General features: G+C 40.6%; 25 protein-coding genes, 2 long non-coding RNA genes and 4 other non-coding genes across 78 annotated transcripts; 19 read left to right on the top strand and 12 right to left on the bottom strand.

Moving 5' to 3' along the window:
• Positions 1-10,129: 10,129 nt before the first annotated feature.
• LOC139609233 (regulator of G-protein signaling 9-like) lies at positions 10,130-26,833 on the bottom strand. 6 transcript variants are annotated; one of them, XM_071463538.1, is made up of 20 exons: positions 26,288-26,833; positions 24,487-24,583; positions 23,725-23,775; positions 23,509-23,615; positions 22,762-22,813; positions 22,629-22,687; positions 22,470-22,546; positions 22,302-22,383; positions 19,605-19,667; positions 18,874-18,903; positions 18,690-18,751; positions 17,791-17,904; positions 17,558-17,673; positions 17,355-17,442; positions 16,344-16,482; positions 16,137-16,219; positions 15,709-15,832; positions 13,456-13,859; positions 12,063-12,243; positions 10,130-10,508 (listed from the first exon to the last, which is right to left on the bottom strand). In XM_071463538.1, exons 1-19 carry the CDS (start codon positions 26,354-26,356, stop codon positions 12,081-12,083), a joined length of 1,980 nt encoding a protein of 659 aa, XP_071319639.1. In that variant the 5' UTR covers positions 26,357-26,833; the 3' UTR covers positions 10,130-10,508; positions 12,063-12,080. The 6 variants fall into 6 exon arrangements, with proteins under 6 accessions (XP_071319639.1, XP_071319638.1, XP_071319643.1 ...); XM_071463537.1 differs by having other exon boundaries at positions 10,130-12,243; XM_071463539.1 differs by lacking the exons at positions 10,130-10,508; positions 12,063-12,243; positions 13,456-13,859 and having other exon boundaries at positions 14,461-15,832; positions 26,288-26,630.
• On the top strand, positions 15,833-17,920 carry LOC139609236 (uncharacterized). 4 transcript variants are annotated; one of them, XR_011685182.1, is made up of 4 exons: positions 15,854-15,961; positions 17,392-17,467; positions 17,577-17,662; positions 17,782-17,920. It is a non-coding gene; the product is annotated as an uncharacterized lncRNA (long non-coding RNA). The 4 variants fall into 4 exon arrangements; XR_011685185.1 differs by having other exon boundaries at positions 17,577-17,658; positions 17,782-17,911; XR_011685183.1 differs by lacking the exon at positions 15,854-15,961 and adding an exon at positions 16,847-16,966.
• Positions 26,834-27,141: 308 nt separating the features above from the next.
• Positions 27,142-38,146, top strand: LOC139609235 (guanine nucleotide-binding protein subunit alpha-13-like). Of its 2 annotated transcripts, XM_071463547.1 has the most exons (6): positions 27,142-27,282; positions 27,388-27,605; positions 28,827-29,053; positions 32,141-32,191; positions 34,102-34,302; positions 35,776-38,146. In XM_071463547.1, exons 2-6 carry the CDS (start codon positions 27,524-27,526, stop codon positions 36,145-36,147), a joined length of 933 nt encoding a protein of 310 aa, XP_071319648.1. In that variant the 5' UTR covers positions 27,142-27,282; positions 27,388-27,523; the 3' UTR covers positions 36,148-38,146. The 2 variants fall into 2 exon arrangements, with proteins under 2 accessions (XP_071319648.1, XP_071319647.1); XM_071463546.1 differs by lacking the exon at positions 27,142-27,282 and having other exon boundaries at positions 27,292-27,605.
• A 231-nt stretch (positions 38,147-38,377) lies between these two features.
• Positions 38,378-44,151, top strand: LOC139609234 (mitochondrial nucleoid-associated protein 1). 3 transcript variants are annotated; one of them, XM_071463544.1, is made up of 5 exons: positions 38,380-39,141; positions 40,080-41,480; positions 42,016-42,126; positions 42,761-42,877; positions 42,972-44,151. In XM_071463544.1, the coding sequence occupies exons 1-5, from the start codon at positions 39,132-39,134 to the stop codon at positions 42,998-43,000; spliced, it is 1,668 nt and encodes a 555-aa protein (XP_071319645.1). In that variant the 5' UTR covers positions 38,380-39,131; the 3' UTR covers positions 43,001-44,151. The 3 variants fall into 3 exon arrangements, with proteins under 3 accessions (XP_071319646.1, XP_071319645.1, XP_071319644.1); XM_071463543.1 differs by having other exon boundaries at positions 42,013-42,126; XM_071463545.1 differs by lacking the exon at positions 42,016-42,126 and having other exon boundaries at positions 38,378-39,141.
• bicral (BICRA like chromatin remodeling complex associated protein) lies at positions 43,995-53,553 on the bottom strand. Of its 7 annotated transcripts, XM_071463535.1 has the most exons (14): positions 51,850-53,553; positions 51,444-51,533; positions 51,035-51,098; positions 50,778-50,823; positions 50,363-50,411; positions 50,166-50,231; positions 48,320-49,597; positions 48,171-48,216; positions 48,018-48,058; positions 47,855-47,904; positions 47,601-47,746; positions 47,359-47,465; positions 47,175-47,277; positions 43,995-47,086 (listed from the first exon to the last, which is right to left on the bottom strand). In XM_071463535.1, exons 4-14 carry the CDS (start codon positions 50,816-50,818, stop codon positions 46,602-46,604), a joined length of 2,412 nt encoding a protein of 803 aa, XP_071319636.1. In that variant the 5' UTR covers positions 50,819-50,823; positions 51,035-51,098; positions 51,444-51,533; positions 51,850-53,553; the 3' UTR covers positions 43,995-46,601. The 7 variants fall into 7 exon arrangements, with proteins under 7 accessions (XP_071319636.1, XP_071319633.1, XP_071319635.1 ...); XM_071463532.1 differs by having other exon boundaries at positions 51,035-51,533; XM_071463534.1 differs by lacking the exon at positions 51,444-51,533.
• A 4,363-nt stretch (positions 53,554-57,916) lies between these two features.
• tbcc (tubulin folding cofactor C) lies at positions 57,917-59,471 on the top strand. The gene has a single exon (XM_071462930.1). It carries the CDS (start codon positions 57,963-57,965, stop codon positions 58,977-58,979), a length of 1,017 nt encoding a protein of 338 aa, XP_071319031.1. The 5' UTR covers positions 57,917-57,962; the 3' UTR covers positions 58,980-59,471.
• Positions 59,472-60,995: 1,524 nt separating this feature from the next.
• On the top strand, positions 60,996-67,565 carry prph2a (peripherin 2a (retinal degeneration, slow)). Its single transcript, XM_071462929.1, has 3 exons — positions 60,996-61,985; positions 63,317-63,563; positions 66,215-67,565. Exons 1-3 carry the CDS (start codon positions 61,405-61,407, stop codon positions 66,419-66,421), a joined length of 1,035 nt encoding a protein of 344 aa, XP_071319030.1. The 5' UTR covers positions 60,996-61,404; the 3' UTR covers positions 66,422-67,565.
• A 6,153-nt stretch (positions 67,566-73,718) lies between these two features.
• Positions 73,719-90,005, top strand: qki2 (QKI, KH domain containing, RNA binding 2). 5 transcript variants are annotated; one of them, XM_071462475.1, is made up of 9 exons: positions 74,049-74,336; positions 76,989-77,137; positions 78,342-78,458; positions 81,916-82,059; positions 83,290-83,377; positions 83,609-83,893; positions 85,068-85,091; positions 85,767-85,844; positions 87,850-88,341. In XM_071462475.1, exons 1-9 carry the CDS (start codon positions 74,195-74,197, stop codon positions 87,870-87,872), a joined length of 1,050 nt encoding a protein of 349 aa, XP_071318576.1. In that variant the 5' UTR covers positions 74,049-74,194; the 3' UTR covers positions 87,873-88,341. The 5 variants fall into 5 exon arrangements, with proteins under 5 accessions (XP_071318580.1, XP_071318578.1, XP_071318576.1 ...); XM_071462476.1 differs by having other exon boundaries at positions 85,770-85,844; positions 87,850-88,013; XM_071462477.1 differs by lacking the exon at positions 85,068-85,091 and having other exon boundaries at positions 73,767-74,336; positions 87,850-90,005.
• Positions 90,006-93,636: 3,631 nt separating this feature from the next.
• timm23a (translocase of inner mitochondrial membrane 23 homolog a (yeast)) lies at positions 93,637-97,254 on the top strand. The gene is made up of 7 exons (XM_071462883.1): positions 93,637-94,000; positions 94,152-94,210; positions 94,301-94,394; positions 95,259-95,343; positions 95,444-95,502; positions 95,718-95,828; positions 96,347-97,254. Exons 1-7 carry the CDS (start codon positions 93,895-93,897, stop codon positions 96,466-96,468), a joined length of 636 nt encoding a protein of 211 aa, XP_071318984.1. The 5' UTR covers positions 93,637-93,894; the 3' UTR covers positions 96,469-97,254.
• LOC139608802 (elastase-1) lies at positions 97,255-100,925 on the bottom strand. Its single transcript, XM_071462882.1, has 6 exons — positions 100,704-100,925; positions 100,490-100,599; positions 100,036-100,130; positions 99,642-99,922; positions 98,615-98,778; positions 97,255-98,485 (listed from the first exon to the last, which is right to left on the bottom strand). The coding sequence occupies exons 1-6, from the start codon at positions 100,837-100,839 to the stop codon at positions 98,306-98,308; spliced, it is 966 nt and encodes a 321-aa protein (XP_071318983.1). The 5' UTR covers positions 100,840-100,925; the 3' UTR covers positions 97,255-98,305.
• Positions 100,926-102,888: 1,963 nt separating this feature from the next.
• LOC139608918 (uncharacterized) lies at positions 102,889-106,766 on the bottom strand. 2 transcript variants are annotated; one of them, XM_071463060.1, is made up of 2 exons: positions 106,363-106,766; positions 102,889-105,238 (listed from the first exon to the last, which is right to left on the bottom strand). In XM_071463060.1, the coding sequence occupies exon 2, from the start codon at positions 105,218-105,220 to the stop codon at positions 103,181-103,183; it is 2,040 nt and encodes a 679-aa protein (XP_071319161.1). In that variant the 5' UTR covers positions 105,221-105,238; positions 106,363-106,766; the 3' UTR covers positions 102,889-103,180. The 2 variants fall into 2 exon arrangements, with proteins under 2 accessions (XP_071319161.1, XP_071319160.1); XM_071463059.1 differs by having other exon boundaries at positions 102,889-105,235.
• A 2,220-nt stretch (positions 106,767-108,986) lies between these two features.
• Positions 108,987-110,547, bottom strand: LOC139608688 (uncharacterized). The gene is made up of 3 exons (XR_011685076.1): positions 110,416-110,547; positions 109,229-109,346; positions 108,987-109,122 (listed from the first exon to the last, which is right to left on the bottom strand). It is a non-coding gene; the product is annotated as an uncharacterized lncRNA (long non-coding RNA).
• On the top strand, positions 109,050-112,680 carry syt15 (synaptotagmin XV). Its single transcript, XM_071462662.1, has 8 exons — positions 109,050-109,188; positions 109,270-109,459; positions 110,085-110,251; positions 110,429-110,721; positions 111,399-111,566; positions 111,663-111,771; positions 111,856-112,038; positions 112,262-112,680. The coding sequence occupies exons 1-8, from the start codon at positions 109,182-109,184 to the stop codon at positions 112,399-112,401; spliced, it is 1,257 nt and encodes a 418-aa protein (XP_071318763.1). The 5' UTR covers positions 109,050-109,181; the 3' UTR covers positions 112,402-112,680.
• An 832-nt stretch (positions 112,681-113,512) lies between these two features.
• On the top strand, positions 113,513-118,869 carry nat9 (N-acetyltransferase 9). 2 transcript variants are annotated; one of them, XR_011685115.1, is made up of 7 exons: positions 113,513-113,698; positions 114,852-114,961; positions 115,166-115,306; positions 115,409-115,468; positions 116,124-116,218; positions 116,308-117,370; positions 117,719-118,869. XR_011685115.1 is itself a non-coding variant. In XM_071463066.1 (6 exons), exons 1-6 carry the CDS (start codon positions 113,622-113,624, stop codon positions 116,455-116,457), a joined length of 633 nt encoding a protein of 210 aa, XP_071319167.1. In that variant the 5' UTR covers positions 113,513-113,621; the 3' UTR covers positions 116,458-118,869. The 2 variants fall into 2 exon arrangements, 1 of the variants encoding a protein (XP_071319167.1); XM_071463066.1 differs by having other exon boundaries at positions 116,308-118,869.
• Positions 118,870-119,510: 641 nt separating this feature from the next.
• On the bottom strand, positions 119,511-125,213 carry lrrc59 (leucine rich repeat containing 59). Of its 2 annotated transcripts, none has more exons than XM_071463063.1 (8): positions 125,053-125,213; positions 124,830-124,932; positions 124,093-124,152; positions 123,488-123,646; positions 122,905-123,009; positions 122,735-122,807; positions 121,557-121,748; positions 119,511-121,471 (listed from the first exon to the last, which is right to left on the bottom strand). In XM_071463063.1, the coding sequence occupies exons 2-8, from the start codon at positions 124,929-124,931 to the stop codon at positions 121,191-121,193; spliced, it is 972 nt and encodes a 323-aa protein (XP_071319164.1). In that variant the 5' UTR covers position 124,932; positions 125,053-125,213; the 3' UTR covers positions 119,511-121,190. The 2 variants fall into 2 exon arrangements, with proteins under 2 accessions (XP_071319164.1, XP_071319163.1); XM_071463062.1 differs by having other exon boundaries at positions 119,511-121,474; positions 125,053-125,212.
• A 3,656-nt stretch (positions 125,214-128,869) lies between these two features.
• On the bottom strand, positions 128,870-137,280 carry LOC139608728 (5-hydroxytryptamine receptor 3A-like). 2 transcript variants are annotated; one of them, XM_071462747.1, is made up of 10 exons: positions 137,136-137,280; positions 136,048-136,205; positions 135,056-135,100; positions 134,825-134,934; positions 133,799-133,968; positions 133,536-133,696; positions 132,716-132,926; positions 132,252-132,428; positions 130,839-130,912; positions 128,870-130,632 (listed from the first exon to the last, which is right to left on the bottom strand). In XM_071462747.1, exons 1-10 carry the CDS (start codon positions 137,170-137,172, stop codon positions 130,399-130,401), a joined length of 1,377 nt encoding a protein of 458 aa, XP_071318848.1. In that variant the 5' UTR covers positions 137,173-137,280; the 3' UTR covers positions 128,870-130,398. The 2 variants fall into 2 exon arrangements, with proteins under 2 accessions (XP_071318848.1, XP_071318849.1); XM_071462748.1 differs by having other exon boundaries at positions 136,048-136,202.
• A 712-nt stretch (positions 137,281-137,992) lies between these two features.
• LOC139609139 (5-hydroxytryptamine receptor 3A-like) lies at positions 137,993-146,570 on the bottom strand. 2 transcript variants are annotated; one of them, XM_071463401.1, is made up of 10 exons: positions 146,304-146,570; positions 145,841-146,001; positions 143,492-143,536; positions 143,282-143,391; positions 142,971-143,140; positions 142,275-142,432; positions 141,144-141,354; positions 140,863-141,033; positions 139,813-139,895; positions 137,993-139,695 (listed from the first exon to the last, which is right to left on the bottom strand). In XM_071463401.1, exons 1-10 carry the CDS (start codon positions 146,365-146,367, stop codon positions 139,465-139,467), a joined length of 1,404 nt encoding a protein of 467 aa, XP_071319502.1. In that variant the 5' UTR covers positions 146,368-146,570; the 3' UTR covers positions 137,993-139,464. The 2 variants fall into 2 exon arrangements, with proteins under 2 accessions (XP_071319502.1, XP_071319503.1); XM_071463402.1 differs by having other exon boundaries at positions 137,993-139,692.
• A 141-nt stretch (positions 146,571-146,711) lies between these two features.
• On the bottom strand, positions 146,712-152,859 carry LOC139609141 (5-hydroxytryptamine receptor 3A-like). Its single transcript, XM_071463403.1, has 9 exons — positions 152,641-152,859; positions 151,871-151,915; positions 151,653-151,762; positions 151,003-151,172; positions 150,609-150,766; positions 150,005-150,215; positions 149,742-149,918; positions 149,356-149,438; positions 146,712-149,254 (listed from the first exon to the last, which is right to left on the bottom strand). The coding sequence occupies exons 1-9, from the start codon at positions 152,716-152,718 to the stop codon at positions 149,036-149,038; spliced, it is 1,251 nt and encodes a 416-aa protein (XP_071319504.1). The 5' UTR covers positions 152,719-152,859; the 3' UTR covers positions 146,712-149,035.
• Positions 152,860-154,101: 1,242 nt separating this feature from the next.
• On the bottom strand, positions 154,102-163,217 carry LOC139609138 (5-hydroxytryptamine receptor 3A-like). The gene is made up of 9 exons (XM_071463400.1): positions 160,980-163,217; positions 160,843-160,887; positions 160,625-160,734; positions 159,651-159,820; positions 158,817-158,977; positions 158,085-158,295; positions 157,680-157,844; positions 157,381-157,466; positions 154,102-156,647 (listed from the first exon to the last, which is right to left on the bottom strand). The coding sequence occupies exons 1-9, from the start codon at positions 161,262-161,264 to the stop codon at positions 156,429-156,431; spliced, it is 1,452 nt and encodes a 483-aa protein (XP_071319501.1). The 5' UTR covers positions 161,265-163,217; the 3' UTR covers positions 154,102-156,428.
• Positions 163,218-163,360: 143 nt separating this feature from the next.
• rnf157 (ring finger protein 157) lies at positions 163,361-194,507 on the bottom strand. 6 transcript variants are annotated; one of them, XM_071463397.1, is made up of 20 exons: positions 188,029-188,806; positions 185,002-185,120; positions 181,900-181,988; positions 181,389-181,538; positions 179,996-180,113; positions 179,812-179,878; positions 179,680-179,723; positions 178,736-178,783; positions 178,500-178,571; positions 178,192-178,351; positions 176,904-177,016; positions 176,576-176,808; positions 176,001-176,103; positions 175,779-175,887; positions 173,104-173,321; positions 172,959-173,021; positions 172,816-172,864; positions 169,295-169,405; positions 167,614-167,648; positions 163,361-165,481 (listed from the first exon to the last, which is right to left on the bottom strand). In XM_071463397.1, the coding sequence occupies exons 1-19, from the start codon at positions 188,114-188,116 to the stop codon at positions 167,614-167,616; spliced, it is 1,989 nt and encodes a 662-aa protein (XP_071319498.1). In that variant the 5' UTR covers positions 188,117-188,806; the 3' UTR covers positions 163,361-165,481. The 6 variants fall into 6 exon arrangements, with proteins under 6 accessions (XP_071319498.1, XP_071319499.1, XP_071319496.1 ...); XM_071463398.1 differs by lacking the exons at positions 167,614-167,648; positions 188,029-188,806 and adding an exon at positions 194,381-194,507; XM_071463395.1 differs by lacking the exon at positions 167,614-167,648 and having other exon boundaries at positions 173,104-173,222; positions 188,029-188,807.
• Positions 189,004-192,826, top strand: srsf2a (serine and arginine rich splicing factor 2a). Of its 10 annotated transcripts, XR_011685163.1 has the most exons (5): positions 189,005-189,683; positions 190,392-190,758; positions 191,146-191,457; positions 191,742-191,834; positions 192,358-192,826. XR_011685163.1 is itself a non-coding variant. In XM_071463410.1 (3 exons), exons 1-2 carry the CDS (start codon positions 189,349-189,351, stop codon positions 190,732-190,734), a joined length of 699 nt encoding a protein of 232 aa, XP_071319511.1. In that variant the 5' UTR covers positions 189,004-189,348; the 3' UTR covers positions 190,735-190,758; positions 191,146-192,826. The 10 variants fall into 10 exon arrangements, 4 of the variants coding, with proteins under 4 accessions (XP_071319511.1, XP_071319513.1, XP_071319512.1 ...); XR_011685158.1 differs by having other exon boundaries at positions 189,004-189,704; positions 191,146-191,834; positions 192,358-192,414; XR_011685161.1 differs by lacking the exon at positions 192,358-192,826 and having other exon boundaries at positions 189,004-189,704; positions 191,146-191,364; positions 191,742-192,051.
• A 17-nt stretch (positions 194,508-194,524) lies between the features above and the next one.
• On the top strand, positions 194,525-198,743 carry mxra7 (matrix-remodelling associated 7). Of its 6 annotated transcripts, none has more exons than XR_011685157.1 (5): positions 194,525-194,926; positions 195,690-195,927; positions 196,035-196,143; positions 198,140-198,315; positions 198,458-198,743. XR_011685157.1 is itself a non-coding variant. In XM_071463408.1 (5 exons), exons 1-5 carry the CDS (start codon positions 194,666-194,668, stop codon positions 198,252-198,254), a joined length of 624 nt encoding a protein of 207 aa, XP_071319509.1. In that variant the 5' UTR covers positions 194,525-194,665; the 3' UTR covers positions 198,255-198,743. The 6 variants fall into 6 exon arrangements, 5 of the variants coding, with proteins under 5 accessions (XP_071319509.1, XP_071319507.1, XP_071319508.1 ...); XM_071463408.1 differs by having other exon boundaries at positions 195,690-195,794; positions 195,894-195,927; positions 198,140-198,743; XM_071463406.1 differs by adding an exon at positions 196,956-197,013 and having other exon boundaries at positions 198,140-198,743.
• Positions 198,744-198,881: 138 nt separating this feature from the next.
• Positions 198,882-207,727, top strand: LOC139609145 (alpha-N-acetylgalactosaminide alpha-2,6-sialyltransferase 2-like). The gene is made up of 8 exons (XM_071463414.1): positions 198,882-199,539; positions 200,229-200,391; positions 201,548-201,710; positions 202,572-202,710; positions 202,803-202,906; positions 203,644-203,727; positions 205,022-205,121; positions 205,857-207,727. Exons 1-8 carry the CDS (start codon positions 199,210-199,212, stop codon positions 206,064-206,066), a joined length of 1,293 nt encoding a protein of 430 aa, XP_071319515.1. The 5' UTR covers positions 198,882-199,209; the 3' UTR covers positions 206,067-207,727.
• A 770-nt stretch (positions 207,728-208,497) lies between these two features.
• LOC139609342 (U5 spliceosomal RNA) lies at positions 208,498-208,611 on the top strand. The gene has a single exon (XR_011685210.1). It is a non-coding gene; the product is annotated as a U5 spliceosomal RNA (small nuclear RNA).
• Positions 208,612-211,201: 2,590 nt separating this feature from the next.
• Positions 211,202-211,315, top strand: LOC139609341 (U5 spliceosomal RNA). The gene has a single exon (XR_011685209.1). It is a non-coding gene; the product is annotated as a U5 spliceosomal RNA (small nuclear RNA).
• A 1,392-nt stretch (positions 211,316-212,707) lies between these two features.
• LOC139609343 (U5 spliceosomal RNA) lies at positions 212,708-212,821 on the top strand. Its single transcript, XR_011685211.1, has one exon. It is a non-coding gene; the product is annotated as a U5 spliceosomal RNA (small nuclear RNA).
• An 816-nt stretch (positions 212,822-213,637) lies between these two features.
• Positions 213,638-213,751, top strand: LOC139609336 (U5 spliceosomal RNA). The gene has a single exon (XR_011685205.1). It is a non-coding gene; the product is annotated as a U5 spliceosomal RNA (small nuclear RNA).
• Positions 213,752-217,343: 3,592 nt separating this feature from the next.
• Positions 217,344-228,175, top strand: trim8b (tripartite motif containing 8b). Its single transcript, XM_071463061.1, has 5 exons — positions 217,344-219,908; positions 225,147-225,242; positions 225,378-225,643; positions 225,769-225,884; positions 225,971-228,175. Exons 1-5 carry the CDS (start codon positions 219,303-219,305, stop codon positions 226,669-226,671), a joined length of 1,785 nt encoding a protein of 594 aa, XP_071319162.1. The 5' UTR covers positions 217,344-219,302; the 3' UTR covers positions 226,672-228,175.
• A 5,940-nt stretch (positions 228,176-234,115) lies between these two features.
• On the bottom strand, positions 234,116-238,873 carry arl3b (ADP ribosylation factor like GTPase 3b). 2 transcript variants are annotated; one of them, XM_071463068.1, is made up of 7 exons: positions 238,737-238,873; positions 238,014-238,118; positions 237,341-237,484; positions 236,547-236,663; positions 236,330-236,380; positions 235,394-235,579; positions 234,116-235,276 (listed from the first exon to the last, which is right to left on the bottom strand). In XM_071463068.1, the coding sequence occupies exons 2-7, from the start codon at positions 238,014-238,016 to the stop codon at positions 235,229-235,231; spliced, it is 549 nt and encodes a 182-aa protein (XP_071319169.1). In that variant the 5' UTR covers positions 238,017-238,118; positions 238,737-238,873; the 3' UTR covers positions 234,116-235,228. The 2 variants fall into 2 exon arrangements, with proteins under 2 accessions (XP_071319169.1, XP_071319168.1); XM_071463067.1 differs by lacking the exon at positions 238,014-238,118 and having other exon boundaries at positions 238,737-238,864.
• On the top strand, positions 238,794-249,989 carry sfxn2 (sideroflexin 2). Of its 2 annotated transcripts, none has more exons than XM_071463064.1 (12): positions 238,794-238,933; positions 242,252-242,530; positions 244,482-244,652; positions 244,743-244,841; positions 245,622-245,697; positions 246,197-246,282; positions 247,585-247,645; positions 247,732-247,798; positions 247,890-247,939; positions 248,021-248,070; positions 248,181-248,228; positions 249,134-249,989. In XM_071463064.1, exons 2-12 carry the CDS (start codon positions 242,376-242,378, stop codon positions 249,231-249,233), a joined length of 963 nt encoding a protein of 320 aa, XP_071319165.1. In that variant the 5' UTR covers positions 238,794-238,933; positions 242,252-242,375; the 3' UTR covers positions 249,234-249,989. The 2 variants fall into 2 exon arrangements, with proteins under 2 accessions (XP_071319165.1, XP_071319166.1); XM_071463065.1 differs by lacking the exon at positions 238,794-238,933 and adding an exon at positions 242,029-242,164.
• Positions 249,990-251,805: 1,816 nt separating this feature from the next.
• timp2a (TIMP metallopeptidase inhibitor 2a) lies at positions 251,806-265,922 on the top strand. The gene is made up of 5 exons (XM_071462485.1): positions 251,806-252,208; positions 259,209-259,309; positions 259,406-259,514; positions 262,287-262,411; positions 263,790-265,922. Exons 1-5 carry the CDS (start codon positions 252,079-252,081, stop codon positions 263,985-263,987), a joined length of 663 nt encoding a protein of 220 aa, XP_071318586.1. The 5' UTR covers positions 251,806-252,078; the 3' UTR covers positions 263,988-265,922.
• Positions 265,923-274,605: the final 8,683 nt, after the last annotated feature.

The following is a 274,605-nucleotide window of genomic DNA, read 5'->3' as shown; positions in this document are numbered from 1 at the left end:
TAGTTAATAGAGCCGAGCCTGCAAGCGAGTTCAGGCAGTCAACACAAGCTGTACTACTACATTCACAGGACATACTCCACTGTACAACACATATCTAATGCTCTTTTTACCACATGGGGGGATCAACAACAAGTACTCCACACTAAGCAACAAAATACGCTGTTTGTTGTTGCCTCCCAAAACAGTCTATGTCCCAGTTGAGATCTGCATTCTGCTGCATATGAAGATCAATTGCATTACAGCGGTGCGACTAAGCTGTTCAAAGGCTCCTTCGAATGCAGCTAAAAAATACTGCCTTCTTCTCCTTTGTGGCTCAACCTATCCCAAGATTCAGTGCACATCTGTAATGAAATTGGCAGCAAGCAACTTTGACAGAGAGCATGAGGATTACACTTTTAAATGTAAGTATTAGGTTTCAGCTCAGTTGAACAGCCAGCAAACAGTTTTGGCTCCATCTTGAGGTTTAACGTATCGGTTCAGTACGATACAACCAAAACCTGAGCTGTCAAGATTGCTCGGTGACGGGAGCAGTGCTTTGTGACGCAATACTAAAGACAGGCACAACTGGTGACACAGTGACACGTCTCATTTCTGTTTGGCCTTCACAGTCTATGGAGGCTAACAAAGGCCACACCTTCATAGACAGCGTCCTGCGAAGGATGTGGCCCCTGAATTGGGACAAAACTTATATGAGCATTTTCTGTTCCGGTGCCGTTCTGATTCTGCCCACACCTATCAGTGATCTATCAGCCGGGTGGGGTCAGAGTTGAAACAAGCTTGAAACCTCAACCACAGAGCCAACCACCCACTCACAGTTCACCCGACCACTAGACGTCTTTGTCAGGTAACTGTAAACACACTGTGGGTTGTTTTAGGCACTTGAGCAAACAGCTGATGTTGTTGTTTTTCTCAGAAGGATAGTCTTCGAAATGACTTGTTCTCATTTTCCTCTAAGCTACTGCTACTTCATTCCTCCGTGCTAGTATCTCTGCCGTCTGCTTAGCATTTAATCAGCCCCACCTCTACCCCAGAGTCAACCTGTATACTCTTTGGCGGAGGGGGGGTGGACGTCTGCTATCATCACTCCCCAATCTCTCTCTGTGTAGGCCTGTAAGATTCAGGGAATGATGAGGTCAGAGTTAAGACACCCAGCAGCAACCATACTGCTGTGCTGCATTCTCATATAAATAATCTTTTCTGGCTGAACAGTGAATAAACAGACAGAAATAACTGATGTTGTTGAATCACAAGGGTGGGAGCTACAGTGAAACACCACAACTTCTCACATTAACATCTATAACCCCAGTGAAGTGGTGGAAGGTGTTTTACAATAACAAGTTGGTAATGGCACAACATCACTAAAGGAAAAGTGGGAAAAAAAAATGAAAGAAGAAACAAATTTGAAAAAAAGTGATAAAACAGAACAAAATGGGAAAACTAAAAGAGGAGGAATAAATTGGTCTTTTAGGTTGAATAGAAATATGCTTTTAAAGAATTTTAAAGAAGACACAAACTGACTTTGCAAGACAGGTTCCTCTACAACTGACAGACAACTAAAGAAGGCAAAGATACAGATAATATCCATTTATGAGTCAGATAAAAGCCTCACAGGGATGGCCTTGATAGTGTGGAGGGTAGAGTGTTATGATTATAGATAAAAACATAAGTAAACCTCCTAATTTCAGACATGTTTTAAAGCTAAAAGAAGACTGAACAACCTGACTAATAAAAGACTGCTCCGAGCCCAGGATCTTAATCATTGAGACTGTTATGGATATTTTTACTGATTGTGGTGCTAAAAGTGACAAACTAAACAATCTGTGATTTAACGTCACTGAGCTTGGGGAAGCTCCGAAACGACCAACACATAATATCTGAGAAGCAACAGAGTGAAATAGGCTGCCAACCATCGCTGTGTTTCACTCAGATAGAAAGGGGCATCATCTACATAGCAATTAGAACCAATTTCATGCCTACACATGATCATGCTTACAAATTATATGCCCTAAAGGAAGAATGCAAATGTGAAAAAAGAATGTGTTAAAAAATCTCCCCTTGGGGAAAGAGAGACAAGTGAGGAGAGAGAGACAGAGATGAGCCAGCATTTCCAAAACTCAGTCCCTCTATTACAGGAGCACTAGAAGTCAGAGTCTGTGTGACCAGCTCATTTTTCCCAGACAGTTGATTAGGATTGTAAGGTCAGCTGTGTCGAAGGCAGAGCTATGGTCTAGTAGCATAAAAAAAAAATCCAATATTCAGCAGTATCAGCCGCAAGCAGGAGATCATTTGAAACCTTAATGAGAGTTGTTTTCAGTTGTGTGGAGAGCTGTCTGAGTCAGCTTTGATAAGTAGGTTATTTTTATTCATGAAAAGAAATGACATTCTCTAAAATTTTAGACATGGATAGCACTTTTGAAATTGGAATAAAATTGTTGAGAGTGATGATTGTGTTTCTTGAACTGCTACATGTAAAAGTGAGAGGGAAAAGCAGGCATTAAAGCTACATTTAGTCATTTTAAACCACCAGAGCAGCAAACTTGTTGTAATATCAGCTTTTCTTATCCAACAGAAACATCTAAATACCCATCCTACTGCAGATTAAATTTGATTGAAATTCAGTGCTTACCCTTGCTTTGGCTCTGGTTTGGTCTGCCCGCTCCTGGGAAAAATATCCAGGTCATCCAAGATGTAGGTTGTTTTCTTCTGGCCCATATACACCATGATTGTCAGATGCTACTTCCATATCTGGATCAATTCTGGCGCACACACAGAAAATCTTCCAGCCAATACCAGAGGATAACAGCAGGCAATCTGCCCAGATGTGGAAGTATATGGGCCAGACTCGAACCAAGGACCCAGGCATATGTTGGGCCAGAAGTTTCAGTTTACCTGTGTAGATGTTTGATGTATTATCTAAACTAAACTCTCTGCCTTTTCACAATGAAGAGCTACAGTTTGGGATGTTGATTCTCAGTGGGATTAGCCCTACTGACATCTCATTACAGGAGGTTTAACCTCAAAATTAAATGGAATGGTAAATGGACTGTAATTATACAGTGCTTCTATTAAAAGTGCTTTACAGTTTGCCTTTTATTTACCCTTTCACAAGCACACTCATACAACCACCCACCTGTGGCTCTGTTGCATAGTAGAATGAATTTAGTGACTATAGTTTCAATTCCCAGTCATCAGTAAACACAATGGGAATATTTGGCCTTTGACAATTGTTCTCAGTGGTCTCTCAGGTTGGGTTGTGTCATTTTCTGATAGCATAGAGTTGGCAAATTTTAACATACACTGACTATTTATTTAATGTATTCTGAGAAAAAAATCTTAAGCAGCTGTGTGCTCCAGTACGTTCACTAATTTATCATTAACTTTGTCTGTCTGCTGTTTGTTGTTGTGCAAGTTGTTTACAGTGGGTTTATCTGAGCTTTTTTTTCTTTTTTTTTCTTAAAAACAACATACTGTGATGAGAGTGAACCAAAACAGGCTGGAAATGTTGAGCTAAAAGATACCAGAGCTGAGGGGAACTGCAGAGTTGGGCGATAAATCTCTGTCAGTTTGCAGCAACAAACAACCACTTTTATATTACACACAGTGATTTGACCAATTGTTGATATGAAAATCTAGACCGCAGCAGCTTTAAATCCCTTTAAATAAGGGAACAAGATAGTTATAAGTTATTGTTATAAATATATTGATAATAAACATTAAGTTAATTTGAAGGCAGCATACAGTTAAAACAAATTATCAGATTAAATCAAGATGATATGTGTAACACAAAAAATACAGTAAATGCTTCGAAGATGTAATCCCAGTATTCCAGTATACTCTTCCGTGGTCTGTGTGAATTACCACATTAGGAAACCTTTCTGATTCATCCAGGCCTTAAATCCAGGTAGACACTGACGTTACCGGCAGTCAGGAATACAATCAGACATGGAATTGTGTGCGTACGTGTTTGTGTGTTGTGTGTGTAGCTGTGTACACTGGTGAGGACAGATGTTTAAACAGGCAATCATCACTCAATGAGTAAACAGCTCTGGAGATTGGACTAATGTGTGAGTGAGTGTGGAGGTGAATACTAAAAGGGCAGGACAGAGAGTGAGAATGAAAAGACAATGGAAGGAGACAAGAGGAGGGAGAGTAAATAAACTCCATCAACTCATATTAGAAAGCAGCCGTCAGAGCTGAATGCAGATTTGTGATTAGCCCACATTTGTGATATTTTTATCACCCAATGCAACGCTTTGATGACAGCCACGTGTCAGAGACCGAAGAATTATCCTCAGGGACATTTTACCCCAAGTGTGGGTTCAAATATCAAACCCTCAGGGCTTCACTGGCTGATCTCTTGGGTCACTGGTCCACACACCTTTCCCAGCATTCAGTCAGTCGGTCTGCATCTTCATCTCCATCCCCCCTCCCCCCTCATCCTCTGTTTTCTAAAGACACACTTTGAAAGCAAAAAATAGCTCAAGAGCAGAAAGACATGAGAAGTGTCAGATCCATAAATAAATTGGTTCTTTGTGCACCTTGTTTGAGACTGGCTGACATTTTAAAGCCTGCCAGGTATTAATACCATTTCTCATGAGACAAAGATTGTATGCGTGGGCGTGCATTAATGTGTGTGTGCGTGCGCGTGTGCATATGTGTAAAATGCATGTGCATGTCTGTGCATATTTTGGTGTGTGTAGTTGTATGTGTGAGATGCAGAGGGAGACGTGGGCTGGTTGGTTTGTTATTCTAGTGAAACTTTACCCTAAGGCATAGCTGACAGAGGGTTTACAGTTTTATTCTGCCTGAAATTCACCTGACATCCAGGCATGGTCATGACCAAATTGCTCTGTCTCTCTTCCTCTTGCTTTATGTGCCGGTTTGAGACTGTCCTCCCAAGAAAAAATGGGAACAACAGTTGTTTCAGCAAATGCTCAAAAACGACATGTTTATGTTGAACTGGCACAGCCCTCTAGAGGCCGTACTAGTTAGGTCTCTTGTCTGTTGGGAACAAAGGAGGAAGTAGTGTGACGGTGACATGGAGTCAAAATGTCCACAAATGTGGGGAAGCCAAGGTAGATGCACAGAAAACTTTTTCTTTGCTCTTTCCTACCAACAGACAGCGTTGGTTTCTTTTAACCACAATCACCTTCAATTAAATTCAATTTTATTTGTATAGCACCAAATCATCATATACATTATCTCAAGGTACAGGGTAAGGTCGAGACCTTACCTTACTATAGAGAAAAATCCAACAATTCCCACAAAGAGCAAGCACTTGAATATATTACTAATATTATAATTAATTAGTTCCCAAATATTAACCATGTGGTTATTAATATAACCATGGCAAAGAGCCTTGCCACAGTGTTTCCCTGACCTGAGGCAAATCATTATTATGCCTAAGCCTAATCAAATTTTAATCATAGCAATGACACATCATAAAAGAATAATTTGATATAGAATAATATATTCAACATATAATAATATATTTATCATTATCATTACTTTATCTTTGAAATCATATACTGTAGTTATATAATATAATGTAATATTTTAATTTAGGTTTAGGGTTAGGGTTGAAATTTAGAATAAGAGGCCAACAAGGCCTCACCACTGCCAGTGTGAATGAACCTTTACCTTATCAGACTCTGGGGGTGTTCAGGGACGCTGGTTCAGTATCCACAAGGAGCTGTAGGGTGCAATTCAGTAAAACCTCCTTTGGACATATGCTTTTCTCAGTGAGGGATGGAATGATCAAGATACAGAGTGAGGATTAAAGCAAATGTGTGCAGGTTAAAAGGCTTTTAGAGACGCACAGAGGAAAAGGAGAAAACGGGGAGAAAAGGCCACATTTGCTTATCTTATCAACATATGCATGATGCCTACATAACCATGCTCCTCAGGTGCTCAGTGCCATGGTGAAACCTCTCAGGGTTTCTGGTTCAGTAACTCAGGTTGCATCTATGAGGGATTGTTCGGTGCCCTTTAGAAAACCTGTTTGTATAGATGCCTTTCTGTGTTTCATTATTTCTTACCCAACTCAAAACAGGAACATTTTCAATTCAAGTTGAACTATCTTTGCAGGGGCATCAGTCATGGATGATCAGATGCCTTTCACAAGGCTTTTTTTGGTCATTTTTACTTATTTTATTTATATGTGTGTTGTTTTGTGTGTCTTTTTTAAATGGATCTGAGTGTACTGAGCATCAGCTCTGATCATGCTGTACATCATAATCATGGTGGCAGAAAATATTTCATGTATAGCCAATAGATAATGTAAAATGCATATGCAGTTAAATTACAAATTCTCTTTAGCAACGTTTACAATCGTGTCTATTATTCTTGGTGCTTGAGGTGAAAATATGACTTTTACTTATGTCTATAAATAAGTTTTTGAAGCGTATCTTAGTTTCAATGACTTAAATTAATTTTAATATTATTATTATTATATTCCTGCTTTTTTTGACAGTGGCTGCTTGTTTGTGCACCATGTTGCTGCTGGTGCTGCTGTCAAGGTGGGGTCTCTCTTTTATTTATTTATTAATTGAAAAAGGGAAAATGTAAACATATGTAATTTTACGTGTTTGACCAAACAGCCAACGCTCTCATTTTCTCTGGTGAGGACAGTCATGTGTATTTGACTGAGGGGGTCAGGCTACGTGCTACATGAAGGCAGCTAGACTTGCTGGAGGTTCGTGACGACGTGTCACCTCTCAGCCGAAAGGCATCTTCAGAACTGAAGAAACGTCTTGATTGAGTCTCAAGAGCCTCAATCAACTCCAGTAAGAATTACCACAATCTGGACGACTGAGAATCCCAACAGCTCAGGCATCGCAAACTTGATTTGGCTATAAATGTTGTGATATGTAGCATTGGTGTGCCTGTCCTTATTCTGATAAAATAACCATTAAAATACTTGAAATATTATTTTATGTGCTCAAGACTTGTGTGTGTGTGTGTGTGTGTGTGTGTGTGTGTGTGTTTGTGTTGTGTGTTACACAAGCATGTGTAAATAGTCTTCACAGGGTCGGACATGCTGACAGGATTATGGCTGAGTTGAATCAGCAGAGTATCACTCTGATAATAATCAAAGCCCCCAGGTATAGAGGACGCATTAAAGGAGGTGGTGAGGGTGTGTGGGGGTCAAAGGCTAACACAGAGGAAAGAGAAGGCCACAAAAAATGACCTGAATATAGTTGAAGTTTCAAGGTCATTTCTCCTCTTCCTCTTCCTCTTCCTCACCACTCACGCTCACTCCTCGGTTGATTTTACAGGGGGTTACTGGTAATTATCTTCTCTTGTCAAACCTAGGAGACTCAGCGAGACACCGGGTCACCTGTGTTTCTGATTGAGGTCCTGGACGCTGACACGTGCACACACCTTCCCTCACACACACACACACATACATGAAAACATAGGGAAGCAGCAGCAGGCGAATGTGCAGCGTTTCATTACGCCTCTGATTTGGTCATTCATCATGTCACAGCGAGGTCACACACAGCGGCCGACACATGTTTATGTCTGCTGAGACTACCTGTGTGCCTGTAGGTGTGTGTGCAAGTTGTTATTGTGTGTGTGTGTGTGTGTGTGTGTGCATATGCATGTGTTTGTGATGCATTGTTTGGTTTTCCTGTTTATGCTGGTCTGGTTTCCCATTCAAGTCAGACAAAGAGGAAGTGGCCCTGCGCTTAATGCACTCAAATCAAAGGGGTGAAGCATTAAAGGACTAGTCAGACATTTGAGAAACACAGCAGCCAACCCTCATCTGTTTTCTAGCCAGGTTAGCAAATAAGTTGGGAGTTAATGAATACCAAACTATGGTGAAAAAAGGAGTAAAGAGTGGACTTAAAATTCCTTACATGGCCAGAAACATGACTCTAATGGGATGATAAAGTTGCTCTGTCTGCTGGATGTGTAAAAAGGCATTTTTTTAAACTAAGCTAACACATTACTTATAGCATCTATGTTTATAAGGTGATAACGTGTCAGAGCTGTAGCCCATCTGTCTGATTTTTCTTCCCACGAGCTTTAACCAACAACTTAGCAAACTGAAGCTGTTTTTACTGTAAGATGAGAAGATAGATGCCAACCTGTCGCTATGTCTGTGTGCTAACAACCTGGCGCTGATTAAATTAGCTTAGCTTCAAGATTGGAAGTTGGATGAAACAGCTAATCTGTCTCTCTTCAAAGGTTTCAAATCTGAAAGTGTGTTCATTGATGCACCTTGTTATTTGTGTGAATTTGACCTCAGGACTGAAACATTAGGTGTAAGGTAGCAAACAAAGTGTGCGAGCACTGTGTTACTCTCTTGTATAAAGATGAGACACAATTCATTGGTGAGCGAGGCCGGCATGACTCCACACCACACATTACAGTCGAACACAAGCTTGGTATTGACCTTCTGTCTTCTCATCTAACTCTGAGCAGAAAGGTAAATGTGTGAATTTATTAAAATGCTAAGCTATGAGTGCATTTCAAACCTTTTTGACATTTGTCTTTTTAATGTCCAAGCAGTAATTTAAGAGCTAGAATTTGATATTTTTAAGTTCTAGCTTAAATTTCTTGCTTAAAGATATGATTTTCTGTGACAAAAAAACCAGAAAAAACTCACTGATTTCTAACATGTTAAGGTGTAGTCAATATATAGCTTCTGAGAAACTCATTCAGGTGTAACACCAACCACCAAGCTTCATTAAAAGATACTTCCAGACAAATATATTTTAATATATGCAAACCCCAGATGAATGTTAAGCGTGTTGCATTAATTCGGTCGTCCTTGGTAAGCTAATGTATGAATGGACTGCGTGTGGACGTCCCTGTGTGGGTACTGTGAGACAGCGATCGGCTGGTTCTGTTCAGAGACAGATCAAAGCTCTGCTCCAGCCTCAGTTCAGGAACCTCAGTGATGGTGTGTTTCCACAGATCAGTCAGTGAGATGTGCGATGGCAGAGATGGTGTTGACAACAAGTTCAAATCTTTGCTTTGATGCACATTAAGTCTGAACTAATATCTGTGTGATATCAGATTGTATTATGGTCCAGTCAGAAATTAGATATCAGAGAAGCTGAGCCAGTTCTCTTGTTCCTCTGTTTAATAATATCGCCCATGATATCAGTAATAATGAGGAACAACATATGAAAAGATTCTCACAAATGGTAAATGTAGGTTATTTCTTAATATTTCACATTTCAGTGAACTAATGTACCTGGGTCTCTCATTCCCATCCACCAGCTTGTGTTACAGTGAGCCAATAGTGCCTTCATCCAGCTGCCATGTCTATATCGCCACCTAGTGGTCAACCACTGTCATCACCACAGACTGAGGCTGGAGAACAGTGTTTTCGCACATTAAGAAAACTATTGAAGTTACATAAGAAGTCATTTAAAGGGTCAGTCCACCCAAACTGCACAAATTTGTTATTCATTAAGTGTTATCAGTGTAACAGCCTGAATTGAAAGGCAAATATAAAACATTTTTCCTTATTAGAAAGCATTACTCTGAACTAAGTATATTTTGATTTTATAGCAAGTTCACTCTGGAAAAATAAAAAAATCAAGCATATTCCAAAATGTAAGTGAAATAAACATTAAAATGCTTGAGTTTTAGTTTACTGTTGATGCCAAAAAAAAACCAGAACAAAAACAATTGTGTATAATGGTCAAACAGCACAATAAAACCTTAGAAAACAAAAATAGGTATCATGTCTTTGAAAAAACATATTGCTTTCTCTTTGTTTAATTGGCAGTGACAGAATGTGTAACTGGCTTTTAAACTCACAACCTTTGTTGCCCTTGTTGCTCTAGATAATCAACAGACTTCACAGTTTTCATTGGAGCCACTTTCCACCAAAGAAATTGCAGCCAAACTCTTTTCTGTGGAGTGTCCAGTATGGCGGGGATACTGTTCCTGGAAACAAACGTGGGTTGTGTGATTTTTAAAAAAAAATTTTTTTAACAACTTTTTTATGCTTTGAGCAACACAAACTGATTTCTATTCACCTGCATTGTGTCTGGTAGAGACAGATATTTCACAAACTGGGCAAATGAAACCAAAACTATCAAGTACTTCCAGAAAAATTTGAAAGAATATTTCTCAATGAATCTCATCAAGAAGCAGAATCTTTTCATTAAGACAGTCATTTATTGAGGCACTTGACACAAGCCATGGAATGTACAAATCAAACACAACAAATTTAAGGTATTTTTCACATTCTTGCATCTGTAAACATGGTCAAGATAATACATTCTGATTCACATTGTACTGCCGCCCCCCACCACCACCACTAATGGAGAGACGTGAGAAAAATATCGACACCTCGCTCAGGGTAGTGCACAGTATACAACAGCTACACAGAGTGTACAAAACAGCAGTGGAGCCAAATACAAAACTATTCCTGGATCCCGCCGTTACAGTAATCCTTCATTCGTGAAGAGTGCACGTCGGACAGGAGCGGATCAGCAAATACAGCAACATGTGGACAAGCTGCTCATGTGCTCCCATTGTACCTGAAATGCATCTATTCAGTCATTTCACATCATGTGTGTAAGAGGTAAGTAAATTAGGGATGAGGCATCTAAGTCTATTTAGCAGCACAAGAACACTTCTCTACTTCAGAAAACTGATCATTATTCAATAAATATACAAATACATTATCTATATTTTTAGCAGGCATGTGCACGGGCAGTCGATATATGTCTGTTTGCTTTGGCTCTCTAGGATGTAAACATTCATGTATTTTTTTATATATATAATAACTTCATGATTATCAGTTTTATTGTTTGCAATCACAAAATTATTTTACTCAGATTTCTGTTCATTCATAGTTTTTGTTATCATGTGGCGCTGGTTCTCAAAATATGTCTGTGTATATGCCTGCTGTCTAGAAACTTCCAAGGCCAAAAAAACAAAACAAAACAAAAAAAAAAAACCACAGGAGTGTGAAAGTGGATAAGGCTGCTGTTGGGCTACTGTTCATTAAGGGATCTGAGGTTTGAAGGTGAAAGCTACAGCTCAGGGTTTGAAGCTCTTGGATGTTCACACACCCTGTTGTCCTCTCGGGCCCGATACTACTAGACTTTGACAAAACTGAACAGCTGGCTCAGCTGGTGCCCACGTCAGTAAAGGTGGGTGACAGTAAGGCTGTAGTTAAAGGAATACTATTTGTTTTGGGTATCAAACACTTATCTGCCTGTTGGCTAGTAAAGTGTAGGTTTGTTCCAACAGTCACACTTTTTGCTAAAATATGCCAAAATACAGCTAAATTCAACTTCTGTTTCGGCTTGTTCCTCTCTGCACGGCCACTGAGGTCATGCTCTTGATATTTTCCTGGGAATTTGTGGGTTTTAACAACCTGACTTTGAATTGTAAAACTGCATACAAATTACTCACAATGGGTTTTTCTTTTGTAGAATTATATTCATTGCTGCAGCTTTGAAACACCTTTAGGCCGCCATAACTAGATATAATTCTAGGAAAATATCATGAAAAGCTAAATGAATGAATAAAATGCTAAAAAATAAAATAATCAGACATTTCTACAGCATCTTTTCATAGCTTGAGGTTGCACTGGAAGAATTGGGACTCATGATCTACATATTTCTAAAATCTTACCGATATTATTATGTGTAAAGAGGTGTGTGGTTGTGTGCTTTTTTTTTTTAAAAACTGAGTGTGGGCATTGGAGAAGAGGATTATGCTGTAGCTGACAGGTCCTTTAAAGCCAACAGGCAGTAAATGTTTGAATCTCAAAACATTTCCTTGAAGGAGTTTGTAAGTAAGTTGATGCTCAGTCTATTGTAGACCAACAGCCATCTCTACAGTGTCTCAGACTGACAGTTTTGCGTCAGTCCTTACGTTGTTTGGTATTTATGTTGTAGTCAGTGGCCTGGTGGTGGTAATATGACCACATTTACACAGGGACAATAAACACAGATTTTACCCCGTCATGCGCTGTGTGAGATCTTTTATCTCTGTCAGAACATGGGGAAAATCTGCTGCCGGCCTGTTTACACAGACACACTGCGTCTGTTCCACACAGATTTAAAAACCATTTTTTATACCTGTGTAAATCCATCCTATTAGCCCGTCCCGTTCTGTGGAGTGAGGCTCTCCCAGGGGCAGATGATCTCTTTGGTTCCCACCCCTCCCCGAGAGGCAGCCCTGTGCTCTTCCTCCTCATCCTCGGACTCTATGGGGTAGATACGGCACTCTGGAGGAATATCCACTTTAATCTGGAAGAAACTGTTCAAGGTTGCAGAAAGAGCTTGGTGTAAGACAGTGCAGGCAGAAATATTAGGACAGTGACACATTTCTGTTGTGTTGCTTCTACTCCAGAGAGTCGGATTTGAAATGTAAAAATAAGTATGAAGTTTAAGTTTCAACTTTCAGTTTTAATTTCAAGATGTTTACATCCACATTAGATAAACTGTGTAGACTCTGTAGTTGTTTTTATACAGACTCCACCATTTTTACAGTCAGAATGTAACTGGACGAGTTAATATATAAACATTTGAAGATTATTAATAGATTTTTATTTGCTGGACACTTGGGGGCAGTGAAATACACTAAAAATACAACATTGACTGTTATCACCTTATAAAATTGTTATGGCTGATGTAACAGTTGGTTAAATAACACATCCAACAGTCACTGAGCAACATTAGCATTAATTTAAAGTTGTGTTTCTGGCCACACAGTGAATCTAACCCCAATATTCACTCTCTCTCAGTTTATCAAAACCTTTTCTTTTCTTTTTTTTGCTGAAATAATCTGGCTGACAAGAACAGGACTGATGAGAGGGATGAGATGAAATTAAAAGAGGAGCGTTGTGTGTTATAAAACCAACACAATGTGCTAAAAGATGCTACAATGGTAGAACTGAGTGGGACTGCAGAGTCAGATGATTCACTACAAGCAACAGCTTTCACGTTATACAAAGTCATATGATGCATTGTTTGTATAAAAATAAGACTTAGTGCATCTTTAACATTCAGCAATTTTTGAGATCAATTCCTATGACGAGCTCAAAATATTGCTCTACTACTACCACTGCTGATTCTACGTCAGCAGACATTTGACTTGGTATCTTTTGTTTGGAATATTTTAGCCATATTCACTTCCTGTTTTGGGGGCATATTCCCTGCAGTTGGACTGAGGTCACAGGACTGGCCTGTCCAGCGGTCAGGTACAAAAAAAAAGAAGTGGTTATCTCGACTCTAGATTCATTGTCTTGCTGTAATGCAACTGTAAGAAAAATCATATTTAAAAAACTTAATTTCTTTCTGTTCACCTAATACAGATAAAAAAACACCCTTAAAGAAGCTGAAGGCTCAAAGTCAGCACTGAATCATGTTAAAGAGCTTGTTTCATGTCCAATCTGAGCTGCTGGATTAGAGTTGATTTCCTTGATTTTGCATGCAGAGCTGTTTCTAAGTGTTTTTGACCATCACTCACTTGCCAATCCGTCTGGGTGGAGCCTGGATGGGCTGATCCGGGCTGATTGGCTGAATGCGGCTGCTTGTCCCAGCAGCTGAGTGGCATTTAGGCGACAAGCTGGCGAACATGGTGGAGGGAGTGCAGCCCCGCTTCAGCAGACGGCGCAGTGAGAGAGCCATGCGAGACTTGGACACATTTCCACCTGCGGGGGCTCGGGCCTCGGGGTTCCCGTCTGCTTCTCCTTCGCTGGCCTCCACTCGTCGCTCAGAGGCCGAGGTGCTGTCTAAGGCCACGCTGATGGGGGATGGACAGGCAGGGGTGTGGGCCAGGAAAGGGAGAGAGGGCGAGGCGTTGGCAGAGGGGGAGTCAGTGAAGCCAGAGTAGACAGCGAGGTGGGGGACAGGAGTGGTGAAGCGGCACAGCTGTGAGGTCAAAGGGCAAGAGACACGAGTTAAAGGGCATCATGAGGGGGATTCACTCCAAAATGATGTGTGTGCAATGTGGAAAATGTTCTGCAGATGTTTCCCTCTGTACAAAACAAATATCCCAAAATATTCTCAGCTTTTTTGCCTGAAAAAAATCAGTTTGAGGTTATCAAAAAAAAAAAAAAACAGCTAATCGACTAATGGTTTTAGCTGTAAAAAACACATTAACCATAAACTTGCATAGGTGCCTTTAATGTATTACTGATATGATGGTTTAATACTTTTCCTGGGAGAGAAAGAAAGAAAGAAAGAAAGAAAGAAAGAAAGAAAGAAAAAGAGGAGTATTCAGACAGAAAGAGAGAATCTACAGAACTAAATACAGAAATTTAGTGAAAAACAAAGGAAGAAATACAGGAAGTGATACAGGAAGACAGAAAGATAAACAGCCTCTAGTTGCTCTCTAGTTAGCAGTAATCAGGACCATCGTCATCATCATCATCATCATCAGATAAGGCTGACATCGAGTAGGAACGTGACGTTCAGGCTTCTTGCAAACAGTGAGTGAATGACGAGTGAAGACAAACACATGAACATGAGCTGGTTTGTGGATGTTTTATTGGTTTGTGACTGATGAAGAGGAAAAGACACAGTAACAGTACAGAACACTGTATGAGTGAAGATGGACAGTACAACACATGTATTATGAGAAACAGCACGACACACAACACGTACAGCTCGTAGGGACAGAAATGCAGCAGATGGTAACAGATGTCTCAACATGGTCATCTGTCCTCTGCGTGTGTACTCAGCATGACTCGTGTGCACAGGCGTTTAATTCAGCCTCATCACAAAACTTTACTTCTCATAGTGGTTTTGTTAGTTCAGGTTTTACATAATTCAGCACGGGTAAATAAATTTAAAAGTGTAAAACCAGAACTATGTGCAGTGCTAAATACTGAATAGAGAGAAGTAGGAAGGGTTGTAACATTTTTTGTAAGTTGAGTGAAAAGACTAATTTTACTTAATATACCTCTACTACCTAATGTGAAAAATTAACATTGACTTTAATACCATGCAACTGAACTGAGATTGTGTTTTCAGTATTGCATGCTCCCATTACCACACCACTTTCCATTTTGCTTTTTTGAAATAAATAAATAAATACTAATGAACAAACCAAGATGACACAGGGTCATGACATTTTTCCACTTTTCAACATCACTAAACCTGCAACAGCTTCGTTTTTGTCCACTTGTGGGCAGCGGAAACAAACTGTAAACACAATGTTGACATGTCATCACCTTTTTAGGTTGATGATGCTGAACTTGTTTGCAAACTGTTCACCAGATAATCACTATGTCTGTCTGCCTTTTGCTGCTGGACAGGTAGCCTTCATTTGGTTTCTAGAGCTTTTTCACTGAAAACAGCTGCGTGCTGCGAACAAAATAACTATGAGAGCGGTGAGAGTGAACTAGAACAATAAGGCTGTGGTGCGGAAAACCAAAACAATGAGCTAAAAGACACTAAAAAGCTCCATAGAACTGGAGGGAACTACCTCTGGGTGATAACTCTGTGAGTTTACAATTACGAGCAATGCCTCTCACATTACACTCAGTTGCTTGATCCATTATTGCAATGAAAATATAGATTATAGCAGCTTTAAACTGAAGCATTTTTATAATAAATAAAATATAGCTTTTTTTTTAATCAACAATAACATCTCAACTGATCCCAACCCTGACTGTTATATTCAAAGCTCCGACATCACTGAAGATCACGTGTTTCATTTCTTAGGAGGAGGACGGGGGGGGACCTCCTTCCCCTGCTTGCTGAGTTTGCTCATGACCTGTGTGATGTCGACGGGGGCGCTGGCCGCCATCTTGGCCCTCTGCTCCTGCTCCTGCTGTCGGAGGATGATGGGGCTGAGACTGGGCCGTCTGTTCTTTGCATTCTGCTCCAACTGGGCATCACTGGGAGACCAGAGGGATTGAGCCATTCGGTGTGTGGAAGAGAGAAATAGGAGAAAGATGAGAAAGAGAAGAGAAGAAGAATAAGATGGTCCAGCAAAGAGAAGAGAAGAGGAGCAAGGGAAACACAAGGTGAAAATTAAGTTTTGGAACATGATGGATGTGGTGGTTTCAGGAAGCAACAGGTACACTAATATCAGCAAAAGACATGAGAAACATAAACTCTCATGTGGTGAATATTTCATGCTTTCTTTTCCTCATTTGATCATCATTTTGCCAAAAACGTGTATTAAAAGTTGCCTCTCACGAGAACTTGTGCTCCTCAGGACAGATGGCTTTCTTTGTTGTATCCTTAAAGACTGGAGATTTCATGTACCGACCGTATGAGTCCTGCAAAATACACACAAACACATCATGAATCAGTGGTGTTTAGTGACGGCGAGTGCAAGCCTGTGGGAATTTAAACAACAACGTTCTCCTGCGGTTAAACCCACCTACTGGTGTGTTTACTGACCTTCTTCATGAGCATGTAGATGTGAGTTTGGGCTGCCTCCAGGACGTATCTGTGTGGGTGTTTCAGGCCCTTAACTGTGATTTCCATTGTCTTTCCATCGATGTTGATCCACCGTGGTGCCCCACGGGCCAGGAAGGTCCTGGGATCGAGAGATTTGGGGAAACACATTGGAAACAGTTTAACACAAGTGTGCACAAACTGACTCCAAGCAGCAACTGTTGCAGCATTTTTCTCCTGTTTTCAATTAATGGCAAAAACATCCACACAGCTGCTTAAAGGAGCTATTTGTAAGTTTTGCTATTGCTGCATAGCCAGTGTTAGCGTTAACATCTGTTTACTCACCAGTCCAGGAGAAACGTTGTGAGTTCAGCGTCACACTTGTTCCTTTACTCACCAAGAGCTATCTCCAGTGGTGGAAAGTCACCCTTGTTTTGCTTCTATGTCCATCATTTCTTTTCTTCTACTAAAGTTAGCATGCTAACCAGCTAGCGCCGGCCCTGTTGAAGTGTCTCATTACTTTCCAATACGGAATCACTGTAGCATGAAGACGTGGTTCTGCTCTGAGAGTGTTACAACCTCTTGTTCAGTAAAAGCAACAATGACTGAAGCTCTTGGCAAAACAGGTAAGTAAACAGCTGTTAATGCTAATCCTGGCTATGTAGCAAAAGCAAAACTTACAAATAGCTCCTTTATTAATGTAAACTGACAGACTTTGATCATATATTCTTATCATTTACTCATCAATCAATTTTCCAAGTACGGCTGCAGCTATCAATCATTTTCATTATCAAATATTCTGCAGCTCATTTTATCATTAATTATTTCATTAATCGTTGAGTAAATGAAATTAGAATGTTTGGCCTATTTTCACTGAAATAATTATAGTTTTAGCGATTGTCAAATTAGTTTTCTGTCATTGACAAATGGACTAATTATTGACTAATTGTTTTAGCTGTATTTATAGAGAAGACCCAATATATTATACGCAAAATAGAAATTACAAGACATTACTTGTAGATCTGCTCTGCTTTCTCTCTCATTGTCGCAGCTGTGCCCCACTTCAGATCCTCACAACCTTCCCAGAATGCCAAGTTCTCACCTGAGACGGTTCAAGATAGAAAAAAGTAAAAAAAAAAAGAAGTTAGCATGCTATAAACTTAATCTACAGTGTAGAAAGTTTGCAACAATAATATTTCTGTAATCAACCATCATACCGCTGAATTCTTTCTTTAGGAAGAGTCTGAAATCATCTCGTCCTCGAGGGTCTGACAGCAGCTCTCTGAAGCTGAACGTCCACCTCTCCACACGCATTTTAGTTGGTATTTCCACACTACCGCACACACAAATTACCATTAAGTCATTAAATTAGAAATGCACAGGGTAGTTTAAATTCAGCTGAACCTCAATGAATACAAAACAAATTATGTGTCATCCTCAGCTGACGCACTTGGGCACGTTCAAGGTCCAGTATGTGACGTCATCAGTGAGCCAGGGGTTGCTGGGAAGACACTTGGAGAGGAAAGGGTCGTGGCTGTTGTAGGTGGCGCAGTATTTCACCAGTCTGCAAGAACAGGGAGAAGAAGAGATGTTTGAAGAGAAGAACTTTTCCATCACAGTCAACGATAAAGACTAAACTCCATGTCATGTCACATTACATTAGTACACTTAGGTGTGAAAGGAGGTTATTGTTCTACTGTGACAGTAACTAATTATGTCGATCACACAACTAAATATGAGCCAAAGTGGTAGATTATGCACAAGATGCAACACAGATTATCCTTTTGTCTAACTGTTGAAATGTAAAATGTGTTATTTCCCCCTGCTTTTTGTTTATCTGTTTGTTAGTTAACAAGATATGTCTCAAGTATAGTTAACAGATTTTATTTAAATTATCCAGGATTTTTTCAAAGACATTGTTTACATTTTTTCAGGCTTTTAACATGATAATAAATCTCTGAAGAGCCCAGTTCTATTCGAGGTTTCTTCACTTGCCACTATCGCCAAGTGCTTGCTCACTTGGCGATCTTTGGCCTGTGTAAATGATATTGTAAATATTATAGTGTAATGACCTAATCTATATGAAAAGTGACATACATGACTTCTGTTATGATTTGGCACAATATAAATAAAACTGACTTGAACCTACGGTAACTGTATCACATTTGCTCATCAAATCTCATCCATGCATGACTTTTCACCTGTCCTCCATTTGCAGGGCGGTCCATTAAAGATATTGCGTGTTTGCTATTTTGAGACATACACCTCATGATGCAACTTCATGATACACTTCTGAACCACATGTTTTATCTCAGACACTGTATATTAGAACTGGAAACACAATCTTACGCGCCAATGGACACAGATGACTTCACTCTGGGCCTCATGATAGACTGCTGGGTAAAGATCATCTACAGGGAGCAGAAGAGAGATGACAGCTATAAAAATGTCAGGAAAAATAGGTCTGTCTCTGTGGATCAGTGCTAACAGTTAACACAGCTGTTAGTTTAGACAGCGGAGAATAAAAACTTACAATTCTCTCATAGAAGTCAGGTGTTTTTGCCTGGGGAAAAAAATACACATATTAAATGTTGCTTCGCAGATTATGTGTCATATCACAGACAAAAATATGAGTGATGTACTGTGTGTATTTGTGTGTATGCTCTTTCTCTTTGAGGACAATTGTGAGATTTACTAGACATTCTTTATTTCCAAATGTGTAGTGTTCAGCTGCAACAATGCTGACTCAAGTGACTTAGGTGGACATTTATCAGGCTTTTCTCAGCTCCCTTTGGAGCCACAAAAGGTTTATTTTCATATCAAGCCTTGTAAACAGACTGTAATGAGTAAAATTCTTCTTTAAGGTTGGAGTTGGGTTTAAGTCCAGGTTAGGTTAAGGGTTAAGCGTGTACTTGTAATGTTAGTATGTAAGGAATGCATAATGTCAAGTATAATATGGGGTGGTGTGTGTAAGTGTTTGTAAAGTCTGGATACGAAAATAGAGCCACAGGAAATGCCTGCAGAAGAGAAGAGAAGAGAAGAGAAGAGAAGAGAAGAGAAGAGAAGAGAAGAGAAGAGAAGAGAAGAGAAGAGAAGATTAATTTTAGTGAGATAGTTTCATGTTTGAAACAGCAGACAGGGAAAGGACAGGAAGGATAAGTAGCCCTGACTGCACATGGATCCGTGCATTAAAGCCTCTTGTTCAATATAAGCTGATTGACAGGAATTATCTTCATACAGGTCATGCAGAGACTCACCTGTTACCTCGTCTGCGTTAGGGTCTATCCGTCGATTCAGTCCATAGTCCATGGCACTCACCGTCCCTGGCTGCACACACATTAACAAAAAAGATTACACATTGTGTGTTTACCAAATGACTAATTAATTAAAGCAGATGGCCGTTTTGTAATGCTAATCATACGCTGCTAATGTATCACACTTCTTCCTAAAATCTGAGGCGACAAGAGGGCAGTCACCAGTTACATGTAAAATGTGCTTTTGTGAATTTACTCTTGGATATTACAGATACATCCTCAAGTTGTTTGTTTCCAGCAGAGGTTTTAAAAATGCAGTGAGATGAAACCACATTTACAGTGTGCAGGATGACTCCGTCCCTGGATAATGATATTAGCTCAGATAGAGAGCTTACTTTGACTTTTATGAATAAAAAGATGAATCTGTCGACAGTGTGCAATTGTCAAGTGGGAAAATAAGTGCAGCTTACATCAACACTTTATGTAATTTGAATGCAAACACAATCTTTTCTTTTTGCTTTGTTGCCTGGAGCTTCTCAATAAAATGTTGGAATTAAGGAAAGTTATAGAAAATTTTGTTTCCTAATATTGCAGCTCAAGAAAAAGTGTAAACTTTTCCAGTGGAAGAAAAAGTTAAAACACTTAAAAAAATAAAATAAATAAAAGCCAGTTACTGTTACTTATTCTTGCAAAAAGATTAAAGGAATAGTTCAACATTATGGGAAAAACATGTGTTTGGTTAGATGAGAAGATCAATACCACTCTGCATTTAGTACAGAGATAGAGTCACAAGACAATTAGCTTATCTTAGCATAAAGACTGGAAACAGCTAGCCTAGCTAATTTCCCCCTTCATGACAAATGTGAGGGGAATGAACTTTCACCTTTGTCACAGAAGCTACATCCATCTTTACATAGTCTATGGGTATGACCATTAGCTTATGGTAACTAATGTTAGTTAGCTAAGTTAGCTTAGTCACAGAAGCTACATTCATCTTTACATAAAATCTACGGGTATGACCATTAGCTTAAAGTAACCAATGTTAGTTAGCTAAGTTAGCTTAGTCACAGAGGCTACGTCTATACAGTCTATGGGTATGACCATTAGCTTATAGTAACTAATGTTAGTTAGCTAAGTTAGCTTAGTCACAGAGGCTACATTCATCTTTACATAAAGTCTACGGGTATGACCATTATCTTATAGTAACTAATGTTAGTTAGCTAAGTTAGCTTAGTCACAGAGGCTACATCCACCTTTACATAGTCTATAGGTATGACCATTAGCTTATAGTAACTAATGTTAGTTAGCTAAGTTAGCTTAGTCACAGAAGCTACATTCATCTTTACATAAAGTCTACGGGTATGACCATTAGCTTATAGTAACTAATGTTTGTTGTTAGCTAAGTTAGCTTAGTCACAGAGGCTACGTCTATACAGTCTATAGGTATAACCATTAGCTTATAGTAACTAATGTTAGTTAGCTAAGTTAGCTTAGTCACAGAAGCTACATTCATCTTTACATAAAGTCTACGGGTATGACCATTAGCTTATAGTAACTAATGTTTGTTGTTAGCTAAGTTAGCTTAGTCACAGAGGCTACGTCTATACAGTCTATAGGTATAACCATTAGCTTATAGTAACTAATGTTAGTTAGCTAAGTTAGCTTAGTCACAGAAGCTACATTCATCTTTACATAAAGTCTACGGGTATGACCATTAGCTTATAGTAACTAATGTTAGTTAGCTAAGTTAGCTTAGTCACAGAGGCTACGTCTATACAGTCTATAGGTATGACCATTAGCTTATGGTAACTAATGTTAGTTAGCTAAGTTAGCTTAGTCACAGAGGCTACGTCTATTAGCTTATGGTCGCTAATGTTTAGTTTTAAACTTTAGATGATATTTATTTCCTTTCACTGACTTTATCACTCTTCCCCTCTGCTGCTCCTGTTACACCACGTCGTAGCATTCACCATGATCCTGCGATTGTCACTTTCTGTCTTAAACTTTTGCTGGTTGCAGTTCAGCAAACCACTGCTCATGGCAGCTTCATTATAACCACAGAGACCAACAAGTGCTCCTGCTAAGCTAGTGTACTGCCTGACCCCAAGTTTGTGTGTCAACTATCTTGAGATATTTTGATTTAAAAAAAAAAAAAAAAGGGAATACATACTTTAATAACACAATAAAACCTGAAATAACTCATGTCTGGGTCTCAAGATGATGTTATAAATCAGGAGCTGCATTAAGGCCCTTATCATTTCAACTGATATCTGTTTATGTGGAGCGTATTCCTTAACACATATGGATTTAATCAAATTAGCACAATCCACTTAATGCACAGTCAGCCTGGGTCCTTTGGGAACCCTACATGTCCGGAAAGCAGTTGCCCACTTCAGCCTGCTCAGTGATCCAGCCTCGACTTAAGATGCTGCAAGCATAAGGTGCAAACCACCGCACCACATTCTCCTACCCAGTGTGAAATATTAATCACTCATGCCCTTTTCCTCTGACTGGACATGTAATGGTAATGAGGCATCATGGGTAGAGATAATGAGATACCCTGGGAAGTACAGACATGGAGTGTAATTTATTTTCAAACCTCTCTGTCTGCTAGCAATCCGCTGTTATCTACATGAGGCTACATCCTGTGTGCACAGTACAAGTCTGATAACTATCTGTGTGTGTGTGCGTGTGTGTGTGTTCTTACTGGAGGCCTGTGAACCACCCAGTAGGCTCTCTCCTGACAGTCAAAAACCACACGGTCTGGTTTCTTCCTCTCCTTTGCAGCTCTAAAAACACACACAAACGCACAGCATCGTAACACCTTTGTGATCTTCAAACTGAGTGATGTTTTTTGAGTTTCTTTCACACTTACCTGTACTGTTCTTTAGCTTGCATCACTATGAAATCCCATTTATGATTCATCCACTTGTGAAGACGGTTATACTGCTCCTGCGGACATAAAATTACTCGTCGGTAAATGCCAACTGCAAACAAAGTCATTTTTTCCTGGGTCTCTCAGTCTCGCTCTCACCTGCTCGTGCAGCTCCAGGATTCCTTTTTTCCGTATGTTTCTTTTTGCCAGGTAGATTGCTTCGGTAATAACAAAAAAAGGAGTTAACTGAGTATTGATGACAGGACCTGAGATGAAATTTAGCCACACTCACCATAATCTGTATCCTCAACAGGCCACTGCTGTGTGGGCCAGAAATATGGTGTCTGGAGAGGACAAAAGGAAGATTTAACATCACGTCAGAAGTGTTGTTGTGAGTTGGTTTATTTGTTGGACTTTATTTCAGCTGTCTTTTAAACAAAGAATTCTTCACATGATTGAGGGAATATCAGCTTGTTAAATCAAAATGTAGTGCAAAACTACTCTGATATCCTGAGAAACCATTCACAGTTAAAATAACCAGATGCTGATGGTCTGTTTTGACTAATCCACTAAATTATATACATGAAAAATCAAAAATCCATTAAATCTAATATTGCCGCAAGGCATTCCTGCTCAGCGATTTGCACCACTGCCAAAGTGGCCTAATACAACCAGAGATATTTAATCTATGTTACATATATTTTCATATCATTTCAAGTCAATTAAGTAATTATAGAGCATATTTAATACTTTGATAAATTAGATCTACAAGTAATAAAATCTAATGGTAGGTAACACTGTACCCTAAAAATGAAATGGCCTTTATTCTGACAGTGATTAGTTTTGGAAAACATCTATAGGAAACTTCAGATGTTTCAGAATCAGCCAAGAAAAAAAACTTTTAAAAGGAAGTTTCTTATATATTCTGTCTGAATGAGGCAGCAGTGTAAGTTCAACATTACAACATCTTACCTTTAAGTGTTATTTCAGCAGGTAAGTTTAAAATTAGGGCTAAAAACATCAAATGTAGTGCGTTTACCTGGAAGCGATAGAGAGATGCATCTGGTTTGATCACTAAGCGTTTGTGGTCTTGCAGAGGGTAGATATAACCTAACGCCACCAGCACAGAGCCAAAACTCCTCGCCTCTGAAAACAAAAGACAGAGAGATGAGCGGGAATTTAACAGCTGCTATGGTAATGATAACATCATAAAAACTGTAGATATATTGATGACATCAGCTGCCTCATCTCTCACCTTGTGCGTCTATTTGAAATCTGTCTGCTAACCATGCAATTATGTCTTCACCTGAGGATAAAAGAAAAGACAGAGGAAGTCAGAGGTTAAAAAAAAAAAAAAAAAAAAAAAAGGATGCACAACCAGTTATAAAAGCAGCTCTGACGGCGGACAACAAGAAATGAGTGTGTGTTGACAGGTGGGTGGGTGTGCGCCTGTAAATGCCAGAACCCTCTCTGATCTACCACTGTGTCGATAGCCTGTGAGCCTCTACTGCTAATGTGGGGAGACAGGTGGAAGGAGGAGAGGAGGAGGAGGAGGAAACACATGTGGAAACAAAAGAAGGAGCAGAGGAAAGGAGACAAGGACTGGACTCAAAGTTCATAGATGACGTAGAAGTCGAGGATTCCTCTCTTCTTCTTCTCCACCTCCACCAGCACCACCTCGCTGTCTCTCTCTGTGTTCTTCTCTTGTTTCTGTCTCTGTTTCTTGCATTTTTTCCCTCTTGCCCACTCTATCATCATCCTCCTCCTTCACCTCCTACTTTTTCCCTCTCTCTGACTCCGAGACCGCGGGGGTTGTCATGGAGATGAAATCTGTAGCTCTCGAGTTTGAGCCCAGAGCTCTGGTTATCCTCCAGTGAGACTATGCAGGGAAAATCACTCAACCAGCCGCCGTATAAAATCAAGTGTGTACTACAATATATGTGCATTTGACAGTGTTTGTATGTGTGTGTGTGTTGGTGTGTGTGTGTGTGTGTGCGTGTGTGTAATGCATCTTTACCAGTAATAGCATGTGGTATTGTTGTGATGACCAGTCTCTGAGGCTGTGACTTGACTCCTGTTTTGGGGTCCTGCATCTCCAGCACCACCTTCTCCGCCTGCAAGGAATATTATAAGGAGTGAGAAGAGGTTACCACAACAACTGATTATGGTTGGGGGAGGGGGGGGGGCAGAGGTCACCCTGCCAACAGGTTGCTTTGACAACAGGTTGGAAAATCAGGGCAGCACATATTGTTATTTGTTGATAAAATCTTTAAAATTTAGGTTAGATGGATTTTTGTGAATGAGATCTCACAGTAGAGTATCAAGGACATGATGGTGATAATGTCATCATCTTCATGTTAACCTCTTTTCTATTTAATGAAAGATTTGGGGAGAATGGCATCATCATTGGCTGAAAAACTCTAAGCTTGTAATTAATACTTCCTATCAGACAAATGTTGAGTGATTTAGTGACTGTGATCACAACTATTCAGCTTTATCATCCAAAAACAACATGACAATCCTGTGCCTCAGCACTGCGTTTGAATATGGCGAGAGGTGAGATGAGAGGAGTGTCAGATGCCGTGATCTCATGGCTTTTGTTTGGCTTGTGTGGGAGGTTTGCAGTGAGTCACTGCCCTGTTTACAGTGGGGTTTTTTTGTTTGTCTTTTTAGTTATCGTATCATCGGATCCCCACAGAGACACCAGAGCTCAGGTGGGCACCGGAAAGCAAGAAATTGTGCAGTACATTAATTCAGTGTGTGTGTGTGTGTGTGTGTGTGAAAGTGGGTGTGAGAGAGAGAGAGAGTATATATGGCTGACTCCTGTGGCTGTTTGAAGTGGCTTTGTGCTTTGAAGTCATCCTGGAGAGGCTATAAGCCCTAGGCTGAGCCAGACCAAAGTGGGCTTTCATGGACCAAAACATGAAGTTCTCCTGGAAATGAGTTCTGAGTGAGCATTCCCCTGGAGGGAGGGACACTGTGAGAGAGTGCTGCATCTGGGATCAGTAGATTCTGAAAATATTTTGCTGATGAAGCTTCAATAGCTTTTGTCTCAATTATTTCCGGCAGAATTTTTCCAATGGCAGAAGTTAAATAACCAGCTCCTTACGTGGATGAATTTGAAGTGTGCGACGATTAATCGAGGCCCCGCTCTGGCTACAGGACTGGGCTCTTGTTTTCCAATGCACAGTGCCTGGATTAACTTCTTTCCAGCAGCTGCTTGGTGTAAATGAAAGCACTGATCCAGGCTTAATGCTTATTAAAATAAATGACCTTATCACTGTGAAAAGGTTGCAACAAAACACAATCTAACATTTAGTGTGACAGGCAGATATAGAGTGCACAATAACTAAAATGACATGTGATGTGCTGTATTTTGTTGTCTTATCATTCTGTTGCATGTATGCCTCTTATGAAATGTTATTTTCCCACTGATTCTAATTGATTTAGTAATCAAAATTCAGATGTGAATGCCACATGCATTCACATCTGAATGATTGAAACATGGCATGCTATTTATGTTTTATTGCATTCTGTAGTCTAAATTGTACCTGTGAGCTTTTGTGCTTTGCAAAAATGTCTAAACAAATAAATGCACACAGGAAAGGCATTAGGGAGCCAGGATTCCTCTGAGGACCTGTTGAGAATACAGATTGTTTTATAGGCTCACGATGTTTGTGAGAGCAAATGCATGTAGAGCCAGGGTGATAGCAGGCAACTACAGCCCTTAGAGAATCCCTATAACCTCTCTATAGGTGCGTCTGCAGGTATAGTCTGTGAGCTGTGATCATCACCACTGATGTAGAAGGAAATCCTACCTTCTTAAGACAGGCCATCCGTGGTCGAAATCTCTGTCCATGATCCCAGAGAGTGTTTCTGATGGTCATGGTGATGCTTTTCACTCTGTCACAGACACGTATGTATCGCTACTGTCGCTTCTGAGCCCCTGTGTCGTGTGGAGATGCTGGAGGAGAAGCGCAATAAACGATACTGATGGTGCTTTCAAGTGCTCTCCAACAGCTACTTCTTGAAGGCTCGGAAAAGTGTGGACATGCTGCTATATCTACCTTTCGCATACAATTGAATCAAATTAGCTAAATGACACTTTGTGTATGCAATACAAACGACCATGCAAATGCACAATATCAATCAATGACATGGAATTATATTTAAAACGTCTGTTTAAAAAAATTATATCTAAAATGTGTTTTAAAAAAAAGTCTGAAATTATAAAAATACAGCAATATAGTAGTCAGTTATTACCAGCTATCTTCACCTTTTAAATACCTTCGAGGGCTCATGAAACATGAAAATAGAGGCTCACCTGTCCGCATTTCCAAATTTATTAATCTTTTGAAGCGCTTACAAATATAAATTCATACTCTCCCAACGGCCCTTGAAGGCAGCATACTAAAGCGAGGCGGATGGACCAATCAGAGCGGGAGTTTTTCTAACGGTCAAACTGTTCTGCGCAGTTGCCAAAGCGAACCAGCAGAGAGCGACGTTGTATCGTCAGTTCAGTGTACTGTTCCGATTTAACTTCTTTTTTTTTTTTTTTTTTTTAGCTCATTTTATCATTAAAAACAAAACACGTGCCCGTGAAACTGAGTAAATGTAACTGTAAAAAAAAAAATAATAATAATATTTTTTTTTTTTAAATCAACGCTTCCAACCGACATATTTCCGTGTGAATTATTATATAAACTAGCGTCAGTTGTTCTGTATTTGGATTTACGGCGAAGCGGGTTGAGCTTGGCGGTGAAGCTACTTCCTGAGTTTAGGGAAGGGGCTTGGTCCCGTGCCTGCGCTCCGGGTACGCGCATCAAATTAGCATCGATGAAGTTTGTGCGAACATGGCGGATTTCCTGCCGACCAGGTCCGTGTTAAAAGTTTGTCTACCTGTTTGCCTGCTCAACAGCGGCGAGGTGGAACAGCTCCGTAAGTCCAAGGAGATCGACAGATGTCTCTCCCGGGAGAAACCGTACGTGAAACGGCTGGTGAAGATCCTGCTGCTAGGCGCTGGCGAGAGCGGCAAGTCGACTTTCCTCAAACAAATGCGGATCATCCACGGCCAGGACTTCGACCAGCTAGCCCGAGAGGAGTTCAGAGGCACGATTTACAGCAACGTTATTAAAGGTAACCTCTCCGTTAACGGCAGGTACGGTGGGGAGGGGGAATAAAGCCGCCCCGCTGCGAGTGAAAGGCCCCAGAAAGGCGCTGAAAATGGATGGGAAAGTTTCCACATCTGTGTAGCAGCGCTGGGCTGGGTGAGAGGACATATATAAACAGTCTGCATCTGCTGTCGGCACACCCATATGGACCGAGTTTCTGCTTAAATCTCCCCTTTTTCCAGAGTTCACAGTCGTATAGCCATAACTTATTTTAAATGTTCATCCTAGCTAGCAGTTCAAATAGCCATGGGCAAGTTTTGTTGCTCAACAACTAACCTAGGGATGAAGCTAATGGAGGGTAACCCTACTGCATTTTGTTGCGGTGTGATCCTGTTTGTCCACTCTTTGTATGTACAGGGAGTCCACTAAATAACCTCACAATACATTATAATTATCCCTAAATCGCCACAGAGTTGAATCAGTGCCAGTCATCAGTCCCATAGTATATAAACTGTAATGTGAATCAGCACAAGATAAATAAATGTGTTTATTTGCACCATTTGCAAGGTAAGGTGTTACTGTAACTCTCCAGTGCATGTTTGTGAGATCAGTAAAGTAGCACAGGAACCACAGGAGAATGTGGGCCTTACTCATTACTCTTGGAAATATAGCTGCAACAAATAGTAATTGATCGACAAAAAATCATTTTCATAAGCAACTAATTATTTTTTAAGCTAAAATGTCCAACATTGTCTGTTTCGAGCTTCTCTAACATGAGGATTTGATGCTTTTCTTTGTCACAACTAGCCAGTGGACTGAATATCTGCTGCTTTTGGACTGTTGGTCAGACGGATCATGACATTTGAATCGCCATCTTTCACGACATATTGTCAATTTGTTCACAAAACAGTTAATCTGGTAATTGAGAAAATAATGGGCAGATTAATCAATATAGAAAATAATCATTAGTTGAAGCCCTACTTATAGCTATTGGTGAATTGTGATTTTTTTTTATGGGATTATGCTCCTCTTGTAGCTGTGATACCTTAAAATCAGAATTTGTACATCCTGTTAGTGCATCTCTCTTGTCAGACAGAGCAGGATTGTAGGACACTGTTGTTGTGTTATCCGTCGGCGGGCACTTCTAGTCTCTCTTCCACTTTATCTTTTGTTCCATCTGGCCTGCTAGATTTTAAGATGCTACCTGTGGGCCTCTCTGACAGTGATCTCTTCACTTCCTCTCCAGGTGTACGTGTATTGGTGGATGCGCGGGAGAAGCTGCACATCCCGTGGGGCGACCCGGGCAACCAGCAGTATGGAGACAGCCTGATGGCGTTCGATACCCGGTCGGCTATGATGGCCAACGGGCAGCTGGAGACGTCCATTTTCCTGCAGTACCTGCCCGCCATCAGAGCTCTGTGGGCGGACTCGGGGATACAGAATGCCTTCGATCGTCGCAGGGAGTTTCAGCTGGTAGGTGGATGTACGCACACACTGAAACATAATGGTTGGCTCAGTTTTTGCACCAGTTCACACTGATAAGAACTTTCATTTTGTGGCTTTGATACACAACTCAGTCCAGTTAAGAGTTTTCTGGTTTTGACGTTTACAGAAATCCAGAGTTAGAGTTGAAAGGCAGAGAAAACAGCTGTGAAAATAGAAAGTGAAACTGATTTTCTTCTTAATTCATCCTCCCTTTCCTCTTTCCCTGTGTCTCTCTCTCTGACTGTTGTGTCCTGTCGCTCCCTCTCTCTGTCGAGCAGTCAGACATGTGATTGAGTCAGCTTCCTGTTTACACCTCTCCCTGCTCCTTGGTTGTCAGCATGCACGTTTTAACACACTGACATTTACCCTAGAATAATACCACAGCCGTGGTCGAGTATTACTTTAACAACCTGCTGTGGTTTTAAAAAGTCCTGATTATGCTGCCTTGTATTTGTTTATTTTGTGCAAGCTGTCGGATCATGTCATAAACCTCATCCAGCTGTTGAGGAGAGAACAGGGGACACACTTCTCCAAGTTGCTCTCAGCAATGAGACAAAAGCAGAAAATTAAAATTCTCCTGTCAGTTGAATAAGGCTGAACTGTTCTCAATGGCGTTTTGTTAGCCCCTCACACACACACACACACACACACACACACACAGAGCCTGTTGGTGTGAGCTGGTTGTGCAGACAGAAAGGGGAATAAGAGTGATCAGAGCAGGAATGTTGATCTGTAGTTAAACAGCTTTATGCTTACAAACAGAGCCCTGGCTCTCACACTGTTATTTGCACACAAACACTAAGACTGTCACACACCTCAAGTTACACAAGTACAATGACACACACACATACACATTCTGCTGCAGCTAATGACTAATATATTTTGGCATTTAAACTATTGGAAAATTGTGAAAAATGCTTGAAATATATTCACTTTATTATCATGGAAGACAAGAAACAGCTAATTTTAGAAGCTTGAACCAGTGAATTTTTGTATATTTTGCTTCAAAAAATGTAACTTACATGTACTACACCTCTGAATCTGTCATCAGGGATCATTCATTTAGCACTGAAACAATGAGTCTGTTTTACTTGTGTTATAAAACAACCTACACATAACACACCAGTCAAATTATACACCAGAAAACAAACACAAGACACATTCAATCCAACAATAAGCGAGAGCATGCAGACACACAAAATACAAAATAAAACAAAATAGATGTAAACATATGTCCACAAAAAGGTGAATTATTATATATATTTTTATTAGTTGGTTGGTTGTGGGACAGAAAATGAAGAAACAATCTGTGACCTTACACTGGGCGATTGACCAGAAAAATGTCGAGGCCTTTATCCACATAATTACACGTTTTTTTTAATCTCACTCCTTACTCACAGTCAGTGTGTGCATAAAACCGACACAAGACAATTTATAGAAATAGGTTACTGTGCAGTTGACACAATTAGGTGATAGATAGAAAATTGTCTGAATGAGAATTGAATCTAAAACCTCCGGATATGAGCGCTCCAAAACAGCACAAGCTGTCACGCATAAAAACCAGAAGCAGACACTGAAGAGTCGCTCTGTTGGGAGCTGTTTAAGTTTTCCCTGCTCTTGTTAGCGAGCACTAATTTGTTTCTCTGCCTACAGATACACCCCATTGTGTTTTGACCATGCTCTTTAAGTATTTGCATCACAAATCACACATACCTCCAGGCTCACTTGTATTTATCATTAAAAACACATGTACATACTGAAACCACACATGGATTCTCTCGCTTTGTGTAGTACAAAGTTAAAATCAACCGTAAACATTTTCTCCCCCGTCTCACCTGATTTTTTTTCTTTTTCTTTTTTCTTGTGAATGTAGCAACAGATAATAATAAGTCACAAAAGTCACTGTAGATCTAACTACATTTTAAATGACTACCATATAAATGACGTATTGACGTTGTTAGATAATGTTATGTTTCAGTTTTGCTTTTACAGCACATGCATATCAACTGCAGGCACCATCACACTCATTAACAAACAGAGCTCAGCGATAGCTCTCCTTGTTTCTCTTCTCCTTTTTTTTATCTCAGTGATTTGTGACGATTTCAAAACCACTGGTCCCCTCAGATTTCAGCGTCTTTACTCATGTGAATCCAGTATTAAAATTAGATTCACAGCAAGGTAACTCTTCTTCCTGTCGCACTTTTCTGTAGCACCGTGCCTTTCAGCTCCTCCCTTGTGTAATTTAAGCCTTGCATACACATCCCTCATGCGCACACACACGCACACACGCAGGTTTTTCAGGTCAGGTTAGTTTTTGAAGAGATCAAAAGGTGAGTACTGCAGCTTACAGTGGGTGAAATGGCTGGTACGTGGCGTTGCACATAGAAATACAACCCAAACAATCACTACTACTGATAACATTAGAATTTTGTAGCACGGTTTACTGTCACATTGATGCAAAATACATGCAAAACGACCCCCTGAAAAGGCGTGACACTGTGGGTCACAGGACAGATGACAAAGAAAATGTCTTTTGGTTTTTGCAGTCAGCTTTTGGTTTATGTGATGTACAGGACACACACGCACAGATAAAGGAATGCATCTCAGTCTTGGCAGCCTCATGTCTGGGCTTGCACTAATAGCGCATGAACAGCGTCAGAACGGCCTAGAAAAAAACACCCCCTACACACACACACACACACACATCTAGCCACATTTCTGTATAGATCAAAGAAACACTTTCAAACACGTGTCTGCTGCAGTACCAAATACTTCGCATCCTGCTTCAACTCCCCAGAGCAGACTCAGTTCTTGAGTGAACGCACTTTTTTTTCTTTTTTTTTTTTAAAAGAGAAAACAAACAGATTACCTGTGTGTTCATGTGGCAGCTCAGCAGAGATTTTGTCCTGCAGTAGCTCCATACCTCTACAACAGCAACAAATACATTTTAATGAATCCAATAACAGCAGATATTAAATGTGTATTACATGCCGATTGTACTGTTTATGATTAAAAAGACTGACTTTAATAAATTTGTGTAGAATTAACAGAAATTCCTCCTCTGTCCTGTCGCAGGGTGAGTCAGTGAAGTATTTCTTGGATAATCTGGATAAGCTTGGCGAGCCGGTAAGTTGTTTCTGCCTGCACTGATTGTTATAATCAGACATGTACATATTATAGTTAATATTGCACCGTCTAGACAATCTAAGGTTAGCTGACAAACGGCTGTGCTGACATTGTGGTGAAGAAGCTCCTATTAGCCGACCACTTAACCTCAGTGTTGTTGGTTGGGAAGTTTGACAGCGTACTAACAGATGTAATAACAGGGTATTTCCATTTTCCTCAAATAAATGCATTAGAAGGTAATAAAAAGTCTTAAATTCAATTTATAATAGTCTTATGTAAAAGTCGTAGTGTTAGTTATAAAATATTTTGTACCTGCCCGGGGCTGTCAGGAAACGTTATACACCTATTAGCTAAAAGTGGGATTGTTGCAGTAGGTGACTCAGTCCTTCTTTGGAGTTTTAGTCATCACCGTCAGGCTTGTAGTAAAGATGCTCACTACTACTAGCTGCAGTACCCAGGAAGCACTTTCTCTTATACTAGAAGTGATGACGTGTTCGTTTTAGCTAAAACCTGAATTTATCATTTTCAACTGGTTATTATATCTGTCAATTTTGTGCTGCTTATCTAGTTCCAAGGTACATTGTTTAATTAACTATATCTAATTATAATTATATGATGCTGGGAGGTTTATAAAAAAAAAAATCTTTCCATCATACTTTCATACCTTGGCATGAAAAATGTATTAAATTGCATCGTGTGTGGTTTTAAAAAGGTCTTAAAAGGAAAAGAGTCAAAATGTAGAAACCATGTATATTACGAGATGTCATTTTACTAGAGCAAATGTCTTTCTGTGATTTCTTTTTTTTCATTGTTTATTAATGCACAGTATTTAACAACAACTATAACTATGAAGACATATTTTATATTTTTACAACTATTTTACTATATTGTCATTCATCATCTGTTTATACAGCAGCCACACCTCAGATATTCAGAGGTGGAGTTACAGTTGTTGACAAATATGTATGTTAATAAACTCTGAACTTACCTATAGTGTGTTTATAAAGCCTCCATCAAATGTTTATACTGTGCTTATTAATGCTACGTAGCAGGAGTTAAAGTTTAGTTCATATTAATAACCTCCTTAAACAATGAATGAGAGCATCACAAGACTCTTAACATTTAAAGCACACATCAGAAATATTGTCATGCATGTATTTAGTTTGACAGGAGTTTGTTTGTGTCTGAACCTTCACACAAACTTCCCTGGAATCATCAGTAGAAATTTCCAGCTTCTAAGTTTGACTCTAAAGTTTCAGTAGAAACAGATAGAAGCCAGTTATAAACCAACAATGTTAAATCTTTAGCAGAGTCATTTTTCATGGTACGTTTTCCCACAGATGAAAGTGACGGCCTTTCTGATGATTTGTTTTATATAGAAAAAAATAAAGCTCCACATTTGAGAATATAAACAGAAAAAAAAACATTGTTTCCTAGTAATGTTATACTTTGCTGTGATTTCCTCTGAGCTCACGAATGAGTCATATCTATGTAGGTGGTGAAGTTGTTAAAACCGTTTCCTTTACCATGATTGAAAACCTGCATCAAACGTGTCTGTTTCAAATGACATATGAACTCAAAATGGACTAAAATAGATTCACGTATTTCTTAACCTCATCTGAATAATACTTTGTTGAAGGAGAAGTAGGCCCAATTTTCCACAGACTTTCTGTTTTAATATAGTTTTCTTTGCCATTTCTTTTCTTCTTCATCTACATGTTCAGTTGCTTCCTCTAGTAAGGGGAAATTTATATAGTATCACATGGTTTTGAAGGTATTATTTGACCAAATGTGGAAGAATCAGAAATCAAAGCTATCAAAAGGTTAGAAACTGTGTTTTTTTTTCTTCTCATATTCGTCTTCCATAAATCTAGACATTGATTCGTTATTTATTTCCATCTCTCCTCCAGAATTATCTTCCCAGTCAACAGGACATCCTGCTGGCCCGAAAACCCACCAAAGGCATCCACGAGTATGACTTTGAAATCAAGAATGTTCCCTTCAAGATGGTGGACGTGGGCGGGCAGCGGTCAGAGCGAAGACGCTGGTTCGAGTGTTTCGACTCTGTCACCTCCATCCTCTTCCTCGTCTCTTCTTCTGAATACGATCAGGTGAAAACACGCTGCGGGTGTGCCATGGCGTCTCATTTCCTCCTCCTCACAAGCAGACGCACACACTCGAGTTAGGCTGATAAGTGGCGCATTAATTAGTTTGCGGTAGCAGATAATGTCTGCTGACTTTTTGATAAGTCATGATCGCTGTGTCTATATGCACTTTACTATTATGTGTAGCCGTTGGGGCTATAGTGCTGTGATTTGTCTCACAGCATGTGTGGACATCCTCAAATACAAATCAACAAATTATATCTCACCCTGAAACTTTTCCATCACTGTCACCTTTTCTTTTATTCCTAGTGGACGTCTTGGTAGGTTGGCGATTAAGACTCATACCAGTAAATGAAATCAGTTGCGTGGCTTCCGTGTCTTTCTTCACAAAATTACAAATACAGACAAAGATCACACTCCCCACCCACCTCTTAAAATGAGAGGTTCTATAAATTGACTTGGCAGCAGCTCATTGGCCAATAGTATGATTCATCATGCTTACACAAAGGATGTAAAGGAACACAAAATTATGGTTTGATAGAAATCTCAGTTTTGGGGTCAGGGTTTGATAAGTTTTCAGTAGACAGTAGAAATGGCTGCAAGATAACATCTTTGTCTTTTCTGGGGTTTTTTTAATGTACATATTAAAATTGGGCTCATTTGTGCAAGTTGCACATCAGATAGACTGAAATGACGACATTAAGAAAGTAGACTCCAACTTGTACTTAACTGATATTCGAGGCTTATAAAAACCTCATCGCCAGCTACTTATGCACATGAGAACATTTCTGAAGAGGAAACCCTCAGTTAGTTAATTAAAGAGCCAAGATACTGTATGTCCTGTGCAGGAAATTGCACAATTGCTCTGTTCTTTAATCCATAAGAATATCAGGCGATATAAGAACAGTATATCCCTCTGAGCAGTCCCATGTTCTTTATGTATAGTTGCACGTCTGCAGCAATAAACATTTTTATGTCATTGGTTTCTGTTGCTCCGGCTCTGTCTGAATCCACAGTCACAGACTGCTTGAATACTGAGGGAGAAGGACTTGCCTCCCAGTCCAATGTTTTTTTTCTTGTTCCTGTAATAGACACACTTAGATGTCTTAAGTGGATTAGCATGTTTGATGTGTTTGCACAGACACACTCATCTTCAGTTCAACAGTGCCTGCAACCAGGAGGCTCTTCCAGCTCTTGTTCCTCATTTGTGTGCACCATACTATCAACACTTGCTTAAGGGGTGATATCTATATAGAGATAGATATTATATATAATCTCAAAAGACAAAAACTGACCCTATACCACAGCTTTTGAAGCCACTTGAGCTATAGGTGGAGCTGTTAGGGTTAGGGTTAGGTGAGGGCTCTGTTCATTTATGTCTGCGCCTCCACTTATTCTCGTTACTGCTTTAATGACAAGTTCTGTAACTGCAGCACTGGCAGTAGTAATTGTACTGAATCCCTCTGCTGTCTTACACAGGTGCTGATGGAGGACAGGCAAACTAATCGACTGCGTGAATCGCTCAACATCTTCGAGACCATCGTCAACAACCGCGTCTTCAGCAACGTTTCCATCATCCTCTTCCTCAACAAGACAGACCTGCTGGAGGAGAAGGTGAAGAGTGTTCCGCTCAAGGACTACTTTCCTGACTACAACGGGCCCGAGCACAGCCTGCCGGACATCCAGGCGTTCATGGTGGAGTGCTTCCGGGCCAAGAGACGCGACGCCACCCAGAAGCCCCTGTACCACCACTTCACCACAGCCATCAACACGGAGAACATCAGGCTGGTGTTCCGGGACGTCAAGGACACCATCCTCCATGACAATCTCAAACAGCTCATGCTCCAATGACCCCTGTCAACCTATGAAAGTAGAGGACCTGAATGGGGGCGGACTCCCCCTCGCTCCTGAAGAGGAGTTGGGAGAGACCAGCCTCAGAAGAATCCGATAGATGTCAGCATTCTTCTTCAGCCGTTTTTTATATTAGATTTTACGCTCCTCTTTTGAAGAGTTGGCCTTCTTGTTAGTTCAGGGTTTGTTAGGGGAATGAGTTAGTAGGGCAGACCGTCTTTGGTAAAAAATAAAGACAAGCAGGCAGTTTGGATGTAGGATGACATCTGATCTCTGCTGCTTCTCCTCTGGCCTGAGCTCTGCCTTACAGCACAAGACTCACTGGGGCTTTTCAACTCACAAGGTGCCGGTGCTGGCACCAATGCCATTGTCTGGCTGTGGAAAAACTTAACCAGATACACAACCTACCAAGCAACAAATAACCATGGTGAAACAAGTACTTTGTTGAAACAACAAGTAAGCAAATACATTAGATGGTCAAAATGTACTAAGATTATCTGTGCCAGTTGATTTGCCAGTCTGTGTCCAAGCACTGAATTAATCTAGTCCAAAATCACACCATTATTTTAGTTGCACTCTCCAGCGCTGCTTTGTGAACATTGTTTCTAAGCCCCTTTAGTCTATAGAGGGTTGCTGAAGATCTGGAGACTGCACAGTCCGATTTTCTTTTTGTTGTTGGTTTTTTTTCTCATATGGTAGCACCATTTCTCCCTCTTCCCGTCCCTGTTAAACGTTTTCTTGGGTGAGCCTCAGCAGGTCTAAAGTGTCGGCACGGAGCCAGTTTTGTCGGGACAAGGACCAGTTCATTGATGATGAAAGCGCTCAGAACAGTCACAGATTTGATGAGGAAACTGGCTCCAGCACTGGCACCTTGTCTGTGGAAAACTGCCAGAAAAGTGTAAGACTGAACCTACAATGCCTTTCCACATAATGTCTTCTAGACAAATCACTGTTTGAATCCTGCATTTGTGCCTGTAAAGCCAGTCTTAGCTTCCTTTAACAAATTATTAAGATGTCACGTTGTCCTTTAGATTGTTGTTTAGAGGGTAAAATACCCTCATTTGGCACATTAGGCAGGTGTGCCAGCAAGTGAACATGCAGTCCACTGTTTTCTCAGGGTTGAATCAAAACTAACTGAATAATCTAATCTTTATCTGGGTGGCAGAGCGGTGAGACTCAGCCAGGCCTCAGTACAGTTAGCTGGGTGATGTTTGGTACTGTGTCCTCCTGGTTTTGACCCCTGGTCGTCGGCCCAGAGCCCTCCCTGGTCCCCCTCTGTCTCTTTTTGTTTTCATCTCTGATTAGATGCCTTGTAAAGGGACAGACCTCCCCTGTTGCCTGAATGATGAATGTCTGTTAATAGATGTACAGAGATTTGCTCTAGATCATCTGAATATACTGTACTGTAACCAACACTGCTATGGTAAGATGTAACCAGTTGTGTGAGAAATTCTGTGTTGGCACTGAGTTGTGACTCCAGGCCTCTCAAAAAAATTTTTTTTACACATAATCTTGTGCTATTTAGGACTTCCCTTTTAAAATATGTTTTGAAATTATAGGAAAAAAAAGCTACTGGAGTTGACTGTATTCTGTAGGGGGCCAATATTTAAGAGGACAACTTCCAGGCACTGTTGAAATCTGTTTGTCTGCCAAATCACCCCGTGCTTTCTTGACTGTTCACGTTGACAGACTGTAGTTTTTTCTCCAAAAATAAAGCTCCTGTGAGCTTCAGTTTGCTTCCAGCTCTGCCTGTGTACATACTGTAATCTGTTGCCATGTAAATAATGTTCAGGTTTAACTCCTTATATGTAAATGGTTGTAGAAATGGCATATTTTTTTCCATTCTGAATGTGTTTCAAATCACTGCTTTTCCAATGAAGATGACTTTTTCATGTAGATGTATTTTTGTGTAACTTTTTCATTGTCTTTATGACATTCATTCCTGTGTCAAGTCTCATGCCACTCTAACCCTATCAATAAATACACTTTTTTAATGAAACTGGGCTCATCCTTGTTTATTGTACATAATTATATATTTTTTGCTTTGTCATAAATAACATTGGCCCAAAATTGTATTTGTGCATGAAATGTAGACTTGAGCTTAACAGTCATTGAATAAGTTGGGTGCAAAATATGTTTTAAGTTAATGTTATTTTAAAATAAAAATGGAAGAGGTGTCTGTTTTTGAACCGCATGTTTGTTTCAATAAAACAAATTAATTTCTTTGGTGCAGAAACTTTGCAGAAGATAGCAGGTCATGAAACAGCATGAGGGCCATGAGGTGTGGCTGAAAGCTTCGTCAGTATCAAGGAAGTCGATCTTGTGCTGAGAATTATTTGTCATAATAAAATCTATTGCAGAGAATTAGGAACGGACAGAAGCGCCACCAAGAAAACGCTTCCCCGGCTGAACGAAGCAGTACTTTTGATTTTTAAATGTCTTTTTTATTTCAGGTATTAACGTAAACACCCCAACAACTCGTCTGTCGGAAATACGAGAGGTTTTGACTTAATTTCTCCAACAATTGACTGGTATTTTTGGGGATTTACGCGAAGCCGGAAGTAGCCGACGGTGAATCATCTCGACCGACTGAAAGCGCCACACCCACAGAGCAGACCCGCACATGTCCGCAAACCGCTGTCATCGGCGGGTCTCACCTGTCACACCGGGCCCGGTACCGCCCGCCTCTTCTCCCCCCTCTGTTAGTAACGATAAATCCATCTTTAAAACCCAATTATGCGATAATGTCTGTGTGTTATACTCAGGCTCCTGACGCGCCACCTAAAGGGTCTTTCCACCCCCGCCCCCCCCCGTAACAGTTCACAACAACGACAGTGCAAAGTTATCTCACTAAAAAGTGACACTACTGCGCATTAATATAACAATTAGTGACGTTTTATTAATATTATCGATGCTATAACATTTTTGTTCAAAGCTGTGGAACATGCTTCACCCTCATTGGCTGTTTGACAAACGTATTAAAGATGAGCTCCGGTAAGTTACATAAACGTTCATCATTCACAAAAAAAAAAACAACAACAACAACAACGTAAATATCACATGACCTAATATTATGTGTTTTATTTTGACTTTATTTTCCTGAATCTGCAGTAGAATAAGTTCTGCACGTTTCCTTCCGTGGCAAGGTCAACCCACATGTGCGTCAAGCCACAAATGACAGAATCTCTTTTCGATCAAGAACATATTCAAAGCAGAAGTCGATTAACCGAGTAGTCGATCAACACAACATTTTTTTTCAAGCAGAGATAACAAACGATTTCTTGTTCTTGTTCCATTGATAATAAATCAACACAACTTCATAGAGCTGGACAGGATGTCTTCAGATGTCTGGTTTTTTTTTCACCAAAAAGTCCAAATACCTAAAAATGTGTAGTGTGTAATAAGAGAAGCATCTTATTAAAGAGAGAAAGAATATTTTTTCTTACAAAGTTTGCATGAACCGTGACTAAAGTATAGCTGCATTTTATTTTCTGTTGATTAATCAACTAATTGTTTCATCTCTAGTTTCGATGCTTTTCTTTTTCAGATGCAGAATAGTAAACTGAATATTTTGTGTTTTCGACCGGTCAATGTGAAAAGGGCCATAACTAACGATTGTTTTCATTAACGATGAATCTCCTGACTATTTATAATTTTGTTTGTAAAATAACTGTAAATTGTGACAAACGCTTATAATTTCCCCCAAGATCTCTTGTCTGAAATCCACAGATATTCAAAGAAAAGCATCAAATCCTCACATTTGAGAAGCTGGAGACAGCAAATACGACATATTTTTGGAAAGAATCCATTGATAAGTCAAGAAGTTGATAAGCAGATTGATTGATAATGTCAATAAATGTAAGCTGCACATATGCTACTCACATCTAAATGCTGGTGTTATAACCAAACACTGTCACTGTTTGTCCCCACAGAGGTGTGTCCATTCTGCGGGAAAACGTATAAAAGGTTGAAGAGTCACCTGCCGCATTGCAAGGCAGCAGCGAACTCCAAAACACCTCCAACCGAACATCGTGTCAAAACGGATCCAACGACGTGGTCATCTCAGCTGGACGCAGGCTCCTCTGAACCGACAGCAAAGGGGAGAAAGTCCACGCAGACGCCGTCAATGGCGGCAAGTCCACAGTCAAAGAAGAGCACAAAACCGTCCGCACCACCACAGTCATCGTCTCCTGCGGCATCACTTCCACCGTCAACTAAGAAGAAGAAACAGAAGCTGTCTGAACAAATCAAGATGGCCGCCACGCCCTCCTCTACCACCACACCCCTCATATCCTCCCCAGCCGTATCTCAGTCTCCATCTCCCTCCGTCTCCAAGCCACAAAAGAAGAGTCTCCGTGCTCTGATAGAAGCTTCAAAGTCCGGTCAAGTTACTAAAGGGTCACTGGAAGGAACCAGATCTGCCTCAGGAGACCTGCCATCAGGTTCTCTAACAGATCCTCTAAAGACCAGAGCCACAGCACAGACAGAGACCGGCCTTATTCCAGATGACGCTGGTTTTTCCCCTTCGTCCACAGACACTAAACCCAAAGATGTCCCTAAAAAGAAGGCGTCAAAGACAAAGAAGGCTGCACAAACTCTGTCCACAACCAAAGATACTGACTCTCTGGATTCTGGAATAAATGAAGTTAGCACAAGCCCCCACGCAAGAGACGACCCCTGGGTGCACAGCGAGGGGGAAAGGGAGGATTTATCTGTGAATAAGATGTTTTTAAAATCCGGAAGTGGTCTCCAGGCCAGGATTACCATCCAGGATGTTAAAGCCACGTTAGGCCGAGTTAAAACCACCACTCGGTCCAGCAGGGCGGGAATCCTGAGCCAGGTTGAAACTACTGACAAACTAAGCAGCAAAACCAGACTTGACACTCGTCTGAGTCCGGTATCAGTTCCAGCAGAGAACCGAGACGATGCTGTGAGCTGCTTGGTAACAACTAAAACTCTGTCAGACGAGCTGCCCAGCGCCACTTCACAGCATCCAAAGCTGCAGCTTCAGAAAAAAAGTTCAAACTCTAAACCGGCGTCTTCAATCCCTCTGGAACGTGATGGTTCCTCTCAGCCCAAACCCGCCTTCCCTGCACCTCCCCTCCTCTCCGGCCGTCTGTCGGCTCAGGTGGGCCGAGCCACACTTCTTCCACGTACAGCGAGCATGAACGAGGGGCTGAAAGTGGGTCATCACATGGCAGGACTCCCGTCAATATCGGCGTCACCCATCCAGTTTTCCTGTCCTCATCTCACACAGACTCTGCCGGCGAGGGTGGAGCTGCCGAGAGCCGATGAGGGCAGGAAACAAAACGCCGCCCGCGGTCGAGCTGAAGGTCAGTACAGTAGAAGCTGACGTTCAGTGTCTGATCAGATTATTTTTCAAGCCAAAATGCCAAAGTTTAATGGTTCCAGCTTCTCAGAGATGTTTCTCTTTGTCTTCCATTATAGTTCATTAAATATCTTTGGGTTTTCAGCTCACAAAACAAAGATTTAAAGAAGTTACCTTAGGCCTTACTTTATTTTTCACTGTTTTCTAGAACCAGAAAATAATTGGCAGATTAATTGATAAAGAAAATAATAATAATTTGCAGTCCTGATCTTGTTTACTTATGTTTCAATAAGACATGACAATTTTATTCAGGCAGGTTCAACAACATTTATCAGTTTAGAGAACTTTGGGTTCTTTGAAAAAGCAGAAAAACATGTTTTTATTCCTCCTGTGTTTCGGCTTCAGAATCGAAATGCAGATATCGAATCAACACTACTATCACAAAGATTCACCCAGCCCTAGTGAAATGAAAGGGGGGGTGTTCTGAGTGTGTATTAACTGTCTGTGCACTGGTACTTTGTGGACGTTGTGGACAGCAGGTGCTGTGACGCAGCGGCGTCTCGGACAGGTGAGGCTGAGGGAGTTACCTGAGTGGCTGGCCTGCAAATCCCCCAGTCGTCCAAGAGATGTGGTGGAAATGGTGCAAAGAGGTCAATATGGAGCACATAAGTATATGTATTACACTGAATATACATGCAGGCCTTCTTGTTTTTGTATCTCTGTGTGATTCTACGCTTTTACAGGAACTGTTTTGGAAAATATGCTTATACATTTTCTGGAAACAGCTGCTCCTCCTTCTCCAACACCAGAACCTCTAACCTCTAAAGCTCACGGATGAAAAAGTTATATCTGCCGCGTTTAATCCATACAAACTTTTACAGAGTGAAAAACAGACTTTTTGTGGTTTCACTGGGGGTTATTTCCTCATAAGGCGACTTAGTGATGATGAAACTACAGTGAAGACTCAAGGAGGTCAGTGCTCCCAGCCAAGACACACTCTGGCACATAACTCTCCACAAAACCATGAAAACATTCAACAAATGAGACGTGACATGTTGATTCCTGAGCCTTCGAGGTGCTGAGAGGTGGATTTTATTACTTTTAGACAGATCCTGTCCATCTTTATGCTAAGCTAACTCCAGCTGCATGTTCACCGAATGCTCTGGGGTGGTGTCGATGTGCTGAGTGAATGACCCTCTTTCCAAATATGTCAAACTATTAAGTAACGTTGAGAGTGAAGTTTTACATGTGTCCGCTCCCCCTCCTCTCCTGTGCCCCCCGCAGGCTGGCTCAGGTATTACAGGAGGTACATCGACGTGAGGAAAGGTGGTGTTGGTGGGCTGGGCATGCTGTTGGCAGGATACTGTGTGCTCAGCTACATCTGGAGTTACCCTCATATAAGTGAGTGAGTGGGTCACTTTGCCTGCTGCTTCATGTAAGGGATAGATTTGGAGATGACTGAGCATGTTGCTGGCTGTTTGTTTTTTTCTTCCAGAGCGTGATCGCTGGAGGAAGTACCACTGAGGTCAGGGGAAGATGTGTGGACATGTGTGACTGTACATGGAAACAGCAGCTGCGGCAGGAGGAGGGTTCGGTTTTCACACTTCAGGTTTTTTACAGATTCAACAAGAAAACAACACAAGTGAGCTCAAGAGGCAGGTGTTTTCAGCTGTTTCCAGCCTTGACGCTGAGCTAAACCGACAGGCCCGCTGGCTGCAGATTTTATATTTAGCTGACAAACATGGGAGTGGTATCAGTCTACTCATCTAACAGTCTGTCAGAAGCGAAAATTCCCAAAACGTCAAACCATCCCTTCAACAACTGGAGGAGTTGTAATTCTGATACTGGTGGTTTCATTCTCTTTTGACTTGTACCTGAAAAAGGGCATCTGAAAGTCTGTGGGCAGGACACTGCAGGTTCGCTAAATTATTTTAGTTTCATGACAGAATTATTTATTTATTTTATTGAAGTTGAAGAGGTGTGTTTTATATTAGTTAGGTGAGGAAAATCTGCACAAAAGAGCTACAAAAAAAATTACTTTTAATTGGGATTTTTTTTTTTTTTTTTTTGGTCTCAGTTTAAGAGTTATAATAGTTTCAGCTCATGCCCGTGTGTGTGTCTGTGTGTGTCCCAGCAGCTCCACCAGGTGTCACTGCTGGGTTGTGTTAACAGGACCAGAAGGGCTGGGCAGTGAAATGTTTGCTATGCAGAGTTTTCTTAGCTCCTTTGTGCAGATGCATCGGCGCTTGGGGAATTAAAGGGAACCAACAGTTTTTAACTAGATATAATCTTTCCCTGGAAGCCCAGGTGTAGGGAGACATGATCCTGATATCAGCATCCATGAAAAGATCCTATCTGTGTAGCAGAGAGAACGTGAATCTGTTTTTCTTTGGAAATGCTTCCCCAGTCACATGATGTTATTATGCACGCTCAGGCTGTCAGTGCCTGTGTGTGAACACTCACAGAATAGTAATGGGGGGGGGGGCGACACTGAAGGAGGCTCTCAGCCGGACTGGACCAGTTTGTTATTGTATTCAAAATGAATTTATTGTTGACTCTCCTTGCTGCTGTAGTGAACACACATTAGCTACAAATGAAGAAATGACAGTAATTTTGAAACGATTTTTCCTGACGCCGCTTCCTGGCCAACACAATAAAAAATAATTTCCATTTTCTCATGTGTCTGTTTTTTTTGTTTTTGTTTTTTTTTAACATTCTTTTTTTTTCTCCATACAAAATTATAAATATTTTGTGTTTCACTTTTCAATTTTGTACAAAACAGCAAACTATACAAATCAAGTGAGACAAAAAAACAGTGAACAGTGAAAATGGAGGCAGAAACACAAATCTGCACTGAAAACGGGAGAAAAAGCACAGTATGTTCCTACCAGGCCCTCAGACGCTGATATGCATCCAGATAACAATGTTTTATCAACACTGTACGTGTCCCTACTTTGTGCAAGTCTAAAACTGACTTTCTTGTGAATGTAAGTGCTAAAGAGGCACAAAATCTGGCAGCAACTTCTGCGATGGCCACTGGCACTCAAACACAAAAAAAAAACAAAAAGAAGAAGACAGATGTGTTCTCTATCACCCCATATAAAAGGCCTTCAGTCTGCTTCTGTAGCCTATTGGCAAGCATATTTCACAGACATATTTACAAGAGAAAGGTGGCGCCGTCCGGAATCAGCCTCAGGAGCATTTTACACTTTCAACCTAAGCTTTGGTCCTGTGTTGGGTTTGGCAGAAATTCTTGCTTACACCATAGTACAGATTTCTGTAGACTTTAACGCAAAAAAATTAAAAATACTCCAAAAACATAAATACATGGCCAATATTTAGAGTTATTTTTTCTCATAATGGAAAAAAAGAGTTAAGTTTTAGCTCTGAACACTGAAGAAAAACTCAAAAATACTCAAACAAAACCAGAACACAATGGGAACCAAAGTCATTTTAGGGGAGAGAGCTTCAGAACAAACACTCGCAGAGCTGTTGTCACCAGCACAAAGAAATGAAGACCTGAGGGTGATTCTGGACATGACTACACTCTCTCCTGTTCATTTTGGTTGCGCTGCTGAGAGGGAAAACAGAGGATGTGTGAGAAATGCTCAAAAAAAAAAAAAAAAAAAAAAGAAAGTGAGGAATACATCCTGGGGGTTTGAGCGAACATTTGAGAATCAAGTCAAGAGTATGGCAATCGAACCACAGAACTACATACAAAACATAGTCATAGACCAGTGTGTGTGTATGCAGATTAACACACACACCCTGATAGAAATGTCAAGGTAGTAAAGCATAGATAGACAGATATGATCAATATATAATTATATGCAGAAGGCAGACAAACGTACGTACAATCGATGACCCTCCAAGGTCATTTCAACTAATGACGACATCGTCATGTTCACAAAGCCGGGGAACAACACGTTACAATGAACAAAACAGTCTTGTTTCATGTCATTTCTAAAAAAAAATGAGGAAATGAAAATGCAAATTTAAAAAAAAAAGATAAAACTACTGTAACATAATTATCTTCCTCAATCTGAGGACTTAGCTCCCCTGACACAAACACACTGTGAAATGATAAAAGTGGTTGAAGATCGAGATTCGTCTCGTGTCTGTGTCGGGGCTTGCATACCTTTAAGGTACAAAAGAAAAAATGCCAAAGAAAATGTGACTTAAGCACGAGAAAACAAGCACTGCTGAGTACAGCGACACTACGTCTCTGTGACTAGTCCGACTGGTTTCTAGTGTGAATAAGAGGTTATCCTTGTTGCAGGCAGCTGAAAGCAGGCAAATCAATTTTGGTTCTGTTCCAAATGTTCACATTCTGTTTAGCCTAGCGTGATCGACCGGAGCCTCAGAGTCAGACAGATCCTGAAAAAAAGCAACAGTGCGTTTAGTGCAATTTGTCTATGTGAATGTGTCTCTACTGAGCTGACCGTAAAGGAAATCTCCGCCTCTGCATCATCATTGTACTAAAGTGTGTGCGTGTTCACTGTGTATGTTTGTGATGCAGGAAGGAAATGAGTGAATGAATAGAACTTCTTCATGTAAACACTTCAAAATAAAAACCTAGAATTAGGCACAGTCATCGTTTTGTCCCTCCCCTTCATCCTGGGTATTTCAGCATAGGTATTCAGGGGGTAATCAGCTGGCACGAAGTATTAATGTGTGTGTGTGTGTGTGTGTGTGTGTGTGTGAAGAGAGGACCACTCTTATATTCAAGCCACTGAAGTTCCTACAACTGTGAAATAAACAGAACAATTCATTTTCCATCTGTTAGTCCGTTGCATTGCACACATTCCCGGATCTTTATAGGTTATATAAGTGCCCAAAAATAAAAATAATAATTAAAAAAGAACAAATAAAAAAAAAACAAATACATGCTACATGGCCAAAGATCATTGACCTGAAGGAAGAGTTAACCTCTCTTCACACAGGGTTTCTTTTGAGGGGGGGGTGAGGTGTATGACAAGTATTACAACAGGAGAGTTTACAAAAAAAAAAAAAAGAAAAATTCACATTCTCTCACACACACACAGACACACAGACACACACACACACACACACACACACACACACACACACACACACACACACAGGATGATATGAAGCATCAGTCTTAACATTCCAGGATGCTGTTGACCGCCGCCTCTAGAGCAGAGTCTGTGTCAGGGTGGGGGGGTGAGGCGAGCTGAGGGGGGTACTGGGGCTGCATTGGGTGGGAGGACACGTGGTGAGACCCATGGTAGTGCGTCTGTCCTCCCGACGTCGCTGCAAAAGATGGGGGGTTACCTTGGGGATAACTGTTGGCGGCGGTGAGGCTGTTGTTGCTGGCGCCGCTGGGCCCGTAGCGTTGCTGGGATCTCTTCAGTTCCAGGACGCTCTTGTTTTCTTCTACGTGTGGAGGGTGGAGTCTTTCTGCTGCACCTGGTCCTACTGCCCCACCCCCTCCCGGATCTCCATACCCGGGCTGGGAGTCTGTCCTGTACGGGGGCTCTGTGGAGCCTCTGTCTGACTGATTCCAACTACAGCTGGACTGAGGCGGGGAAGGGTCTTGGAAAAGTTTGGATTTCATCCCACAACAGAAGTCCTCCAAGAAACTGTCTATAAAACACACAGAAGAGAAGATGGATTTAAAAAAAAAAGTCTTTCTGTGAGAGAATTATTTGCTTTATTCTTCTCGTTCTTTTACCTGGATCCACTAGTACCATGCGTTTGTCCTGCGTCAGGTTGCTGCGCTCCTCTTGGTTGAAGGTCCTGTCAATCATCACCATTTCGGACGACGGACTTGAACGCTGCAGGGGAGGGAGAGGAAACCGTGTTAGCTCTGCGCATCATAACATGAAACATGTGTAAGTGCGCAACCACTTGCTCACGTGTGTGCCGACCTCGGCTTCCACCATTAGTAGTCGTCTGTATTTGTTCACCATGGCCTGGGTCCTCTTCAGCACCTGAGTCGCAACCACCTCAAATTCTTCATCCACTGTGAACAAAACGACACAAACCTCTATTTGGATTAAAGTGCTTTCGTTCTGCACGTCAATTTTATTACTTTCATAGATACACAACGTAAATATTCTACGCTTTTGAGGTAATTTTCTGCCTCTCAAGGCTTTACCCTGTGAGAACTCGTCCTGGCTGGGTGGAGCCCCCTGGAACACGTGGTAAGGAAGGAGTCTTTGCAGCGCATCGTTGATTGAAGCGAACTGACGTCGATCTGGGGTCTGAACTCCAGCGTGATCCTTCGCCAGCTGTTGTAAAATCCTTTTGAGATGACAGGAAAAAACAGACAAGCACACAAGTCAACGCTTGACAAATGCAGACATATCTAAATAGTGTATGCACAGTATGAAGAAAAAAAAACAAACTCACATTCCCTCTTTTGTAATTGGCGGAAGGGCAGGCCTCTTCTGTGCAGTGACCTAGACAAAGCAAACATACCAAAGCTGTCATAACACCACCGACACGGTCCCTGTGAGCTCATTCCAATGTAAAATGGTCACAGACACGAGTGTAAAACAAATAATTAATGTACCTGAGAGTTTAGCGTTGAATCTTGTGTCATGGTTTTCATGCCTGACAGAGATTATAAACAACAAAGCAACCTCATTAAGTCCAACTGCAGCAGACTTCACTTAAACATGTAACACACCGACAAAAAAACGCGGTAAAGCAAAGTCTTTGTTACCATGGATGTTGCTGAGCTGTGTCTGTTTGAGGGCAGGTGAAGGATTCTGAAAAATAAAAGTCAAAGTCAGTCAGAGAGCAGTTTTCAGGTAAGAGATACGAATTCAAAATGCAAAATGAATGAAACACCACAGTAACTTGTGAGTATACCTGTCTGTAGTCCTGTTCCTGCGTCACTGTACCAGGTAAGGGTGACAGAGACGCGCAGTTCTGAGTCTGAGTCACTAGAAGCCGCTGCACAGGGCTAGCTGACACTTGGCCTTGAGCGGCGATCCCCGCCGTCGCTGGTCCGACCAGGGTGAGCCGCCCAGGGGCGCAGGATGTCTGCACAGGGGCGGAGCTCGCACAAGAAACTCCTGTCCACGTTTGAGTTACACCCCCTCCAACCTGACTCCCACTGACAACTCCCTGATTCAAAATTAGCTGACCCCTCTGTGGCGCAGCAAAGTTCTGCCCGGCGACAATCTGTACCGTGTTCTGACTGGTGATTAGGGCATTAGAGTTGGGGTCAGCGGGGCCATTGTGGATGGTGCTGCCTGGAGTGAGCGCCAAAGAGGTGGGGAGCAAGAACTGTCCCGGCGGCATGTTTGTCTGGGCCTGCGCTTGTTGTTGCTCCAGGGGTGGCTGCACTACAATGGAGCCATTGGCTGTGTATTGCCCCCCAGCAGTAGCAGTGTTAGCGTTAACTACATTAGCCATGGTGGTGGGAGTGGGCTGAAGACCGACGCTGTAGACAGCCTGAGCCCCAGCTTGAAGGGGTTTGGGTTGGATAGGTCTGACAAGAGTCTGGGCCCCCCCCGGGCCTCTCTGAATAATGATGTTTTGAAGGGGGATGTTTTTGAAAGGTAAGCCGACTTGGCCTACCTGCCCTTGAGTAGGAGCAAACACCTGCCCCCCTGTTGTGGCCCCTGCTGCAGCTACAGGGGCCCCCGGCCTCAACACAATCTGAGGAGTTCTCTCCAAGCTGCTCAGAGTCATCACGCCCCCACCTGCCCCAAAGGAGCCCAACACCTGGATGTGCTGGGCCGAGCCATTGGGCAGCTGGGACACTCCTTGCAGGAACTGTCCCGTGGGGAACGCAGCAGTCGCCGTGGTAACCACACCCACTCCCCCTCCGTAACCCCCAGAGACCAGCTGGGAAGGAAAGGGAACAGGAGCCTGCACTAGAGTGGGGGCGGGCTGGGAGTCCAGTAAGGCCTCCTGGGCCAGCGTCTGCTCCGTGATGTCGGCCTCCAGGAGAGACTTCTGTAGGATGTCAAAGGGCTGGTCCTCTCCCCCAAGGTCCACCCCTCCAGGGGAGTTCCCAGTCCCCAATTCATCCTCGATGAATGAGAGGCTGCTGGAGAGCTGGAGGCCTGCCCCGGCTGAATCATCGCCAAATTCACCCATTGAAGAAGAGCCATCCTTGAGGCCGGTGTTGGAGCCGGTCTAAATGAGGCATTTAGAATAAATGAAAGGAAAGTGGAAAACTGTTTGCATGTGAAAGACCAATGTCCCTGTATGCCAGTGTCTTGGGTGACGCTTTTTAGCACATTTACTAAAACAGAAACTATTCCTTAAACCTTTAATCATCGAGTTTATCATTTTTGTCTCCTAACAAAATAATATCCAGTCGTGTATTTCCCTGGATTAGGTAGAAGTGAGTCCAGGTGGTTCGATATTTGTTCTGCAACAACTAGAGCTGAAACGATTATTCACCGTTGTGGAAACTCTCTGGTTTTCTCAGTCCTCTCTGATAGTAAATTCATTCTCTTTGGATTTTGTACCAAAAGTTGTGATGGACTTTGTCTGATTAATCAGACACAACTGACAGATCTTTGGCTTTTCAAACTGTTTCACAGCTCATGTCCATATAAAGTGAATCATAACAATGACGTCAGTGCTCAAATACAACCAAAAGCATGAGAAATGCTCTGCGCTGAGACCCTAATCCATCATCAGAAACTAAAATCTGCTTATGTTTTGGTTGGATCAAGGTAACCACAGGTATACTCACTGTGTCACTAGCAAAGAATGATCCATCCGACCCATAAGCTGCATTTGTCACATCATCCTCCTCAATCTGCAAAAAAACAGAATAGACAGAGTTAATGAATGAGTGGACTCCTTCTATGTCTTAAAATGAAGCATCTACTCAAAAAAAAAAAAAAAAAAAGGGAATGACTTTGAATTCATTCTGTAAGAGTCACTTACAGACTTGCTGTTGCTGCCATGGAGGTAGTCATTCAATGCATCCACATCTCTGCAAAGGGTGGAGAAGAGACTTTTAATGGACGCAGAACAAACGTCTAATATAACATAAATTTCCTTCTGAAAAATTGCTTTACTCATACAGTCACAAATAATGTTTAACACTATCTTGTGAATGGTGTGTTTGTTTACCAACTTCCCTAATTCAACAAAAAGGGGAAAAGGTAGGCTTGTAGTTCAAAGAGGAACCTTTGGTAATCGTGGCTGATCATTCAAGTGAAACTTAAGCAATGACGTAAAAATGCGTAACTGCACTGCAAATCACCTGATGAGGACAAATATCTATGCATCCATTCGTACTTCATTCCAATAATGTATGTCAATAATGTAAATGTCAGTTTTATTCAGGGATTTTTACCCTAAAATATCCAGAAGATGGCGATCGTCCTCATCATCCATGACACCTGGAAGATAATGGAGGGACACAGGTACAGAATAAAGCAGGTGAGGGGACGGGAGATTAAATAATTCATGTTTAAATCTGCAAGGACAAATGCCCGCTAGCTTCATTAATCAATGGAGTAAAACTCCGCTGATCAATGGGTTTTGTTTTTATTCTGAGGTAGAAGGCTAAGTGTGTGTATCGTGTTGGCGGTATGAGGATATCTCACTCACAGATTTCCAACAGGAAGCATGGATTCAGTCATTTAACACCCTTTGTTTCCTGAAACAGGCCGGGCTGCAGGGTGAGAAACTGCATTTAGTAAGATTACAAAATTATATGTGCAAGATACAGGGTGTGGGAGTGTTGTGGAGCGAGGCAGGCGAGATAGAAACACAGACGGGTGAGTGAAACAGGGGCTGCAGAGGAGGAAAAAGGGACAGATATGTTCTTCAGTGCTATGGGAGATCAGTGTATAAGTAAGGGCAGGATGGCCTTCATCCCCTCCTACAGATACTTGTCTCTGACACACAAACTCCCACCCATTACCCTCCTCTGCTGTCCCACATTGGTTGTCTTTCGTGCCTGCACACAGTGAAAATGGCCATTTGAGTGTAAAACTCCACCCTGCTCCATTTATACCTTGAATGGTTGTTTTGAGTTTCTGCATTGAAAGAGGTGTTGGCTTTATTTTGAGTCAGCCAGCAAAAGTATGCAGCTTTCTTGGTGCTACTGTTAGCAGGGAAGCAAAATGAGACAGTGAGCACGAGTTTGATGCGGCAGAATAATGGCCTGTGAGTGTTTGGACCTCTAACAAGTTCATTTGTCTGTTTTAATGTAATAGTAATAGTTGTATTTAAGCATTGTATGAGAGGATGTGTGTACCAGGAAACTCAAAACTCCTTGTGTTACTAACCCAGTATTTGAATGCAATTGTGTTTAAATTACAGGGTTGTGCTGTACTGTCAAAGTCAAGGGGAAATGTAGGCTTTGTGTTCATGAGTCTGTGGAAAACGGTGCAACTGCAATGCTACAAAATGGCTGTTACCATGCCATAGGCTGTCTTTACAGCCGAGCGACGCTCAGCCTCCATCTTTGACTCCGGCAGAACAAAGAACGACACGGCCGCTGTACAACAACAAGCAGTTTGAACCGACTGCTCTGTGGCTTCTTAACACAAGGAAGCCCGATAAAAAGTAGATTATATCGCAGAGAAGCGTTATTTTAAGAGTCTCCATACCGGATGGACAACAACTACATCGCCTCGTCAGAGCGGACAGGCTCCATTGTCCGTCAAAAAGTGGACACAGCGTTAAAAACAGACGTGAAAGGACGCCATGTTCAAACTAGTAAACTTTTAACACAAATGTTTTATTTCACAAAACGCTCCAAATGTAGGTTGTTTAAATGTAAAATACATTTAAAAAATATATATAATAACACTCAGTTTTGTCTCTATAATCTAAGAGACATTAAAACATCAGAAACTCAACCGTTAATTCAAACATGTAGACGTTAAACTTTACAGTTGACCGTTTAATATTCTGAGTTCTGCCGTTAGCAGCGATACGGGAGGAAAAACCGCATAAACCGACAAAAAACAGCTTTTTGTGGCTTTTCAAACACTGGATTTACAGCTCTCATCTCCAATTTATGTCACGTTGTCAGAATAAAACCATGTTTCCCAACAATATGAACATGTTGTTAAAATTTAGAGCTACATTTTCGTCGACTTCGAGATCCGCCCTAGCATGCATGCTTCGGCGCAAACCAAGCTAGCCCCTGCCCGCCGCGCTGCTCCCGTCACCGGGACTGCGCGGTATCGCCCGTCGGTTTAAAAAAAAAAAAAAAAAAAAGCCAGCTAATGTACAGCTTGCAAGTTTTTATTTCCAAAAATAGACCGAATCGACAGAATGATAATCGCATTCAAGCAGCACGAAAACGCCCGTCGCCCAGCCTGTGGCGGGTCGTCGCTGACGTGCTCCGTCTCTCTCCGCTGGGGAGGCTTTCATTTGCCCTCCATGCGGCTCATCCGCCGGCACGAAAAGCGTCACTTTTGCCCCGACATCCCGATCCGACGCGCTTTAATCGGAGGCTTTCTCCCGCGCCTGCCCGTGCCCTGGCCGCTCCGCAGCATTTTAACCATAAACATCGGCCTGTTCTGGTTAGCTAGCCCGCGATGTCGACGACGCCTGTTTTCGAAAACGTCGGCGGCTGGAATCCGTGGAAAATACTCCAGGACCGAGCAGCGGCGAGCCTCGGAAATATATCCCGATTAGCATAACATAAAGACGAGGCAAAGAGGCAAACCCTTTACTCCTGTCTCACTCCGCTTGAAACCCAATATCTCCATTTGGCAACTTTTAATTTGCTCCCCCCCTCCTTCTCCTCCTCCTCCTTCTCCCTCTCCCACTCATGTATTTTCCTCGCCGTCCCTGTTCTGCCTCGGATAGATTTTTCTCTCCGCTCAAACCCTCTACCCTCCCTGAAGGAAGGGAGGAAGGAGGTTGTGTGTGTTTTTTCCTTGAAATTTTTATCACAAAATTATAATACACTCAAAGGGAAACTCACCGTCATGAAAAAGCAGTGCCTTGTCAACGGGGTTTCCTCGCCATCACCGCACGGGCTGTCGGGGCAGTGCAGCCCACATCACCAGTGCTATCACACGACTCCACATTTGAATAGGAATTATCCAAACAACGAGTAATTAATAAACACACTTTTTTTTAATATATATATATATATATTAATATCAATTATAATCGCACCCTCTATTGCCCCCCCGTAAATAGCAGATACATGTTGTTAGACTTAATCATTACCGACAGTAGAGGGCGGACCTGTGATGTGTGCCACACCTTGACGTTGCTCAGGTATGACCATAGTTACTGTAAATGAAAGTGCTGCCTAGTTACTACTGATCCACTCGTACTTTAAAGTTTAAAGTCTGACAGTAAATAAAGTTGTAGTATAGTGTAGTTGTTGTAAATGAGTAATTTTTTGCATCTATATTTATTATGTTGTTATTATTTATCTTCCTAAATATTTGTTATTATAGTTTCCTGCAGCTTTCCTGTTCTCTGCACTGCTGTAACACTGTGGATTTCCCCACTGTGGGACTAATAAAGGCTATCTTATCTTATTTTATCTTATCTTAAGTTGTATCATGTCTACTTACACAATGTACGGTAGCTTACATATTGTAAAATATTAAAAACATTCAATTATCTCAATGCTTTGCATTTCCTTACTGTTTTTTAAATATTGAATTAATTGAAATATTTCACACTGATGGTTTTTAGTGACATTATGAAATAGTAAATAAAAGATAACATGCATCTGCTTTTGTACAATCTGTAAATGGGCATGTTGAAGCTCACAGAGAGACGGGGATAATAGAAATTACATGCATAATCAAGTGCTCACTGCAGAAAAAACAGCTGTGACCTATAGTATTAAATCATTATAACTCACATATTCGAATGCAGCTACGTTTGAACTATTACATATGGGGCTTCAGCTAATGGCTGTTCTCGTTACGGATTGATCTGCTGATTTTTTTCTGTTTTTGGTCATGAACTGATTTTTTGGTTTGTCTCTCTACCGTCAAACCTCAAATAGCTGTCATTCAAATAGCTGGGGGGGCTGGGACCATGAGATAATCTCCATGTTGTATGTAATCACTCATCAAAATAGTGAAACATAAATAATCAAAATAAAACAGATAATTTCCGTTCTAATTTTAGATACTGTTGGTTAGTCTAATCTATAACACCACATCACATTTTAGAAGCTTCTCATACGTTTTGCATGTAAAAGTTTTATAAAATAACCACTGATGTCTTATAAATGTAGTGGAGTAGAATTAAAATATTCTTCACCACACATTCTTTCTATTTAATATTTTTTTATTTGACTTTAGACACAAGTAAATTATTATTATTAATATTATATTAATAGATTCTTCTGTTGCCATGGCGCCGCGGATGGCTGCCTCGGTGTTTTGGTGCGCATTTTTTTGCCTTATTTTCTTTATAAATCCAGTTTTCTGCCTTGGTTTCCGGAGCTCTTTCACCAGAGAAGAGCTCATTAATATCAGAGAAACAACTCCAGTGGATTTTTTTCCTACTTTTCTCGACTCATCTGTGGGATTATTGGACATTTTGGTCAGAGGTGCACTGACCGTTGCTCTCGCAGTGAAACGCCGGAGGAGAGGAAAACGTGCCGGTGCGCTTGCGCGTCTCCGCCGGCGCGCACTCCGCACACCTCTCCCAGGTATCTTTCTCTCCAACGTGCGTTCACTGCCCAACAAACTGGATGAACTTCAGCTACTGGTGCAGAAGAACAGAGACTTTTCCTCATCTGCCGTCCTGTGCTTCACGGAGACGTGGCTGTGTGGATCGATTCCGAACTCTGCGCTGGAGCTGGCCGGCTTCCAGCTCTTCAGAGCGGATCGCGACACAGAGCTGTCCGGCAAAACCAAAGGTGGAGGAATCTGCTTTTATGCAAACAGTGGCTGGTGCAAAGACGTGACAGTGATCCTGCAGCACTGTTCTCCTGACCTGGAGACTTTCATCATAAACTGCAGGCCCTTCTACTCCCCCCGTGAGTTCACCTCAATCATCCTGGTCGGTGTTTACATCCCACCACAGGCCAACGTGCAGGAGGCACAGCGGGCGCTCGCCGACCAGATACTGTGTGTGGAGCAGACCAACCCGGACTCCGTAGTTATTGTCCTTGGTGACTTTAACAAAGGGAACCTCAGTCATGAACTGCCCAAATACAGACAGTTTGTTAATTGCCCGACCAGAGAGGGGAACACTCTGGACCACTGTTACACCACAATCAGTGGTGCTTATCACGCCGTCCCCCGGGCTGCACTGGGCCACTCTGACCATGTCATGGTCCACCTGATTCCCACATACAGGCAGAAACTAAAACTGTGTAAACCTGTTGTGAAGACATCGAAGCAGTGGAGCAGTGAAGCCATAGAGGATCTGCGGGCATGTTTGGACTGCACTGACTGGGAGGTGTTCAGGACTGCTTCCAACAGTCTGGATGAGTTCACAGAGGCTGTGACGTCATACATCAGCTTCTGTGAGGACTGCTGTATCCCATCACGCACCAGGGTGAGTTATAACAATGACAAACCCTGGTTCACAGCTAAGCTCAGTCAGCTCAGGAGGCAAAAGGAGGAAGCTTTCAGGAGTGGGGACAGGGACAAGTTTAAAGAGTCCAAGTACAGGTTTAGCAAAGCGGTGAGAGAAGCTAAACGACTGTACTCTGAGAAACTTCAGCTCCAGTTCTCAGCCAATGACTCTGCTTCTGTCTGGAAAGGGCTCAGACAGATCACTAACTACAAACCTAAACCCCCCCACTCCACTAATGACTTCCGTCTGGCCAACGATCTGAATGAGTTCTACTGCCGCTTTGAAAGACAGTGGGACAAGCCTGACACTAACCTCCACATCAGAGCCACATCAGAACCCCCCTCCTCCCCTACCAAAGGAACGTCTCTCTCTATCCTGGAGAGAGATGTCAACAGGCTTTTTAAGAAGCAGAACCCCCGCAAAGCAGCCGGTCCTGACTCTGTCTCTCCATCATCCCTGAAGCACTGTGCTGATCAGCTGTCTCCAGTGTTCACAGACATCTTCAACACCTCACTGGAGATCTGCCACGTGCCAGCCTGCTTCAAATCCTCCACCATCATCCCTGTCCCCAAAAAACCAAGGCCCACAGGACTAAATGACTACAGACCCATTGCCCTGACCTCTGTGGTCATGAAATCATTTGAGCGTCTTGTCCTGTCCCATCTCAAATCCATCACTGACCCACTCCTGGACCCCCTGCAGTTCGCCTACAGAGCCAACAGGTCTGTAGACGACGCCGTCAACATGGCTCTCCACTTCATCCTCCAGCACCTGGACTCCTCAGGGACCTATGCCAGGATCCTGTTTGTGGACTTCAGCTCTGCCTTCAACACCATCATCCCGGCTCTGCTGCAGGACAAGCTCTCCCAGCTGAGCGTGCCTGACTCCACCTGCAGGTGGATCACCGACTTCCTGTCTGACAGGAGGCAGCACGTGAAGCTAGGAAAGCACGTGTCTGACTCCCAGACCATCAGCACTGGATCCCCACAAGGCTGCGTTCTTTCTCCTCTGCTCTTCTCCCTGTACACCAACACCTGCACCTCCAGCCATCAGTCTGTCAAGCTCCTGAAGTTTGCAGACGACACCACTCTCATTGGACTCATCTCTGATGGCGATGAGTCTGCCTACAGGTGGGAGACTGAGCGTCTGGTGACCTGGTGCAGGCAGAACAACCTAGAGCTAAACGCTCTGAAGACAGTGGAAATGATAGTGGACTTCAGGAAGAGCCCAGCCCCACCCACCCCCATCACCCTGTGTGACTCCCCCGTGGCTACCGTGGAGCATTTTCGCTTCTTGGGAACCACCATCACACAGGATCTCAAATGGGAGCTAAACATCAGCTCCCTCATCAAAAAAGCTCAGCAGAGGATGTATTTCCTGAGGCAATTGAAGAAGTTCAACCTGCCAAGGACTATGATGGTGAACTTCTACACCTCCATCATTGAGTCCATCCTCACCTCCTCCATCACCATCTGGTACGCTGCTGCCACGGAGAGGGACAATAACAGACTGCAGCGTATCATCCACTCTGCTGAGAAGGTGATTGGCTGCAATCTTCCGTCCCTCCAGGACCTGTACGCCTCAAGGACTCTGAGGCGTGCAGGGAAGATTGTAGCTGACTCCTCCCACCCTGGACACAAACTCTTTGAGACACTCCCCTCTGGCAGGAGGCTGCGGTCCTTCAGGACCAAAACCTCTCGCCACAAAAATAGCTTCTTCCCATCTGCTATTAGCCTCATCAACAAGGCTAGAGAGCCCCACTGTTGCTGATCAATTGCACCAATCACCAGAAAAAATTCCTTGTATGTGAAAGCATACTTGGCAATAAAACTGATTCTGATTCTGATTCTGATTCTGATTCTGATATACAATCATTTTTCAAACGATGTATTGCCATACAACCTCCGATACAGTAGGTGGCGCTATGTACGTTTAACATCGGTTTTTTTTAATAACGACGAAGAAGAAGCAGCGCCGTCGTCACTTCCGCATCAACCCTCAGAGCAACAACATGGATGAAGTCAGACAGGAGGATGGATTTGCTGGTGAAAGCGGCGCCGCCAAGGTAAAAGAGCGACTTCAGAAACGGAATCAGGCGAGAATAGAGGACGCCGAGCGGCGGAAGGAAGAGAAAGAGAGCCGGTGTGTCGCCGAGGAGAAGGACGAGTATTTCTCTAAGACGTTCAGCAGGGAGCGGGAGTTGATCGAGGAGCTGCTGTCCGGCTGCTGCGGAGCTGACCGGGCAGAGGCGACTCAGAGGCTGGAGGAGGCCGCGGCCAGAACCGTGCAGCTTCAAAAGTTTCTGAGTGACAGCGTCTTGTTTCTGACGCAGTACGAGCTGAGGCAGTCCCAGGCTGCTCTGCAGAAACTGCAGACCTCCCTTGCGGAGACCAGAGAGAAGGCTCTGCCCAAGAAGAAGTTTGCCTTTCGAGCTCGCAGTAAAGCAGCAGATAAAGTCTCTGCAGCTTCACCTGAGGCGGCCTCACCTGCAGCTGCCTCAGGTGAAGTGGATGGAGCTGCAGCCTCTGAGCAGTGCGGCTTCTCCAACATGGACAAGGAGTTTCTGACCAAAACATCTGAGGAGATCCAGAAACGAGACATGCTCTTGACCCACCTGTCCAACTGCAGGGTGCGTCTGTTCGGGTCCCCCAGCACGCTGCACCTGAAGCACATCGACAACTGTGAGATCCTGTGCGGGCCGGTGTCTAGCTCAGTATTTGTTGATCATTGCAGGAACAGTACGCTGGGCTTCCCCTGCCAGCAGCTGCGGACCCACAACACCACAGACACGCAGGTGTATCTGCACGTCACCAGCCGAGCCATCATAGAGGACTGTCGTGGTGTCAGCTTTGCCCCATTTTCCTGGTCTTACCCCACTCTGGATGAGGACTACAGTGTGTCTGGCCTTGACCGGGACCGGAACAACTGGAGCCAGGTGGATGACTTCAACTGGCTCGCTGCAGGAACACCTTCCCCCAACTGGAGTGTCATCCCCGAAGAAGACAGGAAAACCAGTTGGGACCCTTAGAGTTTTAACTTCTAAAGTTTTAATTTGCCTAATTAACATCAATCAAACCACCAAATGACATGTTGTCAGCCTGAATTGACACATATATAATCTTGTTCATGTTATTTCAGTAAGATTAGTTGGCCAAATGGGGGTTATCTTTGAAGTGCCTGTTGTTCTCAGATTTAAAAAATAAATAAATAAACAGAGACAATATGTAACTTACATAGCCCACGCACGCAAACACACACACACTAAAAGCCTGAGAGAAAAATGTTAATAAACACCATATTCTCTATGTCAGCATTACAAAAATGACATTTTTGACCCTTAACCCCATCTGAAAAGCTTGTGTCATGTTTGAAGGACTCTGTAAAAACAAGTTTAATTGAGAACACTTAGCAGATTTCATTAATTGTTTGTGTTGAGCTGCTACTTGTCTGTACAGATACAAAAAAAGGCACTTTGTATGACATGGTTTAAGCTGCACTAATAAATCTCAATAAAAATCCACCCGTCTTATCAGCTTTAATAACTGTGGGGCTGTAGTACTGAGGAGCGTCACATCTCTCCTGAGGAGGAGATCAACTCTCTTGCCAAAATGAAACCTGGAGCTTTTATTCTTTTGCTCATGATTAGCAGACAGTTGGCAAAATGCAAAAAAATAAATAACAGTGAAAGACAATTTATAGTGTTCTGTGGTCTTCAAAAAATTCAAATCAGCCTTATTGGTAGTTATATTAACATTGCAGCATTTCTTATACAGCCCAGCTGATATTAGTTCATTCCAGAGATGTATGTATAATATAGAGTGTTAGAAACCATTAATTTAATTAATTAATTAAAACAGTCAAAATATTTTCATGGAAGATTACACAGTGACATTGATACTACATGGTTACAGGTAGAGGCTGTAAATTGGATTTGTTTAGCATGTTTCTATGGTGTAATAAAAAGAAAGGAAGAAAAGAATGGGGGGTTGGGGGTGCTATGTCTATGATATAAACTGACCCTCTCCTTTAGGCATCATAATCTGTACAATACCGAGGAAAAGCCTTAATCCAGGCTATCTCTAGATATTTATAGTTCGTTTGTTGGATAGAAACTTTGTGGTCCACAGTGAAGAAAATTGGCTGCACCATGCAATTAAAAACAACACAAAAGAAGCTATTGAGGACACACATCAACAAATAACACAATTTTAAAGAGACTAACAGTTACAAAAACAATCATTCAAAATACAGAACAGCAACGATTTGGCTGGAAGACTCAGAGAAAGAGGCATAAGGAAGCTCAGCAGTCGGTATTTTAATTGCATTTGGAAGCAACAGAAACAATGATAGAACTGTTGCAGTAAGCAACACTGCAGCTCTCGTGTCCAACACAGTGATGTCTGAAGGAGTCAGAATGGAAGCCAATCAGGAAAAGGCCTGGCTTTGGTCAGTATCTGGCTCGTGTGTGTGCAGACACAAAGACAATTACTGAGACTAATTACTGAAAGAAAGTAAATAACTTAAATGCTTTAATTAGCTTGCAAAATTACCTTTTTTTTTACACCAACCCTTTGTCAATTTTTACTGTTTGACCATGTTTTTATTCATCCAGTTTTTTGTTTAGTTATAATTTAATTATTCACATATAGAGTCATACTAGAATGGATGATATGTGAGCCTGAAAGCTCTTATGTTTCTGTGAATGGGTAACAGGGGCTTTGTGAACTCAGTCACTTTGCTCCACTGTGAAGACATCCGGTTTGTGCTGAACTTGAGGACCCCTAGCTGTGAATGGGTATATGCTGTTATTAGCTCCACTTTCATGCCCATGGTCTTTGCAGCCTTCAGCTGTTGCCATTACAGCTCCTGGTGTGTTCGATCAAGGCGACTGTGACCACGTGAAACCTCAAACCAATTATGGCCCCTGGCAGCGGCTTACGGCCGGGCTCATCTTGTGTAGAGGGATTTCTGTAAATTGGATCAGGCTGCTTACAGGGGCTTAGCATGACGTACTGCAACTTTGAGTTTAATCATGAGGATCCTCGGCAATCTTCCACCTCTCAGAGAGAACGGAACATCGCAATTAGCCTCACCTGTGTGTCAAGGAAGGAAAAGCGGTAAAAGTTGCCGAAAATAAAGCTTTATGAAATTTGAAGTTTCTGTCACAATGGGAGAGGAGATAGCTTTGAAGAAATAACACTCCTGTGCTCCTCCGGGGTCGACCTGGGTTCTTCATCTCTACTTTTTTTTACTGTGGGATGGAATACCGCCTGAGCTGATTCTTCTGCCCTGTTGGACCAGCCAGAGGAGACCAAGGACTGCAGGTTGGCACCTTCGAGAGCATTTTTCAAAACTAATGGGCAAACTCTGGAAGTCTTGGAGCTCCTGCTGATCTAGATCATCATTTGACTCTCTTCATTCTTCAGAGGCAAGGACACATCTCAGATTGAACAATGGCTTTGATGTTGGTCAAGTTTGACCTGAAAAAGCGAGTGAAGCTTGCTCAGACGGTCTGGTTCATGTATTGGTTTGCTGTGATGGCTGGCGTGCTGTTGTTCAGCATGGGCCTGTTCTTTAAGATCGAGCTGCGGAAGCGCTCAGAACTTATGGACAACAACGAGAGCCACCTCTTGCCCAACCTGCTCATATTCATGGGTCTAATAGCCTGTGGCATCAACGCCTTCGGAGGCAAAGTCTGCTACGACTCACTGGACCCTATCAAGTTTGCAAAGTGGAAGCCCATGTTGAAGACCTTCTTGGTGTTCTGCGTGGGGTTCAACGTCCTGCTGCTCCTGACGGCCCTGATGTGTTTTGTGATGAGGATCCCTCTGCAGTTCACCCTGGCTGAGGGGCTGAGGAACGGCATGAGGTACTACAAGGACACGGACACGCCGGGACGCTGCTACATGAAGAGGACCCTGGACCTGATGCAGATAGAGTTTCGTTGCTGCGGGAATGACAACTACAGAGATTGGTTTGAGATCCAGTGGGTTAGCAACCGCTACCTGGACTTCAGCTCAAAGGAAGTAAAAGAGTAAGTGACGAAATGTAAATCCTTCACGATAACCTATAAAAGTTAGCGATGATGTGACAGGGAAATGACACTTGTGGGTTTAAAGAGATTGTCATTGACCCTGAGCATCAAGGTGGGGGCTGCTGAGGTGGGGTGCTTCTATACAAAGTTAGATTTCAGTATAAGTGGATTTGAGGTGAAGGTAGGTCAGAGCAGGTGTATTATTCACTTTCGTCTTCAAAGGATTATCAGCACAGAAATGGTGACAGCAACAGGTAGCAATGGGGACGTGTCATTGGGGGCTGGGGGGGTGGAAGAGGTTACTAGGCAGTTTTATGGATGAAGTCAAGAGGAGGGGCTTTGGTGATTAGGTACAGAAAAAGATATATGGGTCAAAAAGGCAAGAGTAGGATTAAAAGTACCATTTGTTGTTCCAATTCAGTGATATGTGGCCACCTTGTGACAACCCTTTTCTGTCTATATGGATTTTTTGGTGACAAATACCAGTTTGCTTTGTGTGGATAATTGCAAAGAGGATGGTTTTGAGACTTGGCACATAATTAGTATTTAATCTCCAGGATTACAGCTCCATGTCCTTCAAGAATCAGTGTCCTGTCCAATCAGCAGAGGACCTGGCAGCACTCCAGAGACATCACTGTCCAAGAAAACAATCTGGGAGTTTTGAATCAGAATCATAAAGTTGTTGCCCAGTTACAGTGGGGAGGTGATCGGAGAAAACTCTTGGCTCATTTTGAAGTTTCAAAGAGTAATATGCCCTTGAAGTTTTACTTTTAACCCAAGTTTTTCCAAATCCTTATTGAAATTTCCTTTAGCTGCCTATACAAAGTAGTATTTCCTGTATATTCTGTAGTATTGACCAACCAAAGTGTTATCTGGGACATTATTTTGGGTTTAATTCGGTGTTGATGTTTCTACAAATCTCTGATCCATATAAACCACTTCATTATCATAATAATGCAGTTATCTGAATCTAATACTGTTTGATTTTTGCTCAAGACTGTTTATTGTTGTGGAATGTGAGGTGTTTTATTGGATTGCACGATACTGTGAAGTACAGCGAAACCTCTTGCTATGGCCTCAAAAAGTTTCATCCAATAACTGAGAAGATAAGATGTGCAACCTCTGCAAATTCACACCTTTCATTTAGTTGTTTGTGGTAGAGGATTCTAACTCAGACTTGCTGTTTATACTTCATATAATTTTAGCTCACACTAACTATAACATAATATAGTGTCGCAAGTTCCTCTAAGACCTCTAATCTCACCTCACTTTCACCTCCAACCCATCATAACATAACACAAACTTGACGTTTGATGCCTGATTCTTCTTAGCCGCATTGGAAGCAACGTGGATGGCCAGTACCTGATGGATGGAGTCCCGTTCAGCTGCTGTAACCCCAGCTCCCCCAGACCCTGCATCCAGCTCCAGATGACCAACAACACTGCCCATTACAGCTACGACCACTACACCGAGGAGCTCAACGTGTGGAAACGTGGCTGCCGCGATGCCCTGCTGTCCTACTATGGAGGCATGATGAACACCATTGGAGCCCTGGTGGTGCTGATCACTATGCTGGAGGTCAGAGCCACAGGAGCCTGGACACAAATAGGGAAATATTCATGCAATTATGATACATTTTGACCTCATTTCAAATAGATTAGTTAAGAAATAGCTTAACTCCACTATATTATGTTTCAGTGGATCACCTATACCATCACTTAGCTTTGTTTAGGACTATGTCACCATAGAAAAGCTCAGGGAAGTTGCTGAGCACGGCTTTTTATCAGAGATGGGGCAGTTAACCAGAAGCACATCGGTCAAACCAACCAGTTAGTCTTCATCTTCAATGTCTTTTTTTCTTGCAAAGCCAGTAAAGCATGAATCCGACCTTTGTGTTGCTCCTCCAAGTAAGTTTTCTAGTGTAGTCTCCATCTTGTTGTGGTGAACCAGTGGGGTAATTACTGCCACCCAAGTCTGGAGGATGGAAAACACCCACTTTTACCCAGATAGTGACAAGGGGCAATGATGGGTAACTTGAAAACACAACAACAAACAAACAAAACTTTAACAAGTGTCACAAAGTGAGATTTATGTTTTAGTGGAAGTGCTTTCAAGCAATGTTCTTTGAAAATACACAATGAAAACTAACTGGTTGTTTTGAAAAATGCATGTAACCTCTCCAGCTTCATTGAAGTTCACTACACAGCTGCTTCCCTCTGCTCTTCTATGGGACCATCTGTGACTGTCTCCCAGGCAGAAAATGAGACAGTCCCAAACACAGCAAACCACCACTTTACTATAAAATGTTACATTTAAAGTGTATGTTTTAAGAAATATTAGACACATAGTAAGGCTTTAAATAATCATTTGTTTATCTATACAGAAAATGACCCTTGATATGAGGAGGTGGGGTGAGAAGTGGGTCTCCTTGTTGTCCATAAGTTTGAGCATTTTTGCAGCTTGATCTTAAATGACCTAAAAATAAGTAATATATGAATATAAAAGTTTATTTACTGAACATAAAATGTCTCCAACTTCACTGAAAAGTCCGTTCACAGTGTACACACACTGGAGATTTCACGTTTCGACACCACACTTGTTTACATTACACAATAGCTTTCAAACTAGTTATGATGTCACAGAATCATTTTTACAGGCCTTAAACTCAGATTTAAGATGAGATGCAGACGAATTTGGAACCAGCATTCTAGTGTCAAACTCTACACAAGTAACAACATCACATTTTTCAGTGGAAGCAACTTTAAAGACTGATGTTCAATCAGTCTTTAAAGTTGAGCTATTTTCCACTAAATTCAGAGTGGCCTCAGTAAAATAGTTTGGGAATCAGATGAGGACTTTGATGGCCGACTAGTGAGAGGTGAGGTGAAGAGTCTGTGTATAAACACGCAAAGCCGTGACCCAGTTGGCGTTCCTGTCGTCCATCACCTCCTCCATCTTCTTCTCTCCTCTCCACACTCCACCCCCACTATTATCTGTATCCACTTATTGCATCTCCTTCCCAAACAACTCTATCCTCTTTACCTAAATATCGCTCTTCCAACCCTATTGTCAGGTTACCCCGCGCCACCTTTGGCATATACGGGTGTGCAGCTTATCAGCAGCATCTCACCTGCTACTTTCTACGCAAAGTGTAATCCTGTAGCAGCCAAATGGCCTCTCTCCTCACTTCAGCTCTCTCCTCAGCCAACATCTGCTCACTTGTACACAGCACAGCGACAAACATGTACAGTTAAATCCTCGAACCCGGTGATAGCAGTGATGAGCCGAGTGGTTCGTGTTCCTGCGTCAGCTCAGGCAGACAGTAAATAGCATCATTTGGATAATGCCTCTATCCCAGAAATCCTGCAGACAAACCCTTGTTCTAAAAACTTGGATTTACATGGAAGCTGATCAGATGCACAGTCGGAGGAGTCCCAGATTTAAGACTAGTTATGCAAGCGTCCCTGTGCTGACACAGATAGTGGGCTCAGGGAGGTGTCGAGGACAGACCCACTTCCGGGAGCTTGATCTCCTGATCTGAAGTCACCATTCATTGTAACTGACTTCTTAACTTTCCAAATGATAGGTCAGGCTTTAGACTGTGGACTACTTCAAGAATTATAGACATTTTGTTGCTCATATATCAGATGTAATTTATGTCACCTCACTGTGTTATGTCGTAAAGCACTATTAAATATTTAAATTACTAATTAATTAGTATTTAAAGGATATTCAAAATAGGGCTGCAGTTAACAATTATTTTATTAATATACTTATTAATTGTTTTGTCTAAAGAAAATAGTAAAAAATACTATAATTATATAGATATAAATTTACTATAATGTATAACAAGGTAAAGCAGCAAATTGTTACACTGAAGACACTGGAACCATAACATGTTTTTGCATAAAAAGTGACTTGATTGATAATTTTTTTCCTACAAATCTAGTCAATTAATTATTGTAGTTTTTTACTTCAACATATTTATTAGTTATAATGATGCAGATTTTAGTACTTGTCCTTCTTGAAGTTAGTATTTTCCTTTCAAACAACATTTGAGTCATTTAAATGCAACTGAGTGACTTTGTTCATATAAAGTTTATATGAAGTTATATCTGTTATATCTGTTGCAATTTGGGGCTCAGTCAATTTTTTTAAAATTTTGTGACAAAGGGTATTTTCTACCTGCTGTGTAAGGGACCAGCTTTGGGTTTTTCTGATGTTTGCAGGTTGCAGTGACCATCGGCCTGCAGTACGTCGACACCTCGCAGTCCACCCTGGCTAACCCGGAGGACCCAGAGAGCGAGAGTGAGGGCTGGCTCCTGGAGAAGACAGTGAAGGAGACGTTCACTGACATCATGGACAAAATGAAGGCTATGGGCAAAGGCAGCAAGGTGGACGAGGGGGGCGAGGTAGCGGTTGCGACAGTGAGCTGAGCTGACCCCCTCCTGCAAAAACTGACACCACTCCCACCTGAGGAGGAGAGGAAGGGGACTAGTACTTTTTTCTACCAACATTTATTATGTAGACGCTACCCGCAAGCACATATTTGGCTTTGGACTCCTTTTAAACGGACTCCTTACAAATGGACTCCTTGCATAAATAATACTGTATATTCATACATAGAGAGAGATTATGAGTAGAATGAGTTATGTTTTGGTTTTTAATTTTGGTTTTCCCCAAACAAACCAGCTCTGACTTTTGCTTCATATTTCATATTCATAATATATTTTCCTGTTTTGGTTCCTGATATTTTGTGGATTTAGATTCTTTTTTCAAAAAAAGAAAAAGCAAAATGATAACGCAAGTAAATATCATATGTATTGATAAATATCAGATGCTTTGTAATCACAAGTAAGAATGTAATTTTTCCTTTGTATTGTTGTCCAATAGTTTGGTGGGGATGGTGGTTGCCATGCAACCCCCCCTCTCATGAAGCCAGAGGTGCAAATGGATAATATTTATGACCCAAGAAACACCTTGTTTTTTTGACCAGTCTCTAGTGTTTTGGCTTGTAACTGATACTGTAAATAGGCAAAGCAAACAAATTAACGTCCCCCCACTCACAATTTTTTATACTCCAGTCCACTTTTGTCCACAGTGAAGACTGGAGAGCCTCCTGAGATGGAGTAAAATTATGAATTGAATGAATCGGTATGAATCATGCATGAATGTTGAGATGCGTGGTGGAAGAGTGAGGCCTGGGCATCAGGAGGTGAGCTCCAGAGAGAAGCAGGGGCAACTCCAAACCTGTGGAGGACGACTGAAATCGGCAGCTAAATCTTGGCTCCTGACCCCTGTGCTGTAATCTCAGATCCTCTTTGACGTTTCCCTTGTGCATTCAGTATCTATATATTGACATATATTTATGTATATTCTAACACCTGGGTTGCTGTCTTTGTACATAGTGTAGAAATGATGAAAAAAATTTAACTTTTTTAAAAAATAATGTAATTAAGCTAAACATTTTATTTAAATCCATGTAAAGTTTTTTTTTCCATATGATTTTTTTGTGTCTGTGTAGAGAAGAGATTATGCTGATTGTGTACATGAATAAAGGATTTTAGAGATGTGATTTGACAGTGAAGTAATGACGTTGTGTTGTCTCGACCTTCAGTTGAACAGACCTGAGATCAGGAGGCGAGTCATGCAGTGAGAGCCACAGGGTTCCTGATTAAGTCAATAGGATAAGGGCAATTATGGCATTACTGCTTTCACATGGACATGGGATGACTCTCCACATGTCCAGTGTAAGGACGGACATGTGTGTGTGTGTGTGTGTGTGTGTGTTTGTGCGTCTGTGTGTGTAATGAGGGGTTATACACCTGATGCACTCACAAACATAATAGTGCATCTATTTGCAAGTGACTTTTCTAGGTAAGTTTCTCTGTCAAACGATTTTATCCACAGCCTGGTGATTTTGTGACTTAAATCTGCTCTTGAATCAGCTTTTACTTTAAAGTATCAAGGCCTTTGATTCCATATTGATAAACAGCAACCTACAGGGTAAAATAAAATACATGCATCTGAACCGAGATCCACATTTTCTGCAAACTGCAGACATTAGAAATGATGAGCCCTGATATCAAAGCCAGTGTGGCTTAGTTAGAGCAGATGGGGGGAGCTGTGAAGAGTCAGCAGGAACGGTAAAGAGGCCAACTCTGCACGGTATTTTTGTTGGCCCAAAGCACATAACCAGCGCTGAGTAGATAAGAAGCCTAATCGGCTTTAGATTAGCATGAGCCCCTCGGCCAGGTGAGCAGGTGATGTCCTACTGCAGAACTCACGTCACGGAGACAGAGACACAGAGACAAACAAGAGAAAGTAAAGATCAGAGCAGCATGAAAACACAACATGAGGGAACAAAAACAGGCTGTTTGCAGGTGAAGGAAGATGTCATTTTAGAGGTTTTCCACAAAAAAAGAATGAGTAACATGTACAAAGATCCTTTACACAAGTAAAAGTGACAATGCCACATTGTAAAAGTACAAGTCCTACATTAATACTACAGAGTAGTGTCAAAATGAAAAGAACTTATTATGCAGCAGAATGGCTTCTCTCAGTGTTACATTTCTACACACAATATTATGCATCTTCATTATTTAGACTTTAACACGTAAACAGTATTTTAATGTTGCAGTTGTTTAAAAAGGACATAATTGTAACTCTCTTATGCAATAGTATTTATATATAGATATATATATATATATATCTATATATATATATTTATGCGCAAAATTGTATATTTTAATTTGCGAAGGAAATACTAACTGTAGTAGTCGATAAATATGTAGTTGTTAATAAATACATTTCCCTTCTGAAATGTAATGAAGCTGGAGTGTAAAACAGTAAAAATTGAATTACTCAAGTAAAGTACAAGTAACTCAAAATAGTACTTAAGAACAATATTTGACTAGTTGTACTTAGTTACTCTCCACCACAGGCTATTGACATTTTCAGTCAATAGTATTAAAGTCCGCTACCAGTAGCAATATTAATATATGAGTAAAAGTCCTGAAGTTTAAAATAAAAGTTAAAAAAAGCAAAAGTATTGGCAACAAAATGTACTTAAAGTATCAGAAGTTAAAATACACATTATGCAGAATGGCAGAATAGTATTATATTAGTATATAGTATTACATTTTTGGATATTATGACTGATGCATTGACATAGAAGCTGCACTTTGATGTTGTAGTTGGTTGAGGTGCAACTTTTTACACTGTCGGGTAGTTTAATCTGTAACAATGCATCAAACTGTACGTGACAGCTGATCATATGTTGTTGTATCTGTAAAGTAACTACAGCTCTCAGGTAAATGTGCAGCAAAAAGTGGAATTAAATGAAAATACTCAAGTAAATTCTTCTATGGAAGTGCAGTTCTTGTGTGAATGTACTTCATTACTTTCAATAGCAGTTTGGATTATGGCAGTCGCATTCCCACACTGACACAGAACAGCCCCTCTGTTGTACTGTTATTGCTCCTTGTGTTTAAAAGTAATACAGCTGAAGAATAACTAACTTTAAAATACATGACATTCGATTTTTTTTCCCCAAACAGTCCCAAAAAGTCGACATATAGCTGCTACCATAGAGAGAAGCACAGAGGACGCTGCTGACAGCATCTGGAGTCCTGTGTTTTCTGCTGCTCTCTGCTGGCGGCTGCAGGAAACAAACTGAAATCATACTGAATGTGTGTGAATCGAATCCATTATGGATCCCCAACAGTAATCTTACATGTAGTTAAGTTCCCTGCTGATTCACTTTATTTTTGAAGTTGGATTTCACCACCTCTCCCACTGTTCTGCTCATTGGTCACAGCCCACGTTGGTACCATGTCATTTATTTTGGCTTCTTCTGTGTCTTTGGCAAATTTGGTGCCATGCATCAACACCTCAGACCACCGACAGGCTCTGAATCTGAACAGCCTCAGTTACATCAGAAGTCCACAAGAGGGTGTCTTCCCATCAGTGATAATGTAACGCTGCTGGGAAACCTTAGAAGAGCATTAATCTTTAACGCTTAATGGCCTTGGATTGGCATCACAATAAATCCCCTCATATGTTATGATGTAAACACATCGTTTTACCGACACTGATGATGGGAGTAGGTCTTAGACAGATCTCACTTTTAATGGCAGGATCCTCCCTTCACATATTCTGAACACAACAGAGTGGATTAGGACTAGAAAAAAAAAACATTCATTAATATGTCATTAATTGATTAATTGTTTGGTGTATAATATATCAGAAAAGAAATTAGCATCGTATCTATCCAGAGCCTCTTCAGTTTGATTGTTTTCTCCAACGAAACAATCCAGTGTCCAAACACACTCAATTTTTAATGATACAAAACATGCATAATGCAGTGATGATAACGAGATTTTAGCGTTGTTTGTCAATTCCTATTGAATAATTCTCATCTAAGGGAATGAACAGTCTTAGGAAACACTGTCACTCCACACAAGATATCAACATTAGGACTGCAGACAACAATTATTATCATTATTTTCTAATGTTTTGATAATCATCTAGTCTATTAGATGTCTGCCACAATCCAAGGTAACACCTTTAGATGTCTTTATTTTATTTACAGAGATTTAAAACAGAGAAAAAGCAGCAAATCTTCACAACGAAGAGCATGTTTGTCGTTTATCGCCTTTGAAAAAATGACTTGATGAAATAGTTGATTTAAAAAGAGAAAAACAGAGTGTTTGGCATTTTGCCTTAAAAAAATTACTTTGACAATTAATTGATCATCAAATTTGTTGTCAGATGTTTCCATTTACAGTGATTTTAAACAGCGAAATCAACATTTGAGAAATAAAACCCAGAGAATGGTTGGCAGTTTTACCTGCTAGATGCTCCAGACAACTAATCAATTATCAAAACTGTTGTTGATTTATCATCTGTTGATTGATAAATTGATTAATCACATAATTGTGAGTGGATTTCTGAGTGTGTATGAGTAAACAGATATATGAATGGAGTACATTAGATCATTTCGGAGATTGATGAAAAAACAGCAATGCATCCAGAATGTGACAAAAGTCTATTAATTATGCATAAAGAAACCACACTAATGAATATATGCAACATTTGAGGAGTTAATAAATTATGTAGAGTGATAATGAACATGCAAGGTGTGATGCCTTTGCAGTGAATGGATAAATGACGCGTGTTCTAATATTAACTGAGGTTACTGGTTGACCTAGAGGTTTCCTGCCAAAGGTCAGGGACACCACTGCGTCTCACATCTCACTTTACACTTCACTATGGGCTGAATAAATATGGCAGACAGAAAGAAAAGCAGAGACAGAGGCAGAGGGAGAGAGAGAGAGGCCCGTGACTGGTAGATGTGTGGCCTGCTCAGAGGGGCATTGTTGGAGCTATGAGAGGACAATGCACTGCCCCCGCCCTGAATACTCGCCATACCAGCTGACCAGCCATTACCAACACTGCTGCCCCGTTACAATTCCTGCTGCTCAGACACACACACACACACACACACACATATACACACAAACACACACACACACGCTGCATCCCACCCAGCCTCAATCATAAGTTCAGTCTTACATGGCGAAAACTTTCTGTGTATAACTGTGGACAGAGGAGAGAAACCAGGTGGGAGGTCAGCAGCGCCTGACAAAAGGCTTAAGTCAAGGCATGCATGGGCACACATATTGTCTCGCCTCTGTGTGTGTGTGTGTGTGTGTGCACAAGTGTGTGTGATTTACAGCAAGTTAAGTTTAGATCCTAGCACCTATCTGTTCCTTCAGCAATAACATTTCTCTTCCCAAAGAGGTAGCCACCCAGAGAGGACGAGCACACCTCACACCGTCTTATTATTTCAGGATCCCTGACAAAAGTCCTGACGGTGGAGGGAGTGAACAGAGGAGGGGGGTTCGTGCTGTGTGAAAGGCTGCGAGAGGCAGTGATGGGAGAAGTATTCACACCATTTACCGAAGTAAAAACAGCAGTACCGGGATATAAAATACTTCATCACAAGTAAAAGTCCTGTATTCTAAATCTGATGAAAGTAAAAGTTCAGAAGTGTCATCAGCAAATGATAAAAGTACATTATCATCACTGAGTTTTAATGTTGTAGTAGTAATTTGAACTGCTTCATACACTGTTCAACCATTTTCCCTAAGAACAAGTACTTTTACTTCTGATACTTCAAGTGTAATACTTTTTTTCGAATGCAGGACTTTTACTTGTAATTGTTTTCCTGGACCTTCAACTTAGACGCATTGATGAGAAAATGGGCCCCTGGGCACAGAGAGGCAAAAGGCCCTCCACCCTCCTGTCCTAGACCACTAGTCTGACAGCGACACTAAATCATTTGAGTCTCTTTATGGTTGTTTTTGTAGCTGCTTTGTGTTACTTTGTGGATGTTTTGCATGTTTTTATGGTTTTTATGTGTGCTTGTATAGTGTCAGCACCCACTTTGTGTCTCTTTGTGGCTGTTTTGCCTCTCTTTGGGACTCCCTGTAGTCCTGTTGTGTCTCTTCAAGGTTGTTCTGTGTCTCTGCAGTCATTTTGCAACACTTTGTGGTCGTTTTGCTTCTCTGTGAGATTGTATTGCATCAGTTTGCGGCCATGTTGGGTCTTTTGAACTGAGCTCTCTGACTTTCAAACAAGAATTATGAACAGTCACTTCATACAGAGGCCAGGGGCCCCCTGACCCCTCAGGCCCCTGGGCCTGAACTTCTGCATGAAGTCACTGTTAATAATTCTTGTTTTAAAGCAATAAAACTCCCTACAGCACCAATTATATATACATTTAGTTGAGTAAAAAGCACAATATTTCCTCAGTATTTAAAAATTGCAGGCTACTTAGGTGCAACACTTTATGACACACACACACATACTTGTACTTCTATCTTTGTGAGGACACTCGTTGACATAATGCATTCCCTAGCCCCTGACCCTAACCTTACCCATCACACCTGAGTGCCTAACCCTGACCCTAACCTTACCCATCACACCTGAGTGCCTAACCCTGACCCTAACCTTACCCATCACACCTGAGTGCCTAACCCTGACCCTAACCTTAACCTTACCCATCACACCTGAGTGCCTAACCCTGGCCCTAACCTTAACCTTACCCATCACACCTGAGTGCCTAACCCTGACCCTAACCTTACCCATCACACCTGAGTGCCTAACCCTGACCCTAACCTTAACCTTACCCATCACACCTGAGTGCCTAACCCTGGCCCTAACCTTAACCATCACACCTGAGTGCCTAACCCTGACCCTAACCTTACCCACCACACCTGAGTGCCTAACCCTGACCCTAACCTTACCCATCACACCTGAGTGCCTAACCCTGACCCTGACCCTGACGTTAACCTAAACCTAATTCTAACCATAACTCTAAAACCAAGTCTTAACCCTCAACATGTGATTTGAAAAAGTGAGGACCGGCCAAAATGTCCTCACTTTCCCAAAATGTCCTCACTCTGTTGGTAAAATACTTTTTCCGGTCCTTACTATGTAGCAAGTACACACACACACACACACACACACACACACACTTCAGTGATGGACAGTGACTGTTGCAGAGCAGGTGTACATACCTATGCAGAGCTGTTATATTGTTAAACCGTGGGTGTGGGGTGTGCACGGCGCTGAGGGGACGAGCACCAGCCTCCTCCCCTCTGGCAGCGGTTACGCGCGGCGCGCTCCCGGCAGCCCACTCGTGCTGCCGCTGTACTGTAATCATATGACCGGGAGTCGATCCCCGCTGCAGAAATACCGACACACAGGGCGGACACAGGCGGAGCAGCCGGGGCGGAGGACGCCGTCAGAGGGTCGAGCTGTAGCCGCTGAAGAAGTGCGCGGAGCCGGTGAAAGTGTGGCCGAACAGAGGCAAACTCCCCCCATAGAGGAACTTTTTTCAAAGTCTGGAGAGAGAGAGAGAGAGAGCCGGACAGAGGGGGGGGGACCTTTGGAAGAGGAGAGGGCTCTCAAACGCAGCCTTAACCGAGGGACAGTCGCTTTAACCGGGGCAGAGATCTGAGTTTTATCCGCCTGCTACAGAGGCGGGCAGCGGGTGGAAGCCCCTGGGGTGTTTTTATTTTATCTTATTTTATTTTTTTATCTGGGGTGTGTGTGTGTGTTTTTTTTTTTTTTTTTTTTTTTTTTTTTTTTATTTCCCTATAAGTTTTTCGACTTAGGAAGTGCTGTTGAAGCAGAAAGCCATGGTCGGGGAGACAGAGGTGAAGGAGAGACCCAAGTCCAACCCGGACTATCTCATGCAGCTGATGAACGACAGGAAGGTGATGAGCTCCCTGCCCAACTTCAGCGGCATCTTCACGCATCTGGAGCGGCTGCTGGATGAAGGTAACAAACCTTCTCCTTTGGCTGCAAACGCTGAGTTTTAGTGTTAATTGAAATTATTGTCATTGACTCACTTTATTGAATAGTCATTAAACTGCAGGAGTTGCTCACTGGCTCCAGGGAGACGTGACAGAAATGTGACCCCAGCCAACACTGAGAGATGCTAATGATAAATTGTCCAACACTTGCATTGTATTTTAGGGTTCACAGAGCAAAGAAATGTTTAAAAAAAAATAAAAAAAATATATATGTGGGTGTAGGATTTGTAAATTCCCTGGAGTCACAGTTTTAATTTGGTGAGAGCAGCAGATGAGCACAATCTCTGTCACACACACCAAAAGACCTCTCTCTCTCTCTCTCTCTCTCTCTCTCTCTCTCACACACACACACACACAGTCAGTTGCTGATGGGAACAAACAGACAGTTGTTAGTCTTTCCCAGTGACCTAATGCGCAGGCTTATGTGAATGCTGCAGCCCATCCCTGAGCAGGAACGAGAGCATGTCACGGCGTAAAATATTTGATCTGAAGCTGCTAACAGCCTCCAAAGACACGCTGTCTGCACAGCTGATCAATGCACCGCACTTGTTGATGACCAACATTTTTTTCAAGCAGCTTTGAAACAGCTCTAAAAGGCGTAAACAAGAATCCCAGCACTTTCTCCATTTTATTTTATTTATTACTTTGTCACTTGTGTCCCCTTTTTGAGCGTCACTCTCTAACAGTTGTTATAAGCGATCAAAGCCTCTCGTCGCTGCTGTTGCTGCACATCAGGATCACTGAGGTCCCGACTTTGTGCTCTGTGACAAGTCTCATGACGCAGCAAGGTTGTTCTCATACCAGACGACCTCTGCGGCCTGACAAACGGGTCAGCTTAACATCTCTGGCTGTGCTCACGCTGAAGACTGACGGCAGAGCGTATTCATCCCTCACACATGATACTGTGACACCCACGGTCAGAGGGAAAGGCTTTGTACCATGCCCATTTTCAGCCTGGCTGTATCTTCCGCCTGAGTTATGCGGACAGGGCACTCAGGCATAAGGGCTCTGTACCAAAAAACTTTGTGCAGGGTAATAAGAAAGCCTGCCAGTCACACATTCTCTCATGGTGCATGTTTCTTTGGCCTATATATAAACCTACAACAAGTTGAAGTGTTAAGATAAGGCCCGTCACAGCTCCCCCCTTTATCTTTCTCTCCTTCAAGTCTCTTGTTCTTCTTTCACTTCTCGTTTCCTCCAGCCGGTTGCTCCCTGTTTTAACTCAGGACTGTGACAAAAGCCCTGCTCGTCTGCGCAGATTTCTGTTGCGTTTGTGTGTGTGTTTTTTTAATTGTCACTTTTGGTCTGCAACAGGTCAGAATAGGTTATTAGAGGAGCGTCGTTGTCACTGTAGCTGTGGCTGTAATTATAGTGTCCTACTGTAGTTATTATGGTCAGACTTATCACTCTCAGAGCAGGGAGACATGGCTGTCAGCCTGCTTAGGTCAGATGATATTTGTGCCTCAAGGCAGTTATTCTGTGTGTGTGTGAGAGTTGAAACCAGGGGCCTGTGTGCATGTGTTGCGTTTGTGTTTGTGTGGTGCAGTAGTCAGTTATTATTGTGCTAGCGTGTCATTACACAGGCATCAGAGACGAGCATTGGTCATTGAGACAACCCTAAACAAACAGACAGGCAGACATAGTCTCATTTATGATGTTGCTTCTGCACCAAACCTAAGCCAAAAAGTTCCACCTTTTAAGAAATTGATCTTAATACTAAAATTAGTTGATTATGTTTGGGTTTTTTTTTAGCAAATTTCAGCCATTACTTCTGATAATTACAAATTAACGATCCCGAATATATTTCTATGTTTTCTAGAGCTGCAGCAATTACTTGAATGATCAATTTGTAGATCAAGAAAATTAAGAGGCAGCTATTTTGATTATGGATTAATTTCAGCAAAAACTGCAGCAGTTTTCTGGTTGCAGATTCTCCAGTGTGAGAATTAGCAGATTCTCTGTTTTACATCATTATAAACTGATAATCTTTGGACTGTTGGTCGCACAAAACAAGACACTTGAAAATGTCAGCAAGGACTCTGGTTATAGACATTATTTAGCAAATCTACAGGTCTAGAGATTTGTTGATAATAAAAGTAATCGTTGCTGTCTGCAACTGTGCTGCAACTTCAAAAACACAGCTGGGTAGAGTAGGTCATTGTGACATCCACTGACATGTGTGTTTTTCTCTCGCATTATTTGCAGAGTGAAAGGGGAACAGTGTGTGTGTGTGTGTGTGTGTGTGTGTGTGTGTGTGTGTGTGTGTGTGTGTGTGTCAAACACTGCTGGAGAAGGTAACAGAAAGAGAGAAATTGTCAGTAATAGAGGAGGCCTGATTGCAAAGCATTCAGTGGTTAGATTCTACATTGTGGTGCAGAATGCTTGTGACTGTCTCCCTGACTGCCTGTCTGACTGCCTGTCTGTCTGTCTGCCTGTCTGTCTGACTGCCTGTCTGTCTGCCTGTCTGTCCGTCCGACTGTCACATTCTGCGCCTCCTGTAACTCTGGTAACAGTGAGTCATCTTCCTAAAAAAAATGGAAGGTCACAAAAGAAATGTGACCGGACGTCCTCGGTTCAGTTCGCTCAGCTTAACTTTTTGTCCCTCTGTCTTCCCAAGAAATCGGCAGGGTACGCAAGGACATGTACAACGACACGCTGAACGGCGGCATGTTCAACGGGCGGGACATGGAGGAGCTTCCCGAAGCTATCGGCCCCGTGGCTCAGCTGCAGGAGAAGCTCTACGTGCCTGTCAAAGAGTACCCTGACGTGAGTGGACAAATCCGTGACCTTTGACCTTTTTGGAAGAGTCTCTGTTTACTTTTCGTTGTTGTCACTTTATCTCCTCATAGCTACAGAAACGGGGCCAGAAAAGTCAGTGTTCCCTTTAATCACAGGGGACTTTTTGCTTTACATTTTATCTAAGAGCTGATTTCACCCTGAAAACATCTGTGCTCACACCCAGTGATGTCATCTAGACTTAAAATTGATCAGTAATGATTCTCTCGGCCACTGTTTCCAATAAGATAAAAAGACACTAATAATTAAGATTCAGATTAAGACAACCTTTGTTTACTTAAAAAGGCAGTAATTTCATTTAAACTCTCACTGTCATCTAATTTTCAGCCTCAGGTTTACACTATAAATATTTATAGGAGCTTAAAAAGGTAGATTAAGTTTCTTCTCCCAAACATGAATTCAAGTGTGCTGCAGCGAGGAGACTCCCCCATCCAGCACATCGCTGCTCACGCCAAGTACGGTTAAGCACTTCAATATGAGCTGCGTTGATCCAAATTGAATGGCTCACATGATTTTCTCCATGCATCAGCTCGCCAATCACCGAGTACAATGACAGGCTGTCCTCACTCACATGACAGGAGGCTAACAGGACACACACACACACACACACACAGATACAGGAGTGCTCTGGAAAACAGTTGAGATCAGGGTTAAATTTAGAGAGCAGTTCCTCTGTCTGGATTTGCGAGTGTTGGTAGGGAGACAAGGGTCATCCTAGAATATGTTGTAACTCTTTGAAGTGAACATTCGGTTAAACTCAGTGAGAAGTGCAAGAGGAGGAGGCTGGACAAATGTTATGAGAGGAGTGTAAGACAAAAACAGAGGGGCAGTGGTGAAGAAACACACACACACACACACACACACACACACACACAGGGGCAGCTGTCTAGTTAATCACTCAGTCCTAGTGACAGATAAGGTTAGGAGAACGGCGCTGTCCTGTCATGCCACCAGCACCAGCCAGCACCCATATAATGAGCTATTTTTGTCTCTCCTAGTAACACAGACACATCACAGACGCACAAACCTCAAAGCCACACTCACTCGCAGCACATGTAAATACAAACACACAATACAAAGACAGTTTGTGTGTGAATGTGTGAATGTGTGTGGTGTAAAATGTGTCTTCGGGCCTTGTATATTTTTAATCTGTGTGTTTTGCTCTTTTGCGTAGTTCAACTTTGTTGGGAGGATCCTGGGCCCACGTGGCCTGACAGCCAAACAACTGGAGGCAGAAACCGGCTGCAAGATAATGGTGCGAGGAAAGGGCTCCATGAGAGACAAGAAGAAGGTACACACACCAAGAAACGCACCCGCAAACACACAACATACATGCATCTCATCTTGTCGTTGTCTTGTTAAATCTGCTTTCTTTACGTGACTCTCAGGAATGTTTTTGTATGTTCACATAACATTTATTTAAAGGAACAGTTTGACATTTTGGGAAATGAGCTTATTCTATAATTTGCCAAGAATTAGATGCAGTTGATGAGCTTAGCTCAGCATAAAGATTGGCAACAGGGAAACAGATAGCTTTTGTCCAAAGATAACAAAATCCACCCACTAGCACCTCTAAAGCTCACAAATTAAAACGCTACATCAGGTTTGTTTAATTTGTCCAAAAGAAAAAAACACGTCTGTGCTGGTTGCCTGACAACTTCCCAGGAAACAGTCTGGCACATAAACCCATAAAAACACAATTTCTCATTTTACGCTTAATTTTCCTTTTGGTTTGAATTAAACAAATAAGATATAAGGGGTTATTTATTGAGCTTCAGCTGCTAGAAGGTGGATCCTGTCTCCTGTCCAGCTCTTTCCCCCTGTTTCCAGTCTTTATGCTAAGCTAACTAACTGGCAACTGGCTGTAGCTTCCTATTTACTGTACAGACATGGGAGAGGCATTTATCTTCTCATTTAACTAGCACGAAACCAAAATAAGCATATTTCACAAAACTTCAAACTATTCCTTTAAACGTTTCTTCTGCACATCCAGGCTTTCATTTGTTTCCATTCAACTTGATCCATCGGACTGAACATTATGTGCAATTCTTGTCAACGTTACATTCTTCATGTGCTATAAATTGAGCTTATTTCGAGACACATTACCACTCAGCGATAACAACACTGAAAAAAACATGAAATAAACGAGGACATGATGTTTGGATGCGTGAGAGAAGACTTTCAGCAGCTTTCACATCAGTACAATCCAACAGCGGCCCTGCAGGACAGGAAATATCAGCTCAGAAATGTTAAAATAACTTTGATTTGCTTCTGAAAATGTTCAGCTGTGATGTGATTTGTAGAAACCTGTAAAAACATGCTGCAGCCCGAAGTCCACAGATACCAAAAAGTGCTTTTTACCAAATGTTTCATGGGTTTAAAATCAAAATCTCACACATGCAAGAAAAAAAACAAAGCAAGTAATGGAGAGATTGAGGTTCATTAGTATTTGGATGGTCTCAGTCCACACTTTTATCTATCTATCTATCTATCTATCTATCTATCTATCTATCTATCTATCTATCTATCTGTCTATCTGTCTGTCTGTCTGTCTGTCTATCTATCTGTCTGTCTGTCTATCTATCTATCTATCTGTCTGTCTATCTATCTATCCTTCTCCAACACTGAGTTTTTGCTGCACAGTTTTTCTCTCCTGTCCTGGTGTTCAGTCCATCTGTCCTCCCTTCCTCTCCCCTGGTGTCTGCTGTTGGACGGAGTCGGCTCAAGCTTTCCAAACGGCAGGTGGAGCAAGTCCAGCATTCCTCCACCACCCCCCTCTCTCTCTCTCTCTCTCTCTCTCTCTCTCCAGAACATTCCCTACCCCGCACGCCCCTCAGAGAGCAAGAGACACACACACACACATATACAGACACACACAGAGACAGAGAGGAAGGAAAACAGAGACACAGTGGGAGGCAACAGGGGGAGAGGAGAGAAAGATGTTGACTTTTAGTGTTCTTCAAAATGATACATCTCACTTGACCAAACATCCTCAGAGAATACAACCTCCCAGCACAGCAGATACAAAGATTTGTAATTTCAGTTTTTCACTGAGCTGCTTAAAAGTTATTTCATTAACATCTGGTTGTTAGCGGCTCTGCGAGGCTGTGCTTAAAGGAATAGTTTTGGAAAATGCACTTAAACTCTTTCTTCTTAAGTATAAAGCTGCAGTTAGCTTAGCATCAAGACTGGGAGCAAAGGGTAACCGCTAGCCTGGCCAGGAAGTCACTGCAACCAGCCAAGAAATATTTCCAGCACATAAAGGTCGGGTCAAGACTTGGTGTCCGTCCACGTTGGAAATTCAGAGTGTTTGTTTGAGTGGTTGTTCTGAAGGTCCACACTCGAAGTTGGGGTGAAAAGCCGACGGTCATAGGGAGGGCGGAGGCGTGACAGTCTAGTTGTGTGACAAATAAATAAAGAGATAGAGAGAGTTCAAATCTCTGGGACCAACACCCCCACACACCCACCAACATTTTTTACAGATTAAACAAACAACATGTAATGTGTTAATTTATGAGCCTTAGACATGCTATTAGATGGATTTCATACTCACGGGGCAGGTTAGCTGGTTACAGTCTTTATGCTAAGCTAGGCTAAGATAAGCTAACTGCCTCCTGACTGTATCTTCATGTTTATCAGTCTTCTCATTTCATTTTCACCACCAAAGTAAATCAGCGAATTCCTCAAACTGTCAAACTATTCTGTTAGCGTAGCAGTGCTTTGAGCTAAATGCTAACATCAGCGATGACACTGCTAATACTGATATCCAGCGGTTCATGTTCGCCCTGCCAATATTTACTGATTAGCACTAAGTATAATGACATTAATGAACGTCATGGCAATCCGTCCGAATGTTGTTGAGAAATTTAACTGAGAACTAACTAAGTCATCGTCAGGTCAGAGGATCACCACAGTTGTTAGGATTCATCCTCTGGGGAAAACAAATGACTGTACAAGCTTTTATGGCAATCCATTCAAAATTAGTCGTCGTATTTCAGTCTGGACCAAAGCGGCGGACTGACATCGCCGTTCCCTGGAGTTAGTGTGGCTAAAAATAAAAACAAATCCCTGTCACAAGTTTGCCAAGCCCATAGACTGTCTTCAGATTGCTTAATTTATCTGATGAACAAATTACATCGACCTGAAACAGAGGAAAGCAGCTAATCCAGCTTCTGTTTGGTATTTATTTTTATAACTATTTTGAACACAAGGTTATCCAAAACAGACAATTACAGCCGCTTCATTTTATGAATAACAGGGAAGGAGACCAACAAGTATAAACAGTAATAACGTCTGTGTGTGGTATTTTTACTTGATAATGACTTAGTAAACAATTATTAATGGTGTCATTGTCATTGTATCAGCAACAGAATATCAATTAGCTGACAAATCCTTTCTGCTTCTTCTGTTTTGATAAAGTTGAGATAAAAAAAACAAAACAAACAAAAAAAAATGGTGTGATTTGGGAAAATGTTACAGAAAACATCTGAGTGCAGAACCTTCAATAAAATGAAATACCAAACTTGTGTAAGCGCTTTAGGGCAACATGGTCTTTGGTCCCAAAGCTGCGTTACACGACCTTGAGCGTTGTGTGTGTGTGTGTGTTTGTGTTTGTGTGTAGCTGGAGGCCGATCCACGAACGGAGCCAGAAACAGAAGAAGAGTGAAATCCTGTTTTGTCTCTGCAGTAATGGACCGAGCTCGGGCGGTGCACACAGACTGAGTTTATAAACCGTTTGTATGTTCCAGGAGGAGATGAACCGAGGGAAGCCCAACTGGGAGCACCTGAGCGAGGACCTGCACGTCCTGATCACGGTGGAGGACACACACAACCGGGCCAAGATCAAACTCCAGCGGGCCATCAACGAGGTCAAGAAGCTTCTCGTGCCTGCTGTGAGTATCGGTCCGAAAAAAAAAAAACCAACCCCCCGTCTGGCGTCAGATATTACGGCCTGATGGAAAAACTGTGTGTGACTGGATGAGGGTTCACTGTGTTGGTATGCATGGAAGGGGGGAGGGGATTGTCAGTCCAAAAAGTGTGTGTTTGTGTCTTTTTTGTGTTTTTGTGTGTCTCTGTGTGTATGAGAGAGTACGTGTAAGGAGTTAGGGTAATTAGGGTACACACATAAAGGGGTTTCCATGGTAACCCCGGGTTGTTTGAAAGGCTGAGGGAATGAATGGAGAGTCTGTTCACTCGTTCTCCCCACTCCATCACTCCTTTCACTTGTTCACAACTCACTTCATTCCCAACTACTGGCTACAGTATTCCTTTTTCTCCCTGGGTTTTTTTTTTTCTCCTTGTCTTGTTGTCCGCACAAGAGGACATTTTGATTGCACTCCTCAACATTTCTCACATTCTCCGGCCCACCTACCTCCCCCCTACAGACTCACATACGTACATAAAAATAATGACAAATAAGAAATGGGAAGGAACATTGCACAGACATGGGCACACAGACAGGGGGGGCTTCCACCCTCTAAATTATCCCCTGTTTGACATAAGCACAGAAGCACATATTTTGAAATCACAAGGCTCTTTCCTTTTTTTGTCCCCTGCATTATTTACAACAATAGAAACAGGCTGAAAAGACCAGCAGGGGGATTTCTATTGCAGCAATCAGCCGCCACTTCCTGCTCTAACCACAGCACGGTATCGTATGTGAGAAATGTCTATAGGCAATCAGGAGCTCAAACACCTGTTAATCTGTGTTTGTGCGAGTGTGTGAGTGTGTGTGGGGCAGCTAAAGTTAATGATATGTGTTAGTTTAACCCGGCCGACCTTGCTCTTCAACTGTAAATCAGTCAAGCTTCTCACCAAGCTGTAACTGGAGCTAAGAAGCTAGCGTGTTTGACACTGAATCTGTCCTGTGTGGTGGAGCGGCTGTGTGTCAAGGTCTGGTCGTCTCCTCTGCAGACGATGTAAAAACAAGAGCAAAAAAAAAAACAAAAACCAACAGATGTCTTTCGTTTTTGAAAACATTTAAACTGAATCAGAATTAGTTTCTGCATACTGTAACATTTCCTGACTTTTTGACCAGACGCTCACAAAAGTCGATTCATTCGCTTGTGAAAACGGCTGAATGACCGCGCTGTGCTGCTGTGCTTGCATGTGTTGGTGTGCAGGCTGAGGGGGAGGACAACCTGAAGAAAATGCAGCTGATGGAGCTGGCCATTCTCAATGGGACCTACAGAGACGCCAATGTCAAGACGCGTAAGGATGACATCACAGTTAACATGTGGAGGAGGGTTGGTGGGTGACAAAGGAGGGGTCTTGTTACAGGAGTCCACTGTATATATGAACAATGCCTCTGTTCCTCCTGTTAAATGGTCTGTTTGTCCTCTCCTCTTCTTCCCTGTCTATTGTACGTGTGTTCGCTTTGTGTGTGCGCTCGCGTGTGGGTGTGCACACACTTGCAATATTGTGCGTTTGTGTGCCGCGCAGCCACCGCCGCCTTCCCGCTAGGGACCCCTCAGGCGCCTCGGATCATCACAGGCCCGACGCCCGTCCTGCCTCCCACCCTGCGCAACCCCGCCCCCGTCACCACGCCGACCATCATGCCTCTGATTCGTCAGATCCAGAGCTCCACCCTCGTGCCGGGAGGCAATCCGCACCCGGCGCTGGTGCAGCAAGGGCCCGAATCTGGAATCATCTACACACCCTACGAGTATCCCTACACACTCACGCCCTCCATATTGGAATACCCAATTGACTCGACCGGAGTATTAGGTATGTGAATTTAGAAGTTTATCACTTTCATACGTGGTCAATGGATGTATTGTGAGAACTGGATACTGAGCTCCAATGAGAGTTGCTCACAAGGCACATACGCCAAAAAACTTTTCCCGGCCACGCCCTCTTGTCCCATTCACTTTACACTGAGGAGACATCACTCACAAAAAAATAGCTTTTCTAATCTACATTATATATATTATAATACTGAATCTTTGCGGTTTTCATTTTCAGAATACACAGAGTAATAATTGGTATCCACACATGTTTTATTATGGCGTTCACAGGGCTTTTTGAGCCACATGTGCCTAAAAAAAGACCCGAGGCCCCATGAAACATAATATATGACATATATATATATATATGTGTGTGATGTTGCATATAAGGGGATATATTATCATCACATATAGACTATATTGAGATGTTGAAGATATAAGTTAAATATATAGTGAAATTTCTATATGTGCATATACTAAAGATACCTGATTAATTTATATATATTTATATATATGTTGCAAGAATCCATGTTAGCAATATATATTTAATTCACATATGCAAGTTTATTATAGTTATTCTTTTTAAAAAATTCTATATATTTATATTTATTTCTCATTTTTTAAACATGTCTTTCTTCTCATTATGGGAAAGTGGTCTCAGACTTTTGGACCCTACCATCTGTAATCTCAACATACCTATAGCATATTCACAGGCTTTGAGGTGGATATTTAAACATACATATTTTTATGGGCTGGACATTTATGAACTCGAATACAAATCCAAACTCAAACTTTTTCCATGGCTAAGTTTCACTGTGTTTCTCAGCAGATGGACTTTGCTCAGTTGCAGTCACATGACCTGAGAATGGGTTTTGAGTTTTGTCCTGATAGGTGACAATCATGTGGGGTGGGGTCATCTTGTTAAAATACTGTTTCCAGTATCATGAATGAATATTAAATCACTTTTTTTTTTAATTAACAAACCTGATCCAGATTTAAGTCTGAACTTTTACCCAACAAAACCTCAACCCAACCCAAAACCCAAACATTTAGACCAGGACCAACAGCAGATCTCAAGGCCATTATTATTGAACTAATTGGCTGCTGTATCCAGCTCTTGTAATACATCCACAACATGTACAGATGCATGCAGAAGCTCATTGCTGGCCTAACAGTCTCCTCTCCCTGTGTTTTTGCAGGTATGGCTTTCCCAACCAAAGGCTAAGCGATAGCAACCCTTCCTAGCACACACACGGACTGGCTTGCAGAGACCCCCCCCCCAAAATCTATCCCTCTCCCCCCCCCTCCACACACACATATACTTACAGAGCAAACACTCAGAGTTTGCTCATACTTTAGGACGACAGATTCCTCGACAGTCATTCTGTAGTCAAGTGTCCATTCCTGTTAATTTCCTCTTTGTATTAGCAGACTAGTGTTGTGGTGTGACAGCTACTTAACTTTTTTTAATAGTTCAGCTTCCGCTTGTAATTTTAACACTTTTTTTAGTGAACCCGTAGCTATTTTAGTGCTGCTGTTTGTGATTTAATATATGTTAAAGCTTATTTTGATCACAGAGCTATAGAGTGACTTTACTTACAGCTGATGTTGAAACTACTAGTGAAGCGTAGTCAGAGATTAGTGGTTTGGATTCATATTTTCCTTAGAAATCAGAAGACCACAAAACAACAAAAGAAAAAAAAAAAAAATCCTGTCTCTTAGAAGTGAGATGTTTTTGCTTATTTTTCACCTTCAGCCTTGAACACTTTGTAAATTCCTGGTTTCACTGATGTTGGTGCCATGGGTGGACTGTTTGATGTCTTTCTGATGAGTAACCTTCTGTGTTCTGTTTTGGCGATGTCAATGGCTGTTAGCAGGTGCCATGACCACTAAGGTACGACGCCACGACAAGAGAATCCATCCTTACCAAAGGGTAGTGACCACAGACAGAGGTTAGTTAGCTCACCAGCCACTTTAATGTGTATGTGTATGTGAGTGTGTGTGTTAGTGTGCGTGCATGCAGACCAATGGACCAATTTCAGTTTACATGCGTCTGTAATACGGCATGCCTAAAAAAACATAAAAAAAATAAATAAATAACTGTATCAGGCGCAAAAAGGTCACACGCTGAAGCGGCGTCAGTGCAAAATGTGAAACAGTATTTGTTGCAGTGAAAGTGAAATAATTGAGCAGAGTGGGAGGAACCATGTTAGGGGTGACAGCTGCAGCGGTTATCTTTGCTCGCCTGTTAGATAAACTGGACGGCTTGCGGGCCGGGACCCTCTCAATTAGAATGGGCCGCTCCATTCATGTGACTCGGTCCTTGTGACTCTGGAGTCCTCTCTCTCTCTCTCTCTCTCTCTCAGAAACTTTATTTTTTTTGTTGTTGTTTATCTCCTCATCACTACTTTTGACCCTGCAAATACTGTGGGAACATTTATTTATACCCAACTTCATTCCAGTAGATTTCCACAAATGTTTTTTTTTTTTTTTTTTTTATTATTATTGATTAAATCCTGTGTTGTGCCCAATGACTATATGACACTTAAAAGTAACAGTGGTTGTCTTTTTCTGAGGGTCATTAAATTCAATATGATCTTTGGTTTTTACTACTAAAACACAGCGTGATAACTACTGAAGTCTGTGTTACGAGCTCTTTTGTATGAAATACTGTTGTTTGTGGTCTTATCAGTCGCCCACTGGACTTTATCATTGGGGCTGTTTACATCTTTCATATATTTCCTAGCCAGAGTGGTGCTGTTACCATGTATTTAGCTGCAAAATAAATTTGTATATAGGGATTTTAAGGATTTAAGTGCTTATATGAAGCTTATGGAACAAAATCGCTTGGAAATACTTGTAGTATTTTTTTTTTTTTTTTTAGTTTTTTTAGTTTGTAAATTTTTATTTTTGTTTTTATGGTATGCTTTTTATAGATGAAGTGTCTCCATGTAAACTTCAAACTTTATTCAAAGTGTGTAGCTACTACTGTTTTAGTCACCACGAAGGTGGCAATGAAGGCAGTGTTATACTCTGTGTATTTAAGATGAGGTGACCTTCTCGATTCACAGGCCTCGTGACTGTTTTATGCAATAGAAATGGACTAGCTAGCTACAATATATGTGTGTGTGTGTGTGAGCAGTGGTGCTCTTGTTGTACACGATGGACAAAAAACACTAAAAGGCAATAAAGATGACTATTGAAAAAAATCTCTAAAGAAAACCAAAGCCTCTAAATTCTTGTAGTTAGTCTGTCTATTGTTAAATTGTTTCTTAAGTCCCTCTAAAATCACCATCTCTTAACCTCTCATTGCTGTCTCTTATGGTGCCTCTTTGCTTACTGTAGTCATTAGGTGCTCTTCTAATACTTCATAGCAAATAGATCAAACCATAATCAATAATCAGTTAATCACAACTGTTAATCACCAAGATCTTATGCCTGCTGCTAAATACCTCCACTTGTCAGTAAGCGAAAGTATTTCTGAGGCCCAGACACTTTTCTTTGGACATAAAGGTCACTCTCTCACCCACATGAAACCATGCTGTCTCCCTCTCTGTCCATGGTTTCACTGTCTGTCTGTGCTAGAAGTAGCCCAGCTAGCATGAGTAGTATCACTATAGCGGCAGTCACGCGACAGGAGGAGTATCTGCTACAACTTAACCCTGCAAACACCTTCATGAGCACGAGTGAGCGTCGCTAACCAGCCATTCCTTATGTCAACACCTGGTGGCTGATGTAAGCCCTTGTGAATGGTTATGGAGGGGCTCATGAAGGTGCTGTGCGACTCTTGTGTAATACCCCTCATGCTGTGTGACTGCAGTAGATCTGCCTTGTTGTCATCCTGACGCCACTAGCTGACACTAATCTCTCTTCTATCTTTTTTCTTTTTATGTCCCCTTTTATGTGCCCTTTTTGTTTCCTTTCCATGTCTGTCCGTCTCTGTCCGTCTAACTCTAGCTGCCACGGCAACTAACCCATGACCCCTTGACCTTCTGACATTTCCGCCCACTGATGACCCACCCATCTCTGCCCGCTGGCGTGCTCATTGGCCCACGGCCCCGCCACTCCCCCAGCTCAGCCAACCAGAGACCAGCACATTGGGAACAACCCGGCTGCTTCTGTCTAACCAACCAACCAGACGACAGCGATCATGGGAATAAACCTCAGGACCCCGCCCATCACCAAGTCCTAACCTAAACTTTACCAAACGTGCCTTCCGTACAAAACTCCAAAGCCAGTCTGTGATTTTTTTGTAACCATCCGACAGTCGAAATCCCAATCTGTATGAGTTATTGCCATCCAAGACCAGACTAGACTTTACTGAGGACGGGCCCCAAACTGGTGAAGGGCTCCTAAACTAATCCCTAGCTGTGCCAAACTGTTTCTCTGAGCTGCCCTACCCTCAGTCTATGCGACGCAATAATAAAGACTCTATTAATAACATGGTAACTATACTGATAATGATGGTAATTGTACTTATCTGCCACAGAAACCCTCCATGAACACTAAACTGAAAGATATGTTGATATTTTGTAGTAGTATTTTTCCTCAACAGGCACCTCTCACTTAACACGGGAAACTTTAAGACACACTTTAAAGGGATCGCTTCTTTCATGGCCCAACATACATTCATTTCTTTATGACACATTATAATTATTGTTAAAATAATATTAACCCGCTTTCCCTCAAAATGTAACACCAACGTGTGGTTCCAGTGATGTGGTTAAAATGTCATATTTTTTTTGTTTTTCGTGTTTTTTTTGTTTTTTTTTTTAAAGTGCATGCGCCATCTTTGAAGAATACTTAGAAGAAGCCATTGTTCAGTTGAGCAAAATGCCAGCGTGGAACCTTTTTCCCCAAAAAGCGACAGGTGCTCAGTGAGGAAAAATTACAAACTGGAAATCCAAAATGCCAAAGTATCTCTGAGTGTTTCTGAAAAGGTAAAGCATCCGGATACTGAGTCGACACATATACACAGTAAATGCCAAGCTTGTACAGTACAGATACACACACATGCAGAGGGAAGGTTGCACTTCTTTTGTCTGAATCTGGAGGACTTTTACACAGCGATGCCTTTGCCTTTTTTCACACTACAGTATTGTGCGAGCTTGAACAACAGTGCCTTTATTTATTGAGCGCGATGGAACAATGTTACACCTAAATCTTATCACTACACCACGGCTTTGTGCCCAGCATGAAACGATGTTACTTGGGTTTATGCAGATTAATTATGACGGCTGGAAATGTGTCACACGTGTCGTCATTTTACGGCTTTACATCCAAAACTCTTTTTCAATTCATTGCCAAAAAAACAGTGGCTCATTTGAATTGGAAGTGCAATGCAGTATTGAAGCTCCAGCAACAGTGTCTGAGATGTTTATGCGAGGTTTTGGATGCCTCGAGAGAACAGTGTTACAGTTCATGTTTTTTTTTTGTTTGTTTGTTTGGTTTTTTTTGTTTGGTTGATTGTTTTATTGGAGATGAAGTCGTCCATACATATGTGTATCCACTTTTTCAGAGGGTGTGATATACTTTTACATACACGAAACCAGCTGATGCCTTGACTTAAAAAAAAAAAAAATCATGGAGTCGTAACATCTGTAACAAGTTTATAATGTATTTTTATATTTCATTTTGTACATGAAAATAACATTAAATGACCTTTTCAGATAAGAACATTATGCCTTATTATGTAGAATAATTTGATGAATATAACCTATATCCTTCATGTGTCATTAGTCATTCTCAATGTCCTGAGAAACTGGAGTCTGATGTTCTCTGTATTAACTTGAGCCTTTGAGATCAGCATTGCTTGCCTTCTGTGCCTTTTGTATACTATAAGTGTGACAATTAACAGTGTAGTACAACATTAATCTACTCTTCAGTGCCAAGTGTAGGTTACTAACTGTTACCACTTCTGTGATTATTAACCACTTTAATGGTATCTGTCTCTGCTTTGGATTCCTTAAAAAAAAAAAATACATGTGTGTCTAAAAACAATGAAAAACAAAAAGAAAGATATGTGTTGAACAATGAACTTTTAACTTTTAAATTATTCTGAGCAGGAATAACTCTTTGTACACTATTAAACTCATAGTTGTAAAACTAACAAACTTTGTTGCTTTTTCTCTGTAGCACTTAATTATGCAAATCAGCTTCCTTTCTGCATACTAATCACCAAACACTCCTCAGACTGAGGGACAGAAAGAAAACAGCAGATACTTCAGACAAAATGCAGGGAAAAGGCCACAACATGTTTTCCCCCCCACTTCTTTTTTTTTTAATGTTCTTTCTTTTGCTCTCTATCTTCCTCTGCTTTTTAAGTGGACATTGCAGACGTTGATGTGTGTAATAAGAGAGAACAAAACACACCCAGCTCACCATGGTTCCTCAGAGGCATGCGCATGTATAACAGAAAAAAAAAAAAAAGGAGGGGAGTTTCAGGTCTGGAGGACTAGATGGCTGGGGAATTGAAGGGAAATTGATTGTGCAAGCTCGCCCTCAAACATCTGCAGAGTAAATATTACACAGGATCACAGCCTGTCCCCGAAGTCTCTGAAAACCTACAGCTGTCATGGTAGCTAGATTTGTTTTAATTACCCCACCTCTCTGGGGGTGCACTTATTAAAGAATTAAAATATAAAAGGGGGTTATTTGAAAAATAAAAAGGTTTAGGTAATTTGAGCCCTTTTGAGTCTTTGACACTTGAAGTTAAAAGTAAAACCTCCCTTTAAACCACACATTTAAAGTTTCACACACTCAAAAAAAAACAAAAAAAAGCAGAATCACATGGGGTTTTCCGTGGTGAATGCAGCAGTGGGTGGCTCATTCGTCCTCTCCCTGCCCTTCCTGCTTTCATTGTGGAGTTGAGGGGTGATATTGAACTTCAGGCTTGGAGTTGAGCCTGCTCTGCGGCCGCAACCCCAACCCCCTGATCACAGAGAGAGAAAGGACATAATGTGACCGCTGCTGACAATCCTCTGGACAGGAAGAAGCAGAGTGGAAGCACTGAGTGGAGATAGCAGGAGAGAAAATAAAAGAGAGAGAGAATGTGTGGATAGGGATGGGTGGTGGTGCATGTGTGTGTGGATGGGTGTGTACTCTCTGTTGTCTCTGTTTTTCCTGTTTTCACTCAAGTTTCGTGCTGTGTGTTGTTTTTTTTTTCTTGTTCTCCGATTCTGGAATGAAACACTCTTCAAGCATCTGGCAATGTATTCTGCAGTCAGCTCTCACCATTGCCAACACTGGGGCCCAGAGCTCCCAGCGCTTACCATCAAAGTGTGTGTGTGTGTGTGTGTGTGTGTGTGTAGGAGAAAAAGAGAGAAAGTGAGAGGACAAGACAGGTTTGATTTACATAGCTATGTATGCGTGGCGTTCTCCACATAATGAACAGCTCCAGATTTCCTCTGCTTGGTAAATATTTGATGACCGAGCGGCAGCGGAGTGATTTTAGCCGAATAACAGTGGAGTCCTATAAGCTGCAGGGAAACGGCTCAAAAAGTTGTATTTCAAACCCCTCTCTCCCTTGTCCTCTTCCCATGTAAATAAGGCCAACTCCCCCTAACTCCACACACCCCTCTGAGGCTGTTTAAAGACCCAACACTGTCTCCTTGTCTCCTTGACAACCAGCATACACTGGGGTCCTGTCGTGGCCTCTCTGTCTTTTGTGTTTGGGAGCTCAGAGAGACAGAAAGAAAGGGAGAGAGGGAGCGAGGAGAGGAGAGGAAGTAGAGGATGAAAACAAGAGTTGCTGAAAAAGATGACAAAGATGACATCACAGCTATATTATCCCACAACTGAGAATTTGGTTCGTAGCCCAGTGATGATGATGATGATGATGATGATGATGATAACTAGCCAGAGGCACAAAATGGGTGGCAGGTCAGTCTGGGAGAGAGAGGGGAGGGGGTGGAGGGAGAGAGAGAGAGAGAGAGAGAGAGAGAGAGGCCCAGGGCTGAATGGGGCATTGTGGGAAAGACAGTGGGCACACTGGGCAGTAACACAGAGAACACTAACTCACAGATCATGCCAGAGAGTCTGAAAACACCCACACTGGGCGACAATGGCAAACTTCATCGCTCCACTTGGCCCCTTCTGAATACACACATACAATGGCAGAATCCAAATAAGATGCTCTGTTATTCGTGAAATTCAACACACTAAATTCCTTCAGTGCCTCTGTCCCTTTGACCGGCAGCAGATGGCTGCGAGGCTGAGCCGCATAACTGTGCGCGTACGTGTGCGTGTGTGTGGCCTCGTCGTCTCCATGTGTAAGTACACAGCAGGCATGAGAGGTGGGGAATCATGCGTTTTCAAGGCCTGATAGGTGCCATATGGAAGTTATTCAACCTGGCTCTACCTCCTTACTTCAATTAATGCAAAGGGAGTCATGCAAATTCAGCCTGTATCTGTCCATACTGCATGGAAAACAAATCTAACTAAATCAGTCAATTAAATCAGGCCTAATTAGAATGAGGACTGAGGAGCACCAGATCTAACAGGTTTAACCCTCCTACACTTTGGCTTGTCTTTACCATCAGCTCTCTGCTGCCTCCCTGTGTAGCATTTGAGGATGTCGACCCTTTTTTCTGACAAGATTTACAATAAACTGCAACAGGTGACCAGCAGAAAACAGTATGAGACATCAATAAGGCTGAGATGATCAGTTGATCAACAGAAAATTAAAAATAATAATAAAATAACGGGGACAGAGATGCAACAAAGTTCCTCAGACGGACTCAAATTGATGATATTGTAGGATTGTGTGGAACTGTGGTGGGCATTCTGCACAATTATCTGACACTGTATAGGCAAAAAGCTTGATTGATTAAATGAGACAATAATAATCTGATTAGATCAATAATCAAAGTAACAGTTAGTTGCAACCCCAGACAATAGGTGTACTGAATCCTTAAATTACCCCATATTCAATTTCATACATGTGTATCCATCCAGTGTAACATTTATTTCCAATGGTAATGTCTGCTTCTTCTGCAAAACACACACTGAAACCATTAAAAATGTTGTTTTCATGTCATCACAAACACACATAAAATCTGTATGTGTGTACATGTACTGATTAACATAGTTCTCCCACAGCCAAAATATAATATACATTAAGACAAATTATTTTATCCTCAGCCATTTTAATGCTTTTTTTGCTCTAGTAAATTCCATTTATATAGCAAATCTCTTAAATGCATGGATTTAAAAGCTGCAAAAGCAGATCTGTAATACTTTATTGATCACTTTGTGTAAACTGAAGAGTACTTTGTACTTGTTTTGTGTGTTCTTTGGATATTTGTGTATTTTTTAATGTTCGTGATTTTTACTTAGACAAAGATCAAGGGTTTGTTCGTGTCACTCTCAAAAAACTGAAAACAGATCCCAGATCAGTGTTGTAGTGTGTAGTGTTCCGAGTGTCCCCTGCTTCATCTGTTTGCCCTTGAGTTACATAAACAGCTTCCAGATCAGTTTTGTGATGCTCTGTTTCCCTTACACTGTTTGCCCTTGAGTTAAATGAACAGATCCCAGATCTGTTCTTGTGTCGTAAAGACGTGGGGCTTGCTAACGTTATCTAAACGCATTTGTCACTTTAATTTTCACTTTTTAATAAATTACACTTTAAAAATTATGAGATTATATCGACTTTTACGACAGTATTGTTGTTTTTCCACATTTCATTATCTGTTTTTTTTTTTGTTTTTTTGTTTTTTTACGTAACGACGCAGCGCAGCGTCGGTCGTCACTTTACGGCAGAGCATGCTGCTGGAGGTCAGAGGCATGATGAAAAGGCGAGTTTAGTAATTTGTGAAGAAACAAACTGTGTCCTCACTCGGGAAAGTCGCTTAGAAAACAACACACAGGCCGTGAGGACAGCCTCGGTCGGTGGCGTGGACCCGCCGCTCGTCGTTCATCGTTCCGTCTTGGATTTTGAGTGTTACGACATAGCTAACGTTAGCTAGCTCCTTCAGGTGAAACCTCCGGATCTTTTTTTTAACCATGGACAACAACTCGCAAGGATCGGGGGGGATCAAAGCAGGTCTGGGGGGTCTCTTCGGGGGCGGTGCACCTGAATACTCCAACACAGAACTGGCTGGTGTCCCCTGTAAGTGTCGTGTAGTCTTACTTTAAAGCTGCTGTAGCTTCAGTTAGCGTTGAAGCTAACAGCTGTACAGGCTTCAGGGCCTTTAAATTCATGTAAAATACAACCATTCTGATATATACATGATGGTCTGTGTGTTAAAATGTTATTTCAGTGACCGGAATGAGTCCTCTGTCCCCTTACCTCAATGTCGACCCTCGTTACCTGGTGCAGGTAAGATAAAGCTGGGTTTTAGCTGCTTGTTGTTGTAAATCCTTGTTTTGTGTGTATGTTTTTAAGCGGGTTGTTAATGTTGTCTTTCAGGACACAGATGAGTTCATTCTACCTACAGGCGCCAATAAAACAAGAGGAAGGTTTGAACTCGCTTTTTTCACCATTGGAGGCTCCTGCATGACAGGTGAGAGACGATGAGCACCTGTAACTTTCATAATGGCACACAGCTTCCTCATACTGCCCTTAAAGTATAATTTAAGAGTTGCAACAATTAAACGCTGATAGAATTAAAAGATAATAGAAAATGTATTATCCATTTTAAAGTAATTTAAGGAAACATTTTCTGTCTCCAGCTCATCAAAAATGAATATTGTATATTATAAATGAAAATGAGAGTATTATACTTTGTTAGAAGTACAGAATACCCAGAAGTATGTGGGCACCCCCATATATATGTAAATTGAAGGAAATTGTAACGCTACAACACTCAGTGATTTTTTTTTTTAGACAATAATATGCTTCCAACTTTGCGGCAACAGTTTGGGGAAGATGTCGTAAAACAACCTGCACATTAAACAGTTTTCCCAGATATTCAAGAAAACAAACAACAGAGCACATATCCAAGCAAACATAAAACATGGTCATAGAGACGCAATGTGGACAAAATGAAACGCACTATAAATGCCATATAAAACAATCAAAAACACAACAACGCCCTTGTGCACAAAGCTGTGTCCACAAAGAAATGGTTTTCCCAGTTTCGTGTGGAAGAACTGGACCAGACTGACTCCAGACCTCAACCTCATCCAACGTGGGATGAACTTGTCTGACTAATGCTCTTGTGGCCGAATGGGAGGAGGAGGAGTGGAGGCTGTTTTAGTGGCAGATTAAGTCACAGTTTTGGAATGACATGTTAACCAATTATTTTTGGGAGTCCACCTACTTTTGGCCATATGTTGTTCTTGGAGTAATCTGAACTGAAATTGATGAATGTTTTCAGTTTCCCTTGCCTCACTCAATCTTCCTGCCTCTTTTCCCTTGGCTTCAGGAGCAGCACTTGGGGCTGTAAATGGTCTCAGGATGGGCCTGAAGGAAACCAGAGACATGGCGTGGTCCAAACCTCGTAATGTACAGTGAGTATGGAGACAAAGTTCAGTGCATTAGTAGTATTATCCCTTGTATTGCACCTGGGTGTCTCAACCTGTCCCCTAAATGTTTGCTTTCTCTTTCCAGGATTCTTAATATGGTGACCAGGCAGGGCGCGTCATGGGCCAACTCTCTGGGTTCTGTGGGTAAGTCAGAAGAAGATAATGTAGAGTCATAACAGTATCAAACATATTAACTGATCTCATGGTTGAAAATCGTATTAAAATATGTAAGATGGTATTACTTATTTAAAGTATCGATCTGCTTGCATGGATTTGGTGTTTGATGTTGATTATGTTAATTTCTCTGTAGCTTGACTCTCGTAAGAGCCAACTTTGTGACCTTTCCTTTTCCATTGTAGCGTTGTTGTATAGTGCTTTTGGTGTGGCGATAGAGAAGGTCAGAGGAGCTGAAGATGACATCAACACAGTGGCTGCCGGGACGTTAACAGGGATGCTCTTTAAATCAGGAAGTAGGTGTTAATTTTCTGCTCATATATCTGCCATGAATGTTTACTGTGCCTGCTGTGTCTTTGACTTCAGCGTGTTTTAATCGGACAAGAAGGGATCTAGATTTCATAATTCACCATCTCTCTATTATGGTTCACAGCTTCATCCAAAAGAACAATGAGTGAAATCATCAAATTTAAACATTATGAGCTACAGCTAATGATTATTTTCCTTATTGATTAATCTAACCAATATTTTTTCATTTCATTAGTTTAAAAGAATATTGAAAAATATTCATTACAACTTTCCGGAGCCTGTCTTATAAGTTTTATCCAACCAACACACTAAAACCAAAGCATAGTCACTTTAGGGTGACATAAAATAAGCAGCAAATTGTCACTTGTTGTATTTAGGGGTTTTGCAGACATGTTTTGATGCGAAGAGCAGAACAATAAGGGAAAATGTGTTGAGATAAACATTGAAAAACATCTAAAAGTCAAGCAGCTTCGTCACTCATTCTTTTAATGTTGTGTTTTCACAGGTGGATTAAAGGGTTCAGCCCGCGGAGGTCTGGTCGGTTTAGCCTTGTCTGGTGCCTACGCCATCTACAACAATTGGGACCACCTCACCGGCTCCTCCTCCTCATCCTCCAGGCTGTACTGACCTTCCTCCCACACATTCTGCTTCAACACTAGGGCCAAATATCTCCCTCCAGGACACAGCCTTTAACCACAGCGCTAAGAGGAATTAGACTCTGGTCAAAAGCAGTGTGCTTTCCAGGGAAGTGTGAGGTGGCCCCAGTTAGCTGCCCCCCCACCACCACCCCTTCACCCACCCATGGAGCCACTTTCCTTTCCTGGAGCATTCTGGGAATCAAAAAGATGTGTCTGAAAAAGAAGTTGTGAATATGCAGACTAAATTCCACCGGAGACCATCCTATTCCACCTCTGCCTTCATTTGTCTTCATTCTCTGAGGTTTTCCCGTCACTGATCTGATCAGTCATGAGAACACCCTGTGTGGATGTTACACAGAGGTCTGTCATTTGTTATATCATTGTTCACGGGAGGCTTGATGCTTAGTTTTGAAATCAATGAACCCATGACATTTGGGTTCAGTGAGCTGACATTGATTTGTAAGATGACTCATAACATCTGGTGTGAGGTGCACCAGATGAATGGCAGTGGATTCAGGTTTTGATTTTGGACTGAAAGACTCTTCTGTGATAGAAGAGCAAAGAGATTTTCAACCAAGACGTGCAAACACAGAACGAAGCCTTACAGTCAGTTCTACTCGTGTATTTATTGAGGCGTACCTGCAGCAGATTTTGTTTTAGCTGTGCAAGAAGAAATCGCTGTAAAACTGTACTGGAAATGTCTAATTTTAATGTGTCTCCATTTGAAACCCACTGTATTAATAACTAATAAAAAAATGGGAAAAGTTCACAAAGATTTTTTGCTTTTCACCAGTTTTATTGCGCAAAGTATACTGGATGTAAAAGGTCATGTGTAGTATAAACTATGCAGTGCTGCGCCACTACGGAAGCCAAGAAAGGTCATATTTGCAAATATTTTTTCACCCTTATATTTCCATATAACAAAGCTTGTTATCTTGAGTTAACGAGATATCAGTTTTCTTTACAAAACTGTTATCTCCATATAACAGGATAATATGAATATAATATAACTTGATTTCTCCTGTTATCTCCAGATAACAAAATTAGTTTTCTCTTGGTTTTCTGTTGGCTCAGGATAACACAGTTCGTTTTCTCTCGATAATTTCTCGTTATCTCGGGGTAACAAGATATCAGGAGAAAAAGATTTTTGTTTTCTTGAGATAACAGGATAATTATTCCGTTATCTCAACATAACAAAACTCTGTTATCTCGAGATAACGGGATAATATGAATATAATATAAATAGTTTTCTTCTGTTATCTCGGGATAACAAAGATCTGTTTTCTCTTGATGACTTCTCATTAGCTGAGGATAACAAAATTCGTTATCCCGAGATAACGAATTTTGATTTGAATTTTTATTTATTTATATATTTATTTTTTATTTTCTTTAGATAACAGGATAATATGAATATAATATACATCATTTACTTCTGTTATCTCGGGATAACAGAAGTAAATGATGGAGTTTGCTCTTGATTTCCCCTTAGCTCAGGATAACAAATTTCGTTTTCTCTTGACAATTTCGTATCTCGGGAATATTTGCGGATGTGGCCTTTTACTCGGCTTCCGTAGCATCACAGCAGCGCATCATGAATACTGTAAATTATGGTGTGTTATAAAACAGTTATTGCACATTCAGAACATGTATTTACAACTTGAAGTGGCTGTTGCGTAAGTTCTAGAAATGGCGAAACAAAACTGAACTCCGGCCGTGATGAGACTAGTAGAAAAAAAAAAAAAAAAAAAGTTTGTAGTCTTCTGTAGACTTCGGACGAATAACAGAGCAGAGCTTATGTTTGCTGTCAGCGCTGAGTCAGGTGGAGCTTAGTGCAGGAAGAAGTCCCTGATGCGGGTCGCCTCGATCCAGGGGATGTAGGCGGCGGTGCGGGTGAACACGCTGGGTTTGTTCTCCACGGTGCAGCCGATGGGGCCGAAGCTCACCACGCCGTGCACCTCCCAGCGGTCCCGGCCCAGCTGGCACAGCAGAGGACCGCCAGAGTCACCCTAGAAAAGGAGGGAGCAGATTCACACCTTTAAAAAAAAAAAAAATTTAAATAAACTCTCACCGCTACCTTCAGTTTGATGCATTCGTCCTGTAAACTGGAGGCCGACTCAGGTAAATGTCAGTCCTACCTGACAGGCAGCAGGTGGATCCTCTGTGTCTCTGAATCCAGCACAGATCATGGAGTCTCGGACACGGTCGCCCCAAAATTTCTTCTGCCGGCAGGTCTTGAAGTCAATGATGGGGAGACGAGCTTGATTTAAGGCCTCAGCCAGAGACACATTCTCCTTCCCGCCTGAAATGTGTTTAAAGGAGCATAATTAATTACTCGGTGTGATTTCTGTTTCTCTTTCCTTTTTAGCCGCACTGGCAGCACAGTAATGTTGGTCCTGACTGAAATATTTCAACAACTATTGGACAATTTGAAATTTTATAAAAACTTTTACAATCCCCAGACAATTCAGTGACCCTGGTGACCCCTGACTTCTCATCTAGCGCCATCATCAGGTCAAAGTGTGTCCTTGTCCAGTGCTTTGGTTTATGACTTTATCTGGTGTTAGCACATTAACATGCTGTGTTATACTACAGGCAGCAAATAAAGGCCATTTGAATCTTAATAGAAACTGAAAATCTACTGAGTATATCTGGTTTTATTTCTACTGTTTGACTTTTACAGAAAGTTTCCTCTGTCGCCTTAATGGTCAAGTTTTATCTTCAATTTTGGAGTCTGAATTTCACTTAACTAATTTGAACAATCTTATTTTCTTCCCTGACTTGATTTTTTTTTCATTCAAAACAGACCAATTGAATTTGAACAAAGTTTAAACAAAGTTTTTTCAACATTGAAATCCAACAGTCTCTAAATGTTAAGCTCTAAAAATCTAATTCTGAAGATGCACAATTGAGAAGAAGGACGTTGTTAGTTCATGCTGCTGTTTTTCATTACTTACGCGCTATAAATTCAGTAGTTTTTACATTTCAAAATAAAATATTTAGTCATGATTAAATTTCAGTTGTTCACAAGACTCGAACTATTACAGTCTGTCTTTTTCCATATTATTAATCCATATATTGTTATTATTATTCATATAGCACAGCTGCCAATATTTGATGAGTGGACCTAATGACATTTTCTTCCATATCCCCCCTCCCACTCACCTCGAGTGTCTCCCCATCCTGTGACCCAGCAGTAGTGTCCTGGTTTGAGGCTGATCTGCTTGCGCGGCAGGCAGGCGTAGCGGATGAAGTTTGAAGGTAGGATATCTGTGGCAGCCTTCACCAGGGCGATGTCATAATCCAGCTCGCTGTGAGCCGGATAACGGAAGTTCTCATGCCGGTAGATTCTCTTCACTGGAAAAATCCTCTCTGCTGTCTCTGAACGCCTCAGCTGGTGCTTCCCCAGGACGATCCTCCAGCTCCCGGCATCCTCAGCCTTACCCCTGAGAGGCCCAAAGAAGTGTTGAATTATAGTCGTGGCTTGTATTATGACATCAAACCACAACTGAATGCAGTACTTGATGTTGTTTTCTGTTTTAATGGATGGGTTTCTTACTTCTGGAAGCAGTGAGCAGCAGTGAGGACCCAGTTCTTGTGGATGAGAGTTCCTCCACAGACGTGAATGTAGTGTTTACTTCCCCTGGGACGAACCTATGAGAGACAACCAGACAGTGATCAGAAATGGTCATTTTTATTTTCCTTTTATCGCTCACAGAAACTCATCCATATTACTATTAAATATGAGTAAACAAGGCACAGGCCACTGTGAATTAAACACCATAATGTCGATTTAATCAACTAATCTTTTTTAATATCCATTAGATTGTCTAATGGGTCCAAACTAGAGTGATGCACTCAAATAAAAATGTGTTACATTCATTACAGTCAAGTGATGGATTTGTGGTAGAGCACTTGAATTTAGAAAGTAAAGTTATTTTATTGTACACATTAACACATGTTACAGAGATCCTTTAAAAACTGAACCACATCAATCCACTATGAGAATCTACCTGCAGAGAGACCTGCCAGGGCCAGGAGTGAGGCCGGGCCTCGTTCCCAGACACGATCCTCTCAGCAAAGTTGGGCTTGTAGTGAGCCATTCCACAATCTTTAGGCCAGTCTAGGAGGAGAGAAGCACCACATAAACACACAGAGACGGTCAGGAAATGAAAAAGGAGCCTCCATGTTCATTGCTGAAGCGTTTTCGTGCGTGTTTGCCCTCACCCAGGTGGAGGACTTTGTGCTGTGGCTGTCGTTCAGGGGTGAGTGTGTATGCAGCTGCAGGCAGGGACGCCTTGCTCAACAGCAGCGGCAGCAGCAGAGACAGAAGGAGGAGCAGAGGAGGTGCTGGTACAGCCATCGTCTTCCACAGAATCACCGGCCGGCACACATCCCTCGCTATTTATACCAGGCAGCAAGCACACGCAGATGTTCATACGCAGGTACACACACATTCACACACACGACAACAACCGCACACCTCCGGGGACAATGAGCGGTGTCACAACAAAGCCCGAGCGCTGGATTGTTCTCCTGCAGCTATGAGTTTCCACTGCAGCTGAGAAAAAAAGGGGATTTCGGGGAGTCCCATCAGCACTTTCACATACATATAGTATGCTCACAGCACACTGACATACACACAGGACAAAGGCGGTACAGCAGTGTACACAAACAAACATCACATCATGTCACATGTCTTACAGCAGTGACATAGTGACCTGGACATGACCTTTATCTTTGATATCCCACATCTCCACTATAGTTCATCCTGTGTAAACATGACTCAGTCGAAAAGATGTGTGTTCACCTGCCTAAACATGGCTCACAAGGAAGTTTATACAGGTCAGTCAAAGATAGGAGTAGGTGGAGGCAATTGAGAGTAGAAAGACCAGAACATCAAGCATTGGTTTTAGAGTTGGACATAACAATTTGTTATCTGACAGACAAAAATAATATTTTATTAACTTTTATTACACAATGATGTGAAGAGTTGTCAGTGGAGCTACTCAAAACTGAAGAAATAGTCCCAGATGAAACAGTTAACAGCTTATTTTGTGGGTTATTTAGAGTGACAGGTGTACAGACACCTTAAAACCTGGGAAAATATAATATAATATATATATATATATATATATATTATGTAATAAATAGATGAAAAGCAACAGAGACACTCCCACCCGGTCTGCACACACACACACACACACACACATCTGTGAAAATATGACAACAGTAACTGCAGTGGAAGCCACTAGTGAGATGAGCTTTTTCACCGTGGTGAATGACACAGAATGTGCCCGCTCATGTGAATGGCAGCGCCTGAATGGTCACATCTCACCACCGTGGTTCATCAAGTTTACATACAACTCAACTTTATGTGTTTTTTTTTTTTTAGTATTGGTGACTGGGTTGAGTTAATGTGGGAAGAGAGGGAGGCAGAGGGAGGAGTGGCTCAGTGGTGTGTTGTTGAGTTTATTCTCAAACAATGTATTTGAGCTGAGTCACCTCCTGGATTTTGTTTATTGTCGGTGTAAATATTTGAGCGTGAATTAAGATGTGTTGTTCTTGCATTACGCTGCACCTCATTTGTCATCTGTAACGGGTAGAAGATTTTGCTTGGGATTTTTTTCCCTGTTGATTTGTAGGTAAAAAAAAAAACTGAAAAAAAAAGAGAACACAAAACTGCAAAAACAAAAAGGACACAGAATATGTTTGGTTCGATCATCAGTCTGTGATTCTCTGAAAAGAACATTTTTAGTAAAAATACCACAGTAAAGTTGTCACAAATAAAAGTCCTGCATTCATAATTTTTCAAGTATTTAAAGCACAAATATTCATTATGCAGAATTTCCCTTTCACGTTTCATTGTTATATTATTTTAAATATTTTGTTATAGTTTCATTATTACAGATACATTAACATGTAGACAGTGTTTAAATGTTGCAGTTGATCAGGATGGAGTTAATTTTAACTACTGCATATACTGCTTGGTAATTTGATATGTAACAGTGCATCATATTTTATAAGATGATTAATCTTAAGTAAAAGTGAAGCAAAGTAGTTGGTAACTTTAGCTGTGAGGTGTTGTGGATTAAAATGTACAATATTTCCCTCAGAAAGCAGTGAAGTAGATGCACAGAGTGTTTTATCATTATGAAATAATTACATTTAAATGTCCATGTGAAAAATGCTGGTTTATGTTTTGTGTTTATGATTTAAAAAAACAGAACATATACATATATTGATCACTCAAAATCCAGTTTCTGTAATATAATTAGTATAAAAGGGACATGAAAACTGTGCTCCTGTCGTTTGTTGTCAACTTGTTTATCGTCAGCTTTTTCAGTTCTTTGTCTCTTCGTCTATTTTTAACCATCAATAAACAAAACAAAAACCGTCAGAACAACAGAAATGCAAAGAAGAATTCGGGTTTTATTGAACATCTATATTTAAAAGTGTATTGTTGTCTTGCTAATTCACCGGTAACTCACTTGAAATCTACCCATCACTAAACAGTGGAACCTAGTGAGTGGAGGAAAACATTTTCTAACATTGCATCTCCAGCGTTTTACTAAATGATGAAAGTAAAGTCTAGATAACAGCAGGATAAAACATGAAACAGTTTGTTAGCAGTGCTTTTGTACAATCTGAGGGTTGAGCAGCTATGGATAATCAGTGGAATTAGGTTTGATTAGTCTCCAGGATCAGTCAACTGTCTTTCTGGAGCTCCCACACCACCCGGGCCTCCTCAGTGACCGGATCACACTCTTCTTTCGGCTGTGACCACTCCCACGCGAGGGTGACTTAGGATGGCTGGCGCCTTCCTCTCCGTACACCTCCTCCTCTTCTTCCTCTTTTGTGTCTTCCCCCTCTGCTCTGTTTATCCTATGAGCAGCTTCTACTGTTTCCTCCTTTTTGCCTCCTCCTTCCTCCTCCACCTCCTTACCTCCGTGTGCCTCTGGAGTCTCCCCACTCTCACCCTCCACCACAGTTGACATAATGGTCATCACAGGCGGATTCAGTTCTGGGGTCATGGCCTTTACTACATTCGATATGATTGGAGGCTTTGGAGCTTTCTTCTTCTTTGAGGAACGTTTCGGTGGTTCGGGGCTGTTCTGGAGATCCAGATGTTTCTGTATGGCTGTGCTCAGCACCTCTGGGTCCACTGACGCTCCGTGAACATCCCACGTCATCCCGTCCTCATCCCACTGCACCTGCTTCATGCTGCTCCTCCTCCCCAGCTCGTCCCTATCCTCCCCCTGGATCTTCAGACAGGACCTCCTCCTCTCCAGGTCGTGTGATGAAGGAGAGTTAACGTCCCACGTCGGGTCGTCTCCCCGCTTCTCCTCCTCCTCCTCCTCGCTGCCGACAGGGAACATGCTGGAAGACGGGGACACCAGATTAGAGTTCGACCCTGCTGAGGACTTCAGGTTCAGCCTTGATCCAGGAGGCGAGCCCAAGATGGAGTGTGAGCCCATGTTGGAGGTGTTCCTCTTGAGGTCCCACCAGGAGCCGATAGGAGACATCGTCTGCACTTCTGCGTCCACCAGTTCCAGCTGTGAAGTCATGGTACCTTCCTCCCTGAACACCTCACCCTTTGGAGCCTTTGCGAAGCCCTCTCTGGAGTTCAAGTTGCACTTGCGGCAGTCACCCAACCACGAGTCGCTCAAGGAAGAAACCAAAGGTGACCTCCACCGTCGCCCTGCTGGACAGCTTTCCCATGGGAGCTCAAGATGGCAGCCTGAGGCTCCTTCTCTTCCTGAGTCTTGTCCCTCTGCTGGAGAATGAGGCGTGAGGCGGCTCAACATTTGCTCCGGGCTTCTCACTCCTTCACCCTCTGGTAACTGCAATTCTTCAGGAACGTGCAGCTCTTCTATCACGTTGTCAACAAGGCTTCCAACATCTGACGACGCATTTGCTTCTGCTAAACTAACAGAGGACGGGATCGGGGAGGGGAATTGAAAAGAAAGCATATTGTTCTCCAGGAAGCACTCATCGTCTGTGCTGGTGAGCTGGAGGGGATCGGGGGAGTTTGATGGCAATGGTGAAGAGGGTCGAGCCGGCACAGGTGACGGTAGTGGTGAGGGTGCAGGCAAGGACACAAGTGAGTCTTCTTGCTGATTTGTGCTCAGTGTTAGTGGCGAAGCAGGTGTTAAAAGATCTACAGGTGGTAAAGTAGGCGTTTGTAGGGGGGAGACGAACGGGGAGGGTGTGGTTGGAGAGGTAAGTTTGGACATAGGAGAGTCCAGTGCTGCAGGGCAATGGGCTTCCTGGCTTAGACTCGAGGGGCGTGAGTTCCCTCCTTTCCATACAATCGTCTCTGGGGTGCTGCTGCGGCTGTGTGTGCTGCCGCTACACCCGCTCCAGCGCTGCACGTTGGCGATCCGGCTGTGCATGTCCAGGTTTTGGGTTGTGAGTGACAACTGGTGGTTGTTGGTGGTGCTGACGTGCTGCCACATGTGAGGGTGCAGCTGCTGGAGCATCACCGAGTTCTGCTCAGAGTGTGTGTTGGTGCTGGAGCTGCGTCTCAGGTCAATTCTGGTCCAAGCCGGATCCCGCTTGTGCGGCGGACCTGACGCCATGACCACATCCATGGAACTCTTAGAGAGGGAGAAAATCGGCGCCTTGTCATCCTCATCGTCCCGTCCCACAATCCCAGCCTCACTGGAGTAGGAGACTGACTGAGTGACTGAGCGACAGACCGGCTGGTAGCTCTCAGATGCTGGGCGCTCAGGCGTTGCCATGGCAACAGCACCAACCTGCTAAGACAGATGTAAATTTTAGTGTTTAATCGATCTTTATCCCTAAACTTGAAATAATTGCTAGATTTTTTTGACCACTAGGGGGCAGTGGAAAAATCAACTAATCATTGATTATCACTGTTTAGGTTCATCTGCTGAACTTTTCTTTAACCGTTGCTAACGAAGGCTACACATCCAGCATCAAGCAACATTCATTCAGAGTCGTGTCTCTAATTAGCAACACTTAGCAAGAGTGTGACATTTTGCATTTTACACTTATTCTTGAGGAGAGTTGGATGAGAAGATTGACACCAGTCTCATATATGACAGTTTAGCTTAGCTTAGCATAAAGACTGGAAACAGTGGGAAACACCTAGCCTTGTCATCACTGTTATCAATGTTGCCTGGCAACCAGTGGAGACTTCTGCTGCAGGAAAAGGAATAGTTTTATACACATTAAGGTGAAATATTAAAAAAAAATATATATAACATTGTCAGTTAGTGAGACATACATATCCCACAGTTAGCATCGCATGTACTGCTCATATTTAACAGCCATTACAGTGGCATCAGTCTCCTCCTCTCACTTCCTTTATTCTTTTCTTTCTTTGTCCAATGAGTGCACAGACACGCACACACCCACACATTCACAAGCACTACAAGATTAGCCTAATGAGATTAGACAATCCAGATTATTTGATTATTGAGATAAAATGTGAATCGATTGAGACGGATTCACAAAGAGCCTGTGGTCTCCAGTTGACAGAAGACACAAGAGCCACAAGAGACAAAGAGAGACAGAAAGAGTGGATGGTGGAGGTTATAAAATATGACAAACTAATTTCTCTTATCGTCAGAGACATTGTGTCCTATTGTGTTCAGATGCTTATTTAAAGTTTTAAAGCTCTAAAAACATACATATATATATATATATATATGCATCTATACAGACCCTACCTGCCATACTGTCTAATCAACCTCTGTCCCAAACTGACCTAGACGTGTTTTGACCACATTTGACCTGCAGATACCCACAGTACTTTATAATTTGTCTGCTCTGGAAGAATAAACACCCACATATGTGATTGTTAATATACACAAACATACAGTGTGATGTCAGATAAAAGAAAAAAATAAACTCTTACCTTTAAGTTTACGCCTTGTGGCCCGTTTTGCCCTCTGCCCTGCCACAGAGCAGGTGCTGCTAAATGGTGTCTGTCCTTCCTCCCTTCATTCCTCACACTCTTCCTCAGCCACTCTCACGGTCCCAAACACTCAGTTTGCTTTGCCTGCGACTTTCCCCTCAGCTCGATCTCCTGCTCTGTCTCTTCTCTCATAACTGGACGTCATGTTGAAGTTGGCGTCAGTGTGAATAAGGGGATTTCTCTTCGTCAGTGCATGTGTGTGTGTGTGTGAGAGAGAGGTAGAGGGCCATTACTCTGCCTTTAGCTCTGAGGATTAGCTGTGATCTCATTAGCTGCCATCCAATCTGTGGGCGGTCTGAGTGTGTGTACATGTGTGTGTAAGTGAAACAACAGCGGGTGCATAAGTGGCTAATGAGCATTTTGATCTGAGTTAAGATCAGCTCAGCTGTCAGGGCAGTCATATAGTTATTCAAATGCTCATTATTGTATAAATTGTACTAATTAAAAGTTAGATATGACTGTCGAAGTTATAAAGATTCTCCATCTGGGAACCGTGAACGCCTGAATAAAATTTTGCACCGATCCATGCAGAGGATATTGTAGCTATTTTGGTGAAGTCAGGGGTTCAAAGCCAGTGGGACTCATCCTGTAGGTACGATATATCTGTAAAAAAATTAATAAATAAATAAAAAATCATGGCAATTCTTTATGTAGTAGTTGAGATATTTCAGTGTGGACTTCATGTTCACTGTGATGGATTACACCGGGGACTACCCGGAGGTCGGACGACAAATCTGAAAGACAAGGAGACGACTAACAGGATAGATTTTTTTCTTTCCTCTAATCTTTGCTTTGTCACAGCCAGATTAACCTGTTAGGAAATATGTGCTGTTCCCTATCACCCCTCTCCCTCCCTCTGTGGGATGTGTGTGTAAGTTCCCAGGAGCACAGACCAGCTGGTGGGTTACACTATGGCTGCTTTATATACACACAGACCAGAAACCAGTCACCTGGTCCCAAGTTTTGTGTGTGTAAATTCATTTGTTATTCAGGAATATGGACCATATACACAGTACCAACTAAAACACACTCTTATACAAGTCTGTATGTACTTTACAGTTCATAGTACATATTCTATTCTATTCTTTTATATTTGCACACTGTTCAGCTTCTGTTTGTAATTGTAATGTTTATTTAGAATATATGTATATTTTTTTCTATATATTGTATTACCTTTTATTACCTTTATTGCCTTTTCTAATTTTCTCTTTTAATTTAATTTATTCATGTACTTACGGCACAGTCTCGTGCCCGAATCAGAGCACATTTCACTTCATGTTGTACAAGAATCTTGAATCTTGGATCTAAATCTTTAAAAACAGATTATAAACATCGAGTTTCTGTACAAGGCGGGGATGAAAGCTCAGGACCAGCCAACTGCAGCACTCTGCATCTGTAACACGTTTACAATTAACTGAATCACCAAGTTTTGCAGTTGCTAATTCAGCCCTGTTGGGTAATTTAACTCTGTGAACCAGTTAGAATAAAAATCCTTCTTTGGTTACAGGTATAAACCCACTGCCTCATAATGTTGAGCAGAACACTTCAGTAACCGCAGCAGATACCAGCCATGTGATTTCTGGTCTATTAGGTTTATATGACAGATTGTGTTAAACATACAGTGTTAAACATCTGGGTTTATAGATGTTGAGAAACTTACTGACTTACAACCAAAACAATATTTACACTCAGCCTCACACTGCAGCCAGTAAATAGTCAAATAAAACCTATACTCAAATCATAAGTTAACCCAGAACCTAGCACCTCTTAGAAAATGTCTGTGTGCAAATACAAACTGAGATGATGCATCACAAGTGCACTAGATATTTCTTGTGATTAAGTATCCCATAAAGTTAATGCAGCATCTGTGAAGCTGTGGCCAAGACTTTTATTCTCTGGTATCAAGCTCCAGAGACGTAGGATCCCATAATGCAACCTTTATCTTGAACGCACCATTCAGGTCATTTTCTTGACTTTACTTGAGAAATCTTCTGATCCACAGAGGACGTTATACAACACCCTTTAAGGAAATGAATGGAGGTCCGCAGGTGCATGAATGAATGAATGAAGGCTTTATTTTGAATATGTGAAACAAAAAAGAAAAGAAAACAGAAAAGAAAGGAGGAAAAAACAAAAAAAGAAAAGAAAAATAAAAACTTAACATGTTCGAAAAGGAGTAGGAATAAACATAAGCTTATTTAATCCTAACCCCTTCTCCACTACATAGAAATTAATCATCAGCTGACGTCCAATTTATATCTTTTCCTGTCTTAACACATTATACACAATTTGCTACATACATTTAGATGTACATACCAAAAAAACAAAAAAACAACCATACATATATACACATATACATACATACACATCTATTCATATAAATAAATAAATATATATATGCACATACACATACATACACAACAACAAAAATACATGCAGAAATTCAAAACACAACAGCATGGTTTACAAATGATTTCATTTATAAGTGGGCTAAAACATCCTGAATCAGTGGTTTGGTCCTTTAAAGGCCTATGAGCGTAGTCTCCAACCTAAACGTCAGATAACAGCAGGACGCAGTGAGAACCAGGCATCTGTGTCGTTGGCTCTCTGCCCTCCAGGGTCACACACAGTAAACTCACACACAGAGACGGTCACTTTAAAGACGGATGGTGGGAGGTATCTTCAGCTTCAGGGTGAAAGCTGACAAGACAAAATGATTTTACCTTCCGCTGGCGTTAGAACTGAAAAAATACTCAACCATGGCAGGTGAGCGGAAACTACACCAGAACCAGCGTCTGAAACGTACCCGGGGCTTATTTTCCTTTGTTTATGTGTTTGTTTGTTCAGAGCAGGTGTCACTGTTGGCTGTCGGTCTGTCTGTGGGTCTCCTGCTGCTGCTGCTGCTGGGCCTGATGTTGTTCTATCTGTGGAGGAAGAGGAAGGACCAGAGTCAGTACCAGGAGCTGCTCTCCACCGTGCCTTCAGTACCGGCGTGCTCTGCTCCGGTGATCCTGGTCTCTCAGTACTCCTGGGCCACGTTAGTAGCATGAAACACATTTCACATAAAATCTGTAAGAATACGTCATAATACATGGTTGATTATCTTTTCTTTTGTTAATCAGAATCCGCAAAGTAACCAGCAAAGTAAAAAGTGGAGCACAAGTTTAAACTGGCAGAAAATGTAAATATTCAAGTAACGTACAAGTAAAAAATATTAAAGTAAAATATTAAACATACATCTTTAAAGAGTTTGAATTGTAGATGGAGAAATATTTGCAAAATTTCCAAGGACATGTCAAAGACAAAAAATATCTCAATGTCAACTTACTCACTTGTTGAGATTTCATATGTACTGTCAAATTCAGATTTTATTTTTATTTCTTTATGGCACAAAAGCAGTAAAATAATGTAGCCGCCATTTTCAAACACAAACAGGATTAAATCAAAGATGAAACTGTGAAAAAAATCCTTTGCAGAGGTGAGAAAACCTCCACCTAAAAGGCACGATCCGTCACATGGGGTTTGTGGAGCGTTTAGTTTTAATTTAAGAGCTGATATCATGTGTCTGCCAGTCACACCGATATATCACAATGGAGCCGAACAGGATGTATTGATAGTTAAAATGATGCAGAGGGGAGTTCAGTAACGTTTGTGTGTGAAAGGCCCAGTGAGATCCCCTTCACCCTGCCTCCTCGCTTCACGACTCGAAAGCATGATGATCTGGAGACGGAGGAGACAGAAGAGAAAGAGGAGGTGGAGATGAAGGTGGAGATGAAGATGGAGACTCGGCGGGACATACTGGCCCATCGTGGGTCTCTTTCAGTAAGGAGTAGGTCATTGTTTCCTTTTATTTGACTGTGTATCAAGATGGTTTTAGTCATTTTGAAATTTAAAAGCAAAATTCAGCACTCAACTCAGAAATGATCTTCAGATTAACCCATAATGAAAACAACCATTAGCTGCAGCTGTAAACCTCCAGTTAGTTATATCCACCTGTTTCCCTCAGGCTGGTACCCAGTGGGAACGGTGCTCGCTGGTCTCTACTCCATCCCTCCTCTGAACGAGGTGGTGGCCCCCCCGCCCGGCATGGCCACCCGTCTCTGCTTCTCTGTGGAGTACCGACACAGCAGCGAGCAGCTCATGGTCTCCTTGCTCCGTCTGGGCAACCTCCCTCCCCGTTTCCACGGCAATGTCACGCTGGTGGAGCTCCGGCTTCTCCCTGACGACCGGCGGCCACGCCAGGCCAAGGCCCGCGGCACGGGGCCCGACCCAGAGTTCAGTGACTGCCTCATTTTCCAGGCGAGGACACAAAAGTTTACAGAAGTTTCAAATCTGCTGAGACACAGAGGAGGAGGAGAAATTATACAACTGTAGAGCCAGGAATGCTCTGTCCTATACTTCTTGAATCAGATAATCCCACTGAGATTGAGGTGCAATGACAATTATGTACATTAAAACCATAAAGCCACAACTTACTAAAGCATGTACACAAATTTAAAAGCATAATTTAAAAGTGAAAGTACCATACTGTAATTTAAAGCCCTGATTCTTGGCAATGATAAACTGTACATTATTAATAGTTAATAGTTTTTCTTTGTTTGGTGTAGTAAATGAACGCCAAATAAACAACTATGAATATAATGATATGAAATAATGATAGATAGCTGCTATTTACCACCAACAGCAATGGACAGGTTATCAGCCAATGGAGCCCCAGGACACAGGAGCAAGTTTTATGTCAGTTTTTGTGACAATTTGTGTTTGTTTTGTGGCTCTCTGGTCGATTTGTGTCTTTTTGTGACCCTTCGAGGTTGTTTTGTGTCACTTTATGGCTGTTTGATTGATTTTACAATCAGAAATTTGCACAGCCAGGAGCCTTTCATCTGCTTTTTATTTTTTTGTTGTTTGTTTTTTAAATATACTTATTGTGGATTTTATTGGTAAATTTGTGTGTTGTGCATTTGTTTCCTCCACAGGTGTCAGGAGTGTGTGTGCCTCAGAGCACCCTGAGTGTGTGTGTGCTGAGTGTGGCACAAGACGGCAAACGCCACGCGGTCGGCAGGGTGCTGTTTCCTCTGGAGGGGGAGCTTGGTCAGGCCGGCAGGGTGCTCTGGAGAGACCTGGAGACGGAGGACGACACACAGGTATACACAAACACACACACACACACACACACACAGTGCATGCATGTGCTCCAAGTTGGTTGTGCAAGCTCGTAATCGTTCTGTCCTCTCTGTCAGTGTTCAGAGCTGGGCGACGTGCAGATCTCTCTCAGCTACAGTCCGACTCTGCAGCGCCTCTCTGTGGTGGTTGTGAGGGCTCGAGGTCTACAGCTGCTCACAGGCTCAGGTGGAGAGGCCTGTCCGCAATAAAGCATGACGTAAATCTGAGAACGTGTGTTATAATCTTACAGCATCTGTGTGTGTTGCCCAGGTGTGTGCGTCCAGGTGAGCTTACAGATACACACTCAGGTGGTGAAGATCAAGCGTAGCTGCGTGGTGAAAGGTGAAACCGACCCACACTTCGACCACAGGATGACCTTTAAACTCCGCTCGCAGCACTTGGACGAGGCCTGTCTGAGGTTCGAGCTGCAGCAGCCAAATGACATCCGCTCAGGTGAATGTAAAGGCAGAGTAAATGTTCAAATGCGTTCAATGGATTTTTCTTTCGGGAAAGAGGATCACTTTTTATTTTTGATGTGACAAATGTTCCGAAAAAGCTGCACTTAGAGTTCAAATATTAAGATTCTTGGTTTATTAAACCTTTTATTGACCATTCACAGATTAAAAAAGCTAATATAATGAAATATAACAGTCACCTGTCTTCATGTTTGTCCCAGAGCCTCCGGCCCTGCTGGGAGTCCTGGTGCTGGGTCCCTTCATGTACGCCAGGGGCCCACAGCTGCAGCACTGGATGGACATGGTCAACACTCCCCAGGAGCCCGTCAAGCTGTGGCACGCACTATGCAGGGCCACTTAGCACACAAAGCATGCACGTATAATAATTGAAAAATAAAATAATGATGAAAAAAAAAATGCATTAATTCTTTACAAAACTCAAAATCCAAGCCCAGTAAAGGAACTGAACCAGGAATCTTAGGAGTCTGCAAATCCTGAATCTTGAGGGGTCAGACTCAGACTCACAGCTGCACACAGTCGTCCTCTGAAGTAGGTTTAAGCCACAGTGTTGTAAAGTTAAAACATTTTTGACATATTACTACAGTGATTACCTCTGATCTAGAATAATATAGACATCTCTAGTTACCACAACTCAGAATATCTGTCTTTCTTATCCCCTTACCATCCTTAGAAATAGATAAATAAATTCAATTCAATTCAATTTATTTGTATAGCGCCAAATCATAATATACATTATCTCAAGGCACTTTACAGGGTAAGGTCAAGACCTTACTTTGTTACAGAGAAAAACCCAACAGTTCCCACAACGAGCAAGCGCTTGGCGACAGGGGGGAGGAAAAACTCCCTTTTAACAGGAAGAAACCTCCAACAGAACCGGGCTCAGGGTGGGCGGCCGTCTGCCTCGACCGGTTGGGTTTAGGAGAAGATAGAAAGAGGGGGAGGGGGAGGAGAGGGGAGAGAAGAGAGAGAGACCAGGAACAGCTGTGTCGGTAATGGCGTTATTAATAATAAAGACAGGTAATAGTAATAGTAAAGATGAGTAGTGGTGGATCTGGATCCTGCTGCTCCCGAGGCAGAGATACCTGCAGAATGAGGACAGAGAGAGGGAGAGAGAGGAGAAGCATAAATAATATTGGAAGAAATTGGAAGAAATCTATTATCCATGAGAATATAGCTGAACATATTAATTAATACCAAACATCTAGAAAAGATATGTAAAATAAATAAATACATTTGGTGATAATTTGGTTATAATAAATGCAGACAGCCTCTACAGGTTTACGACTTTAGGAGCTGGGAGAGGCAGCAGCTTAACAATGATTATTATTTTTATTATTTTTACTTTATTTCTTCTAAAACATATTGTAACTCGTTATTTGCCCGTCTGCTGTGGGAACAGCTGTATTTTGTCCAGCAGGTGGAGACTTCCGCCTTTATGTCAGTGAGCGCAGCCGCAGTTGGTGAAGCAGGAAGTGAGAGCTGCCAACATGGACGTCGACGTGAATCCGCGTTGAGGTGAATTTCAGTCACACCGGTGGTTCCTCTCTCTGGTTTGGCACCATGAAGGTGAATGAGAACACGTCTCTGGAGGGACACAGAGTTGTGTTGGTTCCTTACAATGCAGAGCACGTGCCCAGGTAATGCTAACAGCTGATCGGTCTGTTTTCTTTATTCTGTCATTCAGGTTGTCTCTTCTGTCACGTTTCCCTCTGCTGGTGTCTCCATTTACCTTGAAAAAGTTTCACAACATGCTTTTATTATTTTGAATTCCATGCTTAAACATGGCTGATGGTTTTTCTTTTAATTTGAGACCTGAATATAGTTTTAATGTGAAGTCCACCAGCAGCAGTAATAGTTCTGATAATAATAACAACAATAATAATAATAATAATAATAATAATCTTTATTTGCAGAGCATTTCAGCGTAAAAGCTCAAGTGAGCTTAACACAGTGCAGCAAATTAAAAACAAAATCAAGACACTATGAGTAAGATGAAACTACTTCCAGTTATGTAAGATAAATAAATTATGAAGTGGGATTAACACTGAATAAAAAGACAAATAAAATAAGACTACAGTTATTTTAAGCCTTAAAAGATAGACAGTGTTAACATTAAACGTAAAAATACTCAGTGCATAGTTTACACATTTCTGTATAATGTATGTTATATGAATAGATTGTAACACTGAATGGTGAAATGATGAAAACACTGATGAATGAATGTTTCCATCACTTTAATGTTACAGCTGGTAAAGGAGGCTTATTTTATTTACTTTATATTCTGCTGGACAGATTGTACATTTCCCCCGAGAGATCAATAAGTCTTATCTTAACCTACAATAATACATCATCATGTAATTGTTGATTATATTTTATATTACTAATCTATAACTAAAATTACTACTAAAATTAATACTGAAACTTTTTGTGTTGTTATTCTCTCTCTGAATTTCCTTAGTAAAATGTTTATAAGTGTTGAATTTTTCCAGAAAGCAAAAATGAAAGATCTTTGTTGTTGTTTGAAAAGAGTCGGGATCATTTGAAATGTTTTGATTTTTCAAATTTTAGTTCTGAAAACAAAACCTTTTTTTTTTTTTTTTTTAAGCTTTTCTTGAGGAATATAAATCTATCTATAATCTCAACACGAGGTCTATTTAGCAGCTGTTCTGGAGGTTTCAGTCTTACCACAACAGGCTTTGAAACAGAGTAACTTCAATACTTTGGTATCTGGATAAAATATTAAGTGTAACTTGTGGAAACTTGCAGCCAACTTTCTGTTTCACTCGTCAGGTACCACGAGTGGATGAAGTCTCCTGAGCTGCAGCAGCTGACGGCTTCAGAGCCGCTGACCCTGGAGCAGGAGTACGACATGCAGAGGAGCTGGAGGGAGGATAATGACAGTGAGGGGTCATCTGCCTGCAAATTGCACACACAAAATAACACAAAAACAACAAATGCTCTAAAGCAGCGGTTACCAACCTGAGGCCAGAGATGATTATTTTTCTCTTTTTATACATTCATACTATCGTCTTTCAGATTTGTTAGTTTAAAGTTTACTTAAAGAAAAGCTGTTTTATTTGATTTGTTTTATTTTATTTTGCTAGAGTGCACGTTCATCATCCTGGACAAGCAGCGGTGGGCGGACCCCAGTGTAGAGGAGGAGCAGTGCATGGTGGGAGATGTCAACATCTTCCTGACTGACCCCACAGACCCGTCCTTGGCTGAGCTGGAGATCATGATAGCAGGTGAGGCCCAGTGTGTTCATGTTAGAAAATATTACTATTATAAATATTATTCCGTTATGGCACCAAATTCTCCTTAAACTTAAAGTATCTTGTTTTTATTAGAGCCCAGTTACAGAGGGAGGGGCATCGGGAAGGAGGTGACGCTCATGATGATGAGCTACGGTGAGTAGTCAGAAGATTCCTTAATGCTTTTTAACAGCCTAAAGTAAAATGTTCAACTTACTGCAGGGAGGAACAGGGTCAAACACTGACTTCAGTGTTTTCCTGGTTCCAGACCTCATGAATTTCTGCCCGATTTTCAGTTTTTCAGTTGTTCAAGTCGGTTTAGTGTCGTCTTTGCCAGTACATCCACATCAACAGCGACAACAGTGGATTAGATTGATTGTTGCTGAAGTTGATTTACAGAAATAACATTTGTCGTATTATTTTTCAACCGCTCCCAGTAATCACTGCTGCAGCTCCTGTGTCGACTGAAAATGACGGGACAGATACGTCACTTGCGACTGATTTTTATGGCAAAGCAAAACAAAAAATCTGAAATCTGAAATCTGACAACAACAACAACAACAAACCTGACACTGTGGCAGAAAGCCGCACATACACTGCACCAACTTTCACCAGAATTTATTTCAGCAAACAAAAACTTTTTGGGAAAAATCTGAAAGATGCCATCATCACATAAGATTGTGCATATAGTGGCTTTGATATAATTTTTTAAAGTTTTAACTCACTGCAGACTGCATCCACCACCGCAGAGCAAACTGAGTGTGAATGTCTGAGCGTGAATGGTGGTGATCAGCGTCTTGTCTTCCACCAGGAGTCGCCAAACTCGGGGTCAGAAAGTTTCAAGCGAAAATCGGGCTGGACAACGAGATCAGCATCGGCATGTTCAAGAAACTCCACTTCCAAGAGGTAAAGACGACGATTCTCACCGTGTGAGAAGCCTGAGAACAAGAAAGCTTCGCAAGTGTCTCTAACCATCGTCCTCGTGTCTGTGGCAGGTGTCGGTGTGTAAGGTGTTCAAAGAGGTGACCCTGGAGATGACGGTGGACGAGTCTGTTCGGACGAAGCTGCTCGACGACGCCACCTTCATGAAGGAGAGGGACTACAGGCAGACCTGCAGCAACAGACAGGAGCTGGTTTCACAGTGAAGTGTTGTGCTGCGCTCTAACGTCCTAAAGACTTCCTGCTTTGATGCAGATCATGTGACCAGGCTGAAAACTGGCGTGTCGTTTGGACTCATGCTTGCACACACACAGAGTTACCAGCATGAAAGCAAATACCTGTGAGTGCATTTTCCAAAATGTCAAAGTGCTCCTTTATAAATCGAAAACCACAGGAAGAAGAAGAGCTTTTCCTTCCACGCTAAAAGCCCACAAAGTTCCATTAAAGTGGCTGTTTCCCCAATGACAGTTTTAATGGGGAAAGTATTATGAAGCCTTATATGCATTTAAAAAAGCGTTTGTGGTGGTCTCTGAGAAGGACAGAGCTGAAGGATGAAAGATAGAAACATCTGGTGGTTTCTAGTGGAAGTGGTTCATTTTATTTGGGTAGGCATCCAATTGAGTTCTCGCACAATTTTTATAAACTTTACATGACTGTGAAGCTCAAAGCCTCATGATTCTGCCTGTGTAAACTTTTTTAAGATCCCAGTATCGATGGGTCTACAAGTGCACGTGCTGTAGCTGCAGTTTTGATAAATAAATAAGTTTGGTTCAATATTAATTAGACTAATTCTGTATGTAGTTTTTGGCGTGTGCCCGAAAAACTTCGGGTTTAAAAAAGTTGTTTTTTAAATTCAAGCATTTCTATTTGAGTGAAACACATCTCCTGTGCACTTCAGCAAACATGTTTGTCTCATTTTCCTCCTAATTGCAGCATTAGTCGGCTTCATTTCTCATAATTTTCTCATTCAGGACCGGAAGGCTGGTGGTCGAGATTAAAGTGCATGAGCTTTATTGATCCAATGCCTTTCATTTTGCACCACATGACCCTGAATGTGAAATGAAGCCTCAGTGTGTTATGTCCAACTTTTCCAGTGGAGTTATGGACAAATCAGCTCAAGTAAAGTGAGGCAAATATTTATTTGGATGTTTTTTTTTGTTTTTCTAAATCTTATTAGTGATAATCTTGTCTCAGAATGTTTTCTGTGGGAATAATAATCAGTAATTTCACTGTCCCACTTTTACAATTTCAGTTATTTAGTCCCTAAACTCTCTTGAACTTTTAGTGTCCATCTGTCTAAATCCATATGAGAGAATAATAAGAGTTGATCAAAATGTTCATGTTTGTTGTAATTCTGCTTTAGGCCTTTTTTTGCCCTGGGTTTTGCCTTTCAGGCAACACACAAGCTTTTGTTTGGGCTGTGCAAAGCTTGACAGGAAGATTGCAGGCAATATTTATTGCTGGAAGAAAAAAACTAACAAAAAACGTCCTTTTCATGTTTTGGTTTTGGTGTTTTGGTTAAAAAAAAATCATTAAATATGTGTTTTTATTTACATCTATTAATTTCCTCCTAGAATTTAACATGAGTCAAATATCTGAACCACAGTTCAGTGGGTTGTTTTTGTTGAGACATTCGTGGTCCTCAGGCGATGAACCCTGATAACCTTGGTGATCCTCTTTGTTTCCCTTTAGCGCCACCATGAGGTTCACATTTTTGTTTTTCAGCGTAATATCTCCTCAGCTGTTGGATGAGTCTGGCCCAGAGATTCACGTTCCCTTCAGGATGAACTGATCTAGCGCCACCAACAAGTTAGTGCAGGACTTTCATTCATAACCTGCAAAACTAATGACAAGCCCATCAACCTCAGTCGTACTTTGTGTATATTAGCAAACATTAGCATGCTGATGTTAGCATTTAGCTCAAAGTGCAGTCTCAGGACGGCCTCAGAGCTGCTAGCTCTTAGTTTGGCTTCACTTACATTACTGTGATAAACACAATAACTAATTTCATTATAATATTTTATTTCCTAGATTGATATAAATTTGCTAAATTGATTGCTAATTGAATGTCATCAGGCTAATGGTGAGTGTGGTCACTGGCTTTCACAAGCTGCTCCCCCAGTCTCTCGGTCACATTAGGTGCTTTATGGTCTCATGTGTCCATCGTCATATGAGCTCATTCACATTAATGTTTGCACAATTGACTATTGAGAGCTAATGTGTGGATCAGGAAATGGATATTACCCATAATGCAAATACATTTGTTTACAACGTCTCGGGATCTGTGTTTGTGCAGTGGAGTTATAGAAATTCTGAGTTTGTCTAAATTGACCCTGTATCTGAGTCAGATCATGTTTGTGTAGAAACAGAAAAATATATAAGTCGTTATTTTTGATTTTGGAAAAAGCGTCAAGGTCTATTTAGTAGCTGTTCTGGAGCTTTCGATCGTATCACATGACCGCAGCATTTAGGCCAATGTGGTTAAAAAAAAAAAATCATCCAATTCCATGACGACTGGCAAACTTTATCTGCTGATGAAGATCATGTGATATAATCAAAAGCTCCAGAATAAACTGACTTTGTGGTGTCATGTTCTTTGTTTACTATAACTCAGTGTATTTCTGTGAGCAGGGAAATAAATGTATTTTGTGATATGGAATCGTTTTTATGTCACATACTCCAGCACCTTCAGCTCCACTTAAAGCTGAACAAGCTTTAAGGGACTAAAAGTTTCAAATTGTTACAGAAGAGTAAATCACTTAAAATAACGCAATTTGGATTTAACTCTAGGATTTATCAAATTTTCAGTACTGACCAAAACGTGTCAAGTACCAAAAGCCGACCTTGAATGGCGGTTCAGATTCTTAGTCATATTTATTACTTACTCTTTAGCAATAAGTACAAAAGCAAAATTATTTTAAATAATTGTTTTGTTAATTTTATTAAGACAAAATTAAACCCTAATGTATTTGAGAACTCTGGGTTATTTTGTTGAACAGAAACTTGTATTCCTCAGTGTCAGGTGTCGAAAAAGTAATAATTTAAAAAAAAAATTTGATATTTGTGCCAAAACTCAGGCATCATATTGGTACTTATATATTAAAAAAACCAAAATCAAACAATACACATTATTATGCAACATCTTATTACACATTTTAATGGTTTTCAGTTCATTCACTTTGGATTCGAAGGTCTAACTCTAGTTGATGAGGTGTTTTCACTGCCGTTATTCTTCTACTACAAAAACACAACCTTCGAATGTTTTTGCAGTGCATAGCCATTTAATGACACTGATGTTTGAGCGTGGACAAAGCTGTACAAGAACCAGTGCAGCAAATGCAGCAAAACATGTTTCATTTCAAAAATCACCAAATGAAAGTGAAAGAGAACAAGAAAGTCATCTGTCAGATGAAAAGAAGAAAGGCAGTTCAAACTTGTGACCTCCAGCTCAAGATCAACACTTACTGACCAGTCGATGTGAAGTTAAATGCTGTAACCACCGCACTTTTAAAAAGGACCATTTTTTACATGTGATATCCCCTTAGCAACAAAATACGTGAATACTTTATATTACAGATATCTTTTTATTTATTTATTTTTGCAAATTTGCTGCTGTTGTTTCTATATTTTTTCAACCTTTCTGTGCAGCCACTGGTTTTTATTATTTATATTATTATTTATATTTAATGTAGATTTGACGGATTATCGAAAGCGTCATGTCCAGTGTGAGTCTGCTGATTGCTTTTCACACTGTATGGATATGAATGGAAACCAGTGACATGAGAGAAGCAGGAAAAATACATTCAAGAAGTCTGATGCATGATTTTCAAAAATGGTTATTTGTGATGTCGGCAGGGTTTCTCGCTAAAGGGCTAACGCATGTAGAATCTATGATGTGGTCATTTTTGTGCGCTGGGAAGAGCCTGACTGATACCAGATTTTAAAGGCCAATACAGATATTGATGTTTGGAAGTTTAAGAAAGATCTGATGACAATATATCATCATATTTTTTTTTTAAATTAACTAGAGTTGAAACGATTAGTCGACCCACAGAAAAATAACCAGCAACTGCATTTGACGACCAATTACTCATGACAGAAATTTTTCCTGCAAAAATAGTGAAACTTTTTTTTGCTAACATAAATACAAAAAATGTTTTTATAAGTACCCCTTAAATTTAGTGATTACAGACTTGTGACCAAGATACAGATACTTACTAAGCAGGACATTTTGCTCTCTCGTTTCTAAATTACCTCATACACATCTTTGGCATTTGTGTGCTGCAGTTTCTTGTTAGTTATCAGCCGACATATACGCCCGATGTATCTGCGATGAAATCTGCTCGTGTATCAGTTGGGCTCTATTTTGTGTATTAGCTGTGAGATTTAGCTGCTTTCACTGATTTAAGACTTTAAAGGCGGTGCAGAGCAAAGACGAGCGACCTCTACATTCACATGGCCTTCACTGCACATGCTCAGACGGCCACATCTGGCGCTGATTGGCTGATGCACGACTCGACGCTCCAGTGCAGCACAGACAGGGCCACCTGACATTTCACCGAGCATCTCTCAAATGTAAGCCGCGCTCCATGTCGTGCACAGAAAATGCACGGTCAAAGTGCAAAACATGGTGGACAGGGAGACATTTAAGATGACGACTTTTTTTTTTCTTTTTTTTTTTTTTTTTAAAAACAGGCTGTAGTACAAAGAGGATACAAGAGCGACAACAATTCCATAGGAATTTAAGATGATTTAACACATTCCTCCGTCCCTCTTCTGTACAATCTCTCCACCTCCCAGCACCACAAACAGGGTGAGGGGTGCAGGGTTGCCCATCTTAATGAGAATCATGATTAAAAAACAAAAAAAAAATTCCCAGGATTCACAGGTGAGAGTGGAAAACCTGCAGATCCCAGTTTTGATGGCGGCAGGTGAGTGTTTAGTTCTTAGACGTTTGTGTGGATTCAAGAAACTCCTTGGCAGCAGATGAAAGATTTTGCACCAGCTGCCTGACCACACCCTCCTGCTCTCTGGCCCAGGATAGGCCGTCGTCCACGGCGACGTTGATCGGCACACACACGTCTTCCTTCTGCAGGTCGGTCAGGCGGCAGGCGGCGGCGACACCGGCCAATCCCAGCAGCAGCAGGAGGAGGAGCTTGAACAACAGGCCGAGGACAGAACGCCGAGGTTTCGGTGCCGATTCTGCAACAACCTTTTTATCTGCTGAGGTGAAACGACAGAGGGTGACATCAGAACGGCTGCTAAGACGCTGCAAACATCTATTATTCAGAGCTTTTATTCCCACCTGCTGCCTGTCCGTTCTTTTTCTTCTTCTCCTCGCTCTTCTTCTTCTGTTGTTCCTGTGCAGCCAAGGCCGCCTTCTGAGCGTTGTACTCCTTCCTCCTCTTCTCCTTCTCCTCCGCCTTCTCCCGTTTACGAGCCTCCTTCTCCCTGGCCTCCCGCTCCCTCAGCTTGGCCTCCTTCTTCCTCTCCAGCTCTGATTTAGGGATGAAGAAAAATGTCACATGTGCTAATGACAGGACATTATTTTAACGGTGCCTCAGGAGGCTCGTTCATCCTCAGCTCCACATCTTATTGCTTTCATTACTTTGATAGTGAAGAAAACTTAAAATGCAATGATTCTCAGGAGGTACAAGGAGAATCTTTATTCTCTGATTTTTATGTGTATATTTATTCACGATGATCTCCCTGGGAAGTGTATCTAAAATATGAATCTATGAAAATATATGAAAATTTGCATATCATGTTTGTTTGTTTGGAGAAATATTGCACTTTTTATTGCCCTAAATTTTCTGAGAGCTGTAGTTACAACTTCATTTGCAGAATAATATTTTTGTACAAAAACGAGGTGTTCGCAGCTCCAAAGAGACATTTCCTGTCTCAACTTCTCAGGTGGTTTCACTCAAATAATTATGATTAAATAACACAAATGTTAGATTTTCTATTTTTCACAAGAAAGCACAGATTGGAGGAAAAAAAGAAAAAACACACAAATGCAGAAGAATTAGCTTTTTGTTCTCTCCAACCACATTAATCATCCCATAACCCCCCATGTATTTCTTTTGTGACCCAGTTCAAGGGAGGGGCGGCTGAAACCAGGTCAGAAACCACTGGAATCTACTATCAAACTGTATATGAAGTAGTGAAAATTAGCCTCCCAATGAGCGACAACATTAAAATGTTACATGTGATATGGTAACATCAGGAGTTTCTGTTACTTTAAACTACCTTTTGATGAAACTTCAAAATAAAAAATGCAAAATTTTGCACCTTTTTTTTGTATCTGAACAAGACTCAGATTCTGACTAAACATTGACTTGAAAGTCTTCGATACTCTGTGCTACTAAAACTTTTCAGTTAGTACCAAAAAGGTCTGAGATCTAAATCTATTGATCAAAACAATGACAACTGGTCAGCTGAAATAGTTTCCATGCTGAAAGAAAAATATTTCCTGACACCAACCTTTTTCCCTCAAAAGGCGTTTCTCTCGTGCACGATCGACCTCGTCCTGAATGGCTCTCATGTGCTGCAGAACCTGACAAACCGAAACACAACTTTAGTTTTAGATACTTGCATTTAAATACAATGTGTAAACTGGTGGATGGATGACTCCGTCTGCATTTCTCCGTCACCTTGGAGGCGCATTGTTTGCACTGCTTCTCATCCAGACAGTCTCCTGCTGCCTTGGCCAGGCCGGGCTCCAGCGGGTTGTCCTTCAGATCCAACCACTTCAGGCTCTGAGGTCAAACACACACAAGCCAAAGTTAAATAGATGATGTCAGACATCGAAACAGAGAAGCCACCTCACGGGTCATGTGAGTAAGGATGTGATGTCTGACTGCAGCGGAGGCTCCAACTCTCAGCGAGACAGTGTCAAACTATTCCTTTAAGAAAATAACATCAGTGTTTCTTATTTGTAAACTTGCCGTCTTGCTTTTAAACTGTCCAAATAAAGTTTCCTTTACAAACAACTGTGGTTTCTAATTAAAAAAATCTTTTGACGATGAAGAACAGCAAAGTGGGAGACTCCTAATAAAAGAAGCTTTGCCACTGAACAACAGGTGATAGTCAATCCATCTGAACAGCTGCATGTTGTAACTGAAGTATAAACAGTCTAAAGGCGCTGGACAGTGTCAGTCCTGATATCACACACACCGACACTGCAGCTTCCTGCTACTGGGACATTAGGAAACTCTGCTCGTGTCTGGAACCCACCCTGAGCTGAGAGAAGCTGACGGGCAGGACCGTCAGCTTGTTGTTGTACAGATCCAGATGTTGAAGGTTGGCCAGGTTCCCCAGGTCGTCCGGTAGACAGGTCAGCTGGTTTTTACTCAGATCCACCTTCACAAGGTGCGTCAGATTGCAGAACTCTGGCTGCACGAAAGAAACCCAGACAAAGAGAGAGAACGTCAGTCTTTAATGTTCTCTAATTGTTCAGCACAGACGTCAGCAGGGGAGTTAAATGATGACGGGATGAATGAAGCAGCTCTAAATAGACACACATCAGTAGAGACAGCAGAGTCTCCTGCAGTGACACAGAAGGTGTGAGGGACTCAAGAACTGACTCAAATAAACTCAAACTCACATTAATCCTCATTATTTAAGGCCAAACCACCTCCAAGTAGTTAAGGGTGTAGTTAATGGAAAAGTAAAACACATTCATCTTTTTAGAGCTCCTAATGCTTGACCTACTATATCATGAAAAATTCAGACAGACATGATGACAGAATAAACAAATACACGTTGGGAAAGGTCGGGAACCACATACATCAGGGGTCAAATGTTGTGTTTGTCTACAGGATGATTGTGTTCATACTCACAGGGAGGGAGGTAATGTTGTTGCAAGACAAGTCCACAACGGTTGCTTTAGGGAATGAAGCCTGTTGGGATCAATTATAGCACGAGTCAGTTTAATACACAGCGTAATGGCAGATTCCAAAATGTAAAAATACGTTACAAATAAAAGTCCTGAATTCAACCTTCTGCTTGAGTGAAAGTACAGGAGTATTACCAGCAAAATGGAAGTAAACATTAAAGAGTTAAAGTACTGATTTTGCAGAATGGCAGGAATTTTGCATAACAGCTCCCAAAAGGTCCCGAAAGACATATATATATATATATATATATATATATATATATATTTAAATCTTATGTGAACAAGATAATATTTTGTCCACTTGGGTTATTATCTTGCAAAATAAGATCAAACAGAGGGAGATTTTTAAATTAAACCATTAGAGCTCTTCCTGATGCAGCATAAATTACTTGCACATCTCAAATCTGATCAGCCACAATAACCAAAAACACCTATGTGGGTATATAATCTATTATAATGCGTCATATTTTAGATGATCATATGTTTTTGAAGTACAATCTAGTATAGCTAGGTATAGATATTCAGCAGAACAGAAGAATAAAGTAGCATAAATTGGAAATACGGGAGTAATCTTATATTATATTTAATAAGCACCACAGCAGGACCAGTCTTTACACTATTTTAGTGCTATTTGTGTAATTTAACAACATTTCAACAACACAAACAGACACACACTCTTACCAGCTCTCTGACCGGCACCTCTGTGAGGTTACACAGGCTCAGGTCCACTTCATTACCACTGATTTTATCCCTCAGGTTCAGCACTTTGCTGTTTTTACTCATCCTGCAGACCCAGAGAGAGAAACACGCACAGGAGTGAGAAATAAAACACTGCCAGGAGCGGACTGAGCCGAGTTTCACAACAGGAAGCACCTGAAACCTGAACGCCACAGGATCTGCTCACCTGAAAGTAAAGCTGCGACGAAGCTGCGCTCACACCTGATCAACGACAGCGAGGAAATGAGCTCCTGGAAGCGCAGAAAGTCAGAGAAAGGCTTGTGATGTTGGCGAGTCTGTGTCTTCTGGGCAGCGGCGACTGCCTCAATGAAAATCCACGTCACTGATTGAGCGACGGCGCAGAGCCGCAGAGCGAGCAGCGCCCCCTGCAGCCCGGAGGACGCAGCACAGCCATGAAGAGAAGAGCCCATCATTAGCCAGGAGCTCTTACTAAGCATATTAAATATTATAAAAATAAAAAAAATCAAATTAATCAGTGGTGGAAAGTGACTAAGAAGATTTGTACTTAATGAAAAATACAAAATACAAAATACAAAATAAATAAATTTAAAAAAAATTAAAAATAAATTAAAAATAAAAATAAAATTAATCAGTGGTGGAAAGTGACTAAGAAGATTTGTACTTAATGAAAAATACAAAATACAAAATACAAAATAAAAGATAAAAAATAAAAAATAAAAATAAATTAAAAATAAAAATAAAATTTATCAGTGGTGGAAAGTGACTAAGAAGATTTGTACTTAAAGATTTTTTCAGTACTTGTACTTTAGATAAATGCTTATTAAATATGATAAAAATAAAAAATGAAAAATGAAAAATACAAAATACAAAATACAAAATACAAAATACAAAATACAATATACAAAATAAAAATAAAATTTATCAGTGGTGGAAAGTAACCAAGAAGATTCGTACTTAAAGATTTTTTCAGTACTTGTACTTTAGATAAAAGCTTATTAAATATAATAAAAAAGAAATTAAAAAAAAAATTAATCAGTGGTGGAAAGTGACTAAGAAGATTTGTACTTAATGAAAAATACAAAAATAAAAAATAAAAAATAAAAAATAAAAAATAAAAAATAAAAAATAAAAAATAAAAAATAAAAAATAAAAAAATAAAAATAAAATTAATCAGTGGTGGAAAGTGACTAAGAAGATTTGTACTTAATGAAAAATACAAAAATAAAAAATAAAAAATAAAAAATAAAAAATAAAAAATAAAAAATAAAAAATAAAAAATAAAAAAATCAGTGGTGGAAAGTGACTAAGAAGATTTGTACTTAATGAAAAATACAAAAATAAAAAATAAAAAATAAAAATAAAAATAATCAGTGGTGGAAAGTGACTAAGAAGATTTGTACTTAATGAAAAATAAAAAATAAAAAATAAAAAATAAAAAATAAAAAATAAAAAATAAAAAATAAAAAATAAAAAATAAAAAATAAAAAATAAAATTAATCAGTGGTGGAAAGTAACTAAGAAGAGTCGTACTTAAATATTTTTTCAGTACTTGTACTTTAGATAAATGCTTATTAAATATAATAAAAATGAAAATTGAAAAATGAAAAATACAAAATACAAAATATAATATACAAAATACAAAATACAAAATAAAATTTATCAGTGGTGGAAAGTAACCAAGAAGATTCATACTTAAAGATTTTTTCAGTACTTGTACTTTAGATAAATGCTTATTAAATATGATAAAAATAAAAAATGAAAAATGAAAAATGAAAAATGAATATAATATAATATGAATGCCTGAACATAATAAAATTTTAAAAAATAATTAAATTAATCAGTGGTGGAAAGTGACTAAGAAGATTTGTGCTTAATAAAAAATAAAAAATAAAAAATAAAAAATAAAAAATAATCAGTGGTGGAAAGTGACTAAGAAGATTTGTACTTAATGAAAAATAAAAAATAAAAAATAAAAAATAAAAAATAAAAAATAAAAAATAAAAAATAAAAAATAAAAAAATCAGTGGTGGAAAGTGACTAAGAAGATTTGTACTTAATGAAAAATACAAAAATAAAAAATAAAAAATAAAAATAAAAATAATCAGTGGTGGAAAGTGACTAAGAAGATTTGTACTTAATGAAAAATAAAAAATAAAAAATAAAAAATAAAAAATAAAAAATAAAAAATAAAAAATAAAAAATAAAAAATAAAATTAATCAGTGGTGGAAAGTAACTAAGAAGAGTCGTACTTAAAGATTTTTTCAGTACTTGTACTTTAGATAAATGCTTATTAAATATAATAAAAATGAAAATTGAAAAATGAAAAATACAAAATACAAAATATAATATACAAAATACAAAATACAAAATAAAATTTATCAGTGGTGGAAAGTAACCAAGAAGATTCATACTTAAAGATTTTTTCAGTACTTGTACTTTAGATAAATGCTTATTAAATATGATAAAAATAAAAAATGAAAAATGAAAAATGAAAAATGAAAAATGAAAAATGAAAAATGAATATAATATAATATGAATGCCTGAACATAATAAAATTTAAAAAAATAATTAAATTAATCAGTGGTGGAAAGTGACTAAGAAGATCTGTGCTTAATAAAAAATAAAAAATAAAAAATAAAAAATAAAAAATAATCAGTGGTGGAAAGTGACTAAGAAGATTTGTACTTAATGAAAAATAAAAAATAAAAAATAAAAAATAAAAAATAAAAAATAAAAAATAAAAAATAAAAAATAAAAAATAAAAAATAAAAAATAAAAATAAAAATAATCAGTGGTGGAAAGTGACTAAGAAGATTTGTACTTAATGAAAAATACAAAATAAAAAATAAAAAATAAAAATAAAAATAATCAGTGGTGGAAAGTGACTAAGAAGATTTGTACTTAATGAAAAATACAAAATAAAAAATAAAAAATAAAAATAAAAATAATCAGTGGTGGAAAGTGACTAAGAAGATTTGTACTTAATGAAAAATAAAAAATAAAAAATAAAAAATAAAAAATAAAAAATAAAAAATAAAAAATAAAAAATAAAAATAAAAATAATCAGTGGTGGAAAGTGACTAAGAAGATTAGTACTTAATGAAAAATACAAAATACAAAATACAAAATAAAAGATAAAAGATAAAAGATAAAAAATAAAAAATAAAAAATAAAAAATAAAAAATAAAAATAAAATTAATCAGTGGTGGAAAGTAACTAAGAAGAGTCGTACTTAAAGATTTTTTCAGTACTTGTACTTTAGATAAATGCTTATTAAATATAATAAAAATGAAAAATGAAAAATGAAAAATACAAAATACAAAATACAAAATATAATATACAAAATACAAAATAAAAATAAAATTTATCAGTGGTGGAAAGTAACCAAGAAGAGTCGTACTTAAAGATTTTTTCAGTACTTGTACTTTAGATAAATGCTTATTAATTAAAATTAAAATTAAAATTAAAATTAAAATTAAAATTAAAATTAAAATTAAAAATTAAAAAAATTAAAAATACAAAAAATACAAAAAATACAAAAAATACAAAAAATACAAAAATTTCAAATTTCAAATTTCAAATTTCAAATTTCAAATTAAATTTATCAGTGGTGGACCGTAACTAAGAAGATTTGTAGTTAAAGATTTTTTAAATAGTTTAAATAAATGCTTATTGAATATAATAAAAATAAAAATAAAATTAATTAGTGATGCATCATAATTATATTATATATACCCACATAGGTGTTTTTGGTTACTGTGGCTAAGACTCAGATTAGAGTTGTGCAAGTAGTTTATGCTGCATCAGGAAGAGCTCTTAAGGTCTTTTAAAAATCTCTCTCTGTTTGATTTTATTTTGCAAGATAGTAACCAAAATATTATCTTGAGCAAATAAGATTTAAATATGTATATATATATCTTAAAAAAAAATACATATATGTATATATATACACAACATCACAGAAGCCCCATTAGAAATTACAGCTTCTAGCCAAGATCGACTTCTGGTGGCTCCTGTCGTCTTCGTTGTGTGTGACGTGTGAAACAGAGCATAGAAATATCACATTCACACACCAAGTGGCAGCATCCAGGGCTGAAAAATGAGCTCAGAAGTGAAAAAATGCAGTTCCTCAAATGGCCAAACTTTACAACAGAATTAACCTGCTCACAGTTTAACTCACCCCTTTAAATTTTATTAAGGCTTATGCATAATTGAGGGTGTGGCTGCTTTGAGTGACAGGTGGGTGCTGTCACTGTCTGTCTGCTAGTCCTTACCTCAGCTAATGTGATCTCTTGGCCGTGTCTGTGGTGTTGGTGCAGATCGGAGGATTTTTCATGCAAATTTTGGACAAAATAATAAAGAAGGAAGTTTGTGCTCCTGTATTTTCAGTTATTCTAGTATTGTTTTATTCATGTTTCCACTAATTAGCAGGTATCAGTGTCTGCGTTCTCCACACCTGACTTATTAGCTTAGCTCTGTAACTTGCTAATCAGCCAGCAAATGAATTAGCCTTGGTGCTGCCCAGTGCTTGAGCACTAATGAACCACTAATGATCAGTGGCCTAGAGAACAACCCGACAGAGGTTAAACACCTGAGAATCTGAGTCAGAACTGAAGAAGCCTGTTGGACAAGAGATGAAACATATTCATGAATCTACAACCGAGTTCAGCTGCCTCAATTAAGCTTTTCTTGGATTAGTTAACCTATGATCTCAATGCTGAAACATATAACTGAATGAGTACCTTCATCACAGGGTTTAAAAAACTGAACATCACCTGCATCATAAAATTCATTATCAATCTATTTATACTGTTGTATTGGATTGTACAGGGGTACCTAACAAAGTGGCCAAAGAGTGTCAGTACTGCATATATCTATAAATAACTCCATCCAGATCAGTTCAAAACACACAAAATGTGAAGCACAGAGAAAGTAACAGAAGAACAAGTTTTATTTTTATTGTTTATTTCTTCATCGAGACTGACACATGTTTTCAGAACCAGATGACAAGTCTGTTATTCCATTAAAATTAATACATAGAGAAGCAGATTTGGTGGAAAACTGATAACACAGAAAAATTCATGCATATGTAGCATGTATGATAAAACTATGCTTACACCAACATGCTCCATTTTTTTATATATTATATATTTTGTGGATTCATTGAACATTGTGCATGTTACATACCAAAGACATATGAATCTACTACTTGATGGCAAACCAGCAGAATTTTATCATGCAACCAGACCAGCGTCAGAGGTTAACACTGAATTTACAGTATATGTGTAAAACATGCAAACACTCCTAAAGGATTAGATACATCTAACCAGATCTTCAAATGAGAACTTCAGAAGGACTTTACACACAAACTCAGCGGAGGATTTAGAAATGCCTGCTACGGGTGTGAGCACAGATTATAAGCTTATTATTGCTTGTATGCCCAGTCACATACAAGCAAAGGTTTCTGAAGATGCAGCTCTGTGCGATAAGTCTTGTTAATATTCAGACTTGGACTATATCTCAATCGTGTGTCATTATGTGGCAGTATAACTAATGTGGATTGTGCCAAATGAAGAACATACAGAGTAAGAACAGAGCGGCAGCTGTGACATAGCAAATGAAGAAAACTTTGTTGATTGTTGTAGTTTTTCTGGCCCAGTAGCCAGGTTTTCCCTCCTCCTTCCTGCTGTTGAGGAGCAGATTCAGTGTTTTCTCCACCTCCCTCAGTTCATCTGAGAGCTTTTCAAAGCCTGCGGACACCTCCGTCAGTTCGCTGCTGCTCACCTGAAACAGTCGGTTAATTAGCACCGTTACAAACCACATAACATCACCAGCTGTGATGTTCCACGTTCAGATTTCTGTGCACTTTATACTGAGAACTTTTAACTCGTGTTTGCCTTTGATAAAACATCCAACGTTTGTGTTTTATGTCGTTGGAGGTTGTGTGTGTTCACACGTGTTGCACATATAAAGTGTCATGTAAACCAAACCTTGAGCAGCTCAGTTGGCGTTTCATCAGCAGACACATCACAGACACACAGACACTGATTCCATTTCTTCTTTTCTGGAAGGACAAAAGATGATTGCAGCATATTCAAACTTATATAATTAACCAGTATAACTTCAGATTATTCAGAACTCACAATAACAGAATATCTTCTTTGCTTCTGAACAAATTGACCAGTTGCCCGTTGCACCAACTGTGTTTAAGTTCAAAGGAAGCATATGGCAGATCCCATTTTCTTTATTGCATCCATGTTTCCTTCACTTATGTCTTTTCCTTTAATGACTCAAGGATGGATGTTAAAAGATGTGAGCAGTGCGGAATCAAGGAAACACATTTTTATAGAAATTAGATTTCTCTTCCTCTGAACCATCGTCTAAAATGACATCTGTGTCTGACGAGGGCGGCACAGCTGGATCAGCTGTTATTCGGCCTGGTTCTGTATTTAGTGTGCACTGTCCACATAAAAAGAAGGGCACACAGTGACACTTTATTTTTCTTCATACTCACTGAATGTTTCCTCATAAAAAACATCAAGTTTGATCTGCACCCTCACTGAAAACATCAGTTCTGCATTTACACTGTGTAAAGATGTGTTGAACCACACTATTGAAATACTAAAAACAATGTTTTTTTTTTTTTTTTACTGATTTTTATTATTATATATTTCTGATATGCGTTGTGAACAGAGCTGTTGTAGGATTTGATGGAGGCGTCGCACCCACATATTCAAAAATTTAAAGGGAAACTGAATAAAAAATATTTGGAAGAGATGCTTATGTGGTTTTCAAATTCTGCTTTTGTTGGTATGAATGTTTTATGGTATGAGTTTTAAGAGGTGAAAGAATAAGGCAGTGGGTTGATTAAAGCTTTAAATCGTGTTTCACTAACTTTTCAGGTGACTTTTATTCACTGTTTGTATTCTTCTACATTTCAAGTAAAAGCTAGTGAGACTCACAAAAACCAGCCAGGTACAGACATAAGGTTTAGTGATAATTAAATCCTCTAAACCTCAAAACAAACCATTTTACCAGTGCTACCTGTGCTGTTACACACGAGCTGGTGTAACTCATCATTTATAAAATTTTTTTATCACATATTAGCTAGTTCACACATGACAGTTTAGTGTAGGTCTCTTACTTCCTGTCTTTAGTTAGTAGTGTCTTTCTCTGCCTTGTTACGTAAATAATGAAGTGAAACGTGACTCTGCAACAACGTTTTGATTACAGTCGACTCGGCTGAAGATGTTGCATCTGAAAAAAGTTGCGTTCAGCGTAAAACAGCAGCTGCTTCAGTGGTAATTTTCTCTCAGACTTACATTTAAACTTACGTTCAGCTATAGGGAAGCAGCCTGCACATAAATATAAACGTGTTTCCTCTTTGTTACAGTGAGTCTGACCTTCATGGCTGTGGGAGTTGGCTTTGCCTCCTTTGTCGCCACAGTCCTCACTCAGACTTTCGTCTCTGTCTGTCTCGTTGTCTTGGGATGCAGAGTCTTTCTCTAACAGATACATGACGAAAATCGTCTCCAGGAGGCTGAGCAGCATCAGAGCAAAAATCCCAATGCAGTACAGCGCTGAAGAGAGAAGACAACTTCATATTAACTACAGTACAGTCAAATACAGGCAAGGCTCTGAATGTTCCACCACTTTGGTCCTGGACCAAAATATTGGGACAACTATTGGATGCACTAAGATTAAAGCTTGTACAAACATTCATATTCCCCAGAGTTTCCTATTGTATTAACTTTGGAGATCCCTAAACGTTTCAGGTAGCATCATCATCAGGTCAAAAATGGGATTTGTCCGATTCTTTGGTTTATTATCAAAGCTGCAAAACTGAGAACATTCTCATCAGTTTTACCTATAAGTGGGATCCTGTTTGACGTGGCCGGCAGGATTTCATTCAGAATGAGCTGCATCACGGTGACAGCAAGCAGCACTGTGACCTTGAAGCTCAGCTTCTCGCCTCCTCTTTCTGAGATCAGGAAGGAGGCAAAGTCCAGACACAGGAAGAACAGGACGGGTAGTATGAAGTTGACGATGTAGAGGACTGACCTCCTCTTCATGGTGATCTGTGAAATGATGTTTAAATATCAATTAGCTAGTCTGCAGAAACCATGTGAGACTGCACAGTAGTCTGCGCCAACCTGCTCATGTAAAGGTAACAATTCCCAGGTGGAAAAGTATAAGTCAAATTTTTATTCAAGTAGAATAAAGTAGAAAAGTGTTGTCCCTGGTCCCTTGACTTCTGACGGCCTCTCAACCTGGAGTTTCTGTGCTTCTTGGTTGATTGTTTTCTGTAGTCTTGTTTTGGTGTCTCTATTATTTGTATATATTTGTGTTAAATTAACTGTGGATTTTGTTGTTCTAAAAGTGTCTTGTTGGTTTGACGCGGGTCACTGGTGGCATGTTGTGGGCCCCTTAGAGCCACCCAAGGGTGTGGCGTAAGAGTTACCGACAAGGAGTTTTCATAATTTTTAGATCTGATTTGACAAGAAAGGAAGGAATCAAGAAAGGGTGAAATATGGAAAAAAGGACGGAAGGAAAAGGAAAAGACAAAGACAGAGATAATAAATGTAAAGGAGGACAAATAAAAGAGAGATATTGGTATCAAGTTCCATAAAGTACATGAGTAAACAGGAACTTTTCACCTCTACGTGTCTGTAGCCAGTAACACTCACGGTGTAAATCAACACATTTTGTCTGTTGTCAAACGGCTCGATGGTTTTGTTGGAAATTGTAATGCTGATGAACATCCACTCGTTCTGGATCCGCGTCACCTCACGAGACCAATCTGTGGCGTCTGAAGAGGAGCTGAAATGATCGAGCCATATTTCGTCAACTAAGGTGGGAGATGAAAATAAAAGAGCGAGGTTTTCTCAGCAGGTTACCATAAAAAATAATATATTGTACGTGGTGGTGTGTGTTTATGCGACTGGCTCACTGGAGTGAATGACAGACTTGAACGAGAGGTTGCAGCTCTGAACGTCGAAGGGGAATTTGTAAACGTGCAACCAGCAGTAGCAGACCAGCACCCGGTCGTCCAGAAGAGTGACATCACCAGAGCTGCTGATGGTGAGATGGGGACTTGGAGGCGCTTTGTCCTTCTCTATCCTGTATGATAACACACAGAGATCCTGTCTATTAATATATTATATCTCTAATAGAGTGGATTATATAAGACAACATCAGCATGGGGATATGAATCAACAGCAGCTTTATTTGAAAAGAGCAGGAAAATTTATAAAAGCCAATGTCTTGTAAACAAATGTAAAGTTGTAGAAACTAATCCCTTGACCAGACTGTAGACAGAGGATCATTTTGTAACCAGGCTAATGGCAGTGGGTGAAAGGCCTCCAGCTCTGAGGGAACATCGTGGATGCATTAATGTGACCACCTGCGGTATTGTAATAACAAATCTGATCTCCTGAAGCCAGAAATGAACTTCTAAACTACATTACTTAAAACGCCACATGCATATTCCAGAAGTCTTGTTTCAAAATTATAAGTCAGTGAGTGGGTTTCCATTCACCTGTTTTTATGCAAATTTTTCAATTTGTGCAAAGAAAAATGTGATAAAGTGCAGTGGAAACAAGAACCTAGATTTCCATAGTGTTTTCTATATATTGAGCTTTGACTTTGAGTTTCATCTTGTTTCACCCACAAGAACAGTTTTCTTTTGCCAATTTTCTTGAAATTCTGTTAAATTTTGCACAGCATTAGAAACACCCTAAACACTCAGGGTAGGGGCCAAGTTGTGAAACCCACATTTTCTATCTGCCTCTCAGCAGTACATCAGGCTAAAGCGCCTCATAAACTGAGTTAAAAAGTAATTGGTATTTGCTGTGAAATCTGTGTGTGTCTGGTATCCAAATGTTTCAGCTGTTGTGTTTTCTCAGTAACGGGATGATCAATCACTGCTGTGTTAATATGTGGATCTGTGGATGTGAGTGCTCGAACATTCACTTACATCTCTTCAATCATGAGATCCGGCTTCCACAAGATTCCAGTGGGAATAGAAATTTGGTCAATATCACAAAACTCACTGGAATTCCATGAAATGTGTTCATTTTTCCAGTGCTACGTAGGAAAACAAAAGGGAAATTTAGGACACATGGTCTGAAGTTGAGATGAAATAATAGGGAAAAGCAAGGATGAGGATTAATTGAAGTGCTGTTTTTCTCTGAGTGGGAAAACTCACCATGAAAACCCAAACATAAGGAACAAACTTCTGGTCAATTTCATTCTGTAAACAAGGAAATAAATATGTGTGAAAATCTTTCCAGCTAGGGAACATGGCAGCACAACCAACACAGCTGATTCATCACAGCAAAATTATCACAAAACTGTTTCAACTGAAGCGGAAAGCACTCGTATCATACAGACTACATGGAATATTTTATAGCAGATTGTCATATGGTATTAAAACATTATTGATGTAGAAATATGAGCAAATGAGCACACATTAAAAAACTGCTTGTCCCTGAAGAGTCTCTGACGGTTAGTGCAACAAAAACCCCTCATAAAAAGGCAAATGCTCATTTTTACACTTGCTTTAAGCTGACTAAGGAACTACTAATGAATCGTTTTGATGTAACACAGGATATTATAGGACTTTCACTCTCTTCCTGATACCAGCTATGCTTTTATTTGCTGGTTTGACAAATACACCAACACAATCAGAAAAGGACCAGAGTAACACAAACCTTATACTTTAATATTTTCCTTAATGACCTAACAATTCCCGCACATCTCATTAATATATCAAGGCTTATCAGTCGCTCCTATCTTCTTTCTCAATAGCTTTTTATAATGATAAGATCAGCAGCACCACCTTCTCTCAGTCCTCCACCACCCACAAAAGAAAAGATCACAACTGTTCAGACTGTTCTACTGAATGTATTCACTCAGTATTTACTGCTTTCACCGAGGCCTCCTGCTGCACTGAAGCTTTAGTGTTGTCCCTGACTTGAAAGTCACTTTAAATCATCAGCCAAATGAATCATCAAGAGCCAAAACCAGTGCTTTATGAACAGCCACACTGCAGCAGTATCTATTGTGACTGGCTCACTTGTTAGGCCATGGTCTCATTTCCTCCCAGATTCATTTGGCAAGTTGTTGATATCCTGCTAAGTAACACAAAATTAGACTTAAACAAAAATGAGCAGGAAGTTTAAAGCTTTAAACACTCACCACATCTAGAATGGCGTACAGCAGAACGTCCAGGTGGACCACAGTGAGCTGCCTGTGGTCTTTAACAGGCCGGGTCATGGAGTACAGCTCATTGTCTTTGGTTAAGTTCAAGTAGTTTAAAACATCCTGATAACTACACGTAGTCTCTCCACCCACTGCTAAAAACATTGGGACACATTCAGCAAGAGAGAGATGAAGTTTAAAATGATGATTATTAGAAAAATAAGGAAAAATACTGAACTTCAGCAGCACTTTCTGTATGTTTGTCTTGTTATCCACAGCTTCTGAATTTATCAAGTATTTATCAATTAAGAATAGAGCATGAACCACATACAACAGCATTTATATACTAATCTAATTTGCTGTGCCCCTCCCTAGATTGGTCTGTAAAATACATCAAGAATCAAGAATAAAATACAGCACAAAACACAAACAGTTTACTGTGATAAAAGGAGCTTAAAATAATCTTTAAATACTGTTTCAATTAGAGTTCATGTAATTAATATATTATTTTTAGTTCTGCTGGTCAGAAAATCTACATGTTGATCCTCTAACAGAAAAAGTCATCTGTCTAAATGAGGATTATGAATATTTTAGCAGTCTTTCAATATCAGTCCACAGTAAACACCAGCTCATAAATAACAATAACAATATCCAGTGTGGTCAAAGATGGATTTTGGCAGATGTGTGGAGTACAAGCGACTTGACCACTAAATGTTTTTTCACAATCCTCTGGGTCTAATTAGGCTCCTCATCTGAGATCCATCTGTGACAAAACACCAAATTTATGGTGATAAAATCAAACAGGCAACACTCAGCACAGCTTGAACACCTGGTTCAGAAAATCACTCCCAGACCTTTGCTGTCACACGTCCCCCTTTAATCAAATAATGAGCTGTAATAAACTTAAAAGCTTATGATCCACTCAGCTCTGATTGTATTTGTCCAGATTCTGAGGCTTTTGTCTCTGAGACTGGAGGTGGATTGACAGTATTCACAACATGAAGCAATAAAAAAATTCAACAGCAGCATCTCTGTTCAGCCCACATCGGTCTGGATTAGTCACAAACTTCACTCAGAAACCTTACCTGTGAGGAGGAGCAGGAAGAAGCCGACAGGTATCATGAGTTCAGGACCAGTGAATCCAACGTCTGTGAAAGGTGTGTTCTAGCGAATGTCCATCCCTGTCCTCTCTGTGCTTACTAGGAACTGTACATTGCAGTAAAAATACCACTTCCTCACACTGGAAGAGGGCTGGGCAAATAAAAGGCCAACCCTTGATTTTTTTTAAATCTCAGTAATCTAACAGTTTAAACACCAAATACAGGAAACACATGGAACCACTGAAAACTCCCACTCTGTGGGAAGAAGAATTGTTCTGTCAAACCAAATGCACTTTACAGCTTGTTTTCATTGTCACACAGAATCAAGCTTGTAGACTGGATTTTCCAGTACCACTTTCTGATAAAGTCCCATTTATAAAGGGTTTATAAGATGTAATTAATCCCTTTATTAATGCTCAGTGCTTTATTTATTAATGCTTTATACAATACATGAGTTTTAAGCATTAATAAGAACAACTTTTGGGTTGCCAGATTGTGAAAAATCCTTCTCTCCAGAACTAGAGACCATCTTGTGATGGGATCACACCAGCCGCAACAGTTCCCATCAACAGCTCTGGCTCCTGAGTGCTCAGTACCCATGGGTCGGACCACACCAACTTTCAAACTCACCCTTCATTTTCATCTCAACTACACACCTATAAAGTTTTGTGGCTGCATCTTGCAAAATCTGTCCACAGACACAAAGACACATAAACACCTGTCAAACTGTGGTAATTCCTGCTACAGGTGAGATGTTCAAGTGGAGCATCTGTTGCTCTGTAGACATTGTGTTTTGTGTTTTAGAAGAATACTGAATACACATCTGCAGCTCATGTCACAATAATAATAATAATAAACTTTATTTATAGAGCACTTTTCATACAAGAGATATAGCTCAAAGTGTAGCAATCATCATTTGAAAATCTATGACCTAAACCTGTAACGGTCGTATATTTGTATTGTTTATTTGTACAATACAGAGTCGGATACATGTTACATACAAAACCAGTCCACAGAACAGATCTCAGATCAGTGATTCAGAAGAACTAAGTATATGACACATGACGTGATGGAGGCTGAAGCCACAGCAGACATGAACTGCACTGAATTGCACCACCTCAGAAGGAAACACAACTGGATATAAATATCAAAAAAATATATATATCTTCAAAAAATTCATGCATGACTCTCGACATGTATGATACTATAATTTTACAAGTTGCTACTGTGCATATGTGTTCAGCGTAGAACAGAGTAAAACATGCAAACAGCCCATCAGGAGCTGTAAAATACAGAACTGAACATAGATGAACAACAACACCAGGATGTGGGTAAACAAGGCTTTTATGAGCAAGATGTGAAAAGCAAAAACCACAGTTAAGTGCTCGGGGCACAAACAGAGCTGTTGTCCATAGTGTGTCAGAGATTTGGGGGCCGGGGGGGGCTGAGTAATCAGCATCTGTAGGGACATTTTTCTGCTGTTCAGTGTTGTGCAGCTGAGGAGCTAAGTGTTATCTGGTCTGCAGTTTGACACTAACAGTGCTTTTCCCCAGTTGTTTGGTGGCTCATTCGTCATGTTTGTTAGTTAAATGAGGAAGAGACTTGAGCAGAAAAGCGAATCTTCTGTTTTTTTAAAGTCTGTGGCTCTTGATGTGTAGGCGGCTGCTGTGTGACAGTCACTGGTGTGACCATCTGTCTATAGCGGAGTTTCCATTACAGTTTTGTGCAAAATAGAAGCAATATTTAGAAAAGCTGTGTTTCCATTAAGTGATGTTATGCAAATTAAGCTGAGTTTTCTCCTCTTGAGAAGACAGCAGATTTCCAACAGGCTCCTCTCAGTCGGAGCTGGCTCCCTGGGGCTTGATTCAGCTGGTGCCATGACTTCAAAAAAAAAAACAGTCTCCACTTCACTTTTGCAAAATATTGCTTTGTTGAATAGTCTGAAAAACCACCTCATGTAAGTGTTTACATTTTTTGACAGTTTTGCAGAAATTCACTTATTTCTTTTACTCATTTTGAAGATCCCAATTTCAGATTTGCACATTACACAGTTTAATGGAAATTCACCTTGTGATGGAACAGTGACGTTACTGCTTCAACCACAATGGTTAAAAATGATGTGATTTGAATGGGTTTATGGAAACAGGTTCTGTACATCTTTTGAATTAGCTGTGACTTGGCCATACTCGTCAATACTTGTCATTTCAAATATAACAGTGGCAATAAAACACACCTGCTGTGACCACAGGTGAGCCACATGAACCTGGACTGAAATAGTTACTCAGTCGTTTTCATTACGTAGCAACGATCATCTCTATGCATTGCTCCATTTAATAAAAATGAAAATTAAAAACACACTGACCACTGTGACATAGAAAATAAAGAAAACTCTGTTGACTCTTTTAGCCACTCTGGTCCAGTGGCAGGACCTGGACTCTTCCTTCCTGCTGCTGAGGAGCAGAGTCAGTGTTTTCTCCACCTCCTTCAGCTCGTCTGAGACCTTCTCCAAGGTGTGGTGCTCCTCCATCAGCTTGTTGCTGTTCTGCTACAAAAGAGGTTTATAAGACTTGTTTATACAATTATTGATTGTAACAGCTGTTAGATTTGACATTTAACATCTTGTGTCCATTGTGATGAGGATGAAGTACGATCCAACTCTAACCTCTTTGGCCACAGACAGCAGGTCAGACGGAGTCCCACCAGCTTCGCCATAGATGCACGCACACTGAGTCTGTTTGTGCAAATCTGAAAAGACATTATATTATGTATTAATAATTTTTAAAAAAATTATACATCACAACAGGAAAAGAAATTTAAGTTTTAGCTTCAGTACCTCTGGGTTGGCTAAAGGTTTGTGTGAAGTCCTTCCAGCCAACCCTGTGCAACCAGGTGGTAAAAGCAAAAATATATACGGTACCAATAGAAAATTAAAACCACTATGATGTAAATTCCCTGTGGCAGTGGTCCTGTCATGGGTGTTGATTTCATACATCAGGGGGCGTAGTTTCTCTGTCTTGGAGCGGTACCTGTGGTCTTACAGGAAGTACAACAGAACGAGCTGCTGAGATGAAAATGGCTGCAGACGCCAATGTTGAGAGAAACACTAATAATCCTGTGCTATTTAAGAATTACTTAACACAGAACAGTGTGATGTTGGTTCAATGTCTGATATACATAAACAAATCTGTATTTTGTTAGGAGTGCAGGTTTATTTGCCTAATATCTTTTACTACTGGACATTTGTTTTCTCTGTAACAGTGAGAAGCTTCTAAGTTTGATAATTTGAAAAATTACAAATTGGTTTCACAGGGCAACAGTTTTTCTTTTTGTTGTCTCTCACTGCCATATTTTGCACCAAATTTTTTGCTTTATCATATTATCAAGTCCAGTCCATGTTTTCCACCCATTAAATAAAAATAAGGGAATTAAAGTTAGTGGCATGACATTTTGTAGTTTAAGGTATTAAAGTTCTTCCCTGTTACTATTTTCATGATTAAAGAGTTTGTCAATGAGGTCAAGTCAGGTCAATTCAAATTGTTGACCATTTTCCACATTAGTTTACTTATAGAAACAGGCTGGTTTTGCCAGTAGGTTTATTCAGCTCTCCAACAGTTACAAGGAAGAGTTATTAGGTATAAAATGTTTTCTAATTATTTTTATTTTATTATTTTATTTTGAGTTTATGAACAGCTGGACAACATCCTGGACTCACCTCCGTGACATTTGAGGAAATCAGCATTGCCCTGCTTGTTAAAGTCCTCACTCGGACTCCGGTCTGTCTCGTTGTCTTGGGATGCAGAGTCTTTCTCTAACAGATACATGACGAAAATCGTCTCCACAAGGCTGAGCAGCATCAGAGCAAACATCCCGATGCAGTAGACCGCTGAAGAGAGAAGTTCATTAATGTGGACAAATAACTAAACACTGAGCCAGTATATGTGCTGTTTCTGCTCATAGGAAGTTCAGTCCAATAAAGACAAGACGCGTCCTTACCGATAAGTGGAATTCTGTTTGATGAGGAAGGGAGGATTTCATTCAGAATAAGTTGTAACACAGTGACAGCAAGCAGCACTGTGACCTTGAAGCTCAGCTTCTCGCCCCCGCTGTCTGAGATCAGGAAGGAGGCCAAGTCCAGACACAAGAAGAACAGGACGGGTAGTATGAAGTTGACGATGTAGAGGGTTGACCTCCTCTTCATGTTGATCTGTTAAATGATGTTGAAGGTTCAGATGGCTGATAAACCTGAACTGAAAAACTGTGGTAACAACAAAGTCACCTTCTCATGACTACAGGAGCAAGTGAGTTGTTAAAGTGATAGTTTGGGTTATTTGACGTGAGGTTGTGTATACGTGGTGATAACCTGCACTACATTCAGATTGGTGCACTACCACCTTGGAAAAATAGACACAAGTACCAGCACAGAAGCTGAGCGACCCACTGTGGACGGGACAGCGGAAAAACATGTTTTAGCCACTTAAAAAATGTAGTGTATGCTTTAAAAAAAATAATAATAATAATTTCAATTTTTTTTTTTAATTTTCAGTTCCTTATCTCATCATCAAACAGCCCTTTAATAATGAAAATGTAGTTGCAAAGGAAAGGGCAGCTTTACAGAGGATAAGGCAGTGAAACTCTTCAAAATAAAAAGTACATTTAACTGATAGGACTCTAAGTACTGCACACAACCCAACATCAAATTACTTAGAGTATCCCTTTAAATAAAAGCAGCATGTGACAGTAGAAAACAAGTCAAATGTTTACTCAAGTAAAAAGCGCAGTAAAATGCAGTCTTAGGAAAAATAAAAAATAAAAATAACTGGGGTGGATTATTATATTTAGTAGAATAAGGAACAAAATAAGAAGAATTGAAGGAGGAACAGAAGGAAGAAAACAGGAAAGAAATGAGTAAAGGGTGATGGACAGAGCAGGAAGTGGAGGGTTTCATCTGGAAAATACAGCTATCAGATAAATACACTGTAGTTCAGGTTCAGTATTTCCCTTCAAAATGTCACCAAATCTTTCAAAACTTTCATAATGGAAATACTCAAGTGCAACTATCTAAATCTGTTCTTAAATAAAGGCGTTAGTTTCTATCAGAGTACATCTGTTTCTATTCATACCCACAGTGTAAACGATGATGTCTTGGTCGAATAAATCGCTGGCGTTGTAGGAAGTGACTGTCATGTTGATGAACAGCCACTCGTACTGGGTCCGCATCACCTCCCGAGACCACTCTGTGGCCTCGGAAGAGTTGTCACTCGGCTGGAGCCGGATGTCCTTGGCTGTGGTGGGAGAAGAGGAAAGTGTTAGGTTTAGATAACGAAGAAGGAATGGAGGTGTTGTGGCGGGAAAACAGCGAGCTAGCTGAAGTTTGACTGACTGCACGGCCAGAAGAGGCAAGTCACAAACGAATCACAGACACAAATATTTAACAAACAAAACAAAACAAAAAAAGATACTGCACAGGTTGCTATATTGACACGAAAGGTAGCGGTGAAAAGTCGGGCTGGGTTATATATCCAATTCATTTGCATTGTAACAATATTTGTTTTTGCATGATGTGTAAAATGTCTTTGTTGTTTTTTTACAACATGCACAAAAAAAAGTTTTCAGTCTAATATAAATGATGGTGATATAAATGATAATCTGTTATATCAGCTGCTTTGAGCCACAATAGTCCCATAAACTGTTACACTATATGTACAATTAGTGGTGCAACAGGTCGTATCTGTGTGAGGGAGCGTTTGTGTTTGGAGACAAGATATGTGATGTAACAATAAAGTCATGAACTCCTGTTAATACAGTTTGTCACGCTCTCACCAGTGTGTATAATAGACTTGAAGGAGAGGTTGCAGCTCTGTATGTCGAAGGGGAAATTATAAATGTGCATCCTGCAGGTGCTGACCAGCACCTGGTCGTTCTGGACTTCAACGTCACCTTTATCGTTGATAGTGAGATAAGGACTTGGAGGTGCTTTGTCCTTCTCTGTCCTGTATGAAAACACATGGAGACGTGAACACAGAAACACTCACGCACGAATCCGTGTTGCGTGTAAATCACTGTAACGTTTCCACTCAGGTTTCTTCAATGTGCAAATTGACGATGTGCGTAAATACAGACGGACTACTTACATTTCCTCAATAGTGATATCCGGCTTCCACAAAGTCTCAGTGGGAAGAGAAACATTATCAATTCCACAAAACTGATTTGGATCCCAGGAAATGTATTCATTGTGCCACCTCTACAGAGAAAACAGGCAAAACCCCCCAAAAAAACAGAAAAATAACATGAATTAAAAGGGCTTTCACAAAAATAAAAAAATCAAACGTGGCCGAACTCACCATGACAGTCCAAACATAAGGAATGAATTTTTGGTCCTTCTCAACCTGTGAAGACAGAAATATGACTAAAAATCTGTCCAGTCAGAAAAACTATATTTAAAAAGATCAAACACGCAGAAGCGGTATTTCCAACAATGTGTTCATAAGCATCAGGAGTTCATATACATCTTATGATTCAATTAACATCAGTCAGTCCATTATTTAAAACCTAAACGAGCACTCAGAGAGCACAGACCTCCTCATTACAACACACAAAGTAACATTAAGACACTGAGAGGCATTTTAGAGAATATCTAAACTAGATTTTTGTCTGGGAATATTTGTGAAATCAACATGTAACCTTTGTGATTTGGCTTGACTAAAAACCAGAGAGACAACTACACAGTTAAAGCAAGAAATCAATCAAAAATCATTTGTACAACACCCCAGCAAAGGCGGGTTAATTAACATCTCTTTGGCAATTTATGTCACGTCTGAGTGCTGCAGGGATGACGTGTTTTTGTAAGCCAACCGTGGAAACAAAAAAAAAATTGCGATAGAAATGTTCAGCAAGATAATCTTCAAAAATAAACACCACTTTTATCTTTTATGCATTTGAATCCAATTGCTAGAAATAAAAAGCTAATAATGGCTGATAAACAAACTACACCACAGTCGCATTACTTCCATGTTATCACCACTAAGCCTCCAACTTGTAGTTTGATTTGGTGTGTTTACTTCTTCTACATAAGCTTTTCCTCTTAGAAAGTAAGTAGTTTGCAAGAGTAGGAGTTTGTGAATGTAAACACAAGTTGCACTGGTGAGTAGACTGTTGTCCAACAACCTCTGTAATCTCTTTTAGACTACTGGTTAGCAACCGTTTTTTTTAGAGTGGTACTGATTGACATGTTTTATATCACAGAATAAAATGTTTGGATGTCCTGCGCTTGTATTGACCACAGACATCAATCTAAAAACCCATTCAAAAAAATCAACTCAGGGATGAGGGAACCAAAACCACGTTTTGTGATGTCACCACATGTGACCTTGACCTTTGACTGCCAAACTTTCTATCAGTTCACCCTTCAGTCTAAATCTGAATTAGCTCCTTCAAGGCGTTACTGAGATATTGTGTTCACGAGGATGGGGAGGATGGACAACACAAAAAAATACGCAGCTATATCCGGCTCTGGCTGTTTGGTGGCGTGGAGGCATAAAAAGTCTTAAAATCCATCAGTGAAGCAGCCTGTGAGAGAGCAGAAAACAGTCTTCTTCTTGCTATGATGAAACTTGATGTTTTCTCTCTCTCGCACCAGAAACCAAATATCGTATGAGCGTCGTCATGCTCATGCGTCGTGGCTACAGTTGCTGATCTGCTGCAGAATCATTTTGATTTATTTTTGACAGAAAATGTCTCTAAAACACCACTGTCTCCACATGCAGCTGCTAAAATGATTTAAAAATATATATATTTATATTTTTTCATGTCCGTTCACATATTCAGATTCAGCCTTGACATAGAAACTAGAGTGGAAGGTGTCAGTTTTGTGTAATATTGCTGGTATGATGCCAAAATGACTGTTAACAGGTCTTTTCTGTCAAGATGCTCGTGTCACATGTGATTTATAGGCATTTACAGACGCTGAACTTCTAGATTCCACAACGTGCGTCAAACACATCATCATTTCAACAGATAGATTGTCATGTCTGCAATAAAACCAGACACAAAGCCTAAGATCTACCACAGCTTTCTCCAGTTTAGACTCTCAAGTAGTGCTGAGCAAAAATGATTTTTTTGTTTATTTTCTTTTACAGACCCATACTCCACTCATTTCGGCTGCTGCTGCTATCAACTGTCCCACAGATTCTTCTCGGCACAACAGCTCTTCCCATATCTGCCAAACTGCAGCTCATACACCAAAGAATACCACAGAGGTTTGTTTATGCACATGTGAATGTGACCTGCCTGACAGTTGTGCTGCACCTTGCACTTAAGAACCCCAAATACTCAGTACAGTTGTGCTCTCCAGCTGTTGCTTCCCTCGGACGTCAGTGCTGTCAAGACGGCTTGTTTTTGGTCAACTGCACAAATTTGTGAGTCATGTTAATTAGTGAGCCTCAGAAGTCCCAGTTAGTGGGTTTTTATCCTCAGACAGAGAACATTAAATGTATATTTTTAAGCATTATTGCTGCACCATAATTTCTTTAGGATGTTATAAGAGAAACATCATCAGATTTTATTGGGTCCGTTTGATAAATTTGTGCATGTGTCATTTAAAATTTGGTTGCAGGACACAATAGGTTCAATCTCTTTTGGCACAAATCTCCTAGTCAATAGAAACAGTAATGAAAAAAGCTTTAATCACTCACCACGTCCAGAATGGCATAGAGCAGAACCTCCAGGTACACCCGCGTTGGACGTTTGTAGTTTTTAACAGGGCGGGTCATGGTGTACTGCTCACTGTTTTTGGTCAGGTTCAGGTAGGTTAAAACATCCTGATAACTGCAGTTGTCCTCAGAGTACATCCCATCTGAAGCAAAAACATGAAGACACATTCACTATGAGACAAATTCGTCTCAAAAGGGGGAAAAAAAAATGCAATGATGCTGTTGCTATATTTTTGAAAATGTCATTAAAATGTGTTTTTACATTTAAGTATGGGTCAGATTCACACTGAGAGCTTCACACAGGTTATTTCCTCCACAGTAAACACAAAGTAGACGCATGCAAATGACAAATAGGAGACAACACCCTTGAAGCAAAGCAGCAGTTTAAGAGAAATAAGTTTAGTCTCCACCTGCATGTATCATGCTGAAGGCTGCACAAGCTTACCTGTGAGGAAGAGCAGGAAGAGGAAACCAGCAAGCATCCTGACTGCGACACCTGTGCGAGACATCTGTACGGTAAATATGTATCCCTGTCCTCTCTGTATTGTTTGGAAATGTCATCAAGTCTATTATAACACCGCTGCCTCATACTGGAAGAGGGCCGGACAAAGCGAATGACCAAACCTTTATGTTGTGGTTTTTTTTTTTCAAATCCGATTACTCTAATAGCCATCCGGAGATGGTAGTCACTCCCACAGCAGCCATCACAGCATCTCTCAGTGGTCTTTTAGGGGAAGAACAAGAGGCGGTAATGCTCCTGGTGGAGACAAAAATGGGCTGTAATGACTGTTTAATGGTAAAAGTGAGTTCAGAAAGACTTTTTGGACAGAAATCCCACACATCCAGGCGAAAAGTACACAGTCGGGAACCACATCAGTAATCAGTACCACCTGAGACTCTCCTGCCAGTATTCAGAGCCTTGGTGTTTGTCTAGACTTCAAACTTATTGCGTATGTTCTTAATTACTTGTAATTTATATTGAATTACAAACATTAATCACTGTGGGTGGGAATCCACTGCCTCTGAATTTATTATCAAACCATGAAAAACACCAGCTCACAGATATCTGCGGTAATATACAGTGAGTGCAGACACAGAGAGGCCATTATGAGATGGACGTCGGCAGGACTGCGGGATTTTATCTCATCAGTCGAGTAATGACTTTTAAATGTCTGCATTTTTGCTGTCATTTCAGTTTAAATAGGGCCCTCCCTTTGAGATCCATCTCCTATATTTTTTCAAATGTGTTTTTGTCAAATCATGGCCAGGAGCTCAGGGCCAGGCCTGTTAACATAATTTCAAGACTAAGTCAATTTCACTTCCATAATTAAGGCTACAGGACTTCTGTGCACTTCCTGTTCAAGTGTTTGTTTTGTACCTGGACTTGTGTGGATCATCCTGAAGCTCTGGCAGCTCTGAACTGGAGGTATATCCACCTGACAGAAAAGAAAATATAGTAAAAAAAAAAAATAGTAAATTCAGTGCAAACACATCAGCTGCTTTCCTCCATATTATATCATGATTAAACACTGATGCCATTTATTAGTCTTTTAAACGTCAGATCACTTCGGGAAGGGTAACTGAAACATTAGGAGTGAAGACATGCTGGTATGTTTGTTTTAAACAATTAAACTGTTACTTACTTGTAAGTGTTATTTCCTCCATGATCGTTTCTCTTAATAATGCATTCCCTCTAAACTCCATCTTTTCTCTTTTACTCAATCTGTCTTTCACCTGTGCTGTTCATTTTTTTCCACACTGCTCAGACACAAAATGTTGTGTTGATGTGAACGTGTTTGCAACCAGTCACATTCAATTCAAGAAACTTTATTTGTCCCTTGTTGATCATTTACTTGCACAATTACGATACAGTCACACCAAGATTTGCTTCACATTAATTTCTAACTGAAATAGAGCGAGACACATTTGCTTCTGATTACGTTCTTCACTTTGTGCACTCTGATTAAGTTAAATAATCCAAGCAGCAGAGAAGAAAGGGAAACTGTTTGAGACCACTTTCCCACTCACTCAATTTGTCATTAGCTCTCATGGGTTCTGCAAACAATGGAGGTGAACGGGAGTTTGTTTACGGCTCTCACAGCATTTTCTAATCACACTGTGAACAGTTGTCTGACAGGAGCAGGAAAATAAACACAGGAAGAAGGTCCTGCTTTCTGGACTGTGGCCAGGGATGATACATCCATGAATACAGCATCCTATGCAACATGGATCAGCGTCAGAAATTGCATTTCTTCGTAGCTCTAATAAATATCTGGGTAATTTACCTACATACAATTTAACACCAGAACGCCAAATTGGCTTTGGGACGACATCACGTCTAACTATTACATCAAACTTCTCCTAGTTCACCTGCTAGTGGGTTCATATCGAACGTGTGGTCTCGGAAGTGTGATTACTGTTTTATATATATGAATATATTATGTATATTTGTGTTGTTTATTTGCACAATACAAAAAGTCTGATACATCTTCGAAGCGAGTCCACACAACAGATCACAGAGCTCGTATTCAATAAATGAATAAAAGCAAACAGCAGACATTAATTCTGCTGAACTGCACCTCCTCTGAATAAAACACAAAATTTCATGCAAGAATCTGGACAGGTATGATAGCATGCGTGATACATTTTTCATGTTATGCTGCAAAAACATGCACTAGGATTTTATAAGACCAGTCATATGTTCACACTGTGCATGTGTTCAATGTAGAACTGAGTAAAGCATGAAAACAACAAGCCTTCAGGAGCTGTAATATACAGAAGATCCGAATAATCGTAATACACATTACATCACCAGCTTTGCTAAAACCAGGATGTGGCTTTTATCAGCACATAATTGTATGTATGCATCTTCCCGCAGATAAAGATATGAAAAAGAAAATCACTGTTAAGTGCTCAGAGCGCAGTGCAGTATAAGGTTGTAATAATATTTTTATATTTATGGGGATTACTGGAAGTTACTGTAGTAACACACAAAAGCCGAGTAGGTAGTGGAGCAAGCACGGCTGTCCGAGCTGTTTCCTGCAAACACGTGCAAACCAGGTACGTATAAAGCTTAAAAAAAAGACAGGGGAAATTAAAGAAAATTTAAGGTTAATTATCTCTGAGTGTAATTAGTTACTCATTCATGTTTTCATCATGTAGCAATGATCATCTCTATTAATTTCTCCATTTTGAAAAGATGAAAGATAAAAACACACCGACCAGTGTGAGATAGAAAATAAAGAAAACTCTGTCGACTCTTTTAGCCACTCTGGTCCAGTAGCCGGGCTTCGACTCTTCCTTCCTGCCGCTGAGGAGCAGAGTCAGTGTTTTCTCCACCTCCTTCAGCTCGTCTGGCACCTTCTCCAAGGTGTGGTGCTCCTCCATCAGCTTGTTCTGATACAAAAGAGGTTTAGTTATTGATTCAAACAGCTGTTAGATTAGATGTAACATCTTGTGTCCATTGTGATGAGGATGAAGTACGATCCAACTCTAACCTCTTTGGCCACAGACAGCAGGTCAGACGGAGTCTCACCAGCTTCGTCATAGATGCACACACACTGAGTCTGTTTGTGCAAATCTGAAAAGACAGTTTTTTATACCAAATTCAAAGTAATACAATTAACAAGTCGGGATGATGTTTTGTAATTGCAGATATTTAAATTCTTCCCCGTTCACATCATTATTAAACAGCTTGGCAATGAGGTCACGTCAGGTCAGTTCAGATTGTTGATATTCCAGATTAGCTACTTGTATTACTTACTGACACAGGCTAGTTTTGTCAGTTGGTGTAATCAGCTCTGCACCAGTTACAAGTGGGCGTTATTAGGTATGAAATGTTTTGTTTTTATGAACAGCTGGTGCAACTGGGTCCTGGACTCACCTCCGTGACATTTGAGGAAATCAGCATTGCCAAGTTTGTTACAGTCCTCACTCGGACTCTGGTCTCTGTCTGTCTCGTTGTCTTGGGATGCAGAGTCTTTCTCTAACAGATACATGATAAATATCGTCTCCAGGAGGCTGAGCAGCATCAGAGCAAACATCCCGATGCAGTACAGCGCTGAAGGGAGAAGTTCATTGAGTCAGTATATGTGCTGTTACTGCTCATAGGAAGTTCAGTCCAATAAAGACAAGAGGCATCCTTACCTATAAGTGGAATTCTGTTTGATGATGCCGGCAGGATTTCATTCAGAATGAGCTGCATCACGGTGACAGCAAGCAGCACTGTGACCTTGAAGCTCAGCTTCTCGCCTCCTCTGTCTGAGATCAGGAAGGAGGCCAAGTCCAGACACAAGAAGAACAGGATGGGTAGTATGAAGTTGACGATGTAGAGGACTGACCTCCTCTGCATGTTGATCTGTTAAATAAATTATGTTTAAGGTTCAGGTGGCTGATAAACTTTATCTTGAACATAAGTAACGCAACTGAAAAAACTGCAAAATAAAAACAATGTAATCTGCTCATCACTGCAGTGTTAAAGGGAACAATTGAGTCATTAAGTAAAAGGTCCATGCTGCAGTAGAAAACAAGTCAAACGTTTACTCACAGAAAAAAAGGATTACGTAGATATTTGCAGTATTTCTATGTTCATCACATGTTCATATTTAAAAAACACAGCTATCAGATAAATATAGTAAAAGTAAAATATTTCCTGCCAAAATGTTACCAAATCTCTCAAAATCTCTCAATCTTTACATCAATAAAGTGACTTAGTTTCTATCAGAGTACGTCTGTCTCTATTTATACGCACAGTGAAAACGATGATGTCTTGGTCGAATAAATCAGTGGCATTTTTCAGGGTGACCATCATGTTGATGAACAGCCACTCGTACTGGGTCAGCATCACCTCCCGGGTCCACTCTGTGGCCTCTGAAGAGTTGTCGATAGGATGGAGCCGAATGTCCTTGGCTGAGGTGAGAGATTAAATAACTGTAACTGGTTAAAACAGGCGGTTAATGACTGAATGGTGAGCTGGTGAAAGCTTGATCGATAGCTTGGCCAGTACCCGTCCCCAGGTAGCTAACTGGCTGTCAGGATCACAGTGAATTTAACTGAATCTATGAGAGGGACAGATTCACTCTGCACACTTCTCTGTGCTGTAGGTTTGTGTTTGTAGACAATATATAGCAACAATAAACTCTCACCACTGTGTATAATAGACTTGAAGGAGAGGTTGCAGCTCTGTGTGTCGAAGGGGAAATTATAAATGTGCATCCTGCAGGAGCTGACCAGCACCTGGTCGTTCTGGACTTCAACGTAACCTGTGCTGTTGATAGTGAGAAAAGGACTCGGAGGTGCTTTGTCCCTCTCTCTTCTGTAGGAAAACACATGAACACAGAAACACATGTGATGGTAATTGATTCAGGAAGCTTCAAAATCAAGAGATGCACCAATAGACAATGCAAGCGCTGTATTTTATTTAAAATCTGTATGTTAATTGCATGGAAATTATTGTGTAAATCAGTTTTTATGTAAGGTAACTTGAGGTCAGGGATTGCTTTGTCACCTCAGATGAGCATTACATTTGTTTCAATGCAATATTTTTTTAACATCCTGTATTTCCACTCAAATTGATGATGTGCATGAAAACAACTGGATGGAAATGCACATAATGACAATTCAATAATACAAAAATGTATTAACTTGCCCATTGAGCCATGAAATGGGGAGTGGTGTTTTAACATCCAAATGTTTCAGCTATTGTGTCATATCCTATCTAATCACAAACACAATGCCTTATTTTCCATTACTGTCTGAAGTGTCTTTGAATCTGTGAAATCTTACGTTCACTTACATTTCTTCAATAGTGATATCCGGCTTCCACAGAATCTCAGTGGGAAGAGAAACATTATCAATTCCACAGAATTGGTTTGGATCCCAGGAAATGTATTCATTGTGCCACCACTACACAGGAAAACAACATTAACATTTGAAAACATTAAAGGAAAATGGACAGTGAGAAAGAGGGACACAAATTTAAAGTGCTTTGAGAAAAGAAATCTCATTACTCACCATGTCTGTCCAGACATAAGGAATGAATTGTTGGTCTTTCTCAACCTGTACATAAATAAACATGTTTGAAAATCTTTCCAGGCAGAAAATATGTCAGCGCAGCCAAACCCAGCACATATGATTATCTATCACAACAAAACTGTGATAGATAATCATATGTGCTGGGTTGAGAATATCTAAAATCAATTTTATTTGGTAATACTTCTGTGAAATCAGTAAAATGTGTGGTTTTACTTGGCTAAAAACCAGAGACAGCCAACTATACAGTTAAGAAAAGAAAAGTTAGCTGGTGAGGTAGCCACAGCTAACCACAGCTAAAACTAGATTTAAACATTTTTTCTGTGTTTATCTCTAACAAAACATAATTTTTAATAAACCAACATACTGAGTTTGTTAAATCTCACACAAAATAAGGTACTTAAAACCTAATTTAAAGGAATAAGGCCCACTAAGCTAATCCAGCCAGCTAGCCAAACCTAGCAGTCACCGCTATCTCAGCCTCTGATTCTAACTGAATTCACGATTCAACTGTTCATGGTTTTGAACACAGTAAGAGAAAAATGTTTAATCCTATAAACTATGAGCTCTAAATAATCAAAATAAACTTTGTTTTCTGAAACAAGCTTGCTAACAATCAGTTGGCAGTAGGCTAACAAGCTTAGTTAGCAAGCTAAGGGTCAGTAGCAAGCTCACCTGAATAAAGTATCTGATTTCTAATGGTCAACCTGTTACGTCCACAAACCTAAACAGATCCAACATTAATCACTCACCACGTCTAGAATGGCATAGAGCAGAACTTCCAGGTACACCTCTGTTGGGCGATTGTAGTTTTTCACAGGCCGGGTCATGGAGAACAGCTCATTGTTTTTGGTCAGGTGCAGGTAGTTTAAAACATCCTGATAACTGCAGTTGTCCTCAGAATATCCTCCATCTGGAACATAGACATGAAGAGACCTATGAGACAAATTACTCTATAAAGGAAATAAATCAGGAACATGCTCCTTAACATTATGGGATGAGGCATTTTATTTTATTTAGACATTTTCATCAATTTCTCAGGAAATAACATATGGAGCTTGATGTAGAAAATCAGACATACAGTATTTTTGGTGTTAATCTCTATAAGTTTATACAATTTGGTGCAGATCCAGATTTTATCCTGGATCTGACAGACTTGTGGGATTGTTTGGCCTTCACAGAGGTATGCACTCGACTGAGGGTCATTCTTATAATTTAGAAGAGACTAGAGGAGCACTCAGGACCCAACCCCTGCTAAGACCAAGGTCAAACAACATACACCAGACTTCATAGAAAAAAACTCAAACTCATAGGAAACCATCTGTTCCAAAATTGAACAGCTTCTTGGTGAAAATCAGATCAGTACTTTTTGTGAAATCAGTGACTGTGTCTGTTACCGGAAGTAATGACAAAAATTAATCTCTGTCGGTGGGAATCCACTGCTTCCAAATTTATTATTATTATTATATAAACTATTATTATATAAAAACACCAGCTTACAAATATCTGCAGTAATATTATATACATCCATATGCCATTATAAGATGGGCGTGAGGATGTCTGCAATCTTGTCAGTCCAAGTGGGACTCTCTATCTCAGATCCATCAGCTATGCAATGGCCTAATGCATCTCCTTTCAATTATGTTAGCTCTCTGAGTGCTATTGTGTTGGTCTTATGCCCTTCTTCTAGTAATGCTATAATAATATTTAAGATTTTATTTTGGTACGAGTCAAATTCACACTGAGAGCCTGACACAGACAAATTTTCAACAATAACCTACTACAGAAAATCAACACGTGCCCACCTTCTTACCCTTAAGAAATCAAAGCAGTTTGGTTGAATTAAGAAGAATTAAGAAGACACCACAATATTCAAGAAATAAGTTTAGCCTTCTCAGGATTCACCTGCGTGCACCATGCTGAACGGCCCAAGCTTACCTGTGAGGAAGAGTAGGAAGAGGAGACCAGCAAGCATCCTGACTGCAACACAACCTTACAATAAATCAGCTGTCCTCTTAGTATTGTCAGGAAACGTCAAGTCTGTTACAATAATAGAACAGCTTCCTCATGCTGGAAGAGGGCCGGGCAAACTTCATGACCAAACCTTTGTGTTTTTCTTTTTTTTTTTTTTTTTTCAAATCTAATAGCCATTCAGAGAGTCATTTCCACAGCATCACATCATCTCAGTGGTCATTGAGGGGAAGAACAAGAGGCAGTAATGCTCATGGTGGAGAGAAAAACAGGTTTTAATGACTGTTTAATTGTAAAAGTTCAGTAACTGCAGCTAATAAAGATTTTGCACAGAAATCCCACACACCCAGGTGCAAAATAAAAACAGTAACAGTGCTGTTATTGAGACTGAAATTACACTTATACATACTGTATAATTTTGTTGTTTTGAGATGGATCATTGATAATCTGTGGTGGAAAGTAACTAAATTTATTCAAGTAATTACATACAATTTTGAGGTATTTGCAGATAATCTAATAAATTGTGATGTATTACTATAATATTTTAGACTATTGATCCCCAGGGGGAAATTCACAGTTCAGCAGTATTTAATTTAACTTCACCTTTACCAGCTGTGATATAAAAGTGATGCACACATTAATGCAAATGATAAAATACCCATTATTCTGACATGAGCCATTCTGCATAATGACTACTTTACTTTTCATTTAAAGTATATTTTGAAGCTAATACTTTAGTACTTTTACTTGAGTAAATTTGTGAATGCAGGAGGTTTACCTCTAACAGAGTATTTCTACACTGTTATTGCAGCTCTTAGCACCTCTCAGATTCACTTACACACTTGTTGATAATTTTTACTTTTACTGTCTATTGTTCTTTTTTTTGTGTGATAAGAAATTCTAGGTTATATCAAATTTTAGTAAATATTAGTTTTGCAGATATTTGGTCATAAACCAAAATATAATATATGGTGCTACAGGAAAGGTTAAAGTTCATCCTGATGGAAGCATGATTGTGCACACTAAATTTCATAGCAATTCGTCCAATAGTTGATGGGACCACAAAGGTGAACCTCATGAACACCAGAGGAAACCTCAGGCGAAGTCATAAGGATTCATCCTCTGGGGACCATGAATGTCTAACATCCAGTAATTGTTGTGATATTTCAGTCTGGATCAAAATGGCAAACCCACCAACATGACTAAAACAATGTTTTCCACTATGATTCAAAGTGATAAGTGTCCACACATCTTTACCTCCTCTTGTTACTGAGTGTGTGTCCACTACAATAAAACTAGATCCGGGCTCCTTTTATCCTGTTATCAGGATATCAGGCTGCTGAGGATGGACATGATTGGTTTAAAGCCTGAGTGAACGATGGGCTGTGAGGTGAAAGAGGACTGAAACAGGACAGGAGGGAAATATTCATTTGTCTGAATCAAGAGATAGTGTGAACAATTATATGACATCAGTGAGGTCAGCGAGTCTGTGCGAGTCCGTGTTGTCAACATGAAGGATTTGAACTGGAAGCAATAACTTCTCCTGTTCCTCTCTTTTGCAGTTGGTTGTTCAGATTGGATTACATTAGATTCAGTTTGTCCCAATTGTCACATTGCACAGATTTTAGGAGGTGGTCATGATCGCATCAAGGTGCATCTTGGGATAACTATAAATCTCCTACATCACAAACCACCAGACACAGCTGCACATTCATTTATACAACTACATATACGCCGACGTCAGCCGGGCCCAGAGGCGTTTTATTTTTGGGTTGTCCGTTCGCACGCCTCATTCTCAGTTCTTCAAATTTGGCACAAAAACTCACTTGGACTCAAGAATGAACTGATTACATTTTGGTGGTCAAAGGTCAAGGTTATGGTGACCTCACGAAACACATTTTCAGCTATAACGCACTAATTCACAAGCTTATTATAACACAATTTAACACAAATGTCTAATAGGATAAATGACGAGTTAATGACATTTTATATCCAACTCTGTGACGTCATCATCTTCTGCAAAGACACGTCGGCGTAGTACCTCGGGAACAGGAGGGGAGATTGCGACCAGATTTCCTGCAACTTGGTTGGTTGGCAAAAACAAACAACCACAAGATAGTAATTCTAAGTTTGCTTTAACATCAGTGCAACTATTGATGGAGCTGTGGCTGAATCTATGATGACGACTTCCTGAATCCTGATATTTAAAAGCTCTAAGTGGATGGTAGGTGTGTTTATTCTTTTAAAAGCATTTTAAAGGCATGTTTTTGATCATAAATTCAGATTATTGCTGTCATTTGCTGTGATATTTGTTACACATTTTTAAACTGATGCGCTTCTGTAGTGAAGTTTTCTTCAAAGTTTGGAGTTTAAAATTATCCACACAAACAAGACGAATGCATTTTACAGTGAAATTTTTGTCTTGACCTTGTTTACAAAGTGGAAAACAAATGGACACGGACAACTGGTTGACTCGTTTACATTAATATCAACACATTAACAAATCATAGTTTCACACAGAGAACGATACGATAGAAACTGAGGTACTACAAGGTATTATAACCCATTTCTAATTGTTCCATTCATTGAAAATGAGGGATAAAAACAGTGACACGGTGGTGATGTAGAAAATGAAGAAACCTCTGTTGATTCTTGAGGCCCAGTAGGTGGACTTCCCTCTCGCCTCTCTGGAGCTGAGATGCAGATTCAGAGTTTGCTGCAGCTCCTTCAGCTCCTCCAGAATCAACAGCAACACATGATACTCTCCTGACTGAGCGCTTATGTTAACCTGCACACACACAGTTAGAGTGGCTTTACCCTCCCACCAAGATTCAGGTAGACAAAACATTGTTGTTTCTTGAATGTCTTATCTGGGAGTTTCTTAACTTTTTAACAAGACGAGTCACTGCTTCTCAACGAGCTGAAATCTAGTGTCTTAAGAAGTAAAATGTGTGTAAATATATTGAATTTTGATTCATTATCACAACAGAAAGGCCACTGGAGGCATCAGGCTGACAGCTCTGGAAAGTTAATGGCAACTATTCTGGTCTTCATCATGCCAATTGTAAGGTAATCAATAGAAATGGACATACAAAGTAATCTAGCAGAAATGTGTACTTGTATGCATTTGACTGGCCAACACAGCACCTTGAACATTAAATTGCATTAAAGCAAAAGTTGAGCTTGTTAAACTTTTTTTTTGTTTGTTTGTTTTGTTTGTTTTAAATTTTAACATTTAGCATCATTAGATGATGAAGCAATTTAACCCTTTATACTATATAATCTACTATTTCTTCATTTATCATGGTTTTGCATGATCTTTAACTTTCTGTTGTCACATCTGCTAATATGTTTAGTTGTGGCAGGAAAGAGAAATAACAGTTTGAATATAGAGAAAGAAGCAAAGTGGAGGATAGAAAAAATCTAGGTCTATGATGAACACACTTTTAATGAGTCAAGACCCCAGATTTTAACTTGTTAAGATGATAAACTGTGTAGTGACTGTATCTATGATCCTGTACCTCGTCAGCCAGAGGCAGCGTTTCATGCTGTTTCTCCCCCTCAGACACTTTGCTGATGCACAAACAGTAGGTTTGTCTTTTCTCCTCTGAAAACACACAACAGGTTTGACACGAGAAAAACTGCACAGGCAAAATGATTCACAATTACTGAATACTATGTTAAACTGCACTAGAAACTTGCTTTATTAAATATTTGTAACTAAACATGAAAAATAGACTTAAATAATAGACTAAAACCAGATTTAATCCTCAAGATAAGCTTCTGTGACAGCTGCTCTTGTCTGTGACGTGGGTCTCACCTGCGTTACCGTTATCAGTTTTTTGTCCTTCCTGTTTGCCGTCCTTGTCGTCCTTCAGCCTGAGCTTCTCCCGGGAGGCTGAGTCTTTTTCCATCAGATACGTCACTAAGATCGTCTCCAGCAGACTGAGCAGCATCAGAGCAAAAATCACAATGCAGTAGGTCGCTGAGAAGAGGAAACAAGCAATTACTACTTTTTGTTTTGGTATCCAGTTAAAGGGCTGGTTCACCCAAATCACAAAGAACTTTTTTTTTTCTTAGCAGCAGTGATATCTAGCCATGGAGATCATTTTGGTTTGATTTGCCCAGGTGTTGAGATACCTGGGAACTATTTTCTATTAAATAAAATGTCCCTAATTTGGATGCATTGGTCCTTTAAGCTGAAGTCTGTCCCGGGGTGTTGTACCTATGAGTGGTGTCCTGTTGGACATGGAGGGCAGTATGTCGTTGAGGATGAGCAGCAGGACGGAGATGGCCAGCAGCACGGTGACCTTGAAGCCTAACTTCTCTCCTCTGTGGTCTGAGATGAAGAAGGAGGCGACATCCAGGCTCAAGAAAAACAGGATGGGCAACAGGAAGTTGATGACATGGAGGAGGGGCCTCCTCCTAATGGTGAACTAGGAGAACAGGTTCAAGGGTCAGGCTAGGTTGATCAACACAGCTCTGCTTTTCCTCTGACTTACCAGTCCCTCTAAAAATAAAACAAGCATTTATACTGTAGATGGCAAATTAAAGGAAAAGCCAAGCGTCTTAATAAGCTGTTGGATCAGTTCATAGATTATTTAAGTTTCTAGTCTCTCGCCAACTTAATCTTGCTCTTGTTGTTATTTTGGTTAATTCTTTCCCTCGTGTGGGTTCATGAACTGTTCGCAAAAAAAGCAGCTGATATCTACGAATGCCATGTCTGTCGTATGGGGGCATTTTCGCTTCAGTGAGGACGACGCCGAACACAAATAAGTCAAATACAAATACTGCAGAAAAACAATTGCAAACATCACCAATTTGTCACTTGGAAACTTGTCAATCACTTGGAAATATTCAATAAAATAACTATAAATAGTTCATCTGTGTGTTGCATATGAAATAAATAATAATTTAATAATTGTAACTGAGCTGTATCTCTCCCCGTGTTGCGTACGGTGTATATCAGCTGTTCCCACTGTTTGTCTTCATAGGTGAAATTGTTGCTGTTGACAGACAGGTGGAGGAACTCCCACTCTCCCTGAGTCTTCATCACCTCTCGGGAGAACTGAGTGGCCCGCGACGAGTTGGAGAAAGGAAGGAGCTGAATTTCTTCAGCTGTGGTGAGAGAAGAAGGGGAGAGTATGAAAACATGGATTACTGAAAGTCTACTGGGAAACATGTTAAGGGCCCTCGGCCAGAGCCTCTGTCTAAAGTGACTGTTAACATTTCTTGTTGCAGAGTAAATTAAATGACTACAAAGACACCAAACCTGACTATGTAGTGACTCAAAACAAACACAAAAGAGACGACAAAGGGATGTAAAACAACTGCAAAGACACACAGAATTACTACAAAAAGACTTAAAAAACTACAGCATCAAACCACAAAGAGATGCAAAATGACGACACAAAACTGAAAACAACTACAAAGAGTCACTAAACAACTACAAAGACACACAAAACAGTTACAAAGTGACAGACTGACTGCAAAAATATCAAAAACAACAGACACAAAACAACTACAGAGACTGAACTGCAAAGATACACAAAAGCCCAAAAAGAGATGAATAACAACAACAATGAAAAACTACAAAGACGCACATAATGATGACAAAGACACATGACAAAAATACAAAACGACAAAACGACTAATGACACAATGCTCATTCTCCTTGGGGTCCTGTGAAGGAGGATTATGGGATATGTCAGTCAAACACGTCAGTGCTCAGTGGCCTGTTTTTTCATTGTACACAGAGCACAGAGACACACAAACACACTCGCTCCCTCACCGCTGTGTATCGCAGAACCAATGGAGATGTTGCATCTCTGTGTGTCGAAGGGGAACTTGTGGACGTCCATCCTACAGGTGCTGACCACCTTGATGTCCTCTTCAGAAGTGACCGTCCCATCGTAGGACACGTACATGTAGGGATTCTGAGGGGACTCGTCTTTCTGCACCCTGAGACGACACACAGGTGTGTTTTTTCAAGGTGTGTTTGCAGAACATTGAGCCACATTAAACTTAAATCAATCACGAACTGAATCAATAGACGGCGGACTTCCACCTGCCACCGCTGCAGGATAATGTTTGCTCACCACTTGCTCTCAACAGTAGTATAGAAATTGCTGCGTGTATGTTAATAAAAGTGAGCACACAGTCAATTCATTTACCTTCTTATCAAACATCAGAAAATACCAAGCTATTAAATTACAGATGCATGTTTACCGCAAAAAAATTACCCATTTTCTACCAAACCTTAACTTTCTATCGCCTTTGATTAACTTTTACATTTATTATTATTATTAATATTCAGTTTTATAGCTGTTTTAAACTCCTTTCCCCATCTAATTCCCCTTTCAGAGAATCTCTGACAATGACATTCTCTCCCTGTATAAAACCATAAATTGTCCTGCTTTTGTACAGATTAAACAAAGGAGATGTAAAGTGTAGATCAGTGAGCTTCACAGGTGCGAGTGGGTGGTGGACAGAGCCAGGTGAGCTGCTTTCAATCTTTGTGCTAAGCTAAGCTAACTGGCTTCTGGATGTGGCTTCATATTTCACAGATAGATATGAATGATTTCTATGTTCTCATCAATCTCTTGGCAGCTGAGAGATGAGGATCCTAAAACTTTAAACAGTAATTTGTCAAATTTGTGTGAAGATTGAGTCCAAAAAAACAGCCCACGCTTTAATTAAATACACTTATTGTCTGTGTGTGTGTGTGTGTGTGTGTGTGTGTGTGTGTGTGCACTGCAGGCTCACATCTCATAGATGAAGAGGTCCGGTTTCCAGAGCATGTCTCTAGGAAGTGAAACCTGAGTGATTCCACAAAACTGAGCAGGGTCCCACGAGATGTGTTCATTGTTCCACATCTGCAACAAATTGATTTTCAAAATAAAAAACAAAAAACAAAGTCAAATAAAACGAAGAAGATGGAAGAGGGTATTTTTCAAAATGAAAAGATATTTCAGTCAACTCACCATTGTTGCCCAGACAAAAGGAATGAAAGTTTGTGTTTTCTCAATCTGTGAAGAAACACACACGCGTCAGCACTGATCGATTGTGTTGCAGAATTCACCAGATGAATTGAGCACTAACGCAGCAGCGCAGCCCCTACCACAGCCAAGATAGCATAGAGGATGATGTCCAGCTCTACCACGGTGGGGTGTGTGTGGTCCAGTACGGGCCGGGTCAGTTTAAACACACTGTTATCTGTGGTCAGGTTCAGGTAGTCCAGAACGTCCTGGTAACTGCACACTTTCTTAGAGGACATCCCATCTACAGTGAAGGCTATCGGAGAGAAGCATTGTCTGAAAACATCTAACGTATTAATACGTCTTAGCTCAGCCTTTAGTCTGTATGAATTTAAATCTTGAACATTAAACAGAATTTTTTGTTGCATTATATTTAATTTAATTTATGCAAATTTGTTTTTCTTTCTTTCATTGCAAACACTGCTATTTAAAAATGGTTTGTAACACTCTATAATGTAATTGTTTGCAACATTTCTAAGTGTTTAAAGCTCAGTATTATCAATAAATATAACTTTAAGATCAATATGTACTTTATTGTCTCTTGGGCTCAGAGTTACTGCCACACATAGAGCAGCTTCCTGCTCATCCTGCAACTGTAAAAAACTATTGTACACCTGTTTGTCCCTCAGGTCATGGTCCAGAAACATTACATAATAAAAAACTACAACAAAAATAAAAAATAAAATAAAATAAAACCATAAAGAAACAATAAAAACCAGCAAAACCAGATTATTGCACATGCTGATGTAGATGTTTGTGCTAATAAATGCATCAGCCTCCATTATACACAAACCTCCACTTACGGGTGACCCCAGGGTGACCTTTAGTCGTTAACAATACATTACCAGCTTCTGAAAAATGTATTCGTCTTACCTGTGAGGAAGATCAGGATGAAGAAGGCAACAGGCATCATATTTACAGCTGTGTGTGTGTGTGTGTGTGTGTGTGTGTGTGTGTGTGTGTGTGTGTGATTTAGAGTTGCAGCTTCCAGCCGAGTGTGCGTCCCTGCTGTAAGACCAGACCCTCTCTGTGCCGCTGGCCTTTCCTCTGAGCCGAGGAGGGCTGAGCAGAATGAACGACCTCTCTCAGAAACCCCTCCCTCGGTGGAAAGTGCGGACAGACGCTGTAATTGGCTTACAAAAGAGGAGAGGGGCAGACGCTATATATCAGGCTTTGCTTTGATTTTAACAGCAGGTGAGACTGAAGGTGATTGGTTTAAAGGGGGAGTCACAATAAAACTAAGGGACCAACAGGTGGAGAGGATTCATCCATCTGAATTTACAGATACAAACTGTGGCGTTTGGCGACAGTGGCGTACAGTAAGTCCGGTTACAAAACAGCCATTTACTGTAACACATGCAGCGCAGCACACAACAAATTCAATTAGAGAGGAACTTGATCACCAAACTGAGATGGTAATGATGTTATGAAGAGTCCTCATTTAAACCCACTCATTCTCACTCTCATTACAGCTGCTGCCAGTCTCACAGCGGCTACCGGAGCATTACAGCTGATTTATTATTCACGTACAAAGTTTGCTTTTGTGTTCTAAGTGACTTCACTGATGGAGCTTGAATTGAAGTGTTTGTATGTTTTAATGGACTTGCTGTTACTACACTGGAATTTAGAGGTTGGGTAGGGCTGCGTCTATAGATTATTTTTCTGATTAATCAGTGGCTTGTTTGGTCTTTAAAATGTCAGAAATAGTGAAAAAAAAGTCCATGTTATGTCTAAAACCCAAATATAGTCAAATCCGTTTAGTATATTTCTTTAACATTTGTGGTTGATTAATGACTGAAACAATTTATTGATTATCAAACAGTTGCCTAGCACAACAATCAACCTATCAAGAAAAAAGTTTCATGCTGTGCAACCAAAACAATGAGCTAAAACAGGCTAAATGCTCCATATATCTGAGGGGAGCTACAGAACTGGGTGATTATTGTCTACGGGTTCAACGCTAGCAGGCACCACTTTCACGTTACACATCGTCAAATCATATTTTGGTTTTTCTGTTTTGCTTTTTCTTCCTATTTTTGGGTTCATTTCTTGGTTTTTCTGCATTTAAATGTTCTTTTTAAATGTGATTTTTCGAAAATCGAAAATGGTGAATATACTTTATATAACTGAAAAAATTATAATACAAATACTGTTTAAAAAATAAACTGCCATGTGCAAAGAATGTTAAGCAGACAAAACACTTTGTTTTGTTCTGTGGGAAAGGTAGTGATTCCCGGGAAGTTATTTTTACTGGTGACAACATACAAATTGAGCTCTCGGATGGGAAAATGCTGCATACCAGGGCATTAAAAATGACTGTGTGCGAGTGTTTGGAGAGTTTCGGGGAAGGTGACCATGTTAGGAAACGTCTCAGAGCAGCATCTGGAGCATGAACCAAAACACAGCCCTGCGCTGATTGATGAATCTTTCCCGTTTACATTAACAGCAAATCACTCAGTGACCGTTTAGTTGCAAAAACTTTATTGTCCGTTTGATATTTTCTTTGACATTTTCACTCGTAATTCTAGAAAAGTGGGGTCTTGGGGATTCGGGACCAATTCCTTTGATACCATACTGCAACTGGTGCCAGAGAACGGCTTCATCTACACATTCGGACTGTAATCACATGACTGTTTGCAGCTTGGATATAGTAGTGCAGTAGTCTTGACCTCAACAGTTCGGCCAAGGGAATAAGGAGCCAGCAACTGATTATACAACACTGCAGAAGGATATGGTACAGCTTTATGAGTGTGCAGTGATCCATCATCAAGTATTCTACAGGAGGGTGCAGGCTGACCTAGACTAACATGCTTACTCTAACGCCTAACGCCTCATGCACCGCAACGTGTGTCGTCTAGGAAACAGCTAATAGTGCATTAAATGTTGATATCGTCCCTTTTCAGTTATTCGTTACGTGAGCACGTGTGTGTGCGAGTGTGTAAACGTTTAATTTTTCACATATTTTCATCCACATTCTAATAAACAACATAGTGTTTTTGCAACAAATTAAAAACACAGAAACAGAGAACATCAACAACAGGTGAGCGACACCTTAAAGTTATACAAAACCAAAACAACTAAAAGCTTCACAAATGAGGAGAAAGGGGCTCGTTGGGGTGATAATTACAGGGAGAGTGAGGATGAACAAAATGCCAGCTAACCACAGTGTGGCCTAAATCCCACATTTAGGTTTTCAAATTCACCATACGCTGTTTTTCTCACAAGAAATCCCTTTACAATGGCAAAATTAAAACAAAAACAACACTTAAACACACTGAAATGTCTGAATTTGAATAGAACAGGTCAGTGCAAACACAGTTTCGCCATCGTGTGGACTGTAAATAAGCAGCCTCCTGCAGGAGAAAAAGGAGGAGATGCACCGTCGACATCTTTATTGCTTGGTGGTACTTGTTGATTTCCAGTTGCAACAATGAAAATACTGACATGCTAACATGGAGCTGCAGAAGGAGAGGATGGCATGGTGGGTGTGTGATTAAATAACCAGTTTAGGGTTCAAAGTTCGTGTTCAATTCCAGTTTAGGTGACGATTTAGATGTCACGTACATTCCCCTTCTTCCACATCTTACATTCTCTGTGACGTCTTTTTTTTTTTTTTTTTTACCCCCCATTTCTGTTCATTTAGGCTGACATTTCTTGGCTTGTACGCCACCTCACAAGTCCGAGTGTTTCTAGATTCACATTCAGCAGAGGTTGCCGTGTTTGAAAATCGTGGCGGGAATGAGAAGAAACAAAAATCAGCAGGAGTTGGAAGCTGCATGCGAAGTCGAGACGGGAGCTCCCTGATCCGAGGAGAGGAGTCAGCACGTTTTAGTTCGCTAAGGTAAGGTAAGGTAGTCCGGTGTGAGCTGACCTTATTGTGTCAGAACACTCATTCAACGCACAGTTTATAACAGAGAAGAAGAAGTACATTAGTAATAAATCCGATTGCCGATCACAGTAACCCCTGACTGTTTGGCTGGTAATAGAGGAGAGGACAGGAGAGGAGAGGAGAGAGGGAAAGGAAAGGAAGAGAGAGGAAAGGAAAGGAAGGGAGCAGCATGTATGTTTCTAAAGATAGAGTCACAATACACAGCTCTCATTGGTTAGACCTACAGGTAATAAATAATAATGTAGCAGTAGGCTAATCACTCCCACGACACGTTAGGTCACAGACAAAAAAAAATTAAGGAAACTCCTGTGAGATAAAAGCGTCCAGACAATGGAGAGGTGGTTGTTCCTCTTCCCTCCTCTTTCCACTCAAGAAGAATTTCAGCGCCAGCGAGAACAATCAATCCAGGAGACGTTCAGAAAGGTGTGGATGGGTTTTCCCTGTTCAGCGAGGACAGTATCCAGTGATGCAGCACTATGGCAGGGTAAGAAGAGCTGACTCTGGACAGGTAAGGTTAAGTTTGTGTGTATGTGTTTGTGTGAGTGTGTTACACAATGAGTGGTCCGCAACGGGGATGTTTAGGACTCTGGCTGTCCCTGTTATCTGCCCCCAGCTCCTCCAGGTTGATATTGCTGGTGGAGGTGTGGTGGGGGAGGGACTCCAACACAGGCCTGTAGCCCCCGAGGTACATCAGACCTGAGCGACAGAAGCAGACAGAGAGAGAGAGAGAGAGAGAGAGAGAGAGATGACGGTTATGTTGCAAAATTGTACCCGAGAGGAAACTGCTTCTTGAGAACAAACACAGAAGAGCAGCTGTCACTCATTTTCTATTCATCTCTGTCAGTTTTATTTCTGTTGTTTCCTCACATACGGTGTGATGTGGTGTAGGAAACCCGATTCTCACAAGGCACGAACATGACTCGCGCCTGGTGTGACAATAAGTGGGTTTCCATCCGCCTGTTTTCATGCTCATTTTCACTTTGTGCAAAAAAGATGAAACATTGCATAGTTGTATATTTGGCAGAGGAGGGAAAGTTGGTATATCTATAAAAACAGAATGTAATAAGTGCAATAGACACACAAATAAATCACACCATTTAAGGTTTGACTGGTGCTCTTTCAATCAACTTATTGCGTAATTCCTCTTCTTCTGAAATGGTTTAACGGCACCAGACTCCCTAAGCTGTGCCTTTCTTGATAGGACCCAACTAATATTTGCAGTTTTACAGCGGTGGATGGAAACACGCATTTCTCTAAAATTATGCAATAAATTTGGATGGAGGCTAATTCCATGACACTTCAATGCCACAGTTGTTGACAACCCTGATCCCATTAGTCTGTCTCTGGCCCCCTCTTCTTGTAACAGGTTCTATGTCTCAGCCGAGTCACGGCACAAATTAAACTCACCATGATCACTTAACCACTTGATGTAAGGCGGTTTCCATGCAAACATACTGCAAATTTTAACACAATTTTTAGAAAATCAGTAGATGAAAATGCAAACAAATGCACGTTTCCATCCGCTATGGTCATGCAAATATTAGGAGGTGCTTTGTCAAGATAAACGGTGGTGCTAATTTTCCTGAGTGCAGTTAAACCATTGTGGAAGAAGAGGACACAACAAGATGACACGATTAAATCAAATGGTGAAAAACAATGTTGAAAACATGATAGAAATATGAAATTATGTTTGTCTTTACAAAAGTATTTACGTAATAATTATTTTCTCATTCACTTTATATACAAATTAAAAATGGAAAAATAAAACAGGTGGATGGAAACCAACCAACCCTCAAAACATGTAGTCTGTCTAACCTAGATATGAGACACTTCATTTTCCCCCTGTGGTCGACTCAAGTGCTGTGTGTACGCGGGCTGATGCTACCAGTCTGCATACACATAAAACAGACTTTGAAATTAAATCCATACCTTCAGTGTTTGGCTGTCTCTTGGTATTTGTCAAATATGTGTCACAAAAACCCTGTCGACTCTCATCTTGTTGAAATATTAAAAGCGTTTTGATGGCTCGTCTGATTTGGACGTGCAGACTGTCGATCAGCAACACTACAGGCAGAGCAATGATCAATATTTACAGCTTATTGAAAACATGATCAGTTTTCACCCAACTACAGTGACAACTCATTGCAGAGCATGTGAATACTCTACTGCATAATACGTCCTTGAAATGTACAGTTATTGTCTCGTTTGTTTAATAATTGAATCATATTTTATATTGTTGTAATTTGACAAAGGTAATTATACACTGTACAAAAACTACACGTACATTAGATCAGTTTGATTGATTTTGTGCGATGGCATCGACACTGCAAACCTCCTGGTCAGTAAATAGGATTCTTCCTGAATTATAAAAACCCTCCAGGGCTCAAATGTAAACCTCAGCAGTGGCCAAACAACAAGTTTCTGACTCACAATGAACGATGGGAAATATGCAACACGCAACTTTTTGCGATTACAATTAATTATTCATATTTTGAGAATGTGAATAATAGATAACATCCACAGTGAAAGCTCCCTCATCTCCTTAACTATTGTGTAACCTCAAAGTATGACAGAATATAATGTGGGGTAGATTCTGAGCAGTGACTGGAAAGAGATCAACACTGCAGACTTCACTTTTCTACAGCTTCAAAATTACATTTTTAAAGATATTTGATTAGAACAGTACTGTTTTTATAGAGAAAAAAGGTGATGAGCAGCTGAAATTAACAAAAGATGGGTGATTGTTACAATGGATAAATATAAAAGACAAAGCAAACTGCGATTTGTCAACCTGGTGTCTTATCTACCATCTGACCATAACTCCATACCTAGTCCTCAATGTGCACTGGGCACGACTCCTCATCTGTCCATCCGAAAGAAGGCGAAAGAGGGAAAAGGGGAAGAGGAGAGAAAGAAACAAGGAAGAAGAAGAAGAAGAAGGAAAATGTCCAGGAAAAGACAGCAGAAGATGTGAAGAATGACAGGGGGAAAAGAGGAGAGAAACAGAGAGATAACAGAACGCTTTTACGACACACAAAGAGAAAACATGTCACAACATTCACCGTAAACCAGCGAAAGGGTGATACAGGTTCATGGGGATGATGGGAAATCAGAGGTGAAGAGTGGAGGAGACTGAAAGCTTCGAGAATGACGCAGAGCTAAAGGATGTGAAGGAGGTTTGAACACAAAATTACTCAGCTTTGTTGCTTATATGCTTAATTAACCCTCTGGAGTCCGTCTGTGGCCACTGTTTCATTTCCAGTAACATAACTTTATATGTCACGTAGAGAGGAAATCAGTTGATCAGATGATGTGGGACTTTCACTCACAATCTCACCTGGTCTGCAGATCATACAACACGTTTGAAGTGTTGCAAAGAATTGTTAATATTTTCTATGACTTGCATGAATAATTTTAGTGGAAAAAGCACAAAAATTAATAGAAATAAAAGCCTTTATACGTAAATAGACTGTATCATAGTTTTATTTCTGAAATATTTCTGCCATATTGGTGAGTGTAAATAGTAAAACAATAGTCTTTACAACTTTGAGCTGTTCTATAATAATATTTTGAGTGATTATGACTAAATATGTGATATATTTTCACAGGTGTGTAATTTGTTAGACTTAGAACTGAGTTTGTGCTGAAAACAGGATACAGTGCATGTGGGCTGGGGACGGGTTTTAAAGGTGCTACACAAAGGAAGAAATGAATATAAAACAAATTGTCAAAAATGAACCAAAACCAACCAACGTGGACTCCAGAGGGTTAAATAAATTAAAAAATGCTGTAAATCAAGAAGAAGAGTGAGACCTTTAGCTCTCATCACAGGATCGCAGCAAGTGTTGAGAAGCAGGAGGAGGATTAGAGGAGGACAGGAGGGAAGATGGCGGGGTGTGAGAATGAGTAGCAGATGTTTGGCAAAGCAGCTCGGAGCTGGCAGACGCTGAACATGAACTTCGACTCTGGGATGGGCCAGACTCTCTCTCTCTCTCTCTCTCTCTCTCTCTCTCTCTCTCTCTCTCTCTCTCTCTCACTAACACACACACTAAACAGAAAACACAACATGCAGAAAGCACTCGTCAGACACACAGTAAGATGCACTCACTCACTCACGCACACACCAACACACACCAGGGCTTCAGCTAACGGGGAGAGGAGGGAGACAGTGCATAGCTAACCGGTACTGAAGAAGCAATGAAGCACCACAACACCAAAGGGTAGGAATGAAGAGAAGAAGGAAGGCTCCAGATCTTCATGCTGAGCAAAGATGCTGCTAAATGTCCTCTCTGGTCTCCAGCTGCTACTAAACCTGCCCAAATATTTCTTTCTAGCTTTCATCTGAATTAGCATGTTAGGATAAGAAGCTAATGTGTCAGAAATCCTTAACTCTTCTGACTGATGACTCATGCACTCCTCACTTTTCCTTTACTCCTGTGTCTCTCCCCCCCCACCCCTCCCCCCAGCTCTCAGCTCGCATCGGTCCATGTTCGAGAGGTTGCCACTCACCGGCGAATCGGCTGTTGGGAGCCTGCTCATTATCCAACCCCAAAGAGGGCGTGTCACAGAGGGCGACGCCCTGATTGTTATTGGCCAACTCTGGACACCTGCTCCGCCCACCTGCAAGCGAGGGCAAAGGTCAAACAAGAGCAGCCAGGCACAGCGGGGGGGGGGGGGCAAGCAGAGTGAGGGAGTGAGGGAGGGAGGGAGGAGGGAAGGTGTCAGAGGTGGAGGGGTGAGGTTGGCCATGCTGGAACGGCAAGAGTGAAATAATAAATGGTGAAATATTTCAGCAGTTGATCAGTGTGAGTCTAAATTAACATGAGGTTTAAAGGGGGTTTGGCTCAGCGACAACAGAATCATCAGCGTTTCCCCCGAAAGCTCGATGACTCATTGTTTTTAGCAGAAGTGATTGGTGTGTGTGGACTTCTAGAGATAAAGAGTGCTGGGTTTTTTCTCAAACTGGTGGGAGCACAAGACCAGGAGGTAAATGTGGAGAGCAGGTAAAGTAAGAAACTGACTCATGAGTTGCAGGGCTCGTTTTTTTAAGACAGACCGAGATGAACAGCTTGTTCACAGGGAAGAAAAGAAACACGGGGCTATCGTGCAGTTTCTTTAAGGTCCACATATGAATTTTACATATGGTCAGAGATCCAGGAGGATACTATCACTAACTATAATATAACTGCTTAGGGAAGGGCTAGAGAAATTATTTAAGGGCTTTGTAAATTAAATTTCAAGACCTGCAGATAAAGTGTACACAAATAAGGTTTATATACCACATTCTGTAATTTTAAAAAAGTCCTCGAACAAATAAAGCTCTATTGTTATTTGTTTACCATCAAAAATGTTGCCATACCATTTTCATCATGGTAGCTGTCACTTCAATAACTCAAATCAATGAGCAGAACTGCTTTGTGGCAATATTTAATTTTATATGATCAATATATAGATATAACAATAGAAATATATAAGATCTAAGTATAATTCAGTGTGATAAATTATCTTGGTTTGTAAGATATTTCATTCCCTGGATTAGCAAAAAACAAAAAACAAAAAACAAAAAATAGATGTGATTATCTGGAAAGAAAATGTACTGTGTCACTACATAAAGTATTACATACACCGTGATAGAGGATTTTATCTATTTTGTCCACTTTTATTATCACAACAATTATTAAATTAACATAAGATTTTCCCACCATGTTCACTTTCTGTGTAATATATATATATATATATATATATATATATATATATATATATATATATATATATATATATATATATATATATATATATTTATATATTTTTTGGGGGGGGGGTTTGGACGAATTTTGAATTTAATTCATTTCTTCTTCAATCATTTTTAATTGGCTACCATCTTGTCCATCTTCTCAATTTCTTAGCTATCACTCAACACAGTGTTTACTAACACATTAGTATGACACACTGGGGTGAATGATGAACAGAATTTGGTGTCTAGTTTCTCATTAGTTAGGTAAGCTAACAAATGAGACAGAAATAAAAATGGATTAACATTTCTGCCTTTTCCAGCATGGCCGGTTAATAAATACTGACATGTTTAATATGTGCAAGTGGCTCATGCCTGCAGCCTGTGTGTGTGTGTGCATGTGTGTGTGGGTGGGTGCAGTTATGTGTTTGTGTCTGTGGGGCTAATGAGGAGGAACTGGCAGAGATGACTGGATGATTGGCAGCTCAGCACAGAGACACAGACAGGGCACATACAGAAGCCGTCTGGCAACACCAGTGCAGATGCACACACATGTGCGTGCAAACATACATCCTGCAGTGCGTGTGCATGTTCACAGTCTGTCAGGCAGCACAGGTCCGCTCGTCTCCTTAAGAACTGAAAGGTCCTCAAAGGTAACTCACAGGTACTCAATAGTTTGTTTCAGTCTGGCCCAGGGTGTCAGAACACACACACACACACACACACACACACACACACACACACACACACACAAACTAATTTACACATAAAAGTTTCAAACTGGTGTCTGATGAAAGGTGACACTGTGTTTGCTTCAAGCCTACAGGTCATGGACTCACACTTTCCATACACTACAACACTTTCTTCTGCCCATCTCTCTCTCTCTCTCTCTCTCTCTCTCACACACACACACACACACACACACACACACACACACAGGCACATAAACATTCAGCAGCAGTGCAGATGGATCACAAAGCAGCTTCATGATGCAGCAGGTAAAGCAACAGATGCAAACTGCAGTGCTTTGTGTGCAAAAAGGCATAAACGACACACTTCATAAACATAGAGTAAATACACAAACTCACATACAGTACATACGCACAACCATACATATACAGGTGCAAATCATGCAAATGCAAGTCAGTAGCCTGGTGTGCTGCAGAACCTCCTCTAAACAACACAGGAAGCCAGTATGTGCTTGTTTCCTGAGAGGATGCTCTGATCGATTGGAAAATTTATTACGAACGACTTGTTTACCAGTCGCTAAATTCATCAATCAGGAAACACTGATTGAAAAATAGAAGCAAATAAATAAACGTCACTCAAACAGAGTTATCACTGCCTGATCCATCAGCTGTGTAACAGTTGGAACTGGAGGTGAAGGGAGGTGGATCAAAGAGGGGTCATGCTCCACCACTAACTCAAAAGTTCCCTTATTTATGGGCTGTGTGCTACTAGCTGGTTCGCTAATGTTAGCTACTGATAAGTCTAGATTCAGGAATCACCTAGTGCAGCCACTGGGGCTAACATTAAGCTAGCTTGGTCTGGAAACAAAGACTTATGCCTCAGGTAGTTAATCTGAGGTGGGACTGTTGAGCTGTTGAGCCTGTCGTCAACATCCTAGGAGCTAATGGATAAAAAAAAGGACTTCAAACTCTGTATCTAAACTAAGACAAGATTATTTTTGGATGTAACTGATAATATATGAGCATAGTGTAAGAATCAGATGTGCAGAGCCAATTCTCTGCACATCCAGTCCAGGTTTGTGACCACAAAACCAGGCTATAGTAAAACAATCAGTGATCAGCACTGGACTGACAAACGTAAACTGTATTCAACTGACTTCAACCAACCTGATCAGAGCATCGCTAGTGAATTTGTTTTGGTCTGAAATTACTTTAAGTCATTTCATTACTTAATGTAAGCCAATCTTAAGAGCTCAGCCCTCACTGCAAAGTAGGAAAAGGTTCTAGTGCACACATACTGTATGAGAAGCCATTGACCCCAGTTCAGATGCTGCATGTTGTGGCGCTTTACGTGCATTTTGAAAGGGACTGCCCCATCTAGAGGACAATATCTGGCATGGGATCCCTTTACTTTGAAAGGGCTGTTATTACTCGGCCATGATTCAAAAAGATTTAGTGACAGCAGCGATATATTACATCGACCACTCAGTCCATAATAGATAGTTTGCATGAATAGGTGTATTTCTTTTTCACATGGCCCGGGAGTACAACAAATACATAGGGAGGTGAGAGGGCGGGGGTGAAAGGTGAGGGATGGTCACCATAGTTACCTTTCCCATTAGACGGGGAGGAGCAGTCCTCCTCTGTCACATCATTTCCCTGGAGGAAAGATTAAAAACATAGAATTAAGTTAAATACATAAAATGAGAATCAATCGCACCATGTTCAGCAAACATCAGTCTACTACAGTCACCTCTGAGTCCTGCTCGTCCACAGCCACAGAGTAGTTTTGTTCCTTTGGCCCCCTTGAAAACTCCTGAATGAAAGAAAACTGATGATGACTCATTTCTGCTAAATTACAGGATGATGCTGCAAATTCCTCCTCCTTCCATCCTCACCCCGTCATGCTGCGACGGTCCACGACTCTCCATGGGGGCGTCCTGGTTCTCCTCGCCCTCCACGTCATCTCCCCCATCCTCCCCTCCGGGCTCGCCTTCGGCCCCAGCCAGGTAGGACCCTGACATGGAGGACATGGTGTCAGTGCTGATGTGGGAGTGCTGCGAGTGGGACGAGGCCATGGACATCACTGACTGGGCCAGGCTGCTGCTCACCGGGTCTGGCAGACAGACGGAGACACACATCACGGTCGGGCTCAGGGATCGGAGGATTTAATTTCTTTGGTTGGCAGGGAGATTTCCATTATTTGGAAAAAAGTGATCCCTACCCTAACAAAATTACCAACAGCAGAAAACTTAAATAGATTTTTGTTTTTTCTTTACTTGCACATTAAAAACATATCATTATCATGTTAAATAAACAGTTTCATATTGTGGAAAATATGTTAATTCCCCTTTTTCTGAGACTTAGAGGAAAAGATTGACACCACCCTCATGCCTGTGTATGGATACTGATTAGCCTAGCTTAGCATGAAAACAGCTAGCCTGACTGTCCAAGTTTCAAAAAGCTGCCAACCAGCATCTCTAAAGCTCACAAATGAGCATGTTATGACTTGTTTGTTTATTCTATAAATAAACAGTTCTGCAAAAACAACAATTTGTGGTTTTATGGGTAGTTAAGTGCTGTGATGATGTCTTTGTGTGCAGTGACTTCCAGTAGGCTTGTCATCACAGTCAGATTGCAAGATTTGGTATCATTATGCAAGTACCAAAACCAAGACCAGGTCTCACTAGTCGTATCTAGAGATCCCAGCATGAGCCAGGTATGTGGTGGATGGATAAACTGTTGTTAGCTCATGTACTATCACAAATATCAGTTTTACATCTGTGTGTAAAACAACCGAGATTAATGTGTGAGTTTACAGATGCTGTTAGGTATATTTATGATCTTTAATCAGAGCTAGGCTAGCCATTTCCCACTGCTTTCAGTCTTGATGATAAGCTAAGCTAACCAGCGACTGACTTCAGCTCCACCAACCATCTCATCTAAATCTAAAGTACTGAACATTTCCTTCAATTTTGATAGCTTGGTGGGATCAAATTAAAACCCCTTTTCTCAAAAGCCCTGTCGTCTTGTTGCTGAAGGTTATTATTTTCAAACTTACATGTAATTTCTAAAGCTCTCATTGTGCCAGCCTGTTAGACAATATTTATTCCAGACCTCTGTCAGCAACACAAGACGGAGGCCTGACTACACAAGGACTGGATTTATAGAAGAGGACAAACATGTTCGAAGTTATTATTTTTATTGAGCCTTTCATTCCAGCTGAAATAACAGTTCTCTCTTCCTGTTTTGTGCTGAGGAGCCATCCGACAATTTTCCTATAAAATCTGTTCCAGTGGCACCAACATAAAATGCTGAGGTGGTACAAGTGTATGATTTATTTATGTTAAAACGATCCTCGCAGCGCCTTGAGCTCTTTCCATTTTGCTTTCTTGCTAAATTTAAGAGGCACTGAACATTAATGCTTCATCTGACAACATCTGACATTACATTAATTTAATGAAGAAAGTGAAACAAGGAGAAACATTGTGTGAGTCTCAATTTAAAGTCAGATAAAGTCTATTAATCCCATGCAGGGAATAAGAATAATAATAATAAAACAAGAATAGCTGCATACTAAGATAACCAAATATGAGAACATTGAAGCACTTTTCAGACATGGATAAAGTAACTGTGGTAGCTTCGTCTGTCTGTTACAGTGCTGGCTTTTTGATTTTCACACGTAAGTGGCTTTTATGCAAATTTATGGAAAGAGCTGCACATATTTGTGCAAAGGAATGGAAAACAGCAGTGAGTTGACAAGTTTAATAATACAACAGAAGAAGAGTGTTATTTATTCTCTCACAGGCTCCATTACTGATGTGTGAAACACATTCTGCAATTGAACCCATAATTAAAGATCAATATTAGCACATGGGACACTTGTTTCTGCTTTTCTTATAGTGAATCTCTTATTAGGAGGAAACAGTGGACAAGCATTGAAAGACAAGGCGTTGAGTAGCTCACATGCTATATGTAACGTGTTTTACTGGATTTTAATTTATTGAACTACACAGTTGGTAAAACTGTTTTTAAAGACTGATCTGATCTGAGAAGAATCACAGCAACTTGAAATTAGCTCATTTATTGTATTTACACAGATTTCAGCCAGTGTTTCCAGATTGGGGGGGGGTCATTTTAGTGCATAAAAAGGGAAGGGGTCTGAATACTTCGTGTAGCCATTGTAAAAGTGACTCGGACACTTAATCAGATATAAGCAGAATATCTAAAATTTCCATCACATTTATAATAACTATGAGCATCTATTATATTAAATAATAGGATTAAAAAGAAACTTTTAGGTCATTTTAGGTTTGGTGTGTGTGGTCATGTATTGCTATCTTTGTGAGGAGAAAGCCGACCATCATTGTGAGGACATTTCTGCATTGTGAGGGCATTTTGGCCTTCACTACTTCACAGGACTGTGTGAAGGTTAAGATTTGGTTTTAAGGTCAACATTAGGGGTGGGGGGGTAGGTGTTTAGCTGTGATGGTTAAGGTTAGTGGCGAGGAAATGCATTATGTCAGTGAGGGTCGTTCCAAGCATAGAAAGACGAACTGGAGTGTGTATGTACCTTCAGGGGAGGTGATGGTGGAGGAGAGCGGGGTTCCTGTGCAGGATGACTGGTCGATGGCTCCAGACGAGGAGAGAGTCAGGTTCTCACTGTCTGGAGTCACTCCACACTGTAAAACAATGAGAGCAGCAGTGAGAGAGGACCTGACGACACCACATCATCCTTCACACACACACACACACACACACACACACACACACACACACACACACACACACACACCTCCTGCTGGTCCACAACAAGTTTGTGGCGACAGGCCTCTGATTCACTACAAGACTTCTCATCCTCCTCTTCGGGAAGCACAGATGAATTCTGGGAAAGTGACCTGGAATAAACAACACAATGGACTAGCTTCAGAGGAAAATAACTGGAGTGGGTTTGATGTACTATTCTGTAGTAAACACTGAAATGACAGAGAAGGAGAATAACTAACAGAAAAAACATATGATCTCAGGAGGCTGAAGCTATAATGAACAGTACTGTGATTGTGCACAACTATGAATTGCAACAACACAACCAAGTGACTCAGCTGTAATTTGACTCATGAAAATATCAATCTGAGTGCACTCTGTAACCCTCTGTGAACCATTTTTTTATACTTTGAAACCCAAAGCACAAAATTGCCCTAAATGCATCTTCACTGACACATCTGACTCTGAGTGCAGTAGAAATTATTCCCTGGAGAGGAGAGATTCCTCTGATTTCACAATGCTGTCCCTGAGATATCAGCTATTCTAAACAAACATAAACTGTCACTGCTACTCTTTATCTGCCCGAGGCCGGAGAGGCAGACTCACTTTGAACCACTCTTCTTGAGTTTGAGTCCCTGACTGGAGTTGGAGTGGTCTAGAGGGGAGAGGGAGCGTGCCGGTGCCGGGTGGGGCTCGCTGCTGTATGGGGGAAGCGCTCCGGAGACGTGGCTGGGACCGGACTGGAGAGGGGCAGGTGCCACTGAGGAGGTGTTGAGGGGTCCATTCAACGCCTCCAAGAGGGAAACCACTTCGTAGCCTGGGGGGATGTGCTCCGACGCCTGCACACAAAATGAGGCCACAAGGGATGTGAGTTTCAAAAGACTGTGGGTGATCATAATTTCATATATCTGTTTTGTTGTCAGCTCTGTCTCACTGAGTGTTCCTCTGAGTCTGAGGTCTGTGAAGTGATGACGGGATTAAAGCTGGTCGGTGACAGAGGACTGAGTTTCTTCCTCATGGCTCGGATCTGCAGCAGAGCTCTGAACGCTGTAAAAACAAGATGATAATAAAACAGAGTTAACTAATACTTATATGTAATAATAAGAGCACTGTCAGTAACATTTATAAAACTGATATGGCTCAAGGACAATTAATAATATAATATAATATAATATAAAAATAGGCCAAGAGAAAATTAAAAAATAGTTTTTGAAACACTGTCAACTTTAGGGAAAGAAACATTATTATTTATTATTTGACATTTTTAAAACACAGTGGATATGTATCATTTATTTTTGAGTTTCATCAATTTTAAACACCATGGGAGATATTTATTAAACCTGTTACAAATTACCACCGGGCTGACAAATTTTGCATCACTGATGTTTGTCAATGCAGCGGAGCATTCACTAAAACTACAGATGTAAATAAAGCTGCATGTGAGGAAATATTACTTTATAATAGTCTGATGTTGTCGGCTCAATTGCTGTAAACAGATAACAAAATAATAATAATAACCTTCTTAGTACAGTATTAGTGGCTGCTTCAGTCATATTGCATTGGACAGGATCTGCTGTGAAACATTTAACTGGAAAAATAAGCAGGGGGCAACTGTAGGAAGGTAAAAAAGAAAAAAATAAAGTAAGTAAAGTAACCTTATGATGTATATTGTATATTGTATTTGTTCATCTCCCTCACTCACTGTTCCTGTCTCTCTCCCTCTGTTTGTGTCCATTAAAACAATGCTGATTTTACACCTGCTTTTTCCAGACGTTAAATTTAAAACCGTGTTTCCTCTGCTGCAGTGGTCAGTCAGTGGTGATAAATCAGTTGGCCTCTTCTTGTAAATTTCCATTACCACTTCCCATATTTTGTGCCTCGGTGCAGGCATGCCTTAAAATACATATTGAATGAATGCAAACTATCAGTGTGGCTCTGGACAAATGTAATTAAACTGTTACATGCCTAAAAAAGGGGGTTCACATTCTTAGCAATGGAAATTTCTGCCTCTCAAGAACTAACAACACTGTTAAATCCTCCCTTTTAAATTAACCCTGAAGAATTTTAAAGAAGGTTTTTAATCAATGATACAAACCTGAGTCTTCTACTTTTTCTCTTATAATGAATTAGGCATTTTTGAACAAAGCATTTAAGTTTTTTTTTCCTCATGAGTGAAAAACATTTCTCATACCGCTGGCATCTCATTTTGAGGAGAAACTCACGCAGTCTGCAGATGGGGCAGCAGTTGGCCTGGTAGCGCAGCGTGTCTGCGCAGGCGTTGCAGAGACACAGGTGTCTGCAGGGCAGGATGAGTGTGTCTCGCACATCCGACAAACACACCACGCATTCTGCACTGTTATCACTGATCTCATCATCAGCAACCTGGAGACAAAAAAAAAAAAAAAATGAAACGTTAGGAAGAAAGAGAATTTTTATGTCACTGAGATTTATCTCACTACACAGTCGGGTCACTTCTGATGCACTCTAAGAGAAGCAGACAGAAAAATCTCTCCTGTCGTCTGATACTTACCTTTGATTCTTGGCTGTTGTATTTGTTCTCAATCCCATAGATCTCCTGCAGCAGGTAACTCACTCCATCCACCTGGGAATAGGAACATGTTGAAGAATAAAGGCAGCAGGTCTCATGGGTGAAACTATGTTCACAATAAAGCCTTGGTGTAATTTTGTCTTTCAAAAGCAGAAAAAAAATGTCACACAAAAGGAGGAAGGAAGGAAAGAGAGAAGGAAGGCGCATTGTGCATTTACCACTTGTTTCTGCTTCAGCGGCTTCACACAGTAGCTCCCGTCCATGTGCTGCCAAAGAAAGAAACAGTACAAATGTCATTTACCTACACGCACTGCAGTTCGTCTCTGTAGTTTAACATTTTTTGATTATTAATCAGAGTCAGGTTAGCCTAGAAACATAAGCTGTTACCAATAGGTTAAGCACAGCAGGATGCAACCAAAATTATTTTCATTATCGGTTAATCTGATTTTTTTTTCCTGGTTCATTGAATAATTAAAAACAGAGTGAGAGATCTCTTCAGTTTGCTTATTTTGTCCTATCAACTGTCCAAGACCTAATGATATTCAATTTATTGTCATATAGGATTAATAAAAGGAGCAAATCCTCTTAATGGAGAAGCTGCAGCCAGAGACTGCATTATCAAAAGTTGCTGATTAATTTTCTGTTAACTGATTCATTGCAGTTCTAAAGTAGAGTGATAGACAGAACTACAGTAACATTTTCATATAGGATTATACTAATCACTTTGGTTATTTTAATATCAGTTCAAATAAAATCTTTATTTATCTTAAATGTTTTATTTTCGTGGTTGAAAGGGCTAAAATGTAAATCAATTATCAGAGGTATTTCAGCCTCAGTAAGTGTTTCTCGGTTGTTTTTTTATTAATATTTTTCCTAAAAGAAATATCTCTTAAAAGCAGCAGTAGTCATCCTCACAGAATCCCCATATCTTAGTATATAATCAGTACATGTGATCACTGACCTGATGATTCAAAACACTGAATTATTTCATCACCACGCAGAAGAACAAGCCTTTACACTGTTTACTCAGTTATTCATAATCCAAAGATATTAAATTTACTGTGATATAAAACTAAGAAAAGCTGAAAATACCCAGATTTCTCTATGTGAGCGTCGGCATGACAGCAAATTACTGCCACAGTTTCGAGCGCGTCTGTCTTACCTTTTCAAATGTAGCCAGCAGAATGTGAGAGTGTCCTAAATGTTCTGCAGAGAATAAAGACAGTGGACATTAAAATTCTGCAGCTCTACTTTCACATCTGACCATCAGTGTGTTAAACACACAGAGACGCACCTTCTCCCTCGTCTACAACCGCCTGCACCACCATGGGGAAAATCTCCTTGTCCATATCAAACAGCAGCTGAGGAGAGAACGGAGAGGGGGGAGATTAACATAGCAGATGCAGTACAACTGCTTTTACAGCGCAGCCTCACACAGGCTTGTGCTTCAGGATTCAGCCCACAGACAGATGGCCTACCTCTTCGTCGGCCCATTCGCTGAGGTTGACGGTGTGTGAGGGCAGACAGAACTGCTGGCAAACTCCCCTCTTGAAGTGCACCGTCTCAGACTGCAGAGAGCTGTCCTGGGGCAAGTAACTGCGGGAGACACACACACAGAGTCCATAAATGCACTCAACCGCACAAAATACGCGATGTGGGCGAACGATAGATCAGCCAGCTTATCTGTGTCATGGACAGCTCTTCATGCAAGACGCTCGATGCACAATATATATGATGTGCCATGTTAGCATGACTCCTGAGTGTGTGCATGAATGTCGAACTCTCTTTTTCTGATTTCCTGATGGATGCAACAACTTCACTTTTTCTCTCCAGATATTGATACTCACTATATCCACTGATATGATCTGAACCCACTCTCTTTTTCCCCAAATTTAAAATGTGTATACACCACTGTGCAGAACTCATAGGGATCATTTTATGTAAGGTAACATGACGCCATGATTTGCCTTTGCATTAAAAGCTGAGTCATCTTCCTGCTGTAACTGATGGCATAAACATGCAATTGTACAGCGACGGTGAAGAGACTATATTTAATGTGAATCAATTATGTCTGGCTGATACCAAAGCAGCTTTAAAAGGTACTCCACCTATTAAGCACTGCACAATAGACAGTATCAGAATCGATGCAGCAGAATGAGACACGTCGTCTTTTTTATTCCACACATCCTTCTTCTTTGTAAAAACCTGGCGCCTACATTGCCCTGCAACTTGACTAGCAACAGTTCCATCAGACAATCTGGTGTGTTGTGATAGAAGAGGCTAATACAGCCTAGGGGCCTTAAACAGAGACGAGGAGCCGTCTACAGAGGTCTAATAACCTCACTTCTTTCTACTCTATATTCCCAGATTTTCTTCACTTTCAAACTTGTAGTCTACGACCAACAGATGTAGCACAGCTCCCTCAGGAACCACAAGTGGCTTTGTAACTAAATTTTTTTCACATATACAGGAGACATGCAAACAGACTTTAATGTGCAAAATTGGTGGAGTTTCCCTTTAATATATCAAGCCATCTAAACAGTGCGACAGAATCTTACACAGAAGCTTTGGAGGATGCAGCCGCTGTAGACAAATTGCAGGAGGAAATTTTTTTTTTTTAAAACACTGTGCAAAAACAAATTTGACACATTTTCAACATTTAAGTTGAAAGAATTTGTGCTCATCTCAAGTGACTGCAGCCTCTTGATTGCAGACCTTTTAGTAAATCAGCACTGTGATTTAAAGACGTCTGAGTCTATACAACATTCACAGAGTCAAAACAGGCGAAATCTACTGACTGAAACTAGGGATGTTAATTTTCTCCAATATTTTAACATCCAATGTTATTTGTCCATGTTAAAACACACTCACACTGGCACTCCGTTGTGAAACTCCTCTATGGCCTGATAGTAGATGGTGATGGCCACCTGTGTGTCAGCATCAAAAGTGAACTCTACGTTGTAGCAGGCCCTGTTCTTCCCCGCCGCCTCATCACCCGGCAGCTTCAGGTCCTCACTGCACCTAGGGGAGAGAAGGAGCCGGACGGGGGAGAAAAGGGGGAGGGAGAAGGTTATGTAACCATCATATTTAAAGTTAAATAAAGTTAACAATTATTTTATTTTGAATCAGTTTTCATATTTCTTAAATTCAGATATAGGATGATTTTTTTTTTAGCTTTAATTGTTCAACTGGATGTCAAATCTAACACTTAATTATGTCTGAAAAAAATTAAAGATCAAATTACAAGAAAAAATATGTATCATTCAACACTATCCCTTCAATCAGTGGCCTGCTCCCTAAATATAGCTCAGTTGGCATAAAATTAGACAACAGTGGTGTAATGAAGGGTTTCGTATGTGTTTCAGTGGATAGAGGTGCATACCGTACGAGCCGCAGTGTGTCCTTACGAATGTTTATAAGGCTTCGTAACGTCTTTACTGGTTCCTGAGGTGGAGGGGCTGCGTACGGGAACTGAAAACAAAAACAAAAAAAAAAGGAAACAACAAATTGTAGATGTAAAGTACAAGTTAGGAGACTGAAGCGTAGTAGTGTTCAGCTTTCCTCAACTGCCCTGACATTCCTCTCTTTACCGCAGGGAACTCAGGGTTACACGATGACCGCGGCTGCTCCAAGTTTAACCTTAACACAAAAGTCTCGTCAGCACCACCGAGATCCGAGCTGACAAGTGCTGAGCCGGAGCGAAAAAATCTGCTCGGACTGTGTCTTTCCAGGGACAAGGCTGACACTTCAGACACTGTTTGGCACATTTCTGCACACATAGGACCACAGAAGTGTAGAGCAGCTCAGGGGACAGAGACTGTCTTCATTTCAAGCCGGTGAAGAGGACCAGATGGGTGAGGTTTGCCCATGGGTGTATTATTAGAACTTATAATACATCCATGGGTTTGCTGCATCAGGAAAATTTTGATAACATCAAGTCACAAATAAGGATGATAAATAGCTTCTATGAGTGGATAAACTTTCTGCTTTTTCACTGATCAACAACACCTTTAGCAATAAAAACCTACATAAAAAAAAAAAAAAAAAATCACACAATCTTGAAACTTGACCCAATTTGGGTTTCACGTCTCTGCGCTCTTTTGTTGTGTGTTTGAAGGCAGAAGTCGCTGACTGAGCGTAAAGTAAGAGCCGAGGTGGTTTGAGGATCTCTGGAGGAGAAACATTCAGGATGTGGTCAGATACCTCCACACTACAACCCCTCATCTGTGTGTGGGGATAAGGGTGTTTGTGTGGCTCTGAATGGCACCATATTCAGTGCTGTTACACATCTGGGCTCAGCAGGAGTCACGCCTGTAAACCACACAAACAAACACACACATGGAGTAACAGATGCTGAAAAGAGCCATTCACTGGAAACTCACAGGCAACACTGTAGGTCTTATATTAGAGATGGGTCTGTGTTTCTTCACTCATGCTCAAAGTAAAATAAAAAGGTTACGTTTTCCTTTTCAAACACAGGTGAGTATTTTACTAAAAAATTACAAGCCTCATTGTAATAGTCATTAATTTTACAGACAGACTAACTAGAGCAGCCGTTTTCTGGGAATATTCAAGGAGAGTTTACTGCTAGGCCAGAATCTCTGTGAGGCCGTACTAGATACAGTGGTAGTCTAAATGTTAGCATCCCATCTTTAGCCAAATGCTTAACATAACATTCTTACAGTGACAATGCTAACTGTACTGAACTAAGTATGAACAATTAACACACTTAACCTCTTCAAACTGATGGGAATCAGTTAAACTGTGACTTTTGTGTGTCACAGCAGCCATGGGAGCAGCACCTCAATTTTCTTTGTGGAGCAAAGTAAAAGATCAAATTACAAGAAAAAACATGTATGATTCAACACTACCCCTTCAATCAGCTGTTGTGGCCTGCTCCCTAAATATAGCTCAGTTGGCATAAAATTATACAACAGTGGTGTAATGAGGGGTTACGTATGTGTTTCGGTGTTAATTGTGCATTAACATTAACAGCATGCTCAAAAAAACATCTGTATTTAGTACCTAAATTGTCTGGTTTAACTATGTTGAATTTAGTCAACTTTCCGGTGTGAACACTGGAAATACAAAAAAAACCTGTAGTGTGGACTTGGGACGTGGGTACAGCCAGGGCTGAGAGGAATGTCATCAGTTTTGGACCTGATGATGGCTCCAGTCAGGGGAACACTAAGTTATTACCCTGATATGGGCATAAATGTCTGCACCAAATTTCATGACAGTCCATCTGATAGCTGTGAAGATATTTCACTGAAAACCAAAACTGCTAACCTCATGGTGGTGCTACAGGAAAAGTCAGCAGGATTCATCCTCTCAGGATGCTCAAAATTTAGTACAGTTGAATAGATGAGATATTTCAGTATGAACCAACTGACAAACCAACATGTCCATTTTTAGAAGCCAAATCCATTCTGGATACTCCTGTGCTTCGGACAGGAGTTTCTGAAAATCCCTAAACATAGCCCCATCCATTATCATATTTGTATAGTGGTGCAGGAGACCGAGAACACAACAACTGTGGTCGGGTTTATGATTCCACAGCACCATCTGCTCAGAAACCACCACACATTATATAATGCTGGTAAAGCTTCAGACACACATCCAAGAAAAAAAAAACACCATCACCAGCTGAATTCTGTGCCCATGGGAGGATTATAAACACCCACATAATCGGGAGAAAAACTGCACTCCTAATTTTAGCCCCGGTCTAGACAGAAACAGCAGTGCGACTGAGATTAGTACACAGAGAGATGGAGCCGAGTCTCTCCATATCAGCCTCACTTAGTCAAACACTCTAACTCCCTCCAAGCCTTTCGGCCCGTGTCAAATTCTCTCTTTCCTCCCCGGACGTGAGCTCTTTTTTAGATCTGCAGGAATCATTAGTTTGACCTTCAGGTTCATGATGAGGTTGAAGGAACCCTCCGGAGGAACTGTCCCTTATCAGCGTTTCTCCACGGGGAGCCGGCAGACTGTCATTTTACTTTTAATTAGCTTGACAGGATGAGACGTTGAAATAAATTTTCAATCAGTGACAGTGTGAAAGCCTGTTAATTGCCGCTGCAGGAGTCGCAGCTGCAGAGACAGAAACGAGTAGTTTATTAATCAATTAGCTGGTCTTTGCTGCTTTTCTCTGTTTTCCATCATTGTAAAGTTAGTGTCTTTGAATTTAAACTAAATTAGAAACTAAACACATACTCAGAAAAATTAACTAAATAATCAATAATGAAATAATTGCCAGTTCTGTGCTGAGATACTTTCTTAATTTTTATTAACTTTTATAGTCTTGATTATTGACCTTGGAAACAACAAATAACAAAATTTCAGTTGCAACTTTCAAGCCAACATGAGCAAGCATTTTCTTGCCAACAGGGCAAACTCCATCTGTTGAGGAAGATCATGTGACGTGCTCGAAAGCTCCAGAACCATTACCAGGCTAACCTTGTGGTGAGTGTGCGGGAATACCTACCGCTACAGGTCTGGTCCCCAGGAAGTTAAGGTCTGTATTTTCGCCGAACAGGTAACCCTCCGGATGGGTGGAGTCAAACTTCTCTCCCCCCATGATGAAATGGCTGGCAAAGTAACTCCCTGCACACAGAGAGACTCACTTTTATACACAAGAAACTGAGTTCACATATTAATAGAAAGGAAAAAGAGCTCAATCAAGAACATAGTGTAGCAGCTGTGAATAATTTGGTGCATTTCAACTTGCTTTCAAATTCCTTTATAGAGATGTTATTCTTTTATTCTGACTTAAAATCTTATTCATAGAGTGTTAAATCAAGAAAGACTATATTTACAAACTGAAACCTGCATGTTTTGCACAATGCAAGAAACATCAGTCTCATTACATTTCAAGACTTGTTTTTATCATATTTTATATTACATTATAGTACAGAAAATGTTTGAAACAGACCCTTCGAATCTCTGCCCTCATCTCCAGCTACTGCAACCACAGAGCAAAAATGGGGCAATTCAGTTTAATAATTCTTTCTTTACTAACAGACAAAAACTCTGGTTAAAACTGAGATTTCTTTTTTGCATTTCTGCAGTCATTCTATTTCCAGTTTCAAAGCCTGCACATCTGGCACTTCACTGGCATGAAACATTAACATTTCTGATTAATATTTGAACCGTTTAGCTGGCACCGTTTGCCACAGATACCTCCTGTCGCCACTGAAACAGCCAAATAATCTCAAACTCTCAAGCTTGATCTGAAACGCCAAGAACAACAACTAGTGAGCTTTGCAGGCATTTATCATCTCATGAACAAGTACAGATGGCAAGTAAGACTAAAAATGATGGGAAAAGGTAGAGCTGCTTTTTTCAAGATGACAAACGAAGCCCTGAAAAGAACTGGTGAAGGTAAACTGCAGCTTCTCCACCTGTTTACCAAGAGTTTGGGTTCATGACAACAAGACTAAATAGACGTTCTGCCCTTTAATCACAGGGTGGGCTAATATCATAAGACTGTAATAGTGGTTTTGAGTCTTTAAATACATGCTGGACAGTCAAAGTCATGTTTCTGCTGGGAGGGCATTTAGTCTGGCATCGCTGAGCTGAATCAGACTCTGTTTTCCTTCACACTTATTAATACTGGAGGGAATGAGTGGGTTTGGATGCTCTGACCTTAAAGCTCCATAACATGACAAATCATGAACTAAAAAAAGCTCCAATGACGATGCACTCTCTCTCTTCATTACCTTATTATTATTTACAGCAGGTGGGAGAGGCGAGCTGGGTCGAGGCTTTGTCACCAGATCCCACAGACAGGAACTGGGGCTGACAGATCGGTTTCACCAGCAGCCATCGCCACCGCCTTCCTCCCCTCCCAACACCACCACCACTCTCTCAGGCTGCAACCAGAACTGCTACATCACAAATTTCAAAAATCCTGTGACTAATTCCCCTGAACTGTGGCGACAGGAGGGCTAATGGCAGCCACAAGTCAACATTTTTCTTCCACTCCATTCTCTATATAATATCACTATAAAGCTAAAGCATCATTGCGTTATTGGTATATAGCCTAACAGATCACGTCTGAGTACAATAAACACTGCCTTTATTTCCCGATTCCATTTCAGATCTCATTTTGTGAGAGATTTTAATTTACTTTATGTCTTTGTTTATGATAGAAAAGCAATAACATTATATCTTCACAATACGATTTTGACAATAATATTGGATTAGTGCCAAAGCCCAATAGGGATCTGAATGCAGTACTGTAATCACAAAATGTCACACAGACGTACAATAAAAAGACAAATTCAAAGCACATATATGTCAATTCAGAGTCTAAAGAATAGTCCATGACCTGACCGTGTAGCCAAACTCCATAAATAACAGGACTAGCTACTGTTTGAAATGTTCTGATACAGGTTCCATCGCTGTACCTGATTTTTACCAACAATATAAAAACAAAAACCGTTATTTAATCTTAATCCGGTATGTATGTTGTCTTAAAGCAAACATCAGTACTCAGAATCTGACTAAGTTGTTGATTGAAGTAGTCAATCAACAGAAAAAGAGTTGTGATTCTCACTGTCACAAAAGTCACAGATTCAAGCCTCTGCTTTGGTGCTAAATGTGAATTTATGCTGGTTTATACAATGTTCTACTATAATATGCTGAATATCTTTGGGTTTTGGACTGCTGGTTGGACAAAACAAACAATCTGACACTGTCACATCGGGCTCTGGGAAATTGTGGTGGGCATTTTTCACTGTTTTGACATTTTATATTGAAAAACTAATCTTCAAATTAAAAGATAGTTATATTAATCATTGTTTGCAGACATATTTTAAATTTAAAAACCTCATTTACTCTGAACACACATATTACTGTCATGGATATAGCATCTCTACTGCTGATAGTGATTGGTCTTTTTATTTGTATCCTCTTGGGATCCATCATCACTTATTTATTTTACAGACAGACTGTGGAAGTCATGAAGCTCTCAAGCCAAGTCCAGCTCCCTACTAATAGATGCTCATAAATGCACCAAGTTAAGACCTGATCCCAGTTCAACAAACAGATGAGCAGATTATATTTGTAATGTAAATGATTACCATTAGAAATATGTGTCTATTTAGTGAGATTCATCATACATAGGTAAATAGTCCCTATGTGTATCCTTCCATGGACATTACAACAATGCTGCAGTGTCAGAAACAAATTAGAATACGTGATAAAATGCAGTAAATTAAAATTAAGTGAAGGCAAAGTTCAATGTGAATATGCTAAGAAAAAAAATCAGTTCAGTGGAGGATCAGAAAAAATCAGGTCTGGATCATCCCTCTCTCCACAGGTAGCTACTCCAGGTTAAAGGCCGAAATGCCCTGTAGGCCTGTCAGCAACCGGGGAATGGTGATGATGCCCGGGATTAATTTCCCTTTGCCCCCATGCGTTTAAGGCACAAAATAAATCATCTGCAGTAAACTGTAGAGCATGGAGCAGATACCCAGCCCCCAGTCTGACCTGTTGTTCGGTGACTTACCGGATTTCGGTGGATAACGGTACACCGAATTGGACGGGATGTCCACTTCTTCCACGCCTATGTTCTGTCTGCTGGTTAAAGCTCCCATTTCCAGTCAAATAGAGACCCCACGGGTTAACGGGCATAACACTTCAGGCTCGCTTTGTTCGCGGCGTCTCCTTACTCCCTACCATTTAATCCAGTTCGTGCTGCCCTGTCCATTTCTGTCGGGTCCAAGCCCCCGCCGTGAATGTGACCGTCCCGGGGATTAGTTGTTGTTCCCCGGCTGCTTACCTCTCTCCCCCCCCTCCCTCCCTCCCTCTCCGCCCCGGTCAACGGCTCCTTTTTGAGGCAGAAAACAGCCGTTAACGGCGGCGAGGCGCTCTCATGATGCGCCGCAACCCCAAAATCGACCGAAGCCAAATCTCCGTGCCTGTCTGTCTGTCTGGCTTTACTTTTTTTAATTTTTTTTTTTTACTTTTTTATACAAAACTGCGATGTGGTCGTCGACATCTCCCGGCCCCGCTGGATGTTGTGACCGTATTCCCGGCGCTGTCTCTGCTGGATCCTGTCACAGAGGTCTGTGGCTCCCCATGACGTCAGACAGGCACAAATCCGGACCGTGCTTTTTGCGCAGTCCCCCTCTCTCTCTGTCTCTCTCTATGTCTCTCTCTATGTCTCTCTCCCTCTCTCTCGCTCTCTCTCCCCAGCAGCCGACCAACCCGCTGACTGCAGTGCAGAGGACGCCTCCGTGGAAGACGCCACCACGCCGAAAAATGATTAAATCCTCTAAATATGAGAAAACGTCTGTAAAAACGGAACAATTTAGCGTAACACCGAGACTATGATTTAAAAAAAAAAAAAAAGGAGCTAACTGAAGCTTTTTTTCAGAAATAAAAAAAAATAATAAAATAAAATAAAAAAATAAATGTAGTCTGTTGACGAGAAAATCAATCGTTAACCTGTGTCATATATAGCGGGATGTTTTAATGAAAATAAATGTAAAAAAATAAAAAATAAAGTAGAGTAACGGTGCTGTTATACCGCCTCCCCGGCGACAGGGGGCAGAGTCACGGTTCTGTGACGGAAGGCGAGCCAATTGGAGGCGGCCAACAAGAGCGCAAAGAACGGGGAGGAGGAAGCTTTATTGCCGCCATTTCACGTAAAAGCAGCGCGGCAGGGTCGACGTCCTGGGCTAAACAATCGCAAAAAAAATCAGACAGAATTTGAATTATATACACCAACTGGAGACCCGTGAAGCAAAAACAACCGTTTTAGGAAACGGTAGTGCTAAATAGTCATCTCTTAACTAGCCCGCTCTGCCGCTGGGAGAAGGGGAAAATGAGCTACGGAAGGCCGCCGCCAGACGTTGAGGGGATGACCTCCCTCAAAGTGGACAACCTGACTTACCGAACTTCGCCGGAGACCCTGCGGCGAGTTTTCGAGAAGTATGGCCGCGTAGGGGATGTGTATATCCCCCGGGATAGGTACACTAAAGAGAGCCGCGGCTTCGCCTTCGTGCGGTTCCTCGACAAGCGCGACGCCGAGGACGCCATGGATGCTATGGACGGCGCTCTGCTCGACGGGCGGGAGCTTCGGGTCCAGATGGCCCGCTACGGACGACCACCGGACTCCATGTACAGAGGGAGAGGCGCGGCGCCACGCAGATACGGAGGGTATGGGCGGAGAAGCAGGAGGTATTATTGGGTTCTTTAGCTTTGGCTAAGGAATGACCGTGTTTTAAAGCAAAGGAGGAGCACATGGTCCGATAAACGAAACTAGTTTGGAGACGTTTCCTGCTCGTTTCCTCTGTAACTGTGTGTAAACCTTTAACATTTCTCATAACACTTGTAGGTAAATGGTACAAATATTAATCATAGTCTGGTTAGTTTTAATTTGCATAGGTTTATACAGTGAACTAGGACTTTTAAGTTTTCGTTATCAGTTAATCTTAAGACCGCGTTCTTGATCAATCGTAAAGTGATTGGTTTATGGAAGATCAATGTCCACAAGTTTCCAAAGTAATAGGTGAAAGTCTTCTAATATTTTTTGTCTAATACACAAAGACATAAGATTAATACAGTCAAAACATTCACTAGATATGAAATAGTTAATTGGTGGAAAAAATAATATTGATAATTTATTAGTCCTGTCAGTCATTGAGGCTAAAGTAGAGAAATGATTCCAGCCTCTCACATGAGGATTCTCTGCCTTTTCTGTCACATATCATTGTAAACTAAATGTTTTTAAGGATTTTGGCTCCTGGTCAAATGTAACATGATATTTGAGGATAGCCACGTGTACTCTGAAGCTGGTTCCATTTGGTTTTCAGTTTTCCGTTTGCTCTTGCTGTATTATTGAAATATTTCTCTGTCTAACCACAGCCGTTCAGCCAGCCCCCGCCGCCGCAGACGTAGCCGCAGCCGCTCTAGGAGCAGAAGCCGTTCCCGATCCAGGAGCCGCCACCACTACAGCCGCTCCAGGTCCCGTTCCTACTCCAGATCTAGGTCAAGGTCCAGGTCCAGGTCCAAGTCTAAATCCAAGTCCAAGTCCAAATCCAGAACCCCCAGACGCAGCAAGTCAAAGTCTCCTTCCAGGTCTCGCTCCCGCTCCAGATCGAAGTCAAGAAGTCGAACACCGCCTTCCAACAGAGGGTCAAAATCCAGGTCCAGGTCCAAATCCAAGAGTAGACCTAAATCACCAGAGGACAACGGAGCTGAGTCTTAACCCAAACTTGGACACAATATGACGGTATTCAGGGGAAATGGTGGATTAATTATATTACTTGTTATACTGAGATAGTAGTCACCACTGTGGTATTCTGCAGTCTTGATGCTACATTACAACAATTTGCAAACAAGCAACCAGGTCTGCAGAATCCTGAATGTTTTTAGAAACTAGATTGGGACTGATGTAGACAGGCCGAGTGCTGTGTGTGCTTTACTTTGCTTGTATGTTCAGCAAAGCTAAAACACACACAGGCACTCACAGGGAGATTTGGCTTAATGTGATCTGCCATAACATATTTCAAAGCAAAGTGGGGTGATGTGAGTTTGTATGGGAGGGAGGGCGGGGTGGTTGGGACGTGGGGTGCTTCACTCAAAACGTTCACCTAAATGTGGAATTCTTTCCTCCAAGCTGCGGAGTCCTGTTTGCAAAGAGAGGAGGAGGAGGAGGAGATGGGGGTGTGGCAGTGTGAGAGCAGTTAGTGTGTGACCCGCCCATGTGACCTGCCTGTTGCTGAGAGCGATGGCAGTTGCTAAGGAGCAGGTCACCAAGGCAACGGTGGTTGCTATGGAGCAGGTCGTCATGGCGGTGGTTCGGGCTGTCAGTTGGTGTATGAGGTGGTGTGGTGAGGTACGTTCACGGGGATCACAGGCAGATGCACTGAGCACTGTTCCCACCCGTGCCTGTGGTGTCCTCCGCCTCACAAAGGGAACGGACCCCGAGGTTTGTTTTTCAAATATGCCCGAGTGTAAGAGTCTTTTTAGAGCTAGTTTTTGAGAGTGTGGGACCAAGAAAGGTGTGTAAACAAATGTGAAAAATAACTGAAATATTAGGTATATTTAAAAAAAAAAAAAGATGAATGCACCAAAAAAAAAAAGTTTGATAAATGTTAGTGTCAGGAGGGACAAGATCAGACCAGTACTGTTTGAATATCAGGTCAGCTGCAGGAGTTAACATGGCCTTTTTGCTTTTGCTCTTGTCAACTGTGTCTTTGTTTTTCCTTTCAGATCTCAGATGATTGAGTCTTTGCTGAGGACATCAGGAAGAGTCTCACATGGAGCAAGTGGACTCCACTATTACCACTGAATGCAGACTGAAAGGTTATTGGAGCTTGGTCTAAAATGTTTTTAAAGTTTAATTTGACTTAATTTGCCTAAACAAATTCTGTAACTTTGTCATCATTGTAAAGTTGAGCACATTCAAAGGGATTTGTAAGGTGTTTTTTTTCCCCAATCTAAATTGGGTTGTTTTTTTGTTTTTGTTTTTTTAAATTTTGATTGAATTTGTACTTGTCAATAAATTCTTTTTTGACCTTAAGTATTTTTCTTTTAATGAAACCCATGGTTTAACACACTTTCCAGGTGGATATGGGAGAGTTTTATTTGCAGTTGATGTAGAAAAGGGTCATGTTGAATATTTCAGTCATACCACTCGTATTGGGGGAAAATGGCTTACTGTACAGTGACATAAAAGCAAAACAAGAATATCGCAGTGCCACTTAATTTGTGATTTGCTAATCCGGCAGCATAGCATTTTCTTTTCTGTCACATCTTTTTTTCTGTCTGGTTAAAGTTGCTTTCCTATGACTCTAACCCTCTTTCTTGTGTATCTTTTGTGCACTAGGCGCAGTTGTGTAGCAGTTGAGTAATGCTGGTTAGCTGTTAAGATGCGGTGCAGTGCGGTGGTGACATGGTGTGGCGTGTTGCGGTGCTGAGCGCCCGGTGCTGTTCCGGGGCTCGACCCTCCGCTGCTGTTTGCCGGTTTGTAAGCTCACAGGTGTGGCAGATCATCCATCCTCTCCTGTCTTGTGATCTCTCCTTCCCTCCATGTGCTGTACAGATTCTCTTCTTCCTTTTCTCTTTATTCTCCCTCTCTTCCTTCTCCCCCCTCTGTGGTTTATCCACTGTTGAAAACTGGCCTTGCTCGCTTTTTTTTTTTGAAATTGGGTCCAGTGGGACTCCTAGTGAAGGGTTTAAAGGGCGGTTCTGACTGCTCAATGACTCATTTTTGTGTATTGCATTCCTCTGTGAACCTCTCAAATGTCTTGTTATTGCTTCAGGTGAATGCTAATAAACATTTTTGTGGTAAATAAGTTGCCGATGTGAATTCTGTCGTGTCTGTCTTATCCATCTTTACATTGATGCATTTTATATAAATCAATGTATTTGCCATATAATATTTAATTTAACCTCAACTCTTAAGCAGTTCAGTCAGAATACATTTGTCACCTGTATAAATTGTATGGTCACCTGTTATGTGTAGCCTGAATTAAAACACTTTGAGGACTTATAGGTATATGCCTATAAGTTTAGGTAGTTTAGGGGCAAATTTCATAACATGTTGATCTTTCAGGTGAAAAGTAAATACAACACAACAGACATTTAAACTGAGCCTTTCTTCAAATTTTAACAGTAAAGTTTGGGTACCCTACTAAGTCAAAACTTGGTAACCCCAACCTTTGCATACAACTGGTTTTGGTTTTTCCTGTGTCATTTGTAAATTGCAATATTGATATATGTTTACAGGAAGATCAGTTGAGGAAACATTTATATAACTAGTCAGAAATGTCATAATTTGGTTAATCCAGTTCATCTAATTGATGCCAAAATTGTGTTCCTCCTGTATTACTATAAAGCACGCAATGTAAGACAGTCTGTATTGATTCAAAGTAAAATTATAGATAGAAAATTTGATGGTTAATCATTTTTTGGTATCTCAGTATAAATTCTTATATCGCCCAAATTAACACCCAACAGCACCATCTGTCTGCACTTTGTATATTTGTCACCTGCAAGTACAAATTGAAAAATGTAGGAATATGTGTGTAGTACACTACAAACTTTGTTTATTTTGGTTAAAATTTAAATAGACTTTTTGCTTTAAACAAGCAAAAAAAAAAAAAATAATAATCCAAAAATATATTCAGATCCTGTATTTTTCAGTGATAAAAAAGGAGTAAATGTAATTGTATCTATCTGACATAAGGTTCCAGTTTAGTCAAATTTGCAAAACATTAAATACATTATAACATTAAATAATTTATATTTGTTATTTTTGTATAAAATAGTAATAATAATAATAATAATTTCAAGCATATAAGACTGACATTATTAAACAATATTTGTGTAGTTTCCGGTCAGATATGGCCACAGGCTCTAATCATGTTTACTGTTTATATTAGCAAGCTAATGTTAGCTTTGTCAGTTGGTTCAGTTAGCTACAGAACAGCTACATCTGGTACGGCACTTAGTGGGTGTAGTTAGATATTTATTTATAATTTCTATGTAAAAACTAGTTTGTATAGTGAAAATTACATTTTATGATGTGCAAAACACTAAATTTTGAGAAGGTTTCGTCGCTGAGGTGACGGTTGACTGGGGGGTAACTGCTGTATTTCCGGTTGGTAAACAAGCGGATAAACATCAGAAACTATCAGGAAATATTATTAATATTGTGTGATTAATCTAAACTGCTGGACTCCAAATCTGGTCATTTCTTATCCTCATTAACTGTTTGCAAGGTGAGTTCTCAGGTGAGAGCACCTTTCCCTGCTCCGACTCTAAACCCGGCTTGACTTTATCCGCACCCAGGGACACGGGTCCTGTCACAACCCATCTCCGTCTCCCGGTGTGTGCCGTACACTTACCGGTGATGGGATTAACGGGCAAAGGAGCCGAGAGCCGAACACGTTGCACCGTGTCGTGCCAGCGCACCTGACCGCCGCTGCCCCGCCGGGCTGGGGCTACCGGGGCCGGGGTACTCGGAGGAGGAGGGGGCGGAGCGGGCAGGAAGTGACGTCCAGGCCCACATCCTGTAGACGCCGCCTGTCAGCGCTGATTTGTGGCGGGGATTATCACAGGGATGGCCGAGGGAGGGACCGCAGTTGACCCAGGTGATCGGGAGGAGTAACAGCGCAGACAGCTCCACAGCCATGGATCTGACTTTCCTACTATCGGCTGTAATTTTCACTCTTCTCGCCATCGTGGTCGCGACGTCGCTGTTTAACGGGTCGTCTACGGCCGACTTCGCAAACGCGCGGAGCTATTTCTCCGGGGCCCGGGGATTAGATCGCCCGGGACCGAAGCAGAACGGACACGTACCGGAGGAGGAGAAGAAGAAAGCGGCGGAGGACTGGTGTGAGATCAGCGGGAGCTCACACGACCACTGGGACGTGGTGAAGTCAGTGCTCTCGGTGAGTGGTCTACCAACATTACACACAGGAGTCCCGGTTTGTTTTTGTTAGAGCTGCAAAAACGCTCCATCATTACGTAAATCTCTCCTAATCTGACCATCCCTCCCACCCAGACACTGTGCAGGTCCGGTCCGGGTGGAAACATTTACACATAAGTAATGCTATAATGCAAAAATTAGGAAAGATCCTGCATTAAAAGTTGACTTAATTCGAGTCAAACTTTTTTTCCAAAGAGGAAAAAAGTTAGAATTTATAACTTGAACTTGAAATCTAACGGAATAGAAGATTAAAGTAGCATAAAATCTTAACAAACAAGTGAATTGGGTAAATCTGCTAACATTCTTCTGTTGTTATAAATAAATACAACAAACATGGTTTTACTCTTATCTTAAAATCACTGTGGCCCCCGAGAGTAAAGGAAAACTGCCAAGATGAACCACCACTACTTGGCCTGTTTTTTAATCTGCCTGAAACTTAGAGTTGAGGGTGATCAAGTCGGACAAAACAGGGCAATAAAAACAATAACCTCGGCTCTTCCATCAGTGACACCTGTGTCCAGGAAGGGTGATGAGTTCAGGTAACGCAAGAAGTTAAACTGATTTGTTTGGGACTAAATCTCTGCACAGCACTTTCTAATCCAGCCTGCCCGCAAGGACGTAAACACACACAGATGTTTGAGAGCTGAAAGGTGCGTTAACTAGGGGACGACCTGTGCAAAATGATGGTGCGATGCCCCTCATCTGACCCCTTAATTCTCCGACAGGAGGAGGCACACCCCCAACCTCACACTGAAGAACCAGTTGAACACTCCTCCTCCACATCCAGCCTGTCCATCCCCAGGCCTGGATCTAGGCATATGAGCTTAGAGGTAGATTCATCATCCGAGGCCGCATCAGGGAGGGGCCGTAGGTCATTCATTGGGCTCTCTGATAAGGAGCTCCTAAAGTGTGCTTTCTCTTACCCCCAGACTGAAGGAGCCGCAGAGAGCCCGGGGATCAACGGTGAGCACGTTTACCCACTTTGAAAGGGTTGTGAGTTGCATGTTTAAATGTGTGTTATATATTTTTCTTGTGTTGGTTTTTAATCAGAGTTTATTCCATTTTATCAGATAAGGGGGAATCAAATGCGAACGATTCCTTGAAGTACGTCCCTGGAAAAGCACGATCCCACCACTTGCAAATGATGCTGTCCAAAGAGGAGCTGGAGGATGAGCAGAGGTCAGTAAAAAAATATGAGTCCAGCTTCCTGATAAGACACTCCTTATAAAGGCTTTATAAGCCATTATAAGGACAACTTACTAGTTCTTTAATTATTCAGGAGGACCCCAGTTCAAACACTGGAGGGGTCTCCCCAGTGAATTTACCCAGTGAGCTAAAGAACATGCAGAAGCTGGAGGAGGAATTTCAACAACCTGGAAAACCCAGCAGCTGTGCTTATTAATAGCTTATATCTGATTCGCAAAGAATGAATAACTGTTAACCCTTTATAAAAGGTGTCTTATTGCACAAATATGTCACAATATATTACATTCCCAGGGTTGGACACTTTAATTTGTGGTGACTGGGTTTCCCATTAAGCTCAGTATCTCCCTCTGTTCTCCCAAAGTACTCAAAACAGAACAAAAGGTGACTCTTCCCCAAGGATTTACTGAAAATCTAGCGTTTTTCATTCATTTCTATGAAATTGCCTTGTTTCCATACGTCTGTTTTGCGTTCTGTCCAATGTCGACTCCTCGTCTTCCTCCCTCCAGCCTCCCCTACACTGTCTTCACGTGTGTCTTGTGTGTTGTTGGCATTTCAGTCGGCGCCTTCAACGATTAGCCGCTGTATCGCCTCTCGGCTTTAGGCGAGACTGAGTAAGGCGAGATTGAGTCCCTGCCAGGCATTAGCTGAAGGATGAATGACACGAGACTCAAAGAGTTTAGTGGCTGCTGCTTTAAAAAAAAAACCCACATAAATAACAGAAGAGTAGTTCAATCAAGTATATTGTTTCTGTAATGTGTCTGCATACCCTGCTCTTATCATTGCAGGATACACTCCAACACAGACTTTAACAGTCTGTAAGCCTGAAAAAGGAGCAAGTGCATGGTAAAGTATGAGTTATTCTCACCTGTTTGTCCCAGGGGAGTCACTTTCTGGCCATTGTATGAAAACCACTTCAGTGCTGTTTTTTTGGGGCCAATGTGCTTTTAAAGTTTTGGCCTGATCAGCTTTTTCTCCTAAAGTGGCCATGAAGCGACTGATGTGACTGTGCAGTGCTGCTTACCTGATCCCACTTAACCCCCCTCCTGCTGCCACATTATTCCACATTAGATGTGTGATTCTCAGGTGTCACAGCAGGTGTCGATTGTGTCTCCAGTCGTCACCTCTGACAGATAAGCGTTAGTTAATCCTCTGAGGACTCACCACTGTTCAGCCACAAGGAGGAGTCACTGCAGCGCAACACTGGGACCTGCTGCTGACAAAGCAGGAGCTTCGAAAACTTGCAGCAGTAACTTGTGAATAGAAAGAGTGAAAGGAAAACTGAAGGTTTATGCTTTGAGAAGAAATCTATATCGTTATTAAACACATAACAGTAGCATCACTTACCGTATATCCGATCAATGCTGGTCATGCAGCTCGTTTTCTCAGCATTTTTACTTGGCGTTGTTTGTCTTTGTTTTTTCTGCAGAGACGTGAATGATTAACTTTCACATGTGCCGATCAACGTTCTCCCCTTGTTATGTCTTTGTCTTCTTTTGTCTCCCTTGTCTTTTAGTAGTGTTACGACAAGATGATGATTTGTGAAAAAAAAAAAAAACATCAATAAACATTTTCTAATCCACTCTCACACCTCTCAATACGTGACAACTGTGAAAGAATAAATGAACACTGTTAATCACTTGTACTTGCTTTATTAACGACTCGTTGGCTCATCTGTCCACAATTAAAGGAATAGTTTGGCATTTTGAGAAACACTTAAGCTTATTAACCTTGTGCTTGAAAGCTAGAGGAAAAACAGTAATGCCACTCTTGTACCTGACTCCACCGTAAGCAGTTTGCATTTTGTGTTTGCCTGAATTTGCATTGGTCATGTGTTGTTTAGCTTTTTTACATATTTATGCTGCTATAAGTGCAAATAAAACCTCTTAAATGTTGCTGACTTTGTACAAGTGATCAACAGGGGGATTTTTACTTTTTACTCATGGTTTTTTTTTAATATTTCTTTTCTCAGGGTGCAACGGGAGCAGCTGGCCGCCATCTTCCAGCTGCTGAAAGACAACCAGGAGACGTTTGGGGAGGTGTCGGAGGGAGACATAGAGGAGCAGCTCAGACTCTACTCCATCTGAGACTCCTCTCTGACTCATCTCTTTGTGTCGGCCTCCACCCTCTGACGGCGCTCTTTTACCTGTGAGCGCTGCCCAAGGACCTCTCCAGCACATCAAATACTTCAACACAGCTGCACAATCCGCTCAACAGCTACTCTCATTTGTGTATGATTTTTTTTTGTTTTCTTTTTCTTTTTTTTTTTTTTCTTTTTTTTTGCTTCCAGCCACCTGTCGTTCAAACTGCACCCCACATGAAGACCAAAGGAAACAAAAACATCTGGACCTTTCCCAGCCCAGAGCAGGATTGTATAGCTCCCAAATAAGGACCAAATGAGATAAAGGACTATTGTTATCGTCTGTTAGTTTTATATTATAATAAAAATGTTAATTTATTACAAAACTTTTTTTGTAAACTCAACTTTATCTTCATTACATCTGTAACAGTTAAAAACCCCTGCAAAAGTTATATCTGCATAACTTCCAATAAACCACATTATGTACTATTGTGAATGTGTGTGCGTGGAAGTGAGTGCGTGGTTCCTGCTCTATAATATATCTCTGTATCAGGACACTGAGCGGATGCCCTGCCCAGTCAACTTTGGCAGGTGCCTTTCCACCTGGTTACAAATACAGGAAGGCAATCAAACACTCGTCTTTGTCTAAGTGAACAGCAAAGACTCCAAATCTGAGGGATGGCGGTCCAGACCTCCAGGACTTTGTCTTTGCTGTTTGTGATTTCAGTCAGCATTGTACTTTTCATTTTATCATTGGAACATTTACATTTAATGAAAAGCATCAGGTAAGTTGCATTTGTATTTTGTCTAGAGAAACATTAAAGAAGAGAATGTTTTAGTCTGTGATCGTTTCCTGTAAATCAGTTGCTGATTCTGTTAATTCTCCTCTAAAGAAATGTGTAGCAGCACATTTTCAGATCCAGTACTTTTTATTAAAGTCACTTCAAGTGTCTTCTTAACTCATGTATGTTGGATTTATTGCTCTTATGTCAAATCTCCACTATAGCAGGACTAATTTCGTAGAAAAGCACATCAATCAAGACAGGTGGTTTGATCGTGGCTTCACGTTCTGGGATGAAAAAGGAATCTCGAGCAACACAACACAGGCAAAAATTGCAGATTCCATGAAAACAAAATCAGTGACAAAGCTAAAAACGGATCAAATGAAAGCCTCTGCACGTGGAGCTGTGGCTGAGACCCCCATGCCTGTCCTCTCCAGAAAGTCCTTCAACAAGCTTCCACAGTGGGAGTTTGAGGACGTTTATAACCAGGATGCACCACCCAGGCCAACAGTAAGAATGCTATGACAAGATTACAGTACGATTCAAGTTTGAGTAAACAGGGATGTTTACACTGTTATTTGTATTGCATCTCTGTGACATCACACCCATCACAGTGTTTAGGAGCTATATTTACCTGGACAATAATTAGCTACTGTTTATTAGGACCTCTTGTACTACAAGCTTAAATGTAATTTGTTTTCTTTTTTCAAACACTGGAGCATTTACATTCACATTTATTCATCTAGCAGATGCTTTTATCCAAAGCGACTTACAATTTTTTCATGTAAGTTTTAGGTACAACATCTATTTAATAAATGCTGGGAGGTTGTATAAGAGCATGAAAGAGTATTGTCAGTCTATTCCATTGTTATCTGAGACCATTGTGCAGAGTCTATTATACACTTTTTCTGTGACATGTAATGGCTGTCACACAACGACTGGAAGGCAGAGCTAACTGTACGGTTTGTACAGTCAACATGAGATGCTGAAATGTTTTTTTGTGCCTGAGGTGTGACCTGCATGAATTTTGTATTTGCTTTTCCTTTTAATGCTCGCTCAGTGTCATGACTTTTAATTGTCACCTAGTTATGCCTGTTGTTTAGTCCATGATAAACATGGACCAAATCTCATTTTCTATTTTCTTTTTTTTCTCTTGGGAGTAGGACTTTATTTTCTAATATTTTATCCTATATTTTCAGACCTGTGCCCAGTCCCTGCAAAACCCTGAGGATGAGAGCTTCAAGAAAGCTTTCCTCCCCAACATACGTTTGTATCTGCACAAAGACAATATCAACATGAGCGAGTGGAACCGACTTTCACATTTTAACAACCCCTTTGGTTTTATGGACTACAAGTACGACGGTAGGTGTTTCCATGTGTGTGTGTGTGTGAAGAGTGAGAGTGTGCTAAAACAGCAAATAGTAAGGTAAAAGTGAGGAAAGAAACCAGAAGGTTCTGATAATTAGTTACTTATAAAAGAGTAGTTTTGACAAGTAGAGGACGATATTAAATGATGAATTACACTGCCTTGGCTGGTGCAGCCAAAAAGAAACATCTACTATCAGCTAACAACAGTAATAAGGAAGTCACAAACACAAGAAGTGTTAATGAATTTACTTAGAGTCTGAGTCTGCAAAACAGATATCCAAAGATATTGTTGCTAAGCAGATAATCCCTTTTATTGTGACACCATGTAGACCAATTGTACACATATTGTGGCCTTACTAGCATCCAGCACAAGTCCCAAATATTTCCAAATCTGTGGCACAAAAACATATTTCTCTGCATATTCCACACTATTTTCCCACAAATTATTGGTACATTTTTGAGTGTGTCCTCTTTGACATAAACTTCTGTAACCCTTGAACTCATTGTGTAATTGTAACCAATTTTAAATGATGTGAACACATTGGTACTAACTTCTGATTGTCACTACAGCAACATGACACAGTTAAATGATTAGTTAGTCCATAGACACAAACTTTTTCATTGTTACATTTTGATAATCTATTTATTTTTTAAAGTTGCATTAATGGATTTGTTGTTATCAAAATAAACTGAAATTGAAAAATCAACATGTGACATTATCCCTTCATAAACTGTGGCAAACATGTTATCATGTTTCTTTGCACTTGATGTTTTTACTCTTCTAGCTCCGTTTTTGGTCTCTACCAACTCCTGAGATAAATATAGCTCTTCAGCTGCAGAATGCTTCACTAGTAAATGCACCAGCCGGTCTCTAACTGAGTCTGTCTGCTGTTTTGGTGCTGAGCAGATAGTGGACAGTGAGGTTTTAGAGCTTTCTCTCTGAAAACAGCTGCACGCGGTGGCTGAAAACTCACTATAAAGCTGATTCTGGTTTTGTAGCGGCCCCTGTTGTTGTCACGTTGTCAATTGACACATTGTTATTATAAGAAAATATTGATCATGGCCACTTAAAATATAACACGTTCACTAACACCTAACAAGCTGGGCAGTTTGGCATCTTTAGACACACTATGTATTTCTTTGTTTGCAGACGTGATGGCTTCAGTGAAGATGATCCCAAAGCCACAAGAGCCTCTACTCTCTCCCAAGCCAGGCGGTGATGGCTGTGTGCGCTGCGCTGTGGTGGGCAATGGAGGGATCCTCAATGGCTCTAAAATGGGGAGAGAGATCGATTCACATGATTATGTTTTTCGGTAAGAAAGAGGGAGAGAACAAACCTTTGTTTGTTATAGTCACATCCTGGCAGGCTGTAGGGTTTGTATCACTAATTCAGGTATATTGTCTTTGCTCTATGGCCATGAAGTGACAGATGTTGAGAGCACTTGTCATTAACTATATTTACCAGGACAACATTTAACTATGGAGGATTTATTGTAATATAACCTTTAATGAGACCCACTGAGCAGTAGAGTCCATTATATAATCTTTTTCTGTGACATATGACTGGCTAAAACCAATTCAAACCACTAAGCGCATCAGTCATGACTGTCAAAGTTGCGTTAATGTCAAGACTGTGGAACGCAGAGTTAGGTTTGCTCAGTCAACATGGGAGCAGTTCCAGGCTGAACCTAGAAATATTTAACGAAAGAAAGCCAGTTACTGGACTGTGCACAGATGTTGTCAAGCCCTGCTGTCCTCTAAGTGTACAAATTCTTTTCATTGCACAAACAACCTCCATGGTGGTTAAACAAAACCTCTGTAGCCTCTTTTCTTTCTCTTCCAGAACACAGTACAGTAGCCTAGTTCCTTGATGTCACCCGTGTTCTTCTTCATCCAAAACTCTTCAGAGCAGTCGCCTTTACCTTTTATTTATTCGTATAAAGGAAAAAATGCGATGGAGCTAAACGCTAACCCAACTTCAATATTTAGACCTGTATGTATGTTTCTTTATTTTTTTCTTATCTACCTACCTGTGCTTGAGTAAGTACACTTCCAGCTGCTGACACTCGCTCACTCATGTGTGATCATTCAGTACACTGATTCTTTGTGTGTATCAAATACAACCCAGTGGCAATTTTACAGAAGCCTGACTTTTGGAGCTGTCTGTGCGGCAGGATGAACGGTGCAGTCACCAAGGGTTACGAGGAGGATGTAGGGAACAAAACATCGGTGTACGTGCACACAGCCCACTCCATCACTACGTCGCTGTATGTGTTGAAGAAGTACGGATACGACACTGTCCCTAATGATGAGGTACTGAAGCTCAAACGACAATGGTGTAATATTGTGATGGTTTATACCCCCCACACACATGCATTCATCTGTCCTCCTCTTCATTTTGGCAGGGTATTAAGTATGTGATGATCCCCGAGGGGATGAGGGATTTCAATTGGCTGCAGGGTCTTCTGACAGGAGAGAGGATTGCTGCTGGCCCCTACAAAAACCATCGGTGAGTACCAGCTCTATATATTATCAGTAGATGGGTTAACACACACACACAAACACAAAAACATACATACTGTACATCCAGTCCTGGAACATAGCAGGCCTGAAAACATGTCTCCACATTTGTGCAAACTTGAATATCTGATGAATTGAGTTTTTTTTTTTATTTTATTTACTTATGATAACTGAGGACAGCAAGCAAGCCTCAGTTAGTACAATTGTATTATTTATTGAGGTTACAAATCAAAGTTAAAAGTGGAATCACATTTATTTTAAAAAGGTTTTAGAATGTTACTCTTTGTGTGCCTGCCTGTTTTACCCCTGTATTCACATTTTGAGATTGTCTCTGATGTAAGGAGGTGTTGGCAGTGTGCCAAGCTGTTATACGTTGGTGAAAATCAAATCACTTGTGAGATAAAATATCGTCGGCCAAGACAAAGGAAGATTACACACGGACCACATGATTTACTGTTTGTCCTCATACTATTGTTATTTATTAGTCCACACTCATGTCAATAGTTACACCAGTGGCAAATGTCAGCCTCAATAACGTGGATAATTGAGTGACATTTTCTGTTAAACATCTGTTCTGACGTGCACGACGAAGCCCAACTTTTATCCATTTGTTAACAGCTGCCCACAGAACTGACTTATGCATCGCTAATCCAGTTTTGTCACAGTAACATGAGCCCATGTCATTCTTTCATAATCACTATAGATTTTTGTATTTTCACCCTCCAGGCCAAGAACTTACTATGCTGGGCAGTACAATGAGAGCCGTTTCTACGTTCTGCACCAGGACTTTCTCAGATATGTGCGAAACAGGTCAACCTCATTTCACATTCTCAACTTTACACTTTACACCTGTTATGGTTTATTGTAATAATGATGCCTCACAAAACATGGGTGAGAAACAATGTCAAACGGAAACCAAAAGGATAATCAACAAAACATTAAAGTCCAATATAAATCCAATATAAACTAATAGCGAAAAAATCATTTAAATAGCAAAATCAGGATTTAACAGCTGACACGGAATCCAAAATTAAAAACCAGATCAAAAAGATGGGTCTTTAGTTTCTTTTTAAAATACTGAAGGAGTAATACTAAACCATAAAAAACAGAAAACACAGTCATCATATTTTTTGTGGGGAAGATTAGGGACATCTAAAAGAAAGGCAGTATACGATCTGAGAGCTCTAGTTGGGAGATAAAATGAAAGGCAGTAGCTGATATAGAAATGTGTTAAGTCAAGTCCCTTTTCTTGTTTATACAGCGCTACGTCACATCACAATGTATATTCTAAAATCTACCAGTGCAATGTTGCGAGCAGTTGATCTGTTTTTGTGTTAATCGACTACAGCGGTCTGAATTAACTGCATTTTCTCACTGCATTTTAATACTTTCTGGGTAAATAGGTAAAAAAAAAAGAGCAGTAATGCAATTGGCTTATGATAAAAACATGAATAATGATGTCAGCAATTATCTGGGTCAAAAATGGTCCAACTCTGGCAATGTTTCTAAGATGAAAAATTGTATTAGCTGGATTGATTAATTGCTCAGCCAGACAAACTTTGACAGCTTCTGTCTTTCTGTTTTGATCTAATCAATAGCATCACTTTTTTCTGCTCTCTTAGTTGTAAAGAAAATTTACTCATCCAAATATTGAGTGCGACAGATGAAGCAACCATTCAAAGAACTGGTGAAACAGACAAACACAGTTGGGTGTCATCTGCGTAAAAGTGATATCTTACATTATGACAACAAGCAATGTCAGAATCAGAGCAATAAAGAGAATAGAATAGAGTGCAGCATGCTTCCTTGAGCAACACACTTACTCACCAAAACCTTTGAACCTGCCAAGTATAGTAGATAAACCCACCAATTCCCAAGTATTTTGATTACAATGCCATGATCAACTGAATCAAAATCAGAGCTTAAACAGAAAGAGGACGGCTCCATTATTGGAAAGAAGAGAAATTCTCAGGTTATTTACTACCTTCCCTAAACAAGTCTAAACTTTAAGGTAGCTTTGGAGCTGTATTTTGTCTTTTCTTATAGATCCAAAACATATTTAATGTATGTTTATGTTCATTTGGCAGTTTATTATTGCCTACAGGTTCCTAAAGTCAAATTATCTGAATGAGTCGTTCTGGGCGATAGTCAGGCCAAGCAATGGGGCATTCACTCTCTTCCTGGCTCTACACACCTGTGACATAGTAAGTTCATATCATCCAAACTTGCCCACATACCATTTATAGGTATTTACACCTCTTTAAGTATGCAGTACAAAACACAGACATTAACTGTAGATATATTTTAAAATTTCTGAAAGGAATAGTTTGACAATTTGGGAACTGCCTTATATCCGTCCATTAAATATGTATTGACATTTTACATATTGTTTGTTTAATAAAGTAACAGTTGAAGTGTATAAAGCAATTAGTGGCTTTACAGGTATTTGTGGATTATATTTCTTGGCAACGTAAAGAATCAGAATCAGAATCAGAACCGCCTTTATTGTCATTATACATAGTACAACGAAATTTGAGCGCTGCTGTGAAAGTGATTTCTGAATTAGTCGTTTTTACAACTCAGTTTTTTTAGCTATAAGGTGTAAATTAGTTAGTTGCTGGCTGTAGATTCCAGTTTTTTTGGACAGACATGACAGTAGTTTCATCTAACTCTCAGCAAGAAAGAAAATCTCTCAAAACTGAACCAAGTGAACCAAAAATGAACCAAGTGACATCAGTGGCCTAGACAATGTCCCCTCAGAGGTTAAATACCGGGGACTCCCCATCAGTCAGTCAGAACTGAAGAAGCCTCTTGGTTGAGAGTTGAAATGTGTTCAAGAACTGTATGTACAACCAAGTCCAGTTGCCCTTGATGTAACTCTTCATGGATAGCTCAGACTGATTTTGGTGTGATTATTCCCTAACTCTTCCTGTTCTCAGGTAAATGCGTATGGATTCATGACTGAGGACTATCGGAAATACTCCAACTACTATGTGGAAAGAAATGTTAAAACCAATGTTATTTTATACGCGAACCATGACTACATCCTGGAGATGAAAACATGGAAAAAACTACACAACAGTAAAATAATGAGACTATATCAAAGAGTGGACTCAGAAACTGGGACAGAAAAGAAGAAGTCGCACTGATACACGGAGAACGGCAGTAATGGCATCAAGAACCGAGTTCATTTTCCTGTTTACCCACCCTGGAAAACTAGACAAGGTTGGTTTTCCATGAGTTAAATCAAACCTTGCTAGAACATGTGTGACTGACAGTTTATATGGTACTGTCCGGATTAGGTCTGTGAGAAACTTGATGTGGTTTGTACCATTTTTATTCTTTTTTTTCAGTCCTGCAAGTGGTAAAAAAAAACAAGCCACTGGTCACATAATGACAAATAATCACAAACTGATATCAATTTATTATTATTCTACTTTCATTGATATAACCGGGATGAACAATATACAAATAAGACCTATACTCTACTAAATATACAATATCAAATCTAAGAACAAGCCACTGAAAAACAGGAAGAACAAACCTTTAGGTTATAAATGTGAACATATAAAATTGAAATGCTGTAGTAGATAACTTACAGGTTTCCCTAAAGATTCTCAGAGGAATAATTGAGAACGACCTTTACTTATAATGATGCAGAGATTACAGCATGGAAAAATACAAAGTCAACAAACAAAATCAGTTCAAACAATTAGAGGCAGATAACGGGCAGTTACTATAAAAGGTTTGCTTTGTTCACTACTTCATATTCCTGGAAACGAAATAAATAATGGGTTGTGAAGGAAAAACATGGAAACATGGATGGATGTGTAAGTGAGGGATAATTTACTGCACTTGGCATCTATGCATAAGCATTTATGTACGATTATATTCCACGTTGTAGGAATGATGCAAACTTTCATATAACATAGAGAATACTGTATATGTGTGTTTTTATTGTTTTTCCATGTACTTTCATTGTGTTACGTAGTTACAAAGTTTGTTGGGTGCTTAAGAAGTGTCATTTAGCAAAGGCACTTTGTACAGGAAGGTTTGTAATAATTATTAAATTTTTGGGGTATTGTAATGTTTCCTGGGCTTTATATTGAAATGTACAAGGAAACTATGCAACACTGGTCCTTTAATGAACATGTGGTTTGTTCGTACGTGTTTTGATAAACAGCATGGTATGTAATGCAGCAGCTGAACTGAAAAGGTGCTGTAATAATCATCTTAACCTACATCTTAACTCACCATAGAAGTTATTATACCTAACATCTAGAAAACTGAGGTAAAAACCAAACTGCAGCAACTGCAGTCTGTCTAGTTAAGGTTAACAGACAAGATTACCAAATACTTCCTGGTTCCTGGAATTCAAAGATCTATTTAGATGGTTTAATATTTTATTTTTTATGCGATATATAAATAAGCTAATATCGCTAAACCTTAGATTATATCAGAAAGAGGAAAAAAAGAACACCAGATAAAGTCTTCCTGAAAGCTACGTTTTTAATCTCTTATTCACAACGTTTTTTATTTGTTAATGTTGTTATTTTTCCTTTTGATTGTCCAAACAGTGAACATAACACAGTATCGACTAAGGGCCCTAAAATATCAAAGCCTTTTTTTTCCTTGCTTCGCTGTCTCTGTAATTCCTGCTCTCTTTGTAAGGTCGTATATGACATACAGTTTTTGTTTAACACTCCAAAAAACTGCTTTCTTCTAACTTAAGCAAAAGTGAAAAATTAGTAAGTACAATTTAATTATAGTTTAGAAGATGTACTTGAAATTTTCTTCTTTTTCTGCAAATTAATGCTTCTATTCAGACTATACACACACATACACACACACACACACACACACACACACACACACACATATATATATGTATATATATATATATATATATGTGTGTGTGTGTGTGTGTGTATGTATATATATGTATATATATATATATATAATTTTAATTTAAATGAGGGAATGAAGGACTCAGTTAATATTTAACAGATAAAAGGAAATGTTTTATTCTCATTTTTATAATGTCACTTTTATTACCTCAAGAACTTTTCTCAAGGTCTGGGACACATTTCCGAGAACCAATGGTGTGTGTGTGTGTGTGTGTGTGTGTGTGTGTGTGTGTGTGTGTGTGTGTGTGTGTGTGTGTGTGTGTGTGTGGTTGCCAGACGTTACAATAAAAGATTTATTTATTTATTTTAATACAAGTTTTTTCTCGCCAACTTTTAGGTTTCGCAGCTGCTGGAGTTTAAATTTTCATTATTTACATTTACAGACAAAACGGTTCAGAAAAAGCTCGGGACCCTTGAAGCTCCAGCCCTCCTCTCCCATCATGCCTTGCGGCACAACGTGAGACAGAGTAAATGTTATTATACACACAGTCTGTGCGTCAGTATCATTTAATCCTCACAGGGAGCCAGAGCAGAGGAAACATCCATCAGCACCGCTGCTAACAACAGCTGGTTGTTTGTTTCATGATGAGTTATATCGCGAGATTAACAACACACCAGCAGTGAAGTGCGTGTTCTCATGAATCCAGCAGCTGCTCCTGTGGTGGAGCTCACATCGCTCTGGATTCACTTCATCACGAATAAATCTTTCGCCTTTTACTAAAGATTTCCGTGGAGCGGATCAATAAGAGTTTTACTCAATTTTTTGCTGCCCTGCATCAGTGGGGCGTCCTCAGGTGTTCAATAACAAATAAAACAGTACTTCACTGCAAGACAGTGCGTAAAACTTCTTCTTAATGCAAAAGTGAGATAATTATATGAGCATTTTTTCATTATTATTCTCCTATAGCAATTTATAATTCACAGACAAGCGCTCACCCTGATTATATAAGTGTAATGTGCAGGATTATTTTATATGAATGTGTTTTATTATCATTATTTACACGTTATTTATGGTGTGTGTCCTGAAAACGAGATGGAGCATCTTCGGGAGTGTCCTCAGGTTAAACCTGAGATGAATGAATGAACAGTCCGGTTCCTCTTTCTAACACAGTGTAGACAGTGAAGCACATCGAGCTGCAGCGGAGCACAGGTTCTTCTCAATCTCAGTCCTTTATGTCTTCAACCTGAGCTTCAGGTGTGTGAGAGACAGAGAGGGGGTGTTTCTGAAATTCATCTACAGCGACATCTAGTGTTAGTTTAACAATCTAATCATCCCAGACGTTACAATAAAGACTTTTTATTTATTTTAATACAAGTTTTCCTCACTGACTTTTAGGTTTCGCAGCTGCTGGAGTTTAAATTTTCATTATTTACATTTACAGACTAAACGGAACTCTATAACACCTGAGCCTCAAAATGTCCGCCTGGATTGTTTTGCTTATTTTGACCATAAAAAGGTCAGAAAATGTCCTGTGAGTAAGTGCTTTTGTCCATGTCTCCAGAATACTTGGAACTTTCAATATCTGGCAGTTATTTTCAGTTCACTGCATGGTCTAACACTGCAAGTACAGTTTAAATGAAGGAAAAACACAAAAACAGAATTTGATTTTAGAGTTTTAGTAAAGAAAAAACACTGAAACTGTACATGAATAACAGGTTTTCCATCTTAAATTTGAAATTTGAAAAGTATACAACTATTTACAATAAAATGTGTGAACTTACAATAAACCTGTAGTGCATAACAGACCATAAAAATAAAACTATATACAGGTGTTTTCTCCCCACACAGGGCAATTGCTCCTCTCTGGCTGCAGACTCAAACACCTTGGTGGTGCTGCCAGTAGCAGTTCCTCTCTGGCTGCAGACACAGGGCACATCACAGTCCTGACACTGCCAGGAAGTCCTCTTTTTACAGAGCTTGCAGCGCCGTCACCCCATGCTGGCTCTGTCACACTTTGTGTGGCCGCTGCTTGTGGGGACAGCCAGATGTTGGTTACCTCGGGTCTTCTGTGCACCATTTTTCACGTCAACTCCAAGGAGGTGCGCAGTAAGCTCCTCCTGGAGTCGCTGACGTGTCATAGGCTTCTTTTGCAGGCTGGCACAGCGAGTCTTGTGGATCACGAACGAGTTGGTCACGGCAATGTCAAGCAGATGTTGGAAGACAGTGGCGGGACATCTCCTCGTTTTCCGGTGGACAGAGTTTGTGCCAATCATCTGGTCTGACGTGTCTACTCCCCCCGTGTGCTTGTTGTACTCCGTTACTGACGTGGGTCTGGGGACAGAGATCTTCTGTTGTGGCCCATCACCTGTCTTCGACCAGCGCTCCACTGTGTCCCCGCTGCAGACTGGGTGGATGGTGGAGCACAGGGAGACTCTCTCACATCCATCCACTTCACAAACAGGAGATCTCTGTCCCTGATCCACCGGATGCTGCCTCGTGGTGATTTCTTTGTGAGTGCATTTTCTTGGGTGGTGGGGACACCAACTCTTCCCTGCCTGTATAAGAAGATTACTTTGTCATTTCATAGTACTTGTATACACTGAATTTATTCTCTGCATTTGACCCATACTACATATGATACACATCAGTAGGAGCAGTGAGCAGCCATTGCTCATTACCTGTAGGTCCCACTGTTCAAAACAATACAATACAAGCGTCGATTTACACAGACAACAACGAGAAGAAAGTAAAAACTAGACAGAGGAAAGTTAGCGAGAGCTTCATTCATTCAGAAATTCAACTCGTCTAACGTCACCTTTCTTCGCCAGAAGTTGCTCCTTCGTCCTCAAACCCATCTGTGACCGTCCACGGAGGTTTTATTACACGGGAGGGCGTCTTGCTGACATTTTCTATCAAAAACTCGCTGTATTTCTCCCTCTGCTGTTTCTGTATTCGCCGGGAACGAAAGGGCACGTTCCCGGTCTTCCGGTAGAGGCGGGAGTGAAATTACCGTAATGACGCCTGTGTGCCTGTAAAGCGCGAGGGCTCAGTTTTCAGGAACCGTTGGAATTTTTCCGATCGCTCAAACCGTGACAGAGTTACGGTAGTCCGAAGTGCGCATGCGCAAATGCGTCGTCGACGACACACTCGTTTTGAAAGGAAAAAGCTCGGGACCCTTGAAGCTCCAGCCCTCCTCTCCCATCATGCCTTGCGGCACAACGTGAGACAGAGTAAATGTTATTATACACACAGTCTGTGTGTCAGTATCATTTAATCCTCACAGGGAGCCAGAGCAGAGGAAACATCCATCAGCACCGCTGCTAACAACAGCTGGTTGTTTGTTTCATGATGAGTTATATCGCGAGATTAACAACACACCAGCAGTGAAGTGCGTGTTCTCATGAATCCAGCAGCTGCTCCTGTGGTGGAGCTCACATCGCTCTGGATTCACTTCATCACGAATAAATCTTTCGCCTTTTACTAAAGATTTCCGTGGAGCGGATCAATAAGAGTTTTACTCAATTTTTTGCTGCCCTGCATCAGTGGGGCGTCCTCAGGTGTTCAATAAAAACAAGACAATGTTTAACCCCATAATGTCAGATGCATCAAATGTGATACATTGATAGACACAAGCATGTCTGAGATCTATTGCATCACCTTATGGTAAAAACTTCTCTCAAAACTCTCTTATATCCAATCTGATACTTGTCTTCCAACCCCTGGTGGATCCTTTATCACTACAACAACTCAAACACAGAACATGGGACAATCCAAGATGGCCACCTTCAGATAGTACCCAACTCACTGGATCAACGTCAAGAAAATTGCCATTTTTACCATTTTCCAGTGACATTTTCTTTGAGGTTTTAGTCATATTCTAACATGAACACGTAATCGGTTGAAGCAAGTTATAATTACATCATTTTTTGCATTTTAGTATGTAGTAAAATCGTGTATAAAATTTGGAAAAACCTATATGCAAATAATTTTTTGTATTTTTTTTTTTTTTTTTCAAATTTTGTGAAAGGGCCAAATAAAGGTTCCAGATTCAAGAAATCTGAATTTTCTGTCCATTATTTCTGGGGTCAGACATTACAGGGTTAAATATAAGAAAATACTTCTTAATGCAAAAGTGAGATAATTATATGAGCATTATTTCATTATTATTCCCCTATAGCAATTTATAATTCACAGACAAGCGCTCACCCTGATTATATAAGTGTAATGTGCAGATTTATTTTACATGAATGTGTTTTATTATCATTATTTACACGTTATTTATGGTGTGTGTCCTGAAAACGAGATGGAGCATCTTCGGGAGTGTCCTCAGGTTAAACCTGAGATGAATGAATGAACAGTCCGGTTCCTCTTTCTAACACAGTGTAGACAGTGAAGCACATCGAGCTGCAGCGGAGCACAGGTTCTTCTCAATCTCAGTCCTTTATGTCTTCAACCTGAGCTTCAGGTGTGTGAGAGACAGAGAGGGGGTGTTTCTGAAATTCATCTACAGCGACATCTAGTGTTAGTTTAACAATCTAATCATCCCAGACGTTACAATAAAGACTTTTTATTTATTTTAATACAAGTTTTCCTCACTGACTTTTAGGTTTCGCAGCTGCTGGAGTTTAAATTTTCATTATTTACATTTACAGACAAAACGGTTCAGAAAAAGCTCGGGACCCTTGAAGCTCCAGCCCTCCTCTCCCATCATGCCTTGCGGCACAACGTGAGACAGAGTAAATGTTATTATACACACAGTCTGTGCGTCAGTATCATTTAATCCTCACAGGGAACCAGAGCAGAGGAAACATCCATCAGCACCGCTGCTAACAACAGCTGGTTGTTTGTTTCATGATGAGTTATATCGCGAGATTAACAACACACCAGCAGTGAAGTGCGTGTTCTCATGAATCCAGCAGCTGCTCCTGTGGTGGAGCTCACATCGCTCTGGATTCACTTCATCACGAATAAATCTTTCGCCTTTTACTAAAGATTTCCGTGGAGCGGATCAATAAGAGTTTTACTCAATTTTTTGCTGCCCTGCATCAGTGGGGCTTCCTCAGGTGTTCAATAACAAAATTATAAGAAAAGTCAACACCACGAAAGAGTGGAGTTTATTATATTAAAAAAATTGTTGTAAACCTAAAATACTATCTTAATGTCGTTCCCTCAAAAAATTCTATGTTACGGCCGTCTAGTATTATTTTATTTAAATGTATTTTAACATTACTTACAAGTTACTTTGTGTGTGTGTGTGTGTGTGTGTGTGTGTGTGTGTGTGTGTGTGTTTGTGTGTGTGTGTGTGTGTGTGTGTGTGTGTGTGTGTGTGTGTGTTTGTGTGTGTGTGTGTGTGTGTGTACAGTGTATCCCATTTAGTTTCAGCGTAGTACAGGTTCGTCTAAACCTCAGTGCCTTATAGTCTTCAACCAGCTGAGCTTTAGGTGTGTGTGTGTGTGTGTGTGTGTGTGTGTGTGTGTGTGTGTGTGTGTTTAACATGGGATTTATTTATTTACTCGTTGGGACGTTAACAATGTGAAAAACAGCACATTTTACATCTTACACCACAGCTGTGCATGTGAATGTGGGATTTATTTAAAAAAATCCATCTCACGAGGACAACTTTGTAAAATTTAACTCTGTCGAAAACCTTTTCCCATCATGCTTTGCGCCGTAGCGTGAAAGGCTAACCCATGCTAAATAAACGTGCGGTTTCTACATCACAGCGCCACAGGATCCGCTTCTGTGTGTTTCTTCATCCGCACATCACGGTGCGTGTATTTATATGTGATGTTGTTGTGTCATTTACGTGAACCACGACTGAAAACGGTGTTGTCTCCAGCCTGGTCGGCCTGTCAGGCTCCTCCTCAGCAGTACACTCTTGTTTCTCTTCAGATCGTATAAATCTTTCGCCTTTTACTAAAGATTTCCGTGGAGAGGAACAATAAGAGTTTCACTCAATTTTTTGATGCTCTGCGTCAGCGGAGCTTCCTGAACGTGTCAAAAAAATAACATCAAGTTACACAGTACACACATTATTCAAAGTGTCTAGAGAGAAGAGTGGTCGCACTCTTTTCCACGTCAGAGAGAGCCGTGACGTCATCTAAATGCGGCGAGTAGTACTCTCAGCAGTCTGCAGCAGCTGTGAAGTCTCTTGGTCTGTGACACAGAGTTACCAGGTCCCTGAATGACCAGGTTATTTCCTTTAATCCACATATATACAGTTCTGCTTGGAAACAGTGGCACAGCTTTCGTTTTTTATGCAACATGGTAAAAACAGTAAATTTAATAGATTTTGTTTTGTTGTTGTTGTTTTGTGATGAATGAATCAGCTGCAGGTTCATCAGTATCTTCTCACTGTACTGAGACTGTCACTGTCAGCAGTTTAGACCAGAGTACGTTCCCAGTAAAAAGAGGAATCACTGATTTTCACTATCACGTCAGCCATAACTAACAGAATGAGTTTCAAACACTTTCTGTAATAAAACGTCTAAAAGCAAAAATCCTCTCAGACGGGGGAAGCTGGAACAGGGTCCCAGGTCTAATTTGTGCACTTGACTTGAAAAGTTTGAGAACCACAGGTAAGAGGAGATTTGTGACACTATCATAGAGAAGTCTGTTTTATTGTTCATTGTAAGAGCTGTACGTTATTTAATTTAAATTATTATCATTATAAGATGCTTGAGAGTGACAGTGCTGTTCAGTTTTCATACTCAGGCTTCCTATTACATTCATCTGTGGATCGTGTTTCTAATATTTTACTATTATGTTGCAACAGACTGGTTTAGCAGTAGCTGGAAACCAATTCATTTAATTCTGCAAATTATCCATTTTTCCAGTGGAATCTTATTTGGTGTTTTTTGATAATGAAATCGTAATAAAAGCACAATCCCTTCTGAAAGTTGGGGCCAGAGTAAGACGTCTCTCCACCTTTGTCCTATTCTCGTGGTTTAATGAAGTACTACAAAACTCTTAATAATGTTTTTGACATATTCTTAAAACAGACAGTGAAGGCGTCACACAGTAATGGCAAAAAAGGCTGAAATATTCTGAGGGTTTAGATTGTGCAGACTTTCAAAAGTAAATTCAAAACACTTTATTACTGATTAACCTGATAACCACTACAGATGTTTGCACTGGTTATTTTGTTATTCATGAGTACAATAGATGTTTTTTTTTTATTATATTTATTATTAAGGGTGTTTTTATTGATTCATTTTTCTGTTGATCAACCACTTGTTTAATCTACTCTTCATTTCAGCTCCATTGCTTTTATTTTTGACACTTAAAGTACATTTTGCTGATAATACTCCTGCATTTTTACTTTATTTATTACTTTACTTTAGTAATTTTGATGCAGGGCTTACCTGTAATATTTCCATGATGTGGCATCACTGCTCGTACTGCAGTAAAGAATCTGAATACTCACTCCACCATCGTAGTTTTAATGTTATTCAGGATTTCACAAAGCTCATGACTTCTTTTCCATCTTGTTTCTAATTATTTTGTTAGTAACTGTCGCGACCATAAAGTGACCCCCATCCCTGCAAGTTTATATGTTTAATATCAGAGGGAACGTCACAGGATTATTACAGTTATAATTTCCTGCAACACACCCACACACACACCCACACACACACATTTGTACTTCTATCTTTATCGGGACAGTCATAATGCATTCCCTAACCCCGACCTAAACCTAACCCCAAAACCAAGTCTTAACCGTCAGCCTTTTCAAGCTGTGTCAGAAAGAGAAGGCCAGGAAAAATGTCCTCACTCTGTGGGAAAATACTTTTTTTTTATCCTCACAATGTACCATTTACAAGCACACACACACACACACACACACACACACACACACACACACACACACACACACACATGCTGCGTTGTCCCAGAGGAACATGATGAGCGCCCAGGCCATTAACAGATGCAGTAAGCCCTTTAAGTATGAATCCCTGCCCTTCCTCCCCGGTTCATCCCTCAGCTCCTCCCGGTGAAAACGTGACACACATCGGTTGTGTGACAGGTCACGTGACGGCCGTAGCGTTGATCCGGAAGGAGGGAGGGGAGGGGGGAGGGGGGAGGAAGGGTAGGAGGAGGAGGAGGAGGAGGAGGAGGAGGAGGAGGAGGAGGAGGAGGAGGAGGAGGGGGCGGCTGATGTTGCCGAGAAACTGCGTCAGGTCAGCCGAAGACAGCCTGAATCATGCAGGAAGACCTGAGGGTAAGCTTCAAAATAAAGCTCAGAACAATAAATAAATAAATAAATAAATAAAATGCTCCTCGGCTTTGTCCCCAGTTTGTGGTTCTCAATCATTGCCATCGTTTTTTATATTTGAGATGTTAAAGTTTGCATATATGTGAGTCACAGATATAAGATTTTTCATACAAAATAAAAAAGAACAAATCAGAAAAACCCAGTCGGAAGTCTTATTACTTTAGATCTAAAAAAAAAAAAAATCCTTAAAACTGTATTAATGACCAGGTTTATATGAAATGACTTGTAAAGGGAGATTGCATGACTGTACTGACAGTGAATTATTACACCTTATTATTCTTATTCTGCCTTGTTTAGCTCGGTTTCAGTCTTAAAAGTCTCAGCATTGTTCTTCACACAGTTTCAGCGGGCCGCCTTCTGCTTTTAATATTTCCATTGTCGGTACAAATAATTGAATCAAAACACAGCCATCTGTTGTGGTTATTAATGTCAGCAGTAATGCAGTTCACTCCGCACAGTTCAGCCTCTTTTCTCAAAACACTCAAATTACTCAGTGAAGCTTTTCCTGTGAAGTTTTTACAATATTATTTCCTTCCATAAAACTTGAGAAACCTGAAGTCACTAAAATGCAACATGAAAAGTGAAAACACTGGATTAAAACCTGCGATCACCTCCAAGCTGATTCACCGCTCTGACTAAATAGTCATATGAGAGGCTCCAATATTGTTTATAGTTACATACTATATATGTCAAACTATTCATTCATACAGCAGTACTCGTTATAATAAGGTACATTTTCAAAATTGCAGATCAACATATTGGCATGGAAGGATTACCGAACAGGCCCAGTCTGGACCAGAGCCTCTGTATGACTTGATTTTTAATAATTCCTGTTTGAAAGTCACAGAGCTTAGTTAAAAGATGTTAAAATGATCACAAAGAGACACAAAACAACCACAAAGACGTGCAAAAACGACCACAAAGACTCAAAACGATCACAAAGAGATGGAAAACAACCACAAAGACTCAGAAAGATCACAAAGAGACACAAACAGAGACTCAAAATGATAATGAGACGGAAAACAACCACTGAAAGACACAAAAACAGACTCAAAATTACCACAAAGACTCAAAAAAAAAAAAAAACACAAAAAGACAAAACGACCACATAGAGACAACAAACATAATTTTCTTACCACCTCTCCACGGGCACTGGGTATTTAATGTAATTGTACTATTCCCCTCACTGTGACATTCCTGCTTATAACAGACTCTTGCACATAAATAAAAGAACCCAGAGCTTCCTGTTCCACTGCTCTGTCACGCTTGGTATTTTATTTTGAAAAGCGCAGCCGGATGTTCCTGTGTTGTCCCGGCCGTTGACCCTGCTGGGAGACCAGTCCGGCTCGCCTGCATTCCTCCTCTCTCCAGCGCCTGACCGACAGACACGGAGGAAGAAAGGAGGAGGAGGAACACAAATTATTATTCACAACCGTGTTGGATTTTTATGAACCACGGAGTCGACTCGCACCGGGACTCACGACCGGGATCGGGCCACGAAAAAAAAAAAACCACGTCAAGCCCGCCGCTCCGGACCCACAACAGCGCCTGAAAAAAGGGTGTTTTTCGTTAATAACGACGGGACTTTGCGTCGATGCTCCCGAAAAGCAGCTTCGGTGAAGCAGCTTCAGCCTTTTCCACGGCGGATATCTCCTCTCCTCTCCTCTCCTTTCTTTCTTTTTTTTTTTTTTTTTTAAATGAGGATTTACAAGATGGCTGATGACAGCTAGCCCCAACAAGGACAGAAAAGCGACGTCCCCTTTAAGATTAGCAGGGTGTATTTTTGTTTTTTTTTAATCAGTTAAATATACAAATATGGCTGCTTTTGAGAATAATGACTGTAGCCTTCATTAGCGACGACCGTCCTTGTGGGGAACCAGGGCCAGTCTAGTGTTTATCGGTACCTGAGCTGTGGTAGAAAATGGTGAGGTGACGTCTGAGGTAATTTACACGATTTAATCGAGATAAGGAAGTGGATAAATATGTTGTTGGCTAAAGGCTGAGGCGACTGAGGTAAAAAAATAAAAAATCAGAGTAGAAATCCTGAGATATTTGATAGATGTGTCGGAGGGGAAAGCAGGAGGCTCCAGCCAACATTCCTGCGGATCCTAAAACCCTTTGTTTTGTGCGCAGGAGCCGGACTCGACTATTAAAACGATTAACTATGCAGTAAACAGCCTCGGAAAACGATGGCCTGGGTATGATTTTTCAGTTTAATGAGATTATAAGGCCTTTTTGTTGTCGACAGAAGAACTGGTGGGAGAGAAAAGCCGAGGCCTTGTGTACAGATATGCGAGCTGTGCCTCAGAGCAGGCGGCGTTCATCCGACTGAAATGTCGCTGTTCTGTCAGGTCTGAGGGGCCGGAGGAGCCCGTGTGGTGGATCTGACCTGTGAGACAGCCTTTCCTGTCTCGGATGTGTTATTAAATTGCTGGTGGAGGCTCCCCGGATACTTATTTATGGTTCAGCGGACAAAAGCATTGCGCTGCGTTGTGATTATTCAGAGAATCAGGCGTCCTTGAGGTCCTGATAAAACAGATTCAGGTTTTTTTTTTTTTTTTTCTTTTAAACAAACAACAAAAAAAAAGCTGTGTGTGTGTGTGTGTGGATAGTAATCAGGGTGTGGACTGGAGCAGTCCTTTCTCATGCTTTTCATGCTTCGTTTGTTGGTCTGAATTGTCCACAGTCAAGTCATAATCCGAGGTTGAAGTGAAGCAAGCCCTGAAGGTAAGGGCCCGAGCAGGCAGCAGGGAAGGATCAGGTGTCTTTTCATGCAGAGATTGATTCACCTCATGGTCGTATTAATTGTGTAGATATTTAGTTCTCTGTGCCTTGTTTGCATTTCATGGTTTACCTGTAGCTCACAGGCATTTAGCTTCCTGTAGGCCTATAAACACACAGAGGCTTTAAAGGCAGGCCCTGTGAGTGTGTACGAGTTAGAGGAAATTAAAGCACCGTTTACTGTAATCTGTATAACGTCAGCCCCTGCTGTGTGTGTTGAAAACACCCAAGGTGTTGTCATCCTCGCCTGAAGCCTTCTCTGGTCAGTTTTCTGGAATTTGCCTTCATGCTGCAGCAATAAGCAATACTTGTCATCTGTCAGGGAGACTCGTGTAATTTGGTCACAAGGGTTGAAATATACGGTCTGATCTTTCAGGACGGCATCGGCTCTGTTTTTATCTTTTTTCTCAAGACTCACTTTGAGAGTGTCAGGTTTCCTGTGAGGCCTCGAGGTCTGGAAGAAGTGGAGAACAGTTAGTGTATGCCTGCCTGCACCATGATGGCCTCTGACATGGCTGAGACGTGGAGGAACTGTTTTGAGGAGGAGCTCATCTGCCCCATTTGCCTGCACGTGTTCTCAGATCCCATCCAGCTGCCCTGCAAGCACAACTTCTGCCGGGGCTGCATCAGCGAGGCCTGGGCCAAAGACTCCTCGCTGGCCCGCTGCCCTGAGTGCAATCATGCTTACACGCAGAAGCCCAGCCTGGAGAAGAACCACAAACTGTCCAATATAGTCGAGAAGTACAACGCCCTGAGTGTGGAGAAGGCGACCACGCCGGCGCTGCAGTGCATCCTGTGCCGCCGGGGCCCACCACTCCCCGCAGTGAAAGTCTGCCTGCGCTGCAATGCCCCTTGCTGCCAGTCCCACGTTCAGACACACCTGCAGCAGCCGTGCTCAGCCCTGGGGCACCTGTTGGTGGAGGCGGAGGCGGTGAAGGCCTGGACCTGCCCGCAGCACGACGAGTACAGGCTTTATCACTGTGAGGCCGAGCAGACGGCGGTGTGTCAGTACTGCTGCTTCGCCCGCTGCCACCCCAGCCACGGCCACGCCGTCACTGACGTGGAGCTGAGACGCAACGACATCCGAGTAAGAAGAATTAAGTATTGTGCACATGAATTACACAAACACATACTTGTTCATGTTTCTGCTCAGGGCCTCGTGGTCACACTCTCACCCTGTGGGAGAAACAGCCAGTGGATGTCAGAGATCTTCCAATAGAGCTGAAACAATAGTCGATTAATAAATTAGCTGATTTTCTTTAAGGAAAAATATCAAAAACTCTCTGGTTCCAGCTTCTCTGTAATATTAAACTGAATATTCTTGGGTTTTGCACCATTAGTCAAACAAAACAGGACATTTGGAAAAACATCATCCTGGGCTCCAGGAAACTGTGATGGAATTTTTTTCTGTTTACTGACATTTTAGAGACTAAACCATTAATCGATCAGTCAGAACATAACCGGCAGATTAATCAATAATAGAAATAATCATTACTCCCAGCCCTGTTTGCAAGAATTTGTGATCAATAAGGCACCAAAAAGAAGCTTTGTGTATTCACAACAGCATCACAAAAGCCGGTGAGGTCATTCTTCATCCACTTTGTAGTCGTCAAGCAAACATCACCAGAACAAAGGACATATTTTAATGTCATTCTTTGCCACATTAAAGACATGAAGTGGAGATTTTTTTTGGATACAAAGCTTCCAGGACCTTTTCTCAGTTGTTTATGTATTTGATAAATCACTTCACCCAATCAACAACACAATCCCCCATTTGAAGAAATAACTGAATTTCGAGTGTTTCTGGAGCCAGTGTTTAGAGTCTATCTGGTGCATTTTTCAGTTGTGATCCTCTCCAGCCTCCGTTCTCATCTGTTGGAATGACAAACAATGCAGTCGAGGGTGGAACAATGAGGGGCCCTCGGAGGGCCTTATCTCCCCAGCACAGGTGCATCCTAGCTCAGGGATCGCCAGTTGTGGAGGGAGGGGGGTGGGAGCGGAGTCGAGGGGAAGGGGGATTAAAGTGATTCGTCACTTGATTCTGCGGTCTACTTGGGCTTTTTTTTTTTTTTTTTTTTTTTTTTTTTTATTATTATTAACCTCTTCTCTTCCTGGGGGTTCGGTGCTCGCCGTCATCATCTCGAGCTCGAGTTTAGTCAGAGGGAGGACAGTGAGGGCTTCGCTGCTGACTGACTCATGCAGTTCACCCAACACCCTGTTTAGGTGTCAACCGTGTCATGGAAGGGTGCGTTTCCTGTTAGTAATGCTATGACTCAGCTTTATGTATAGTTAATCGGTCACCCGGGGCATAGGCAGGGCTGCCGGGTGGGACCTGGTCTGAATGTAAAAGCTGTTTTATCAAAATCCTTTACATCTACAGCTTTTACAACATTATCTATAATCAGGCTGCGCAATAAGTCGAGCCTGATTAATTCAGGATTTTTGACCCTGGTGCAGCTATCAGTAATAATCTGACGTGAACTCAGACATTATTCCCTTTTTTGGCATAAACACGAAAAATGAGGGTCCTTTGAATTCTCACAGAGAAGAGTGTGCGACCAACATGTTAAGTGGGACATTTTATGGTTGAAAAATAAACAGTGTTATGTCAACTAGAGCAGGGTCGATATATGAGCTGATATTAGCTCACAACAGATAAATGTCAGCCAATAAGTGACAAGAAAATGCAGCACAGACCTGCCACAGATATGTAACACCATTACATGGACAGGGAAACAGATGTAAGTCATTCTGTTTGATTTGTTTTTTTTCATCATGAATTGATCTGATGATTATGTCCTTGGTTAATTCTTCAGTTTATATAATGTCAGAAAGATGTGTAACTTCCCAACAACCCAGAACTACAAAGAAAAACACAAAGTCCTGACCTGTGAAGCTGGAATCAACAAATGTTGATATTTTTTATTTAAAGAATGACTAAAATGATTATCAAAATAGTTGAAAATACATTTTCAGTTGATTGACTTATTGATTTATCAGCTAATCGTCACAGCTCTAATCAGAAGTGGGTTTTTTTTGTTTTATTTACTTATGTTTTTAAAACATCTTTTGGTATCAGCCTTGAAAATGCTCTACATCACTGTTTCTAAATGATCTCAGTCACACTGTGTCTGTGGCGTTTCTTGATTCTAGTTTCTTGTTACATATCAACATAAAATATACAGATACTGATAAATAAGGCAGAAATATCAGCAGTGCTGATGTATCGGTCAGGCTGTGGTGATTACCATCTCTTATGGACTTTCAATGGAAATTGTTTCTTGATGAACAAAATTCAGTCGTCCAAATGAATGCTCCCGAGGAATTTGTTTGTTTTGTGAAAGTGAGTTTTCTCTGATATAACAGGAAGGGCTGCAACTCACAACTAACGTCATTATCGAAACGGCAAAGTGTGAAACACAGTTCATTGCATTTCACTTATTTCAAATCTTTGCTTTCATTCACCTCACACATATATAGTATGTAAATATAATGAGATAGTGCTTGTAACCACTTCCTGCTCTAAAGCAGGATTGGCAATTATTGGTCAACATTAGCTTATTGCAGATATATTGTGTATATGTAAGAATAAATTGCAGGTTTGAGGTTATTTAGAAACAGTGTTGCAATTACAGTTTGTCCATCAGTTTATTTTCAATAATAAAATGTATCTTGGTCACAATGTTAAAAAAAATATATAAGGGATCAGCCAATATATTGATAGTGATTTACCCATATATATTTGGCTTTAACATTCAACACCATCAATAAAAAAAACAAGAGTAAACCATATGAGTTTGTTGTTTAGCCGATCATTCACTAACGAAACTGATCAAAAGATAAGATGTGGCACGTTGTGGGTAGTGCACCACTTCTGCTGAACAGTTTCCTGGGGGAACAGTGAGTTTTCATAACAGAAAAATAACCTTAGTACACAGTGACACTGATTTTAGTCACATCAACATTAATCCTTCAGCTTGTTTCAGTCCTCGTGCTACTGATGACTGCTCATGCATCCTCCATGTTGGATGTGATAGAGGAATGTGGAGTGGACCCCACCTCCTCACACACACACACACACACACACACACACACACCATCCTGCAGCCATTGCCCTGCTCTTCACTTCTGAGCCCCCCCACCCCCAACCAAATTCACCTCACCCCATCCACCAGCCACCCCAGGCGATGGCCGACCTTCCCTCTGGCCCTCTGCTCCTGCTCTGGTGGCTCTGATGGAAAAGACACTGTAGTGAAATGACAGCTAAAGAGCACCCTCCCTTCTTTATACCCCCGTCTCCCTCCCTCACTCCCCAAAGGTATCCCATACATTCAGCCCCCCCCAACCTCCTCCCTCTGGGAAGCTTCAGTTCCTTCGACCCTGTTTTTCCCCTGGCTTCTGCTCGGAGCCTAACTCAATCAATCAGCACAACCAGGTCACAGTCCTGGATCTAACCATGCCAACTGTGTGTGTGTGTGTGTGTGTGTGTGTGTGTGTGTGTGTGTGTGTGTGTGTGTGTGTGTGTGTGTGTGTGTGTGTGTGTGTGAGAGAGAGAGAGAGAGAGGGAGATATCTAGGGCAGTGGTTCCCGACCATGTGCCTCTGCTGAGGCCCAGGAGCTCGCAGGTTTTCATTCCTATCAGGCTCCACAGCAGCTGATCACACTGGGAACTAATGATAAAATCAGCTGCTGTTTAGTTGGAATGACTGGATTCTGATAATGATGATGATGATGATGATGATGATGATGATGGTGGTGGTATGTGAACAGACCTCCAGCCTGTGAAAAACAACTGATTATTGACTTGTGGGATTAGTGGCAGATCCAGTTTTTTAAGCCACACCAGCAGCTGTTGGTTTGCTCAGTTCACTGTGTCCAAACTGAAATGTCTCAACTATTAAATGAGTCAAATTGAATGCGTGAAATAAAGGCATGAAAATTTGTGCAGATATTCATGATCCCCAGAGGATGGACCCTAATAACTTTGGTTATCCCCTGACCTTTCCTTTAGCACTATGACATCATATTTTTTACCATGAAATCTTGTTATATTCATGTTAAACTCATTAACATTTCATTAACTTGGGCATCCCTTTGTTTTTTATCTAGTTCCATCATCAAATAAAAAAATTTAATTTGCCCTTTATTCAGAGGGGCAGTAATCATTACCGATTGATTAATTAATGGAGCATTTTCTGGTTTCAGCTTCTGAAATGTGAAGATTGTTGTTTGATCAAAACAAGCATTTCTTTCTCTGGGAAATAAACGTCCTTTTTCCTACTAAAAACTAAAGACTAAAGAGAAAGTCATTGGCAGATTTACTGATGATAAATTAATCGTTAGTTGCAGCCCTACTTTAGTTTACGACTAACTACCTGCACAGGTACTAACGTTGCCGTCAGCCTGAACTTTACTCTGGAGCAAATTTTTTGTGCTAATTAGCGAATGTTAGCATGCTAACACACTACACTGCAAAATGGTGAACATGGAAAACATGTCACCTGCTTGGTGTCAGCATGTTAGCATTGTCACTGTGTGTGTGTATTAGCATGCTAACGTTAGCATTTAGCTCAAGTGCAGGCTCACAAAGCTGCTAGCATGTGTGTAGACTCTTAGTCTGGTTTATTAAAAACTGGGTCATTATTTTTACTCTGTACCATCTAATGAGTGTGTTTCTTTATCATTAAATGTTGAGTTAGCATTGTTCATATTGCACATTAAATATTAATAACATGAAGGATTAGCAAATCTGTGTCAATGACATTCATACTCAGCATAGCAGCAACATAAACGATCGTTTTGGGTTTTTTTAATTAATTTTGCAGCCGGATGAGCATCTCCGTTTAGTCTGAACCGTGTTTGCTAATGTTCACAGGCCATCATCATCCCAAAATAACAAGTGCTGTTGCCACAACATTGCCGTAGCATAGAGGAGCCTCGACTCCGTGAGTGCATGTGCATCTTTTAGAGATGAAGTGTAGGACAGAGGAGAGGAGGCGCACTGAGGGGGGAGCAGAGCTGCTGGAGCTTTTTCTGCCTCTGTATGCCCATTTATCTATCTCTGCTCACTGCCCCAGCCCCCCACAACCCCCACATTAGTCCTCACTCACTAAAAACACAAAATAGCTGTTGGTTGCTATGACAGCACCCCCCTCTCTCCTCCCCCACAGGGATTGTGTGTTGGATGGAGACTAAATTAGCCAGCTCCCGGATCCTAAATACCTCAGGCATGGGGAGGGGATGCTAGTGGCTAACAGAGGTCACAACTTCACAAAGCTCAAGAGTTTCTGTCTTTCTTTTTCTGTGTCTGTTTCTCACCTCACAGCAAAGCCTGTTAAGACAGCAGGAGCGCGTGGAGGAGCGAGTGCAGGAGATCGAAGAGCAGCTTTGCAAACTCGACTCTGACAAGTGTGTGGTGGAGGTACGTTTTTGCACCGTGCTCCGTGGGCGTAAACACAGCGACACACGTTTTCCGAGATTCTACGCGGTGTTACATAACACAAGATCAATTTTGAGCGGATTGGTGTTTTGTGTGTCCGTGGTTGTTCCCTTGCAGGACAGGGTGTGTGAGCTGAAGGAGGAGGTGCGTCTGCAGTACCAGCGGATGCACCAGCTCCTGGAGGAGGATCTCGGTCGGACACTGGAGGCTCTGGACCGGGCTCAGGCTCGGTTCTGCCAGGAGAACGCTGCCCAGGTTTTGGCTCTGGGAGAGCAGCGCCACGAGGCTCAGAAGCTGCTGAGCTCCATCCACACGGCCTTCAGTAAGGCAGAGGAACTGAGCTTCATGAAAAACACCAAACCTGTTAAAATCCTCACAGACAGGTCAGAGAAAAGTTGTTGTCACTGGATTTTTAAAGTGTTTCACTCTGTGGTTCTGTGATGTGCTGCGATGTTTCCAGGCAGACATCTTATCTTGAATTTTGCTTGTCTCTTGGCACTTTCTGCAGGTCTCAGGCATGTGTGGGCAGCAGTCTCCCTCCTTACAAAGTTGGGAATCTAAACTCTAAACTATTCCTCTCTGAAATCTCAAAAAGAGAGAAGAGCTTGAAGAGAACGCTGGAAGGTAGGACCTCGGACACACAGGAGGGCATTAATGTGCTTTTTTTTTTTTTTATTACCACTTAACGCCTCTTATTTTGTCTTTCTCAGCTCCCCTCACCCCTCCCTCGACGTTCCTGCAGTCCGTTCCTGCGTATCCCAGCGGTCAGAGCTCTGGCTCTGGAGGAGAAAAACGGAAACATTCCACCGCTTTTCCAGAGGGAAACGGGAGTGTCGGAAAAACCACCGCTCCGGGTTTCAAGGACTCCTCCTCCTCTTCCTCATCTTCTTCCTCGTCTTTAGCGAAGCAGCCCTACCTGGGCTCCGGCTCTGCCTCTGGAGAAGGCCAGTCCACCAATCAGCAGCCACTCGGCCCCTGTGGCCCACCTCACATCAGCGAGAGTGGTGGGACAGGAAGCGGAAGTGGCTCGCTGACTAACCATCACTCGGGCTCCGTGTTCGGCTCCTCGCACTTTGCTCCCGGAGGCAGCAGCTCCTCGCACTCCTCCCAGCAGGCCGTGCTGCCACAGTATGGAGGCCGGAAGATCCTGGTGTGTACGATGGATAACTGCTACTGCTCCGGAGTGCCCTCGGTGTCGGGCCACCGCAGCCATCCTCCGTACCCACGTTCGGGCTCCTTCCCCTGGGTCAGCGCCCAAGACTACCCCCCTCCCCCCGGCCTGGCCTCTGGAGGTCCGTCCATGCAGGGCTTGGCAGTGAGGGACTGGATAGACGCCTCACAGACACACAGACATGCAGATTTCTACGGGCTGTATGGGCAGCCCTCTACAAAGCACTACGTCACCAGCTAACAGAGTAGACACATACACAAACACACACACACACACACACACACACACACACACACACTTGGATATAGAGACAGGCACCAAAATAGCACACCTTTACTGACTTATCAACTGGAAAAAAACACAATGCAGTTATACTATACACACATTAAAATAAGTGTTTATATCCAAACACAGACCTAGAGCATGTACACACACATTCGGGGGCAGGGTTGATCTCTTTGTGTTTTTATTTTCTTCCTCTCTTTATTTTCAGTCAGTGTTTCATGTAGTGTATTATACGTAAAATGCATAAACAGCCAACCGCTCACTCTGGCACAACTCAGCTCAGCATTTTACACTCAAGTAAGAAACGAGAGAGGCGTAAAGGGGCGAGAATGAGGCGCGTCTTTTTATTTATAGAGCGGGAGATGGATTGAGAGAAAATGAACTTTTAATAGAAAATCGTCTCATGCCTTCGTGGCGTCTCACTGAGGCTGAACGGAAAACAGATAATACCGTGCAGTGTTGAGCTTTCCAGTTTAGCACCTCATGTTTCTCTGATATAATCACCCCTCCAGTTGTACTGAGGTCAGTTGCCTTATGTTGTTAGCGTCATATTTTTTCTCTGCCCAGGTGACTTAGTTTAATAGATCCTTTAAAGAGGGGCCGCGGCCCCTTCGTGTCTCTTGATTTTTATCATCATGGCATTTCTTCCTTTCTTTGCTGAGTTCAGGGATGGATCGTACGGCTTGAACACAAAACGCTCTTCCATGGAACACCCACAATGCACTTGTGGACGCCTTGTTATGCCTGGACTACAGATGCTGACCCGCAGAGGGACACTAGAGCTGCGTCTGAAGGGCTGGTTGACCCAGGCCCTCCGAGTTTTCTGGGAATTCGGCCCTTATTCCTAGCACTCCCTTCCTGCTGCCAGGCTTCCCACAGGACAGAAAAGCTTCTGACAAAGACTGTTTCCATTTAGTAATTACTATGACTTTGTGTTATTTGGTACAACCGTAGGTTTCGCGCTTGTCTAGAGAGACTCTGATTATAGAGAAAAAGACAAGACTGGACAGACCAAACCAATCAAGCATCTGGGGGATCTGATGATGCTGTAATTGTACTTCCTGCAGGGCAAAGATGTCACTTCCTCTCAATAAGCACACGAGCTCTTGGCTTCCTGTTTGCAGCTGAAAGCATGCAAGGAAGAGTTTTTTTTTTTTTAAAGCACTCAAAAAGAAGAACAATGGTGGAAAAAAAAAACTGTATGCAGTTTTAAAACGAGTGTATGAAAGAAAAGAAGGGTGGGAGGAATTTTTTTCATGAACTTTTTCTAAAAGAGACTGGACTGCGAGATGTAAGCAATGGTTCATCATCCTAAAAACGAGCTGTTACAACAGTCAACATAAAGAAGAAAAAAAAAACGACATGAAAAGTATCTTTTTTTGTAAATATTTTGTGAAATGGAAAAATTACAGACGTGATTTGGAGAAGGGTTCCAAATAAACAAACAAATTTAAACCCGTCTCTGCTGTCAACTCTGTATGTGCAACTCCTGTTTTCTCATGTTCGTGCAAAGGATGAGGGTGGTGATGGTCCATGTTTTTGTTATTCACCCATGAAAAGACCAAAACCAACAATACATGAGTACATCAGTACTTTCCCACTTCCCTTCCCTGTCTGTGGCTCTCAGCCCTAAACCCATTGGTTCCTACTGAAGATGTAGATGATCAAAAACTGGTCACAAATATGTTTTAAAAAGTGGCTGGGAACTGTAGTTTTTAGTATAATAATGCACTATTTTCAGATGTGGATTAATACGTATTTGGGGTTATTGCGTATTCAAGCCTGCGTTTCCTGGTTTCTGTGCGATCTCCAGCCCGCTCTGATAGATTCGCAGGTCACGTGCTCACTCAGCCAATAGAAACACTGCCGCACTGGGGAGTGGAGACGTTATTACTCTGCTGTGCTTTGTCCTTATTTTTAGTTCATTATCACATTTTCACACTAAAAACTGCAACATGGCGCTCTCACATTTACAGCTTGTGGTTGCTGTGATTAATATTGATGTATGGCCTGTATCCCAAAAAGTGGTACCAGGTCCTTTTTCATATTATCATCAGAGTTATTGTAATTACAAGTTTCCCACAAGTAAATAGCAGTCATGTCAAAATCAAACGCATCATTTTAAGTGGGAAACTTACTTTTCAAAAGCTCTGTTAAACAGCCTGCGTGGAAACCAAACAAACACGGATACTTCACGCCAAACAAAGTCCATTTGTCTGTCTGATTTAAATAAGCTTAATGAAATTGTCAGTGCAGTTTTGCTGATTAACAGTGGAGAGCTGTGGCACGGACAATACTTGTTAGCTGGATCAATTAATTGTTGGTTTTGGTCTTTTCATGGGATTTATTTACAATAACAAAACTCGCCGAACTTATCCTCTTGATATTTCCCACACTTGCACAAACACAGCATTTGTTTTCTGTTCCATACATTCATCTGCTTACTCTTCATATGACTTCAAAAAGAAAGAAAAAAAACCCAACATCCTCCCACAATCTCTGCCGTTCCTTCTTAAACATGAAAACTATCTGTCAGGCTGCCTCTTTCTCAGCTTGACATTTCGTCCAGTGGCGTCTTTATTCATCTTAAAAGACACATTAATCGACGGAAAAACCCATTTAAACAAACTTTTAAATATCTGTGTCCACCCAGTGCAAACAGGGCTCATGAGTATGTGTGGGTGGAGGCCTGCAGAGAGAAAACAGGATGGAGAGAACAAATCTTGAGATGAGTAGTCAGTGTGTGAGAGTGTGTGTGTGTGTGTGTGTGTTCCCCTCAGCCTGATTAAGCTGTTGCATTACTGCTTTCCCCTACCCAGCACTTTGAGCCTCAATCCCATCCAGACTGCAGGGATGATCCAGTTGAGTGAGTCAACAGGGAAAGGGAAATAAAAACCGCTCAGGTTTTTGTGCAGCTTTTTCTTTACAGGAAGACCATGTGATGTGCCCAAAAGCTCCAGAGCAGCTACTCAAAGGAAAAGTTGAACATTTAGAAGCTCCAACACAACTACAACATGTTCTCAAAGTCGAGAATTAACTTTCAGTCTCAAGTTTTTTCATGGTTCTGTGTGATACAGTCATTTTCACACGTGTGAGTTAGAGTTTCTGAACACCAGTTCTTTCCCTCTAACAACATCCAGTGGTTAATGTACACGTAAAAACAAACATTTTAATCATAGTGACTCCTCTCGCTCCACCCTCATCTTCCTCCCACCTCCTTCCCCTCTCGAGCTGGTGGAGGCAGAGGTCTGATGTGCTGCCTTTTTTCTCACGTCAGCAAACCTCAGCAGAGACACAGGCAGCCAAGAACTGTGGGGTCGGAGGTGCAGCATAAATTACAGCACTGCTTTTCTGTCTTTGACACACACACACACTAACAAACACTCCCCCTCTCTCTCTCCTGACACACATTTTCTCACATTTGCACACACAGCTGCTGAACAGCTGTCTGATCCATGAGAAGAGAGAAAGAGGCAGTAATCTGGTCGCCTACGTCTCCCGATATGTATCTGACACACAAACACACACGGTCTGGCTCCTTTAAATTATGCCCCCAATGCACACACACACACACACACACACACACACACACACAGAGTAGGGAAAAGCTTTTACTTACTGATAAAACAACCACAGAACTTTTTGTTCTCTCATTTTGAGGTTTCAACAAACATATGTAGATAAAACGTACCAGAAAACAAGATGGACTCTTTGACCCTGCACTCTATACGCTCCTCACAGCCCTAATCCATTATAGGAATCGTGTGGCATTATGGGAAAAAAAGTCTTATTTGCTTTGTGACAGAGATGGATGAGAAAATCGATGCCTCTCTCGTGTCCGCAGTGGCGTAGCACAAAAATCTGGGCCCCTTCCCCTTTTAATACACCATAATAAAAACATAAATTAAAACCTGTACAAATACTTTAACCAACAATTAAGTGACACTGTCTTAGACACAAAAAATGGCCTTTAAAACTAGCCAACAGTTTTGTATTTCAAATAATGTAAGAAATATTACATTAAAAATACAAAAAATGTCATTGAAAACTAACTCTAAATAAAGTTTTTGACGTCCTCCCCATGTTGGGGACTCTGAATGTCTGTAAGTTAAATATAAGGCTACAACCAGCAGCTGGCTAGCTTAGCTTAGCATAGAGACTGGAAGCAAGGGGGAACAGTTAGCTTGTCTCTGCCTGTCTTCTAGCACCTAAAGCTCTTTGATTAACACAGTAGAGCGTGTTAATTTGCATTAAAACTAAGTTTTCATACATTGTTTTTTGTATGGATTAAATAAATAAGATGTAATCTCTTGATTAATGAGCTTCAGCAGCTAACGTTACTGTTTGACAGGCTCGTTTACCTTTGTTTCCTTATTAGCTTAAAACTTGAGACTGAAAGTTAGTTCTCGTCATCGGAAACAGCAAATAAAACAATCTCCCCACTGTCTCCATCAAATGGTCAGTTCAACATGTTTATTTACTTTCTTGCGGAAAGTTAGATGAAAATATTGATACCATATCTGTCTATATGCTAAACCTTGAAATTACAGCTAGCAGCCCGTTAGCTTAGCTTAGAACAAAGATTGGGGAAGCAGCTAGCCTGGCTCTGTCTGTATGTAAAGAAATAACATAAAATAGAATAAAAAATATTTCTATGTTCACTTGTTAACAAAAAACAGTTTAAAGATGACACATGGTTCTGTGGGTGTTGTGGTTTAAAGGTGCTACACAGCGCTAGGCTAGCTGTTTCCCCGTGTCCTGTCTTTATGCTAAGCTAACTGTCATGAGAGTGGTATTGCCTTTATGTTTCTAAATGTGACTCTCAGGGTGTCTCATACTTTCCGAGGCGCTTTGTCAAAATTAACGGGGAGTTCAGAGCCGCAAATGAGGAACAATGCAAGTACATTCTGTCTCTGAGGAGAGGAAGATTGGACAATAAGAAGCTTTGTGAGAAAAGAAGAAGAGGCCGTTTGCAAGTCTCTGAGGGCTTCTAAATCAGTCACATACGATGTTACGCAAAGTAAAACACAGCACATCACTGTTCCTACAGCAGGAACACACTGTTTGACATGTGACACCTTCAGATGTCCTCTTATTCATGATTTGAAAGTGATCTGGAGTTCAGAATAAGCCGGTAAAGATGATTTTTATGATGCTTCTTGAAGCTTTAAAATGATTTTTCAGCTGTAACACAAACAAATACTAACACATCCAGATAATAATCTGGATCTGACTGAGCCTGGGAAGAACCCATCACATTTAGGGGCAGATCCAGATCATTTACAACGAATCTGATTTTTATTTTCCTTTGAGGTCTGGTGAACGTTGTTTGACATCAGCCTTTACGTGTGTCTGCACTCTCGGTGTGATCTTTAAATTTGTACTGTAACTAAATGAATCACTACCAGGCCGTTTTCAAAGAAACCGATCCTCTGAATCAGCTTCCTCTGATCCACCGAGACTGTGTTCAGCTTCATAGTGTCTGTCACAGTCTCCAACAACATCACAGCGGTGCGTGTTATTTTAGTTTTCTGTACATTGTGAACACAAGTGACTGCAGAGGGATGATAATCACATGTGTTTCTGATGTATCTTAGATACAAAATACTGGTCATCAAGTTGTCCAACTAGCATTGCTGGAAGAAGTACTCAGACCTTTACTTCATGTGAAAGTATCAATACTACAGTAAGAAAATACTCCATTATAAGTAGAAGTTTTGCCTCCAAGTTTTACTTTTAAGTAAAAGTAAAGAAGCATTATAAGCAAAATGTAGTGAAAGTATCAAAAGTGAAAGTACTCATAATGCAGAACTGCCCCTTTTACAGTGTTTGAATATGCTGTATAACCTATAACTGTAATATTATCACCCACGAATCACTATGTCAAGATAAAGGAACTGATTTAAACTACTTACTCATATTATGATCAACTTTTTTAGTAACTTAAATGTAAAAATAAGTGTGTGATGCTCTTAAAATGAGACAGAATAAGGAATTGCTTCTTAAAAATCAGAAAATTCTGTTAAAACTTCTATTAAACAGCTTGAAAATGTGATTTTTTTTCACTAAATTATGAGAAAATAACACTTTTAAGCCATTAGTTTGTCATTCACCTGCAATTACTAATATTAATACATCATTATTAAAGGGTACTACAACCCATCCAACGGAGAATGATTTTCAATAATTTGGCAACCCAAATGTTTTTCTTATTAATGGATTATAACCGATCTACAAAGCTTTGAGAAATTAAACCTTATCAGAAAGTGGTAGTGGAGCAGAGGATCCGAGCGGCGCAGCCTCCCCTGCTCAGCCCAGGCCCTGAGGCTCTCACCCAGGCGGGAGGATACAGCGCCACCTGTCTGAAGCTCCTGCATGCCAGAACAAACCAAATTTTGATTTCAAATGTAGTGTTTTGCAGTTCATATTCTGTTACAGCTCACTAAGAAAGAAATGACATTTTTGTACAATTTGTGATCAAAGTATGAAATGTATTGATCTTCTTTGTTGCTGTTAGAAATAACACAGGCCTGTATTTTTAGTTATGATCAGCTGATAAACACACAAAATACTAATTTGTCATTTAGAAGTTAAACTTTGTTTGCACAGATCAGTGGATCTTGACCTTTTCTGCCTGTGTGGCCCTTTTATACAAAGTGATGTCTACATCTAAGACTTGTGAGCAGTAAATCAAAGACTGATTTTCCTTCTCAGATTGTCTAATGTCAATAATTAGTAGGTGTCTGAGGAGCACAAGGTCCATCTACAGCATATTGTTAAAAAGATATGAAGACATTTCTACCTTAGAAATCATCTTCATGACTGGTAAAGGTGAAAATACCTGTCATTTATGTGGGATAATTGTTCTTAAATTTGCTTTGAACTGTCTCTGACAAGTCATAATTTGTCAGTGAGACAATACAGTCACGTTGCCACATTGGCCTTCTTTGTTTTCATGTAACTACATAACAGTTCTTCAGAGTAATGTTTGCAATTTAATTTTAAAAGTGATCATATTTTTATATTTAAGTAACAGTGCTTCTTATTTCTCTTATTATCATGATTTATGTTTAGTTTTGTTTCTTCTCTCTTCTATTATGTTTAGTCTGTTAATTGCATTGTTTTTGTGATTTATGTGGAGTAGCTGCAACATCTCTATCCATCCATCCATCCATGCTCTCCACCCCCAGCCCCCAGCTGCTGTCTCCCACAGAGGCCTCTCCACACAGGCTCAGTTGTTGTCATGAACAGCTGACTCCACCTGCTAGGGGTGAGTGAGCACTAGAACCTATTTAGATTTACAAAAAAACAAAAAAAAAGAAAATGTTGCCCACCGTGATCTGAATGAACTGCAGTCTGTTAGTGCAGGAAACCACTTAATTCAATAAAAATAATGAAACATTTTTCTTATTTTTTTATTCACATACAGTACCTTCAATTCTGGACAGATTACATTCAAGAATATCAAAAGGACACGCCTAAAGAGTGAATTCCCTCACTAATCCAAAGAGCACACAGAAATGCATCAGGACATACAGTACATACAGTATACCTCTGTTAAAAATCTGCCAGCATATATTAGATATGCAAATATTATAGACTACAAAGTACGGCAGGGTGACATATACTCTATAACATGTGCATAACGTAACATATGAACACAGGGCCAAGCTATTTACAGTTGATCCAAAAAAAAAAAAAATGTAGTTCCTCTTAACCTTTGAATCTCATTTTTTTTTTATACATATTAACATGTACAGTATTATTCTTTAGTGGGGAGAGTCGGACTGTTTCTCCAACATCCTTAAAATCACACACACCACACCAGTTGTTTGAGAAGCACTCTACACTCTACTTCACCATAAATAAAACAATTACAAAAATATACCTCACTTCAAACAGAGCCATAGCAGGAAAAGCGCTTACAGCCATCGTGGAATGATAAAAAAAAAACAAAAAAAAAAAACAAAAAAAAAAACAACATGTCAACCTGTAGGAAGGAGATGGAGAAAAAGATGATGGGAGATGGGAGGGGTGGTTGGAGGTTGGGTGGAGGAGGCTGGTTTCCAGGACAGAGTGCGAAAGAGTTTAAAGAACAAGCTGGAATTCCAATGAAAGACAGCGGTTTAATGGGAATGTTTGAGGTTGTGACAGGCTGTGGATGGTGGCTGGGATTGGCTGGGGCACTGATGTTGACGTGGGTGGACCTTGGAGGAGCAGAAGGGGGTTGATTTCCTGGCATGGTTTTCCCTTTGAAGGCACCCCCCCCCCCTCCTTCTTTGTAGAGGAAGATGCGCAGAAAAATGTGTTGAGATTAGTAGACATCAGCGATACAGGAACGCAGGGGGTTAAAAACTCCAAGTCCATGTTGGATTAGTAGAGTGTTTACATTCACAGGTATATCCCATAGTACTAAGGCTCAGGAGGGTACAATGTGTGTCAGTGTCAGTGTATATGTGTGTGTGTGCTGCTGCTGCTGTTCCTCCTGAGTAGCAGAAGACTAGAAGCAAAGCTATTTTTTCTTGGAGTTGACGCTCTTGCAAACCCAATTCATGCCCTCCTGAAAGTGGATTTAAAAAAAAAAAAAAAAAAAACATCAGCATAGTGAGAAGAAGAGTATAAAAGAACAAAAATAACATTAATGCAAAAAAAAAAAAAAAGGAAAAGCCTGACTCACCTGAATCCCCTCCCCGGTGAGGGCGGAGCAGGACTGGATCTGCCACATGCGATCACGGATGGTGTGCAGGTTGAGACCCTCTGCGATCTCGGAGGCCGGGGCGGCTGTCAGCAGGTCCTGTTTGTTTGCAAAGATCAGAACTGGAACACCACTCAGCTTCTCTTCATCCAACAACTCAGCCAGCTCCTGTAACACACACACGCAGCCGCACATCTGTTAGTTATACATTAAGACACACACACAAATACTCTCACAGAAAAGAAGCAGCACCAGCGCTGTGTGTTAATAAAAAACAGAGCTGCAGACTTCAGATGTGAAAGTCACAGCAATGAAGACTTGACTCCTGTGAGACTTCATGTAACTTCCATAAGCCTTGATTGGACCTCAAAACAAAAACATTCTTCTATGACAGAAAATTTTATGTTTTTGGGGTTTTGGACTGTTGGTTGGACAAAACAACAGGATTTCTGCTGAGCTTAAACCTCTGCAGACCTCTTAGTACCACATAGAATTTAATTTGATACCTATTTCACAATCATATCAATAAAAGTATGAAATATATCAATGAAAACAAATCAGGATAATATGGCCTGGAATGATTTGAAAAGTGCATTAATTAAGCAATATCACAGGAGAGGGAGTGATGTTGTATTAATTCGGTCGTAGGTATGAGGCCACAGGCTTTTGTACAACAATTCTTCAAGTGCCTAATAGTAGGAATAAGCAACAACAGATTGTGATTTGTTTGTTTATTTCACCATATATTTGGCTACACTAACACAAATAGTTCTGCAACTGGTACTGGAGTGTTGTAAACAACACAAACATTTTCCTGACCTGACCACCAGCGTGCAGATACTCTGACAGAAGTCATTTGTATGACAGTATTTAGTACACATATAGTGCACACTGACTCAGAACCGTCCCAGCACATACCTGACCTGTCTCCTCAAACCTCTTTCTGTCAGCGCTGTCGATGACATAAATCTGAAACAAAATGCAAGTTTTCTGTGTTAGTATGTTCAGCAGGTCCTCGGTGCTCATGTATAAAAAACAGTGACTTCACCAAAGACGAGCAGATCCAAACTGCAGGGTAAACTTTTAATAAAAACACAGCTTCTTTGCAGTGTCTGGTGCATTAAAATCCACTCACCAGCACATCAGTGTTTTCAAAGTAGTTTCGCCAGTACGGCCTGATCTTCCTCTGGCCCCCAATGTCCCAGACATTCAGTTTAAAACCCTGCGACTGGACACTCTTAATGTTGAATCCCTGGACAGAACACAGAAGTGGATTAGACAGGGGAAGCAGATGCAATTCCTGGTGCCAAAAATTCATACATCTGCCAAGGAGCAAAGTCCCTCATCCTTGCTGTATTATTTTCGCTCCAATAAAAGTCAGTTTACAGTACTGTCCAAAAGGCAGTTGTGAGATTTAGATCCTTATCTTTTATGCAGTCCCATCAGGGAAGTTTCTGATCAGTCTTGAATTTATTTTGTGGCATGACAACAAGCCCAAACATACAGCCAGAGTCATAAAAGAAACTTCAACAACAACCACACTTCAACAACAAGAGGAACAAGGAGTCCTGCAACAGATGGTCTGGCCCCCTCAGAGCCCTGATCTCAACATCATGGAGTCTGGCTTGGATCACATGAGGAGACAGAGGACACTGAGACAGAACCGTGGCAAGTTCTCCAAGATACTTTGAAAAACCTACCTGCCAAGTATTTTGAATAACTGCGGACAAGTGTGTTAGAACTGGTGCTTTTTAAATTGTGGTTGAACCAAATTTATTTTGTTTTTTTTCCTGTTTACTGCTCATTGTAAGAAGTTAACTGATAAATTAAAAGTATTCATGACATCATTTTTTAAGCATCCTCACTTTATATTTAGTGCTTAAAACTTTTGCTCAGTACTGTGTGTGTGTGTGTGCCTTTTCTCCACACCTGTGTGGGGGTGATGTGGCTGATGTCCTCAGATGCCAGCTGTTTGAGCAGGGTGGTCTTCCCGCCGTTGTCCAGACCCAGCAGCAGTATCCTAACCTCCTGGTCTGGTGTGCTCTTTAGCTTACGTAGGATGGACAGCAATCCCTGCAGCAAGCAATGAAAGGGAAGACAGCTGTGTAAGGTTATTTTGCCGGGGGTGGATGGATGGATGGAGAGGGGGGGGGCAGTTTTGCAGAATAACCACCATTGCAGAAATAGCCGGACTCCTCACTTAGAGGCCGTACAAGTGCTTTCCAGTCCCCCCACCACGGCTTTTGATGATGGGCTCAGCTAACGGCGCCATCAGGTGAGAGCAACAACAGGTCCTGTGAGCGGCCCGGCACATCATCTCCATTGTTTTTTTCCTTTCTCTGCCTCCAGGAGCAGTTGTTTCGATACACGGCACGCAAATGGGAGCTAAACACAGCTAATGTGCTAAGCTAATCTCCCCTGATAACTGAACGAAGCAACAAGGCAGCTTCAGCAGTTGAATGCTTTTCTGGGTAAGATGCGGACGGAGAAAGCGATTAAACTGGAGACGGGTGCGAGTGAGAGACGTTAAATGTGGTTATCTGCTCATTTTAGAGCTCGGTGTTTACAGTTAAGAGCTAATTATTGGATAAATTGAACTCACCATCTTGTTGCCTTCTCTCCTGGAGACGCCGCCGAGGGTTACTAAGGGGGGTGACGTCAGACGCACAGTTACGTATAAAACTGGATCTCATGCTGGTTTCACGTACTGTCGGTAAAATAGGAAGAAGATGAGAAAACAGCTCAGGCCCGAGCAAAGAGTGTCCGCACATCATTCATTTTCACTTTATTTTTACATTTCTTGATGTTTAACACTAAATGATTAATCGTTTCACTGAAAAAAGAACAATTCACAGTGCTCTGAATCATTAGCTGCATCCCCGAGGAGTGTGTTAGTGTTAATACTACATAATTTTCATGTAGTGTTGCAGCCATTCTTTCTTTGTTGACATGTCTTGTTCTTTTTCACCAGATACTGTAAGTATCACAAGTTTCTGTCAACAAACCGTCTGCAGAAGCACAACAAAAGAAACGGATTTAGACTAAATATTAGGTGTGGCCACTTTGGAATAATGCGTGAAAACACCCAAGTCGGTAAGAATGGGTGTTTTTCTTTCTCTTCCCATTTTGGTGACGATGCATAATTGCAGTTTGACACGAACGTTTTTACCCACTGGAATTGCCATATTTACGACTCTTGTGATAAGACGTGAACGCAGCACCAAAGTATTAGCTTCGTGCTAAATGTTTCAAATGAAGGGAAATCAGTAGCTCCACGATTCATTTCCTGGAGGGTTAATAAGCTCCTGCTCATGAATCCACGCACCTCCATCATATGAACGAGTCTCTTCTGTGTTTTCACTTCAGCTCCTGCAGAAACCCGGGAGCGTTGGTCGGTGGGGACCTGCCCCAGCCCCTGATTGGAGGACGGCCTGCCACATGCACATTTCTCTCCTCTGCCACATTGAGCTCTTCTGGTTCACCTGACGGGCTGCGGTACTTTGTGTCTGCGGCTGAAACGAGGTAAGTGTCCGGGTTCTGTCTGCAGGTTCTGTCTGCAGGTTCTGTCTGCAGGTTGCAGCCCGCTGTTCCTCTGTGATTTCTGCAGAAGCTGGCTGCCAGCTCCAGTGGTGTTGCATCACTCTGCATGCTCCGACTGACATTTCATTTTGTTGGACTCAACACAGCACCTCACTCTGTCCACTTATCTGCCTGTTACACCCAATGCAAATGTAGATTCACACATTTTCTGCATAAACAAGTTTAAAACCGCTGTTGACTGATCAGCTGATAGTCATCCAGATGTCTTCAGATGTTAGCTTAGCTTAGCTCTGCAGATCCAGTTTGTCCACCTCAAGCAGCTTATGTTACCAAAGTACTGGGCTTAAGTACAAATCTGAGGCACATGTACTTGACTTGAGTATCTGATTTCCATGCCACTTTATACTTATACTCCACCACATCTGACAGGGAAATGTACTTTTCACTCCACTACAGTTATCTGACAGCTGGTGCTACTGGTTACTTTACAAATTAATAGTTTTACACACAAAGCTTATGAAGAGCTAAGAAAATATGATGTTTTGCCATAGATTAAATCAATTAGTTGATAATTTTGGTAACTGAGTTATTCTTCATGTAAAAATGCCAAAGTTTTGATGGTTTCAGCCGCTCAGTTGTGACAATTTGCTGCGTTTTCTTTATTTTTATTATTATGTTATTGATTGTAATTCATCTTAATTAAAATGTGAGGTTTGACCTGCCAGTTGGACTAAAGCAGTAATACAGCTGAATCTGACAATTGTTTTCATGATTAATTAATCACTCCAGCTCAGCCAACTACAGCAGGGAAATGCTGCTCAAACAATAATGAATGTGTAACAATAATCTAATCAATAGATGAGCCATAGTTTTTGTCAATATGACTGCAGATTCATTTTCTTGTCAGCTCTACTTTCCAGATTCTTGCATCAGTTTACTATTAATAGACCATTTTCATGATATAGTTCAAGTTGCAGGTCTGTAAACGACAACGCACCTGCAAACTTTCAAACATATCAGTGACGATACCAAAGGTTTCTTTGTGGAAACATGAGCATTAACAACTGTTTACAATTGCTGTGTTTATGTCAATAACATGGGCAGCCTGGACGCTGCAGTGGCTCAGCTGGTTTCAGTAGAAGACAAGAAGTCATAGAAACAACCCAAGACAGCTGTGTCCACCGCTGGAAACAGCTTCTTCCTTCTGTTAAGTAAACAGCTGTTAATGGGGACGTTGGCTATGAAGCAACAGCAAAACATGCCAAACATTTGCAGGTCTCAGTTTTTCAAATGTCAGGATTTGCTGCGTTTTTCTGTTTTTAATATCATTGTAAACTCAATATCTTTGTGTTTTCGACTGTAGTTCGGTCAAAACAAGCAATTTTTACACATTTTATAAACCAAATGATGAATCTGTTAATAAAACTATTCAACAGGATAACCGCTAAGGAAAATCATTATTTGCAGCCTTAGTATATCAGGGCTGCTTGTTATTACATACAGTGTTTCCTTTACAGGCTGATGACCCAGTTTCTCCACAGGGAGCTTCATCCTTTGCTGCCTGTCAGTCCTAATCTTTGTTGGTATATTGTTATTGGTATGTCATGGTATTTAGGGCCACTTTGACTTTTGGCTCGTGCTCAGTGTTCCCCACAAGGTTCTGCAGGCCTCTACCCTACTTTCTAAACAAACAGCTTCAAGAACAATCCGGTTCCAGCCGGACTGAGCCTTCAGAGAGCACTGATATACTGCTCTCCTCTCCACATGCCCTTTATTGACAGATCAAACCACACAGGGCCGGTTTCTGTTGTGAGATTTGTTTTCAGATAATTCCTACAGTAAATAATTAGTCATGTAGTGTTAAATATGTACAGTGGGATGTTTGAGCTGGATCAGCAGTTTCTGGATCCTCCAGTTGGACAATGGGAAGCAAAATGCTGCAGCAGCAAAAACCCAAAATGACAAACTGTGGAACCATTTACCAGGAGGTGGTCAATGATTTCCAGTGGAAGTGATAATTTTTTAGGGAGGAACAGGAGTTTATGTTTGTCTAGGGATATGTTGAGTTCGAGCCCAAGGGCGCATGTTAGCAAACAACAATTTACAACAGCCTGGGAGGCGGCTATATCCAAAAAACTACAACCTGGTGCTGTGCATAATATATAGAACAACAGTATCTCAGTGATCACATCCACAGGGTTCATAATACAAAGACGGGTAATTTAGAGCTTTCACTGGTAATTCTCATTATTGTTTAATCTACTGATAATTAATTGATAAGTCTATAAAATGAAAATGAGTCTATGAAGTGAAAATGGAAATTCTTAAAAAACAAAGTCATCTCTTCAAAATGCTTGTTTTGTCCGACCGTCAGTCCAGAACCCAAAGATTTTTCAGTGACTGTCACACATGACAAAGAAGAGCAGCAAATCCTCACAGCACATCTTTGGTGTTTCTGCTCGAAAAATGGCTGAAAGATCAGTCAATTATAAAGGAATTAAGATAACTAATAGATTAAATCGCTAATTGTTGCAGCTCTAGGATACCGACTCCATCAGATTCTGTGGCTCCAGGAATTAAAATAATCTACCTTTTAGCTCTGATTATTTTCTCAATCAATGGATGAATCATTTTGTATCATAAAATGTCAGAATAACTGTGAGAAAAATGCCTGTTTATGATTTTCCACAGCACAGCATGTTCTTCAGGACATGTAGCTTGTTGTAACTGACTAACTGTATGAAGCCCAACACTGTTCAGTTCACTGTTATATATGACAAAGAAAAGAAAAAAAATCTTATGTATTTTAGGTTTTTAACTTGATTTTATTAATGATAATTTACATTATCATACATGTAAGTAATGATTATTTTCATTATTGATTAATCTGGTAATTATTTTCTTGATTTATGGTCTCAACTATAAAATGCCAGAGTGATGAAAAAATAATAATTACAGATTTGATAATGAAAATAATTATTGGTTGCAGCCCTTATATCTATTCACCTGGACTCAGTGCACAATAGACCAGTGGGCATTGGAGTTCAAAGTTCAAAGGTAAAGTAATGTCTCTCCCTCCGACCCACTGAACTAAAGAGCTGTTCATGTTACATCAGCTGGTTTGACATCACGGTCAAACACATCAACCAGATTGTGACATTCGTGTAATTCGTTCATTAACTATAAATCGCTTAAGGCTTTACTTACAGCCGGGTCGGTCTCTTGTGTTTTTATGTTGTATCATTTCTTTATTTCCAAATCCAGCAAGTTATATTAAAAACATCCCCTTTTCTTCTCCAGGTTTTGACGGCAGCTGCTGAGTAATCGTCTGCAGAGAGAACAGAGGCCAACCGCAGGCTTTTAACCTTTTAATGCATTAAGTTTGGACTCTTTGGTTGGGACCCTTTTTTTTTTTATAACCACAATGGCTTTGAGTTCGTTTGACATCGATGCACCACGATGGGATCAGTCCACATTTATGGGCCGACTGAAACACTTCTTCAACATCACCGACTGTCGAACGGCGCTCTTACCTGACTCACGCTTGGATGAGGCCAAAGCTTTAGTAGAAAGCTGCAGGTGAGAAAATGCACAAAAAAAGATCTAATGAAACTGAAAATAGTGTCACACAAATTGTAACCAACTCATTTAACTGTTCATGACAATCCTCAGGCTCATGTTGTAAATTTCTGAAGTCGGTTTTTCAGCAGTATGAGAGAAAATTTACAATAAATTAGAGAGAGAAGGTAAAAACTAAAACATAACATATGTTTGTCATACTATTCCAATAATTTTGGACATTAAAGTATATTATTATTCTTATATTTATGAACAGTATCTATATCTCTCGGAAACACTTGAATTTTATCTGTAAACACAGAATTATTGACTGACATCACAACCTCTTTAAACAAATTTTAGAGATACTATGTTTAAAGTTGTAATGCTCATGGTCACAGGCAGTAACACCAAGTGTAGCTCCAACACTTGTTTTCAAAGTTTCTTTGACAGAAATACAATAAAACATTAGTGTATCTGTTACAGCGCAGCCAAACAAACTCATTAAGTTTTCATAAAGAAGTTTGTCAATAATAATAGAGTTTTGCAGTAGGTGGAACTATTTCTGGTGCATTTGGTCCTGGAAATCTTTCTCATTTTTTCCATTAAAAATATTTCATGACTCACAGTTGGGGCTCTGCTACGCCTCGGATCATTGCAAAACTCTCTCGGCTCAATCATCAGCCCAAGTGATGAATAACTAATTGCAAAATATCTGATTTCTTGGATAAAAAGTCAAGGGTATGAGCTTGTGTTCATGAAATTTTCAGGGTAGGAGTTAACTACGACTCCTATGGGGTGTTTGGTGCGATTATACCCCAGCAACTGCTCCTGAGGCTCATGGGTATTGTAGTATTTAGACCTGGCTACCACGTCAAAATGATGGACAAAACATGATTTCTCTGAAGCAAAGTGAAAATAATTAAAACTGGTGGTCTTAACATAAAGCTGTAGGGTTGTGACATTATCCAGGAGAGTCCCGGGTTAGTGTGATAAGTAACGTTAAAGATATCACTATATAGGAATGCACTATATGGGTAAACTTCTCCGGGACTAGCAGCCTCTCCCGCTCTGTTGAAACTGTGATCTGATTACATGCTGCACATGTCGCCTGCAGCTCTTCAGCTAACTGCTCCTCGCTCTCCACAATGTTCAAAACTGATCTGCTGTCAAAAAATGCAAAACATGCAAAACATGACTCGTCTCGTTTCTGTAGAAGCATTTTGATGGATGAATGAATGAATGAACGCAGTCAATGGTAACTCTGCTGACAGTAATGTCATCTTCCCTGTGATTGATTCAGAATAAAAGCCACGCCATGTTTCGCCGGAGCGCTTTCAGTGTGAAGCAGCAGCAGTATGAACCTCTGTTTACAGTAACATTAACTTAAAACAGCTCTGATACTGTGTAAAGAGAGTGAACACTAAATGGTGAGGCTGACGTCAATGAGCTAAAATTAAAAACCATAATGCTTGATTTCATGCCGCACTGTTTCCTGTGAAACTTTTGTGCTTATGCAGGCGATTTTATTCCTATGTGGAAGTGACAGACCACATTACTAACAATAAAAAATGTAGAAATAAAAAAAGGAATTACTGCTTTGCTGCTTTTTTTGTGTTCTGTTGCTACATTGAATATTTTGGGGTTCTGGAGAAAACAAGTAATTTGGTCACTGTGCTTTTATCACCATTTTCTGACTAAACAATCTATCAATGGAAAAAAATGAATCCTGAGATTGATTGATAATGAAAATAATCAGTAGTAGAAGCTCTGGAAAGAAGCATAAAGATGGTGCACAGCATGTAAAATCTGTTTCAGGGTGGATTTCCCCTTGGGTCAACATTTTAACCGTGTCACCTGCAAGATTCAACATGAAAAACGAGCCACAACTCAAAAAACAGGCTTTGCAAGAACATTTCTGTAGGTATGAAAATGCGAGTGTGTCCATTGTGTGTGTTTTGACGTTCTCCAGGGCAGGATCCATCCCTCCCGGCACCACAGAGGAGCAGCTCCACTACGCCAAGAAGCTGTACGACTCGGCCTTCCACCCTGACACAGGAGACCGTATGAACCTCATCGGCCGCATGTCCTTCCAGGTCCCTGGAGGGATGGCCATCACCGGCTTCATGCTGCAGTTCTACAGGTAGCGAAGAGCAAACAGGATGAGCTGCTTTTTACCACATGCTGCAGTTTCACAGAGGAAGCTTCAGAGGTTTCATAACTGTGTTTTTAGGACAGTTCCTGCTGTGGTGTTCTGGCAGTGGGTGAATCAGTCCTTCAACGCTCTGGTCAACTACACAAACCGCAACGCTGCCTCCCCAATCACTCCCAAGTAAGAACGAACGAGGCTCCGTGAGCACTTGTGATGTTAAGAGTCTCTTATCCAGACAAAATCCACATGTAGTACACTTTCCTTCTTCGTTTACACATACATGTCTCTCTATTGTTGCCTGCCTTGGTTTTACACACAAATCAGGCTCGGCCACTCGAGCTCAGGAGCTGTTGGTAATGCACCAGAAATAAATAAATAAATAAAAACACCAAAGAAAGAATAGCTACAACAGTATTTCTTTTTTCTTTTTTTACACGCTTAACTGCAAGACTGTGCAACCACCTACAGCTGAAGTGGATAACATTATTATCTTGTAATAACAGTCTGGGATATATTAGGCTGTAAGGGAACAGTGGGTTCTGTTTGTCAGTGTGTTGGATGTGGGAGAAACAGCTTGGAGTATGTTGAAGCTTGTGAGGTGCTCCGGATCAGTGAGTTCGTACCAGCACTGATCTGAGGAGGGGCAAATCAGCGACGTGTTGGAGGATGTGGGATGGAATAAGACCCCACAGGGCAGCTTCAGAGGTCTCGTAGAGTCCGTGGAGCTGGACCTAACGCACATGAGTCTGTAAAGATGACGTAAAGATGTAGTCCATCTGTGGGAGTTCTTCTTCTGGTGTTTTTCAGCTGGCTTCAGGTGCATTACCACCGCCCTCTGAAAACCAGCTCACACTGAAACAAACATGTGGCTAAATATAAATAAATGTGTTTTTAAACCTCATCTGAATGTGACAAGTGTTAATGGATCTGTCTGTCCTGCGTCACTGTTGTGTCTCTCAGGCAGATCGGAGTCGCCTACGTCACAGCAACCAGCACAGCGTTAGCGACGGCGGTCGGACTCAACCTCTACACAAAGGTACAAACACCAGCTCACTGAGGGCTTAGTGTTTTTAATGAGTCACTCTTTAAACTTAATTTATCACCAATCTCATCGGGATAATTACGAACAGTTAATCATGCAGGTGTGTTTCCTGTCTCGTGTTAGCAGCAGAAGAAATGCACTAAAAAAAACACTGAGACCAAATCAGCTGATGTTGAGCCTGAAAGTTCATTCTTGAGCTTTTTTAAAATAGAAGAGAAAAAAAATACCATAAGATGCTTTTAACTGCATCCTATGATCTTGTTTCCTTCCACAACAGGGGCTATGATATACTTGTAAATTTAGAGATATACACAGATGTAATATGCATCAGATCATAACCCATCTAAACTCTTATTATTGACACCTGTACTACTGTAATATCAAGTCTGTTTTGGAGTGATGTTTTCTGCTGTTTCCTACATATTTGGATCAGGGATTGTGTCGTCAACACCTGCCTTATGTTTCTGTTTCCCCTCTCCACGTTCTCCTGCAGAAAGCTCCTCCTCTTGTGGCTCGCTGGGTCCCGTTTGCAGCAGTGGCAGCAGCCAACTGCGTTAACATTCCTATGATGAGACAACAGTGAGTCTGTCCTCTCTGAACTCCTAAAAAACACTTATTGTGCAGATTTCATTGGTGAAATCAAAGTGTCTCTCTCAGAGCAGACATCCTGAGAACGCCCAATCACAGCACATTTCCTGTGTTAAATGATGAGATGAGGTGTTCACGCACCGTTACTGATCTTAAAATAGAGGCGAGACATGTTTGGCACTGAGTGGGTCTTTTTTTAAAGGCTGTGATTACGTACGTGGAGTGCCAAAAATAAAATTAAGTTAAATGTAAATATAGACTTTTTTTTTTTTTTTTTTTTTTACCCACACACGCTGCATGACAACATCAGTTTGTTTACATATAAATACACATACATAGAGTCATGCATGTACCTTTTTATATACAGTTTATCTTCCTGTGTGGGAGGTTGTGTGCCCCACAGCTGCAGATATGAGTCTCAAGTCATACTTAAAGGAGCACTCCACCAATTTTACATGTTAAAGTCAATTTGTTATTTCCAGGGAAAACTGAGACTGTAAAATCTGCTGCGGCTCAGGAAGAGTTTTAATTATTCACTTTAAGCTGAGGAATCTCATTTTGGACTAAGCAACTACAAATTTCTGTTACAAACCGGAGCCATGGAGTTTTGACAAATTCAGGCGTATACCAGGAAGTGGGGGTTTAATAAAAAATGTGTAGAGGTGCTTTATGGGAAATGAAGGATCCAGTGTTTTTGAACCTTGGCTCATACTCAAGACTAAAGGTCAGGATGTCTCAGGCTTTGCATCAATTATGCACATTTTTCTTACTCACTGATTGATCCCCATGAAATATGGCAAAGATATTCATGTTCACCAGTGGATGAATTGTAATGAAAATGTTATGGAAATCACAATATGGCCAAGTGCAATATTCAAATTGCAGGAGCTGCATTTTTTTCTGATAAAGGTAAAATGTGTCACAACCAGCCATAAATGAAGCATTGTGGTGCTACAGAGACGCCCTGGCCGACAAATCATATTCTCCAGATGTAAAGGAACATGTTTGTTTGGTGTAAGACCCAATAAAAATCACACCATCATCATTTTATATTATTTTTTTCTGTGCGAATTGAATGAAAAAATTTCCAACTAAAATCGTGACTGATATCACTTATAATCTGCCAAAATAATAAAAAAATATATTTTTTTTTTGCATGTAGTTCAGCCCTCCTGTTCTCTTAACTTTTTATCGAACACCATCATCAGGTCAAATTTTCCATGTGTGCAGCGCTTTGAGTTATGACCAAATACCTGCAGCCATAACGACAAACCTCTCATGTCGTCTTCTCAGGGAAATTCTGAACGGCATCGCTGTCACAGATGAAAACGGGAACAAACTGGGTCACTCTACGGTCAGCACTCTGCGTTATCTATGTATTTAAAAATGTAAATGTGCAATAGATTTTCTTCACAAATCCATCTTTCATCTCCTCCACAGAAAGCAGCAGTAAAAGGCATCACGCAGGTGGTCATCTCTCGGATCACCATGGCCGCACCAGGAATGAGTACGAGGACAAAGTTTCAGTTCATAAACATTTTACTGAGCTCTTCAAGTTATCCTCATCCTCTCTTAACTTTTCTCTTCTCCTCTGTCAGTTATCCTCCCCATCATCATGCAGAGGCTGGAGAAGTACAAGTTCATGCAGGTCAGACCTCTGTCTTCACTGGTGAAATCCTCAACATGAATATGTGCATGTGTTATCAAGTCTTTTTCTGTCTTTTCACAGAGAATCACTTTTCTCCACGGACCAATTCAAGTGATGATGGTTGGCGTGTTGTAAGTAGGAAGGGTTAAAGGGTTCACGGGAATTTTAACGAGCATTCAGCGCATAGAAAGAAAAATTAACTTTTGTTCTTTTGGTTTTTTGTTTTTTTTTCTTTTTGAAGTTTGATCTTCATGGTGCCGGCCGCCTGCTCCCTGTTTCCTCAGAGATGGTAATGAACCTGTTTCTGTACTTTAACCTGCTCACACATGTAGCTTATAAACTTAACGGTGCATTTTTATCCCACTGGTTTTAGTCAGACTGGCTTCGTTGTCACAAATAAATTTGAAAGGCAGTTATCTGTAATTTTTTATTCTACTATTTAATCAGTTTTATTCTGCTGTAGTTTGTTTTTATCTTATATTTTACTTTGTTTTTAATCCTGTGTTCTTTTTATTGTCTGTTTATATTGCCTTGTTTTCCTTCTACATCTCGTCTTAATGCCTTTATGTCTTTATATGAAGCACTTTGAATTGCCCTGTTGTTGAAAAGTGCTTTACAAACAACTTTGTGTGGTGCTGAGAGCAGGAGAGGACAGACAGAGCTTTAAAGAAGATAAGATTTAGCTCATTTCTGATGTTTATTAGTAAAAGTTTTGATGGAAATCTGTATGAAAAATGCCTGAAATGAGCATTTTGTAATTTATCTTAGTGTGGACACAGTCTGAGATGTTTGGAAGATGAAGATTAGATTATTATCTGGTTGATTAAGGAATGTTTTCCTATTCAAGTGAATATATAGTACCTTTTAGTAATGTATAGGATATGTTTAATATAAAGGTTATATTTCAAATTACATGTTTGGGAAATGGGCTGATGGGGTTCGGGAATTTTATTTGTGAACCTGAAAATGTTTTTAAAGCGGATGAATGAAAATGCACTGTTACCTAATTCCACTAATGGATTTAGTCTGAGAAACTCGTGCCCTCTCCAGCTCCTGTTCTCATTTGTAACGATTAGGACAGTTTGTTTAGTCTGAAACGTTCTGCATAAGCAAACAAACCAGCATTAGTTTGTTTAATCAGACTAATTCTGACCACGTTCCTCTTCTCCTTCCTCACCATCTTTCTCTCAACAGCTCCATGGCTGTGTCGAAGCTGGAGCCGGAGCTGAGAGACTCCATCGCGTCTCGATATGGAGACAGCGTACAACGAGTTTACTTCAACAAAGGCCTCTGAGGCTGCGAGCGGTGGTTACTGTCACCTGCACAAGAGCAGATACTTGTGTGTTCATGTCCGTTATCTTGATTTTCTAATAAATAGTCCTGATGAAACGCTCGTTAGCTTCGACATCTTCAGATTGGTGCTTATCGGTGGGAAAGCTGTGGGATTTTTGATCAATCATGTTGTTTCTTTTTTTATCTGATTCTACTTGTCTTTCTCTCGGGTCGAATGTTTTCTTACGTTAAACATGACAGACAAAAGGGGCACTGTGTTCTCCTGCTGAGAAACCAAATGATCTCCTCTCAGGAACAGCGTGTTTCTTTGCCAGATTAGATCTGTGTTAGTTTGTCTTTCCTTCTGTGACTCGTCTGGAGTTGTTTTCTTTGCCTGTTTAGTGTCTCAGTGTTGGAAAATGCTTCTGTCTGCCAAGCCTCCTTACAATCTGTGCCTTCTACAAAGTGGCAGGAGCAACAACGCTGCTGGATTGTCTGTGGGTTTTTGTTTTTTTCTTTTTAATTATTGGCTTCACTGTGAAACCAGAAAAATGTTTCTATGCACAGGTTAAAACTGAAGTAGTCATGCAGTGTTGTGTGAGAGAAACTGTCAGATGTGGAAACTGTGTGGTTAAAGGTGGAGGACACTGCCCTCTTCTGCCAGAACAAAGGTAGATGCTTGTCTTGTTTGCATGATTCATCTCATTTGGATCATTTCATCATGTAAACTCTGACTAAGCTGGAATAAAAACACACAAATATTTGGAATATACCACTATATAGTGTTGTTGTTTTTAATCCTGCTTGCAATCAAATGAACTATATTAAGTTTTGGCAACATTTAGGGTGAAGAGTTTGTCAGATTTGAATTTTAGGTTGTTTTTTGATGAAACCTCGTGGACAGACTGACTCATGATCTCAGCAGCTCCCAGACAGAATGAGGAAAAACTGCAAACTCAGCATCTGCAGTGACTGATTTATGTGAGTCATGTGAATGTTGGGACCTCGTTGAATTTTGCTGCAGCTTTACTATGACGACAATAAATTGTCCTCCCGTTTCCAGCTGAACCTGCTGTCCCTGAACTGACACAAATTTATTTTCCGTTATTAAATGCTGTGCATATCCAGTCAAATAAACACTGTAGCTACTGACATCAGAGAAGACGCAGAACTACAGCACGTCCAGATGTGCATTCAACATTTTACACTTAGGAAAACAACAGATGTGCAGAGGTTTGTTATTAGTTCATCCTGTGAAGGTCATGTTCAGGGATGGAGTGTAGGTGGGTGGATGTAGCTTATGTGCAGAAATGTGATAATTAAATTCAAACTACATCCTTTCAAAAATGTACATTTGACAGTTATGTAAAAACAAACTTCATATTACAACAATTGAAACAAGAAAAAGAGGATGACAGAAGAAAATAAGATATTAAGTAAAAGTTAAAATAATCCATTACAAATAAAAGTCATGCTTTTACAGAAGCTTCAGCAAAGATAAATGCAAAAGTAGAGAGAGAATCCTTTGAGTCTTTTCTTAAGGAGGCAGTTTGGAAGATGGGATCTCATTTGGATCTTATAGGTATATTTCTTTATTGAAGACTGAATTTCTCTGTCCTTTAGTGACTACTTATTTTTATTCATATTAATTTTAGCACTTACTGTATGATGCACAACAGATAATTTCAGTTCATAGCGTAGTAAACAGTATTATAGTTAAATATGGCGCTATATACAATACTGTAAAAAAAATCCCATACTTTTATTTATTTACTTATTTATTTACATTTTTAATTTACTTTTATTAACTATTTCTACAAACGTATTATTATTATATTATTATTATTCTTACCGTATTATAATTAAATGTGGTGCTATTATACAACTACATACAAAAGAAATCCCATGGATACTTTTATTTATTTACATTTATTATTTACTTTTATTAACTATTTCTGCAAATTTATAATTATTATTGTCATTATTATTATTATTATTTTTATTTATCTATTTTTTAATTTTTTATTTTATTTTATTTTATTTATTTTTTTTTATTTTATTTATTTTTTATTTTATTTTATTTTTATTTATTCTATTTATTTTATTAATTAATTTATTTTATTTTTATTTTTATTTTTTTAAATTCTATTTATTTATTTTATTTTATTTTATTTTTATTTTATTTATTTTTTTAAATTTATTTATTCTTATTTTAATTTTATTTATTTATTTATTTTTTTTTTTTTAATTTTATTTATTTTTAATTTTTTAATTTTTTATTCTTATTTTAATTTTATTTATTTTTAATTTTTTAATTTTTTATTCTTATTTTAATTTTATTATTTTTTTTTTTTTAATTTTTTATTCTTATTTTAATTTTATTTTTTAATTTTATTTTATACATATTCTTTAATTTTTATTTATTTATATTTTTATTGTATTTTATTGTAAACATCCATAAATGAAAATCTGTTTACATGCACCGGGCCCTCAGACGGAGGCGGGGGACGCAGCGCCCCCTGCCGGCGCGCCGTCCCCGCCGGGGGGAGGAGTCGTGCGGGCAGCTTTATAAAACCGCCTCGACCCCAGAAAGGAAAACACTCCGGAGCAGACATCAGCCGCTGACACCGACCAGGACACCCCCGGGGCCCCGCCGAGCTCACCGAGTGACCCCAGCTCCGCCGGCGCCGACCGACCGGACCGTCCGGTGCCGTGACGCCGCCAGGTTTCTGCCGGAGAGAAAAGCACCAGGGGAGGGGGAGGCTGCCGCCGCCGCTGGCTCGACAGCTGCAACCTATCTGCGCAGCGCACAGCGACCGAGAGGCTGAAGAGAGAGAGGAAGAAGAAAAACACGGTGTTTGGACAAAATGCCGGTTTCCGTTAACGGCATCCTCTGCACGCTCGCGCTGCTGGTCCTGTGGAGGGCGGAGGAGCTCGCGGAGGCTTGCAGCTGCGCCCCCGTGCACCCGCAGCAGGCTTTCTGCAACGCTGACGTAGGTGAGTACAGCCCCGGGACTGTTGTTGTTGTTGTTGTTGTTGTTTGTTTACCTGGCCCATGTTGCACCAGGCTCCGGCAGGGACGACCGGAGCCTCAGCGGTGGTTGGCCGCCTCCGGTGCTCTCTGATCGGGCGCTCGGGCTGCTGGACACCGCTGGAAAGCCTGGAGGTGGAGGGTGTTGCTCCTCAAGGCCACGGCCCAGACCGTTTGCCTTTGCATTCAGACTGCACACTTGCAGACACGCATTTTTTATTTTATTTTTTATTTATTTATTTATTTGTCATGTCATGTTGACAAGAATAGAGCTCTAAAATACCCAAGAAGCCATTTGGGACACAGGGAAATAAAAATATTTTGCAGGCTCTGAGGAGGCGCACACATCCACAAACACAAACACATGCTCATTTTGATTTAAAGTCCCTGTAGAATTAATTTTAACACAGCAAGAAGGAGTTCAGATTGCACCTTTGTTACTCACTGATGAGTTAATGATGAACTTATCTCCTCTGCTCTCACTGTAATATCTCAGTTTAAACCTCTAGAATCCACAATAAGGGAGCTCCGTTGTTGTATCTCCGGGTGTAGGTGCACTATGTTTGTGTAAGCCAGCGTAACAACCAGGAAGGAGTCCGGTACCATCACTGTACATAATGTCTCAGCTCTGAAGCAGAGTGTGTGTTTACCAGGCTTCACCCTCGGCTGCTCCGGGACGAAGCAGCAGCGTCTCCTGGCTTTTGCAGGGCAACGTGGCACAAGAGAGGGAAAGAGACAAGGAGGGAAAGAGCAGAGAGGAGGACAAGGGATGGAGAGAGTGAGGAGAAAGTTTTAGGAGGGGGGGGATTGAATCTCAACCACAGAATATGTCACACCGCGAGCTTTCCTCCTCCTTTTTTTTTATTTTTTTATTTCCATTCCTGCCTTGTTTCTTCCTGCGAGGGGTGGTGCAGGCAGGAATTACAGGAATGCTGCTGGGATTTTCCCAACTTTGGGACACGCTCATACACACACACACTTTCAGAGTCCTCGTAGACAACTGTGGGCCTGCTGCCGTGCATGGTGGACTCTCCCACACACACACACACACACACACACACACAGTGACATCTGGCTGTCAGTTCAGGGCGTGTTTCAGAGGAAAAAGTAATAAAAGTCACGGTCGAAGTTAAAATATGCATGGTATCCCTGAGAACGAGAGAGTTCAGACCACACTACTCTGGCTGCATCTTCCCTTCCTTCTTTTACACACGCACAAGTGTGTGTGTGTTTGCAGATGTGATGTATCTGTGTAATTTCATATTGCAAAAGGACAACTGTACTTTCAGGTGTGACTCAATCTCTCGCTGAGGTGGCAGGTAATCAGAGACAGGATGTCTCTGAGCAGAGGTGTGTTTGCGTTTCGTGCGTGCTCGTGTTGTTTTCAAAGGGTGTGTGAGTCAATAAGGCTTTTGTCAGCTCTTGCACAGGAGGGGAGGATGATGCTCATTAAAGGCCGCGCAGACCACAAAAACGGCAACAATGGCCGATGTCATTGTCCGGCGAAGATTTCAGGATGACGCTGTGGCTTCTGGTGGATCTGAAAACTCCCATCTGCTGCAAGAAACACCCAGATAGGACACCGCAGAGGGAGAGGAGAGGCAGGGCTGAGATGGGTTTTGCAGGTTTGCAAAGAGCAGAGAGTCAGAATAGAGTTGGTCGGTTGTTGGGTCGCCCAGAATGTGCATGTAGGCAACAACAAAGCGACACTGTCAACAGTTATGTAGCCTGACAATTGAGATTTGTTTGGGTGAAATGGGATCCCACTCTTTGCTTGTTCACACAGAGTGTACTTGCAGAAACCAGCAACATGAGCGTGTGTGTGTGTGTGTGTGTGTGTGTGTGTCACCTTCTGTTTTTCATGCTAACTGATGCTCAGGGTCAGACCACAGGCCGTAAAAATCGAGCAGTGTCATGCAGTTACCACACAATTACACACACGCACACATGTACAGAGACAAACATCCTCTTTTCATATAAATCTGGTGCCCACAAAGGGGAACTTCCCCGCAGCCCTACCCAGTCAGACTGTCCTGAGGCTGGGCGGTGTGGAAGACCAGCGTCACCCTGCTGTCTGCAGGAAAACAGCAGTGGACATGCGACGACACATGCACACCGACCCTGCACGTCTCCATTTATGGAAACACAGACATGTTTTCTTCATGAAAAGTACTTAGCATCCATCATAAGAAAAACAGCGTCTCGAAAAAACCAAAACCTCAAGTTGCTCTGTTGAAAATAAATCAGAGTCAGACTCGGGGTGTTTGAATGAGCCTGATGGATGCAGCTGGATTACTTTATATCAGCTGGTATATGTATTTAAAGTGTGTTTTCATATGAATTTGTGCAAGGTTCCCTCTGATATGGTTCATAAAAACTTGTCACAAAGAACATGAGTTAAAATATATTTTATAACTGATCAATAAACTTGAAACAATAATAGTAAATTCTGACCAGGAAACTTCACTGAAAATTGAAGCTGCATTCGCTGATTTTCATACCAGTTATTACGCTATCGCAGTTCTCCTCAGCTTTTAGGCGTCTTTCAGCTCATTGTTTCTGTTTTCCAGCCGTCAAATGTGCTGTTTTGATTCGCTGTCACTGCTGTCATTTTCAGCAGGTGGCAGCCGTTTTAGTGCTGCTTTAAATGTTGAAGCCGGCTCAACGGTTTGATTTGTCGATGCACACAAAATTAATTTAAAGCGATTTTAAATAGATAAAAGTGCCAGACATTCTTTAACTTCTGCTTCTCAAATTTGAGGATTTGCTGCTTTTCTCACTTTTATATCATTGTAAATTGAGTTCTCTTGTCCGTTGCACTGTTAGCAGGCAAAAAACAAACAATTTGAAGATGTCACCTTGGGCTGTCTGGGAAATTTTATCGGGCATTTTTCACAATTTTCTGACAAACATTTGAAGCTAATGTTGGTCAATAATATTATCCTGGTGATCACCTTGGTTGTTGGTCTGTCTGTCGTGCAGCTCCAGTACCTGTGTTATGAAGACCTCTCAAAGGAACCGAGTGCTTTCTTTCATCTTCGCTGCACAGGTCTTCTTACAGATGTTGCCAGAGGTTCATGAGCGCCAGCTGAATTGAGTTTGAAGGCGGTTCGTCTCTGTTCAAATGACAGGTTAAACAGAGGGCCCACATACGTCTGGAGCTGAGCAAACCACACCAGGAAAGTCGGAGATGATTTGGTGGTCGCTGGACTATGAAAAAAGAAATGGATAGTCATGCGGTGGATTGAACGGGTGGGGGGGGGGGGGCACTTAGGATGTGGTGTGTGTGTTCATATGGGGTTTGCATGGAAAACATTGCGTAGTGCAACTGATACGCATGTATAAGTCATTAAGCGTCGCCCTGGACGGGAGGGTAGGGGAGCAGGCAAAATGTGGGTCAGCTGGTGGTTTATGGAGGGGGCTCCTGGTTGCTGATTGACTGCTGGTGATCAGACGACGTTGGGATCAATCTGCGGTGAAGCTCCGCCTGCAGACCCCTGGTAGTCGTGCTAATTTAACATCACGCTGTGTAGTCTCCTTCCTCCGCAACACGCTGTTTAGACTGCACAGGATCATCCGCTCTGGCTTTATTGCAGGGGGAAGCTGAGAGGTAAACATGTCTGCAACAAGGAGGTAGACAGATAAGCTCTCATAATAGCAATCCATTGTGAATAGCAGGGTAATTTCCCCTCAGTATTGTGTCCTGCTGCTGATTCTTTGCTCATTAGTTTGTGGCTCAGAATGAGGTCAGGAAATGAGAGCGGAAAAACTGGGAGGAATGCAGGAGAGAGCGCCAGCCAGGTATACTGCTGCGTGTGTGTGTTTATGTGTGTACTCTGGCTGCCGCTGCGTATTTGCATAAGCATCAGAGTGGAACCTAAATGCAGAGGTTTGCTTGTGAGAAACTAGGGTTAGTTTCTCTGAAGCACTGAATGACTTTATCAACGCTGATAATGCTTCCATTCGATATCCTTCTGATAAAAACCTGGGTGTCTGAATGTTAATCTCCAAATCAACAAATCTGTTATAGAACCTTTTATCTCCTCCTTCTTTTTACCAGAAGTAAATCAAACCTCCAGTTAGTCATCTATCTAAACTTTAATCTGTTCTTTAACGTTGCTGAAACTGGCATTTATTTAAATTCTTTAGGCCACACGGGGGCAGCAGAACAAGCTGTGAACACAACTTTGACCAATTATCATCATGAAGGTGTAAAGAAACAGTTTACACCACCATCCCATGACTGAAGTATTAGCGGTCGTTCTGACTTTTGCGGCCACCTGAAGAATGCCGAACAATCAGGGACAGGTTGTGCTACAAAAAAATGCTTGTACGACAAAGTGTTTATAGTTTTTCCAAACAGCCTCGGGCAGATGGATGGAGAGGACGGGGCCCCAGCGTTGTTTAAATATGGAGATAACAGCACTCATTTTCTGACAGGAAGACATTCATAGTGTTTCATTAGTTGTTCATGGGAATAGTTACAGAGACAGTTGTGTGACAGATGTTTCAGAAAATTACAGAAGTTGTCAGACACATCTCTTCCAGTTTAAAGAGGAAGGATGTTTCCAAATCTAGTGGCGTCTTCATTCTCTTTTTTTATCTCTGGTTTTGGTCTCCACCAACTCTGTGGGGATATATATCTGTCTCTTTAGATGCTAAATGCTGCACTGTGTTCACCAGCTAGTGGCTGAGTGTGTCTGTCTGATGTTTGGTGCTGAGCAGGAGGTGTACAGTGGGATTTTCAAGCCTTTAATTTGAAAACAGATGCCTGTGTGCGTCTGAAGAGTGAGATGAAAGTTGCCGGCTGCAAAAACCAAAACAAGGAGCTGAAAGACACTAAAACACTGAGAGACTGCAGTCTGGTGATAATTCTCTGTAGGATTGTCATTACAAATTACATTTCATTTGATTCATTGTTTATTTGAAGATATTGATTTAAATCAGCTTTAAAATTGTGGAAAGTGAAACCTCATTTAAATACTGCATTCAGATTTGATAAAATTATTTTTCTTCTCCACTAATTCAAGTGTTATCATTAAATTTTAGTTTTTTACACTGTGCAACCAAAAAAAAGTCATTTAAACATGTTTTAGAACAAAGCGATGGGCACTTTTCACCTATTTCATTTTTATTTCATGTTATCAACAAAAGAAAATAATCTGCTGATTCATTGATAATGTAAATAACCACTGGTTGCAGCACCACATGCTTGCCGGGTCAGAAAATTGATCAATATGTATTTTGATGGCTGATGAATAATTTAAGTAATTTATCAAACACAAATTTCAAACATTTACTAGAAAATCTAAGGATTTTCTGTTTTAGATCATCGTCAAATTATTATTTTTTGGGTTTTTTGGTTTATTTGGATCATTTTCTTCTGATATTTTAGACTAAATGATTAATTGTTAATGAAAATAACCATTAACTCCAGTCCCAAGTTACTGGTGCAGAAAAGCATGCGTCTTGGAGCAGGGGGAAGAATAAAGAGGGGAAAAGGAAGTAACGAGGGAAGGAGCAGAAAAACGAGAGACGTTATAAACTCTGGGAGCCATGAACCCCCATAGTTGTGTCTGCTCCAAACCATTAACTGAACCCAAGGGTGTAAGAGCAACAGCAGTAGACTGTGTGTGTGTGTGTGTGTGTGTGTGTGTGTGTGTGTGTGTGTGTGTGTGTGTGTTTATCTACGTGTCCTCTGTTCCTGCTTATTTTATGTTTTTTTTTCTCTCTCTCTATTGCTCATATTTTCCATTCTGAATAAATGTCCTAAGCATAGCTGAAGCTTGATGTAGTCAGTCAGGCCATTTAAACACATCACACACACACACACACACACACACACACGGTGAGAAACATGCCTCTGGCCAAGTCTTTCTCTGTATATCAGCTTCCAAGTTGTATTCTTATTCCTTAATTCTGCTCCTTTGACGGTTTCCTGCTCGTGTTTGGAAGCAGGAGTGTTTGTGTTGCAGGCCAAGCACCAATGGAAACCTTTAGTTTGGGTTTTCATTGACTGGACTCCTGTAGATGCCGGAGCTCGTGTTGTTGTCAGTGCCATGCCTCAGTGTGGTATGTGCACATGAGAACTCAGGCAGCTCTTGTTGTTGTTGTGGCTGCCGTCCATCTGGACTTTTTTTTAGCCTGGGAGGTGGTGGATAAGAATCTGGGGCTTGGTTGATGATTCAGCAGCATCAGCTCTCAGTGGAATCAAGTCATGATGTTATGATCACATCTTTAGAGCTGAGGCGACAAGTTCAGTAGGTCTGCGACTGATCGTCATTTTCATTATTGTTCAATCTGACAATTTATCCCTCGATTCATCAGATTAATTATTTGGTCTGTAAAACATCATTTTGCTTTAAAAACATGAATTAAAAGAGTAATTGATTCTCGGAATAGTTGCAGCTGTAACACTGATTAATCACTCAGCCGATAGGGGGAAAAATAATCAGCAAAAATTTTGATTATCAAAAGTTTTTTTTTTTGTTTTTATTTCAAGCAAAAACGCCAAACATTTGCTGCTGTCAGTTTCTATGTTGTCTTTCACATCATTTTAAACACAGTTTCTTCGGGATTTGAACTGTTGAAGACATCAATATGTGATTTGTGAATTTTTTTTTTTTTCATGTTTTTCTCAACCGAACAACTGATTAAACAGGAAAATAATCTGTCATCAATAATAAATATAATTTTTAGTTCCAACCCAACATATCTTATTACGTTTAGGGCTGCAACAATAGTTGATTAATTGATTAGTTGATCGACAGAAACAAATATTTGTCATTATCAATCAGTACAGCCTCTTAAACACGAGGATTTCCTGCTTTTCTCTGTTTTCTACTAATACTTTTCTACTATTTTCTGACATTTTACAGACAAATTGAGAAAATGATTAATCAATGATAAAAAATATTTGTTACTTGCAGAGATCTGACACCGTGTTCTTCTCTGTTTCCCGAACAGTGATTCGAGCAAAGGTGGTGGGAGAGAGAGAGGTGGATTCAGGGAACGATATCTACGGGAACCCCATCAAGAGGATCCAGTATGAGGTCAAACAGATCAAGGTGAGAACAGAAGCATTTTGGTCAAAAGGGGTTTTATGTTCAGACAGTGACTCCTCCCTCCTGACCTCTGACCCCCTGTCTGTGCTTTTGTTCCAGATGTTCAAGGGGCCTAACCAGGACATCGAGGCGGTCTTCACCGCCCCTATGTCCGCCGTCTGTGGTGTCACCCTGGATGCCACTGGCAAGAAGGAGTATCTGATCTCAGGTCTGTATAAGTTATTTAGTCTTGTCTGTAGTGAAAACAATGCACCAAGTTTCTGGAGTGAATGTCCCATTTGGTCACCTTCACCTTTAAGTCAATAAAGAATCAGCATTTTGGGAAATACAGAGATCGATGTGGTTCTCAATTCCATGCATTAAGTATGAAGCTAGAGCTTGTAGCTTAGCATAAAGACAATGTAAACATGAGGGAGGTGATAGCATTAACATTAATTAACATGTTATATCTTGTTTGTTTGATCCACACACAAGCAGAAGTGAGAACACAATAAGTTGTGGTTATATGACCGGGTTTCTTGCTGGAACTATTTCTCTACTTCTTGTTCTTACACCTGTTTTTGTACAGATTCAACAAAACTGTTAATTAGTTTGAGAAGCTGGTTGGTGGATTTATCATCTTTGGACAGAACCAGGCTAGCTGTTTCCCTCTTTTTCCAATCTTTATGCTAAGCTAAGCTAACTGGCTGCAGAACGTTGTGTCATACTCAACCATATGAACTCAGTTGCAAAAGAGCATGAACTTTTAATGATGTAAATATTTGGGTCATTTCTCCAAATATTTGTTATTATTCATATCAGCTTCTCAAGTGAAAGGAATTTCTGCTTTTTATGTTTCATTTCTTTGTAAATAGTATTGTAAATATTAACACATTACCTTGAGCTTTGGTAATTTGTGATTACAAATTTTTGACATTTTATATCCCAAGAGAAGAGTTGACTAATATACAAATACTCAATCGACCAAGCGTCCAGAGGTCTATAATGCAAACCGAGTTAACTGTAACATGCTTGCTTTAATTCTGCTTATTACTTTTACTTTGTTGCATGACATTCTTCTCTACCTTCATACTTCTTGTGTCTTAAATATCAAAACAATTACCCAAAAAATACCCACTAGAGGTGTAAAGAAGGGAAACCAAGTAACTGGAATCTTAAGTGAGAAAATAAAATTTGTACTGTATTTCAACATAAAATAATACAAGTACAGTGATTGCTTTCCCTTTAGGAGATGATATGGAGATGTGAGAAAACTTGCTGTGTTGCTTTAAGCTGCTGTTTTGCACAAGTTTTCAGTTTCGGTGAGAAAACCTAAGATTGAACAAATAAACAAAAAGTGAAAGAGCAGATGGTCGGACAGATAGGAAAGCAACAGACAGATAATCAGATACAGACGTGCAGGTGTGAGCAGCTGGGCAGACAAACATGAGGTTGGATAAAGACTAACATGCCATTTTGTGTGTTGGAGGAGTAACTGTTTATGTTATTATGGGTAATGATACGCTGCTGACTAAACTGTGGAAACTGGGAGTGACCTTGTCTGTCGTCTCGGGCTCTCAGGAGATGTAAATGTACGAACTGTTTAGCTCGTTCTCCCTGCTGGAGGTGAGATGACCATGAAATTAAAGTGTAATATTTCACTCTGCAAGATAATAGCCTCAGGGGAGCATTTTCTATTCGTCTGGATGAACTGTGCCTCAGTGACTGTCTATGACCCTGTATTCACATTTACTTTCACAGATGGATTCTTGAGGCTGTATTTTTATATCTGCATAGCTGTTCTTGTGATTAGTTGCATGAGATAAGTAACCTTAAAGCAGCTGTAGCAGTATTTTATCAGTATAGTATCAGTTTGGTGGGTCACATTGGCTCCGCTTGGCTTTACAGTGCAAGATAGTTGCTGGAGGCAAAAAACAGAGCAAAAAAGCGAGTGAATGTGGAGTGAATAGATTCATCAAGAAGAAAACACAGCTCCAAATTAACGCTGATGTTGCTCCATATTGGCTGGATGTGTAAATAAGCAAATGTTTGCTAGTTTCGTTTTGTTTGTTCGCGCCATTCTTCAGCTTTAAAGGTGATAATGTCGATGTTATGGCCAAATGTTGTTGCAGGTTTAAAGCAAAAGATCTACTTATTCACTTTCATCGTTTTCTGTCAGTTAAATATGAAGCTACAGCCGGGAGACAGTTAGCTTAGCTTAGCATAAAACTGGAAACAGTGATTGTGATTGCGAGCGGCACAGGCTGTCGGCAGCAGAATGAGACATAGTACAGCGAGTAGAGGAGACACAGAGGACCATGATGTCATGCATGCTCTGGTTTCCCCATTGCAGACAGAGATGCACCCGCAAACACTCGCCCCTAATTACATAGAGTTGTAAGGAGAGGAACTGCTGAAGCCAGCATTTCCTGTCTCTCAGACTCTTTTTTTTTTTTTTTTCAAGAGATGTAGGACTTGAACAGTGAGAAGTTAAGTTTCTACCGAGCAGGGCATCTTTTAAAATGACTCATCCTCTCTTTTAGTTTGAAGGGTTAACAGTTGGAAGAGTTGCAGTGAAATGTGAGTCAGTCCCGTCTGCGAGGACATCCTGTGAAGACTTCAACATGTTGAGAATTGCTCTGCAGACAGATAGTGGTGGAGTGAAGAGGACACAGCCTCAGCAGATCTGTAAACTCAAGTTGAAAAATCTTCTTGTTTTGACTGCTGCTACCCGTGCGTGAAACAAACTCCAGTTTTCATGAGGACAGGTGGTCTGTGTTGTTGCCTGAAGGCACCAGTCTGAGAAGTAACGGATCTTATCAGTTTTACTTGTGAATCCGATGTTTATTGTTTGAGTTTTTGTCCAATGAAAACATTTCTACTGATGCGTGAGGAGCTGGGTGTTAGTCTTCTCCGGTATGTATGATCTTGTTATGTCTGAATTTTCTGTCACATGTCTGTCATTGTGATGCTTTTTTATCGCCGTTCTGTTCTTCTACAGGCAAGGCCGAGGGCAGCGGGCGCATGCATGTGACCCTGTGTGATTACATCATGCCCTGGGACTCCTTGAGCACCACCCAGAAGAAGAGCCTCAGCCAGCGCTACCAGATGGGCTGTGACTGCAAGGTAAGGCCTCGGAAGGCCGTCTGTGTGTACGGGTTATCTTCCAGACTTCAAACAAGAAAACAGACTGCAGTTTGCAAAACCAGACATAACAGGCAAAGAGAGATGAGACATGAGCCAGAACATAAACAAGCAACCATCTTTTATTCAGTAAACATTCAATTCTAGGGACTATTTCCTGACCTGGCAGAGTAAGCTGAGACCTCAGGAAGTCACTGGTCCCTCCAATAAACATCCAAGAAACCACAACTAGTTTTTGTGTAGATTACACAAACAAGATATAACGTGTTAATTAGCTTCAGCTCTGGGCAAAAATGTGAACGAGCAAATTGTATTTAATGTTCTTGTACATCAGACAACAATTAACGCTTGAAAGATTGGTTTCCTCCGATAAGTGACAAAAGGGTTTTATAGAAAAATGATTTCTTAAAGTTGTTATCCTTAAGATTTCACTCCTGGTTGATTTGGTAACAACAGCAAACACCTTGAGCAGCTTCTTTTGTCAGAAACAACTGTATCGGTTTACAGCGCAGCCAAACAAATTAATGTCTCTTTTAATAAGGAACGTTTTTCATCATTTGCCTCATAAACAAAATATGAGCAACCATGATGTGGTTTTAATGCTTCACACAGCACAGGGTGTTTTCCCACACAACAACAGGGCACAGTGAAGTTGATTGCCTTGTTGTACCTGTGGCTGCTTGTTCTTGCCTGGACACATTCGTCTTGAACCCTTGCAGCCAGCATTAACAAACACATTGCATTTCCTGTGGTTATGTCACAATAAAAGCCACCCAGGGTTTCACCAGTGCAAAGCAGCAGCAGTACAATAAACCGTTTGAATGAGCAGTAACTTGTGAATGAGCAGTAAACAGAAAGGCTGTTCTATCAGTGAGATCTATGAGGAAATGATGCTGGATTGCCTGCATGCTTCAGTTTCCTCAGAATCCTTGTTCTTAGGCAATTTGAATCCAACACTTCTTTTACCAATGAAATCACTATATAGAGAGATAATTACCAAATGCCAATACATTGAATAGAATGGCTATTATGGAAACGAACCTAAACTTAAATAACAAAATCCGATGCCATGAAAGTTTTGAGGATTATAACTTTGAAATAAGGTATCAAGATCGTCCTGTGATGTTTGTTACCCATTTTTCTGTCTCTTTTAAAGGTCCCACGTTGTATAAAGTGAGATTCTCATGTCTTTTTTGATTATAAAGCAGGTCTAGGTTCTATATTAATATTGTGAAAGTATCAAAGCCTCAGTCCACAGAGAAATACAACGAGCCGTCAGGACTCTGCCCAGTTTTAACAATAACAATGAAATACACTGTTGACTTTAATTTAAGGGAGATTGTTTTGTGTGTGTCTGCAGATTGTGCGCTGTCCCTCTTTGCCCTGTGAGATCTCGGCTCCTGAGGAGTGTCTTTGGACAGACCTGATGATCGAGAAGCAGGTGCACGGACGCCAGGCCAACCACTACGCCTGTGTGAAGAGGGCGGACGGCTCCTGCTCCTGGTACCGTGGCGTCGCACCGCCCAAGAAGGAGTTCCTGGACGCCGAGGACCCCTAGTCGCTTGGCACGCCTGACTGCCCACTGCACAGCCTGACGAAAATAAATGTAAACGATTCCATTGAAATGACATAATAACAACATCAGGCAAAGTGATTTTTGATAAAAAAAGCAAAGCTAATGTAACTGAAATTACCCGCTGGTCTGAAAACAATCTCTTTGTATTTGTTGTCCGTAAGCATTTCAGTCAGAGTCAGCAACATGAAGCCACTTTCAACCTCAACATTGCTCAACATTAACTGAGTCTGAAGAGGCTCAGAGGTTGTTCTCAGACACAGCGTCTCTGTTAAAAACAAATAAAATAGCATCATGAGAAATAGACTGGTCGAGTGATGATGTAACTTCCTCCTGAGGCTGGCGTCAGGAGGATATAAATTCTCGTTGAGACAGAGCACTTCCTGCCCGGCAAAGCTCTTTAACAGCTCTGCTCTCCAACTCCACAATCAATCCCCGATCTATGGACGATCATTCGTTACCCATCGTGTTTCTACTTTTATTACCTCATTCTCCATTTTATTCCAAAGCCAAATTCCAAGTTGCCTTTTTTTAAATGATTGTCTCCCTCTCTGCAAACACTATTAGTTACTGCTTCTCTCATCTTCTCTGCTGGGAACTGTTTGGCCGCCGGTGACATCGGACGCCCACGGCATGTTTTTTTATTTTTTTATTACTGTTTCTTTAAAAAGAACATGATTCATCTTGCATGGCTGATATGTTCTGGTTTCATTTGGTGAAAACCTTTTCCTGTAGTGATTTTTTTAACAGCAGCCCGCGACCGTCGCAGGCCTCACTGGACCAGTCTATGCCGTGTGAAGATGAGCGCTCTAAATTTAAACCTGCTTGTGAGGTAAAAACAACACCTCTTCACTTGCCCCACAGTCCAATCAGAAAAATCCCTAATTTCTCACTCTTCCTCCTCCTTCCTTCTTCAGATCCTCACCTCTCTCCCTCGTTATCCCCACTATGTAGCTGTACAGTACCTATGCATATACTTTTGTTGTTACTTGATAATTATTATTTACTGCATTAGAACTAGATTTGCACTTTTTGAGGATGAGTTCCAGTAAAGACAAGAGCCTGAACACTCTGATGTGACAGTTATTATCTTTCGCCCAGACCGACAGATCCACCTCAGGTGCAGATTTCGCCTATTTTGAGTGCTTTTGGTGACCCATATTCACAAACGCAAGCTTATTCTTGCTATCTTTGTCATAACAGATAAAATAGTATTTGCAGTGAAAGAAAAACAAAAAAAAAAGAAAAAGGCGTGTGAGAGGTTCAGATATAAGGGATCTTTTTGCAGATTTTATGTGTGAAAGAGAAACAAAAACAGCTTGTGGGATGTTACTTCAGTGTCTTTGTATTCTCTGTTGATTGTAAATGCAAACAGCAGTTTTCATGATTTGCCAATATACTCTCACAGACATTTCATCTCATGAGTAATAAGGTCTTTACACGCTTAATGTTAGCTTCGACTCGTCTTTCCTGCTCCTCCCAATTATTAATGAAAGCTTTATCGCTGTCCTAGAAAGCAAGTTACTCAATCGAAGTTTACAGTGCTGTTTTATACACCTCAAGCTACATTAACAAAAAAAATATATATATGATGGAGTATTAGAGGCATAATTTAAAAGTAAACTCTTTCCATTTTCCATTACTTTGTATTTTTTCAGTGTTATTATTATACCTGTCATGATTTTTGTGTGTTCTCGCTGTCTATGTCTACGATGTCTTTAGCTGTAGTGTTGAGTTGAGAAGGTCCTCTTGCGCTGGAGTAACGTGAGAGTGAGAGAGATTAATCCTTTTTGGAGAGAAATGAGAAATGGGTACCTTGTGTGAATAGAGGACTGTGCATGTGTTTGATGCTTTGTGTAAGTCCGGGCGAAGGACAAAAATATTCAGTATTATCAAATAAAAACCACACGTTTGAAAGAACCAGTGCTGGCTGTGAGTCATTTGACTGTTGATATGTTTTGGATTTTGGTGAAGGGATGTCGGCTTTATTGATTTCATTAGATCACATTCACTTGAACCTGACAAATGAGAGTCTCCTCAGGCTGTTAAGTATGGAGTAATTAAATAATTACAATAATACATAATGAAATACATAATATAAATTCAAATAAAATACATAATGTAACCATGAAATTGTAAAATAATCCATTAAATTTATTTCACACTGCTTCTTTTTTACAATTATAGATTACTGATCATCATGCAATTGTGTACAAACATTTACAGTCTCCAGATGATAAATCCTCATGGTTTGATGATTCCCTGACATTTCCTCTAGCGCCACCATGAGGTTGAGCTTTGTGGTTTCAGCCATGAAAATATTTTTGTCCCCCTCAGGATGAACTCCAATAACCTCTTGGTCCAATACTTTAAATTACATTCTCACCAGCTGTATTTTAATGCTAATTACCACATGTTATTATGCTGATAAACTAAGACTTGACTTTATACTTGCCAAACATCAGCATGTTAGCATAATGTTATAATATGTATCTTGGAGCACTGTTGCAGACTCTTGTTGTTGCATTCCAGCAGTTTTCCCTTCAAAATGTCCTCTTCCCCATATTTTTTCATTTTTTATTTTACAACCCCATTTTTCCAGTGATCATTTTATTGCCACTTAATTCATGATGAATGTCTTTATCTGTCCATCGAGGAAACGGGCCAGAGACAGCGTGTACTCGGCTGCTGCTTTGGCCTGAACAGACAGTCACATAACCATCTCTGTCCTGTTCATCATGAATGACAATCAAAACATGATGAATATAGTGGCGTTATGAAATAAAATAATCACTGGGAAAATGGTGGACTGACAGACCACTGAGCCAAGCCACTAGCTGGGATAGAAATCACCAACAATAAAGCAGAAGCAGAAGGAAATAATGTTTTATACTGATAATATGAGTTTTAAAGATACATCGGATTAATCCCCTATTGTATGGATATAAATGTTATCTTTATATAATTATTATTTATATCATAATATTTATTTATTTTAAAGCCCTATAAATACATCCATTAGAATTGTTAATGCCTTTAGGCAGTTGTTCCCAAACTTTCACATCAAGGGCCCCTAAACTGACACAAATTAGACCACGGACCCCCATTTGATAAAACCAAAAAAGTCATATTCTGCCTTTGCGTTATTTATGGATGGAATTATAGGGAAAATAAATTATTCCCCAGTTGTTAGGGACCCCCAGGAGCTCCCTCATGGTCCACTGGGGGTCCCCAGACCCCACTTTGACAGGAATTGCCTTAAGGGAATAAAATGTTGCTGCCCAAAAAAACAAAAACACATAATCTGGAGGACAGTTGCTTAATTCTTCACATTTCATTGAGTGTCAGCTTTGACCTCCAAACCTGTCTAATATTGGGATGTTAAGCGAACTTGACCTTCATTTGGCTGCTGTTAATTTCCCACTTTGGATGTGAGAGCGGAGTAGAGAGGCTGTGTTGGGAGAAGGGCAGACAAATACGCTTAAATAGATGTGGTAATCGACTCAACTAGGAAAATATTTGAGAAATGTGCAAGCTGAGCCCAGACCGGGCGGTTTTGTCATCTCTGTTCATTCTCTCCTCAGTAATGTCAAACAGGATCATAATAATCATCCGGTGTCAGAGGGGAACTCACTTCTTCCTACATGGAGCTTTAATTTGGACGCTCTGAGGTCAGGTCACTGATAATGACAGAGAGTATGAATATAAGTATATTTAGGTGAAGTGGACCGATGCAGCGTGTCAGCGAGCGTCGTTTGTCCCTTCTCTTGAACCTACGTTCTGTTTTTGACTTCTTCCTTTGTGTTTGACACCAGTTGGGTAATTCTCAAGTACGTGAGGTCTCTGAACTGTTGCTGCAACCTCTGCTTTGCAATCTTGGTTACTCAAGACAGACAGGAAGTTCTCATCCAAACAAGCACAAAAACTGTGTACAAATTAATTATGAACAAAAGAAAAGACTGAACCCTTCACCACATAATCTTGACCAAAGACAATAGAAAATATTAATGACAGTTACGTTCTCCCATTTATAAAAATGTAGCTTTTTACACATTGATATATCTGATGACATGCTTCTGATAAATAAATGAGGAGATGTTGTGTTATTTAAGCAAGAAGAGCCACATGTTGCAGAAAAGGATAAATTTGATTATTTAACACCTTTACCTCAAAATAACTTGTTGGGAAAAAATAATTTTACAGACGTGTAATTGATGGTTTAAAGGTTTAAAGACACGTTTAACTCATATATATATATATATATATATATATATATATATATAAATGTGTGTAAACATCAAGGCAATGGTATGCAATTAGGCTACTGGTTAAGACAAAATAATTTTAAATGATGGAGATGTGGGGTTAGGGTTGGATGTGAAATGACTTTAGTCAGTGTTTTTGCTCAAATACAGGCACAGGTACATTTCATATCTCAAAGATGTGAGAGGACAGTGAGGATAGTTTTCCAAAATCTTCCAAAATATTCCCCACAAAAAAAAACATATTTCACACAGTAGAGGGTTAAAGCTCATTTAAAATTCACATGATTTTATCTACTGTCCTAAACTATAGCACATCAGTTGTTTTTCTTACCTGCTGAGATAAAAGCATGTCAATCAAATCTGGGTCAGTTCGGTCCCATGAAGCTGCATTGTTATGTTCCTGGTGTAAATAATTCACACGTTTCCACATAAACACTGTCCCTTGTAGCTTTGATGCCACCCAGTGGCCATCAGAGGACACAGCCATGGTCTCCTCTATTAATCTGATGCCATGGTTTCACACAGGAAGGACTAGTGTAACACAGTATAATAAAAGAAAATGCAACTAAAACAAGAAAAACACATCACAAAACCAATAAGTAGAGAAAAGGTTTCTCTTTCTCAGGTCTTTGCCATTTATTCCACATTACAGCACCAAAAAAGATGGAAACTCAAGGGATCAAGGTTTTTACAATCCATCCTCTGGGGACCATGACTAACCAGGTTTCCATCTAAATGTAGTGCAAATTTTAACCAAATTTTGAAAAGAAAATGTGAAATACATGTTTCCATCCACCGCTGTAATGCAAATATTAAGTTGGGTGCATTTAGATAATTAGCTGCTGGTTGCAGTCAGGTGCCTTTAAACCATGATAGAAGAAGAGGACACAACAAGAGCGCCGGTAAATCCATGTATTGTGAAAAACAATGTGGAAAATACAATATATAAATACATGATATTTTATGATATATAAATATAGCATCAATGTCTGTTTCATGTATTAATGTGAGAAACATTAGTTGCACTAGTTGCTTTAATCTCACTGGACTTTTCAGTCACAATTCTCATTACACTTTGCAACCTTTTGCTTTTATGGACACACTAACTTTTCCACCTTAGCCAATTATAATTTTTTTTTGTGATATTTCAAGATATTTATTTTAATCATTTGTATAGGGATTTTTTTTTTTAATGCACAAATGGAAAACCTGCATAAAAATAATTGGATGGAAACCTTTCTAACATCAGAACCAAATTTCATGGAAGTAGTCATCCATTCCAGTCATGGCTGTCCATCCATCAGTTGTTGAGATATTTCAGTCTGGATCACAGTGGTGCACAGTCAAGCCAACACTGCCATCAAAAGCCTTGTTTGGTTAAAAACACTCTAAAGCATCACTTATAATGAAGTTGTGATGTGTACACGTGGATCATCCCGCCCACATTCTCCACCACATTTGCTGTAGTTCTCTGGAGTTTCAACAAGGAGCACAGTCATTCTTATGAGATGTTACTAATGTGAATCATGACTGAAGCAGCTGTCGGAGAAAGAAACTCCCCACATTAGTCTGACATTTCCAGATAACTGAGCTGAACCTTCCTTAACTTGTGAGTCTGACTATTGTGTGCAGTCATAGCTCGAGGATGCATCACTACACTCACAACACCTAAAGAAGGTCAATCATTTAAATGTCCAACAGTCCAGTTCCTCCCATAACCCTTTAATACACTGGTTTACCATTCCTCAAATATGTCTTTTCTATGTAACATATTTTGGGCTTCATCTTTCTTCTTTTACAAGCCTCCAATCCTCTGTTTTTTATCTTGTCAATGAAAGGTGAAACATGACTGAACTTGTGTGGAAAACACTTAAGTTTCAAAGGCCAATTCGGTGATGATTGCTTTGCCTCTTTTGTTAAATTGTCTGAGATGTTTTTTTCCTGCCAAAGGTTCATGCTTTCAGGTCAGAACACTCTGTGCTGCCTCAAATACTATGTCTTCTTAGTCCTGTCATTTCTCTGAGAAGTGAAATGTGCTCTCTGCAACACTAAAGCAAAACTACCTAAATATATCCTGATGTCAACTCAAGTTGTCATAAATCTAACTCTCAAATTGCCTCTATGATTCAGGCTTAAAAGGATCATTTTCAAACTCTTTTCTCAGATTCTAGTCTATGAAATTGAACCAAATACCCGAGCAGCAGTTTGAGTGTTGCTGAAAAAGCTCGTGATCGCTCTGTTATTTATCATCTTAATTCAATTTCTTTGACTCACTGAGAAAATATGAGATGTGGCACCAGTTCATGAGCCTGGAAATCAGGCAAATATGTTGCCTTGAACCTGAGAAAAATTCACATCATGTTTGGCAAGTCTCCAAGCTGGTTGTGACCTTGTATTTTTAACTCTGAATTCCTCTCACCAGACTGCATGACAAGCAACTTCTCCCCTGTTGTCTGCTTCATTTTAAAACTGTGGTTTTCAGTGAATTGTTTAAACAACCGTTGGATGGATTGCCGTGAAATTCAATGCAGACATTCATGTGTTCTTCATGAGGAATTGAAAAACTAGCTAATGACATTCCCATTAGCCTCGTCTGTAGTGTTTTAACGCTAATTAGCAAAAGCTAGCATGATAACAGTGAACATTTAACCTCTAACAGCTATAAATATAGTGATTTAACCTCTTTGTGTTTTTTTCTTTCTGTATTCATTCATTCTAATGTTTAATATGTATAAAAATGTATATTTTCATACATTTTGATATCGGTGCTGTATCAGTGAGACTGAGGCTGTTGCCTGTATCAGTTTAAATAATAAACAGCAGCAGACGGTGCAACACAAGGTACTTTAACCCAACTGCATATATCATCTATATATATCAGAAAGGTCCATTTGTGCACAATTTGTCAGCATCACTGCCCGATGAAGCCCGATGCTGCAGAAACAGACTTTCTCTCTCTTTTTTTTATTTTATATGCAAATCACACAAAAGTTCACTGGGGCTACCTCCAGCGTACCACCTACTCTTCCTCTGTTCGTCTGTACCACCTGTGACGTCTGGTTTCTAGAGCTAGATACATAAATGTGTATTTTTGTGAGCTTGAAATTGCCACAAAATGCATCTTGATGGTAAAATTAGGGAAAATATATGGCGGGATATGATCACAAACTCATCCATTATAAAATTGGACGTAGATATTATTCAACATCTACTTAATTTAGTCTCATGTGCCATAATAGAATAATACTATGTGGAGTTTTGTATAATTGCTGCAGAAGAACAGGCTCTGGGACAGATGAAAACACTGTGGACTGAAAAGTGGCTGAAAAAGTTCAAGAGTGGATGAGGTCAAGTGCAACAGAAAGAGGCCGACTCCACAGAGAGGGGAGGGCACTGGATCAAAGACACAAATAGATTTAATGAGTGAAAGAGAAAGAGACAAATCTAGTGATGCTCATAGGAAACGTACGTGAAGGTGTGGGATCAGTGGAGGGAATCAAAGAACAAGGAGGGATGTTGAGTATCAAAGGAAGAAGGAGAATGGTCCTTTATGGCTGATGCAGCATATATTTAGCCCTGGTAGCTGTATGCAGGCCTTCAGAGGAGCCTCTCCAACAGCTGCTTGCATATTTCACACTTTTTTAATAGTAAGTTGTTATACATGATCAGGAAACCCTTTCATTTAGTCATCAGGTCATTATAGTTATAGCTAGGCCTGTACTGATACTGTTAAAAAATGGCTACTGTTGACATTAACACTGCTACCTCTTCATATTATTTACAGAATATCATTGACCTTAAATAAAAGGCATCGTGTGCTGGAGAAGAGCTGTGCAATATGTTTTAAATTTGATGGACTTGTGTTGAAGCCCTCACTGGTCTGCACTTTGCTGTGTGTGCATTCTCAAAGTAAAATAAATAAAAAAATCACTGTTAAAAAAAGGTTGATACAAATGCTACTGCCACGGCTGAATTAACATTCCTCCCACTCTCTGTGCATTGTTCATGAAATTTCTATATGGGAACACCAGCTGGACCCTGGTGTGGTAATTTTAATATGATCTGAAGCAGTTTGTAACATATAAGACTAAAAGACACAGGGACCCTCTTCAAGACTACAAAATAAAACACAGGACCCACATCGAGGCCCTCTCTTGTCATGTCAGTTGATACGGTAGTGCTGCATGTTTCCATTAAAAAAAAAATCAGTCAAATGACCACAAACCAGCTGACACAGTGAGCCTGGGGCTTCTGGGTTTCTGAGGCGGCGGGACAGTTGCCCAACATGCTCAGCTGGTAATCCAGCCTTGGCTGCTGCTGCTGCTAATACACTGAAGGCCACCACTGGTATCATTACTGCTGCTGCTTCTATTATTAAGACATTTTAAATGCAGGAGGTTTTATTTTTTGTTACACGTTACTTGAATCAGAATCAGCTGCGTTGGTCATAAAGTATTAAAACTATACAGTATATGCAGAAGTGTGTGACAGCAGTTTTTCTACTCCTGAAACTAACTGATTATTGATTGTTCCTTTCTCTAGGATACACTGTTTAATCTTTTGTATACAACTTGTTAAAGACAAATTGAATATTCACAACTTGAATTAAGTACAAATACATTTTTTAAACTAAAGGACTTATAGTATTTTTACACTGTAGTATTACTGCTTTTCCTCTAGTAAAGTGTATGACTATTTGTGATATGCAATATAAAGTGAGTGTCTGCATTCGTATGTGTGTGTTTGCTCAGCTCTGACTAAATTAAACTGGGCTCTGGTGTGTGAGTGTGTGTGTGTGTGTGTGTGTGTGTACATGTGGGGGTGTGAAGCAGGAGGATACGAGGTTGCGTGCATGTGTGTGTACATTTGTCATCACTTCCAAGAATACTTCAACAACTGTTCAAAGTAACACAACAGTGGGTGTGTGTCCATAAACAGTACGTCTGTTCTTCCATGCGTGTATTTATGTGGATTTTTATGTGGAGTGTGTGTTTTGGTTTTTTTTTTTGTCAGCTCTCTAACATCCATCAACAAGTGTGACAGAGTGACAAGTTTTTGTGCGAACAGTAGTGGAAGTGTGGAGTGTGTGAGGCTGAATTCAGGAGTGAGGTCAAGTGTGCGAACATGAGGCAGGAGGGAGGAGAGAGAGTGAGAGTGGAGAGTGTTTTTCTGAGAGTCTGTCAGAGTCTGGTGGCAGTCGGAGGAGAAAACGCTGGAGCTCGGTTTATTCAGTCAGCTTCTCCCTTTGACCAGAGCCGGAGCCTGCGGCTGGTTCAGTCTCCTTTTGAGTCAAGTATGACGCCGTCTTGAGAGGGAGTAGAGACCAGAGATGCTGAGGGGATAGTGTTAGCCTGAGACGCTGTTTTGTTACAAACTCCTGAATTCACTGTGTTGTGATGGGGACTGTCAGTGAGCTGTGTGCCTCCAGTTTCCAGGCATTTCTCTGTCCTACAGTACGACCAGGGGCACCTGCTGCAACCACAGGTAAGCACTCTCAAGAAAATACTCGTCTTTTTCTTTCTTCTCAGAAAATCGTAGTGATCTTATGAATAATTCTGGTAGAACCTGATGAGTAAAGAAGATTCATTTTGAGCTGTCGCTTCCATTCGTATTTGATTTTCTGTATTTAACCCTTCTCTTTTCATATGTTATTTGTAATAACATAACTTTATTTATAAATCACGTGGAGGCAAGCTGAGAAAAGAAGTAGGAAGTGTTGATGTGACACAGTGACACAGTTTATGTCTATAGACCACAAAAACATTTTTAAAGAATTTTTAAAAACCTTTAATTATTCATATTTTTACAGACATATAGACTTTCAGTGAAAAAGGCCTAAAATTAGTTGAAATAAAATCACTTTACATGTAAATAGACAACATTTTATTTATTTTTTTAATGTATTTCTGCTGTTTTTGTGCATATAAATAATGAAATAATATTTTTTTACAACATTGAGCCGTTCTGTAATTATATTTTCAGTTATTGTGATGAAAGATTTGTGAATTTTTATAAGGGGCTTGTGTTGAAATTGATGTGTTTTGGTTTTATAAGCTTTATACATTGTTAAATTGACTAAATGAGAATAAAGACTTATAGTCGAGTTTCTGCTGAAAACAAGGATACAATCCTTTAGAGGTAGTGATAGTTAAAAGCTGCTACACAAAGACAGAAATGAACGCATAGAAAGTCACCAAAAACGGAGCAAAATCAACTCCAGAGGGCTGAAATAAAAATCAATGATCGCCATTGTTATTATTCCAGGTCTTTGTTGGTTTTATGTTTCTTTTGTGCGACTCTTGACAGCCCATAAATGACAGACAAACACAGCGAGACAT

This window comes from Trachinotus anak, unplaced genomic scaffold, assembly GCF_046630095.1.
Source record: "Trachinotus anak isolate AG129_WGS33_773 ecotype Australia unplaced genomic scaffold, CSIRO_AGI_Tana_v1 ptg000025l, whole genome shotgun sequence".
In the NCBI taxonomy this organism is placed as follows: Eukaryota; Metazoa; Chordata; class Actinopteri; order Carangiformes; family Carangidae; genus Trachinotus; species Trachinotus anak.
Note: the sequence above shows the minus strand (reverse complement) of the source record. Positions and strands in the feature narration are given on the sequence as shown.

What these genes read in the sequence shown, in the direction of transcription:
- LOC139609233 (XM_071463537.1), bottom strand. Translation starts at nt 26,356, where the DNA reads ATGACCATCAGAAACACTCTCTGGGATCATGGACAGAGATTTCGACCA. An exon ending in AATACCACATGCTATTACTG is followed by an intron (nt 23,776 to 24,486) that starts GTAAAGATGCAT and finishes TTTTATCCTCAG; the next exon opens with GTGAAGACATAATTGCATGG. An exon ending in CAAGCTAAAGAACAGTACAG is followed by an intron (nt 22,384 to 22,469) that starts GTAAGTGTGAAA and finishes GTGTGTTTTTAG; the next exon opens with AGCTGCAAAGGAGAGGAAGA.
- LOC139609235 (XM_071463546.1), top strand. Translation starts at nt 27,323, where the DNA reads ATGGCGGATTTCCTGCCGACCAGGTCCGTGTTAAAAGTTTGTCTACCT. An exon ending in GTCGCAGGGAGTTTCAGCTG is followed by an intron (nt 29,054 to 32,140) that starts GTAGGTGGATGT and finishes GTCCTGTCGCAG; the next exon opens with GGTGAGTCAGTGAAGTATTT. An exon ending in TGGATAAGCTTGGCGAGCCG is followed by an intron (nt 32,192 to 34,101) that starts GTAAGTTGTTTC and finishes TCTCTCCTCCAG; the next exon opens with AATTATCTTCCCAGTCAACA.
- LOC139609234 (XM_071463543.1), top strand. An exon ending in CGCCCGCGGTCGAGCTGAAG is followed by an intron (nt 41,481 to 42,012) that starts GTCAGTACAGTA and finishes CGTTGTGGACAG; the next exon opens with CAGGTGCTGTGACGCAGCGG. An exon ending in GGTGGAAATGGTGCAAAGAG is followed by an intron (nt 42,127 to 42,760) that starts GTCAATATGGAG and finishes TGCCCCCCGCAG; the next exon opens with GCTGGCTCAGGTATTACAGG.
- bicral (XM_071463532.1), bottom strand. Translation starts at nt 50,818, where the DNA reads ATGGATGATGAGGACGATCGCCATCTTCTGGATATTTTAGG. An exon ending in CATTCTTTGCTAGTGACACA is followed by an intron (nt 49,598 to 50,165) that starts GTGAGTATACCT and finishes TGCCTCATTTAG; the next exon opens with ACCGGCTCCAACACCGGCCT. An exon ending in CCAATTACAAAAGAGGGAAT is followed by an intron (nt 47,747 to 47,854) that starts GTGAGTTTGTTT and finishes TCATCTCAAAAG; the next exon opens with GATTTTACAACAGCTGGCGA.
- tbcc (XM_071462930.1), top strand. Translation starts at nt 57,963, where the DNA reads ATGGATGAAGTCAGACAGGAGGATGGATTTGCTGGTGAAAGCGGCGCC.
- prph2a (XM_071462929.1), top strand. Translation starts at nt 61,405, where the DNA reads ATGGCTTTGATGTTGGTCAAGTTTGACCTGAAAAAGCGAGTGAAGCTT. An exon ending in AGCTCAAAGGAAGTAAAAGA is followed by an intron (nt 61,986 to 63,316) that starts GTAAGTGACGAA and finishes GATTCTTCTTAG; the next exon opens with CCGCATTGGAAGCAACGTGG. An exon ending in TGCTGATCACTATGCTGGAG is followed by an intron (nt 63,564 to 66,214) that starts GTCAGAGCCACA and finishes TGATGTTTGCAG; the next exon opens with GTTGCAGTGACCATCGGCCT.
- qki2 (XM_071462475.1), top strand. Translation starts at nt 74,195, where the DNA reads ATGGTCGGGGAGACAGAGGTGAAGGAGAGACCCAAGTCCAACCCGGAC. An exon ending in AGAAGCTTCTCGTGCCTGCT is followed by an intron (nt 82,060 to 83,289) that starts GTGAGTATCGGT and finishes GTTGGTGTGCAG; the next exon opens with GCTGAGGGGGAGGACAACCT. An exon ending in CTCTCCCTGTGTTTTTGCAG is followed by an intron (nt 85,092 to 85,766) that starts GTATGGCTTTCC and finishes AATGGCTGTTAG; the next exon opens with CAGGTGCCATGACCACTAAG.
- timm23a (XM_071462883.1), top strand. Translation starts at nt 93,895, where the DNA reads ATGGACAACAACTCGCAAGGATCGGGGGGGATCAAAGCAGGTCTGGGG. An exon ending in CAACTCTCTGGGTTCTGTGG is followed by an intron (nt 95,503 to 95,717) that starts GTAAGTCAGAAG and finishes TTTCCATTGTAG; the next exon opens with CGTTGTTGTATAGTGCTTTT. An exon ending in GATGCTCTTTAAATCAGGAA is followed by an intron (nt 95,829 to 96,346) that starts GTAGGTGTTAAT and finishes GTGTTTTCACAG; the next exon opens with GTGGATTAAAGGGTTCAGCC.
- LOC139608802 (XM_071462882.1), bottom strand. Translation starts at nt 100,839, where the DNA reads ATGGCTGTACCAGCACCTCCTCTGCTCCTCCTTCTGTCTCTGCTGCTG. An exon ending in GCACAAAGTCCTCCACCTGG is followed by an intron (nt 100,600 to 100,703) that starts GTGAGGGCAAAC and finishes CTCTCCTCCTAG; the next exon opens with ACTGGCCTAAAGATTGTGGA. An exon ending in AGGATGGGGAGACACTCGAG is followed by an intron (nt 98,779 to 99,641) that starts GTGAGTGGGAGG and finishes AACACATTTCAG; the next exon opens with GCGGGAAGGAGAATGTGTCT.
- LOC139608918 (XM_071463060.1), bottom strand. Translation starts at nt 105,220, where the DNA reads ATGGCAACGCCTGAGCGCCCAGCATCTGAGAGCTACCAGCCGGTCTGT.
- syt15 (XM_071462662.1), top strand. An exon ending in GTGACTGCCTCATTTTCCAG is followed by an intron (nt 110,722 to 111,398) that starts GCGAGGACACAA and finishes TTTCCTCCACAG; the next exon opens with GTGTCAGGAGTGTGTGTGCC. An exon ending in AGACGGAGGACGACACACAG is followed by an intron (nt 111,567 to 111,662) that starts GTATACACAAAC and finishes CCTCTCTGTCAG; the next exon opens with TGTTCAGAGCTGGGCGACGT.
- nat9 (XM_071463066.1), top strand. Translation starts at nt 113,622, where the DNA reads ATGAAGGTGAATGAGAACACGTCTCTGGAGGGACACAGAGTTGTGTTG. An exon ending in CTGGAGGGAGGATAATGACA is followed by an intron (nt 114,962 to 115,165) that starts GTGAGGGGTCAT and finishes TTATTTTGCTAG; the next exon opens with AGTGCACGTTCATCATCCTG. An exon ending in GCTGGAGATCATGATAGCAG is followed by an intron (nt 115,307 to 115,408) that starts GTGAGGCCCAGT and finishes TGTTTTTATTAG; the next exon opens with AGCCCAGTTACAGAGGGAGG.
- lrrc59 (XM_071463062.1), bottom strand. Translation starts at nt 124,931, where the DNA reads ATGAGTAAAAACAGCAAAGTGCTGAACCTGAGGGATAAAATCAGTGGT. An exon ending in GCAAACAATGCGCCTCCAAG is followed by an intron (nt 122,808 to 122,904) that starts GTGACGGAGAAA and finishes TCGGTTTGTCAG; the next exon opens with GTTCTGCAGCACATGAGAGC. An exon ending in ACGCCTTTTGAGGGAAAAAG is followed by an intron (nt 121,749 to 122,734) that starts GTTGGTGTCAGG and finishes TCCCTAAATCAG; the next exon opens with AGCTGGAGAGGAAGAAGGAG.
- LOC139608728 (XM_071462747.1), bottom strand. Translation starts at nt 137,172, where the DNA reads ATGATACCTGTCGGCTTCTTCCTGCTCCTCCTCACAG. An exon ending in TGTACGCCATTCTAGATGTG is followed by an intron (nt 135,101 to 136,047) that starts GTGAGTGTTTAA and finishes CCTTGTTTACAG; the next exon opens with AATGAAATTGACCAGAAGTT. An exon ending in CGCCAACTGAGCTGCTCAAG is followed by an intron (nt 130,633 to 130,838) that starts GTTTGGTTTACA and finishes CGACTGTTTCAG; the next exon opens with GTGAGCAGCAGCGAACTGAC.
- LOC139609139 (XM_071463401.1), bottom strand. Translation starts at nt 146,367, where the DNA reads ATGTCTCGCACAGGTGTCGCAGTCAGGATGCTTGCTGGTTTCCTCTTC. An exon ending in GATATCACTATTGAGGAAAT is followed by an intron (nt 143,141 to 143,281) that starts GTAAGTAGTCCG and finishes GTTTTCATACAG; the next exon opens with GACAGAGAAGGACAAAGCAC. An exon ending in AAGACATCATCGTTTACACT is followed by an intron (nt 141,355 to 142,274) that starts GTGGGTATGAAT and finishes ATCATTTAACAG; the next exon opens with ATCAACATGAAGAGGAGGTC.
- LOC139609141 (XM_071463403.1), bottom strand. Translation starts at nt 152,718, where the DNA reads ATGACCCGGCCTGTGAAAAACTACAATCGCCCAACAGAGGTGTACCTG. An exon ending in TCTATGCCATTCTAGACGTG is followed by an intron (nt 151,916 to 152,640) that starts GTGAGTGATTAA and finishes ATTTATGTACAG; the next exon opens with GTTGAGAAAGACCAACAATT. An exon ending in AAGACATCATCGTTTTCACT is followed by an intron (nt 150,216 to 150,608) that starts GTGCGTATAAAT and finishes TTTATTTAACAG; the next exon opens with ATCAACATGCAGAGGAGGTC.
- LOC139609138 (XM_071463400.1), bottom strand. Translation starts at nt 161,264, where the DNA reads ATGCAACAAAAAATTCTGTTTAATGTTCAAGATTTAAATTCATACAGA. An exon ending in CAACAGGACACCACTCATAG is followed by an intron (nt 157,845 to 158,084) that starts GTACAACACCCC and finishes TCCTCTTCTCAG; the next exon opens with CGACCTACTGCATTGTGATT. An exon ending in AACTGATAACGGTAACGCAG is followed by an intron (nt 157,467 to 157,679) that starts GTGAGACCCACG and finishes GTGTGTTTTCAG; the next exon opens with AGGAGAAAAGACAAACCTAC.
- rnf157 (XM_071463394.1), bottom strand. Translation starts at nt 188,116, where the DNA reads ATGGGAGCTTTAACCAGCAGACAGAACATAGGCGTGGAAGAAGTGGAC. An exon ending in CCGTTATCCACCGAAATCCG is followed by an intron (nt 185,121 to 188,028) that starts GTAAGTCACCGA and finishes CTCTGTGTGCAG; the next exon opens with GGAGTTACTTTGCCAGCCAT. An exon ending in TTGTTGTGGACCAGCAGGAG is followed by an intron (nt 175,888 to 176,000) that starts GTGTGTGTGTGT and finishes ATTGTTTTACAG; the next exon opens with TGTGGAGTGACTCCAGACAG.
- srsf2a (XM_071463410.1), top strand. Translation starts at nt 189,349, where the DNA reads ATGAGCTACGGAAGGCCGCCGCCAGACGTTGAGGGGATGACCTCCCTC. An exon ending in TATGGGCGGAGAAGCAGGAG is followed by an intron (nt 189,705 to 190,391) that starts GTATTATTGGGT and finishes GTCTAACCACAG; the next exon opens with CCGTTCAGCCAGCCCCCGCC.
- mxra7 (XM_071463404.1), top strand. Translation starts at nt 194,666, where the DNA reads ATGGATCTGACTTTCCTACTATCGGCTGTAATTTTCACTCTTCTCGCC. An exon ending in AGAGAGCCCGGGGATCAACG is followed by an intron (nt 195,928 to 196,034) that starts GTGAGCACGTTT and finishes CCATTTTATCAG; the next exon opens with ATAAGGGGGAATCAAATGCG. An exon ending in GAGCTGGAGGATGAGCAGAG is followed by an intron (nt 196,144 to 198,139) that starts GTCAGTAAAAAA and finishes TTCTTTTCTCAG; the next exon opens with GGTGCAACGGGAGCAGCTGG.
- LOC139609145 (XM_071463414.1), top strand. Translation starts at nt 199,210, where the DNA reads ATGTATGTTGGATTTATTGCTCTTATGTCAAATCTCCACTATAGCAGG. An exon ending in TCACATGATTATGTTTTTCG is followed by an intron (nt 201,711 to 202,571) that starts GTAAGAAAGAGG and finishes TCTGTGCGGCAG; the next exon opens with GATGAACGGTGCAGTCACCA. An exon ending in GGCCCCTACAAAAACCATCG is followed by an intron (nt 202,907 to 203,643) that starts GTGAGTACCAGC and finishes TTCACCCTCCAG; the next exon opens with GCCAAGAACTTACTATGCTG.
- trim8b (XM_071463061.1), top strand. Translation starts at nt 219,303, where the DNA reads ATGCCTGCCTGCACCATGATGGCCTCTGACATGGCTGAGACGTGGAGG. An exon ending in CTGACAAGTGTGTGGTGGAG is followed by an intron (nt 225,243 to 225,377) that starts GTACGTTTTTGC and finishes GTTCCCTTGCAG; the next exon opens with GACAGGGTGTGTGAGCTGAA. An exon ending in GTTAAAATCCTCACAGACAG is followed by an intron (nt 225,644 to 225,768) that starts GTCAGAGAAAAG and finishes CACTTTCTGCAG; the next exon opens with GTCTCAGGCATGTGTGGGCA.
- arl3b (XM_071463067.1), bottom strand. An exon ending in GCCACATCACCCCCACACAG is followed by an intron (nt 236,664 to 237,340) that starts GTGTGGAGAAAA and finishes TGTTCTGTCCAG; the next exon opens with GGATTCAACATTAAGAGTGT. An exon ending in TCACCGGGGAGGGGATTCAG is followed by an intron (nt 235,277 to 235,393) that starts GTGAGTCAGGCT and finishes ATCCACTTTCAG; the next exon opens with GAGGGCATGAATTGGGTTTG.
- sfxn2 (XM_071463064.1), top strand. Translation starts at nt 242,376, where the DNA reads ATGGCTTTGAGTTCGTTTGACATCGATGCACCACGATGGGATCAGTCC. An exon ending in ATTCCTATGATGAGACAACA is followed by an intron (nt 246,283 to 247,584) that starts GTGAGTCTGTCC and finishes TCGTCTTCTCAG; the next exon opens with GGAAATTCTGAACGGCATCG. An exon ending in CATGGCCGCACCAGGAATGA is followed by an intron (nt 247,799 to 247,889) that starts GTACGAGGACAA and finishes CTCCTCTGTCAG; the next exon opens with TTATCCTCCCCATCATCATG.
- timp2a (XM_071462485.1), top strand. Translation starts at nt 252,079, where the DNA reads ATGCCGGTTTCCGTTAACGGCATCCTCTGCACGCTCGCGCTGCTGGTC. An exon ending in TTTCTGCAACGCTGACGTAG is followed by an intron (nt 252,209 to 259,208) that starts GTGAGTACAGCC and finishes TTTCCCGAACAG; the next exon opens with TGATTCGAGCAAAGGTGGTG. An exon ending in GAAGGAGTATCTGATCTCAG is followed by an intron (nt 259,515 to 262,286) that starts GTCTGTATAAGT and finishes GTTCTTCTACAG; the next exon opens with GCAAGGCCGAGGGCAGCGGG.